General features: G+C 41.1%; 1 protein-coding gene and 1 non-coding gene across 5 annotated transcripts; one reads left to right on the top strand and one right to left on the bottom strand.

Annotated features, from left to right (window-relative positions):
• The first annotated feature begins 42,988 nt into the window (after positions 1-42,988).
• Trnaa-cgc (transfer RNA alanine (anticodon CGC)) lies at positions 42,989-43,061 on the top strand. Its single transcript has one exon. It is a non-coding gene; the product is annotated as a tRNA-Ala (tRNA).
• A 5,886-nt stretch (positions 43,062-48,947) lies between these two features.
• Positions 48,948-168,341, bottom strand: LOC126278135 (host cell factor 1-like). Of its 4 annotated transcripts, none has more exons than XM_049978025.1 (7): positions 168,080-168,341; positions 154,140-154,273; positions 98,573-99,078; positions 98,194-98,466; positions 97,922-98,083; positions 73,027-73,231; positions 48,948-49,421 (listed from the first exon to the last, which is right to left on the bottom strand). In XM_049978025.1, the coding sequence occupies exons 2-7, from the start codon at positions 154,270-154,272 to the stop codon at positions 49,330-49,332; spliced, it is 1,371 nt and encodes a 456-aa protein (XP_049833982.1). In that variant the 5' UTR covers position 154,273; positions 168,080-168,341; the 3' UTR covers positions 48,948-49,329. The 4 variants fall into 4 exon arrangements, with proteins under 4 accessions (XP_049833982.1, XP_049833980.1, XP_049833981.1 ...); XM_049978023.1 differs by having other exon boundaries at positions 98,570-99,078; positions 168,080-168,317; XM_049978024.1 differs by having other exon boundaries at positions 98,194-98,463; positions 98,570-99,078; positions 168,080-168,305.
• Positions 168,342-288,358: the final 120,017 nt, after the last annotated feature.

The raw sequence follows: 288,358 nt of genomic DNA, 5'->3' as shown, positions 1-288,358 counted from the left end.
ATTGGTGCAGCCAAATGCAAAATACCTCAAGGGGTCACGAAACATTACATCCCTTGCTGGGGTAGCACAAAAGAAAACATGTTTGCAGAATACCAACAGACTGAGAACCCTGATACTGCTAAAAGACTAGAAGAACAGCTAAACAAAGCAAGAAAGTGGAAATGGATGGACTTGACTACCAGTTTGAATTTCACTCATTCAAATATAAAGGCATGGATATTATTAAGGAAACTTGGCACTGCAATCAATGTTTGCAATCAGTAACTGAAGATAATGCCATCAGAACTAGCATCACACATCAAATCAAGAGCTGAGAAGGTCCCTGTAGACTCAAACACCAAAGACAAGATAAATGGTGAACTGAATGGTGTCAATAGCTACCTTTGTAATAACACCATCTTTTCAGAGCCCTTTAATGAAAGGGATGTAAACGAGGCTACCAAAACACTGAAAATGAGGAAAGCAGCAGGACTGGATGGCATATTCCCTGAATTTATAAAACATATTGCGGAACATGGAACAACTTGGCTGAACAGGTTCAACAACAATACACTCAAGACTGAGAAAGCACCTCAACAGTACTGCTAGCAATCCTCGAGTTAAGAGAGACAGTTGATTTCCCCCCAAGTTACCACCCAATTGCACTGCTCAGTGTGTGGAACAACTCATCCTTAACAGAATCCAAGGAGTAACTCCAACATATCAGGCTGGGCTCAAAAGCCAGCACAGTTGCTGTGAACAGGTTCTGGCCTTGACATTCTACATTAAGGCTGGATGCCTGAAGAAACTAAAGACATCGGTGGCTTTCATTGATCTGTCAGCAGTGTAAGAAACTGTGTGGCTAGATTGACTACTGCTGAAGCTAAAAAAGGATGTCCTAAATAAGAAAATGATGACACTTGTGGGAAATATGTTAACCAACTGTTTTTTCAAGGTTAGCATTGAATAAAAATGGGCTAAGTCATTTACCACAAAAGATGAGCTTCCGCAAGGATCCATCCTAGCATCCTTGCTCTTCACCCTGCATAACAGTGACATGCCAAACACTATGAGCAAAACGTTTTGCTACATAATGACCTTGGCATAGCCACACAAAATGGCACACACGAGGAAGGAGTGTCAACAAATTTAGAAAATCTCACCAAATATTATGAAGCAGGGAGACTCTTACCAAGTGCAGCCAAGACAGAAGTCTTGTGCATTCCAAACAACAGAATCACAAGGCAAGAGCTCAATGTGAATTTCTGTCAGCAGAGGATTAGATGCAATTTCCAATATGAATACCTTGGTGTCACACTCGATCAATCATTAACATATAAAAAAATCAAGACCTTCCAATTCATAGAGTCTTAAATGACGCTCCTCCAGACTGCTTGATATCATGCACTCCATTGTGGCATACTAGAGAAAATAACAAGAAGTTTGACCTTAAAGAAGAGGGATGCAGGAGATGGAATGCTGCAACAATTAAACATCAAGGTATTTAAGATCCATCTGCCAGTCTATCAGGATTTGATCTGAAGAGAAGTGAGTGGACACGACTGAATAGGTTAAGGACTGGTCATGCCAGGTGCAATGTTCTGATGCACAAGTGGAGACTCTGGGATTCTCCAGCCTGTGCCTGTGGGGCCCAAGAGCAAATCATACAGCATATTGTCTGAGAAAGTACCCAGGAACATTCAGTGATTTTATTAATGTTGCTCCATTTGATATCAACTGGTTTCTTTCAACAGATGTTGAACTGTGACTAAATGTATCTGTTTTATTTAATAGTCTTAATTTTATAGTTCTCCTTTGAGCATTATTGAATTATTAACTTCAAGAATTTGAATGTATTAGCTTTGTGCCTAAATCCTTAAATGTTTAATTGTAAACTGTATGTATTTCTCAATACCTGCTGTTATCATCATATGATAAATAAGTAAGTAAAAATAAATAAACAGTTGCCTTAAGGCTCTGTTGCTACTGAAGACTACACTTGGTCCATTATTATTTACTGATGGTGACCTTACATATAACTTTACTAGAGACTTCATGTTGTATATTTTGCTCTGAACACATTTAATACACAGGAAGTTTTTGATACACTTGTGTCAACATTCTAACCTCAGTGAAAGTAGGAAAGCTTTTTCATTTTGCTGTGTTTAGTAATGGCTAAATGCAAGAATGAATGTGTAACACACTGCCGGGAAGATTAAAAACTAACTTCTTGCCAAAACCCAAACAAAAATTCCCCAACAGAATGTAAACGCTACATTGTTTATGAACAGCTTTTATGCCATCATGAATTTCCTTATTCTAGTTAAATCTCAAAAGAGGCAATTTGTTGTAACTCTTCAGGCTTTCCCGGCGAGATCTAGACATGTGGAATAATCAGGTTTACTGCCAGATGCTTGTGTCGCTCTGGCACAATATTTCAGCCACATAACTCATTGCCTTCTTCAGGTGCTACCTGAGACTGCTGTATTGGAGGATCTTGTCCAGTATTTATGCCTAGAGGGAGCTGGGCACACTGTTTGCCATCTACGCCTGCCTGGCGCTGCTTGTAAGGTGTTGTCTGTTCCCCGGTGCTCCCTCGGACATCCGTGTCCGACTTGGTCACCATCTGTGGCAGTTCTATGAGGCCCGTCTTGTGTCGGGCGTTCTGTTCGCAGTCTGCGACCACCTGGTGCTGCACCTGAGGTTTTGGCCCTTCCCTGGTGCTCCGACAGATGTCCGCGCCTGGCTCGTCCACCACCTGCAGTTGTGGCTGCTGTCACAGGCCTGTCCCGCGTTGGGAGTTGCATTCGCGGTACGCACCCACCTGACACTGCTCCTGCGGGGTCACAAATTCTTGAGGAATTTCTTGGTCGCATTCGTTGGGCCCTGATAAGTTCCAGAGCCAGACTCCACGCCAAGCTGAGCTGGTAACCACTGTCTCGATTTATTAGGTTGTCTGTGACCTTGATCTCAATGACCTCCTTTATAACACTGTCCCAAAATCTTGGCATCTGTGTCACAATTTCGGTGTTGTTGTAGTCCATTGAGTGACCGAGCTCCAGACAGTGCTCCATGGCAGATTTGGTTGCCTGTCTGAGTCTGGTGTGCCTCTGGTGTTCTTTGCACCTGACATCCACCGTCCTGGTTGTCTGGACAATGTATGACTTTCCACACTATCATGGGATGTTATAGATGCCTGGTTTACGTAGCTCCAGGTCGTCCTTCACACTCCCTAGCATTATCCTAATTTTGGAGGGTGCACAGAAGATATTCTTTACATCATATTTTGAAAGAATTTGATGATCTTTGCAGAAATAGGTCCAACACATGGCAGGTATGCCACCTTCTTCGCCTCCTCTGGACGAGGCAGGCGCGGACGTCCGTCGGAGCACCAGGGAAGTGCCGACACCTCAGGAGCGGCGCCAAGCGGGCACAGAACGCGAACGGAACGCCAATCATGGGTCTGGCCTCAGACAGCTGCCACAACCACAAATGGTGGACAAGCTGGACGCGGACACCCATGGGAGCACCAGGGAAGAGCCAGAACCTCAGGAGCAGCATCAGGCAGTCGCAGACCGTGAATGGAAAACCCGACACAGGATGGGCCTCAGAGAGCTACCACAGATGGTGACCAAGTCGGGCGCAGACATCCAAGGGAGCACCGGGGAACAGACAGCAGCTTACAAGCAGCGCCAGGCAGGCGCAAACAGCAAAAAGAGTGCCCAGCTCCCTCTGAGCATAAATACTGGACAAGGTCCTCCAATACAGCAGTCTCAGGCACCTGAAGAAGGCAACGAGTTACATGGCTGAAATATTGTGCCAGAGCGACACAAACACCCGGCAGTAGACCCGATTATTCCACATGTCAGGCAATTTGTTGTTGACTAGAATACCCTTTTACTTATAACAGGACATTAACAAACATATAAAAAGAATGTACTGTAGATACCTTAATCAAATTCAATACAGTTACTGCTCAATATGTGTGCTCTACACCTACATCTATACTCTGCAAAGCAATGTGAAGTGTGTGGCAGGGGCTACATACTATCATACCATTTATTAAGGTTTCTTCCCATTCCATTCATGTATTGAGTGAGGGAGGAATAATTGTTTAAATTCCTGTGTGCATACTGTAATTAATCTAATCTTGTCTTCATGGCCTCTATGTGAATGATAAATAGGGGATTGTAGAATATAATGTTAGTTCTTGAAACTTTGTATGTAGGCTATCTTATGACAGTTTATGTCTATCATCAAGAATCTAATAGTTCAGTTTCTTCAGCATTTCTGTGACACTCTCTTGCAGCTCAAATAAACCTCTGACCATTCATCCTTTGTTTCTCTGTGTATGTCCAATATATCCTGTTAGTACCATTTGGTACAGGTCCCACACAGTTGAGCAATATTATAGAGTTGCTTGTACATGTGATTTGTAGGCAAACTCCTTTGTAGATTAATTGAATTTACCTACTATTCTACCAATAAACTGAAGTCTACCACCTGCTTTATTCACGACTGAGCCTAGGGGATCATTTCATTTCATATCCTTACAAAGTGTTAATATCCAGGTATTTGCATGGTATGCTCAGTTCCAGTTGCGACTCACTGATGTTAAAGACATGAGATACCACATTTTTCTTTTCTTTTTCATTATGTGAAGTGCCCAATTTTACATTTTTGAATTAAAAGCCAATCTTCACACCACTATGAAATCTTATCGAGATCTAACTGAATATTTATGCAATAATACCAGAGAAGCAAAGTTTTCTACTCACCATATAGTGGAGATGCTGAGTTGCGATAGGCACAACAAAAAAAATTCACACAATGGATTTTCCATTGTTTGAATATTTATGCAGCTTCTTTCAGACAGTACTTTCGCAAACGAATGAGTACAGAGTCAGTCATCACCCAATTCATTGAAAATATTGTAAAGGGGCTAGATAGCAACAACAGTAAAGAAGGAATAAACCTGGACTTATCAAAGGCATTTGATACTGTCCAACATGATGTTCTGCTACCCAAATTAGAATATGTCGGTATACGAGGAGTGGCAAAAAAGTGGTTTCAGTCATATCTCCATAATACGAAACAGGTAGTCAAAATTGGAACAACAAATAGTAAAAACCAAAGTATTGTTTACAGATCGGATATTAAGACTGTGCCAATTGGGGTACTGCAGGGGAGTGTTCTACGACCTCTCCTATTTCTTCTTTACATAAATGATATCAAGATTCCTGTAAATGGTATTCACAGAACCGTGTTTGCAGATGACACAAACATTGTAGTAACTGACATAAACTGGTATTGCCAACATCTGCTACCAAAGTTTTAGAATATTTGCAAAATTGCTTTGAAATGAACAAATTAACCATAAACATCTCAAAAACTAATTATATCCATTACAGACAAACAATGTCACACTCTGATCTGGATCTCAGAGTACAAAATTAAGAAATTGTGAGGGTTGGTACCACAAAATTCTTAGGTGTACATACAGATGAAAATGTAGACTGGAAATCCCACATCCTGTATCTCCCTCATAAGTTAAGCTCTGCTTGCTTTGCATTGTGTGTCATTAGCTTTGTATATAGTAGGGAATGTAGCAGAATGTTTACTGTGCTTATATACATTCTGCTATTACCTATGGCCTCACCTTCTGGGGTCATAGTAAGAAAAATCTCAAAACCATCTTCACTCTACAAAAATGAGCTGTTAGAATAATTACCAGCAGTTCAAGGGTAACTCCTTCAAAGCAATTATTTCAACAGATAAATATTCTACCCCTACCGTGCCTCTATATACAAAAAAGTGTAATTAATGTAAAAAGAAATATTGACAATTTCCACTCCAACTCAGATCTACATACGTACAACACAAGAAAGTGCAATGACATTCATATTAAAAGAGTTAACAAGGCTTTGGCGCAGAAACAAACATACAAGGAAGTAGATTGTATAACAAACTACCGGTAAAGATAAAAGAAATAAAAAAATGTCTTCATTTAAAGAAGCAGTATTCAAATTTGTAATGACCGACTGCTATTATAGTGTAAATGAATACCTGGAATAGCTTTATACAAAACAATTAGATTTAGGTACTCTGTGCCAATAGTAATTTTTATCTTACTGTTGCTATGATCTAAATAAATAATATGTACAAAAGTATTAGCATTATTATGTGTTATATCTAAATATCAACTGTGTATTCCATGTAAAAAGTCTTTCTCATACATTAATGTAATTAATCAAAGTTGTACATGCTATTTCAATGCGGTCTGATGTTGTGTGGTATACTATGCACATTTGTATTGTGTAGAGTATTGTTCGCAATATCCATGCAATGTACAATGTCTCTGGATGAATAAACTACTACTACTACTACTACTACTACTACTACTACTACTAAAGATAACTGCATTATCTAAAAAAAGTCTGAGGTTGCTATTAATGTTGTCTGCAAGGTCATTAATATACAACATGAATAGTAAGGGTCCCAACACACTCCCCCTGGGACACACCTGAATTTACTCTACATCTTACTCCAACTTTCCATCGAAGACCTCATGCTATGTTCTTTGTACAAAAAATCCTCCATCCAGTCACAAATTTCACTTGATTTCTCATATGATCACACTTTTGATAATAAATGTAGATGTGGTACTGAGTCAACTGCTTTTCAAAAATCAAGCAATACTGCGTCTACCTGATTGCCTTGAACAGAAGCTTTCAGTAGGTCATGTGAGAAAAGTGTGAGTTGGGTTTCACATGATCAGTGTTTTTTGAATTCATGCTGGAAGGCATGGAAGAGACCATTCTGTTTGAGATACCTGATTATGTCTGATCTCAGAATATGTTCTAAGGTTCTACAATAGCTCAATATCAAGGATACTGGATGGTCGTTTTGTGAACATTTTCTACTACACTTCCTGTACATGGGTGTGATCTATGACTTCTTCCAACTACCAGGCTTAGTTTTTTGTTCAGGGGATCTATGATACATTATAGTCAGAGGAGGGGCTAATCAGCTACAAATCCAGTATTGAATCTGATAGGGATTCCAGTGGGCCCTGGAGCTTTGTCCAATTTTAATGATTTCATTGTCCAATTTTAATGATTTCAGCTCTTTCTTAACACCACTGACACCAATACTTATTTCACGCACCTTTTCAGAGGTATGCAATTAAATTGGGGCAATTCTACTGGGTTTCCCTTTGTAAAGGAACATTTGAAAATGAAATTAAGCATTTTAGCTTTTGCTTTGCTACCCTCAGTTTCAGTTCATGTCTCATTCGCCAGTAATTGGAAATTAACTTTGGTGCCACTAACAGCCTTTACATATAATCCGACATTCTTTGGGCTTTGTGGAAGATTGTTTGACAGTATTCTGCTACATTTGTCACTGAAAGCTCCATGTACTGTTCTCTTGAAAGCCAAATTCATCTATCTTTCTATCTATAGTCCTATGCTTTGTTGTATACCTACTATGCAGTAGCCTCTGTTTCTTTCCAATGACTGTATACCATGGAGGGTCCCTCCTATTACAAATTGTTCTAATGGGTACATATCTATCCAGTGCTATCCAGTGCATGGTCAACTATTCTTTTAAAGTACTTGCATGTCTGGATGAACTGACATTCTTGATGATAGACAGCCATCTGATATTACTTCGAAATAAATTCACTGAATGTGAATAACATAGCTTCAGCTCTGTTAGATGTAGATGTACTACCTATTGTAGACATATGAAAATTTGTGGTGGACCGGGACTTGAACCTGGATTTTCTGCCTTTTGCGAGTGGTTGCTATAATTATTCAGCTATCCGTGAATGTCTCGTGAACCAACTAAAGGTCCAGACTATGTATTGGGACTTAGACAGTGTGGCGTGTCAGAACTTGGGTGGGTCTAGGAGGCATGCATGGATAGTCTAACAGTTAACGTAACTGCTTGCCAAAAGCAGGAAATCTGGGTTCAAGTCCTGGTCTGGTACAAATTTTCATATGTCATCAGTAGGTAGTACACCTATACCTAACACAGCTGAAGTAAAGTTATTTGGATTCAGTCAATTTATTTTGAAGTATTCTTTTAAATTAGAAACATAGTTCCTCTCCATGATCCTGTCCTGTGCTGAAAATTTCAGTTTCCTCATGGAGATATGACACCACTGCTTTTTTATCTACTTTACTGAACATTTAAATCTTTCCACTTGGTTTAGTTGTCCTTTGTACTTAGGTAACCATTGTTAGCACAACTGTGTCAAGATTACTGATACCAGTTTGGATGTGGACATCTTCAAAGAGGTCATGTCCAATCATTTCCATTAGGTCCAATATATTTTCATCATGAGTGGAGTTCCAAAATATCTGTCTTAGGTAGTTTCCAGAGATGGCATTTAGTAATGTTTCACAGGATGTCTTGTCATGCTCACCACTAATGGTTGACTGATGTAAGATTACCATCTCCACTGATAACTGCAGTATGACTGGGGAACTTATGTATAAGCGAACTGAGCTTTTGCCAAAAGTATTTGGGTATGTCAAAGATGAGTCTGGTGGATGATAGAAGGTTCAATTACCATTTTATGCCCACCCCAGATAGTGAGCCTTGCCCATTCAATGTTACAACCAGCTTCAATTTCTGTCTTGGTGGATTTGAGTTTCTTGTCTACTGTGACAAATACACCACCTCCATATCCAATTAACCCATCCTTTTGTTATATACTTAAATTTTCCTCGAAAATCTAACTGCTATCAATCTCAGATTTCAACCAGCTTTGTGTACCTAGTGTTATGTGAGCTTAACTGATTTTCAGGAGTGCTTCACACTCTGACATTTTGTTGCTAAATCTTCAGCAATTAACTACTAGATTTTTATTACTCTCACCTTTGGGAGACATCCTTTTGCATTTTACACTTACACTTCTAGGTTTCCTTATCATTATCAGTACTGGATTGAGAGTTGCCTAATCTAAAAAACCCTTGTGAGCACCCCACACACAGTTACATACCTGGGTAGCAGCCTCTGATGTGTAGTGTACACCTGACTCATTTAGAGGTCATACAGTTCTTAACACTATGGCTCAAGTCCAGGAAGTCGCAGCCTAGCTTGTCACACGACCTTCGGAGAATCTGGTTCGGTCCTACCATTTGAATCTGAACTAGGAGAACACGATCAGTTCTGGGGACAATGCTGCAAAGTGTGAGCTTTGTAGAACCTCTGTGTGCCTGACTGGTCTTCTCAACCTCTAGCTTGTCACACAACCTTCGGAGAATCTGGTTTGGTCCTTCCATTTGAATCTGAACTAGGAGAACACGATCAGTTCTGGGGACAATGCTGCAAAGTGTGAGCTTTGTAGAACCTCTGTGTGCCTGACTGGTCTTCTCAACCTTCTCTACCAGTCACTGGAATGATCCAAGTATTGCCTCAGAGCCCAGATGACAGACTTCAATTGTTCTTATGTTTGTTGTCCCCTATTCCTTCAATGTCTGCTGGAATAGGCTCTTCAACATGTTGAATGAGCCCCCCAGGCATACACAATGTGTCTGATGTTCTTTCCTGCCCCTTGCTGCCACTTGCACCATTACTTAATGTACATTTGAACTGCCATTGATTAATAGACCTCTACCATTATGAATATGCCTCCTCATGACACATGGCAAATTTATTTTCCCAGAAAAGGTAAAGTGAGTCTCACTGGCTCAGTTTCAGTTTCGGTGAAAGACAGTATCTCGAACTTTCTGGTTAGCGGAACTGGTGTAACACCCCGAGTCATCCCTGGTCGTTTTCCACCCCGTATAGGATGCCTAGATCTACCATTGACACACCGCTTGCAGTCAAGTGAAAATGAAAATGAAATGAGCTTATGACATTGCTGGCCGAGATGTCCCATTATGGTTCGGCCGCAAAGTACAAGTCTTATTTCAGTCGGTGCCATATTGGGCGACTTGCGGCTGATGATGAGGATGAAATGATGATGAGGGCAACACAACACCCAGTCTACGAGCAAAGAAAATCTCCAACCTGGCAATCAAGTGGATGAATAATGAAAGATACCATACTTCCTGCAAAGGAGACATGATCCAGAGGATGGATAGTACTTGAGGTACATTTGCTATTGCTACCATAGGTACATGACTCACAGGAGTTCTTTCAACAAGCCGATGCCCATCAGTTGCCATTTGTTTGATAGTAACCAGGGTGATTTCCAGGTGCTTGTGAACAATAACAAACTCATCCTGTGTTTGAGAACAGAATTCATTGTGGGACTGCATTGTGACTAGTGCAGTGCATTACAGAGAGTGAACGAATAATTTTAAACTAAGCCTGCTGATTATCTTTTAGTCTGTTGAGCTAAGAAATTACTAATTCTCTTTAAGATTGGAAGCAAATACACTACACAAAATGAGATATCTCTTGAGGCAACAGAAAAACCTGTGGTAAAAATTACTAGTTTCCTAAAACTTTTTGTAGCCAACTTGAAAATACAGTTTATTTATGATACATGTAGATAATATATACTCCCTTTGAAGGGAAAACTAGATGTAACACAATGTGCTGGTTACAATATCTACTAAAATCACTAAATCACAAATACGAATTTACTATGAATAGGTTATGCAAAGAACAATGGTAACATCCGTAAATTCTCAAAAATGTATGTTTATTTGCATTGATATACACTGAAATTTGGGGTGATCTATTCTTTGGCAATAACTGTGAATAGCAAATGCCTATTTGCTGTGAAATAAATTATCCACAACAATTTTCAAAAATATTGTGTTGTAAGTGTCTGAAAATTATCAAAAATAACCTATTTTTCATGTAATTGTTCAGTGACACTCGAGAAAGATTGTTGCACATAAGATCTGCCAGTTACGCAAGACATTGTTTTTTCTAAGTTCCCAAACATGCTTCAGCACCTCTGTGCCAAAGTCAGTGGGTTTCTGCTTTATTTAATCTTTACATTCAGTTTGTATGGTTTAGCAGGGCCATTTGCATATTATTTTGTACTAGTAGCTTGTCATGTTTTTGTGTGGCAAGCCCTTTTCTCTCAGCATCTTGACGAGGTGTTGCAAAGCACATGTAGATATAACACATATTTTCATAAATTTGATAGTAAAAAGCACTTTACACTTCACCAAAACACAATGGCCGTGGAGTGAGCTGAGATAGCCTAATGGTAATGTGACCACTTTTGATAAGTGAGAAATTGGGGTGTTACAGAGTGTAAGGATCATGGTGTGTTTCAGTGAAGTGTAAAGTGCTTTTTACGACTACATTTCTGAAAATATGTATTATATTTACATGTGCTTCACGACACCTCATCAGGATGTTGAGAAAAAAAGGGCTTGCCACACAAAAACATGACAACCTACCAGTATGAAATAATACGCAAATGGCCCTGCAAAACCATGCAAACCAAATGTAAAGATTAATTAAGGTAGAAACCCACTGATGATGGCACAGAGGTGCTGAAACATGCCTGAGAACCTCGGAAAAAAAAAGAGGTGTTTTGCATAACTGGCCAACCTTACATCCAACAATTTTAACTGCAAACACCAAAGTTACAAGAGCTGCAAATCTAAATATCTAAATGACGATAAAAGTGAAGATTTTCAATGCATATATGTCTAGCAATTTTAAAAATATTTAAAAGATCACAAATAAATTTATGCCTGCAATTGACAATTACAGTACAATATAAATTAAATACAGGGTGTCCATAAAGTCCCTTTACAACCTCAAAATTTTATTACAATGGCAGTTGTTGAAATATTTTAGCAACATTTCTTTTATTGCAATCAGTGTTTATAAAAGTTTTTCTGACAGTGTTTAATAGGCCTCTATATGGGCGCCAATAGACCTCTATAAGGTTGCCTGTAGTTGTATGAAGCACATCAAGATGGTACTCGATTTCTTGCCATGTTTGCTGTAGCATAGTGTCATCAATGGTGGCAATGGCATTACGAATTCTTTGCTTCAAGTCAGCAATGTCCCGTATCTGTGTTTGATACAAGATATCTTTGACAAACCCCCATAAAAAAAGTCCAAGGGAGTGATATCTGGCGAATGTGGTGGCCAAGGAATTGGCCCCATCCCTTCCAATCCATCTGCCTGGAAATGTTTCATTGAGGAACTGACAAATATGCAGTCCCCAATGTGGTGGTGCACCATCTTGCTGGAAAATGATAGTTGGTTGTAAGTCCATTAATTGTGGTGCTACATATTCAGTCAGAAGTTCGAGGTAAACATCTGTAGTAATCGTTGACTTGTTGAACAAAAATGGACCAATTATTTGGTTGCACATGATTCCACACCACACATTCATTTTTGGACTATTCCAGTGAAGCTCCCTAATCACATGGGGGTGTTCAGATCCCCAGATTCTCGCATTATGTCTGTTTAATGTCCCAGAAACATGAAAAGTTGCCTCGTCACTGAAACAAACTCACTTGAGGAATGCTTCATCCTCCAAAAGGCATTCCAGCATGTTGAGTGCAAACTCTGTCCATTTTGGCTTGTCATTTGGCTCATGTGCCTGTAACAGTTGCACTTTGTAAGTGTAAAGGCATAATTTCTTGCGGAAGACCTTATGCACAGTTGAATGTGGTAACTGCAGCTGTCCGACAGCAGTGCAGATGGACTTCGTAGGTGAATGAGTGAAGACATTTAAAATGCGATCGATGTTTTCCTCGGATGTTCTTGCTCCACCCACTCCTCCCTTTATCCAACACTGTCCCTGTCTCCATAAATTTTTTGTGCCATGCACAGATTGAAAGGTGCAATGGTGGATCTCTTCCATACTTTGTTCTGAAGTTTTGTTGAGCCTGAACATCTGATTTTGTCTCAATAAACCAGAACACACATTGTGCCCTCTCTTGAGGAGTTGCCACTTTATAGAGGTTTAGTTTCTTCCATCAACAGAGCATCTGAAACACAAAATTTTAGTACATATAAAAACTTTACTAAACAGTGACTACAATAAAAGAAATTTTGTTAAAATATTTCAACAACTGCAGTTGTAATAAAATTTTGAAGTTGTAAAGGGACTTTATGGGTACACTGTATATTAGCAGATGTGAATATAGGCAACCATCAGCTGTATAATGAAATAAAGATAATGAAAATTTGTGCCAGACCGGGACTTGAACCCTGATTTCCCACTTATCACACGTGGTTGCATTACCATTAAGCTATCTGAACCCACTCCATGGCCACACTCAAACTTACGTATATCATCAAGCAGGTGTCTACGAACTGCAATCACACATTCTTTATGTATGTTCCCATTCAGGGGAGACATTTTAATTGAAAATTGCTTGCCCAATGTCAGCAAACAAAAACAATGTTGCAGTGCTTGTGTTGTATGCATGCCCCAAGGAGCATTGCATTGTAATTCTGAACAACACAGGCACTGCAATATCATATAACAGTACAGGTTTATTGTGGCATTCGAAAATGTACAAGATTTCACAATATATCACAATACAAATGATTACTGATACAATCAATGAAAGATTATGCAGAAACAATGTGAACAGTAAACTATGCAATTCTAGAGTTTCAAATGGGCACATGAAGGTGGCACACAGTCTAACAAAAATGAAAATTCCAAAATCAGCTTTTACATATAAATAAACATACAAATTGCAAATATTTTTTACTTAAGTGATCATGGCAACTTAATGACGGGTGTGCCCAAGATGAACTGTGCTGCATCAGCTAGTCTCAGTCAAAATCGCTCCTGGCATTCACTCCTTCTGTCATCCCTTCAACTAGTTTTCAATAACAGCTTGTTTCATAACACATGGTTAACCATTCAATCTCTTTGATTAATTATGTTCCTTATCAGCATTTTTCTCTTGCTGACACATCTTCACTCCCTATTCCATCGATCCGTCTGATCTTCAACCGTCTCCAGTAAGACCATCCCTTCACTAACAGCAATACTGTAGCATGGAAATTTTACTTACCAATCCAATTGAGAGGTTACTGAAGCAGAATAAAACCTGATAATTTATTTCATTATTGTTTACAGCTTGTTACTATTTTCAAGTGCTTATGAAGTATTTTATACCTAGTAACAGTTAAATTGGAACGGCATATTGTGCGTCATAGTACCATTTGTGAGTGTTGTCTGGTGAAAATTTTGTCTTTCTGTAAAAGAATAAAAACAGTTAATAATGACCCATACATTGTGCTTGCGAATCTTTAAAAAAGATTTTGGCTGAAGCTCCCAAGACAAAAGTCAAGAGGCAAAGCATTAATTTTCACTAAGTTTATGGGCTCAGAATTACTCTGTATACGTCTGCCTGCTTAGCTGAGTGGTAATGTGTTTGCTTACCGTGCAGCAGGCCTAGATTTGATTCGCAGCTAGGATGGAGGTTTTTTTCCGCCCATCGACTGGGTGTTGTGATGTCCTCATCATCATTTCATCATCACCGACATGCAAGTTGCCCAATGTGGCATCACCTGAAATAAGACTCACAACCCAGCAGCAAAACTCCCCCTGATAGGTCATTTCATTTCATTTTTACTCTATGTATAACACTGGTTTCCAGAAATACTTTCTGTTGTCAATGTTTCTTTTGGTTATGAGCTTGGCGGGGGTATGAATCACCAACTGGAAACAACTTGAAGACAATTTTTCTTAGTAACTTGTTTTTTTTTCAGTTTAACCTTTCTTTTCTAATTGGTAACTAATGTACAAATAAATAAAATATTGCAAAATGGCAGTGTTTATTCTTTTTACATCTATTCAAAAATCTGAAGTAATGATACATTGTTTCTAACATGATCCAGCAGAATCTGATGTTGCTTAGTACATGAACTCCAGGCATTGAACTAAAATATATATGAAATTGTGATCGTTCCTGTAACTACTAGAAAAATAAGAGAGGAAAATACTGGGCACTGAAAGAGGTAGTGAGAAATGGGTGCCATGATCTAGGGAAAAACTATAATGGAACATGGTAGCAATCAGGAGAAATCAGACTGAAAGGGATAAACTTTGCAGGACACATGATTAGGATGAATATAGATGGAATGATAGTAAGTGTATGGGATGCAACAGGTAGGACAAGAGGAAAGACAGGGACATGGTGGGTTGTTGCACCCAGGAAAAATTGGTTGGCATTGAGGATCATAGGGGAAGGAAGGAAAAGGGCAGAAGCAGGTACACAATGGCCGAAGAAGAAGAAGAAGAAAGAGGAGGAGGTTACTTCTTAGGATAAAAAAGAAAATGGAAAGTTTAGGGTTTAATGTACCATCAATACACGGTCATTAAAGTGGGTGGATTGGAGGAAGAAAAATCAGCTCTGACCTTCTGAATGGAACTGTCGCAGAATTTGGATTAACAGATTTAGTGGTATTGTGGAAAACATGGTCAGACGGGGATAAAATTGTCATTTACCAGAAGACAAGACAGAACATTACCACTGGGTCATCTCAGTCAGATCACTTCTTTGAGTTGTATTCTGGGATCAAACTAATTCTTAATATGATATGTGCGCCAAGAATGCTGCTAAGAGCATGCTTCTTAGGCCTCTGCTCCTAAGCTTTTAACATATTCCCTTCCTGTCTAACACTAGCATCTGTTTGCAGCTTCCTTGACAGGGTTTCACACTGTACTAGCTTCTTTGTGGGACTCTTTTCTTTCCCCATGGGCAGCCACTACAATGACATTGAGTGCTTGTATACCACCCTTCTAAAACAAAAAATGGGTACATAAATAGCAATTTAAAGTCAAGTAGCAAGAGGTGGGAGAGGGGGAGAAAACCTGTGTGGCTATGTTACCAACATGACAGCCATTTTGGAAGTCACCATCTTGAATATAAATTGCGCTTTTCAAATGGAAAGGTGGTCACCTGACATAGGCAGAGAATTACATGAGAAAGACTATGGTATCATTCATTTGAGGATACCTTTATTTATTATCGAGTTATGTACATTTTATACAACACAAACATACGCTGACAATAGCACATAAAGTCTGCAGCATGTGCTCAACATGTTATCCAGCACATTCTAAAATTATTACAATCCACTCCACCCATTCCTCATGGGCTTTAACTAACACATCTTCTAAAACGCAATGTGAGCACAATCATAAACAAATGTTTTCAAACGTCCCCACAAATAAGAACGTGATGGCCTTAAATCCGTGGAATGTGGCGACCTATCCACCAGACCTCTGTGACCTATACATCTATGGGGAGACTGGATTTCCAGGTATGCCCAAACAGCTAGCCTGTAATGTGATGAGGCACCAGTGTGCTGAAAGAAAAGTTGGAAATTTCCAGACTTTGGGCAGCATCCCATTTTCTCTGACTAATTCAAATAATCAACTGGTTTTTGGTGTAACATGAATGAAGACATGTTAAACTTTTTAAGTGTCAATGTCGTTCAATGGATTCATCCAGTAAGTTTAGTATTCTATTTATATACCTATTAATTTATATAAAAATTAGCTTCAGGTGTATGGTAAAACAGAATGTCATAGGGGAAACAACAGTTTTCATGGAGCCTGTGTATTATCCATTCTCCAAACTGACCCAACAATGTGGATCATTCTTCCTGAGATGACATTGTAACATTCACATTTTGTAAGGGCGCCATTTATATGCAGTTAAAATTTCATTATTGATGCATTGCTGAACTCAGTTCCCTGGAGATGTGACAAGTAATACATCTAGACTCTTAATGGATGATACCACAATTGCAGTTGATGTTGGTTTGTCTCTATCTCTTTTCGATTGTCCAGCTATTGCTTTGTCTGCGATGAAATTAGTTTATTAGAATTTTGCAAGAAGGTCCACCGCTGCATGTGGGTAATGGATGGTTTGTCTGGGAGGTATTGGTTAAAATCCTCTGCAATAACATGGATGCTTTCCTGCCTGATATCAAGATGATCTCAATGCATTCACCTTGTGTTAATGCCATCAACTTTCACAGCATCTGTAAGGAAGAAACATCTGAAAATGAATGAAGCTATGTTCAAATGAAAGGAACCATTGGCTTTCTCACTTAATTTTCTAATTGTCTGATGTGTCGCATAACTCCCTTTTCACTTTAAAATTATGAGCTGCACATGAGATGGCAGGTTCCAAAATGGTCGCCATCTTGGTAACATATTCACAGGTTTTCCTTTTACTCTCACTGAATACAACTTGACTTTATATTTCAGTTTATCCATCTGTTTTGTTTTGGAAGGACCTCCCTGTATTGTTTATACATACACTCCTGGAAATGGAAAAAAGAACACATTGACACCGGTGTGTCAGACCCACCATACTTGCTCCGGACACTGCGAGAGGGCTGTACAAGCAATGATCACACGCACGGCACAGCGGACACACCAGGAACCGCGGTGTTGGCCGTCGAATGGTGCTAGCTGCGCAGCATTTATGCACCGCCGCCGTCAGTGTCAGCCAGTTTGCCGTGGCATACGGAGCTCCATCACAGTCTTTAACACTGGTAGCATGCCGCGACAGCGTGGACGTGAACCGTATGTGCAGCTGACGGACTTTGAGCGAGGGCGTATAGTGGGCATGCGGGAGGCCGGGTGGACGTACCGCCGAATTGCTCAACACGTGGGGCGTGAGGTCTCCACAGTACATCGATGTTGTCGCCAGTGGTCGGCGGAAGGTGCACGTGCCCGTCGACCTGTGACCGGACCGCAGCGACGCACGGATGCACGCCAAGACCGTAGGATCCTACGCAGTGCCGTAGGGGACCGCACCGCCACTTCCCAGCAAATTAGGGACACTGTTGCTCCTGGGGTATCGGCGAGGACCATTCGCAACTGTCTCCATGAAGCTGGGCTACGGTCCCGCACACCATTAGGCCGTCTTCCGCTCACGCCCCAACATCGTGCAGCCCGCCTCCAGTGGTGTCGCGACAGGCGTGAATGGAGGGACGAATGGAGACGTGTTGTCTTCAGCGATGAGAATCGCTTCTGTCTTGGTGCCAATGATGGTCGTATGCGTGTTTGGCGCCGTGCAGGTGAGCGCCACAATCAGGACTGCATACGACCGAGGCACACAGGGCCAACACCCGGCATCATGGTGTGGGGAGTGATCTCCTACACTGGCCGTACACCTCTGGTGATCGTCGAGGGGACACTGAATAGTGCACGGTACATCCACACCGTCATCGAACCCATCGTTCTACCATTCCTAGACCGACAAGGGAACTTGCTGTTCCAACAGGACAATGCACGTCCGCATGTATCCCGTGCCACCCAACGTGCTCTAGAAGGTGTAAGTCAACTACCCTGGCCAGCAAGATCTCCGGATCTGTCCCCCATTGAGCATGTTTGGGACTGGATGAAGCGTCGTCTCACGCGGTCTGCACGTCCAGCATGAACGCTGGTCCAACTGAGGCGCCAGGTGGAAACGGCATGGCAAGCCGTTCCACAGGACTACATCCAGCATCTCTACGATCGTCTCCATGGGAGAATAGAAGCCTGCATTGCTGCGAAAGGTGGATATACACTGTACTAGTCCCGACATTGTACATGCTCTGTTGCCTGTGTCTATGTGCCTGTGGTTCTGTCAGTGTGATCATGTGATGTATCTGACCCCAGGAATGTGTCAATAAAGTTTCCCCTTCCTGGGACAATGAATTCACGGTGTTCTTATTTCAATTTCCAGGAGTGTAGTAAATAAACTTTTGTTATTTCTTACCCTTCCTAGTGGTGCAATTTCATTATCACCAGTATAATTGCAGATGAATAATGTTGTACATTAAAGAATACAAATAAAGATAAACAAGCACAAATGAAATATTTGAAGTCAAGTAAGAAAACATCTAAGTGCATGTTGTGCAATTGTTTTGCAGACTAATGCCCAGTAAAATTTATACTGTACGCTAGACTCTCGCTAATCTGGCCATTCCTGACAGACATGGGTGCCGGATTATCGGAAGTGCCAGATTATTGAGTGTCTGAAATTTATTTTATTTGTTTATTTTGTTTTTTATTTATTTTGAAAACATATGGGATATAGTGTACTGTACTTTATTAAACCAAAGGACACAATTTTAAAACATAGAGAATATACTTCATTAAATCCAAAAATACATTAATGTTCAAAGAAAACTTAGTCATTGAGTGTATACTGTACATAATTATACAGTTGTATCACTCACTATGAAACATGTCCCTAATTTTTAACTGTAGTAACAATGATAAGCGATGGTGGCATGCTTTATTATGCAACTGCTTTACAAGCATTACATTGGTATTCTATGTATCTGGTTGTTGCATAATGTACTCCAGGAAGACCTCGGCATCTTCAGCACCAGCAGTATGAGAAATCTTCATGCTCTCTCCTCCTGTGGCCTCTCCTTCAGGTCACTTTCAACAGTACTTTCTTGCACACATTTGATTATTTCTTCATCTGTTAAAGTTTGGCCAGTATCAGAGTTTTCCTAGTTCAGCCACTTAGCAACATCTTCATCATCAATTTCTTCTCCTCCTTGAAGGTTGTGGATCATTTCAGTGTACAAAGTAATTGATAATTCTGAATTGACTGGATCATCACTGTCACTCACTACTGGATCCAACTTGGTATGAATGGATGGCCACAATTTTCTCCAGCTCTTCATTATGGTAGTGCTCTCCACTTTATCCCATGCTACGGCTGCTTGGAAAACAACATCATGTATGTTAATTGCTTTCCATGCGTTCAGCTTAGTCTTGATAGAGTCGTTTCCACTTTCGTTCAGCAATGGGATGAGAAGTATGTTGATAACGACATTTAATTTATTTCAAAATTCTCTGGTCCATAGGTTGATTTAGGGCTGTCAAAATGGGTGGGAGAAAAGAGTGCTTGTATACTACTGGACTTTAGAGAAACATCTGAAGGATGACTGGGAGCATTGTCAATTATAAGGATAGCTTTCAGTGGAAGCTTTTTCTTTTTTAGCTCTTTTCTCACTGCTGGTACAAACATTACATGGAACCACTGAGAGAATATTTGTCTGTCCACCCATGATTTCTTCCAAGTGCAATACTGTACTGGTACAGTACAGTCAGTGTGTTGAAAACAACATGGATGTTGGAATTTTCCAGTCACCATAAGCAGTATTTTATGACTCCCATTTGCATTACAACATGCCATTATTGTTACAAAATGTTTCTGTTGCTTGTAACCATGAGCTTCCTTCTCGTTCTTGGCAGCTAATGTTTTTGAAGAATGCATCTTGTAAAAGAGTCCTGTTTCATCAGCATTACACAAGGCATCAGCAGTTAAAACTTCTTCCTCTTTTATCTTCTGTATTTTGCTTACAAACTCATCAGCATCCTTATTGTTAGCTGAGCGACTTTCCCCAGTGACTGTCAGCTGACAAATGCCATGTCATTATTTCCAGTTTGATAGTCAACTTTCGCTCACTGAAAACAAGTTACTACTGCCAAGTTGTTTGAAAAATGCAGCTGCTTTTTCCTTTGCAATCGGGCCACTGGCTGGAATTCCTTTACTGCATTGTTGTATGAACCACCTATAAACAGTCAAATCCAGTTCATCATTCTCATTCTTATGCATAACCTTCCGTTTCCCCAACTCACTATCAACCTGTGTTGAGTACTATCGAATAACATCTTCTTTCTTTTTGATGTCATATATAGTTGCTCGTACAACCATGAACTCAGCAGCAATGGCTTTCTGCAAAGAACCTCGATTTAATCTATCTAAAATTTCGAGTTTCTTGAGGTCTAGCATAACATGTTTCCTTTTAGAAGACATGATTCCAAACTGTGAAGAAAGCTACAATTTCAAATACAGTATCTAAGCATTGTTTAATTAAGCATTGTTGTGCATGATTATACATTGTGCATGTTTTTGGATGTGTGGCAGATTATTGAGAGGCCAGACTACTGAGGGCTGGATTAGTGAGAGTCTAGTGTATTTTGCATTTGAAAGGTGGAAATATTCACAGCAAATTTTGAATGTCTGCAGGCTCCATTTGCAAGGCTATAAATGCACAAACAATTCCATCCCACAGAACTCTCATAAAAAAGATAAGGAAGATCAATTACTTAAAACGAAAGTAAGTAACAAGTAGCAGTCTTGTAAGACCTTCCACATTTCCAACAACCTCCACTTACAGATTACATCAGTACTTTTCGAGATCATACAAAACTTTCTACCATTAATTAAATCTCTTGCCAATAGCTGGGGGAGCAGGATGTCTTTCTCGATATGACCTAATTGACAAAACAATTGAACAGCAGTAGCCCCACACATACAATAGGTGCTCCTTACAGGATCAGTTGATAAACATATACTCTAATGTCAAACAGGTGATTAATACAGAGAGACATTGTCAGGTTCTCCTGTAAGTGCAGAATTTGGGCCAGATTACAACAGGAGTAAATGAAATCCTTTGCATAGAGAAAGAAATAATTTCATATATGGGGTTCCCAGTTATTCTTCTCAAACCATATAGTGACAAATTTGGTTGTGATGAAATGAACTACTATGAAGTGAGTGAGAGGTACTGGTGAAAGTAAAGCTGTGAGAGTGGTTTGTGAGTTGTGCCAGTATAGCTCAGTCATTTTGAGCAATTGCCTACAAAAGGTGAAGGTACTCAGTTCAAGTAGCAGTCTGACACACATTTTAAATCAGCCAGGGAGCTTCAATTATTATTATTATTATTATTATTATTATTGGTATAGTCATTGTGTGACATACATTAACTTATGCTTCATATTTGATCTTCTTAAACTGGTTTTTAAGTATCTTTCATTTATAAACTCTATGGGCTTTAATCAAGAATGCACAAAATGATACTTCAGTGCTTTGGAGACAACAGTAATTTTTTAGTTATTGCAAAGGGATAACACTGCATTAAACTTTATAATTCAGGTATCTTATGAGAAGATAATGGAAACAAAGATGCTGAAAGTGGTTGCCAGGCATTTTATTGTGATTTAAGTTGTTACAGGAGAAGGAAGTCTATAGCTTCAAAGAAAAATGCTAATAAAGTGTTGTGATTGTATGGACAAGTGTGCACTGGATATAAAAGTGAAAGTGGCTACAACATTCATAATGCTCCAAGAGAGCAAAAATCAACTACACAGTCTTCCAAGAAAGTGAAGCACCTGGAAGTCATGGTCAGGTGTAAATGTACCTTCATACACATACACACCATGGGCGCGGGTAAGCAAAATATTAGAGCTGCAAAGCACCAAATGTTGAGTGCTCACTTTGAAGGAGATGGAGGTGCAACATACACTTGTGCTCTTGTAGGACAGTGCTATCAGCATCTGACAGTTTGAAAGGGGTCTCATTGTGGTCTCCATTTGACTGGCTGGCCAAATTGTGCCGTATCCAAATTTGTGAGTCATTTGGATGTAACAGTGGCCTGACACTGGACTGCATGGGAATGTGGGGACAGGGATATTCCTTATCAAGGATCCAGTCAAGCACAACAAGGCAGGAATGCTGTATTGTGCACCAACTACATTGTATTCCCTTCACATCTGCACCTGCTATCTGAAAACAAACAATGGACTTCCTGCAACATTCTGTGCCATCCAGCACCATTGGTCAGAAACTAGCAGCAGCTGGATTACGGAATTATCATCCCGTATGCAGGCTGCCGTTAACACTACAACACAAATGGCTACATTTGAAGTGGTGTCATGACCAGGAAACACAGACTGTTGATGAAAGGTGTTGCTTACTGCTCAACAACAAATCGCTGTTCTGCATTGACCTGGATGATGGTCCTCAGCAAGTATGGCAGGAACACACAGTATCTTTCTTGCCTTGTGGTGTGGGAGCCATTGGATATGAGTTCAGGTCACATCTAGTAGTGACTGAGGGAACTCTGAAGGCACAACAGTATGTCATGGCTTCTCGGATCCTCCTGTGTTACCTCTCATGCACAGTATGGCGGTGCCATTTTGCAACACCCAATGCTCGTCTACACACAGCAGGTGTCTCTGTGAACTGTCTGCTTAATGTTAAGATACTCTTGTGGCCAGCAAGATCCCCAAATCTGTTTCAGATATACCACGTGTGGGATCAGCTAAGACTTCAAGTGTGTTTAGTGCCAATATACAGGATATCAATGACCAGTTACAGCAGTTTTGAATCAGCTTGCCTCAGGCTACAACATCATCAGCAAACAGTTCAAGTGCTGCTCACCCTGCCTGTAAGATGATGTATGTGTTTAGAGAATAAGAGTGGTCCTGTTACACTTCCCTGGGTCACTGCTGATGACACTCTTTTATCTGATGAACACTTATCATTGAGAAAAACATACAGGGTCCAATTACTTAAAAAGTCTACAGTGGGTCTAAAGCTGTCTGGTAATATAGGAATCTGCCTGTTCCCCTCCATCTATGGTTCGAAGCGTATTTCATGAGAAAAGGGCAAGCTGAGTTCTCCATGAGCAATGCTTTCTAAATCAGTGCTGATATGAGGACAGAAGGTTTTATACCATCTGGACCTGGTGGCTTATTTGTTTTCGGCCCTTTTAGTTGCTTCTCTACACCACTAATGCCTATTTCTGTTTCCTCCATTTGGGAGTCTGTGCGGCAGTCAAATGATGATGTGTTTGAATGATTCTCCTGCATGAATGACTTCATAAATATGAAATTTAAAACTTCTTATTTCCTCTTCCTGCTTTCTATTGCCACGCCAGACTGATCGACAAGTGACTCGATAGAAATCTTTGACTAGCTTAGAGATTTTATGTATGATCAGAATTTTCTTGGGTTCTCAGCAAGACCTTTTGCTAAGGTACAACAGTGGAAGCTATTGTATGCTTCACATATTGATCTTCTTATGGATGCATGAATATCTAATAACTTTTGTCTGTTGACATTTTCACATTCTTTATTGAACTGAGAAAGCAACAATCTCCATTTCCCAAGTATTTTCCAAATCTGATTATTAAATGACAGAGGATCCTTTCCATATTTAGCCCACTTACTTGGCATGTATGTCTCCAGAGTGAGACTTACAATCAGTTTAAACTTTTCCCATAATTCCTCTGTATCAGTCATATAGGAGCTAACTGATGTCCTTTCATTGTCTAAGTGGGATGCCAACAACTGCTTATCTGCTTTTTCCAGCATAAATACACAAGCTCGGATTAGATAAGGAAATTGGCTGTGCCCTTTCAAAGGAATCATCCTGATATTTGCCTGGAACAATCTGGGAAATCACGGAAAACCTAAATCGGGATGGCCAGATGCAGATTTGAACCATCATTCGCCTGAATGCAACTCATGTGTGCTAATCACTGCACCACCCCTTTTGGTGTGGGAATTTAGAGACATTATGGAACATATTAGGAAAATGTTATTGGAGTAGGTGCACAATTACCTGAAAAGATTCCACATTTAACATTTAACAATGCCACTATAGCTGCAGTACATCAGGAGTTTGTTTTTATGAAACAGATCTGATGATGGTCATTAAAGACCGATACCGGTAATCAGTTAACAAAAAATTTGTGACAATAGATGTAAATTAAAAGAAACTTATTACCTGAAAAGATGTAGCCCATCTCTGACAAGAGAAAGTGTAACAGAAAATTAAATCTGTTCCCACTTAAAGGCAGAGCCAGAACAATTAGTCCAGAAAGCAGATGTTGTTTCAGCAGTCCTCATAAAGAAGGAATGGTCTAAATAGGATTGGTTCTGAGAAATATTAAAACCAAAAACAAAAATTGAACATCTGGTTTGAGAGATATATGTACAAGCCAAAGATATTTACCTCTGATGGCAAGAACAAGACAGTGACACTGAGTCCACCACTTAGGAGGCATTCGCATCTCAGATGAAGGAAACGGAAAAACAGATGAGGTATTACCAAAACAAATTTTTGAAAGGAGAACTGATTGCAGTGTGGAAGTCAAAGAGAACTCTAGCATCAATGATATTCATTGTTAGATTTATAGGTAGCTAGTTAAAGATGTGAACAAAATCAACATGTAATGTGAAGCATGGATAAAAAGTCAATATGAAGAAACTTCTGCCACTGTGAAACTCGCAAAAGATTTAGACACTGGGCAATCAGAGGTCAATGACATTAAGAAAAGGGTGCAACAGGTAGGTAAAACTTGAAGTTGGTGTTGAAAACCTGTAACTTCAAATTCACTGAGATACAAACATAGCCCCCCCCTCCCCTGAACCATGGACCTTGCCGTTGGTGGGGAGGCTTGTGTGCTTCAGTGATACAGATAGCCGTACTGTAGGTGCAACCACAACTGAGGGGTATCTGTTGAGCCGCCAGACAAACATGTGGTTCCTAAAGAGGGGCAGCAGCCTTTTCAGTAGTTGCAAGGGCAACAGTCTGGATGATTGACTGAGCTGGCCTTGTAACAATAACCAAAATTTGCTGGTACTTTGAACGGCTGAAACCAAGGGGAAACTACAACCGTAATTTTTCCCGAGGGCATGCAGCTTCACTGTATGAAATGATGATGGCGTCCTCTTGGGTAAAATATTCTGGAGGTAAAATAGTTTCCCATTCGGATCTCCGGGCGGGGACTACTCAAGAGGATGTCGTTATCAGGAGAAAGAAAACTGGCATTCTACGGATCAGAGCGTGGAATGTCAGATCTCTTAAACGGGTAGGTAGGTTAGAAAATTTAAAAAGGGAAATGGATAGGTTAAAGTTAGATATAGTGGGAATTAGTGAAGTTCGCTGGCAGGAGGAACAAGACTTCTGGTCAGGTGACTACAGGGTTATAAACACAAAATCAAATAGGGGTAATGCAGGAGTAGGTTTAATAATGAATAGGAAAATAGGAATGTGGGTAAGCTACTACAAACAGCATAGTGAACGCATTATTGTGGCCAAGATAGATAAGCCCACACCTACTACAGTAGTACAAGTTTATATGCCAACTAGCTCTGCAGATGACGAAGAAATTGAAGAAATGTATGATGAAATAAAAGATATTATTCAGATAGTGAAGGGTGATGAAAATTTAATAGTCATGGGTGATTGGAATTCGGTAGCAGGAAAAGGGAGAGAAGGAAACGTAGTAGGTGAATATGGATTGGGGCTAAGAAATGAAAGAGGAAGCCGCCTGGTAGAATTTTGCACAGAGCACAACTTAATGATAGCTAACACTTGGTTCAAGAATTATAAAAGAAGGTTGTATACATGGAAGAAGCCTGGAGATACTGGTACGTTTCAGATAGATTATATAATGGTAAGACAGAGATTTAGGAACCAGGTTTTACATTGTAAAACATTTGCAGGTGCAGATGTGGACTCTGACCACAATCTATTGGTTATGACCTGTAGATTAAAACTGAAGAAACTGCAAAAAGGTGGGAATTTAAGGAGGTGGGACCTGGATAAACTGATTAAACCAGAGGTTGTACAGAGTTTCAGGGAGAGCATAAGGGAACAATTGACAGGAATTGCGGAAAGAAATACAATAGAAGAAGAATGGGTAGCTTTGAGGGATGAAGTAGTTAAGGCAGCAGAGGATCAAGTAGGTAAAAAGATGAGGGCTAGTAGAAATCCTGGGGTAGTATAAGAAATATTGAATTTAATTGAAGAAAGGATAAAATATAAAAATGCAGTAAAACAAGCAGGCAAACAGGAATACAAACGTATCCAAAATGAGATCGACAGAAAGTGCAAAATGGCTAAGCAGGGATGGCTAGAGGACAAATGTAAGGCTGTAGAGGCTTATCTCACCAGGGCTAAGATAGATACTACCTACAGGAAAGTTAAGAGACCTTTGGAGAAAAGAGAACCAGTTGCATGAATATCAAGAATTCAGATGGAAACCCAGTTCTAAGCAAAGAAGGGAAAGCAGAAACGTGGAAAGAGTATATAGAGGGTCTATACAAGGGCGATGCACTTGAGGACAATATTATGGAATTGGAAGAGGATGTAGATGAAGATGAAATGGGAGATACGATACTGCGTGAAGAATTTGACAGAGCACTGAAAGACCTGAGTCGAAACAAGGCCCCCGGAGTATACAACATTCCATTGGAACTACTGACGGCCTTGGGAGAGCCAGTCCTGACAAAACTGTACCATCTGGTGAGCAAGATGTACGAAACAGGCGAAATACCCTCAGACTGAAAGAAGAATATAATAATTCCAATCCCAAAGAAAGCAGGTGTTGACATATGTGAAAATTACTGAACTATCAGTTTAGTAAGTCACAGCTGCAAAGTACTAACGTGAATTCTTTACACACAAATGGAAAAACTGGTAGAAGCAGACCTCGGGGAAGATCAATTTGGATTCCTTAGAAATGTTGGAACACGCGAGGCAACACTGACCCTACGACATATAGCTAGATTAAGGAACGGCAAACCTACGTTTCTAGCATTTGTAGACTTAGAGAAAGCTTTTGACAATGTTGACTGGAATACTCTCTTTCAAATTCTGAAGGTGGCGGGGTAAAATACAGGGAGCGAAAGGCTATTTACTACTTGTACAGATCCAGATGGCAGTTATAAGAGTCGACGGACATGAAAGGGAAGCAGTGGTTGGGAAGGGAGTGAGACAGAGTTGTAGTCTCTCCCCGATTTTATTCAATTTGTATATTGAGCAAGCAGTGAAGGAAACAAAAGAAAAATTTGGAGTAGGTATTAAAATCCACGGAGAAGAAATAAAAACCTTTAGGTTCGCCAATGACATTGTAATTCTGTGAGAGAAAGCAAAGGACTTGGAAGAACAGCTGAATCTAATGGCCAGTGTCTTGAAAGGAGGATATAAGATGAACATCAACAAAAGCAAAACGAGGATAATGGAATGTAGTCAAATTAAGTCAGGTGATGCTGAGGGAATTAGATTAGGAAATGAGAAGCTTAAAGTAGTAAAGGAGTTTTGCTATTTGGGAAGCAAAATAACTGATGTTGGTCAAAGTAGAGAGGATATAAAATGTAGACTGGCAATGGCAAGGAAAGCGTTTCTGAAGAAGAGAAATTTGTTAACATCGAGTATAGATTTAAGTGTCAGGAAGTCATTTCTGAAAGTATTTGTATGGAGTGTATCCATGTATGGAAGTGAAACATGGACGATAAATAGTTTGTATAAGAACAGAATAGAAGCTTTCGAAATGTGGTGCTACAGAAGAATGCTGAAGATTAGATGGGTAGATCACATAACTAATGAGGAGGTATTGAATAGAATTGGGGAGAAGAGAAGTTTGTGGCACAACTAAACCAGAAGAAGGGATCGGTTGGTAGGACATGTTCTGAGGCATCAAGGGATCACCAATTTAGCATTGGAGGGCAGCGTGGAGGGTAAAAATCGTAGAGAGAGACCAAGAGATGAATACACTAAGCAGATTCAGAAGGATGTAGGTTGCAGTAGGTACTGGGAGATGAAGAAGCTTGCACAGGATAGAGTAGCATGGAGAGACGCATCAAACCAGTCTCAGGACTGAAGACCACAACAACAAACATAGCAACAACTGATATCAAATTTCAACAAGGACCTGTCTTTGTAGGGGAGGACACTGTGCAGAGGCAGTGGCATATTAGTATCTTCATATCAGGATGGAAGAATGTACAACAGGTAATGTTTGTAAAGTCACTTAGGCATCTTTCCTGACAGCAGGAATGATGATCATGATCTCTGCTTTGTAGTTAGACATATGCAGGGCGATTTGGCCCTTTGCCTTTAAGAAAGTCAACAATGCTATGCTTACTCTGATCAAGCACTTCTGGTGAAGCATTGGTTCAAGGGATTCAAATGTGAATGTGCAATGAAGTTCCGGAGAACTTAACAGGAGCAGCTCTGACATTCTTTGCAGTTATTTCAAAAATAATTTTGACAAAACCAAATAGTGGGATAGAGATACCTGAGACAAACAACTTCAAATATTTTAATAAAAAAAAAAATTGCGGTTGACATTAGGAAGAAGTAGTCTACCATTAGCTACTCTCAGAAGGAGCAACATCTAGCCAAGCAAGAAGACCACTGGGCTGCTTGTAATCAAAATGTTTAATCTGAGAGAGCACTGTTGAACAGAGTACTGAACAAATTTGAATTCAAGAGAAGAAGGGAAAAACAGTTTTGGCATTTGGAAAATGAGTAAGAGTGACCAGAGAGGATGCAAAATCTGAAGATACAACTGATCTGATACCATTATGGGAAATTGATGAAAAGAAATCTGAATGAAGAACACAAGCCAACCATAATGGACACAGTTGCATATCTAAGTGTCATTTTGCCAGTGTTATTTGCAAAATCAGCAGAGTATCTGACAGTAGTGACTATCCATGTGGCGTGAAAATAATGGGTTGGTGTATAAGCTGTAGCACTTTTTCATAACTTAAAGAAGCATAACACGTAACAGAAACTTTAGTGATCAATAATATATTCTCTTCCATTATTTACAACTGTCTGTCAATGCTAAGGTAACTTTTCAATTCCGTGACTGTAAAAATAATGGGGGTCTGAGGCAAAGAACGCATCGGGCCATGTTTGGAGCACATTTTCATCTGGAAAGTAAGTTTCTAAAAGGCTGTTTGATAGCACAAAAGGTGAGAAACTGAGGGCGCGAGATCAGGTGAATAAAGTGGGTGTGCAATGACTTCCCAATTCAACTCCTCTTAGAGTTTTCTGTCCGTCTACCAGAATCTGTAGTGGCAGCACTTCATGCAGTCTTCCTAGTTATTGTTCTTGAATTGTATCTGCAAACTCATGCAGTCTTCCTAGCTATTGTTCTTGAATTGTATCTGCAAACCATCTCAGTTGTTGACAATAAATGTCAGTAGCGATGGCTACACCCTGGGGAAGCAATCTGTAGTACACCCTACCATCTCTGTTCTATGAAATACATAACATTATCTTTTGCGGGTGTGCACAGGTCTGTGTATGGGGAGTTGCTGCTTTGTTCAAGCTCAACCATTCCTTTCTTTTCCTTACATTAACATGACGACATAATATTTCTCATCGCCAGTGACAGTACAGGAAAGCAATGGTTGGTGTCATTCATGAGCTAGATGATGATGGGCAAGCAGAGATACATATGTGGCCACCTATTGATTTTTATGATTTTGGCTTAGTGCATATGGGAGCCATACACCCAATTTTTGAACCGTTACATGCAAATGTCACATGATGATGGAACGATCACAGTACATCATATTTGTTAGTCTTGAGTATGCTGATGTGGATCATTGCAGATTAATGGATTTAAAGATATTTGTCAAACTCTGAAGGTCTACTTTAACATGGGGAGTCATTAATCTCAAAATGATCCTCCTTAAATGAGAATACAATTTTATTGGTGTGCTCTGTCCAATGGCATTATCACCATACCTGGTGCAAATGTTTCTGGCTGCCTCTGCTGCTGTTATTTATCTACTGAACGCAAAGAGAAGAATGTGTCAGAAATGCCCTAATTCCTTCACTTGGCATGCCATTTTTTAGTGTCCACAGCTCCACTCACCAACTCCAATTTAAAAAATGTAAGCTCAAATGGCAACAGGTAAGTACAAATAAAAAATGATGATAGGTAAGCAAATCCATATCAACTGGTATGCCAACTTTCAAAACAAAAATGCTGTGAACTTATGCACCAACATATAGATTGTGGCGTGATGGCCTGCTTGAGGGCACCACCCTACTATTTTTCAGAACCACCATGAACTTACTGGAGATTGCTGTGCCAAAATTGGTAAACCATCACCAATCAATAATCTGTTAAAAATGCCCAAGGAGCTGGCATTGCTTGGTATGGTGATGGTCACATTATGTATTTACATGAAGAATAGTTTAGTGTTGCAAGTTCACTGCAGTAAAATTTACTCTCACAGTCCAAATAGGCACTTGGTCCCTTATCTCTTTGGTTCATATTATTAAAGTTAGGCTACGTTAGGAATATATTGTTTGTTTTGAAAGGTAGTATACCTTTCCTTAGGCAGCTGATTAGTGTCACCAAATCATGTCCTAACATGTACTTAATTTCAGATAGCTGTGCTACTGTTCTCTATTAATGTCGTATTGAACTGTTCCATGCACATACCTATTGCTGTGATCAAAATTAAGTAATTACATTCACGGACGCCATTGTTGTTGTTGTTGTTGTTGTTGTCTTCAGTCCTGAGACTGGTTTGATGCAGCTCTCCATGCTACTCTATCCTGTGCAAGCAACTTCATCTTCCAGTACCTACTGCAACCTACATCCTTCTGAACCTGCTTAGTGTATTCATCTCTTGGTCTCCCTCTACGATTTTTACCCTCCACGCTGCCCTCAAATGCTAAATTTGTGATCCGTTGATGCCTCAAAACATGTCCTACCAACCGATCCCTTCTTCTAGTCAAGTTGGGCCACAAACTTATCTTCTCCCCAATCCTATTCAATACCTCCTCATTAGTTACGGGATCTACCCATCTAATCTCAGCATTCTTCTGTAGCACCACATTTTGAAAGCTTCTATTATCTTCTTGTCCAAACTAGTTATCGTCCATGTTTCACTTCCATACATGGCTACACTCCAAACAAATACTTTCAGAAATGACTTCCTGATACATAAATCTATATTCGATGTTAACAAATTTCTCTTCTTCAGAAACGCTTTCCTTGCCATTGCCAGTCTAAAATTTTATATCCTCTCTATTTCGACCATCATCAGTTATTTTACTTCCTAAATAGCAAAACTCCTTTACTACTTTAAGTGTCTCATTTCCTAATCTAATTCCCTCAGCATCACCCAAATTAATTTGACTACATTCCATTATCCTCGTTTTGCTTTTGTTGATGTTCATCTTATATCCTCTTTTCAAGACACTGTCCATTCCGTTCAACTGCTCTTCCAAGTCCTTTGCGTCTCTGACAGAATTACAATGTCATCGGCAAACCTCAAAGTTTTTACTTCTTCTCCATGAATTTTAATACCTACTCCAAATTTTTCTTTTGTTGCTTTACTGCTTGCTCAATATACAGATTGAATAACATCGGGGAGAGGCTACAACCCTGCCTCACTCCTTTCCCAACCACTGCTTCCCTTTCATGTCTCTCGACTCTTATAACTGCCATCTGGTTTCTGTACAAGTAGTAAATAGCCTTTCGCTCCCTGTATTTTACCCCTGCCACCTTCAGAATTTGAAAGAGAGTATTCCAGTCAACATTGTCAAAAGCTTTCTCTAAGTCTACAAATGCTAGAAACATAGATTTGCCTTTTCTTAATCTTTCTTCTAAGATAAGTCGTAGGGTCAGTGTTGCCTCGCATGTTCCAACATTTCTAAGGAATCCAAATTGATCTTCCCCGAGGTCGGCTTCTACCAGTTTTTCCATTTGTGTGTAAAGAATTCACGTTAGTACTTTGCAACTGTGACTTACTAAACTGATAGTTCAGTAATTTTCACATATGTCAACACCTGCTTTCTTTGGGATTGGAATTATTATATTCTTCTTTCAGTCTGAGGGTATTTCACCTGTCTCATACATCTTGCTCACCAGATGGTAGAGTTTTGTCATGACTGGCTCTCCCAAGGCCGTCAGTAGTTCTAATGGAATGTTGTCTACTCCGGGGGCCTTGTTTCGACTCAGGTCTTTCGGTGCTCTGTCAAACTCTTCACGCAGTATCTTACCTCCCATTTCGTCTTCATCTACCTCCTCTTCCATTTCCATAATATTGTCCTCAAGCACATTGCCCTTGTATAAACCTTCTGTATACTCCTTCCACCTTTCTGCCTTTCCTTCTTTGCTTAGAACTGGGTTGCCATCTGAGCTCTTGATATTCATACATGTGGTTCTCTTCTCGCCACAGGTCTCTCTAATTTTCCTGTAGGCAGCATCTATCTTACTCCTAGTGAGATAAGCCTCTGCATCCTTACATTTGTCCTCTAGCCATCTCTGCTTAGCCATTTTGCACTTCCTGTCGATCTCATTTTTGAGATGTGTGTATTCCTTTTTGCCTGCTTCATTTACTGCATTTTTATATTTTCTCCTTTCATCAATTAAATTCAATATTTCTTCTGTTACCCAAGGATTTCTAGCAGCCCTCGTCTTTTTACCTACTTGATCCTCTGCTGCCTTAACTACTTCATCCCTCAAAGCTGCCCATTCTTATTCTATTGTATTTCTTTCTGCAATTCCTGTCAATTGTTCCCTTATGCTCTCCCTGAAACTCTGTACAACCTCTGGTTTAATCAGTTTATCCAGGTCCCACCTCCTTAAATTCCCACCTTTTTGCAGTTTCTTCAGTTTTAATCTACAGGTCATAACCAATAGATTGTGGTCAGAGTCCACATCTGCACCTGCAAATGTTTTACAATGTAAAACCTGGTTCCTAAATCTCTGTCTTACCGTTATATAATCTATCTGAAACGTACCAGTATCTCCAGGCTTCTTCCATGTATACAACCTTCTTTTATAATTCTTGAACCAAGTGTTAGCTATCATTAAGTTGTGCTCTGTGCAAAATTCTACCAGACGGCTTCCTCTTTCATTTCTTAGCCCCAATCCATAATCACCTACTATGTTTCCTTCTCTCCCTTTTCCTACTGACAAATTCTAGTCACCCATGACTATTAAATTTTTGTCTCCCTTCACTATCTGAATAATTTCTTTTATCTTATCATACATTTCATCAATTTCTTCATCATCTGCAGAGCTAGTTGGCATATAAACTTGTACTACTGTAGTAGGCATGGGCTTTGTGTCTGTCTTGGTCACAATAATGCGTTCACTATGCTGTTTGTAGTAGCTTACCCGCACTCCTATTTTCTTATTCATTATTAAACCTACTCCTGCATTACCCCTATTTGATTTTGTATTTATAACCCTGTATTCACCTGACCAGAAGTCTTGTTCCTCCTGCCACCGAACTTCACTAATTCCCACTATATCTAACTTTAACCTATCCATTTTCCTTTTTAAATTTTCTAACCTACCTGCCCGATTAAGTGATCTGACATTCCACGCTCCAATCTGTAGAATGCCAGTTTAAGGAATCCATAAGCAGAAGATATCTTTTGAAAGAATGCCACCCCATCCATAGTTTCTCTGGCATATCCCTTAGGCTAGTAAACAAATGAAGGGAGAGAATGAAACAAACCACACTTGAAGCAAATAATGACAAGAAAAAAATCAAAGTTAACAAATTCTACATCATAATGTTTTGATACACAATATACACAGTACACAGTGTACACGGCTCAGAATGCCACAGATTTGTATTTCATAGGATGACATGACTGCCTATGTATAATAAGATCTGTATGGTTGGCTTTCAGTAAATATCACAACAAATATTTCCATTTTTTATGGTTACAATCTACAATTTGTTAACATAATGCATAAGGTAACAGGAGATTTCAAAAGCATTGGAAGTAGAAATTTTTAAGACGCATATAAAATAAAAAGGCACAGTTCATGTTGAATAATCAATTACAATTAAAGCACTATAGTGTTCTGGCTAATTTTGATTGCTTGTATGATAAAGCATTAGAAAAAAGTATTATTTTGGCTTGTAATGTGAGTGACCCAGCACTCCTAGTCATGAATATCTGACGTCACACTGTCCACAAGACAGACTCCATTCCACCAGCATGTTAGTCCAACATATTCACTTACATGGGCTGCTCCTACTCTTCCCAACACTGGGTTACCCTGCCATCACACCAGTAACAAAGTGCCACATTGTATCATTCCGCACAGTAAATTGCAATGTGCTCCAACTAATCATGTTAGCAGTGACCATTTTTATTGACAATCTGGCTTTTTAAAAAATTTCAATCATACTCTCATTATAATTTTTTTTTCCTTCTTTCAACTGCAGTCAAATTTTAAAGCAAGGGTGTATGACTACATGATCCACCCACCAGCAATTTTTAGAAAATTACTGGATCATGTCTTTGTCACCCTTCATTTGTCAACGTAATAGGAATGATGGGTACACCTATGACAGTTTAACTCTGTGACTCTGATATCTACAAAGTTGGGATGCTATATATTATTCTTTATCATGTAGCAATATTATGAAGAGGAAAGTTGCTACTCACCATATAGCAGAGATGCCGAGTTGCAGATAGGCACAACTGAAAAACTCTCATAAATAAAGCTTAGATGCAAGATCTGCCCCATACATCCTCTCACCGCCACCTACTCCTGTCCAGTCACAAACATCAAATATCCCATCAAAGGCAGGGCAACAAACTAAGTTGCAACCACTGTGCTGTATTCTATGTGGGCATGACAACTACCAAGCTGTCTGTCTGCATGAATGGCCATCGGAAAACTGTGGTCAAGAAACAAGTGGGCCACCTTATTGCGCACACTGCCAAACACGACATCCTTCATTTCAATGACTGCTTCATAGCCTGTGCCATATGGATACTTCCCACCAACACCAGCTTTCCTTAATTGCACAGGTGGGAATTTTCCTGCAATACAGCCTATGTTCCCATAACCCTCCTGGCCTCAACCTTCGTTAATCATTGTTCTCACTCATCTACCCCTCCCCTGTACCCATTCCAGCATTACACAGCCTTCATTCCAACATTGCGCATCTATTTTTGACTAAGGCCTTAGTGACCGAAAGCTTTATTTGTGTAGTCATATATAAAACGCAGTTGTCAGTGGAATTCTTTTTAACCTCACATGTTGCAACAGCTGCAGAGGCCCAGAATATAAAATACCTTGCAACTTCATGGCCAGCGAAATACATACTACGTACAAATTTGTACTACAATGCTTACCAAACATATGAAGTGAAAAATCTCTTTAATTGTGGTGTTTATATGTAGTGTTAAAACATAAGAGAAATTCCATAAGTCGTGGCAACTATGGTACATCCTGCAGTAATGCAGCAATATGGGAATTCCACAATGTGCACTGACCTGGTAAGGCACTTTTTATCTTAATGCTGAGATAAGACAGGGTTCCAGCACAGGAAGTCACAACAAAGGCTGAAATGAAGTATATACACTGGAACTCCGCATAAATTTATTGTGTACAAGTACAAATGCGGGGAAAAATTGAAATCAATTACTGTCCTTCAAAATAGTTCTCCAGTGAATCCACACAGTGTTGCCAATGACGGGGAAGGCACTGAATGCCACTGGCATTACCTCATGTGCCACCTGTCACTAAAATGTTGTCAGGATGTACACCCTGTTTGCAAGGCACCACTCACACAATGGTTTCTTAATTTGCGGTATGATATTGAAGTTGCTTGGCTTAATGTCTGTTGCGTAGGGGGCTTGGGCGGAGGATTTCCCACCGTGACCACTGCACATAATTCTTGATGACATCTACAGTGTGGGTGTAACATTATCATGGAATATGTTTGCATAACCAGCAGTTCCAGACGTTTTCCCCAAAGTTTACATCATAGATGATAGACAAGAAAGTTGTGGTAGTATTGGGTACTGAGACTGTGATCACCCCTACCAGTGTCACTCTTGAATGCGACTGTCATATGCCAGAATGTGACCTTCCTTGCTGATGGATTGTGTCACACCTTGTCTTGTCATCATGAACCTGGATAACACAATTCTGCTGACAGGATCTTCAATTCTAATTCACACGCTGAGGTCTGGGTTTCAGCAATTACAATAATGTGACTGAGCACGCCATTCCCTCACTGCTTAAATCATTTCAGGTTGATATAGCTGGTCTCGTGATACATCAAATTCTGCCCCTCTATTAACTGATGGGGTATCCATTTTGAAAACTTCTTCTGCACCTTCAAGTCTTGCCATAAAATGAGGAACACTGTTGCCCTCAGCATCCTGTCTGTCATTAATTCCTGCACACTCCTGTCAGTCCTCTGGTGAACACTTTTCAATAACAACCTCGGACTGGTCAACACAGGAGACATGGGCTGCCCACTTCATGGAAAGTTTGTTGTTGCTGTGCGTCCATGTCAGAAGGCCTCCACCCAACATGCAACTGTTCTGACAGACAATGCCATCACCGACAGCTCTTCATAGTTATGCATGAAACTGAGTAGCATTTCTGTCAGTGAGAAAGATGATTTTCATGTATGCTTGCTGTTCTCCTCTGACAATATCCATCTAGTAGCATGGCCAAGCTCACAATGAATGTTGGTCGATTTCAATACAGTTTCCAGTGGGCTCATGAATGTATTTATTTGTGTTTACGGTGATGCCACATGTTTGAACAACATACCATATTTGCCATGATTTATTGAATGAACCTCAGTAACTGATAATGTTCTCATTCACAGATCGCTGGTAAGCACTGGTCAATTTTCACTGACACAGATGCAGCTAAGAAAGTAACAGATAAGTCATTTTCTAGTGACTTTAATAAGTGAATGAGCTGCAATAAGAATAATTCCATTAAGTTTCACCTGTCCCCCCCACAAGCCCAATTCACTGTCCATAACCAGGGAGATGTATTCATCAGTTTCCATGCCAATAAATCAGCACCATTTGATGGTGTACGGTAACATCTTGCTTATGCTACCCCAAAATGCAACATCCACACACTGTTGCATAAATCCCATAGTGAAGAATAGCATTCAGGATGTGGAATGAGTGACATCTACATCCATAATCTGCAAACCACAGTGAATTGCACTGCTGAGGGTACTTCCCATTATACAATAGGTAAGTTTCTTCTTGTTCCATTTGTATATAAAGCACAGAAAGAAAGACTGCTTAAATATCTCTGTGCTTACAGTAATTAGTCTAATCTTGTGCTCACAGTCCCTGTGGGAGCAATGTGTAGTAGATGGTAGTATGTTCCCAAATTCCCCACTTAGTACTGGTTCCTGAACCTTTGTAAGTAGATGTTCACCAGGTAGCTGATGTCTGTCTTCAAGTTCCAGACAGTTCAGGTATTTCAGCATTTCCATGACACTCTCCCTTGTGCAAACAAACCTATGACTAATCATGCTGCACTTCTTTGTATAATTAAATATCCCCAATTAGACCATTTTTCGTTTCCCAAATACTTGAGCCATATTCTATCGTGAGTCACTTTAGTGTTTTGTAAGCAGCCTCCTTTGTGGGCTGACTGAATCCTAAAAAGTGATTGAAGCAGTTACCTGCTTTACTTACAACTAAGGCTATGTAATCATTTCATTTTGTAGCCACACAAATTGTTACACCCAAGTATTTCGATGAGCTGACTCTTTGATACTGCAGTCATAAAAAACTATGCTCTTGCATTTCCTGAACAGCATGATTTTACATTCCTGAACATTAAAAATGTGTTATCAATCTATGACTCATTTTTAAATCTTATCAAGATTTCTCTGGAATATTTGTCCACCATTTTTTCATACAGTGCTTCATATTCGGTAACTGCTTCATGTGCAAAAAAGTCTGAGACTGTTGTTAATATTGTCTGTCAGACCATTAACATGCAACATGGGGATACGGACCAACAAACTTCCATGGGACACGCTTAAAGGTACTTCTACAAGTGTCAGTGACTTCCAAGACAAGATAACTTCTGTATCCTACCCACCACCAAATCCTCAATCCAGTCACAAATTTTGTTATACAGACTGTATGTTGTGATATTGTGCATGTTTTCAAACAGTGAGTGCCGTGAAAAATGTGTTTTGTGTTTTAATATCAGTTGTAATCTACATTCATGATTTATTATACAATTTTGGCATTCGTATATTTTTGAGATTTTTGGAAGTTATCTGTTGTACATACTGTATTTAACAGAATATAGGATGACCCTGAAAATAAGATGACCCTCTTTTTTTTTTAAGAGGTACCTTGAGAAAAAAGTATCTTATAATATACATTAGCAAATCAAATTTACAAAACTTTTATTGATGTATTGAGTCTACATTTTGATAATACACGGAGAAATACAATAAACGAAAGAAAATTGTTTACATTAATTTTTATTTTCACTGCCTTCTTTGTTGATTTAGGCTGTCGCCTGTGGTATCACTATTTTTAATCATCATCGTAAACTCCTAACATGACAGCTGTGAAACGTGATTTCTGTTGTTACAAATATTAGGCAGTTTCTTCCGAATTACATTACGATTTCTGAGGATGTGGTTATGGTAGGACTCGAGAATGCTGCTATTTTTATCTGAACACACAGCGGATTTCGCTTCCATACTGATGTAAGAATTTTACAGTGTATCTTACTTAGAAACACATTGTCTGCCCCGCCGCCATCTCATTGGCTGTGTACTGTGTAGAACCACCAGCTGACACACCCCATCCGTTCCCGTTATGCTTCTTGATAAGCGGCGGCAACATTGCTGCACGAAACACACGACGTTGCAAGTACGCATCTGGCCCCCATGTAGTAGCATCTCCTGCAGAAATGTTTGTTATTGTTGAATATTTGTCCAATTTTAGAGTGCAAATAGATTCAGAAAAACTGCAGTTTAAACGTGGTAGATGTTCATAAAAAGCTTAAGGACAACTGCCTGCTGAAAACTCCCATCCCCACTTTCATCATAGTTCTCAGCTAAGCTGCACTACTGTCCCCCCCCCCCCCCCCCCCCACCCCCCCAAGTTTCAGTAGTGCTCTGCTTGAGCAACAATGACACATGGAGGACGGCAATATCTTTTATGGCGCAGGTCATACGTAATAGCAGCAACTAATAATTAAATAAAAGATCGTAATCACTAACCAGTCCGATTCCCGAACTTTCGCTCATCCCGCAATCTCTTGCCGTCTGTTCGTACTCCACAACGGAGGGCTTTTCCGCTAATTTCTTCTCGCAACAACAATTACAGTTAGTTTAATATGGCTTATTTCGTTTGTCGGACATTTAATTCTTTATTAATTTTCCTTCTCATTTCATCTAAATGTCATTAGCTTGTTCTATGCCTGTTTAAAAGCTGGTAATGGCTTTCTCCGGTGGTATTTTAATACCTGTACAGCGACCAAGTTTCTCATTTGTAACCCACTTCGCAAATTATTAGTTTCCCATAATCAAATAAGATACTGATTTGGGTTTGGAGTCAACTAATTGTTTCTGAAGGAGAAGATTTTCGCCTTTGAATATTAACTTTAATTAAAAAGCTGCATAAATGTTATGTATACTATATACATATATGATGACAACTTTCACCGTAAATCTGTTGAAAAACAACAAAAGTTTGTAAGCTGATAGAATTTAATGTTATTTCGTCCTGTGTTTCACCAAATTGTGAATTTTTAAGCAACACACTAGATTGTTTGTAGTCACCAGTCCATAGAGTCTCGCGTATCTCTTGCACTTGCACCGCGAATCAAATGTCACGTGACTGTTCAAGCAAGGTCGATACTATATCGAGCGCATCAGCAAATCACGGAATCCTGAGCGTGTACGAACACAGGTATGGTGTGATATGTGCTACTATTATAGGGTCGTTAAAAATAAATTTGTATGCAATATCAATTTCCAAAGCTTCATCTGTTAATGAAGGATGACCCCATTATTCTTCTACCATAGCGAGTAGAAGAAACTACTACTACTCGCTATGCATCTACTAAACAACGTAAAAACGCTGACCTCAGCAGAACTGATCTTGGCCCCCTGCTTTTGTGTCGAATGGAAGGCTTATGTGAGAAGACTTGAGTCATAGGATTGAAAACTGTAGAGTCACTCTAAATGGTTCAGATGTGCTGTACATACCAGAAGCTGCAACCCAAGTAAATGACTATGTATGCATGCACACAAGTTTTTTTGTAGATTAAGTTACTCTCCATTCATTTAAGATAACAAAAGCTGCATTACGCACTGGAAGGGTTAGTGCAAGATCCAAAGAAATGTCCCCTACTGAAGCACTCACAATAAAATAGCAGAGTTGGAAGCGTTTCTAAAAAGCAGTGGAGCTCATGAAATACTACAGAGAAAGGTGTTTAGGCCTGAAATAGATAGCAGTGAGATTTTTTGGAAAAATTTAGTGAGGCCTATACAGTGTGCATATAAATGTCTGGCAATAGCAATTAGCTTCATACAGCTTCTTGCAGCAGGTGGATACTCTAAGCTAGCTGAGCTAGTAATGGCTACGGCCGAGAGATGACAGTATCATGCAAGCATTGAAACCAAAAGCAGTTGAATCAATGTACTTTTCAAAACAGTTGTAATCCAATAGTAATAATATGTTTTTTATTTATTGTTGCTGATTTTTTAAATTATTAGTGTGAATGCAAAATAAAATTATAAATGATTATTTTTATGTCTATTAACCGAGTAAATGGTAGTGTGAGAATAATATATAAACAGTGAGTGAGAGTCATATGCTTAGTGGAAATTTGTAAAATATAATTTGTCAGTTTATGGTACTGGGGAAACTATTGAGGGAACAAGAAACACACTCAGATAATTTAGTTAAGTAAAGGGAGTCTCTTGCTATTTTACAATTTTCTAAATTTGTTCATTTAAGAAACTGCCGTGAAAAAAAATATTATGTTGTGATTTGTTCATAGTAAAAGACACTGGAGGTTTTATGCTGCCAGCTTACTGGCTAGAAAATATCTCAGACAATCAGAAGAGAGAAGAGTCATGCGTATTTTTGGGCTAGACAATTGCTTTGTGGAGGTTAGATTTCATCCAGGGTTCAGCTATCATCACTGTTGGATGTGTTTAAATAAGAACTGAAAAGATGATGTTATTTTGAAGAATTATGGACTAAAATCGATTGTGAAGTTCCATAAGTCTTAATGAGTGAAGAACGTAGTTGAATGTGTGAATCCTGAATTTTCTGTGTGGACTGTGACCTATTGAATAAATAAAATCTGCCTGGCTTGTTACACAAGTTGTTACCAAGAATTAATCATTCAAAGTGACTGATTTGCTTAAATTAAAGTGAGCATTCGAAAACACACAACATCTGCTTGTAACTTTCCCAGTAACAGATGAAGGTGAATACCATAAGCTGACTATTAAGAGTGTCTGTGATAACTTCTGAATGTCAGAATTGTAACTTCAAACTAGTACAGACTTGGTGGTGCAATTGCAACAAAGAAGTGACAGTATATCATACAGTTCATTTGAAGACTTTCTCTCATTTAACAGTAGCTAGCTAAAACCTGAAAATAGAAAACATTTTTTGCACCCTGTAGATACAGTTAGTTTGATTAGCTCTACTACAGCATATCCAGTTGAGAAATATTATCTGTTTTTAACAGAACAGCCATGAGTGCTGCACAAGAAGTGACGATAACCGAAAAGTGAGTGGACCCATTTTCTGTAGGTAGAAATTCATGCCGCCGCAAGAATGTATCAAAAGGACAAGAAAATGGAAGTACTGTATTTGTCGTAGTAGATAAACTCAAATCCAACAAAATAGAAATTTAAGCTGTATACGAGGTTGTTTGGGCAAGACTAAGTATCAAGACTGAACATAAACTTGTAACTGAATCTTTCTATTGAATTGACCACAAGATATACGGAAAGATTTATAGAAAACCTAAGTTTGCTAGTACGAATAATCCTCCATCATTCTGTCATCATTGGACGAGATGTTAATTATCCATCAATCAATTGGGAAAATCACAGTTTTATAAGTAGAGGAAGCGACACAACATCCTGAGAAAGACTGTTGAGGACTCACTAGAACAGTTATACTGGAAGCCCATTAATGATGGAAATGTACGGATCCAAAAGCAACAAATAGACTTGGCCTATTTGAGGATGACCTTGTGACAGTTGCAGCAACAATGATTACTAAAGTACAAAGGGCAACAAAAACAGGTAGAAAGATTTATATGTACAGCAAACTAGATAAAGAAGTAATAGTGCCGTATGCCATTGATGGACTTCAAATTAACTCTTGACAAGAGCACACAGAAGAACTCTGGCTCAAGTTTAAAATAATAGTCTATCATGTACAATATTTGTGACTGAATTGGAGATTTGTTGGATGGAAAGACATCAACTTCAGATGTGTACCACAGAAGTGGTGCTCTGCAACATTTAAGTACTTGTTAAGTGAGATCTTGCTGTACACCATGAACTGCATGTAGAAGTGTGACCGTTTAGTGCTTGACAGCTATACCACTTCAAACTAAAATGGATATCCGACCCCAATGGAAAGACAAATGGAAGACATCATCTGTTAACGAAGGAAAATATTACAGCCGGGTACAACCCCACAAACCGAGCGAGGTGGTGCAGTGGTTAGCACACTGGACTCGCATTCGGGAGGACGATGGTTCAATCCCGTCTCCGGCCATCCTGATCTAGGTTTTCCGTGATTTCCCTAAATCGCTTCAGGCAAATGCTGGGATGGTTGCTTGGAAAGGGCACGGCCGATTTCCTTCCCCATCTTTCCCTCACCCGAGCTTGCGCTCCGTCTCTAATGACCTCGTTGTCGATGGGACGTTAAACACTAATCTCCTCCTCCTCCAACCCACATACCCAGCTTTCTGTGATTTCACAACTTGAATGTACAGCACAGAGCTATCTCTGTACTCACGAGGATGAAATTTAATCACGGCAGCTTTCCTACACATTTATTTTGTCTACAACTAAGAAATTCTGACGCCTGTGACTAACATCTCAGATGTGGGTGATGTTAATCATTTAATCTTCACCTGCTGGAAATATGATCAACAGAGAGAATAATTCCACTCTGATTTTAACAGTCTTGGGGTTCCATTCCCTGAAAGTATTATTGATCTTTTAATAAGGAATGATGGAGCAGTACTTTGATGTCTTCTGTCAAATATTTTACTGAGAAATTCTGAAATCTGACCACAGAACCTTAGCCTAGACACTTTTGAAAAAAGCACTTCAGAGTTTAGAAACTACGCCTTTGTTTCGACAACAGTGCAGAAATAATGTGTACATGTATTAATGAATTATGTTCATGTCTAACAAGGAGAGGTCCTCAGTGGTGGGATAGACATTTTGAAACCATCTATACTACGTAGGTTAAAACCCTAGCTATCACAGGTTGCGTACACAGACAAAAAAATTATAAATATGTATAAAAAAATTCTTGGATTTTTCAGTTACAAATACACTTTTCCTTGAGTGAAAATACAATTTTTCCCAGATGAAAGTAATTTTTTTTTTTTCCATGTTAAACTGACAATAAATTTTCCCTCGGAACTGTAAAAATTCTCAATCCTTTGAATGATGAAGGTTTTATACAAGGGCAATGCTTTGGAAAGATCTTTGATGCAAAACACAAATTCCACCAATTATAGCATGGTAGCTTCTGAAGTACTGAAATTGAGATTATGGTGCACTTTTGTCAGCCAATGATAGCACATGTTACCTGATCTCAAAAGCCAATACCAAAATCACTGTTAAGTAGTGCGAACACACAAATACAAAGTGTTAATGGTTTAAATTAGTATACATACAGTATAACCAAAAACAGCTAGGCTTTTGTGTATAATATTGGTTGTCAAAAGTTTTTTGCTCTTTTTTTCAATGGTGTAGTTAGGAAGGAACCTTGGAGCAGCAGCTTAAATTGCAGCAGCTGAATATTTCTGACAAGCATGATTATAAACTCCACTGCTGTGCACCGAACATTTCGTGGGTTATCTGGCTGAAAACATGTTCCATTGAGCACTTTGACTTTTCCATTGTAAAGCCAATTATGTGTGAACTGCTCACTTTGCCCTTTTTTAAGACTAATTATACTTTTTGCCAACGTTATTGCATAATTTGTACTCTATGAAATACCTACAATAAATAAGAAAAACTAACCCTGAAGCTTGATCTTTTTTAATGTTTGTTACCTCTTTAAGATAAATCAAACACAAATGAACCAGTAACATTTTAAGTAATGACGTAAATGGCTGGCCCCAAGGGTTAACTTTTGAATGAGAGCAACGCTTCACGATTTAAGAAATTATCGCACATTCTTCCACATAAGGTAATTCATCTTGTGCGGAAGAAATTTACTTTGAAAATAATGCTTCTCAAACCATCATTCACAATAATTTCCCACAGCTTGTTAGAAATGTAAACAATCGTGACGTCATGTTCATCAAAACAAGCCCCACGAGAAAGACAAAGTGAAAGCAATTATTGTTACGAAGTTTGGCAGACGCTTGGGAATGCACAGCATTTTGTTGTGAATAGCACATTTTCTTTGCATTTTACTTTGGTATTATTCTCTCATTTATGTTTTGTTGCTGCAGTATTATTCTGCAGTAGTGGGCTAAAGTGAAATTCTCTGTTAGAATATCAATTATTACCAGTCAAAATTACAAAAATTTAACTGAAAACTAAATTACAGAAAAATTCCCAGAATTCTAAACAGTTCCCAAACTTTCCCCCGACTTCTCCCAGTTGTCCCAAGACTCAACCACCCTGCAGCCATTCACCTTGGTGGGCTGCCATTTGCAAGTAAGTGTATGTGCAGGGAGCGGGGAGGAAGGGAATTTTGTGCGACACTCAAAGTGGTAGCGTGGCATAATGAATAGGCTAAGACTGTTTGCATCCAGAAGGTCGTGGGTTCAAAACTCATCACATCTTTTGAATTTTGTTTATTTTAAAATCCTCATTGAAATGACTGAATATTATTTTTAATACATTAATTGGTTTAAATGCAATTTTAAATTTCTATTCCTTTGTCACATCATTTTAATTATCATATCAACTACTTTGTATGCTCCAATTTTCCTTCCTCCATTCTTTTCTTGCTTGAAATCTTTGTTCATGTGATTTAATTAATTTTGTGTGTTAATTTTGATTTAATTCCTTTCGTTTTATCATCGCATTTTTTTGGCCATGTTGTTGCATTCATTATTTCTAGTCCCCATTTTGTTAGAATCTCATTTTACTCATAACATCATCACTCATTTTACACTTCATTTGTGTTATTTTGTCCCTAATGCAATTAGGAATTTATGCTACGTTTTAAATGGTCGTATGACAACTAACATCCAAAACAATGCACATGTTGCAACGAAAAATACATTTTTGACACCACTCAATATAAATATGAGGGTCATTCAGAATGTAAAAAATGTTTTTTTTTTTTTTTTTTTTTTTTTAACAGAAATTTTTATTTGATATAATTAAACAAAACTGTATTTTACATAGAATTTGATACCCGAGCTACCCTTCTTCGTGGTCACTGCCTTCTGCATACTCAGTTGCTGTCAAGCTGTTGAACCAGTGATTAACGTCTTCTCAAAGTTCATCATCACTTCAATAGCACTGGTCACTCAAAAAATCTTTCAGTTTGGAACATAAGTGATAATTACACAATGTAAATCAGACTTTATGGTGGATGTTGGAACATTCCCCACTGAAACCAGTGAAGTGAGCTCTATGTCACTCCTGCAGCTGTGCATTATTGTGAGGGATGATTACTTCACTGGTTAGCTTTCTGCACTGCTTGTTTTAAGTGGTGTTGCGAAGTCGTTTAAGCATCTGACAGTAGGCTGCCGTAATCCACTAACTGTGAATCTTCTTGGGTTTTTGTTTCAATTTGCTAATAAGTCTATCAGTCATCAGCTCTGCACTGCTTGTTTTAAGTGGTGTAGCGAAGTCATTGAAGCATCTGACAGTAGGCTGCTGTAATCCTCTAACTTTGAATCTTCTTGGATTTTTGTTTCAATTTGCTAATAAGTCTATCAGTCATCACTGAGTACCGGCCCCTGCAATCTTTGTCATGGATGTTCTTCCATCCGCCATTCAACATGATACCCAACTTTCAAACTGATGAAAGAAGCATCAGATTAGGATAACCCTCAGTTGTCTATTTCTAAATTTCGGTGTGTTGGACTTTTTGTGCATTTAAAAAGTGGATAACACTGTGTACCTCACACTTGGTGGAATCATCAACTGAGTTACACATGTTAAAGCTGCACAGTTACACAGTAATAAATCATATTGGGCCATAATTGCCACCAAACTGAAGTGGATGAGTACCAAGTTTCAGCAGTCAGTCGGCAGTGGTGGTGGTGGTGGTGGTGGTGGTGGTGGTGGTGGTGGTGGTGGTGCGAAGACGGGTCACGTGCCAAAACAGAATGTTCTTTACTTTCGGAATGACCCACATAGATTATTTTGTCTTTTGTTTTTTAACCAATGGATCAGCATTACAAATACTTGAATATTATAACACACAAAAATAATTAATCTCACAGTCACAAAAATTCTGAGTGAAAAAAGGATGTTATAAAGAAAAAATGAGAACAAATGAAAAAGTTGATATGATAACTAAATTGACATGACAAAGAAATACAAATTAAAAATTACAATTAAAGAAATTAATCAAATAAAAATGATGATCAAAGTCATTATGGTAAAGATTTAAAAATAAGTAATGTCATGAACCTGATGAGATTCAAACCCACAATTTTTCATATGTGTAATCCTTACCGCATTACACAATACAACCAGTCTACTCAATACTACATTTTTAACACTACTGAGTACAACACAAAATTCCAAATTTTTTTGTCAGTTACTTGCATAGCGAGGACCCACCAGAACGAATGGCCGCGAGGTGATAGTTTCAAACAGTCGACCCTGACGCTCTTGAAGTGTGTTGGGACCCCTGCTCTTCACACTGTATATTAAAGGCCTTGAAGACACTATTAATAGTAAACTCAATATTTTCAATGATTACGCGGTTGTCTGTAATATGACAAAATTGTATACTTAACTAAATTAAAAAACTTAGTACCTTATGACTACTACATAATTGAGTCAAAATTAAAATTGGTCAGCTCAAACACATGCCGGGCTGTAATAATTTGTACATATATGAAATGGAACAGTCACACTGGTTCAGTTGTTGATAAGGTAGGCAGCAGACTTCGATTCATTGGTAGAATTCTAAGAAAATGTACTCAGTCTACAAAGGAGATTGCTTAAAAAACACTCAAGCTATAATACTGCTCAAATTTGTGGGACTTGTACAAAATAGGACTAATAAGCAACATTAAACATGTATAAAGAATGGCAGAAGGAATGGTCACAGGTTTGTTTGTGTTTGCTTGATGCATGTGGGAGCATCACAGGGATGCTAAGAAAACTTTCGCACACACATGAAGATAAACACACTCTATCCTGGAAATATCAGCTTACAAATTTTCATGAACCAGTGATGAAACTAGGAGTCTACTACAATTCTTCATGTATCACTGCCATAAAGTTCGTAAATACACAATAAGATTAATTACATTGTGCTCAGAGAAGTTTAAGCAATCATGCTTCCTGAAGTGGATAAGGGAATGGATTTGGAAGAAGTCCTAATAACTGGTACAATGAAAAGTGCTCTTCGCCATGCCATAAACAGTGGGTTGCAGAATATGCATGTATATGTCGGCAGACCAATGTTTTGGAATCCATTTTGGCCTATACTGATGATTGATGATATTATTCTGTGTGAGATATCTTATACTGTTTGAGCACAGAGTATGTTCCAAAGGCCTCAGTAAATGGTCAAACAATATGTCAAATTAATTGGCAGGTTGTGGCTTTATTAGATGTGTTCGTCAAAAAGAGGCTGTTTAAATTTAAAACTCCATTCCTGTTTATTAGGTTTTCTGCTATCTATTTTTTTTTGACAGACTCCTTAACTGGGCTACATCAGAAAATTGGCATTTGCACCACAATATTGGTCTCATTGTATTTCATTTTAAGATTAATTTTTGGGGAAATGCACACCAACAGCTGATTTGCTTGGGTGTTTTAGTTGAGTGTGCTTCCTTGCATCTCTCTTGAACTGTGTAACTGACGGATTTTACACATGAACAGAAAATTATTTTGGTTATGTGAAAGGTCTTTTGATACAATACTGCTATAGTCTTTGTACAACTTCCAATCTCTTGAGAGATTGAGAGAGAGAGAGAGAGAGAGAGAGAGAGAGAGAGAGAGAGAGAGAGACGGGGGGTGGGGGGGGGGGGGGTGTCCATTGTTCCTCGTTCTACAAACTCAGATGATATTTTTATCCAACACTTATGACAAAGCATTTATGTAACTTTAGAGGGTACATTTACAGTTACCTATATACTATTACAGTTAAAACCTTTCTAATGCAAACTTTATAGATAAGCATAGTTTACACTCCTGAGTACAGATATTCTGATAAGTTATTGCAGGAAGGGCAAATAAGGGACCCATTTCACAAAAACCAATTAATATGTCTGTGCTTATATATCCGGGTTTATATTATAAGGATGACATTACAGGTTAAACCAACATTTAAGACAATACAAGAGTCTTCCTCATTTATTTTTTTTAAAAAAAGTTCATTGTTGATTCACAGTCATGTCACATCTAATATCCAATGTATTAAACTGAACTACTGTCTTAAATGACATAAAACAGCAGTAGTTTACAGTTCATGTCACTTTTATGTACACACACACATAAAACAGCATTTTGAAACAGATCTCTTCATGTCCACAGGGGATACCTTCACAAATCCTGATTAAGGACAGCAATATATTGTCTTTGAATAATGAAGCACATACTCCTCTTCCAAGCATTTAGATTAAAACAGTATTTGTTTTTCTGATCCTCTTTTACGACATTTCATCCCTTGTTCTTTTCAGTCCAACATGTGATCTCGTTTGTCCCCTCTTCATGGCTCCAACTTTCATTTGTGCTGCAGCATCTGTAACAACAATATGCAATACAGTGATACAACTCACATATTTAAAATGTCCAACACAAGTACAAATGACTAAACATTTGTCATAAACAGATACAGTCAAAACTGCCTGCTACTATGTTATAGGAAACTGGAGAGAAATGCCTTTCCAACACCCCCCCCCCCCTCCCCCCCCCCCACACACACACACACAAAATAAGAAGCCACAATATCCAAAATTACTTTTTAATTCCACAAAAATGTAATATTTTAAGACGTGACATTTCCTTCCATGTAGACATGTACCTATTTCTCTTCATTTTTAAGTACTTAATATGCACATATTACATATTATGTTTCCTGTTATGTAACTTTTCATTTATTGTATTTTTCATTTCTGTTTTTACTGTGTAATTAGCAAATATGGCGCTTCCTTCCATGTATACATTTTTCACACTTATACTTATTTTAGCCCCCTGAAAAACATATAAACAAAGTTTTCTACACTCCTGGAAATTGAAATAAGAACACCGTGAATTCATTGTCCCAGGAAGGGGAAACTTTATTGACACATTCCTGGGGTCAGATACATCACATGATCACACTGACAGAACCACAGGCACAAAGACACAGGCAACAGAGCATGTACAATGTCGGCACTAGTACAGTGTATATCCACCTTTCGCAGCAATGCAGGCTGCTATTCTCCTATGGAGACGATCGTAGAGATGCTGGATGTAGTCCTGTGGAACGGCTTGCCATGGCATTTCCACCTGGCGCCTCAGTTGGACCAGCGTTCGTGCTGGACATGCAGACCGCGTGAGACGACGCTTCATCCAGTCCCAAACATGCTCAATGGGGGACTGATTCGGAGATCTTGCTGGCCAGGGTAGTTGACTTACACCTTCTAGAGCACGTTGGGTGGCACGGGATACATGCGGACGTGCATTGTCCTGTTGGAACAGCAAGTTCCCTTGCCGGTCTAGGAATGGTAGAACTATGGGTTCGATGACGGTTTGGATGTACCGTACACTATTCAGTGTCCCCTCGACGATCACCAGAGGTGTACGGCCAGTGTAGCAGATCGCTCCCCACACCATGATGCCGGGTGTTGGCCCTGTGTGCCTCGGTTGTATGCAGTCCTGATTTTGGCGCTTACCTGCACGGCGCCAAACACGCATACGACCATCATTGGCACCAAGGCAGAAGCAACTCTCATTGCTGAAGACGACACGTCTCCATCCGTCCCTCCATTCACGCCTGTCGCGACACTACTGGAGGCGGGCTGCACGATGATGGGGCCATGGGTACCAGGATGGCCCCCTCGTATGCCAACCTATTTATGGGTCGCTTAGAGGAAGCCTTCTTGGTTACCCAAGCTTGCCAACCCAAAGTTTGGTACAGATTTATTGATGACATCTTCATGATCTGGACTCACAGTGAAGAACAACTCCAGAATTTCCTCTCCAACCTCAACTCCTTTGGTTCCATCAGATTCACCTGGTCCTACTCCAAATCCCATGCCACTTTCCTAGATGTTGACCTCCATCTGTCCAATGGCCAGCTGCACACATCCGTCCACATCAAACCCACCAACAAGCAACAGTACCTCCATTATGACAGCTGCCACCCATTCCATATCAAACGGTCCCTTCCCTACAGCCTAGGCCTTCGTGGCAAACGAATCTGCTCGTCCTGAATCCCTCGACCATTACACCAACAACCTGAAAACAGCTTTCGCATCCCACAACTACCCTCCCAACCTGGTACAGAAGCAGATAACCAGAGCCACTTCCTCATCCCCTCAAACCCAGAACCTCTCACAGAAGAACCCCAAAAGTGCCCCACTTGTAACAGAATACTTCCCGGGACTGGATCAGACCTTGAATGTGGCTCTCCAGCAGGGATACGACTTCCTAAAATCCTGCCCCGAAATGAGATCCATCCTTCATGAAATCCTCCCCACTCCACCAAGAGTGTCTTTCCGCCGTCCACCTAACCTTCGTAACCTCTTGGTTCATCCCTATGAAATCCCCAAACCACCTCCCCTACCCTCTGGCTCCTACCCTTGCAACCGCCCCCGGTGTAAAACCTGTCCTATGCACCCTCCCACCACCACCTACTCCAGTCCTGTAACCCGGAAGGTGTACACGATCAAAGGGAGAGCCACATGTGAAAGCACCCACGTGATTTACCAACTGACCTGCCTGCACTGTGATGCTTTCTATGTGGGAATGACCAGCAACAAACTGTCCATTCGCATGAATGGACACAGGCAGACAGTGTTTGTTGGTAATGAGGATCACCCTGTGGCTAAACATGCCTTGATGCACGGCCAGCACATCTTGGCACAGTGTTACACCGTCCGAGTTATCTGGATACTTCCCACCAACACCAACCTATCCGAACTCCGGAGATGGGAACTCGCCCTTCAGTATATCCTCTCTTCTCGATATCCGCCAGGCCTCAACCTCCGCTAATTTCAAGTTGCCGCCACTCATACCTCACCTGTCTTTCAACAACTTCTTTGCCTCTGTACTTCCGCATCGACTGACATCTCTGCCCTTACTCTTTGCCTTTAAATATGTCTGCTTGTGTCTGTGTATGTGCGGATGGATATGTGTGTGTGTGTGTGCGAGTGTACACCTGTCCTTTTTTTCCCCTAAGGGAAGTCTTTCCGCTCCCGGGATTGGAATGACTCCTTACCCTCTCCCTTAAAACCCACATCCTTTCATTTTTCCCTCTCCTTCCTTCCTTCCTGACGAAGCAACTGCCAGTTGCGAAAGCTCGTAATTCTGTGTGTGTGTTTGTGTGTTTTGTTCATGTGCCTGTCTGCCGGCGCTTTCCCGCTTGGTAAGTCTTGGAACACTCCCTTCGAAAAACTGACCAACTTTAAAGAAGCAAGAATATAATTAGATTAGATTAGTTTTTCGTTCCATAGATCCGTGTTGAGGAGATCCTCGTGGATGTGGAACATGTCACCATTTTTTTAAATTTTATTTTGTAGTGCCACAACATAGAATTTTCAGACAAGAGTCTGCACCATACCAGCATCTGTCAACACATACAGTCTTCCACAGGGTTCTAAATCATCATTTTATCCCCTGTACATTGCTATTGTTGAGACATTTATGAGTGTACTATACAGTCCCATATTACCTGTTAACAAATGCTTTGCGACATCAGAGTAGTGCACCATTTGAATACAATTAAGGCATATCAGTAAAAGCCAAGTCACAACTATAAAAAGCAGTAAACAGTAGACATAACTGGTATTTGTGACGGAAACTGTGGGATTTTAAGGTAAGCATGACATATGAGACAGATGACACCTGGTAAGTGAACTTTAACAGAGGGAAGTGTCCTCATGAACCATGGACCTTGCCGTTGGTGGGGAGGCTTGCATCAATGCACATGGCCGTACAGTAGGTGCAACCACAACGGAGGGGTATCTGTTGGGTGGCCAGACAAACATGTGTTTACTGAGGATGGGCAGCAACCTTTTCAGTAGTGCAGGGGCAACAGTCTGGATGATTAACTGACCTGACCTTTTAACATCAACCAGAACAGCACTGCTGTGCTGGTACTACAAACAGCTGAAAGCAAGGGGAAACTACAGTTGTAATTTCTCCTGAGAGCATGTAGCTTTACTGTATGGTTAAATGATGATGGTGTCCTCATGGGTAAAATATTCTGCAGGTAAAGTAATCTCCCCACTCGGATCTCCAGTTGGGAACTACTCAGGAGGATGTTGTTATTAGGAAAAACAAAACTGGCATTCTACGGCTCGGAGCGTGGAATGTCAGATCCCTTTTCTGAGCAGGTAGGTTAGAAAATTTAAAAAGAGAAATGGATAGTTTAAAGTCAGATATGGTGGGAATTAGTGAAGTTCGGTAGGAGGAGGAACAGGTCTTCTGGTCAGGTGAATACAGGCAGGGTTATAAATACAAAATCAAATAGGGGTAATGCAGTAGTAGGTTTAATAATGAATAAAAAAATAGGAATGCAGATAAGCTAATACAAACAGCATAGTTAGCACATTATTGCACCCAAGATATAAATGAAGCCCACACCTACCACAGTAATATAAGTTTTATACCAATTAGCTCTGCAGATGATGAAGAGATTGAAGAAATGTATGATGAGGTAAAACAAATTATTCAGATAGTTAAGTGAGATGAAAATTTAATAGTAATGGGGGACTGGAATTCGATAGTAGGAAAAGGAAGAGAAGGAAAAGTAGTAGGTGAATGAGGACTGGGGGCAAGGAATAAAAGAGGAAGTCGCCTGTAGGATTTTACACAGAGCATAACTTAATCATCACTAACACTTTATTTAAGAATCAAGAAAAAATTTTGTATACGTGGAAGAGAGCTGGAGGCACCAGAAGGTTTCAGACTGATGATGTGATGACGAGGCAGAGATTTAGGAACCAGGTTTTAAATTTAAGATGTTTCCAGGGGTGCATGTAGACTTGGGCCATAATTTATTGGTTATGAACTATAGATTAAAAGGTGGGAATTTAAGGAGATGGGGCCTGAATAAACTGAAAGAACTAGAGGTTTTTGAGTGTTTAAGAAGGACCATTAGGAAACAGTTGACAAGAACAGGGAAAACAAATAAAGTAGAAGAAGAATGGATAGCTTTGAGAAATGAAATAGTGAAGGCAGCAGAGGCTGAATTAGATAAAAACACCAGAGCTAGTAGAAATAAATGGGAAACACAAGAGATATTGAATTCAACTAATGAAAGGATGTAAGGATGTAGAAGCAGATATCACTCGGGATAAGATAGATGCCGCCTACAGAAAAATTAGGGATACCTTTGTAGAAAAGAGAACCACCTGTACAGATATCAAGAGCTGAGATGGAAAACCAGTCCTTTACAAAGAAGGGAAAGCCGAAAGGAGTATACAGAGAGTCTATACAAGGGCGATGTACTTGAGGCAAATATTATGGAAATAGAAGACAACATACATAAAGAAGAGAAGGGAGATGTTATACTGCGTAAAGAATTTGACAGAGTACTGAGAGATCTAGATAATATTCCGTTAGAGTTACTGACAGCCTTGGGAGAGCTAGCCTTGACCAAACTCTTCCATCTGGCAGTAAAGATGCACGAGACATACGAAGTACCCTTTGACTTCAAGAAGAATATCATAATTCCAATTCCAAAGAAAGCACTAGCTGACAGATATGAAAATTACCAAACTATCAGCTTAATAAATCATGGTTGCAAAATACAAATGTGGATTCTTTGCAGACAAATGGAAAAACTTGTAGAAGCCGACCTCAGGAAAAGACAGTTTGGATTCTGAAGAAACGTAGGAACACGCAAGGCAATACTGACCCTACAACTTATCTTAGAAGAAAGATTAAGGAAATGCAAACCTACGTTTCTAGCATTTGTAGATTTAGAGAAAGCTTTTGACAATGTTGACTGGAATACTCTCTCTCAAATTCTGAAGGGTGGAAGGGGTAAAATACAATGAGCAAAAGGCTATTTACAATTTGTACAGAAACCCAAAGGCAGAGTTGACAGGCACAAAAGGGAAGCAATGGTTGAGAGGGGAGTGAGACAGGGTTGTAGCCTATCCCTAATGTTATTCAATCTGTACACTGAATAAGGCATAAAAATAAATATATAAATTGGAGTAGGAATTAAAATTCAGGGAGAAGAAATAAAAACCTTGAGGTTCGCCGATGACTTTGTAATTCTGTCAGAGACAGCGAAGGACTTGGAAGAACAGTTGTACAGAATGGACAGTGCCTTGAAAGGAGGATATAAGATGAACATCAACACAAACAAAATGAGAATAATGGAATTTAGTCGAATTTAAGTAGGTGATGCTGAGGGAACTAGATTAGGAAACGAGAAACTTAAAGTAGTAGATGAGTTTTGCTATTTGGACAACAAAATAACTGATGATGGTTGAAGTAGAGAGGATATAAAATGTAGGCTGGTGGTGGCAAGACAAGCATTTCTGAAGAACAGAAATTTGTTAACATCAAGTATCGATTTAAGTATCAGGAAGTGTTTTCTGAAAGTATTTATATGATTGTAGCTATGTATGGATGTGAAATGTGGACGATAAACATTTTAGACAAGAAGGGAATAGAAGCTTTTGAAATGTGGTGCTACAGAAGAATGCTGAAGATTAGATGGGTAGATCACATAACTAATTAGGTGATGCTGAGCAGCACTGGGGAGAAGAGGAATTTGTGGCCCAACTTGACTAGAAGAAGGGATCGGTTGGTAGGGCATGTTCTGAGGCATCACAGGATCATCAATTTAGTATTGGAGGAAAGCATGGAGGGTAAAAATTGTAAAGGGTGACCAAGAGCTAAATACACTAAGCAGATTCAAAAGATGTAAGCTGCAGTAGTTACTCGGAGATGAAGAGGCTTATACAGGTTACAGTAGCATGGAGAGCTGCATCAAACCAGTCTCTGGACTGAGGAGCACCACCACCACCACCACCACCACCACCACCACCAAGAACAGAAACGTAAAAAGAAACAGGTAGCCTGAAACTGAAATATAACGTAGTAGTGATTTGTGTGTGTGTGTGTGTGTGTGTGTGTGTGTGTGTGTGTGGGCGCGCGCGCGTGTAAAATAAGAGGGGGAAAGAAAAGAAAAGATAACAAGTCTCTAGGTTTTCAAGCCAGTAGTCCAGTCCTTGAGAGTAACAGATATTACAAGCAGAACTGGTAGTGCAGGGAGAGAGGAAGTTATTCAGAATCACTTGCCCCACAAGCTACGTATCATTTATGAGTCTTTTCTCTTCCTCCTTGCCTGTTTAACCAGCACTAGGAGTGTACATAAAGTTTTGAAAGTGATGTTACATGTTATCCTTTTTTTTAATGCTAATGTAATGATTTAGGATGGTTTCTGGAACAAGCTGGAGACAAGAAGTAAAATCAAGAAAATTCCTACAATGTTGTTTATAAAATTCAACTTAGATTGCATGACATACACTGCATATGGACACACACAATGTGGATCTTTGATACTGTGTGACAATCAAGCACCAAACATTGAGGTCACCTTCTGAGTAGATGAGAGTTTGAATATGCTGCCAGTATTTCCTTATTTCCTTCCTTTTTCACCAAAGAAAATCCTACATATTTATCACGTTTTCCCAATGAGATTGATTAATGATGTACTTCCGGGTTTTCCAATTTGTTGTCGTCTTTTATGCACAATTTTTCAACAACTTACCCCAGTCTTCTTCAGATGCTATGAATTGTGCTGTTATGTGTACTCTTTGCCTTGACTCCACCCAGAGTGTGAACTATTGCTGGTCCAACATTGCAATTATTTATATTTATAGTTGACTGTGAGTTTGTTTTCTGACACCCACTAAGACCTTTGAAGCTCTTTTCCTTTTCAGAGCCCGTACTGATATTCCATGAAATGTACATTCTCTCAGCATTCCCTAGCTCTGGTGGATGTGATGGCCATCAAGACTGTAATAAATTTTAGAGTCAATACACTAAACTTGTTTAGATTTAAACTTCCAAACATGTGTGCTAGGTTTTCTGCCATCTTTTTACTGACAGACTCTTAAATTATGTTGTCCCAGAAACTTGTGTTTGCACCACAAAATTGGTCTCGCTATATTTCATTTCATGATTAATTTTGAGGGCTGTTTGGCAACAGCTGATTTGCTTGGTTGTTTTAGTCGGGTGTGTTGCTGGTGTTCCTTGCATCTCTCCTCAACTATTCTAAAAGTCTGCTCCACTGATGAAATGCCACATTTGCATAAAATACGGTACAGAGCTAGATTTTAGAAACCTAAACTCCTTAACATTACACTGAAGATTTTTTAAAAATCTTTGTTCACGGAAGTGAAATACATTGGAGGTCATGTTTCTGGATGTTGGCCCAGCATAAGGTAGGTAAGTGATTCCTAGCTTCTCTTTCCCTGTCTCAGTCTCCACCAAAACTTATTTTTTACGTTTTGACTGCAACACCAACTCAATTTGATGATCTGACAAGGGAAACTCCCCATTGCACTGCCTTCGGATTTAGTTGTAAAATGTCCTAGCAGTGGATAGCTCGGCATGACAACTGGAAGAAGGTGTACTGAAATGTGAAAAAAGAAGCAAATTATAAACAATGGACCGTAGAAGCTTGAGATGAGCAACACTGCAAGAATAACGGTGTTGTGGTTGTGTGGTCACGGTGCTGGACTACAAAGTGGGAGATCCATGTCCAGATCTTCCTCTTGCCAACCCCCACCCCCTTTTATTTATTTATTTTTCAGAAATTCATGAACTGTCTGTCTGGGCATTAACGTGTCCACTACATGTAAGTCATGTGATAAGAAGCACCATAGCAAGTACATGTGTTGAATGTTGAGTGCAGGATATATGCTGCATAACCTCTCACAGAAATGAAGACAACAAATAAACGGTGTGAGTCATGTTACAACAAAGGAATTCTCGAGTCAAAACTTCCAAATGGAACACAAAGGTCATAACGTGGTACTTGTGTGGAACAAATAGAAGGTATGTACATCTGGAGGTTCTGTTCTTACACCTTGATGTGGGGAGTTTCCCTTGTGAGTACCTCCATAGGGTCATTCCATGTCAGTTCAACCGGGGCTCCAGCTCATAGTCTCAGATTTGACTGAAATTCAGTACACTAATTCTACCACGTGTGGAACACTCGCGTACAAAGTATTAGTTTACCCTGTCAATTAGTCCCAGGATTATGATTTGTGAGAGAAGGTGGCATGACCCAGGAATTGCAACCCACATCTGGCAATCTATCTTCAGCCCTAACTTCAGATCTTAATAACTTTGGAACTATTCCACACAGTCCAGTGAAATTTTTACAACTCAGTAACATCTATTTACATAACACACTCCTTGAATCAAAACACCAACAACATATTTCGGAGGGAAAATAAAAAAATTCCAAAATGTGATTAAAAAATGTAATAAGTTAAAAGGTACATATTAGAGGTGCCCTCTATGCCAAATATAATTCACTCAAAGAGGGTATGAATTCTTTTGTGGTAAGCTTAATGTGGCCCAAACACACACAGAACTCATCATGCCCATATCAGTCACAAAAACTGAGTTACATGCACACAAAAACAAAAATTTGAAAAATTACCTGAAAAATATGGATTTTTCAAGTGTGGTAGCACAAAAGGGACAAGTGGTATCCAAGCCAAATTTCACACACTGCATAAGTAGACCATAATGATATAAATCTCAAAATTTCAGCATGTTATTGCAAGACATTTGTCTACAATGGAAGTTGACAGATGTATTTGGTGATGTGGCCATTGTTCCATAACACATTTTTGTAAAAACATATCATAAACTGTTCTGCCTCTTCTTATCCTCCCCCCACAACCATTTAATCACTAAGCAACAACATATAGATAGATTAACACAACCTATCATTAATGTTTACTTCACCTTAATTGCTAAAAACCAGTCGATTGTGCTTCAAACAGATGTTCTCCCATACTTTAGCTACTGTACTCTGTACATTGAGTGGAATATTGTACAGTCTTCCTGACACTGTAGTAGGAACAGGAACTGTCATAAGAATACGTTCAAAAGAAATCCAACACCTATCTGCCAAACGTGACCAATGAAATGATCTTGCTCGACCTGCTGGCGCCATGAAGCTCACAAATACAACACCTTTTGCTTCAGAGCACTCTGCAACACATCCTAAGTACAATTTGACATCATAAACAGCAACAACATAGCAACCTGGTTGTATGTTGCTGCTTTTGCTTCTGAATACTGCGTCAGACACATGTTGTGCATGAACCTATAGTTATAACAAGACAGTCTGCTCATCTGCACATTGTCAGAATTCGTTGGAGAGAAATGATGATGGTTCCTTGTGCCTGCAACAGTATTAACGTGTTCTAGTCTGCTTTTTAGAAACTCTTTGACTGATTTCACCTCATCTTTCGAAACATAGAATGATTGTATGCCAGAGATATTTTTCTGTTCCCAGGCAAATAATTGAAGAGGTGTTAGAATGTGACCTTCTGTAGGGTGCTGCAGACTAGCTCGTGATGTCATGGACTTAATGGTAGCACCAATACCACCATATATTTTTACCATGACTTGCGAAAAAATTGCTATTCTGCGTGAATCTGGAAATCATGGTAATGCATGCATAAATTTATGAGATTTTTGCAGTTTTTGTACTGACTAGCTCCCCATCACTTAAGTATTTCGCAAAATGTATGTGAGGCAGCTTGTTTTTCACATATGCCATGACAGTGCGAAAGTAGGCATGAACTGCAATGGCATCAATGGCATCATGAATTAAATAGTCACTAAAAACACACAGGTTCATGACAAAAACATCGCCTGATTCACCTCTATAGTAAATCGCAAATCGCTGGAGAGTTGCTTGACTGTTGTCCCAATGATATCCTTGGATGGCATCTTGAACTATAAATGCATAATTTTCAGAAAAGTCTAGTATTACTATAATTTCATCTTGTTTCAAATTATCCTTACAAAGCTGGAGATAACTTGATTGTGCTGTTGCTGTGAAGCTGTGTGTGATCAGTTTGTCCGTTTTTTGACAACACATTTCAACAAAATCTTCCACTGTACTTTGCTTTGTTGCTTTGTTTTAAGACTTGTGCAATCCATGTGTGTCCATTATTTATAAGAAACAAGTTCATCGTCATCCATAAGGAGTTCACCATACAGTTTAAATAATTAATGGAAAATCTCATATGAAGATGTGAAACAAATACTAACAAAGAGATAGAGGGGCTGGCCAGTACTTAACCTCAGCTCAGTACAGCCAATAGATACACAAAAAACAACCGAAAATTTACATTCCTAGCTTTCAGAATAAATGTTCCTTCATCCAAATACTAACAAAGAGATAGAGGGGCTGGCCAGTACTTACCTCAGCTCAGTACAGCCGATAGAAACACAAAAAACAACCGAAAATTTACGTTCCTAACTTTCGGAAGAAATGTTCCTTCCTCCCTGATGAAGGCAGATTTATTCCGAAAGCTAGGAATGTAAATTTTCGGTTGTTTTTTTGTGTATCTACCGGCTGTACTGAGCTGAGGTTAAGTACTGGCCAGCCCCTCTATCTCTTTGTTAGTACCTGTTTCACCATACAGTTTGTTATTCCTGTGTTCTGCAAGATTTGCCTTACCAGGACACTTTTCACACCTGTGTATCATGCACTGGTAGGAACTGATGTCACACACTAGCTGCTTCATTGCATCTTTGTAATCCAGACCAGAATCCTTTATAGCAGCAAACATCAGTTTAGCACATACACAAACATTGTGTGTGCCCCTTGCACTTACAGGCACACTCCATTTTGGACGAAGATTGAAAAAAGAAGATAAACCTACTTTGGTACTGGGATACTTTTCCTTGAATTCTACATATAGTTCTGATATGTTGTATAGCAAGTCTTATTTGCATCTGTACACGAACATTTCCCATTTTCACCGTTACACAGTCTCTTTTTCCAGGCATTATTCGGCTGTAGTCATTATTTTCATAAAACTCCAGCACTAGCACATTTATTTCTGAAATCAATTGCTTATTCCTGTGCCTGCTGAAGTTGTGAAAGCACTCCTTGGGTTTCTTTTATTTTCCTAGCTAGCTTTACCATATATGTAGAAACGCTGAATTCCTTTGCAGTGTAGTCAATAGACCAGCTGGAACGTGCAAGGGTAAGAATAGCTACTTTTTTCTGGTGTGTAGATATGGCACATTTTTCTTTCAAATCATGCACACAATTTCATCAAAATCAGAGCATTTTTGGCATGATTTCTGTTCCTTTGGAGCAGATAGTTCTTCCTCTCCTAGTGTTAGTGTTTCAGCTATTTTGTGTTTTAATTCCATTTGAGCTTCTTGTAGTTTTCTTCTACCATAGATGGGCCTGTCTCTTTTCCCAACTTTGTGTGTCTTCATGGGAGACAAACCAAGAGCAGTCACTGATGTATTTAATTGCTCATCTGCTGTGGTTGTAGGTGGCTGATACTCTTTGTCCCTGTAATGTAAATTGTCAGAATATTCTTCATTTTTTTAGCAGTGTAACACACCTGGAACATAACTTTTGTCCTGGTTTCATGTTAAGTCCCATGCACTGATTCACTTTCAATACTGATTTTATATCAATTTCTCTGAGGCTGTCTTCTTATGAATCCGAAATGGATCTAAACAACTTCTTTGTAGGAAAGAATACTTATCCAGAAACACTTTCATATGATGATAACAAACACTAAAGTTTCCTGGAACTGTACTTCTTGTGCCCACATGATGTATCCTGGATCTCCATAGCAACAAATCTTTGTCAGATTCATCCAGATCATACAGTACAAGGCGAAAGCCACATTTTGTTCCACATGTTGTTTTATGACACCCAGATAATTGTGCTCTACCAATACTGCAACTTGTTTGTACAAAAGCACCACTAGTACAATCTTCTGCCTCCAAACTGACTTTCCACAACAGCACTGACCAGTCTGAACAAGAATCTTAAAAACACGAGTAACCTGTAATTGTTGCTTGTTTCCTTTGTTGTTCCTGCCTAACAATGACTCATTCTGTCCCTGAAAACTACCATTGTTTAACTTTCTGTTGCCAAATGGTTCCCAACAATTGCTGCAGCTTTATCTGAAACAAGCTGTCTGCATCATGACTATTACTTGCTAAATTGCATTAAAAGAAACATAACTGAATACATCTCTGTCACCTTGCAATAACAAGTTGAAATTTTGCCATATATTATATTATGGTCTACTTATGCAGTGTTTGAAATTTGGCTTGGATATCACTTGTCCCTTTTGTGCTACCTCACTTGGAAAATCCATGTATTTCAGGTAATTTTTCAAATTTCTGTATTTTTATGTGCATGTAACTCTGTTGGTGTGACTGATATGGACAAGATGAGTTCTGTGTGTTTTTAGGTCACATTAAGCTTATCACAAAAATTTATACCCTTTTTGAGTGAATTATATTTGGCATAGAGGGCAGCTACAATATGTTCCTTTTAACATATTATATTTTTTTAAATCACATTTTGAAATTTTTTATTTTCCCTCAGAAGTATGTTGTTGGTGTTTTGATTCATAGAGTGTGCTCTCTAAGTGGATGTTACTGGGTTGTAAAAATTTCACTGGACTGTGCGGAATAGTTCCAAAGTTATTAAGACCTGAAGTTAGGTCTGAAGATACATTGCCAGATGCGGCTTGCAATTTCCAGGTCACGCCACCTTCTTTCACAAGCCACAATTCTAGAACTAATTGGCAGGGGAACTTTTTTGTACATGAGTGTTCCACACTTGGTAGTATTGGTGTGCTAAATTTCAGCCAAATCTGAGACTATCAGCTGGAACATTTTCTCAAATTGGTTGAATTGGCATGGAATGACCCCATAACACTATTTGTAGGTATCTTAATTCTTCGGCGAGTACTTCTTTTCTGGAAGTGTTTAAGCTCTATGGAGCAGAGTCTTTAACAACGAATTTCTTTCTGTCAGATGGTGATAGCTTGAAACATGGAGAGAGAGGTCAGTGATGGCTTGACAATGGGTAGTCCACTAGATGGAGTAATTTGAAGCAGGCACTAATTCCCATGAAGTGCTTCGGGCAACACATGGAACATTGAAATTCTTTTCATCATAATATAAAATTCACAATGGAACTTGAAAAGAAGGGCAACTAACCTTTCATCAAGGGTTAGTTTAGAGTAAGACTGGTTAGATTTCTTCATCAGAGTGTATATAGAAAATGCATGTGCAATGATTCTCTCTCTCTCTCTCTCTCTCTCTCTCTCTCTCTCTCTCTCTCTCTCTCTTTCCCCACACCCACACCTTGAGCCATCACTATCCAATCACAAAGAAATATGGTGTGTTCTGGTCCAGAAAGCTCGAACACTTTCTGACAGACAGAGCCACACAGACGAGTTGTATCTACAAATAGTTTTCCAAAGGGGTTGCGCTCAACATCAGGAATGCATGAGAAAGAGGTCTTAAAGTTACAAATGATCTGCTGGTCCACATGGTGGAGGTCTGGCTCAATATCCAGAATGATTGGTAGACTCCTACAGAAAATTGGTATCCAGTGTATTTTGCTCCCAGGAACGAAGATAAAATCTTCTTTGTAATATTAAATATAATCTAGGCCAGCAAAAGCAGGGTGAGCATCGCATTCCATGCGGATGTGGGAAGTCTTATGTGAGGCTGATTATTGGAACAGTCAACGAGTGATGGAAGGAACATCAGCACCATACTTGATCAAAACAACCAAGCAAATAAGCTGTCATCAAGCACGGCCTCAAATATAATGATGAAAGAAATATCATGAGACAGTTTCCTGCATCAAAAACCAAATATCCAGGACTGTGTAATTACAATTCTATCAACAAAAAGATGGCAGGAAACCTAATACACTGATGGGGGTTTAGATTTAAACAAGACTTGGGCTGTGGCACTCATTCTGTTAAGATCTCAATGGTTGTCACATCCACCAGAGGTGGGAAATACTGAAAGAATGTGTGTTTCATAGAAAATCAGTGCAGGCTCTGGAAAACAAAGAGCATTGAAAGAGCATAGTGAGTGTCAGGAGTTGGATTCACACTCAGCTATAAATAGCAGTGTGAGACCAACAATAGTTAGTAGACTGGTTAGAGACCAGGCAGCATGTACACACAACAGAAAAATAACTCAGCTACACATCTGGAAGTAAACCATTAAAATTCTTCAGATCTATATTTTTTTGTTACTACAAATATGTTGTAACTTGGGTACTTTCCATTGTGGTAAATTGTATTTCTATCTTGTATAAGAAGACCAGACTGATTTTATAACTGCCTCGTGTCAGGGAAAATGAGAAATGTATATACTATTAATATAAGTGTGGTGTACGGAATGAGATGTTTAGGACAGGATGTGACAGGCCTAAGATATAATGAATATGAGGCCACCTATTTGACAGCACCTGTGAAGAAATTGTGTACCAGTAACTCATCAGGAAAAGAAATTAAGACACAACAAAAGCACAAAGTTACCAGTTTCATGTGATGGTACATGGCTTATAAGTGAACATTAGTCATTACATGGGGTACGAACTGTAACAGAAAGTAAATCTGGAATAGTTGTGGATACCAAATAGCTCACTTCTTACTACAAAGGTTGTTAAATAGGGAAAGAGGAAAAATACGATGGCTTATGCAGAATGGATGGAAAGTCATGAACCAAATGGTTCGATAAACCACAGGGATACCAGCAGGTGCCGTGGAAGTAGACAGAATGAAGAAAACTATTCTATGATCAGAAATCAGACATGGTGCACAATAAATTACATTAGTGGTGGTGATACCAAATCCTTCAAGGCTGTTTCAGAATTAAAGCCTCATGACCTAAAAACCTATCACTAAACTGTAATGTGTTGGTCATGTCCAAAACAAAATGGGTGCGCAATTAAGAAAAATGAATTGAAAATACAAGGATAAAAAGTTTTCTGATGGAAAACCTCTCTGTGGTAATATGAGATTGACAGATGCTGCCATAAATACAATAATCTCATATTAAGGACGTCCTAAATTCTGATTCGGCCCAAGCAAAATGAGACAAGATGTCCTTATCAATGTGCAGTGTCTGAAAGGACTGTTAATAGCTATATGTTGTTGTTGTTGTTGTGGTCTTCAGTCCTAAGACTGGTCTGATGCAGCTCCCCATGCTACCATATCCTGTGCACGCTTCTTCATCTCCCAGTAACTATTGCAGCCTACATCCTTCTGAATCTGCTTAGTGTATTCATCTCTTGGTCTCCTTCTACGATTTTTACCCTGCAGCACTAAATTTGTGATCCCTTGATGCCTCAAAACATGTCCCACCAACCAATCCCTTCTTCTAGTCAAGTTGGGCCACAAACTCCTCTTCTCCCCAATTCTATTCAATACCTCCTCATTAGTTACGTGATATACCCATCTAATGTTCAGCATTCTTCTGTAGCACCACATTTCAAAAGCTTTTATTCTCTTCTTGTCTAAACTATTTATCGTTCATGTTTCACTTCCATACACGCCATACAAATACTTTCAGAAACGACTTCCTCACATTTAAATCTATACTCGATGTTAATAAATTTCTCTTCTTCAGAAACCCTTTCCTTGCCATTGCCAGTCTACATTTTATATCCTCTCTACTTCGACCATCATCAGTTATTTTGCTCCCCAAATAGCAAAACTCCTTTACTACTTTAAGCATCTCATTTCCTAATCTAATTCCCTCAGCATCACCCTATTTAATTCTACTACATTCCATTATCCTTGTTTTGCTTTTGTTGATGTTCATCTTTTACCCTTCTTTCAAGACACTGTCCATTCCGTTCAACTGCTCTTCCAAGTCCTTTGCTGTCTCTGACAGAATTACAATGTCATCGGCGAACCTCAAAGTTTTTATTTTTTCTCCGTGGATTTTAATACCTACTCCAAATTTTTCTTTTGTTTCCTTCACTGCTTGCTCAATATACAAATTTAATAACATCGGGGAGAGACTACAACTCTGTCTCACTCCCTTCCCAACCACTGCTTGCCTTTCATGCCCCTCGACTCTTATAACTGCCATCTGGTTTCTGCACAAATTGTAAATAGCCTTTCGCTCTCTGTATTTTACCCCTGCCACCTTCAGAATTTGAAAGAGAGTATTCCAATCAACATTGTCAAAATCTTTCTCTAAGTCTACAAATGCTAGAAACGTAGGTTTGCCTTTCCTTAATCTTTCTTCAAGATAAGTCGTGGGATCAGTATTGCCTCACGTGTTCAACATTTCTACGGAATCCAAACTGATCTTCCCCGAGGTCGGTTTCTACCAGTTTTTCCATTTGTCTGTAAAGAATTCGCGTTAGTATTTTGCAGCTGTGACTTATTAAACTGAAAGTTCGGTAATTTTCACATCTGTCAACACCTGCATTCTTTGGGATTGGAATTACTATATTCTTCTTGAAGTCTGAGGGTATTTCGCCTGTCTCATACATCTTGCTCACCAGATGGTAGATTTTTGTCAGAACTGGCTTTCCCAAGGCTGTCAGTAGTTCTAATGGAATGTTGTCAACTCCCGGGGCCTTGTTCCGACTTCGGTCTTTCAGTGCTCTGTCAAATTCTTCACACAGTATCATATCTCCCATTTCATCTTCATCTACATCCTCTTCCATTCCCATAATATTGTCCTCAAGTACATCGCCCCTGTATAGACCCTGTATATACTCCTACCTTTCTGCTCTCCCTTCTTTGCTTAGAACTGGGTTTCCATCTGAGTTCTTGATATTCATGCAAGTGGTTCTCTTTTCTCCAAAGGTCTCTCTAACTTTCCTGTAGGCAGTATCTATCTTACCCCTCGTGAGATAAGCCTCTACATCCTTAAATTTGTCGTCTAGCCATCCCTGCTTAGCCATTTTGCACTTCCTGTCGATCTCATTTTTGAGACGTGTATTCCAAATTTGCCTGCTTCATTTACTGCATTTTTACATTTTCTCCTTTCATCAATTAAATTCAGTATCTCTTCTGTTACCCTAGGATTTCTACTAGACCTTGTCTTTTTACCTACTTAATCCTCTGCTGCCTTCACTATTTCATCCCTCAAAGCTTCCCATTCTTCTTGTACTGTATTTCTTTCCCCCATTCCTGTCAATTGTTTCCTTATGCTCTGCCTGAAACTCTCTACAACCTCTGGTTCTTTCAGTTTATCCAGGTCCCATCTCCTTAAATTCCCATCTTTTTGCAGTTTCTTCAGTTTTAATCTACAGTTCATAACCAACAGAAATTGGTCAGACTCCACATCTGCCCCTGGAAATGTCTTACAATTTAAAATCTGGTTCCTAACCCTCTGTCTTACCATTATATAATCTATCTGATACCTTCTAGTATCTCCAGGATTCTTCTATGTATACATCCTTCTTTCATGATTCTTGAACCAAGTGTTAGCTATGATTAAGTTGTGCTCTGTGCAAAATTCTACCAGGCGGCTTCCTCTTTCATTTCTTAGCCCTAATCCATGTCTCCTACTATGTTTCCTTCTCTTCCTACTGTTGAATTCCAGTCACCCATGACTATTAAATTTTCGTCTCCCTTCACTACCTGAATAATTTCTTTTATCTCATCATACATTTCATCAATTTCTTCATCATCTGCAGAGCTAGTTGGCATATAAACTTGTAGTACTGTAGCTAAAGGCACAAAAATACTTTACCACCTGCAGTGATGGAACCTATCAAGCCTGTATTTAAAAATGTAGGTTCCACAGAGCTCTTAAATATGTGTGTTGGAGCCAATACACAAAATGATAATGGGTCACTGAACAGCAAAATTTAGAAAGCTTTTCCCAAAAGTGGATTTTGTGGGAAAATTATTATTAAAATTGCAACTAATGATGCATTAATTACACTTAATGAAGGCATGAAAGGTAGACAGAAGTAATTACACAATTAGGAATTAAGCCTCGAAAGTTTTATAGACTTATGTTGGACCAAGTGGATAGAGTGTGAATAAAATCAACAGAGAATAGAAAACTAGAAACAACACAAGAGGCATAAAAAAGGATTAAGATCAGATTAGAGAAGACAGGCAACTAGTCATCATCAGAAGGGAAAACTTACTTTGCTTGTAGCTTTTGATTTGCATTAAAACAACAACAAAAGTACAAAAATGAATTAGCAATGTATTTTGCTCATTTCTTGCACTTCATATCTTCTTGATCTGTCTCTCTCTTAACACAAAAAACTGGTTCTGAATGTGTTTGATGTATATAACTATATAATATCAACATAATCAAGCAACATCAGGTTCTTCTATTGGATAGGTTCTCAGTTAAAAACATACTACTATGCTAAAAAAATTAAAAAAACTAAATTCATAATTTAAAACATAATTAAAAAGTAATATGTATTTTGGTATGCACCGAAAAGAATTCAGTTTTGCAAATATTTATTTGCCAATAAAGTAAATTAAACACATTTAACTCCCGATATGATGCATATGCTATAGTACTACTGCTGAACAGCCATCATTTCGAAATAATTTAAAAGGGGGTAACAATAGTTTCTTTATGGTCGATTGTATTTGTATCTTGTACATGAATACCAATTGTCTGAGAGGGTCAACTTTCATTCTTCCAATTTTACTATGTCACTAGAAAAAATGGTGAATTTTGTCAAATTTTTGCTGCTTTAAGCTGTATCTGCCACCTTCCGAGAGGAAATTTAAATGTAAGCTTGGAAGTCAACATACTGAAAAGAATGTATGATAAACACACTGGAAAGAAATCTACCAATTCACAATGGAATAAACCAATAAACAACTATTTATTTGTTTTAATTGGGTAGATAAAAAATCTACTCACCAAGCAACAGCAGGAGAACACACACATATAGGGTACACTGAAACCTCACTTAGTGCGCATAATTAGTTCCAGATTCTTACTCGTAATGCAAAACACCCTTTAAGTGAAACAATTTATCCCATATAAATTAATGTAAAAAACAATAATGCATCCATGCAGAAAAAGTACTGACAGTTTTATCTTATTCATGCCATTTATTCACAGAAAATTATACATATAGTATTATGTACTTTATTATTCATGATACATAACTAATTCTTTTTACTAGGAAGCAACCTAGTCATTTGTTACTGCTGATGCTTCAACACTTCGGAAAATGTGCCACAGCATTACTGTCAAATAAATTTGTAGCATGCCTGGCCACTGCTTTAACTGGGTAATGATTTTCAATGTACGATGCAACGGATTCCCACGCTTTCACCATTTCTCTTATTGTGCCAGGAGATTGCAGCTTTACTGTAACGGCCTCCTCCTCTTCCTCCTGTGAAGAACCTCTCTCTACAACTTCATAAGCTCTTTGGTGGTCACTTCTTGGCTGTGATCTTCCCACAAGCTCATTCATATCATTGTTATCCACTTCTAGCCCCATGCTCTTTGCCAAAGACACAATCCTATTGACTACCGCCTCCACAGGTACTGACTTGAATGCCTCAGAGTCACATTCGACAACACACTTCGGCCAAAGCTTCTTCCAAGCAGAAGTGAGAGTTCTCTTGGTAACCCCTTCCCAAGTCTTTTTGATCATCTTCATGCATGCAACTATGTTGTAGTGACATTTCCAAAACTCTCCGAGATTGAGATTGTTAGCTTCAGTCAATTCAAAGCAATGCTCGAAGTGTGCTTTAATGTAGAGCTTCTTAAAGTTACAAATAATCTGCTGGTCCACAGGGTGGAGGTAACAGAGTGGTGTTGGGAGGCAGAATTTGGATGTTGATGAATTGAAATTCTTCAAGAAAGTGATTTGGTAGGCCTGGAGAATGGACAGGAGCATTGTCTGTAACACGCAAAATATGAATTGGCATATTCATCTCAAGCAAATATTTTTTCAATGAATGACCGAACACTTCACTGATCCAATCACAAAAAAGATCACGTATCACTCAAGCCTTGTTGTTGGACCTCCAAATCACATTTAACCTGCTCTTCTGAACTTTATACTTCTTGAAGGCTCATGGAGTTCCTGAACGATAAACAAGCAGCATTTAATTTTCAAACCGCTGCTTGCATTGGCACATAATAGCAGTGTTAGACGGTCTTTCATTGGCTTGTGACCAGGGAACACGTCTGCTCCTCTGCTGTTATAAAGGAACGCTTTGGCATCTTTTTCCAGAACAGACCTATCTCATCACCATTAATAGTGAAAATAGATTATATAGACCAATTATATGTGCATGCTAAATTAGCAATGCTCCACTTTCACATTTTTCAATGATTTCATGTTTCATTTCTAAGGTCATTTTCTTTCTCTTGAGATAGTCTTCTCGCGGCTTTATCTTTAAAGACATTGCTATAAAGGTTATTAAAATGTGAACAAAAAAAAAAAAGTGTGAACACAAGTTTAGAAAAGTGTGTGACCACAAGCTGCACTAAGAGGGAGGGTATCAAAGAGAGTGCTACCCCCAGAATGCAGCACATATGAAAGACATTGTTCATATGCCAGTGCTGACAATGAAAGGCGCTCATATTGTTGAATGTTTCATCCGCTACATGCAAACAGCTGGTGACAATATACTAAACCATTGTCACTCGTTACGCGAAAGATCACACATTAAGTTAGTCTCTTTTTTATACAATTTGTTTTGCTTGTTATACAAACTGCGCATTATTGAGAGGTGCTCGTTAAGCGAGGTTCTACTTTCAATACATATGAATGCTTTTGGAGCCAGTGGTTGCTTCTGGCAGAAGGGTTGAAGGTGAAGGAAGAGGGGTATAGGAAAAGGATTGGTAAGGTTTAGGAAAAGGGGTAGAGCTTGGAAGTCACCCCGAACCCCACGTTAGAGGAAACTTAATGGACGGGATGAGAAGGAAAGAGTCTTATGGAATTGCTACAGTACTACTGTTGAACAGTGGTGATTTTGAAAAAAACTAAAAAGGAATAATAGTTTCTTTGTAGTAGATTGTACTGTTATCTTTCCCTCTCACCCTGTTCCCTGACTTGGGTTCTGTGTGACTTTTCGAATTCTACCCCTTTTCTTAAACATCACCAATCCTTTTCCTTCACCATTTTCCTTCCCCTTCAACCAGAAAGAGCAGCCACTGGCTCTGAAAGCTTGCATACAAAATACCTTTTATACATGTGTTATTTTGCCATCATTTGGTGAATAGATTTTCTATCTATCGAACTACATTATATTTTTTATATTTATTTGTTTTGATAGACAAATATAGCCTTCTATGTTCTTAATGGCTACTTCAGCTGACCCCTTCCAGCACTGTCCGGGATAACATTACACCGGCCATTTAACCTACATAACGTATTTTTCAGGCCTCTATGACACCCTGAAACATGATTCACCTTCATAGTTTTCCCCTGTGCAGGTGGTATTACCTTAAAACATGCACACCCTCAGTACCACGCATTTCGATTACACCAATGGTCAAGTGTCAAACAGTGGTAGTGATTTCCGAGCTCGCACATAATCTGCTAATTTTACCTACAACTTGTCATAATATATCCTGATGTGATCACCAATAAAGTAATGCAGAATAGCTTCCCACTCCATATTTTGTTGCTGAATATTGGTACAATTCGGGACTTGATACACCATTCAGAACATTTAGATACAATAATGCAACACATAACTTAAAATTGTTGTGATGGGAGTTTACTGTCTAGCAAATACTCTGTTTCTTCAGTCACCTCGATTTTAACACCTTAGAGACCTCCCCATACTGGGCCTACGAAACCGACCATTGATGCCATTATTTAAATCATTACTGGCACAGATATAATTGATGTAGCTTTGAGAGTATTACATAAGAAAAAGAATCAGAGATTTATTTTCCATACTTATTGTAGTTCCACAATGGATTAAAAATTTAAAATAATGATGACAGGAAGTATAATGATCCTCCTAAGTAAAAAGTGTTAGGTGAGTTACTGAGCTCATTCCACAAACTTGATGTATTTGTAGCAGGTAACAGCAAACTGTAAAATATAACGAGTACATGCACGAAATGCGATAATATTGGCTCAACCATTAGTGTCAGCAGCTGCTATATTCACTAATGCTTCTTTCAAAATAATTCAACAAACTACCAAAAGAATGCAGCTCCACTTACAGGAAATGTAGCGAGACATCTGTAAACTGTTCTCATATGAAATGTGTCCAGTTTTAGAGTGACAGGTGGCTCACGCAACAAGAAAATCAAGGACTGATGTATACTCAGATGTGGCCTTTTTAAAACATAGTTCTAGATTGAGCTATGTTTGGGCTTGATCTCCAAAGTGTTAATTACACTTGTTTATTTTACTCCTTGTCTTTCAAGCTGTTTTGTACAGGATTCCAGGCATCTAAATTTCTTATTGTTATCTTTTTCTTTTACAATTTATCTTGAATCTTGAATGTTGTATCAGCAATGATATCAATACAACAAATCATACAGTTGAGACTGTGATAACTAGTAAAGAGGCATACAAATAATGTATTTATGACTAGCTCAGATTATAAAATTCGTAGATCCAATACAGCAACACTACGAGCACAAGTTACATACAGCACCAATTTACTATGTGTTTTTGTAATGCTCAAGGTATCTTTAAAAGGATAAACAATGATCTTTCTTGGAGCTATTGTCTTCAGTATCACATTTGTTCATATTATTTGCCATTTTTTTCTCAACTCCTCTCCCCATCCCCATCATTCAACTTTTGTTTCCACCTAAATTTTGGGAGTCCACTTTCTAGTTCTTGTGCTGAACCTACTGTTTCTCTGAAGTTTATTGCTGTTTCTCTCTGACATCTTCTGTTGCAGTCCTTTGCTCCTATATTTAAGAAACTGGAAACTTAACACAAGATGTCTGGCTTTATGCTGTATGTACTTGTCAGCTATGCTCCAATAGCAGCTGTTCAATCTATTTATAATTACATGAAATGTTCTGTTATGCTGTACTTCGAATTTACATTTATGGTTTAAATTTAATGCACCTGACATGTTAATGAGCCGTTTCACAGTCCATAAATAACTCCTAAAAGGTGATGTTGCTTAAAGAGAAGATAAATATAGCTTACACTGCTGAACTTTTATGTCATAACTTACCTTGTAACCACCTAACTTGTGTTGCTGGTCCATACCCTTTGTCATTCCTTGCTGCAATGCGGAATATGATGGCAGGTTTTGTTGTAGTATCTATATGTGCTGCGGCAAGTGACGCATTGCCCACTGTACACTGATTTGTTGCACCACAGTATACACGAACAAATGCTAACTGGCTTGGTTGCCCTGGCTGTACTTTTGGATCAGACTGTGAAACAGAGAGGGTTTATCATTTTGTATACAAATAATAATAACACATTCAACATTTAAAACTAACTTATTATGTAAATAATTCATTCTCTCTCTCTCTCTCTCTCTCTCTCTCACACACACACACACACACACACACACACACACACACACACACACACACAAAGTATTCTTCTTTCGCATATAGTAACATGTTGGCTAAGTGGCCGAATGTACCCCTTAGAGGCTCCTAGTCAACAATGTCATCCAACTAAATTCTACTTTTTATGGTTCTGTACATCAATCAGCAAAAATAAAATCCTTATAGGATCGCTTTATTGTTGTCTGTCTGTCCATCTGACTGTTCAAAACCCTTTTCTTCAGGAGTGGGTAGCTTTATCAAATTGAAATGTGTGTCACATATTAAGGTCTACGGTCCACTGGAAATGCAAAAAAGGGAAGCATCAATGTCAATGTCAACAAAAGATACGGCTATCACATATTTTGAAACTCACAAACTCATTCATTAAAACCCAAAGAATACTTGCCGTTACCTAGAATCGTGAAATGAAGCAAGGTTTCACACTACAACGAAAGAAAAAAAAAGTGCAAAAATTATTAATTTGTAGTTACATCACAGGAAAAAAATTTATCTGCCGTCTGTTAAGATTTCTTTTTCTCAGGAACAGGTAGACATTAAGTTGAAATTTACGTCACACACCAAGGTCTATGGTCCCTTGGCAGCACAATAAGTGTTAGCTACTAAGTCAAAGCAATCAAAAGATATGGCCATTTATTTCATATATTTTGATACTTACAGACTCACTCATTTGCACCTACAGGGTACTTGCCCTTGATGTAGAATGATGAAATCTGGCAAGAAGGAAGTTTTCGCAGTACAAGTAAAGGAAAATATTAGAAAATTGTTCATTTCTTCCGTTATTTGTTATTCGTCTTCATACTTGAAATAAAAACACCCTCAACAGTCTTGGAATCTGTGGACCCCATATCTTGCCAATATCAATGTCGATAACAGGTAAAAATTGTCAAGATCCTCAATTTCCGAAATGGATGAACTGTCTATGTACATGATTAAGTTCGTATAGAACCCTCAAAGTGCAAGTTCTAATCGCACATGAGCAATTTTTGAAATTATTAATATACATAAAACTTGAGATGCATTACTGAAGCAATTTTCAGGATTCTGACACTTTTCTTGCCAGGATGAGTCATGAAAGATATAGTGCTCCTTTTATTTTCTGAAGAGTTGAAGGTAGTGAAACCAGGATACGGCAAAGGATAGTATAGAGAGGGCAACATAATTATGTCTTACATTTATATTATGCCTTCCTTTGAACAATGCGTGGTTCTTTAGTAGATACAGGGGCGAAGAACAGATGCCATTCATGAACAGAGAATTCAGATATTAATTTATTCACACATATACAAAAGACTTATGAACCTGTCACTCTTCAATGGTCAAATCAACACAGAAAAAGACCATTTTCTATTTCTCCATCTCCGATTTTCTGGAAATCTGGCAAAGGCATGCTGTTGGTATAGACTTAGAAAAACATGAAATTTTACTGAGCTGTGTCAACTTGTCTCATAATTATAGAGGTGCAAAGTTAACATAAACAGGCACAAAAACAGGAAATGGTACTTTTTAGAATTGCTGTAGAAGCCAACTGCAACAGACCTGGGATGAATAGGTATCATTTTTCAAACCCTTCCCTATCATATATAATCATATATAGGTTAATATAAGAAAATTCTTTCCTATACAAAATTTAAAGTTTTAGTTAATTTTTTCTTTTCAGAAATACACATTTTACAATTTCCAAATTTATTCCATGAGTACCTAGTATTGTTGTAAATCATAGATCAAAATATAAATTTGGGGTGAAATTTAGAAAGAAACTTCCACACGGGAAAAATATATTAAAAACAAAGATTCCAAGAAACAGCTTTCGCATCCCGCAACTACCCTCTCGACCTGGTACAGAAGCAGATAACCAGAGCCACTTCCTCATCTCCTCAAACCCAGAACCTCTCACAGAAGAACCCCAAAAAAGTGCCCCACTTGTGACAGAATACTTCCCGGGACTGGATCAGACCTTGAATGTGGCTCTCCAGCAGGGATACGACTTCCTAAAATCCTGCCCCGAAATGAGATCCATCCTTCTTGAAATCCTCCCCACTCCACCAAGAGTGTCTTTCCGCCGTCCACCTAACCTTCGTAACCTCTTGGTTCATCCCTATGAAATCCCCAAACCACCTTCCCTACCCTCTGGCTCCTACCCTTGCAACCGCCCCCGGTGTAAAACCTGTCCTATTCACCCTCCCACCACCACCTACTCCATTCCTGTAACCCGGAAGGTGTACACGATCAAAGGGAGAGCCACGTGTGAAAGCACCCACGTGATTTACCAACTGACCTGCCTGCACTGTGACGCTTTCTATGTGGGAATGACCAGCAACAAACTGTCCATTCGCATGAATGGACACAGGCAGACAGTGTTTGTTGGTAATGAGGATCACCCTGTGGCTAAACATGCCTTGGTGCACAGCCAGCACATCTTGGCACAGTGTTACACCATCCGAGTTATCTGGATACTTCCCACCAACACCAACCTATCCGAACTCCGGAGATGGGATCTCGCCCTTCAGTATATCCTCTCTTCTCGATATCCGCCAGGCCTCAACCTCCGCTAATTTCAAGTTGCCGCCGCTCATACCTCACCTGTCTTTCAACAACTTCTTTGCCTCTGTACTTCCGCCTCGACTGACATCTCTGCCCTTACTCTTTGCCTTTAAATATGTCTGCTTGTGTGTGTGTGTGTGTGTGTGTGTGTGTGTGTGTGTGTGTGTGTGTGTGTGTGTGTGTGGGCGCGCGCGCGAGTGTACACCTGTCCTTTTTTTCCCCCTAAGGGAAGTCTTCCCACTCCAGGGATTGGAATGACTCCTTACCCTCTCCCTTAAAACCCACATCCTTTCGTCTTTCCCTCTCCTTCCTGAAGAAGCAACCATCGGTTGCAAAAGCTAGTAATTCTGTGTGTGTGTGTGTGTGAGTGTGTGTGTGTGTGTGTGTGTGTGTGTGTGTGTTTGTTTTGTTCATTGTGCCTGTCTGCCGGCGCTTTCCCGCTTGGTAAGTCTTGGAATCTTTGTTTTATATATATAAACAGGGAAAGAAAGAAACAATACTGAAGCTCTTTTTTTCAATAATTCAAATGCATACTCATGTTAATTATTACAACATTACTAATATGGACATTTTCATGAAACAAAACATGAACACTGTTGTGATAAAGATTACATGAATAGTCCACAGTAAAACTAACTATTAACTAACAGGATCTGTTTAACATTTTAAGTTAGAAAATGCTTCGTTTGGTACACATCACTTTCAAGTATAAGTTCTTCCAGTAGGAGTCACAGGATTTACTGTCACCAGAACATCAGCATTTCTTGGATATAAGGAGGATGTAGATGGCCCAGCTGGATGAAGAAAAATTATTTTTACTTTGTCAGGTTCTTAATTTTTCTGCAAGAAGTACTTGAGGCACTAGTTTTCTTGAGAGACAACAGCATTATAGCCTGATGTGTCTGCTAATTTTAGTTTTTTGGGCGAGATTCTGACACTTCCTTTTAACAAACTTCTGAATTCTAAGAAAAGTTTTTCACCAATATTTTTGATCTAGTTTTCAGAATGAATGCATGGTACTGATGCTTTCCTTTGATAGCCAATGCTTGTTCAAAGCAATTTTACATGAAACATTCTGATTCAATATAGTCTTCTTAAGTTACATATGCTAAATTTACATTGATAATGTTTTCTACTGTCTATTGAAAAAGTTGTAGTGGGTTTCGTAATTGGTATTCATAGGGTCTTTGCAAACTGGAATGAGGTGCCAGTCTCTCTGCAGATCGTCCAACACAGTCACAAGCCCCTTTGCAATGTGCTGTGACAAAAATGTGCCACTGTGCTTACACTTTAAAACCTTCCGCTTGGAAACTGAGGCTTGAGAAGCTCTCTTTGTTTTTGTATTGGGCAGAACACTCATCTGAAAAATATAACAACTTTTTTGGAAAGTGTTGATCTTTGATTGTCAGAAAAGTTATGTTCTTTTTTCTCTTTTAAGTATATACAGCAACTGTGGTGTGCTCTAGTGAATCAGAAACAATGTCATGAGTAAGATGTTCAACTTTGTTTTCCTCTTTGAAATATAGAACAAAGAGCCAGATATTAACCCATTGCTTTGTCCATTGGTAACTCTTGAGCTTTAACTTGTAGAACTGTGTGGTAATTTTCAGGAAAATCACACATGACAAAAAATTCAGATTCTTTCAGATTTTCTTTTGTGCTGTTAAGAAAATATTCCTGCTGCCTGAGAATGAGGTAATGCTGAGATAAAGAGGACAACTTGCTGCAGAATAAATCAAACTCTTCTTTTCTCCAAAATATCTAAGACTACAACCCACTGGTGAAATTTTACTTTTTTAGTTCAGTTTTCAGCAACGGAGTCTTCCAAAATTTTACACATCTCATTCCCACCTGGACAGTAAGCACATTTCCCCATCTTATAATCAACAAACAATGTGTTGCAAAGCACTTCTGTGAGGCACTGCTTGTAATTTTGAATTTTACCTCTTGTCACAGTTTTCAATTTAGTATTTACTATCATTAGTTTCATTTTTTGGTGGTCTGTGCACACACAAATAGTGTCTGTGCCACTTTGACTAGCTAACATACTATGTTTAGGTCTCAATTTAGCAAATTTAGAGAAACTTATATTTATGCTGTCAAACTTCTTTTTAAAATTTTTGCGTGCTTCTTTAAGGTTATACAATATGACGTTTTTCGAAAACATATACTCTACTTCCGTCTGATTCATTAACTGTCACAAAGCCTTTAATACCTGGCACTGCCCTGCTAATTACATCCTTCATAAAATCAATGTGCAATTCCCACTGTGTCTATTGGCAAGCATTTCCCTGGGTTGTAAATATGAACCTTCTGAAAAGCTTTTTTCTGTTGAATTCTTTTTGACTGACTGGGCATTTGTACTCATGCATTACCATTCTAATGTTCCAATTATCTGGTAAACATTTTAGAAGCATTAGCCTTTTTGAACAACTTGTACAACTGGAAAACTTATTTTGCAGATTTTTTAAAACTTTACATTTCTCAATATCACTTTTGCTTCTGATGACAAACTTTCAGCACAAGCAGAAAAAAATAGTTTATGTTTCACAGTTGCGGAAATTTTTCTTGCTTTCGATCTCCATTACTTCTCGTATTTCATTTTTCTCTTTGCAATGGGAGACTCACCTAACTGTTCAAGAGATATATTAAGTGACTGATTAACCTCTGAAGTAGTTATAAATTCTGTATCAATGTACAATAATACTTTTGGGTGAAAATGATCATGTTCAACATTTTTAGCACTTAGAAATTACGCATTTTTAACGTAGTAATTTCCTTCCTACATTTATCACAAACTTTTGAACCACTGACTATTTACAGATACAATTCAGGCATGCCATTTGTGATAACTTTATGCCTCTGTAATTCAGAAAAGAGTTGACATAGCTCAGTAAAGTTTCATACTTTTCTACATCTATACCAACAACACACACGTGCCAAATTTCAAGAAAATCTGAGATGGTTTAGACCTTGTGCTGATTTGACACTGATAACCTCAATACAAAGTCTGTTCAGAAGATGTTGAGCCCTGGCCACTATGAAAGTCTGTAAAGGTTATTCAACTGGCAAACAAAAATGGGGTCAGTGTATGAATATTTGAAAAAAGTGGCTGTAGGAAACATTGTGGCGTAGCTGGCGATACATGCATTTGAAAGTGCAGCCGACTGGATAGTGGCCGAAACTGCAATTTACCAACTGAGATAACCAAGCAACATATCACATCACTTTCATTGCTTGTAGTGACAGTGCAATAAAGTTACTCTGTAATCTACTTGTGAAAACAATACTGATTATTTTTGTGCGACCATATAAAGAACATTGCAAGTATGTATGATTATGATCTCCTCCCAAACCCCTGGATCGATTTCAACCAAAATTTGCACACAAAAAGTGAACTTTACAAAATCAGCACTGTGGTTTCTCCTAGCTCCAATAGGAGTGGAGATAGAGGCGAAACCATGTTTTTTCAGCCCGCCAACCAACCAGGCTGCCTGCACGAGAGGCAGGTTGTGTGGGGAGTAGAATCAGAAAGCCCTGTTCGGGGAAAAAGGTTCTCCGAGCCCCCACTGTTCATGCTGCCCTGCACGACAGATGTGTTGCGGCAGTAGCCTGTGTTTGCTTCATTCACCTGTTCCGCAGGGGCTATACATGTAGATGGTAACGGCTGGATGCAAATTGATATGGAGATGGATAGAGAAGGGGAGGCACAGAGACAGGGATCCACTGGGATGGACAAAGGGAGGTGGGCGTAAGACACTGACAGAGAGAAGTGGCACACGAAGGGCACAGAGAGGGAGAGAAGGAGATGGAGAGGGAAGAGGAGGAGGAGGAGGAGGAGGAGAAGGGGCAGAGCGGGGGAAGAGGAGGTGGATGGGGAGAAGAAGGTTTAGGGAAACAGATAATGAAGGGGATGCATGGGGGAGATGAATAGGGTGATATGGGGAGGAAAGAAAGGGGGGAGGAGGAAGAGAAGATGGACAGAGAGAGAGGAAGCATGAGAGGGACAGCGAAAAGGGAAGCTAGGAGGGGACGAGTAGACAGCTTAGAGAAGTTGATGGGCAAAGTGGGGGGGGGGGGGGGGGGTGTAAGAGAGATGGAGTGAGAGGAGGGGAAGGGGGGATGGGCAGAGAGAAGTAGTTTATCTGGTAGCAAAACTGAAGTAGATAGTTCCTGTGAGTTAGTATGGATACAGCTCATGTTTGGCAACCAGAATAAAATAATAATTGGGATCCTTTTACTGATCTTCCAACTCTGATTCTACAATTGCTGAAAGGTTCAAAGAAAACTTGAGTCTAATTTCAAACATGTACTCAACTCATACAATTATAGTTGGTGGTGACTTCAATTTACCATTGATAAATTGGTGAAAATGTCTGTTTAAATTCAGAGGTACACATACGTAAAGCATGCTAGTGGCAAGACAAAAACACTGCCTTTTCTGTGTGACAGCAATTGAAATATTATCGACGATAGTGCTGCTAAAGCAGAGTTACTAAACACAGCCTTTAAAAATCCCATCACCAAAGAGGACGAAGTAAATATTCCAGAATTCAAATAAAAAGCAGCTGCCAATAACTTGAAGTAGTGAGCCTCGGAGACGTGAAGCAACTTGAATTACTTAATAAAAGCAAGGCTTCTGGTCCAGACTGTATACCTATTATGTTCCTTTCAGAGTATGCTGATGCAATAGCTCTCTACTTCAGAATTGTACACAACCACTCACTCGATGAAAGATCCGTACCCATTAAGACTGGAAAGTTGTCTAAGTCATACTAATATTTAAAAAAACCAATAGAAGTAATCCACTGAATTACAGGCCCGTATCATTAACGTCAGTATGCAGCAGGATTTTGAAAGATGTATTGTGTTTGAACATTACGAATTAGCTCGAAGGGAATGGTCTATTGACACACAGTCAGCATGTTTTTGCGAAACACAATTAGCTCTTTACTCATATGAAGTGTTGAGAGCCATTGCCAAGGGATTTCAATGTGATTCTGTATTTTTAGATTATCAGAAGGCTTTTGACACTGTACCACACAAGAGGCTTGTAGTAAAATTGTGTGTTTATGGAATATCGTGATGGAGAGTCATCTAGTAAACCAAGTGATTTCTGGTGTTCTCCGGGGTATTGTTATAGGCCATCTGCTGTTCCTTATCTATACATAAACAGTTTATAAGACAATCTGAGAGAATGTCTTAGGTTTTTTGCAGATGATGCTGTCATTTATCGCCTGTAAAGTCATTAGAATATCACAACAAACTGCAAAACGATTTAGACAAGACATCTGTATGATGCAAAAGATTGGCAATTGACCCTAAATAATGGAAAGTGTGAGGTTATCTACATGACTGCTAAAAGGAATCTGTTAAACTTCAATTATATGACAAATCAATCAAATCTACAGGCCATTAATTCAACTAAATACCTTGGAATTACAATTATGAATAACTTAAACTGGAAAGAAAACACCGAAAATGATGTTGGGAAGGCGAACCACAGATTGTGTTTTATTGGCAGAACACTTAGAAGATGCAACATATCTACTGAAGAGACTGCCTACACTATGCCTTTCTGTCTTCTTTTGGAGTACAGCTGCGTGGCATGGGATCCTTACCAGATACGGTTAACAGCATACATTGAGAAAGTTCAAATAGCAGCAACACATTTTGTATTTTCGAGAAATAGGGGAGATAGTGTCGTGGACACGATGCAGGATTTGGGGTGGACATAATTAAAACAAAGGTGTTTCTCACTGCACCAGAATTTTCTCACAAAATTTCAATCACCAAGTTACCTTCCATTTGGAATGTGGAATGCACTCAATGAATATGACAAGCCTTTCAAAACAATTGAGCACAGCAATCAGTCATCCTCTCCTTTCAAGCTTTCTTAAAGCAAATCAAGGTTTCGGCAAGTGCCTAACCATTATCAAAGCACTACCTCATAGTTTTAATACATGTCCTAGTAAGTCAGTGCCCTGTTGTTTGGCGTTCTGTCACAGTTCATTCAAGACTAAGACTAAGACTGAGTAGTATTGAATGAACTGTGACAGATGACCGAACAAAAGGGGACTGATGAACTAGGACATGTGTTAAAACTATGAGGTAGTGCTTTGATAACAGCCAGGCACCAGCCGAAATATAGGTCTGCTTTATGAAAGCCCGAAAGGAAAGGACAACTGATTGTTGGATTTCATCATTTTGAAATATTTTACTGATGCCAACCTACAATGGGAGAAATGATCATCATAATAAAACAAGGGAAATCAGAGCTCACATGGAAAGATACTGGTGTTCGTTTTTCCATGCACTGTTCGAGAGGGGAATAATAGAGAATTATTGTGAGGGTGGTTCAATGAAACCTCTGCCAGGTACATAAGTTTGAATTGCACAATATACACATAGATGTAGATGTGGTAAATTCACACCACACCACGAATTTCTCAACATGCAGTAGTGTTTCAACAACAGTTCTAGGATTTGGGTATCCGAAATTCTGCTGCTGTGGCTGTGAAATGGGTTTCATTGGTCCACAACACGTTAGGCAACCAACTGTCACCTTCTTTCATTTTCTGAAGTGCTCACACTGCAGATGCTCTCTTGTCAGAAAATGAGTGGCTAATGGTTCATGATGACACTGGATTTTGTATGGATAGCAATAACTGATATGCCTTCATGGTAATCAAACAGTAGTGTGTGGAATCCCAGTGCAATGTGAGACTTCACGAGTCCTGGTTGGTCGGTTCGTTTGTTTAAATGAGGGGGAGGAAGGGACCAAACTGTGAGGTCTTCGGTCCCTTGTTCATGGTAAAATAATTACACAATGGAAAGAAGAAAAGAAAGGAAACATACAGCACAACAGAAACAGAAATAAGCATAGAGAGAAGCAAGAAACAGGTAGAAGGGGTAAAAACAAGAGAGCAGATGACCATGGCTGACCGACCACAAGAATAAAAAGGAAAAGCCAGCCACTCTGTGACACATTAAAACATCCACCCTAAAAGCATTAGAGTGGACAAGACAAAGGGACAAAGGACATGTGATAAAATTTATATAGAATGATAAAACCCACTGTCGTGCATAAAATGTAAAACTAAATTAGCCGATGAGGCATTGTCAGCTAAAATTAATGGCAACGAGTCCAGTAACTGAAGAGTCCATCGCAGGGCAGCCAAAGGACAGCTCACCAATATATGGGCCACTGTCAGCCGAGTGCTGCACCGACACTGAGGTGGGTCATCACGGCGCAGGAGGTAGCCACGTGTCACCCAAATGTGGCCAATGCGGAGCTGGCAGAGAACCATAGAGTCCCTGCAAGAGGCCCGCATGGAGGATTGCCACACATTCGTAGTCTCCTTAATGGCACGCAGATTGTTGTGCGTGCTGAGGTTATGCCATTTCATCTCCCAAAGCTGCAAAAACCTTGTGGTGTAGCACTGAATGCAGGTCAGTTGCAGAGAAGACGATCTCCATAAGCGGTTTCCATGTAACCTGTTTTGCCAACCTGTCGGCAGGTTTGTTGCTTGGGATTCCGGCGCGGCCTGGGGTCCAGACAAACACCACTGAACGACCGGACCATTCCAAAGCAATAGGTGGACTTCTGGATGGTTGCTACAAAAGGATGACGAGGGTAGCACTGGTTGAGAGTTTGTAGGCTGCTCAAGGAGTCAGTGCACAGAAGAAACGCCTCCCCAGGACATGAACGGATGTGCTCAAGAGCACGAGTTATTGCCACCAGGTTGGCAGTGAAAACACTGCAGCCATTGGGCAAGGAATGCTGTTCAATATGTCCTCCATGGACATACATGAAGCCATCATGAGCATCAGCCATCGAGCCGTCGGTTTAAACCATTTTATGGCCTCGGTACTTGTCAAGAATCGAGAGGAGGTGGCAGTGGAGAGCCGTGGGGTTAACTGAGTCCTTACAGCCATGTGAAAGGTCCAGGCGAAGCTGCGACTTAGGTGTACACCATGGAGATGTACGTGAATGGACCTCAAGTATAGGTAGTAAAGGCAAGGACTCCAGTTCAGAAAGAAGGGATTGGACATGAACTGAAATTGGAAGACCTGGCTGCCGATGTGGGAGATGAACCGACGTGGATGGGAAAAAGAGATGGTGATTCGGATGCACAGAAGAACTACGAATGTGTGCTACGCAACTGGCCAGCAGTTGTGCACACCTAACCTGCAATAGAGGCACTCCGGATTGCACAAGAACGCTGGTCACCGGACTCATCCTAAAAGCTCCTGTCACTAGGCGAACGCCACAGTGGTCCACTGGGTCGAGTAAATACAATGCTGAGGGCACCGCCAAACCATAAATCAGACTCGCATAGTCAAGGTGGGATTGACCAAGGGCTCTGTAGAGCTGCACCAGCATAGAGCGATCTGGTTGGTGTTGCTCAGAGGGTATTGAGGTGCTGCCAACTCTTCCACTTAAGCTGACGTAGGTGAGGAAGCCAAGTCAACTGGACATCGAAAACCAGTCTTAAGAATCGATATGTCTCCACTACAGCGAGTGGATCGTCATTAAGGTGAAGTTCTGGATGAACGGTACGACGCCGACAGAATTGCATAACACGTGAATTTGGGGCCGAAAACAGGAAACTGTGGGCTAGAGCCCACGACTACGCCTTGTGGATGGCTCCCTGTAGGCACCGCTCAGCAACACAAGTACTGGTGGAGCAGTATGAAAGGCAGAAGTTGTCTGCATACAGAGAAGGTGAAACGGACAGCCCTACAGCTGCTGCTAGAGCATTAATGGCCACTAAAATGAGAGAGAGACATAATCAGTGCCCTGCGGGACCGCATTCTCTTGGATATTGGGGGGGGGGGGGGGGGGGGGAACTATGGGAGGCACCAACTTGGACATGGAAAGTACGAAGCGACAGAAAAATTATGGATAAAAATTGGGAGTGAGCCACGGAGATCCCACTCGTATAATGTGGCAAGGATATGATGTGGCCAGGTCGTGTCGTACACTTTTCGTAAAAAAAAAAAAAAAGGGCGGCAACCAGTTGTTGGCGTCTGGAAAAGGCTGGCTCTAGGGACACAAGATTATCAGTGGTAGAGTGACCCTGGCAGAAGCCGCCCTGACATGGAGCCAGTAGGCCTGGGATCCCCAAACTATTTTGGGCAAGTGACCCCTTTTCCAAAATGAACTGTTACCTCAGTAAAGTTGACTTCATTTTCTCATCAAAATTTAACAAAATAAAAAGGCATACAATTCAGTAAATATCAAGTTTAATTTATAATGATTATTACAAATTAAGTACATAAAGAATCTTAAGTAGGTAGGAAATTATATTTAAAAAAGTATTAATTCGCAAAGAGAAAATAAAACATTCAGTGTGATGGATGAACCTGGTGACTAACACAAATTAAACAATACAGTACCTACCTATCTTGAAAGTTTTAAATAAGAACTTGTGTTAATTTAATAGGGGTCGATTTTTAGACCTCGTCGACCCCCAAAAACAGTATTCGTTTATGTCGACCCCTAGGAAACCGATATCGACCCCAAGGGGTTGGTATCTACCACTTTGGGAATCCCTGCAGTAGGCCATGTGACTCCAGGACCCGACCCAACAGCCGACACACCATACGTTCCAGCAGCTTACAAAGAATGTTGATGAGGCTGATGGGCCGATAGCTATCCACATCAAGTGGGTTTTCACCGGGTTTGAGCACTGGAATGATGGTGCTCTCCTGCCATTGTGGTGGGAAGACGCCATCGCACCAGATCTGGTTGAAGATGACAAGGAGATGTCGCTTGTAGTCAAATGTGAGATGTTTAATCATCTGACTGTGGATCCGATCTGGTCCAGAGGTGTGTCGGGGCAGTGTGCAAGGGCACTGAGAGGCTCCCACTCTGTAAATGGGACATTATAGGATTCACTATGGTGTGTAGTAAATGAAAGGACTTTCCCTTCCAGCTGCCGTTTGAGAGTACGAAAGGCTGGGGGGTAAATCCGAGGCTTGAGCATATTGCTCAGCAACATGCTTGGCAATCACGTTTGCATCGGTAGGTAGCACGCCATTTACGTTAACACTGTGAACGCCTGTTGGGGTCTGGTACCCAAAAACACATTTGATTTTTGCCCAGACTTGGGAAGGTGACGTATGGCACCCAATGGCTGAGACATATCTCTACCAACACCACTCCTTCCATCATTTGATAAATTGGCCAACCTGAGCACGGAGCCGTTTAAAGGTTATGAGGTACTCCAGCGAAGGGTGCCGCTTATGCCACTAAAGAGCTTGGCGACGCTTCTTAATTGCTTCAGCGACTTCCGGTGACCAGCAAGGGACTGTCGTCCGCCGGGGGCACCCTAAAGAATGAGGAATCGTGCTTTCTGCCACAGAAATGATTGTTGTAGTCACCTTCTCAACCATCACATCGATATTCCTGTAGGGGTGAGATTCAATGGTGACAGCAGAGGTGAAAATTTCCCAGCCCACCTTGTTTAAAGCCCACCTGGGCAGGCGTCCGTGGGCCTGACACTGGGGCAGTGACAGGAAGATGTGGAACTGGTCACTGCAACACAGGTCGTCACGTGCTCTCCAGTGGATAGATGGGAGAAGTCCTGGGCTGCAAATTGATAAATCAATGGCCGATTAACTACCATGAGCCACACTTAAATGTGTGGCGGCCCCAGTGTTTAAGAGGCAGAGGTTGAACTGAGACAGTAAAGTTTTGACATCTCTGCCTAAGCCAGTAAGCACAGTGCCTCCCCACAAAAGGGTTATGGGCGTTAAAATCTCCCAGAAGTAAAAAAGGTTTAGGGAATTGATCAAGCAGTGCAGTTAATACTGCTGTGTACGGACGGAGGAGGAGCTGCCCACTCTTCACGAACAGCTGAGCGTGTTGATGGCCGCGGTCAGCCGTCTTCAGGTTGCTGCCTCGGAGTGTAGCGGCAGTGGGTAGTCTAGTGCGTCGCAAGGTACACCCCAGGTGTTACATGCTTCACCCACTGTCCCTGCTGTCAAGATATCTTCACGGGTACCAAGCGCGGTTGGGCCACCCTCTCCCCAAGGGGGGTGGCATGTTCAGTGGCAGACAAGGCGGAGGGTAAATGTGGAGGCTGTCTGTGTGGCATCGCTCGCTCTGCCTGTGGGTGGACATATGGCTGGTCCTTCAGCAAGGCCCGAGCAGGCACACGGGGGGGAGGGGTTTATTAGTTATTGGGAGCTTCAACGTTAGGCGGGTGATGGAGCCCCGCGGAAAGGTCGGGGAAGAATGCCAGTGTTCACTCTGTCTGCTTGCCGAGAGGTCTCATCCTAGATATGGAGGAGGCCCTACCGGCAGCAATAGAGAGCACTGGGTGCACCCGACTGCAAATTGTTGCTCATGTCGGCACCAATGACTCCTGCCATCTGGGTTCAGAGGTCATCCTCAGTGCGTACAGGCGGCTGGCAGAATTGGTGAAGGCGGAAATCCTCGCTCGCGGGGTGGAATCAGAGCTAACTATTTGTAGTATTGTTCCCAGAACCGATCGCGGTCCTCTGGTTTGGAGCCGAGTGGAAGGCTCAAAACCAGAGGCTCAGACGATTCTGTGGAGATCTGGGGTGCAAATTTCTCAACCTCCGCTATTGGGTGGAGAAATGTAGGGTCCCCTGAATAGGTCAGGCGTGCACTACATGCCGGAAGTGGCTACAAGGGTAGTGGAATATGTGTGGAGTGCACATGGGGGTTTTTTAGGTTAGAGAATTCTCTCCCTAGGACCGACAGGACCCTTCCTGAGACTCGGCAAAGTAGAAGTAGGCAAAATGCAACAGGGAATAAAAATATTAATGTGCTAATAGTAAACTGCAGGAGCATCTATAGAAAGGTCCCAGAACTGCTCTCATTAATAACCAGTCACAACGCCCATATAGTACTAGGGACAAAAAGTTGGCTGAAACCAGACGTAAACAGTAATGAAATCCTGAACTCAGATTGGAATGTATACTGCAGAGACAGGTTGGACAGTGAAAGGGTAGGCATGTTTATAGTGATAAGAAGTGCATTAGTATCGAAGGAAATTGACGGAGATCCGAAATGTGAAACGATTTGGGTGAAAGTCACGGTTAAAGCAGGCTCAGACATGGAAATTGGATGCCTCTATAGGGATAGAGAAACAATTAAAATCGCTCAAAATAGGAAAGGCCGCTGGACCTGATGGGATACCAGTTCGATTTTACACAGAGTACGCGAAGGACCTTGCCCCCCTTCTTGCAGCGGTGTACCGTATGTCTCTAGAAGAGCGTAGCGTTCCAAAGGATTGGAAAAGGGCACAGGTCATCCCCGTTTTCAAGAAGGGACATCGAACAGATGTGCAGAACTATAGACCTATATCTCTAACATCGATCAGTTGTAGAATTTTGGAACATGTATTATGTTCGAGTATAATGACTTTTCTGGAGACTAGAAATCTACTCTGTAGGAATCAGCATGGGTTTCGAAAAAGACGGTCGTGTGAAACCCAGCTCGCGCTATTCGACCACGAGACTCAGAGGGCCATAGACATGGGTTCACAGGTAGATGCCGTGTTTCTTGACTTCCGCAAGGTGTTCGATACAGTTCCCCACAGTCGTTTAATGAACAAAGTAAGAGCATACGGACTATCAGACCAATTGTGTGATTGGATTGAGGAGTTCCTAGATAACAGAACGCAGCATGTCATTCTCAATGGAGAGAAGTCTTCCGAAGTAAGAGTGATTTCAGGTGTGCCGCAGGGGAGTGTCATAGGACCGTTGCTATTCACAATATACATAAATGACCTGGTGGATGACATCGGAAGTTCACTGAGGCTTTTTGCAGATGATGCTGTGGTGTATCGAGAGGTTGTAACAATGGAAAATTGTACTAAAATGCAGGAGGATCTGCAGCGAATTGATGTATGGTGCAGGGAATGGCAATTGAATCTCAGTGTAAACAAGTGTAATGTGCTGCGGATACATAGAAGATAGATCCCTTATCATTTAGCTACAAAATAGCAGGTCAGCAACTGGAAGCAGTTAATTCCATAAATTATCTGGGAGTACGCATTAGGAGTGATTTAAAATGGAATGATCATATAAAGTTGATTGTCGGTAAAGCAGATGCCAGACTGAGATACATTGGAAGAATCCTAAGGAAATGCAATCAGAAAACAAAGGAAGTAGGTTACAGTACGCTTGTTCGCCCACTGCTTGAATACTGCTCAGCAGTGTGGGATCCACACCAGATAGGGTTGAGAGAAGAGAGAGAGAAGATCCAACAGAGAGCAGCACGCCTGGTCACAGGATCATTTAGTAATCGCGAAAGTGTTACGGAGATGATAGATAAACTCCAGTGGAAGACTCTGCAGGAGAGTATGGATGTAGATGTTAATACATTCAGGGATACTACACCATCTAGAGGAAGATACACACTGCAGACGGGTTATTTTCTGTGTTGTCCTTATTCTGACAGCCACAGCTTCAAGAGGAGTTTCAAGGGGCACAGGTACACTAAAGACTGAGTTTAGAACATAAACACAAACTCGAACTGACACTCAATTACAGTCGCTACAGTTCCTGTAGTATCCCTTATAGCTGCGAAGGGCAGGGGTCCACACTGCTGGGAACCAGGTTTCCTGGAGGGCAATGCAGGAAGAAGGTGTAGAGATTAACAGTTGCTGTAGCTCAGCCAGGCAGTGGAAAAAACCGCCTCAATTACACTGGAGGATGTCGTCATCACGACACTGGGAAGGCACGGAACATTCAATGAGGCAGTTTACACCTCAGGACCACCTGCTGTCACCTACTTTTTGCCTGAGCGGTTTATATCCATTTTGTCTGAGGGTCTGGCGAGATCTAGGTCCTCAGCGGACCTAGAATCTCCACCTCATCCACAGATGCAGAGCTTGGTGGCAGCGGTGGTGTCGGTGTCACTGCAATTCCCTTGGTCTTGGGGACCTTCTTTTTGGATTTATCTTACTGTTCCTTGGGTTTCCCTGGCTGGTAGGACTTCACTGATTCAGTCTCCGGGACTGAGAATGAGTGTGAAGCCCTGTGATCAGCTGCTTTTGGGCTGTTCAGCCACTGGCAAGTCTCATCATTTCCACTAGCAGAAACCTGGGAAGGGAGTGACCCAAGGGACCCTTTCCTAGTGAGAGCAGTCGAAGGAGTTGTATGCTTCTCTAGCTTAGAATTGGGGACAGACGTCCCCGATGGTTGGTGGGGTGTTGCTCCTGAAGTAGGTGGTGCAGGAGCAATAGGGAGGGAAGTGTCCCCGACCATCAAGGGCGTAGGTGTTGTCTTCTGGCTCTAAGAGGTGACTGGAGTTGGCAGAGCTGATGGGGCTAGAACTTGTAGCGGCGGAGTAAGATGATGTCATGCGTACAGAATGTAGCCTAGGCGTTCAAATTTCCTCTTAGCGTCAGTCGATACAGGGTCTTGTACTCCAGATTTTCCTTTCTTTCTGGATAATCCTGCAGTCTGGCGAGCAGGGCAAATGGTGCTCTCCACAGTTGACACAGATGGGAAGCGGGGCACATGGAGTATTGGGATGTGATGGGCATCCACAATCTCGACGTTTGATGCTGGAAGCACAGTGGGAAGACATATGACCGAACTTCCGACATTTGAAGCACTGCGCTGGGGGAGGGTCATAGGATTTTACATAACAGTGGTAGACCATCGCCTTGACCTTCTCGGATAATGTATCAACCGCAAAGGCCAAGATGAAAGCACTGGTGGCAACCTGATTATACAGACAGTATCACTGCAAGTAGAAAAACAATGATAGGAGTTTACATTAACAGTGCTTGCTAACGTTTTACATGTCTAAATCAATGACCCCTCAATTCACTTCTGAGTACACAAAGCACAATGTAATTTAAGGAAGTCATTCTAGCCTCTACTGAAAGTGGCATTTGCTGCAAAAGGGACTTTTGCCTATTTTGTTGAAATTCTTATTGTTCATTAGCGAATGAAATGTGTACAGCACGAATGCAGCAGTGATTTGGGTTCACGTATCACACAGAATGATATATGATACTCTAAAATAAAACATTTTCAAGAATATGTTTAGACTACATTGTAAGTGTAATTGACTTTGTGAGATTAAAGTGATGTAACGGCGTTATACCAACCCAGCTTTCCAATGTACTGATACATTCTACATATTATCAATCAGTGTATGTTGCATACTGCCCTGTTATTAACACTCTCATTTAATGGCCAAAACATGTTTATATACACTATGACAAATTTACTTTTAGAACTTCATCCTGTTATTTGCCTTAGTTATAATTACTACATATTTGCTAATATTTCAGGTGAATCCTTTAACTGTTCTTCTTGTCACCCAGTCACTGAGATAGATCTGAATATGAACCATTATACTGCTGCCATCATCATTGTCAGAGTTCAATCTGCTTAAGCTGATTGCAATTTTATCTGCATTGTCTCTCCCATCAATCACCTACCCCCCCCCCCCCCCCCCATCTCCCCACACATACACACACAAAACATAATGTGTGTCAGAGCACATTTCTTAAATTTTCTATGCAGGCCATCATCTGTAACATTATTTATTTCTAGTTTCTGCGCCACTTACTTACTTATTTTATGTTTAGTCTAACATAATACAATGTGTTTCGAACATGTTCTGTTCATCTTCAGGCATTTATACATACATACGTAAGAGAAATGTCACTTAAAAATACACAGTCTCAAACTAGATTAATCTAGAACTCTTTGTCCATTGTTTGTTACTGTAGCTACTGAAGCTGGTGTAGCATTTGGGGGGGTGGAGGGGGAAGATTTCTAGCAGGTCCTGCCCAAGGGGGCAGTGTATGGCTAGAAATCACCCCCCCCCCCCCCCCAAATGTCACACCAGCTTCAGCAGCTACAGTAACAAATAATGGCAAAGAGTGTTAGATTAATCTAGTTTAAGACTAATTATTTTTAAGTAACATTCCTCTTATGTATGTACACTACTGGCCATTAAAATTGATACACCACGAAGATGATGTGCTACAGGCGCGAAATTTAACAGACAGGAAGAAGATTCTGTGATATGGAAACGATTAGCTTTTAAGAGCATTCACACAAGGTTGGCGCTGGTGGCGACACCTACAGTGTGCTGACATGAGGACAGTTTCCAACCGATTTCTCATACACAAACAGCAGCTGAATGGCGTTGCCTGGTGAAACGTTGATGTGATGCCTCGCGTAAGGAAGAGAAATGCGTACCATCACATTTCCAACTTTGATAAAGGTCGGATTGAAGCCTATCGCAAGTGCGGTTTATCGTATCATGATATTGCTGCTTGCTTTGGTCGAGATCCAATGACTGTTAGCAGAATATGGAATCGGTGGGTTCAGGAGGGTAATATGGAATGCCGTGCTGGATCCCAACAGCCTCATATCACAAGCAGTCGAGATGACAGGCATATTATCCGCATGGCTGTAACGGATCGTGCAGCCACATCTCGATCCCTGAGTCAACAGATGGGGACATTTGCAAGACAACAACCCTAAGCACGAACAGTTCGACGTTTGCAGCAGCATGGACTATCAGCTCGGAGACTATGGTTGCGGTTATCCTTGATGCTGCATTACAGACAGGAGCGCAAATAGCAAAACGTCATTTTTTCGGATGAATACAGGTTCTGTTTACAGCATCATGATGGTTGCATCCATGTTTGGCAACATCGTGGTGAACGCACATTGGAAGGATGTATTCACCATCGCCATACTGGCATATCACCAGGCATGATGGTATGGGGTGCCATTGGTTACGCGTCTCTGTCACCTCTTGTTCGCATTAACAGCACTTTAAACAGTGGACGTTACATGTCAGATGTGTTATGACCCGTGGGTCTACCCTTCATTCGATCCCTGCGAAACCCTACATTTCAGCAGGATAATGCACGACCGCATGTTGCAGGTCCTGTACGGGCCTTTCTGGATACAGAAAATGTTCGACTGCTGCCCTGGCCAGCACATTCTCTAGCTCTCTCACCAACTGCAAATGTCTGGTCAATGGTGGCTGAGCAACTGGCTCGTCACATTATGCCAGTCACTACTCTTGATGAACTGTGGTACTGTGTTGAAGCTGCAGCTGTACCTGGTTGGTTGGTTGGTTTTTGGGGAAGGAGACCAGACAGCGAGGTCATCGGTCTCATTGGATTAGGGAAGGATGGGGAAGGAAGTTGGCCGTGCCCTTTCAGAGGAACCATCCTGGCATTTGCCTAGAGTGATTTAGAAAAAGCACGGAAAACCTAAATCAGGATGGCCAGACGCGGGATTGAACCGTCGTCCTTCCGAATGCGAGTCCAGTGGCAGCTGTACCTGTACACGCCATCCAAGCTCTGTTTGACTCAATGCCCAGGCGTATCAAGGCCGTTATTATGGCCAGAGTGGTTGTTCTGGGTACTGATTTCTCCTCAGGATCTATGCACCCAAATTGCATGAAAATGTGATCACATGTCAGTTCTAGTATAATACATTTGTCCAATGAATACCCGTTTATCATCTGCATTTCTTCTTGGTGTAGCAATTTTAATGGCCAGTAGTGTATGTATAAACGCCTAAAGATTAGTAGAACATGTTCGAAATGCGTTGTATTATGTTAGACTGAAGATAAAATAAGTAAGTGAGTGGTAGCAGAAACTAGAAATAAATAATTATCCCACACATGCAGTGTTCACAAACATAGCCATTATGGCTGAAAATAAATGTGTAACAATCATTTCACACAAACATGGAGATACAGTGACCCCCTGTGAACCCATGACCTTTCGTCAATGCATAACGATGTGGTACTCCTTTTCAGTCTCTTTGAAGGTCAAACTTCATATTTTTGGTGTATAATACATTATTTTCAAATCAGTGAACCATATTCTTCTTATGAATAATGTGCAGATGTTGCATTTTCCTGAGAGCTAAGCTGAGAGGGACGATCTATAATTATAACTTTATTGTTTGACAGAGTGAAGAGCAACTTTTTTCTATGCTGACATCTTGAAATTGTTAGCAGTCATTAGCACGTCATCTGTACTGTTTTTTTCTGGTTCTAAAAAAATCAGTACAATTTGATTGACCAATCCACTCTTGGAACCTGTGCGGAGAAGCTTAGCTCAATTTTGTAAAGTATTATCTATTGTGACAACACTAATTTTACCACTCACCAAAGTCACATTAAAGCACACAGAGTAGTATACTATGCACCACTACCAGTCATTCCCTTTAGTGTCCCAGACACAAATGGAGTGAAGAAAAATGATTGCCTGTATGCCTCCGTATGGAAGAAGAGGCGAGAGGAAGGAAGTAATAATTCCAGAGTTAAAAATGTGTGTATTTTTATGTGTATCTAATGTAGTACTAAATATTTCACCTCCAGACGCAAGTCCTTACCAGCAATGATGCCTCACTGGTTTTAGTACTCTTGAGGGACTTTTCCTTTGATACAATCATCCTTAACTGACTTAGTCAACAGTTCCTTACCCAGTGTGGGATGCACGGTAAGTTAAAAACTTTGACAACAATTTCTAAGTTATGTATGCTCATCAATTTTGTAAACAGGGTGTAATGATTGCTTGTTTGCTCCATCAAGAATAAAAAGTCTTGTTCTTGATAGATTCACTGGTTTTAGAAAACATCTTGGCTATAATGATGTAGTTCTCTCTAAACCATACATCTTGGATGACGCTGTTCATTAGGTCAGGCATATTTGTACCCAATATTTTTAAAATACTTCTGCTGCAAACAGATTGTTGAACTAGTTGAACTGGCCACACAATGGGTCACACTCTTTTGAGGTCAGTGTGGTCCAACTTCATTGTGCACACTCGAATGTGTCATGTTCTGCCTTGGGCAGGACATGGAACACGCTATGTACATCATATGGCACGTTGGTTTCTTCACTGTCTCTGCATCCCAAGGCAGCTATCTGGAACCGTGACCAAATGCATCTATAGCTATTCAAGGACAAAGGTGAACTGATCCTGAATTTGCACATGCGTAACATACTCCCTGAACACTCTACTACTAAAATACTGAATACAAATATGAATGGAGCCCTACTTTCCTTGTGGCAACAATTACAAATAACAAAACAAGCAAGTCAGCATAGGGTACAAATGCAAGGGAAAAGGATGGGCAGAGGGTGTGTGTGTGTGTGGGGGGGGGGGGGGGGATATGTGGAATGTAATTACCTTTGATAACATAAAGTCAAATCAGGGATTGCATCAGTTAGCAGACTATCAATGAAACATATTAGTTGAATCTTCTGCATCTGATATATAATTACTGTACAACTATTATTGTGAAGCTAGCTAGCTATGCTGTGATAAGCAATTTAAAAAAAAAAAGTTTTATTCAATATGGCACTGCTATTTACTCAGAATTCAAATACAGTGAAACCCCTATTTTATGGTTTTGCGTGATCCAGACATAAAAAACGCAAAATGGAGGATAGTGCAGAATTGAGGAAAATGTTAACCCCCCACTCCCCTAAATGAGCAAAAACACATGTAATTGGCATATATGATTAAAAATCACTATCCTCTCCAATACTTTGTATAAACTCTGTCTAAGTGATGGAAATCAAATGTACAATACAATGCTTATACAATAATTTGTGGCAATAAATTTCATCAGTTCTTAAACAGCAAGTAAGAACTCGTCAAAAAAATTGGATTTGGTACCTGGACACAAGGTAATCTAGACATTTTCTGACATGTTATGACTACAAATTGTGTGTTCAAAACATGCATTTTTGAGAGATCATCCTTTATGTTCAGTAAGGAAAAAGCAAAAATTGATGAGCATGTTGAATTAAACCAAAAATATCGCAACAGCTAAGTGCTTAACCCATAAGCATAAATGCAGACATCTGCTTAATGACATACTTTGTCACCATTGCTGTTACTGTTTAATGCTTTCTTATGAGCTTTCATACAATCACCACTGTTAAAGTGTTATTTTAGGCTTGACGACAGAAACAGACATGAAAAAATGAGTTTACTTCCCCAAATGACATTACAAGCTTATTTGAAGTTGGCTCAGTGAATTTCCATACACTGTGTAAAAACTACTTCTGAAAGGAAGCTCAGGTGCTACCGTTTCGCTTCAGACCCTCTATCACTGTTGTCAATCTTTATTATTCACAGTGTGTGATGCAAAGTATATACATGTAATAATGAAAACAATAAATTTTTGACACAATAGTTTAATTGGAATAGATACAAAAATCTACTCACTAAGGGGCGGCAGAGCACACACAAGCTTTCGGAGCCAGTGGCTCCTTCTTCAGGCAGAAGGGTTGAAGGAGAAGGAAGAGGACTGAATGAAAAGGACTCGAGAGGTCTGGGAAAAGGGGTGGATTTTGTGAAAGTCGCCCAAAACTGAGGGTCAGGAAAAACTTACCACATGGGATGAGAAGGAAATTCTGATTGTTGGGAAATGCATTGGGCAAGATTTGAAAACTTGAGAGCTTAAAGGGTAATATGCAGGCAGAGATTACTGCTTAAACACCATGCATGAGTTAACAAAAGTGAAAAGCGGAGTGCATTGTATGTAACACAGGTTGGGGGGGGGGGGGGGGGGGGGTGGCAGTAAAAAATGGACGGGTCCGACAATGAAAGACGTAGAAAACTAAAACGGAGTGAAGCAAAGAGTAGTTACTGTGAAGAAATGCTGAGACGGAAGAAATTAACATAAATTAAGGCCAGGTGGGTGGCGAGAAATAATGCTAGTTTCCACCTGTGGAGTTCTGAGGAACTGATGTCTGGGGGAAGATTCCCGATGGTGCGTGAGGTGAAACAAGCACCAAGATCACAACTGTCATGTTGTAGAGCATCCTCTGCAACAGGATACTGCACGATGCCAGTATACACACTCTGCCTATGCCCATTCATCTTAATTGATAATTTGGTGGTACTTATGTCGATGTAGAAGGCCAAACAGTGTTTATCTACATGTACATGCTTGAGTAGAGTATGTAGTTGTTGCAAATGTATCATGTGAGATTTGAACACAAAACTCTTTAAAATGTGCTGCCACAAAACCCAGGTTCTATTTCCGCGTGACATCTCTGTCATAGCACATCATCTTCACGAAAAGTATATTTTCAGCACTTCACAATACACTTTCACCCCTACCTACACTCCAGTCACAGAAGGGCCCCTACCCTCTCCACACATCCAGTAGGTGAGCTCATTTTATGTATGTTAATGTCGTGTGCCCTGGCTATTGGGTGACGTAATAAATCGCCTGCCAATAATAATTAAATAGCTGGAAATGGGTAGTGTTTCATTGATTATGACTGAGTATATTCTTCGAGACTTAAGTGTTTGAATTTAAAAGGTTGATCATTGATACTGTTTCTGAATACAGTATATTGGAAATACATGCAAAAACATGAGACTGAGTTGTAAGTGGCACAAGCATAGGTGGTAACAGGGCCCCTTTGTCACATATTGGCTCGATCCAGAACACTTCGTGTAGATTGTCTCGTTTTTCCATTACCACTACAACCTAGCAGTAGTTGTATCATAATTGCACGATGAAGCAAAATGTTGCAAGTTGTGCTGGCAACACTGATCGTGGATTACATCAGCATTTCCTCTCTCACATCTCTCCTCTCCATAAGGCCTATTCCCTTAATTCCACCACCACCACCTATGGAGAGAAACATCTGCCTTTTGAGCCACTTATAACTTGCTCAGTCTCATCAAATGTAAATGGGAAGGAAATGGGACTAAGCCAAGTGACACATTGAGTAAGAACTTAGAAATGAGGTAAGCCTTACTAGGAAGAAATGTAAAATTGGGAAATTTTTAGCGTTGACCTTATAGGTTTTCTAACAGGGGCTACAAATTTATGGTGTGGAGTTGCAAAATTTATAAAATTGGAGAATGTAAAATCAAAGTTTCACTGTATATTGTTTTCTTGCCAATTTTGTCATCATCCATACTGGCTTTATCTGAAATGTGAAAAGATTGACAAAACAATACCATCGCACAATACACTAAACAAACTAACCTGTGTACTGCGAACAGCAAGATAAACAGCATACTCGAGAATGGGACCACAGGTACGAGGAGGCGGTTCCCATGACAAATGGGCACCTTCTAAAGACTTGGAGATTTTTATTGCTGATGGCGCACCCGGGTAACCAGGCAAGCAAGTCTTGAAAGCAGAGACCTTTGAAAGACATGATATGCATTATTCTGGGTGATAATTTGCCTGTGTGATCTGCAATGTTTCATACAACAACTATTTATTTAAGTTTCTCTAAGTAGATTGTTTACTACCTCACTCCAGGGTCCCTGGCCGCGAGAATTAATAGCTGCAATCCGAAATTTGTATGCAGTTCCTGGCTCTAGTTTCATCTCTGTGTGTTTGGAGAAATCTGGTTCCAAACCACGCAAAAATTCTGTCACTGGCCTGTCATCTTCATAGCCTTCTGGAGGAATGAAAAATTTGCTAACAGTGAAGTTTGTACCTCGTATAATACCAACATCATACCATTCAGAGCTTTCTTTCTTCTTATTTGCTGTTGAGTTTTCTGTTTCATCTCTCTGCTTCTGAAACAAAATAAAAGATAAGAACATAACAAAGCAAATGATCAAATTAAAGTATTTGTTGTAAATCAATACAGTTAATGCAACTGCCGAAGAGCAAACTAACCACAGCAGGAGTATCAGTTGGTGCCTGGTTACAGCCAAGAGCAGCACTTGCAAGGGTTGACAAAGCATCTGCCCCACCTGGATCCTCATGCTTCGGTTCCACAGCAGTGGCTGCCAAATGTGCAGTGAGATCTGAGACAGCACTTGCTTGCTGTTGTGGTTGCTCCAAATGTTCCTCTTTCTGTTCGTCCTCATCTTCCTTTTTTATAGTTGGTTCTAGCATTGGGACATCCTTTACAGGGGATGATTTTTGTACCATTTCTGTGATAGTAGTAACAGAAGTAGCACCATTACCAGATGATGGTACAGCTTCAGAAACATCAGTCATTTCTGCATCAGTTTCTACTGCCTCTGGAGCTTTTAGTTCTTCACTTTTTTCATCACTTGCACTGCCTAACTTGTCATGGACTGGAATCGACATGTCCGAGTCTTGCTCCGACATTTTCTCTGAAGCTTCTGGTAAAGTATTCCCATCAGCTATACTATTATTACTGATGCTGCAGTTGTCACCTGCCCAAGAAAGAGAAAATGAAAAATGACACAAAATTTTTTTGTATAACCTTATGAAGTTCTCATAAATCTCTGAATGAGTAAGAACAGGATACACAATTTTCAGTAAATTTTGTTAAGAAATCTGCACAATGTATCTGTTGAGGCACTGGAAAATTCTACAGAGAATATACTTGAGATAAGGACACCTATATCCCAAGCATGAAGACTAGATGGGTAGACTGAGTAACTAATGAAGAAATACTGGGCCAGATTGGGGAGGGGGAGGTGAGGGGGGCACAATGTTACTAAAAGAACAGATTGGTTGACAAGACACACTGTGATGCATCAATACATAATCAATTTAGTAATGGCGTGAAGAGTTTGTTTTGTGTGTGTGTGTGTGTGTGTGTGTGTGTGTGTGTGTGGAGGGAGGGGGAGGAGGGAGGGGGAGGAGGGAGGGAGGGGAATGGGAATTACAGAGGGAAACCAATGTTTAAATTCAGTAAGCAGTTTCAAATGGAAGTAAGTTACAGTATAACATGGTAGACTAGCGTGTTGAGCTGCTTCAAACAGCCTTTGGACTGACGACCACCACAACAAAATCCTGGGGCAGCAGCCTTTACAATAGTTATAGTGACAATAGTGTGGAGGCAGGACTGATATCACATTGAAACATTAGCCAACATGTCCTTACAATGCTGGTTTGTAGATGGCTGGAAGTAAAGGGGAACTATAGACATCATATTTCCAGATGACATACAACTCTACTGTATCGTTGGTTATCTATGTATACATCCACAGCTACATAAACTCTATGCAAGCCACTATACCGAGGGTATTTTGTACCATTGCTTGTCACTTCAGTTCCTTTTCCACTCTCAAACACAGAAAGGAAAAAACGACTGACTGGATGTTTCAGTACGAGCCCTGATTTCTTGTATCTTGCCTTTGTAGTCCTAACACAACACGTATGCTGGTGGCAGTAAGACTGCTCTGCAGGATGTCGCAAATGGTGGTTCTCTAAACTCTCTCAACAGTGTGTAGCAAAAAGAATGTCTTCTTTCCCCCCCAGTATTCTCATTTCTGTAATACTCGCGTGTTGGTACAGACAGATAGTTACAAATCTAGCTGCTCGTCTTTTAACTGCTTCAAAGTCTTCTGTTAATATTACTTGGTGGGGATCCCAAACACTCGAGCAGTATTCAAGAATGGGTTGCATAAGTGTTCTGTATGCCATTTCCTTTATATACGATCTACACTTTCCTATGAATGATGATGATGACGTGTTTATGGGACACTCAACAGCGTGGTCATCAGCACCCGTAAAAAGTCCCAGTTTTTACGCAGGCCAATTTAGCCACTTTCACGAATGATGATGATGATGAGAAATTATAAGGACAACACAAACACCCAGCCTCCAGGCAGAGAAAATCCCCAACCTGGACGGGAATGAACCCTGGACCTCATGGTCCAGATCCTACAAACGATCTTAGGTGTTTGTTCCATTTCAAGTTGCTTTCCAACATTATGCCTTGACATTACTGCGTCAAGTAGGACACTACTAATACTGTAGTCAAGCATTATTGTATTGTTTTCCTTATTCATCTGCATTAATTAAATTTTTTGACACTGTCGGTAACTGCCATTCGTTATATCAAATAAAATTTTTGTCTAGATCATCCTGTATCCTTCCTCAGTCACTTAAATACAACACTGATCCATACACTACAGCTTCAACAGCAAACAGTTACAGTTTGCTGCTCACCCTATGTGTCAGATCATTTATGTTTACAGTGAACAAGAGCAGTCCTGCCACATTTCCCTGGGGCATTCCTGACAATACATTCGTGCCATCCACGAAAACGTACCAGTTTCTTTTAGGCCTACTTAAGAAGTCTCTGAGCTACCCATATCTCTGCGAACATAGTCTACATGCTTGGCTCCTTGTTAACAGTCTGAGTGTGGCAATGTGTGAGACACTTTATAGAAATTTAGAAATATGGAATCTGTCTGCTGCCCTTCATCCATGGTTTGCAGGATAATTTGGAAGAATAGAGCAAGTAGAGTTTTGCTTGGGTGATTTGAACTTAGATAAGCTTTTCTCTCTCAAGGAAATTTGTTACATTTTAAAGCAGAATACGCTACAGAATTCTACAACAAATCGATATTAAGGAATTGGTTTGTAATTTTGTGGCGCATTCCTTTATCCTTCTTATATATAGAAACTGTGTGCAATTTTTTCTAATCACTTGGGACTTTTTGCTACACTAGAGATTCACAATAAACACAAGCTAAGTATGAAGAAAATGCCTGAAATGGATTCTGTGTGGATTAGGAGAGGTTTTTTGTTTTCTATTCTTTGAGCTACTTTTTTATGCAAGGGATGCCTATACCCATGTACTCCATATGGGAGTCTATGCAATGGCAGGCTTGTATGATCCTCCTGCATGAATGGTTTCTTAAAAGTGAAATTTAAAACTTCAGCTTACAACTGCTTGTTAGCTCTTTCCAACATAAAAGCTCTTTTAAACTTCCTGATGGATTAATTAACTTTAGTAACCATTAAGGCTTGATACTGTGACCAGTAATCCCTCTCTTTATAATGACACTGTTGGACTTGTTTGAAACTAGGAAGCCTAAGATATTTCCATTTTGTGACAGTTGTTGCACTAAATGCTCAAGGCTGTTTTCGGAGAAAGTATTCAGCATTACTTTCCGAGACTGACTGTACCAACTGCAATGAATTCATAGATGTCCTAGTCAATACTCAGTAGGGGTACTTCCCCACTACTGAGTGTAGACTTTCTTTAAATGACTCTACAACAGTTATAGTGAAATCAGGCGACAGTTGAGAATAATCTATGATTACTTTGAGTTTGCCTCAGCCAGTTACTCATGTCCAGGTAGCTTCCCACTCAGACTCATTTTCGGCACTGACAGATAATTATTTTTGTCGACTGCAGTAAACACTGCATCCAGCTCTCAGTTTCGAGTATAAGCACAAGCGCTTACCTGGATGGCAGTAACTTCAGGGACTTTGCTATGAATGCTTCAGATAATTACTGTTAAAATTTTGACATTTGAAATGCCCCTTCTTTGTACATATCAGGTTTCACTTTATGTGTCTGTATTGACTGGAGGGTGGTTATCAGAGGTCCTCAAACTATCGCCTATCTCAGGATTTTGATGATCCAACGCACCAGTTGGTCAGAATTTGGCACAATCTCTTTCAGGAGGACAACCAACTTTTTTTTTTACTAACTCTTCTAGGAACATTTGCTGTCAGAATTTTAACAGTAAACCACACTGTTATGCAGAACACCTCTCTGGCAACATCTGCTACTAAAGTACGCTGATAATCTTTGTGATGCTTTCATGGTTACTAAATGAACCTGTAAAAAACACACTGCTCTTCTTTGGATCTTCTATATTTCCTCTGTAAGTCCTACCTGGTACAGATTCCATGCTGACGAGCAGTACTTAAGTATTGGTCAAATGAGAGTTTGTGAGGTACTTTATTTGCTGATGGACTATATTTCCTGCGGATTCTTCCAATGAATCTGTCTGGCATCTGTCTTCCTCACAATTAATTTTATGTGATCATTCCTCTTAAGCTTACTCTGTGTGCATACCCCTAGACATATTATGGATGTAACTACTTCCAGTGATGGTTCCGCAGTCTATTTATTTGCAGTATGTTATATTTGTTTATGTCGATGGTCAATTGCAACATTCTACAGCCAGCAGGCAGACGAAGGAAGGGTTTTGTAGCTATAGAGGGATCAAATGTTACAGTCTGGGTGACGAGTCCTTAGTACTGACAGTTCAGTAGCATCATTCCGTTGCCTAGTGACCACAGGTAGCCAGTCAATGACGGACAGCATTCAAGCAGGTAGCAGGAGCCATGTTGCTGCTCTACAAACATGATGCACCGATGTCAGAAATGTATCAGTGAGTGTGTCTCATGCAAACAATGTTGTCATTTTGTTGTTTACGTTAACAGTTCGGCTCATAGTTCATATCTGTTGTTTTTAGTGTTATTTGCCTGTTTCCTTTTAAACAATATCCAGTGCAACAAGTTGTGCTGGCCCAGCATCTGAAGCGAAACTAAGGAGAAAAAGTGTGCCACAAGCCAGGCCTTGAAACTCACGTGTCTGCTGGTGAAGCTACTTTAAAAAAGAAGAGCAGGAAGCAAGCTCTTATTTTGTTTTGCTCAGGTTTGTAAGAGGACTGCAGCAGCATTGAAAATAAGTAAGAACACTGTTGTAACAGTAGAAAAAGAACAATTCAGTATAGATTGTGGTAAGGGTGGCGCAACAAGGCTACACACACACACACACAAAAGAAAGAAGCACCTGAGAAAGAAGCAAGTGACAAAGTTTCGAGAAAGACTTTATTCGTAGTCATATAGGTGTACAGCTATTATAAGAGAGGGGAACATCCCACTCTAGCTAAGTTACTCATGTCACTTCAGAAAGATGATCTTTTAAAAGGAAGCAAATTTTCATTACATTCAATGCTAAAAGACATAGGTTTCAGGGCTTCAGCTACTCAGTGTTTAACAGATGCAGAGTGTTGGTGGAAAGGACAGATGGAGGTGCAGACTTCTGCGCAAGGTCATGGGTGTGAGATGTGAAAATATAGTGTGGATAGCTGAAACGGATCGGAGCGTGGAATGTCAGATCCCTTAATCGGGCAGGTAGGTTAGAAAATTTAAAAAGGGAAATGGATAGGTTAAAGTTAGATATAGTGGGAATTAGTGAAGTTCGGTGGCACGAGGAACAAGACTTCTGGTCAGGTGACTACAGGGTTATAAACACAAAATCAAATAGGGGTAATGCAGGAGTAGGTTTAATAATGAATAGGAAAATAGGAATGCGGGTAAGCTACTACAAACAGCATAGTGAACGCATTATTGTGGCCAAGATAGATACGAAGCCCACACCTACCACAATGGTACAAGTTTATATGCCAACTAGCTCTGCAGATGATGAAGAAATTGATGAAATGTGTTATGAGATAAAAGAAATTATTCAGGTAGTGAAGGGAGATGAAAATTTAATAGTCATGGGTGACTGGAATTCGTCAGTAGGAAAAGGGAGAGAAGGAAACATAGTTGGTGTTTATGGCTTGGGGCTAAGAAATGAAAGAGGAAGCCGTCTGGTAGAATTTTGCACAGAGCACAACTTAATCATAGCTAGCACTTGGTTCAAGAATCATAAAAGAAGGTTGTATACATGGAAGAACCCTGGAGATACTAAAAGGTATCAGATAGATTATATAATGGTAAGACAGAGATTTAGGAACCAGGTTTTAAGTTGTAAGACATTTCCAGGGGCAGATGTGGACTCTGACCACAATCTATTGGTTATGACCTGTAGATTAAAACTGAAGAAACTGCAAAAATGTGGGAAATTAAGGAGATGGGACCTGGATAAACTGAAAGAACCAGAGGTTGTACAGAGTTTCAGGGAGAGCGTAAGGGAACAAATGGCAGGAATGGGGGAAAGAAATACAGTAGAAGAAGAATGGGTAGCTCTAAGGGATGTAGTAGTGAAGGCAGCAGAGGATAAAGTAGGTAAAAAGACGAGGGCTGCTAGAAATCCTTGGGTAACAGAAGAAATATTGAATTTAATGGATGAAAGGAGAAAATATAAAAATGCAGTAAATGAAGCAGGCAAAAAGGAATACAAACGTCTCAAAAATGAGATCGACAGGAAGTGCAAAATGGCTAAACAGGGATGGCTAGAGGACAAATGTAAGGATGTAGAAGCTTATCTCACTAGGGGTAAGATAGATACTGCCTACAGGAAAATTAAAGAGACCTTTGGAGAGAAGAGAACCACTTGTATGAATATCAAGAGGTCAGATGGCAGCCCAGTTCTAAGTAAAGAAGGGAAGGCAGAAAGGTGGAAGGAGTATATAGAAGGTTTATACAAGGGCGATGTACTTGAGGACAATATTATGGAAATGGAAGAGGATGTAGATGAAGACGAAATGGGAGATATGATACTGCGTGAAGAGTTTGACAGAGCACTGAAAGACCTGAGTCGAAACAAGGCCCCCGGAGTAGACAACATTCCATTAGAACTACTGACCGTCTTGGGACAACCAGTCCTGACAAAACTCTACCAGCTGGTGAGCAAGATGTATGAGACAGGTGAAATGCCCTCAGACTTCAAGAAGAATATAATAATTCCAATCCCAAAGAAAGCAGGTGCTGACAGATGTGAAAATTACCGAACTATCAGTTTAATAAGCCACGGCTGCAAAATACTAACGCGAATTCTTCACAGACGTATGGAAAAACTGGTAGATGCAGACCTCGGGGAGGATCAGTTTGGATTCCGCCGAAATGTTGGAACACGTGAGGCAATACTGACCTTACGACTTATCTTAGAAGAAAGATTAAGAAAAGGCAAACCTACGTTTCTAGCATTTGTAGACTTAGAGAAAGCTTTTGACAATGTTGACTGGAATACTCTTTTTCAAATTCTGAAGGTGGCAGGGGTAAAATACCGGGAGCGAAAGGCTATTTACAATTTGTACAGAAACCAGATGGCAGTCATAAGAGTCGAGGGGCATGAAAGGGAAGCAGTGGTTGGGAAAGGAGTGAGACAGGGTTGTAGCCTCTCCCCGATGTTATATAATCTGTATATTGAGCAAGCAGTAAAGGAAACAAAAGAATAATTTGGAGTAGGTATTAAAATTCATGGAGACGAAGTAAAAACCTTGAGGTTCGCCGATGACATTGTAATTCTGTCAGAGACGGCAAAGGACTTGGAAGAACAGTTGAACGGAATGGACAGTGTCTTGAAAGGAGGATATAAGATGAACATTAACAAAAGCAAAACGAGGATAATGGAATGTAGTCAAATTAAATCGGGTGATGCTGAGGGAATTAGATTAGGAAATGAGACACTTAAAGTAGTAAAGGAGTTTTGCTATTTAGGAAGTAAAATAACTGATGATGGTCGAAGTAGAGAGGATATAAAATGTAGACTGGCAATGGCAAGGAAAGCGTTTCTGAAGAAGAGAAATTTGTTAACATCGAATATAGATTTATGTATCAGGAAGTCATTTCTGAAAGTATTTGTTTGGAGTGTAGCCATGTATGGAAGTGAAACATGGACGATAACTAGTTTGGACAAGAAGAGAATAGAAGCTTTTGAAATGTGGTGCTACAGAAGAATACTGAAGATAAGGTGGATAGAGCACGTAACTAATGAGGAGGTATTGAATAGGATTGGGGAGAAGAGAAGTCTGTGGCACAACTTGACTAGAAGAAGGGATCGGTTGGTAGGACATGTTTTGAGGCATCAAAGGATCACAAATTTAGCATTGGAGGGCAGCGTGGAGGGTAAAAATCGTAGAGGGAGACCGAGAGATGAGTACACTAAGCAGATTCAGAAGGATGTAAGTTGCAGTAGGTACTGGGAGATGAAGCAGCTTGCACAGGATAGAGTAGCATGGAGAGCTGCATCAAACCAGTCTCAGGACTGAAGACAACAACAACAACAACAACAACAACAACAGCTGAAACTTGTGTTAATGCCAGCCATTCATTACATACAGGCTGGAATGATGGAATGCCTGAGGGAATGATGGCAGTGTCTTTTGGAAAATTAGGGCGAATTACTGTATCATGTGCAGGTACATCAGACGTTTTTGTGACATACTGCTTGTTACTGTTTTATCTGGCAAGGGGGGGGGGGGGGTGATTACCACTAAGAGATGATGAACAGTGTGGTTTTTCAAAAGTGGTTTGAGACATTGCTTATGATAAATCTGACTAGTCCATCAGTCATTGTCATGGGCAATGCCCTTTATCATTCCATTGTTCATTATAGGACACCAACTTTGGCAGTGAAGAAAAAAGATATTATTCGGTAGCTGAAACGACAAAATGTTAATTTCAGAGAGGATTAGAAGAAGGCAGAATTACTTGAAACTGACAGAAAAGAAACCAGGAATTACTTGCAATTGGGTCAGAAAAGAAATCACAATTTCCAACATGTGTAATTGATGCGAGTGCTAAAAGTCACAGGCATGAAACTGTTTGCCTTCTTCCATACCATTGTCACTTCAGTGCCATTGAATGGGTATGGGCAGAGGTAAAAAATTATGTTCCTGCAAACAATAAAAAATTCACAATCTATGATGTTGACAATCTTCTTGTAGCAGCTGCCAATCAACTGACGGGCAAGACATGGACAAAAATTGTGAACAAGTACTGCAAGTGAATCAGAGAAGCAGCCAAAAATGAATACATTGTGGAAGAATCCATATAAAATTTAATTATGGGCAGTGCTGAAGTAGACTGTTTTAAATCAGATTCTGACAGTAATGACAGTGGTGTTTTCCCATTAGAATAACTACAACACACTCAAGAAAGTAAGAAGGGAGCATGCCCTCGATCTGTATCATATTGTGAGTACCATCTTCAGATTATAACTATTAATATACTCATAAATTATTTCTGGAGCTGTGTTATGTTGCGGGAAATTGTAGGAATCCTCTGGATAATTCAGGGCTGCATTACACAAAAAATCGGATATTTGGATAGCAGAATACATGTGAAATGTACCTTCTTTCTTTTTTAAAAGAAAAAAGGAGGTTGGAAGTACGCTGATAATCTTTGTGATGCTTTCATGGTTAATAAATGAACCTGTAAAAAACACACTGCTCTTCTTTGGAACTTCTCTATTTCCTCTGTAAGTCCTATCTGGTACAGATTCCATGCTGTCGAGCAGTACTTAAGTATTGGTCAAATGAGTGTTTGTGAGGTACTTTATTTGCTGATGGAGCCAAAGAAGAGCAGTGTGTTTTTTACAGGTTCATTTAGTAACCATGAAAGCATCACAAAGATTATCAGCGTACTTTAGTAGCAGATGTTGCCAGAGACGTGTTCTGCATAACAGTGTGGTTTACTGTTAAAATTCTGACAGCAAATGTTCCTAGAAGAGTTAGTAAAAAAAAAAAAGTTGGTTGTCGTCCTGAGAGAGATTGTGCCAAATTCTGACCAACTGGTGTGTTAGCTCATCAAAATCCTGAGACAGTTGGAGGACCATACCCCTAATGCTCCAAACATTCTCAATTAGGGAGAGATCCAGAGAAACTGCTAGACAAGGTAGGGTTTGGCAAACACCAAGACTAGCAGTAGAAACTCTTGCTGTGTGTGGGAGAGCTTTATCTTGCTGGAAAGTAAGCCCAAGATGGCTTGCCATGAATGGCAACCAAATGGGGCATAGAATGTTACTGACGTTCTGCTGTGCTGTAGGGGTGTTGCAGATGACAACCAAAGGGGACATGCTATGAAAACAAATGACACCCAAAGTATATCACTCCTGGTTGTCAGGCTGTATAGTGGACAACAGTCAAGTTGGTATCCCACGGCTGTCAGGGTCATCTCCATTCTTTGTTGACTGTTCAAACTCAGTTTGAAGTGTGACTCAACACTGAAGGCAATTCTATTCCAGCTGATGAGATTCTAGACCAAAGACATGTCTGGAGATGACATGGACATTGGGGGGGGGGGGGATACCAACCTGACTGTAGCCCACCATACAGCCTAACAACAAGGAGTGATGATCTGTGGTGCCATTTCTTTTCACAGCAAAACCCCTTCGGTCATCATCCGCAGCTCCATTAAAGTAGAACAGCGATATGTTGACAATATTCTATGCTCTGTTTCGTTGCCATTCACAGCAAGCTAAACTGGGCTTACATTTCAGAAAGATAATGCCCACCCATACAAGACAAGAGTTTGTAATGCTTGTGTTTGTGATTCCCAAAGCCTTCCTTGGCCAGCACAGTTGTTGGATCACTCCCCGGCAGAGAATGTCAGGAGCATTACGGACAGGGCCCTCCAACCAGCTAAGGATTTTGACGATCTAATGCACCAGACATAACTTGGCACGATATCTCTCTGCAAATCATTCAACAACTATCAATCAATGCCAAGCCAAATGACTGCTTGCATAAGGGCCCTAGGAGGAATAACACTTTATTGACTTGCTCAATTTGTGAAGCTCTCTCTCTTGAACAACTCATCCAATTTTTCTGAAATTGTAATCATTTGTTTGTTTGTACATGTACATCACATCTGCCAATTTCTGTCCCATTAGGATAATTCCTTCGGTGTGAATATTGATTTTATTGTCTTAAGAGTTTAGATTGCTTCTTCCTAGTATATCTCACAAAAAGACCATGAAGATATAATAAGGGAGATTTGAGCCCGGGTGAAGGTTTACTGGCAATTGTTCTTCCTGTGAACTATTTGCAAATGGAACAGGAGGGCAGGGAAATTACAGGCTACACAAGTACCCTCCACCAAGCACCTCAATGTGGCTTTTGGCATATAGATGTAGATGCTCAGGCCCTGCCAAAGAACCTATCCACTTGCAGGATAAAATGGCGAGGTCAGATGGCCAGCCCCATCTGTTACCCTCCATGTCAATGGGTAACAATGGATTACAACCTGCCACTCAGTGCTCACAGGTGAAACAAGTTTCACCCGAGGCTCTGCATGCAATGCCCCACTTTCTGCACTGCCCCTACACTCCAAGGCTGCAGCCTTCAGATCGCTGGCTGTATCCGTAAGTATTAACCAACAGCACGTGCTCTTCCTATTCAGCCCAGTACTAAAACTCGAAAGAAAACAACACATAAAAATGAGCATCTACATCTACTTCCACATGATTACTTTGCAAGTCACAATTAGGTACCTTGTTCATCAAACTACCTTTAAGCTGCTTCTCTACCGTTCCACTGTTGAACAGACTGTAGGAAAACCAACCGCTTTAATTTTTCTGTGTGAGCTCTGATTTTTCCATTTTTATTATGATCATCATTTCTTCCTATGTAGGTTGGCACCAACAAATTATTTTCACAGTCTGAGGAGAAAGTTGGAGATTGAAATTTCATGAGAAGTTCCTGCTGCAGTCAAAAATACCTTTGTTTTAATGACTGCAACCCCAATTCGTATATCATATGCGATAATATAGAATGGGTTGCCATTCTTTGAACTTTTCCAAAGTCCTCCAGCAGTCCTATCTGATGTAGATCCCACACTGCATAGCGATACTCCAGAAGGGGGCAGGCAAGCATAGTGTAAGTCGTCTCTTTGGTAGACCTGTTACATTTTCGGTGTGTTCTGCCAATAAATCACAGACTTTGAATTTAAACCACATCTCGTCTACACTTATATAGTCACACTGGAAGGAGTGGAGACTATCTTTTTAGGAAGGTACCAAGAGAATTTTTATCTGCTTTTTTAAATAAATGTATTTTGGGTTTATTTTTGGTGGGTTTGGATGTTACGGTATTCAGTCTAGCTACAAAAACCTTGAGGTCACTAATCCCTGTATATGCCATTATGTTCCTTATTTGGTCAGGATTATTTGTTGCTAAGAGGTCAAGTATGTTTTCCCAACCATTTTCACTTCAAGTGGGCTTCTGAAAGGAACCTGCAACCTACACAATCATAAAACAAGCTGAGCCTCTGATTCAGACCCTTCACTCAGCTCTGTACCAAAGGACCACAGTCAGTTCTGCAGACGATGCTACAAATGGCGAGTTCTCCCATCATCTTGCTAGCAAAACTGGCAGTCTTTACTAATTCAGCTAGCGGCCCAAAGCCAGAGAGAATCTCTTCCAATCCAAAGTGACACACATCACCAGTACCAACATGGGACACCACCTGCTGCTGGCAGCACACTGTGCTCTTCATGGCACCTGGAAGCACCTGTTGCACATCTGGAGTGACACTTCTCAGTATGCACTTCCCCTCCTTCTGAGCCATATCTCTAAGGGGCCCCATGATGTGCCTAATGCTGAAGCTCTGAACTACCAGTAACCCCACACTCTGAATTACCCAGATCTTGCAGACCAGAAGATTGCTGTAGGACAGGGCAAGTGGCATGATCTGGCTTAGGACTTCGTCAGCTGCAGATACCGCCTGAAACCTGCTCGTCAGATGAACTGGTAAGGCCTTGCTTTCAGCCCCTTGGAAAATCTTTCACTGCCAGTCACACCTTGAAACAATCTCCCACTCAACCACAGGTAAGGGATCAACATCAATGTGGGCAGTACCCAGGGCAGCCACAGTAGTGGACCAATCGAAGGACATGTGGGTCATTGCTGGATGTCCCTTGGATTGCCCCCATCCAGCCTCCACAGTGATGCCCATTGGCAATAGCCTCAAGCCAGTGCTGCCTCTAGCTGTGAGCGAAGGGTCTCATCTGAACACAGCAATCAGAGTTCTTATCCATACTAAAGACAGACAGATAAATACACAGATATGCACGAAATACAGGAATTGAAGCAAAAGAACACTGATGAAATGAAAAGTAAGTTGCTTTTGATGAGTAGCTGTGTCAACTCACAATATTCTGATGTGCTGCTGCTAGGGCAGTTGTCACCCTTGTCTCTTAGATATGAACCTGAATTGCCACACTACTTAAGATTACAAGTGCAACCTATCCAAAAACACTGAAGCTGTCAATGACATTAGTTCATTGCACATTGGTAGACACAGAAACGACTATTGTATCATCCTGAGTAAAATATTCTGAAGGTAAAATAGGTACTGGCAAGCCAGTACTATGAAATGAAGGGAAGTCTGAAAGGTGTAAAAAAGATATATTAAGGAAAGAAACTTGAAACAACAGCAATACTGATCCGGTGACTTATTTCAGGAGATTAGTTGAAGAAAAGCACAATCATATTGACAGAATTTGTAGATTTAGAAAACACTTTTGACAATATTGATTGAAATAAACTTTGAAATTCTGAAGTTAATGCTGTTAAAACATGGCAAAGGCTATCTCTTGCTTTTCGCTGCTGCAATCACAGTCCTGTTCTGCAGCTTCGTAAGATGTGCTGTGACCTCTCAGTTGGTCATCTTCATGTTGACCCTTTCAAAATTTTACCTTCTTCTGGTGCCAGTACCAGCACAGCAGTTTGTTGGAAGTCGGTGGGCCAACCAAATGCGCTGCTTGCACACTTGATTGCTCTAAACTGTGGTGTTGTGCCGTCTACTGCCTGTCAGTGGATGGCTTACCTGCTTGCATAACTACCCGCATGGCAGCAGTGGTCTGCTGCATCATGTAGTCCATCATGCCCATCATTTGACAGAACATAAGTGTTAACGCTACAACCAGGTTGCCGATTTCACCTCCTCTTGTGCCATCAGGATAATGAGTGAGTGGCGCTGACGTGTTGTGGCCAATAGTTTCGGCATTGCCGCCATAACTGTCTTTTGCTGCTTCAGCATCATGCCTGGTCCTCTTCTGCTGTGCACTTCCAGTTTGTGTAGAGGATGCCCCTCTGCAAACGCATGATGCGCTTTCTGGTGCATGTGCGCCATCCTCTGTTGTATGGAGGCCACTTCTGTGACAGTGGCGAGCTGCTGCGGCACATCAGCGCCAGCATCGTCTTGTGCCCTGCTCATGCCGAGAGGCACTGATGGTGTGCATCCTCCCAATGCTGTTGTCTTGATACTGGCTCGGGTGCGGACGGGGAAAAACGGGGGGGAGGGGGGGGGGGAGGGAGCATGCTGGTATTGCCCTTTGTGTCATTGTGTCACCCTGTATGGCATGCCACAATGGTGAGCCATCATGGCTTTGACATATTTGCAGCCACAGTAGTTCGCTGCGTGTGACCTACCACTATTTGCACGTGTCAGTGCGCCTTCTATTTCTAGTGTGCACTGCTTGCTGGGATGTTTGCAGCACACTTCATGCAGATGTCAGGCAACAAGCACTGGTCTGCCACATGCTCAGTGCCATGACATCTGTAGCACTACAGCGCCCCTTGCCGTGACTTCAGGTCCTCAAACTGTGGTGCCTGTCTTCATTAATAATGTGAGGCCACACAGACCCCAATTAATGGAATTGTTTGTGGGCACAGCTAGCAGAAGTGGCCCATCTTCACCAGTGTTTGGGGACTTCACTGTGTCACTGTGCGAATCCCAACCCTGAGTTGTTCTAGCTCCTTCTGTAGGCGATCTGTCTTCGTGGTCCATGGGAAGCCACAGGAATAGAGCCTTGAACACCTTGTCAGAAACTGTAGTGTATGTGTAGAAAGGAAGCTCATTGTCTGATGTCCCTCTAGATACACTGCAGTAGTCCTCGCAGTCATACAGGTTAAAGTGCACGAGGTACTTTCCTGCAGAATTTGCAGTGAACTCTTGCTTTGTCCACTGTAATATCTGTTGCAGGAACTGAATATTTGCCCTTCACTTCTTGGGGCAGCCCTCCATCTCTGGGGCTTGTGTGGCTACAAGAGTAGACCAGCCTCGCTCGTCAATGGTAATCCTTTGTTTCCGCCACTTGTCGGTATGAGGGCTGCTTGTTGCTTCTTCCGTTCACCCTCATCAGGTGCCACAATTTCTTCGCACTTCATTACGATGCTCTTTGTCAAGCCAAAACTTGATTAGCTGCCGCTCTCTTTGCTGCTATGGGGACTACTGACCTTGTAGCAGGGCTACATGGTCTTGCCATTGTGGCACTCCCTCTCCCACACCGCTCCTGTAGTACGCCGTTTGTTTCTTTCCTTCCTCTGCTGAGTATCTTTTAACTCTGTCAAGACTGCATCCAGGGACACACTTGTCACATGAAGTTTTGTCCAGATGAGTACAGTAGGTTCACAGCAACAGTGTCAAGTTTACCATTTTTTAATCACTTTAAGGGGAGGTGCATCGTGAATATGCTGCACAAGGCCCTAGCCAGCATAAAGAAACATTACCAGAAGGTCTTTGTTGCCTGATGATGTTGTGCTGTGCAAAGAACTGGATTTGCAGGCAGCAAAATCTTGACAGCTCCATCATAACACACCTGCTCATTCTGGACATAGGATTCCGATTCTCCTTGCCAAACACAATATTTCTGTGGTGGGTCAGGTTTCTTACTCCTTGTGTGTCTTTTGGGTATTTCCCAAGCTGAAAATGCCCCACAAAAGGATGGTGCTCTTCAGTTCATGTTACATTAGTTCACTCACCACCAAGTATGTCAGTCCCTGCTGCCTCTTGTTGTACATGTAGCTTCTGGGTTATGATGGTAGTGGTTTAAGACAGCTCAGCGGCCTGGTTATCAGTAGCCTTGCTGAATACTGAAGTATGTATTTAATGAGGCAAATAAAGAAATATTTCCTTACAAAAAATTCACATATGTTGCACTGTGGAAGTATATTACTACTTTTTTGAAAATATGTAAAAATGTCAAAGTTCAGGAGGCTGTAAATGCCCACTCCCTCCAGACAAGACTTGTACTGTGGAGAGTGCTAACAGCCCATAGGCCCCAAAAATTTTAATAATGCACAACTCAAAACAGTCTCAGTTCAAAATTATAATGTACAAGTGATTCTAAAATGCATAAAAGGTTACTTTTCATGTAATTAAAATTATGTTTTAAAATAATAAGTAGGTATTTTAAAACAAAAATTAAAAAGCTCTCCCTCTATCTCTCTCTCTCTCTCTCTCTCTCTCTCTCTCTCTCTCTCTCTCTCTCTCTCTGTGTGTGTGTGTGTGTGTGTGTGTGTGTGTGTGTGTGAGAGAGAGAGAGAGAGAGAGAGAGAGAGAGAGAGAGAGAGAGAGAGAGAGAGAGAGAGAGAGAGAGTGGAGGGGGGGTGGGGGGTGCAAATGGTCAAAGCATCTGATGTTCTCATTTCAGCATACGAACAACATCCATTTAAAATATGAACAGTTATAACAATGGCGTGTCACAGTCTGTAGGCTCATCATGATAAGTTGAAGGGCAGTTGACATAACTGAGTGCCGAGGGACTTCACATGACGTCAGTGAATTCTCATCTCAATCATCCCACGCATCAGCAGTCTTGTTATGATGAATTAGTGTGTACCATGGTACCCAACAGAATGACATCTTCACCATGATTTTGTACAGACAACACTGTACTTTGAAGGTTCTGGACAAGATTTTCTGCTGGGAGCATTCTCTGATGCTCTATAGGGCATTCTTGGACTCTGAGCAGATGAAGGAGGTCTTTGTATCAGTAAGTCTCAACTGCTAAAAAGCCATCAAGACTCCATACAATTCAGCACTGCACATGCCAAGAGTTTAGTGGCCACTTGTCATATTATCTGCTAGGATTCGTTTTGTGATTAATAGTTTATATTTATGGAGTTTTTGATATTTTGCCAGCATAAGTGTCTTGCGCTCAAAGATTCACCCTCCACTGCTGGTTAGTGAAGTGCTGCTGCTTTGCTCTCTGCTACAAGAACTTTTATCTGGATCCCTAATGGTTTTGCAGCTTGTGGCTAGTATAAGAATAATTACTCTGCATAAGGGTGAGCTATGACGACAAAAACAGGAGACACTTGACAGACTTAGCTTTAAAGGTAGGTTGTGTGTGATCAACAGGTGCCATCAGATAGTAAGACAGTAAGTTTGGCATGGAGGCAAGGGATGGCATACTTGTTTCCCGGTCTGGTGCCTGCTTAGTTTACTGTGTTCAACATCTTTCAAGTGTGAAGTTTTAGCTGAACTGTAACTGATACACTCATAGTCTAGATGAAAAGGTACCAACATCTTTCCCAGTTGCACCTGGTAATGGCTCAAAAGACAAAATCTAAGTAGTGCAAATAATAAAATGTGTACAGTCAAATGTCAGCAGTGTGACCATTTATAACTTTAATAAGATTCTGGCTCTCAAAAAAGGAAACCTCAACACTTTAAAATGTCTAAAAGTTTCAAGTGATGCTACTTCAAAGTTATACAATGTGCTGTTGATCAAATATGACACCGTGAATCTACATGACTGATTAAAATGGAGAATGGTGTCATTAAAATGCAGTTTTGGTTCATTAAAACTGCAACTTATATGACTAAAATAAACATACACCGTTTTTCTCCGTTGAAACTTTAATAGCTATCTTTTGTGTTGAAAACCCTCTCTGGCTAGTAACCAGTAATTGATAAGCTGTGCCCATGCGACAATAGGAATAGCAGTAAATCACAAAATTGTCAACAAACAAATAAGTCTTCACTATTATATTTATAAGAATGCCAAAGAGGGTGTTACTTCCTTTTCATATTTTACTGAGCCTCATCAGCAGATAAAGCAATTTCAGTTCACACAGGGCAGGTTCTGTTTTTCTTGGTAGTTAGAACTATAGTCCAACTGCGCCCTACCTGCATTTTCTTTCTGACTTAGGAATGTGGTATCTGTTGCTATGAGATGTTAGGTTACAGAAGTTATTAGTCACTAATCATGCTATGTCCCCTGGATTACATGTTGATCTGCTTGCAACAAAGACTCCCCGTATCTATTTTCATACTTTTGTGGATGGCGTATAATGAGTAATGGAATTCAGCTCCACTTTCCATGGTATTTCTCTGTTCATTTCTATTGCTCACGCTTTTGCCCTTGTGACCAAAATTGCTACTTGGTTTTCTACTGATGGTCTCATCCAGAACCTTCGCAGTGCTGCACGCTCTTGGTGTATGCGTCAGTGGCATGGTCAATGATACCCAGTCCTAGAAACTATCTTTGTGTTCCCATCAAGCTGACTGACAATGCAGCACCTGGTTCACTATGAGCACCCATTTAAGCAAATGTTTTACAGGGTCTTTTTATCAGGAAAGTATAACCAGATATGGAAGTGATCACTTGATTGTACATTGGTGTCCACTACCCACTCTGCAACATCTGAGAATGCAGGCAAACAGAAAGAAAAGTCACTAGGCAAGAACTATCCTGTGGCTGAAGTAATCATGTAAGTTGGCCTCTGTTCAGATGACAGATGTCTTCTTGTACAAAGAGTCTTTTGAGAATTTTACTCTGATCAGGTGCTGCCTGAACCCAAAGCACGTAGCGTGCATTAAAATCTCCACCAAGTGGGAATGCCTAGGGAATCGCTTAATTAGGTCTACAATAGCCTCTTTATCAATTGGGTTATGAGGTAGGCATTATGTTGTGCATTTGGTAATTTTCAACACACAGATGACAACACCCACTGATAGTTACAGTGAATGGGACAGGTAACATCTGGTACATTTCCTAATGAGTAATGCCATTCCACCCTTAGCCCAGCCACCATTCAAATAATATTTCCTATGGAGAGACTAGCACAGGGCGTTAGCAGCCTTAAGGTGAGTGTTGAGACACAGGCACAGTGGCTTTTCTGTGCTAGTAGTCAGAGCTCATACACACGAATTCTGTATCTGCTTCCCTCACGTAGTAACCTTTGAATAGTGAGGGCTTGTTTTTCTATTTTCTCTCTGTTGTTGTGATGTGCAGCAGATAATAGGGGGAAAAGTCACCACGCTATTTGGTTCCTCCACACATACATGGATGTCCATAACATTATCTTCACCATCAGTAAATGATAGCACTTGGCAATCCAATGATTTTAAACAGATTTTGTTGGGGTTTAGTTGACTTTTAGCTGAACTTTTCTCTTTACTTGGAGGCAGATAGTGGTGGTTATATGGGGAAGGATACTTACTTCTTAGTTTCTTGTGACTGAATGTTTTTGTTTGGAAGGCCTGTTGGCTTCACAGTACTGAGAGTTCAGAGGGAATTTTACCTTTGCAGATACAGCTGGGAGTTAATATTTTTGTGCCTGTCTGAAGCTTGAGTTTGGACTGTGGTGTCACTCTTGATAAAAAGTCTTTGAAGAACTGTTGCAACAGATATACTGAACACTGGAGGTTGTGTTGCCCTGAAGGCTTTATAACTTCTTCATAACGCATTCTCCTTATCACATTCAGTTCCTGAAAGTTCCTCCACTCATGAAGACAAGAAGAAGATATTAGTTTGGTGAAAAAACCTATACAACAGACCATATATCCTGCCTCCACGATGAGAAATCACCAGGTAGAATTTCTGGCTAAAGTTTACACAGGACTGTTCACAGGCTGTGCTTGTGTCATTCAGATCAGACTCCGCACAAGTCGTAGCTGCTCGCATGTCATCTTCGTGATACTTATGCGAAATGTACACTGGCAGCAGTGGAATCAATCTGCTGTTGGCCTCAAATGCTGGTTCTCTAAATTTCCACAACAGTGCCTCACGGAAAGAGTCTTCTTCCCTCCAGGTATTCCCATGTGTGTTCAAAAAGCATCACCATAATACTTGTGTGCTGTCTGATCCTACAGGCAACAAATCTAGCAGCACGCCTTTACTGTATATTCCTTTAATCCGATCCAGTGGGGATCCCAAATATTCAAGCAGTACTCAAGAATGGGTCACAATGGTGTTCTGTACACTGGCTCCTTTATAGTGCATACATCATGTGCAATTTGCTTACGGGGCAAACAAATGTGACTTCCTTTTCCATGATCTAGCTCAAGAGCCACAGAAATTCTCAAGCTAGTTCACTCAAATGTATGTGCACTTAAGCAAATTAGGTCAATTGGAGGAACCACTTATATCCCTACTTTTACTGATGCTCTCAGCTGATTATAGACTTTAAAAACCTAGTTGAAAAGCAAACTGGAAAACTGAGCTGCACTCTACATACAGACAATGTCACAGAAAATGTGAATGACAATTCCCCCCCACCCCAGGCAAGAAGGGATCTGACATCAGACTACAATATAACGTACGCCAGAACGAAACAGAATCGCAACTGTACAATATTAGAAAAAGTGACAAAAAAGAAACAAATTTGTCAAATAAATTCTGAGCATTAATAGCCTTCGCTGTAGTCTACTTAATTAAGGTATCTCCAGCTAAGGCACTAAAAAACAAGGCTCCAGAAGAAGCTCGGAAAACAAGCAACCGGATCTTTGATATTCAAAACATTTGGAAGCAAGGAATATGTTCTCATTCCGAGAAACAACTGACAAAAATGGAGCCAAAAAAGTATTGCATACGTCTTGGTAGGATACTGTGAAGATTCACAATTATACAGGCTCTTTGAACCTAACTGCCAGAAAATCACAAAAATGAGGGCTATTACTTTTGACAAAGGTATTTCTAAACAGTATAAAAGAGAACCCAAGTCACAGGCACAAAGTAAATTCTCCATCTCACTGACAGAAAAGAAGCAAAATAGAACAACACTGACTGAACTAAAAGAAACTGAACCCAAATCTGAGACTATCACTTTAAGTAGTAGTTTGATGAACACTACCTGCAATGAGAAATCATGTACAGATAATTCAATTACTGATAACAGCAATAGCAACAACTTGAATCAATACAAAAGTCATCACGAATTCCAAAGCCAAAGACGCTGCATGAAGGCAATACAAGAAGAATTACAATCTCACAAAGAGAACCACACATGGGAGTTGTACAGTAATCAAGACCACAACACAATGTGAATCCCACGATACCAGCAGGTATTGATCTCTTCATTAACAAAAGAAAACTCAAATAAAAACTAAATCAAATACAATTAATTATTTTTAGTTTAAATATTTACATTTCATGTCTTTGCAACAATGTTGGAGTTTTCAACATAAAATTTTGTACATTCAATTCTATTTCATTTCGCTACATGTGTACCATTTATTGCCTCTGACAGACGTGTAAACTCTTAGCTTTCTTTGGTATCTTTGCATTTCTTCACTGTGTACAGACTTGGCAGAAAGTTATGGTGAATGGTGGTTAAGTTACTCTGTGGGGCTGCAGGAAGAAGTAGTGTTGGAGTTATTAGTTCAAATTGTGTCATAATATGTGAACAGTTTCAGAGTACAAACTGTTAAAAGTTCAGATGCTCTATTTCATTTTGTAATTTGATATTTACCAGATATTCACAATCCTTACACCAGTTAATTTTCTACATCCCAGCGCAGACTGTGAACATTATCATACCTCCAAAGAAGATGATGAAGTCAACATCTAGACAATTAGATAAGTGAAAATTCATATCTTAGTATGTGGATACGCCCTTTGATGTGTCTCAGTTCAGAATATGATAAACACCCAGTTCGAGGATAAGCCATTGAATATGCAGAACTGAAGATGTATATTACAGATTCTGCTATTTCACCTTCAGAGGAAACCCAAGAAATGTGAAATAGGTGTTTAAAACATATTTGAAAGGCCAAACTGAAAACTGTAAAGCATGACAAGTATTAAAAAGGCTGTGTTCAGAAGCAAGGACTAAGTTCTAATGGAATATATGCACCAGTTATAAGACATGCCTGATTAAGATATTTATTTGCTTTGTCTGCTAAACACAATCTTGACAATGATGAGTAGATACTACAATGGCTTTCTTACAAGGTGACTTATTTGATGAGATTTGTGTGACAGTCGCAAAAGCAGATTCAGTTACAAAGAAACTGAAAGATACTGGTATTGAAAGACTAAAACAAGGAGTATATGAAATGAAGCCAGGTGGCTGCTACTGAACTTGAAATTAGATAGTACACTGTTGAAACAAAATTTCTTAAGGTCAACAGCTGGCCATTGTGTCTATTGCATAAATCAAGTTTCAGAAATATTAATAGTCACTACTTCTGTGGATGACACACTAATTTTCAGTACAAATACATGAGACAAAGAGGTTTTCACAAACACACTAACTGTTTAGTGTCTGAATTACTAGGAACCACAAGAAGGTTATTAGTGGATATACCAAATACACTACATGGAGCAAATTCTTCACAGGTTCAGTATAAAAGAGTGTAACCTGATATCAATGCCACTGGATAATAATTAAGTGCTCACTCATGAAACAAATCCAAAAATACAACAAGAACAAGAAGCTACGGAAAATACACCTCATCTGAAGCTCAATTAGGAACAGGACCAGACCAAACTTATTCAATATGAACTGTCAGTTGTTTTTGTAATAAAATGGGCATACCACATGGGCAAACACTAAAAAAGCTCTTTGGATATCAAAAAGGTACCAAGGATATGATTTTTTTTTCATTTCTAACGTAGAGGACTGCCACATAAGAAGTGAATATGATGCAGACTAAGCCGCAGATTTTGAAGACAGGAAGTCAATAACTGGATATCTGTTTACATTTTAAGGAGCACTGATATCCCAGCACAGTAAGAAACAGCTGAAAATAGCTTTATCCACTACTGAGGCAGAATATATGGGCTTCATTGCATCAGCGTGTCGAGAGATTCTACAGCATCAAAGGTTAAGACAATATCTCCAAAAGCAGGAGCCCACCAAACTACTACAAGACAGCAAAACAGCAATTGAGTTGTCTAACACTAGTGGCTACGAGTCAAACCAAACCCAGACACAAGACATCACTTTATAAGAGAAAAAAATAGAGTTAGCCCGAGTCACTGTGGAGCACATACCTTCAGACCAAATACTGGCAAACAAGGTGACAAAATCTCTGACAAAACCTCAACATCATCTGCTGCTGCAAGATTTTTTATTGAAAATGTAGTTTTGTATTTGTTAGGCTGGCAGAACTCTAGTTGATGTGTGAGAATTTAGGATCTATGCCTCCCTTCTTAAATAACCATATTTGTTGCTATGGGTAACTACAGATGCTTCACATTTTTATTCTATGAAACTGTATTGTAAAAAAGATCATCTAAATGATTTTGTGTTGTTACTGTGTGTATAATAAATCTCATCATTTCAATTATCCACCAACAAGTTACTCTACTAACAGTTCTAGGATCTACACCTTACTTGTCAAATACTGTAATTTTTTGTGAAATATATGGGTAATAATGGACATTGTGACTTTATCCAAGTAATGTTTAGCAAGACTTCATGTTACAGTTTCCTTTTACCATGTTAAAGTGTATAATAAAATGTGTCTGTTCCAAGGTATCACCTATAAATTTCTCTGCTAACAGAGACAGTGTGCAAAGATAGCAGAGTTCTGATTCTGCACAAGATCTTGAAAGTCATACTGTCTAGAAAGAATAATAATCTAAATGGGTCAACTTCACTGACTGGTTGACCACTTTGGGTATGGAAATTTGGCTTTAATCAGAGCTTCATGTCAGAAACTGTATGCATTATTTTGTTGCAGTTAAGCGTTAATCTGCTCTGAAAGCAACATTCTGTAGTTACTGATTAACCTATTAGCTAATTATTTATATCACATTCCACATCTTTTACGATAACAATTGTATTATCTGCAAAATCTGCTTGCCATGTTTAGTGGCAGATCACCTATATAAAGGGTGTCCCAGAAGAGATGGTCAATATTCATGGATGTGATAGACACGATCATTTGAACCAAAAAACTTCAAATGGACATATGCCCTAGTCCAAATGTTTTCAAAGACAGAACACATCTGATGCACATTGTTGTTTATTTTCTGTATTATTCAATACACTGTCAGGTTTACATATGTACAACAGTTAGTTAACATTATAACATGTATTTTACACAGTCTTAATTGAAAATGTGTATTTTTTAATACATTCACTGTGGTGTACACAAGATATCACAAAAGAAGAGTTTGCGGCAGGTACCAGAAGTACCATGGACACCTGTCTGGAGCAGGAATATTGCTGCATACAAATCAATCATGCAGCCCACAACAATCATACCCGCTGGAGTGGAAGCGCTACCAGGAAGAGAGATGCACACTTAGATAACTGCATCGCCAGCTGCAAGTTGTAAGTCAGTCCGAGTCTTGCTAAGGAGTTCCTGCAGAAGGTTCGTCACGTCTTCAAGTTGTCAAGTGAGATGGAAACAGTGGCTAATAGGTAGACAGTTATTAGTCTTCAGTAGAAACAGTGCTGTTAATAGAATTTGCATGTATGGACATCGACCACCTGCCTAGAAATTTAATTGAGCACTGTTAGTTTGGAACTGTTCTTCAAATAGTACATGAAGAGAGAGAATTCGTGTTCTTCCAACTTTAGGTCAGACAACATAATGTAGTTTATGTTCATGGAACTGTTGACACTGCACAACAGACACGCTAAACCCGCATTCTACATCTGCTGTAGCCAGTGGTACCAAAGTTGAATAATATGTTTTACCATATGCTTTCTGTGTTACTTTCTTTGGGTATGTGCTGCCTTATAATCCATGCATCCGCCATACCAGGACAGCTTTGTTACTCTTTTTCAGTGACAGCGAGATACAATAAATGTTTGAATATCCATCAAGCAGCTTCACTGCATTTGTATTCATAGAAGAACATGTAGTGTTGCCTGTCTGCATGCTTCTATATGTTCCTCAATGAGGGCAGCAGCATTTATGATGCAAACAAGCTGTTTATCTTACTTATTCATCTTTTGTTTGTACACTTCAGGCTCCATCCAACCCCATAAACAGAAATATAATGCCGTTAGTTGGCCAATCCCATTATTCACTCTTCTAAAATGAATGAGGCCCATCAGCGTATTACAGATCACGGCACACCAAACACTGATCCAAAAATAAACTTGGAAATTTGTTTCCACTGTAGCGTGTGGATTTTCTTGCGACCATTGACAATTATGTCATGTTGTTGATTCAATTCCATGTAAGCCCCAGTCAGATTCAAACCTATCTCTTTTGTTGACTCTGGAGGATAACCTTCGCCTTCAAATTTTCTGTATGTCAAGTGAAAGTGTTGACATTTTTTCTAACCCTCCAGTGTTTCAATTTATGCTGAAGTATTGCATGGCCCACACAATGAAATACTTTTGTTAAATCTCAGAAAATACCTACTGTTCTAAACCTATTGTTTAGCTCTGACAGTGTTTCACACCCAAAAGAATAAATTGTATTTATTATGGATACTCCTTTCCTGAAGCCAAACCTGTGAACCAGACAGCAAAAATGTTTGAAAGTACTGGTAGCAAAGAAATTGGTCAGCAACTAACTACATTATTCCTTTTGCCATTTTTATAAAATGATTTCACTAACAAATAGATCAATCTGTCAACTGACCACACCTTAAAGACAAATTGCACTGTTGATTGAGAAGATAATTTATATTTGGTACACCGATCTTTAAAATCCTATTTGGAATTTCATCATACCCATTGTTGTTGTTGTTGTCTTCAGTCCTGGGACTGGTTTGATGCAGCTCTCCATGCTACTCTATCCTGTGCAAGCTGCTTCATCTCCCAGTACCTACTGCAACCCTGCAACCTACATCCTTTTCAATCTGCTTAGTGTACTCATCTCTCGGTCTCCCTCTACGATTTTTACCCTCCACGCTGCCCTCCAACGCTAAATTTGTGATCCCTTGATGCCTCAAAACATGTCCTACCAACCGATCCCTTCTTCTAGTCAAGTTGTGCCACAAACTTCTCTTCTCCCCAATCCTATTCAATACCTCCTCATTAGTTACGTGATCTATCCACCTTATCTTCAGTATTCTTCTGTAGCACCACATTTCGAAAGCTTCTATTCTCTTCTTGTCCAAACTAGTTATCGTCCATGTTTCACTTCCATACATGGCTACACTCCAAACAAATACTTTCAGAAACGACTTCCTGATACATAAATCTATATTCGATGTTAACAAATTTCTCTTCTTCAGAAACGCTTTCCTTGCCATTCCCAGTCTACATTTTATATCCTCTCTGCTTCGACCGTCATCAGTTATTTTACTTCCTAAATAGCAAAACTCCTTTACTACTTTAAGTGTCTCATTTCCTAATCTAATTCCCTCAGCATCACCCGATTTAATTTGACTACATTCCATTATCCTCGTTTTGCTTTTGTTGATGTTCATCTTATATCCTCCTTTCAAGACACTGTCCATTCCGTTCAACTGCTCTTCCAAGTCCTTTGCTGTCTCTGACAGAATTACAATGTCATCGGCGAACCTCAAAGTTTTTACTTCGTCTCCATGAATTTTAATACTTACTCCAAATTTTTCTTTTGTTTCCTTTACTGCTTGCTCAATATACAGATTGAATAACATTGGGGAGAGGCTACAACCCTGTCTCACTCCTTTCCCAACCACTGCTTCCCTTTCATGCCCCTCGACTTTTATGACTGCCATCTGGTTTCTGTACAAATTGTAAATAGCCTTTCGCTCCCTGTATTTTACCCCTGCCACCTTTAGAATTTGAAAAAGAGTATTCCAGTCAACTTTGTCAACAGCTTTCTCTAAGTCTACAAATGCTAGAAACGTAGGTTTGCCTTTTCTTAATATTTCTTCTAAGATAAGTCGTAAGGTCAGTATTGCCTCACGTGTTCCAACATTTCGACGGAATCCAAACTGATCCTCCCCGAGGTCCGCATCTACCAGTTTTTCCATTCGTCTGTAAAGAATTCGCGTTAGTATTTTGCAGCTGTGACTTATTAAACTGATAGTTCGGTAATTTTCACATCTGTCAGCACCTGCTTTCTTTGGGATTGGAATTATTATATTCTTCTTTCAGTCTTAGGGTATTTCACCTGTCTCATACATCTTGCTCACCAGATGGTAGAGTTTTGTCATGACTGGCTCTCCCAAGGCCGTCAGTAGTTCTAATGGAATGTTGTCTACTCCGGGGGCCTTGTTTCAACTCAGGTCTTTCAGTGCTCTGTCAAACTCTTCACGCAGTATCGTATCTCCCATTTCGTCTTCATCTACATCCTCTTCCATTTCCATAATATTGTCCTCAAGTACATCACCCTTGTATAAACCTTCTATATACTCCTTCCACCTTTCTGCCTTCCCTTCTTTGCTTAGAACTGGGCTGCCATCTGACCTCTTGATATTCATACAAGTGGTTCTCTTATCTCCAAAGGTCTCTTTAATTTTCCTGTAGGCAGTATCTATCTTACCCCTAGTGAGATAAGCTTCTACATCCTTACATTTGTCCTCTAGCCATCCCTGTTTAGCCATTTTGCACTTCCTGTCGATCTCATTTTTGAGACGTCTGTATTCCTTTTTGCCTGCTTCATTTACTGCATTTTTATATTTTCTCCTTTCATCAATTAAATTCAATATTTCTTCTGTTACCCAAGGATTTCTAGCAGCCCTCGTCTTTTTACCTACTTTATCCTCTGCTGCCTTCACTACTTCATCCCTCAGAGCTACCCATTCTTCTTCTACTGTATTTCTTTCCCCTATTCCTGTCAATTGTCCCCTTATGCTCTCCCTGAAACTCTGTACAACCTCTGGTTCTTTCAGTTTATCCAGGTCCCATCTCCTTAATTTCCCACATTTTTGCAGTTTCTTCAGTTTTAATCTACAGGTCATAACCAATAGATTGTGGTCCGAGTCCACATCTGCCCCTGGAAATGTCTTACAACTTAAAACCTGGTTCCTAAATCTCTGTCTTACCATTATATAATCTATTTGATACCTTTTAGTATCTCCAGGGTTCTTCCACGTATACAACCTTCTTTCATGATTCTGAAACCAAGTGTTAGCTATGATTAAGTTGTGCTCTGTGCAAAATTCTACTAGGCGGCTTCCTCTTTCATTTCTTAGCCCCAATCCATATTCACCTACTATGTTTCCTTCTCTCCCTTTTCCTACACTCGAATTCCAGTCACCCATTACTATTAAATTTTCGTCTCCCTTCACTATCTGAACAATTTCTTTTATTTCATCGTACTTTTCTTCAATTTCTTCATCATCTGCAGAGCTAGTTGGCATATAAACTTGTACTACTGTAGTAGGTGTGGGCTTCGTATCTATCTTGGCCATAACAATGCGTTCACTATGCTGTTTGTAGTAGTTTACCCGCATTCCTATTTTCCTATTCATTATTAAACCTACTCCTGCATTACCCCTATTTGATTTTGTGTTTATAACCCTGTAGTCACCTGACCAGAAGTCTTGTTCCTCCTGCCACCAAACTTCACTAATTCCCACTATATCTAACTTTAACCTATCCATTTCCCTTTTTAAATTTTCTAACCTACCTGCCCGATTAAGGGATCTGACATTCCACGCTCCGATCCGTAGAACGCCAGTTTTCTTTCTCCTGATAACGACATCCTCCTGAGTAGTCCCCGCCCGGAGATCCGAATGGGGGGACTATTTTACCTCCGGAATATTTTACCCAAGAGGATGCCATCATCATTTAATCATACAGTAAAGCTGCATGTCCTCGGGAAAAATTACGGCTGTAGTTTCCCCTTGCTTTCAGCCGTTCGCAGTACCAGCACAGCAAGGCCGTTTTGGTTAATGTTGCAAGGCCAGATCAGTCAATCATACAGACTGTTGCCCCTGCAACTACTGAAAAGGCTGCTGCCCCTCTTCAGGAACCACACGTTTGTCTGGCCTCTCAACAGATACCCCTCCGTCGTGGTTGCACCTACGGTACGGCCATCTGTATCGCTGAGGCACGCAAGCCTCCCCACCAACGGCAAGGTCCATGGTTCATGGGTGTCTTTATTCTTCAATAATGCACTAACTGATTGAATTTTATCTCTGTTTTTCGTGTAGCTGCATGTGAAACAACTGTCTCACAATACCAACTTTTGAGTTCTGGATATTTACCTCCATCTGAGGGGTTTCACATCATTTTGAACAGGAATGGGTATTTGAATTTTTAAGAAACAAGTGAAAGTGGCATTCAAAACGAAAGGCAATTTCAGGTATATTCAAAATACAACAAAATTTATCATCAAAAATACAATTAACGAGACTGTAGGGTTTCTATTAGGCATTTGTCAATTTTTTTTCTTCCCACAACAAGAAGAAAATATTTTCCAAAATTGGTAATACAGACAGTTGCATCTAGCCGTACCACAGGTACAACCAAACCAGAAGATTGTCTGTGGAGACGCCAGGCTAACCGGTGGTCCCTGAAGAGGGGCAGAAGCATTTTCACTAGTTGCAGGGGCAACAATCTGGATGATTGACTGATCTGGCCATGTAACATTAGCCAACATGACCTTGCTGTGCTGGTACTGCGAACAGTTGGAAGCAAGAGGAAACTACAGCCATAATTTTCCTGAGCACCTGCACCCCTACTGTATGATTAGTTTGTAAACTGTCATGGGCAGCTGGTTCTAAAACTCACACATAATGGAAATATTTTAGACCTTATAGCAACGAACAGTCCTGACCTTATAGACAGCGTCAGTATAGACAGTGTCAGTATAGACAGAGGGACTAGTCATTGTGATACTATAGCAGTGATGATTACTAAAGATATTAAATATTTCAAGAAGGCTATGAGAGTATTTACGTTGTAAAGAGCAGATAAGCATTTTTTAGCATCCTGATGTAGCACTGAATAGGTATCACTTAGTTCCAATATGATGTGATTGTAAATTGCACTCTGGAGCTGAGTGCACTAGTAAGTGGCTTATAGGTGGAAAAGACCCAGCACTGAGTAATAACAAAAGTCATAAAATTCTGAAGAGGAAGAGATACATGAACTATTGATATAAAAAAGATGAAAATGTAGACAGGGAAATGTTTGAAGAAATTCGCGTGTCTACAAAAATTTTTGTACACAAAGCACTCAACAACTTCCACCATCACTTAATGAAAGATCTTGCCAAGAAGCTGAGAAAGTTCTGTTCATATGCGAAATCGTTAAGTAGGTCGAAGGTTGGCATCCAATCGCCCATTGATCTGTCTGGTGTGGCAGTAGACAGCAAAAAAAAGGTAAAGGCTTAAATTTCTGCATCAAACAAATTATTCATGCAGGAGGCTGGTATAGACATACTGCCATTTGTTGCATAGACTCCTGTTTGGTGGAGATATTCATCTATGGCATTGGCCCCTTGCTAGGCTTACATTCATCACAAATGTTTCAACCAGCACAAAGTCCAAGCAACTGGAAAAAAGCACATCACTCCTGTACATCAGATGGATAAAAGAACAGACCCACAAAATTACAGACCAATATCCTTAATATTGCCTTGCTGCAGGATTCTTGAACATATTCAAAGTTCGAACATAATAAATTTCCCCGAGACAGGAAACTTGAGCAAAAATTGACTTGCCCTTTTCTCACAAAATATCCTGCAAACCACGTACAAAGGCCAACAGGCACATTCCATAGTCCAAGATTTCTGGGAAGCGTTGGACTCAGGGTCTCACTGCAGACAGCCAACAAAGGTCCTAGCACATGCAATAGGTTCCCAGGTATGTCGATGACTCGAAGACATCTTAAGTAATAGAATCCATTATGTTGCCCTCAACGACAAGTGTTCACCAGAGACAAAGATATGACATCGTCAGGAATGCACCAGGAAAGTCTGATAGCATTAATAGGTGACCAGCTCTATGCTGATAACGCTTGTAGTTTATGGGAAAGTACGGTCATTGGGTGACAGTAGGAGGGCAGAGGATGAAGGCAGAAATTCCATTTGGCGTGATGAATATCAGCTCGCTCTAAATGTAGAAATTAGGTTAATGCACACGAGTCGAAAACACAAACCTGTAATCATCAAATACAGTGTTCTGTTGACACAGTCACAACAATTAAATATCTATCATAAAATTGCCAAGCAATACGAAATAGAGCAAGCTCTTAACGATGGACTTTGGGAGAATTATAGAAAAGTGTAACTCATCTTTAAAGTAGACTGTGTACAGAACACTAGTTCAGTCCATTCTCAGAGTACTTCGAGTGTTGTTGCATGAAGACTAAATAAATAATGTGTTTGTTCATTATGTTAATACAAATAACTTATACATACCCTGTAAATTGGCTTGTTCCACATCATTTCGATAAAAGAAGTGATTAAATGACCTATCGGACATGCAATTACCAAAGCAACTAATTACAGAAAGCCATCACAATTCAGAGGTGTGCTGCTAAACTTGTTGCCAGTAGGTTTGATCAACATGCAAGTGTTACAAAGATGCTTTGTGAACTCAAATGGTAATCCTGGAGAGAATATCTTTCTTCTTCCTTTTTCTCAAGGAAAATGAATTAATTTAGAAAACTGGCATTTGTAGCAGGCTGCAGAATGATTCTACTGCCACCAATGTATATTTCACATGATGATCGTGGAGATGCGTTAAGAGACATTAAGGTTTGTACAGAGGCATACAGACACTTGGTTTCCCTCTGTCCATTTGCGTGGGGGAGGAGGGGGTGGGGGGGGGGCGGAGGAAATGGCTAGCACTGGTGTAAAGTACTGTCAGGAATGCACCATATGGTGACTTGCAGAGTAGTTATGTACATTTAGTTGCAGATGTAATGATGATGGCATTTTGGTAAAAATAGCATCCAATTTAGATCTTTTGGTGTGAACTACTCAGGAGGATCCTGTCAGCAGGAAAAACAAGACTGACATTCTAAGAGCTGGAACGTGGATTATCAGATTCCTAAATCTAGTAGGTGAAGTATAGTCTGTGGTACACAGTCCGTGACTGAGCTAATGGCCTGACTGTGTGTCCAGTACATCTTTCTTCGCACTAGGAGGGTGGTTTGTTTGTTTTGTTTTAGGGCACAAAAACAACTGGGGTTATACGTGGCCAAGTCGAAACTGTACAACACAAAGAAAGAGAGGAGTTAAAAAATAACTACACGTCCATGCCAATCAACGTAAGAGAAGACAGGTAAAAATAGGGACATGGAGAAAACGCTATAAAATCCACCATAGGGAATTGGAGGTCCAGAACTAAAAATTAAATGGCCTTCGCAGTGTTGTTATGACAGATAAAAAGTAAAATGTGGTCAACAGTCCACATGTCGTTTGCTAAAATGGCTGCTAACTCACACGGCAAACCCAAGTGGGCATGTAATTGATTGGGAGAAGCTTAATAATAGTGCTGATTCCCATGAAGGGAGGACCAATGGTGATGCCAAAGTGACACCACCTCCTGACAGAAGACAACACAGAGATCACTGGAGGGAATATAGGAAGTGGTGGGCTGATGTAAGAGGACTGCAGTCTTGGCAGCAGCCTAATTTCGTGGCAGACTGACATGACCAGGAACCCACATAAACATCACAGTAGCTCCATCAACAGTGAGCAAGCAACAGTTTTCCTGGACCCGTTACTCTAAGTGATGGGCGGTGTACAGCACACAGACTCTGAAGGACACAGAGAGAGTCTCGGCAGAGGACACAATTGAAAAGCATGTGTCGCCGGTTGTACTCTGTGGCCTGATACAGGGCGAAGTGCTCAGCTGTAAATACTGAGCAGTGTGCTGGAAGCCGATACTGAAAAACGTTAGCGCCAATGACGAAGGCAGGCACACCCAACACAACAATCAGTCCGAGAGCTATCAGTGTACACAAAGGCATTATCGCAAAGTTCCATGCGAACGTTGTGAAACTGAAGGTGATAGAGGGAGATAGAGGGAAGCTGGAGTAGTGTCCTTAGGAAGCAAATGAAGGCCAAGGTGAACATGGGTCACTGCATGAAGCCAAGGTGGTGAAGGGTTCACACCCACCGGGAAAGTTGCAGGTGGTGTGAAGTTAAGCCGCCGGAGCAAGTGCCAAAAGTGGACGCCAGGAGGTAACAGAGAAGAGGAACGCACCCCCTACTGGTGATAAAGAAGTCATGGAAGAATGGAGGCATAGAATGGGTGGCCACGATTGGCAGACAAACGAGAAAACTGCATATACAGAAGAGACCAAGTGTCACTGGAAGGTTTCAGATTGATGGTACAGTGGTAAGAAAGAGGTTTCAAAACCAGATTTTAAACTGTAAGACATTTCCATGAGCAGATGTGCACTCTGACCAAAATTTATTGGTCATAAACTTTAGACTAAAATTGAAGACATTACAAAAAGGCTAGAAACTAAAGAGATAAATTGAAGGAACTAGAGATTGTTGGGAGTTTCAGAAGAATCATTAGGTAACATTCGACTAAAACTGGTGAAAGGGATCAATAGACGACAAATGGGTAGTTACAAGAGATGAAATAGAGAGGGCAGCAGACAATCACACAAGTAGAACAGCAAGGACTAGTATGAATCCCTGAGTAAATCAAGAGAAATTGAATTTAATTGACAAAAGGAGACAATAAAAAATGTAGCAAATGAAGCAAGTAAAACACAATAAAGATCTCTAAAAAGAATTAAACTGACAAAGTGCAAAATGGCTAAGGAAGCATGCATATCTATGGGAAAGGTAGGTGCTGTCTATACAAAAATTAGAGATCATTGCAGGAAAGAGAAGTAACTGTGTGAATATAAAGGGCTCAGAAGACAAGCCAGTACTAAGCACAGAAGGGCAATCTGAAAGGTGGAAGGAATATATAGAGGATCTGTAAATGCAATGCAAATTTGAGATCAGCATTATAGAAAGAGAATAGGCAGTAGGTGAAGAAGAGATGGGAGGCATGATACTGTGAAAAAAGGTTTGACAGAGCACTGAGAGATGTTAAGTGGTGGCATGGTGTAGCCAACATGCCTTCAGAATTATTGAGCTCCTCGGGATAGCCAGCCATTACAAAACTGTTCCATTTGATGTGCAAGATACATGCGACAGGTAAAATATCCTACGATTTCAGGAAGAATGTATTAATTCCAATTCCAAAGAAGACAGATGCCAACAAGTGTGAATACTACTGAGCCATCAGTTTAACAAATCATAATTGCAAAATATTGACATGAATTATATGTGGAATAGTGGAAGGACTAGTACAAAATGACCTTGGGGAAGATCAGTTTAGGTTTCGGAGCAATGTAGAAACATGAAAAGGTAATACTGACCTTATGACTTATCTTAGGTATTTATAGCATTTGTAGAAGAGAGAGAAATCTTTCCACAATATGGAATGGACTACATTCTATGAGATTTTGAAGTTAACAGGGATAAAATATGGGGAACAAAAGATTATTTACAATTTGTGCAGAAAACAAGTTGTAGTTATGAGAGTCAAAGGACATGAAAGGTAGGCCATGGATGAGAAGGGTGTGAGACAGAGTTGTGGCTAATACCCAATGTTATTCAATCTGTACATTTAGTAAGAAGTGAAGCAATCCAGGAGAAATTTGGAAAAGAAATTGCAGCTCGGGGAGAAGAAACAAAACTTCTGAGGTTTTGTGATGACATTGTCATTCTGACAGAGAAGCAAAGGACTTGCAAGGGCAGTTGTCTGGAATGGATAGTATCTTAGAAAGAGGTAATTAGATAAATTTCAATAAAAGTAAAAGAAGGGTAATGTAATGTTGTCATATCTGATTACAAAATAAGACACTGAAAGTAGCAGATGAGTTTTGCTATTCGGGCATCAAATTAACTGATGATGGCTGACTGAAGTAGGGAAGATGTAAAGTGCGCAGTGATAATAGCAAGACATGTATTTCATAAATAAAACTAAAAATATAATAAAATAAAAGAAGTTCTTGTTAACATCTACATGTATATTAACTGAAGATCCCTGCCACAATCCTTTCTATATTTTCAAGTAATTTCAGGGACTGCTGTAGGCATTTGATTCAGTAGTTACTAACAGGTGAACTGATTTACAAGTAAGGTCTGTGTATACAATTCATAAATATTTCATGCTAATCAGCTAAACCATGATGAATTAATGCCCTCCCACCATAGTGAAAATATGCTACTGACATTAGCGATGAATGGCATAATTCTTGGAATTGCGGTAGCTGGTGTTGCTTGGAGCTGCTGTTGGGCAGGTAGCAATGCTATGTGGCAAAGAATGCTTTGTACAGACATTGCATCGTGAAGGATCGTGTTGCATGATGATGAAAGTTTCATACAAATTTTGTGGGGCAGAAGGTGCTTCCTATTGATGTGTCAGTGATTTCTTCGTGCTAGTGCTGTGTGATGGAGGGTGCTTCACACCAATATTCTTATGTGCTAGATGGCAGTTTGTACCAGTGTTGAGTGGCAGAGGGTGCTCTGTACCAGTGTTGTAGGGTAGATTGCGCAACATACAAATTTTGTAAGGCAGAGGATGTTGCATACCGATGTCGTGTGGCAAAGATTGCTTCGCACCAATGTTATGTGGCAGAGGTATTTCATACTGAATGTCATGGAACAGGGGATGCTTTGTTCAGATACTGAGTGGCAGATGGTACACCTTACCGATATTGCATGGTAGAGGTGCTTTGTACGCCAGCTGCATGGTAGAGGGTGGTTAAAACCAAAGCTTTGTGACAGAGTGCTTTCAACCAAAGTTGTGTGGCTGAGGATGCTTCACGAGGATATTACTTGGGAATTGTGACAAAAGGTCATACAGAAAATTTAGCTTGCCCCGGACTGGTGCGGGAGTAGAGTGGCCAGCAACTGGCCAGAGCTAAAGTCAATAGTTTAATCATAGCTCAACATAAGTGTCCACAAAGAAAATTACTGCTACACTTGACAAGTTGTCTGGTCCTAGATACTAGGTGCTACCATGCAAAGCCACGGCAGGTCACTAGTCTAATGTAAATTGAAGTGTTAGGAAGTCTTTTACGAAAGCACTTGTCTGGAATACAAACTTGAACAGAAACGAGATGTGGACAATAGGTAATTCAGGCAAGAAGGTAACAGAAGCTGCTGAATTATGGTGGTGTAAAAGAATGTTGAAGATTAAATGGGTAGACTGAATAATAAATTAGGAGGAACTGAACTGGAGGGGGAAAAAACAAATTATGGCACAATTGACTAAATGAAAGGACTGCTTGATAGAACACATCCCGATGCATCAAGAAATTGTCAATTTGGTAATGGAAGGGAGTGTGAGGGATAAAAATTTTAGACGGAGACTAAGATATGAATACTATGAACAGGATCAAATGGGTGTAGATTGCAGCAGTTCTGCAGAGATGAAGCGGCTCGCACAAGACTGACTAGCACTGAAAAGTTGTATTAAACCAGCCTCTGGACTGAAAACAATAATAACAACAGAACATTCATTCGGCTGATACTTGAGAACTGTTCATTAGTCTGAGTTACTTACCAGATTGGATTAATAAAAGAGCTAAACCAGATGCAACAACAAAGAGTGGCATGTTTCCTCTCAGCATTATTTACTACTAAGTGCAAGAGCTATGGAGATGTGTGTGTACAGCTCCCCCTTCCCCCACACACACTGAAGAAAGTGGCAGTTGCAACAAGAGAGGTATTGTGCTGCACGGAAAGGTTTCTTGTTGAAACTGCATGAATGTACGTCCCACGAGGAGTTGCTCAACATATTACTTCCTCTCATTTACAAATCATGAAATGACTATGATGAGAAACAGAGAAATTAGAGCTTTTGTGGAGGCTTACAGACAATTGTTCTTCCAAACAATAGTCTGGAATTAATGTAACAGAGATGAGGGGGGATGATAGTGGTACGAGTACAAGAAGTATCCTCCAGTACACACTGTAAGGTGGCTTGTGGAGTACTGATGTAGATCCCTTTGGTTTCATCATCTTGATAAGCTGACCTTTTTGCCATGGTAACATCACACTAGCGATTCAAATGGAAAGGAGTGGGGTTAACATGATTACAAAATACAATACTACCCTGCATGATCATCTCCCCCAGTTGGAGGATCTTCCAGTGCGCCAATTTCTGTGTGCTGCCTATTAACACAATGAAACAGTGGTGTGGCTCAATTTACCTGTCATGCCCTCTGTTTACACATGTGTGGGCACTATTTACCCTGCCACTTTGATTAATATATAGCAACACTTCTCAGTGTCCATACACTACCTTCATTAATTTCATATAAATATGTAGTTTTATACACAAAAAATAATGCTAAGAACTACTTTTAAACCCAAATATTCCACAGAACGGAATGGAGTGTGTGTACCTTGCAAAGCTTACAATTTTTATATTCTTCATTCAAGTTACAGCCCCTGTCACATCCAAGACATTTTGTCTCACTATTTCTCTGCCTAATAATGCAAATATGTTTGTAGCATAGTGCATTAGAGTTCATTCTTCAACGCAAAATCAAATCTAGGACATTTTCAATTTCAGTGTAAATACGAAGAAAAGATTAAAATTAGGGTAAACTCACACATCTCAACATTTCAGAGCAATACTATCATAAATAGCAATTCTTAAACTTTATAGTATGACAAAGTAAGTTACAGTATTTCCCAGAAAGCAACCTGTAAATGTACACCAGCAAATACTGCTTAGAATGTCGCTGTTTCATTGCTATTACATACTTTACAGCAAAAAAATTTCCAGAAGTTATTTTAGAGATGGGATTGTTGTTAAAGGTACTGATGTCTGACATAATATCACTTACGGTCCGGTCATATTTCACTGAGATCATACTAGTGCAGCAAGTAGCCATGAATGTGAATACCTTTATTTCATAAATTCTGTCGACAGTAATAATGCTTTTATAACATTTCCTATTTCCAAAGCTTTCTAGAACATGAATACAGTAACATGCAAGCACAACATAACAACAAAATATAGTTCTCAGGAGAAAATAAAGACGGTATGTTAAAACTAATACTGAAATTAAAATAGTTTTAACCTTTCATTCTTCTTCTTAAATATTAGTAACTATTCGGCAAATCAGAGTGTGACAGAATTCATGGTATACTGTTGGAATAATGTTCTTGTGGCAGAGGAGCTTCAAATCAGAAAACTTTTCTTCTGAAACTGACAGTGATGATGAATATGCATGTGGCAAGTCTCCTACAGCGTGCTGGACATTAGGCTTGTGACCTCGAAACTTGTGCATTAAAGCAATTACACAGTTTTCTCAGTCATATTCATATTTAAATTATATCATCCATCATTCTTCCTTTCTCTCTGATGTCGGACCATCTTATCCTTTCTCTATTTTCAGCTTTAGTCCTGTTTTGGGCCATAAATGATGCTTCTTTGAAATGAAAAAAATCCTTTGACATCTTATGTACATCATACCTCTTTCATTTTCCTTGGCTGTCGCAACTAAAGTGTACCACAGCTGTGGTTCAAAAATATTATTTGCCCTCTTGATAACACTGTGCATGCTGTCTCCTTTGTCCTTGGTGTGCTTTTCAAGAAGGGCTCCCTCTACTTCCAATTCACTTGTGCCACATAAAACACATTCCCTTTCATATTCCCATATTGCAGATAGTTTTACCATAGGTACTCAGCTTTCTTTTGTAACAGTGCAAGGATACCACAAAGAACAGAAACACAGAAATGTTCTGTCAGTTTGTACCTCCAATTTGTCAACATCTTTTCCTGCGTGAGCCATGTATTTGTTTTTCAGATGTCTGTATTTTTTTCTCCAAAGACGACTTATTTTACAGTTCAGTATTCTTGTAGGCCTCACACTCATCACATGTATACTTTATAGGTTCGAAAAACCCAAGATTGTATTCTTCCTTAATAATCTTTTCATACACCCCTCCTCTTGGCACTTCTGAATATACATTCCATACATTTTTCAAACACTGAGGATGCTGTCTAGGTACAGCTATCAACTATCATTTCTAATGTAGTGTGATTCTACTTTATCAAATTACTCTGCATGATTTCTTATATGTTTCACAATGTCATCAGATGCTCTTTGATGATTATTGTGCTTGGCACATTTGCACTCACTCACTACACCTTCTGGAGTAGTTTTCCCCAAAACTATTTTTACTTACCAATTGGTATCCCAGATTATCCCAGATATAAGCAAAAACTTAAGTTTTGCATACCTTTACTACTTGGCTTCCAAGAATAAATGTACATAGTGATGTGCAAGAATGCCTGGACGTAATACTATCTTCCAATCTGCTATAAATTCCTATCCTTTATCAGTTTGACCAGATAATCACATTTCCTATCAGTACTTTCCAAACCATAATATGTCTTAAACAATTTCTTTCTTTTAATGATACTTCATCTTTACACTTGCACCTTGCAGTTATTACACAACGTGAACCGATCTGCTTTTCTTGCACTTATTTTCTGCTTGAATTAATGTAAGCTTTTCCTTTCTAATAAGTTTCTTTTCCATTTCCATACTTCACATTTGCATTTGGGAGTTATTCCTGTAAATAAAAGTTACCACTTCATCATATCTATTTAACAAATTTACAAGGTTGGTTTGAATGTAGCAGGTTTATTCTACTCCTATATTATTAGTTGCCTTTGGTTCTATTTGCAGTTGTTTTGGCTGTTTCATCAAGATTACCTGTTAACTGCCCATGAATACCATTGTCTATCACATCTGAATTCCTAGTTTGAGGTCCTACACTTTTTGGCAAGCATGTGGAATTCCTACAATAATAGCAACAATTTCTCATGGCACAGCAACTGTGTTGTTTTACACAGTAAAAAAAAAACATACTACAAGTATATTTCCAATGCTGCTGAATGTATTAGAGTACTTCACACACAACTTGCTGATTCAAATAACACTTTTTCCTGCACATTACAATGACAAACGAGTGAAGAGATACTAACGTAACCATGTTGTGATATACAAATTTGTTTTTTTCTGTTCAGTGAAACAAAATTACAAAAGCAGTTACAACTTGCTAAAAATATGAGTGCAAAAGGACAATAACAGCAGTTGTGATGGTACTACATTGTCAACATACAGTCTGTAGTTATGATATTTGATCATCATCTTAGTATGACAGATCAGTAAACGGACACCCATGATTTTATTTCATAGACAAAACAATAGCTTCAACAACACAGTGGCAGGTGTAACTTCATTTTCTTCCAAAATGTAGTTATGACAGCACTGCTCTGAACCATCAACATGTAATGTGATAAACTCATTTTCAATGAACAAGAGTATCATACTTCTTGCTTTATGAGCAAATAATTCAAGTACCTAATGAAGTCCACAGTTTTTGAGGCCAGAAATGAAAGTATAAACCTCAATACCAAAAGTTCGAAATTCTTTATATAATATTCAGATGTGTTACATAAGCAACTTAAGCAGTTATGGTGACAATACACAGAATTAAAGTGGTTCCTATTGTTCATTTCAGTGGTAGACTTCTTCTAAACACAAAGATTGAAAGATTCTTGAACTTCTTGATGGATTAAAACCACAAGCCAGACTGAGACTAGACCACAGAAAAAAAGAAAACTCTCCCTCATCATGCAGTATCACCCAATAGTGGACCTCAACTTAATCACATTCTCTGGCAGGGTTTTGACTATGTCTCGATGTGCCCTGAGATGCGGAATATCCTATCCACTTTTCTTCCCACTCCTCCCACAGTGGTATTCTACTGCCCACAGGAAGTACACAATATTCTTGTCCAAGCCAGTACCTTGCATTATGGCTCATATCCCTGCAACATGATCTAGATGTAAGACCTGTCCAATCAAAGGCAGGACTACCTGTGGTAGCAGTATTGGGATTTACAAACTAAGCTGCAACCACTGTGCTGCTTTCTACATGGGCATGACAACCAACAAGCTGTTTGTTCGTATGAATGGCCACTGACAAACTGTGGTCAAGAAACAGGTGGACTACTCAGTCGCTGAACATGCTTAACTTCGATGACTGCTCCACAGACTGCCCTATACGGATGCTTCCAACCAACAACAACTTTTCTGAATTTCACAAGTGGGAACTCTCCCTGCAATATATCCTATGTTCCTGTTACTCCCCTGGCCACAAACTTGGCTAAACCCTGTCCTTCACCCACCTATCCCCTTCCCTGCTCCCACTCGAGCACTACACAGCCTTCAAGTCCACCAACGTAATCTCCCCTCCTTGCACCCCCAATTTCCCGACTGCATCTAGCAGCCCTACCCCATCCACATTGCATCTCTGTAGGCTCCCACAACTAGCTCTACATTTTCACCCAACCTACCCTGCTAACCCCCACCCCAGCCTCTGCTTCATCCCCACCACCCACAGATAGCTTCTTGCTTCTTCCATACGATGCACTTGCTATTCGCAGTCAGGCCTCAGATGCCAGAGACCGTGCCTATGTGCGTTTGTCATGCTGGTGTGAGTGTGTGTGTGTGTGTGTGTGTGTGTGTGTGTGTGTTTTTCCTAATTTAGAAGAAGACCTTCTGGCCAAAAGCTTCAATGTACAGCAGTTTTTTGTTGTGCCTATCTGCAGCTCCATATCTCCTTATATCCTTTTAATAACATTGTTATTATTCCATCCTGAATTTTTCATTGTTCATATGTTACAGAAAGTTTTCTGCATGCCTCTCTGTGTTAGTTCCACTGGTAAAAGAATACTGTGGAGAAATAGGCCACTAAAAATGTATGAGCTGTATCCAGACACTTTCACTCAGCAATAAAGTGTGTATTGTTGTGAGATATCCAGAATGAATTAAAAATGTACCTCAGGTGAAGTTTGCAAAGTTGGGGAGATGTACTGATAGAATTGATATTGTGAAAGCAGTTCACAAGTTTTAGATAGCTCAGTCAGTAAGACAGCCTGTGAAAGGCACAAGTCATGATTTGACTCCAGTCTGACTTACAGTTTTAATTTGGCACCATGTGTTTGACAACACTACACACATGGCTGCAAGGTGAAATATTCATTCAGAAAACTGCATATTTTACTGATACATTTAAGTAATTAAAATACTAAACACAATATGAAAATATCAACTACTTAAGAAGTTCAAGTAGAAGAGGAAATTGGGGAACAGGTATTAAAAAAACTCAAAACTCATCCTCTGGAAGGTGAAATAAGGAAAGCTCTGAAGGACTGGAGACTGTACAGGAATTAATAAGCATTCACTGATGGCCTTAAGATAAGGATAGGACAGGGGAGGGGGAAGGGGGACTATCTTAATAGGAAGTTGTGTGCTAAAATCTTTAATAGGAATAGTACCAGACAGGATGCTTTCCCCTTACAGTACACAGGCTGGCAGTGTCAGTTTCATACAACCACTAGGAGTAAATTTATAAGAAGCCACCAAAGAATGAGAAAAGATGCAATAAATTTTTGAGCACCAAATTTGAGACTGTTCAATTTTATTCATGGTTACGTCATATCCAGAGAGATTGGCTTAAATCATTTCTGGCACAGCTTGGATATTTCTTATAACTTTTTGAAACTGTAGGTTGAAGCTGCTGCATAACCTAGTTGCAGGCCTAGGCCAAGATGGTGGTGATTGTTCGGTCACACATAAAATAATGTGATGTAATGACAAGAAATAATTTTTTGGAGGGGAGAATGAGACGACAGACTGATCTTAGTGTAACCCAATGTCTAACATGGCTCCTGCCCCCTCCTCCCCCTTACTTTCTCACGACTGGTCCCCCTTTCAGCTCTGAAGAAGGAACATGTAGTTCCAAAAGATAAGAGTTCTCTAATCATATTAACAGTTTCTAACAGTATCATTAAGCATTACACCTTAAGGTAAGTACTGGTCTGTCTTTTTGTCTGTCTACATCAATTAACCTTCTTTATAACATTAATTTAACAGTCCAGCAACATATGAAAACTTTTCAATCTCGAAACTTCTTTCCTTTCTGCTCTCCCTCCCCCTTTTCTGATGTAATTGTACAGAGAATGTAATAACATGATATAATATTATACCATACACAGGTGTCTCATTTTATTCCTCTTCAAAGAAGGGCAGGGGGAGTCCCATGATCTGCCTGATTACTGAGTGAGCCTCCCCCCCTCCCCTCAAATCACCACCACCATTAGCCAGGAAAAAGCAACTTGTGATATTAAAATATAAGAGTGTTGTTATTCATTTTGTTGCTTGTACTGTGAGTTATTTCTCCTGAAGACAGCTACTGGCTGCTTATCTGTGAAAGAAAAACCTTCTTTTTCATTAAATGTATTGATCTTCTATAATTTTAGGGATCATGGTTTGAAATATAGAATTATTTTCAAACACGTCTCACACATGAAGCTAATTCTCCATAAATGGAAAATTAGACTAAAGGACCAAAAAAACACTGATCTATTTTGTCATTTCTAAAATTAAAATTTTTACCTTAGTTTTCTGGAGGTTCAGTAATTAACTTCATGCGAAAAGGCAATACACAGCAAACCAAAAGTACAAATCAAACAACTAAAAGAAAAGGTAATATGATTTTGATGGTATAACTTACTTCATCGATCTATTGTCAACAATAACTGAATTGTTTGTACTCTCGATTACAGAATTCAGGGCCTCTAAAAGGGAGAGGATCTGTGCAAGTAACACACGCAGGAAAAAAGGATTTCCAAGGTACTGTTAGAAACACAATCTTATGTGTTTTGTTTAGAGACAATAAAAGCAAAATCAAGTCTGAATGCCACACATAATGTTCAAAAGTATATCACACAGAGAAACAGAATGGAAATATTAAAATCAAACCAGAATCAGACAAGGTTTTAACCCTGTCCCATTATTTTGCTAAGAATCTGTGAGGTGGAAAATCCACTTTTATTGAGAAGAAAACACATTTTTAATGAGAATCCAATTTTCAAAGAAAATGTCTCATGCACACAGCACAAACAAAAGATAAATAGAGAAAATTAAATGGTATGCAACACGTATTGCCACTTAACTGCTCAGTAATGTAGACCTTCATTGTGACCAAGGTAACAATGGACTTACACAAAGACATTGTGATACACGGGGGAAAAAAAAAGAGGTTAAAAGAAATTAAAAATAAAAGGCTTCTTCTAGGTGTTCACTAAATATTTATTTGCTTCATAAATGAGGTATACCCATGCACAGGTTGTTGCCTTGAAAAATATGATTAATTTACAAAAAGGTAATTGAAATATACAATTTTAAGGTAGGAAACTGGAGGGTGGGGGAAGGGGGGGGGGGGGCAGAAGGCGGGAATATTTAAGCTACCAGTAATATCAAGATTAAGCGCCTACATCATGAATGTGTCATCATATTTATTCAATAGGGACCGAAACAAAAACCTGAATATATTATCTGCTTCTAGTATGGGCAATATTTTTGCTTGATTATCACACCACAGCTAAACAACATTGTTTGCAATGATCTTTGTTGACGGTGGGAATGGATATTCGAATGTGCGTAATACAAATGCTGCTGTATTTTTATCAAGTTACTTCAAAGAGTTAAATGTGATGCTCTATAACTCGGCAACCAGAACTATTCAACTGTACATTTTGTTTCAACATGTAAAAGTTGTTTTGTATTAATAATGCTCTCCCTTTATTAAAGATCCCCAAACTATGAACAACTATAAGCATTTACTATATTTTCTACTTCCAATAGCATAGTAACACTCTCATCAACCTAAAACTCAATTTCCCAGTGACAATGGGTTAGCAGGCATGGTAATACAACAGGTGGTATGTAACAGTCTTTCTCTGATCTAAGAATGTGCTTATCCACCTTACAAGTGTACATACAGGTTAAAAATAAATCTCAGATACAATTGTTTTAACACTTCAGGTGTTCTGCATAGTCTCTCCCACTTTAATACAACACACAAAACATTCACACAACCATGAGACACTCTCAGGAAAGTCCGTCTTGGGACCTTGTTCAACTCAGCATGTCACATTGGGTAGGAGGTCATCTGCATTGTCAAAGCATTGACCACACTTGCGAATTTCTGCACTTTGTCGTTTGTGGTAGGTTTGTATTGGAAACGCCAAGTCTTGTCAGCTTTGATGATTTCTTCCAGAACAGAATTGTATACATTTTGCTTCTCAATCAAGTCTCTGCAGGTGTCGACGTATCAATGTTTTCGTTCAGAGGTCAAGGTATGTAAGGACAGACTTTGTGCACACTTTTCACTTCTTCAAAACATTCTGGAGAATGTCTTGGGCAACTGATTACTTAACATTGCCTGCTCACAACTGCCTGGTCATGAGCAGAACTGTTTCACTGTGTTGATGGTTCAAGCTGCCATCCTAGTTACTGAGCAGACATCGGTTACACAGTAATAAAATAAGATCCAGAGTGATTTGGATGAAGGTGTTTTAGCTATATGCATGTACATTTTGCTATTATTTATTTTTATTTCTGATTTTGTATTAAGTATGAAAAATTTATATACACAGAAGTTTATCATCATCACCATCTACATCAAGGATTGGGCCTTTTGGTCTGTTTGTTGTCATTCAAAACTGTTCAAGCCATTTCTTCATTGGCCTTCCGAATTAATGCTTGCCTTTTGGTTTATATTGTTTTATGGCTTTATAGTAATTTTTGCATCTGGTATATGGTCCGTATGTTCTTTCCATCTTTAGTGATATTGTTTCATTATGTCAATTATGTTTTGCAGTTCAGCTTGTGTGTCTTCATTTCCCTTTTTACTTATATCGAGCCACATATCTAAGGAAATTCATTTCACAGGCTTTCATTCTCTTTTCATTTCTCTTCTGAGTGCTGTTTTCACATCCACAGAGCAGTGCTGGTGTAGCCATAGCCTTACAGAACTTTAGCAGACTGTCTTTGTGGATTTCCTTTCCCAGCGTTCTATGTAAAATTCCACAGAAATAATGAAATAGGTCTAATTTATTTTGTATTTAATTGTATTCCATGCATGTAATACTGTACCCTAAAAATTTAAATATATTAACTTGTTCTGTGATCTGCTTGTCAATTTCAATCTTAAATTGCATGGGTTGGCATCCTGTAAGATAATCTGTGAATATATAGCAAGGTTACTCATCCATAAATAAGGTAAATAGAATTGTAACAATAGGATAGGAAAAGCTGGAGTGAAGTCCCTCTGTGCTAATGAGCAAAAGTGTGTCAATGGAAAATGTGGAAGAAGCGTGGAGAGCACACTAACTCGGGACGAAGCTCAAGGCAGTGAGCATACATTGGTTTGTAACTGAAGTTAAAGTATGTACAACTTCATGGAAAATTGCCTTTGACAGTCATTGGCTCTGATAATAAAGAAGCTAAATGTTTAAACAGTATTCCATGGCAACTGTTAATTAGAAGAAAAACAGTATGAGAGCCTTGCAATTGCTGAGGCTGAAACTACACATCGTTCACCAACACCGACAGAGCGCTTCGCATCGACACTTTTATGCAATGTAGTTTTCTTTAAAACTTTAACTCATGCAGGCCAGTATATATTTGTTCTTTTATCAATATAATTCAATTTACATGTGCATACAGACTGTTACTTACCTAAGTCACACTATCTGTGAAAAATTTCTGGTTCAAGTCTTAAAATTTACCTTAGCCTCATAATTTTAAAGAAAAAACCTAATTATTTGCTTTACAAGGTCTATCGGAATTTTGTGTCATTTTGAAGAACTATTTCCAGGTTCAGTAACAACAATATTATGAAAATGACGTGTTGCTACTCACTATATAGTGAAGATGTTGAGTAGCTGACAGGCACAACAAAAACAATGAATTTATTTGGAGATGTTGAGTAGCTGACAGGCACAATAAAAACAATGAATTTATTTAAAGATTCAGTCTCATTAAAAAGGTTAAAAAATTTTGACTGTTGCATAACGTCATAACAGAAAAAGATTTTCATGAGAAATCAACCAGTAATCTACAAGTAAATTAATTCTGACAGTTTTGCTCAATGAACACTCAAGAGAAAGAACTACTCGCTTTGGTTTGTTTCAATGTTTGCAAAATGTAACAAGTGCATGTTCATTTATGTGTATTTGTGTTTAAGGGACATAAATATAAATGAAGTTAGGTTGCAGATTAGTTTCTTTGGCTACCTTTTTCAGAACCATACAGGATGTTTTGATAAGGGAAGGCAGAGATTTACTGATTACTTAGTGTCTCACTGTAAAGTACATAATCAATATTACACTTAAACATTGTTTCAGAAGCTTTCGCATGAAATAGTTAATGTAGAAAGTTAACTAATAATTGAAATTATGGGTTTGATTATTGTAAGTTTGTTACTCATTAAAAACTCTGAATGCGGTTGGAGACTGTACAACACGTTAATTACATTAATTCTGAGTCCATTTGCCTAAGTTAATAGCACCACACTCGTGGTCAAACTTTCAGTAAAATAACAATCACACAAGTTTTAAAATGTTGTGAAAAGGAGTGTTACAAGGGTAAGTATAAAAATCAGAAATAAAAGGACTATTGCAGCCTACTGTATTTTGAAGTGAGATAGGAATGACTAAAATCAATATTAGAAGCTAGGTAAGAAGAGGAAGATCAAGATTGCACTACATTGAATATGTAATAAGAGAAGCTCGATGTAACCATAGGAAGTAAGTCTGTGTGTGGGTTCGAGGGGGAGGGGGTTTACAAGAGATGACAATTGTCGGCAGCCAATAATTAATGAGGATGCCATGAAATATATGCAATGATAAAAGCTAGAGCATAACCCAAATACACACCAGCACCTAACATTTAACTATTAATTACTGTGACAATTAACACACTACTAACCAGTAACACAAGATTCTACAAACCATCATTGCACTTTTTCTGTGCTTTTTTGTTGGGTGCCAAAAGTATTTTACTACATTTTGGTGAACCAAATATTAGCCCACCAGAGATACCACTACCAACTTCTTTGTGTAGAAACCATTTAGCCCTTGATTACACATAACAATTATATGTCAGTTATCCCTTTTTGTCACTCTCACAGGAAAGCATAAAATACAGGTTCCATCTCCCTTTAAGGCAGCTGTGCACGAAAGACTAGCAACTTACCGCTTTCGCTCCGCAAAACTCATTCTGTGCCAAAAGGTTTGTTTTCTTTGCTTCCTGTAACACTCCCCTCGTAGACACAAAAAAAAGTGTTGCATGAGTGCAGTAATCACGCAGATTACATATAAGTTGTGTTGTTTATCTGTAAGAATTCCATCTTACCAACATAGAGCCACTCTGGGCACGTGTCAAAATGCTACGAGTTTTAAGAATTTTACATTCAACTTAGAACAACCATCTCTGCCACTGTCCTTTAATCTTTACATCATGGGACATTATTTAGGATTTGTTATCCCAAGCACACAGTTTGCCCTTCCCTTATTACTTACCACATCTGAATCAATCCTAGTGCCAATGCATTACTCAACAAAGCGAGCCACAGAACTGGTCACAGCAGGAATTTAATGTGACCGCGTGTCTAGGTACAGCTGCATTCCAGTTCTAATTCGTGTGCTTTATTACACTGCAGACTAATCAAATTGTGGAAAGTGCCTCTGTGGGCTTTCGGATTCTGTTGTACAAGGTTGAAGCTAGTGGAGCAATGTGTGACAACTAGAAGGGAGAAGGAAAAAAACAGTTGCAGGAATTAACTTTTTATTAGAAATAAGGGTTTCAGTGAAATAAAGCACTTTGATTTAACTATTGTCTTCTAAAATTTTATTGATTCTGACCTTTATAGTAGTAGTGAATGAAGCGGCACACGCACCGATACCTTAGAGCAGGTGCCAAATGATCATAACAATCTTTAGTGTTGCTGCAGCAGAAGTTTTTTGGGTAACAACCATATTTTTGGGTGTGAAATAGCCTGTGAAGGTTTAAAGTCACCTCTGTTGTAACCATTCACATATTTAGTAAAGTCAGACAATGGTTGTTATGCATGTATCATTGTGAATTCTCTTTGTGGCCAAAAGAGCACTTCTCAGGATAAATAAGGACCAGGATGACAAAATGGGAACAAGGAGACAAAGCTAAAGATTCTGGATTTTTGGATGGAAGTGACACCAGAGTGGGGGAAAATCTTACATACAGTACTAAAGACAAATAAAATAGATTAAAACAAAGTTGTAAAAACCATATCTGGAGTACAATTTTTCGGGTACTGTGTCAAGCTTAAAATCACTTTGGGCCTCCAAAGACACCAAGGCGGCAGTGTGTTCCATCCCTGGGTGTGTTGTTGCATTAATGAGTTTACGAACGAAGAACAAGAAGTAGAAGGAAGAACAAGGAAAAGGATGAACATAACAAAAAATCTTATGTCAATATTTCATTAGCTAGAACATCTTGTAGCCAAATGTTAGGAATTGGCAACAGACAAACAGGAAAGAATTTCTGAATCAGAACCAGGATTACAAAATCAATCCAAAAGAGTCACAGCTACGGAAAGGAAACCTGCGCAAGCACAGGTTTATGTCAGACAGAAAATGTGAAAGTAAAATGTGACATGAAGGCAGTGCATAGTGATGTTGCTAAAATCGAGAAGACTGTAGAAGAACATGTGATAAATGTGGTAAGCTCTATAACCAAATGGAAACAGTGAGGACTGAAAGCACCAAGGACAATAATAAGATCACAGGAATGCATCAAAAATGAATTACAAACAGAGTCACATAGCTTACACAATGGAATCACACTCATAGGGCATCACAGCTCTCTGGTAAGTGGCATCGGCAAATCTGTTTTGGAAGACTCGATCCACCCTGTCATATTTTTGACAAACTTCAAAGGAAACTGCCCTGCTGACTGGACAGTAGGTGAGAAGATCAGTTCCATATCAGAGAAGGTAATGTGAGATGCAGTCATTTGGTGCATGGGCTTACGAATGACAGCAGAAAGCTAATAAGATTTTTAGGTAGCATTCCTACAAGAATACTGGCCAGAAGAAAAACACATTCATATGTATCCCAAAATGCTAAAGAGACAAGGTAAATCAAACAATGGAAAATCCAGGATGGAATGTCACAATATTGGGAGGAAAGTTGCTACTCACCATATGGCGGAGTTGTTGAGTTGCAACAGGCAGAACACAATTATAGCTTTTGGCCATTAAGGCCTTTGACAACGATAGACACATACCCACGCGCACACGCACACACTCACGCACATAGGTCTGCAGTCTCAGGCAACTGAAACCACACTGCAAGCACCAGCACCAGTGCATGATAGGGGTGGCAACTGGGTGGGGGTAAGGAGGAGGCTAGGGCAGAGGGAGATCCCGTGGTGGGAGTGGCAGACAGTGAAGTGCTGCAGTTTAAATGGACAACAGGAAATAAGATGGGGAGGGGGGGAGGAAGTTGTAGAAAAGAGAGACATAAAAAGAAATTAAAAGACCTGGGTGTGGCAGTGAAATGACAGCTGTGTAGTGGTGGAATGGGCACAGGGAGGGTGCTGGATGTGTGAGGACAGTGACTAAGGAAGGTTGAGGCCAGGAGGGTTACGGGAATATAGAGTGTATTGCAGGGAAAGTTCCCATCTGCGCAATTCAGAAAAGTTGGTGTTGGTGGGAAGGATCCATATGGCATAGGCTGTGAAGCAGTCACTGAAATGAGGGATATCATATTTGGCAACTTGTTCAGCAGTAGGGTGGTCCACTTGTTTCTTGGCCACAGTTTATTCATGGCCATTCATGCGGACAGTCAGCTTGTTGGTTGTCATGCCTACATAGAAGCATAGTGGTTGCAGCTTAGCTTGTAAATCAAGTGACTGGTTTCACAGGTAGCCCTGCCTTTGATGGGATAGGTGATGTTAGTGACCGGACTGCAGTAGGTGGTGGTAGGAGGATGTATGGGACAGGTCTTGCATCTAGGTCTATTACAGGGGTATGAGCCATAAAGTAAGGGATTGGAAGCAGGGGTTGTGTAAGGATGAACAAGTGGGAAGGACAGTGGCATTCCGCCATCAACCAAACCTACACAATATACTCATCCATCCTTACACAACCCCTGCTTCCAATCCCTTCCACATGGCTCATACCCCAATAGGACCACCATCTACCCCAGTCTGGTCACTAACATCACCTATCCCATCAAAGGCAGGTCTTCTCCTGAAATACACACACACACACACACACACACACACACACACACACACACACAGCCAGAGACACTGGTCATATGTGTGTGAGCTGCAGTGAATATATGTGTGTGTGTGTGTGTGTGTGTGTGTGTGTGTGTTTCAGAACCAGGCCTTCCGACCAAAACTCACATGTTCAGTAGTATTTTTGTTGTGTCTGGTTGCAACACATCATCTCCATTATATGTTGAGTAGCAATCTAACCTCTTCACAAAACTGTCATTATTCCATCCTGCATTTTCCATAGAGAATACAGTCATACAAAATGTAAGGCAATGAAAGAAAAGCAAAGCAAGTACAAGACGGGGAAAGCAGGACAAAAAAAAGGATCCACAACCATTTCAGGAACACCAAATGTGTAAGAAAGAAGAAAAGGACAAACCACAAGCCTCGTGATACATCTGTGACAGCAAGAACACAGAGATGACTGAAAAAAACTTTACAGGTTTGAGTGAGTTTATTAAACTACAAAGTGAGATTGCAATGTTTTGGGGGTTAAGAATGGAGCAATGCTAGGAAAAGGAGTGTGCATGAGGAAATTAATGTGGCAGAAGAAAGGATAAACAGCCTGCGCAAGTGTGGAGCAGGACTGCCAGTTTTCTGACACAGTGACTGCACCGGTTCCAGACACTGTGCAGGCCACCACATCTGCTCACTTCCCACCCTCGTGGTGGAGCAGCACCACTATATGCAATTTGCGCACGTGCAGGAAGAAGCTGTTGACCTACACCCATGTATGGACCCTGTTCTGCTCACACTGAACCACCTGGCTATACTAGCCAACAAACACCAATCTCCAGTTGTAGCACGGGCACCTATGTGTAGCTGTTCTGCCCCACTGGGCAATAAGACATATCATCACACAAATACGGAAAGAGACTCTTTATGTGTGACAATGAGGTGTAAAGTTTTGTTGATTTTTAGCAGACCATTAGAAATAACAGGGTTGATACAGGATTTGTACAAATGAGAATATAACCAAACGAGAAAGATATGAAACTACAAAGGGAAGAGTATTTAGACAAAAGTTAATAATCAAATATATCTAAAAACAAAGATGATGTCACTTACCAAACAAAAGCGTTGGTATGTTGATAGACACACAAACAAACAAACAAACAAACACACACACACACACACACACACACACACACACACACACACACACACACAAAAATTCAAGCTTTCGCAACCCACGGTAGCTTCATCAGGAAAGAGGGAAGGAGAGGGAAAGACGAAAGGATGTGGGTTTTAAGGGAGAGGGTAAGGAGTCATTCCAATCCCGGGAGCGGAAAGATTTACCTTAGGGGGGAAAAGGAGAGGTATACACTTGCGCACACACACACATATCCATCCACACATATACCGACACAAGCTGACATATGTAAAGGCAAAGAGTTTGGGCAAAGATGTCAGTCGAGGCGGAAGTACAGAGGCAAATAAGTTGTTGAATGACAGGGCGAGGTATGAGCGGCGGCAACTAGAACTTAACGGAGGTTGAGGCCTGGTGGGTAACGGGAAGAGAGGATGTACTGAAGGGCAAGTTCCCATCTCCGGAGTTCTGATAGGTTGGTGCTGGTGGGAAGTATCCAGATAACCCGGACGGTGTAACACAGTGCCAAGATGTGCTGGCCATGCACCAAGGCATGTTTAGCCACAGGGTGATCCTCATTACTAACAAACACTGTCTGCCTGTGTCCATTCCTGCGAATGGACAGTTTGTTGCTGGTCGTTCCCACATAGAAAGCTTCACAGTGTAGGCAGCTCAGTTTGTAAATCACGTGGGTGCTTTCACACGTGGCTCTGCGTTTGATCGTGTACAGGACTGGAGTAGGTGGTGGTGGGAGGGTGCATGGGACAGGTTTTACACCACTTACTCCAGTCCTGTAACCCGGAAGGTGTACACAATAAAAGGCAGAGCCATGTGTGAAAGCACCCACGTGATTTACCAACTGAGCTGCCTACAGTGTGATGTGGGAATGACCAGCAACAAACTGTCCATTCGCATGAATGGACACAGGCAGACAGTGTTTGTTGGTAATGAGGATCACCCTGTGGCTAAACATGCCTTGGTGCACAGCCAGCACATCTTGGCACAGTGTTACACCGTCCGGGTTATCTGGATACTTCTCACCAACACCTACCTATCAGAACTCCGGAGATGGGAACTTGCCCTTCAGTACATCCTCTCTTCCCGTTACCCACCAGGCCCCAACCTCCGTTAATTTCTAGTTGTCGCCGCTCATACCTCACCTGTCATTCAACAACTTATTTGCCTTTGTACTTCCGCCTCGACCGACATCTCTGCCCAAACTCTTTGCCTTTACTTGTGTGTGTGTGTGTGTGTGTGTGTGTGTGTGTGTGTGTGTGTGTGTGTGTGTGTTGTGTTGTGTACGTCGCGCGCGAGCGAGAGTGTATACCTGTCCTTTTTTCCCCCTAAGTTAAGTCTTTCTGCTCCCGGGATTGGAATGACTCCTTACCCTCTCCCTTAAGACACACATCCTTTCGTCTTTCCCTCTCCTTCCCTATTTCCTGATGAAGCAACCGTGGGTTGCGAAATCTTGAATTTTCTGTGTGTGTTTGTGTTAGTTTGTGTGACTATCAACATACCAACGCTTTCGTTTGGTAAGTGACATCATCTTTGTTTTTAGATGTATTTTTCCCATGTAGAATGTTTCCCTCCATTATATTCATAAAGTTAATAATCATTTAGATTCAATAGTTTCCATTCCTGAATATATAACAGCCACGTACCTTCAGTACTGTGAGAAAGATATTCATACATTTTGTTTATCATCTTAATATTAACTACATTTCTTTACTTACTAATTAACCCTATTTTCACTAACTGTTACAATTTCTTGATGAAGAGACCTCAACTTTATTTTGTATTATGATGATATGTCTGGTGCACTTTGTGATTACTATTATGTTATCTGATAAATCTGAATATGATATTGTAATAGTGGCACTTAAGTGTGAATAAGTCATTAACTTTGTGTTGCACACTATCTTATGGGATTTTTATTTTCCTGATTTTTTCCTCCCTTTGCTTTCCAAGACTTTGGATAAATTTGGGAAAAGATGTAGTAGGGGAATACAAGGTAGCAGTACTAAGATAACCATGTCCTTGAAGCTTTTAGGTTCTGTTGGGTGGAGCAATGTTTAATTGTTTGAATGGAGAAAAGTAGGCAGATTACTAAGTAAATGAGAAGGGGAGAAGCAGATGTGCTTATTAACATTAGTCATCAGTAATAACTGTTCCAGTGAAACGAAAAGTTTAGATTTAACTATCATCTTGCAAGCTTTTTGGTTGCAATCTTTAAATCAGTAACATTTTCTTGCTTCCCTTCACTGATACCTTATAGCAGGCACCATGAGTTGCTGTTAATATCATTAAATTTACTGATGGCGAGGAAGAAGAGGGAGTAACATTGGCGACATAAATTCAGACACAATATGCAGTGAAAATATTACAGTTCAGTAAGCTGATTCTGTGAGAACTATGGCATGAGGCTAAAGTGCACACAATAAATAGCTGATTAAGGGTATGAATTAACTCTGTTATTAGCCAAAAATATCTACGATATTGTGAATGTTACCAAGATAAACTATCTTTGCAAAACCTTCACAACTTTTGGCACACAGAATATTACCTTAAAGTTTGAAGAGACGCTATGAAACAAATTACTCTGGCCATGGGATTTGGTTTCTAAAAGGTGTCAGAAGAAATGAATCATCATATGGTATGGACTATCTAGTTTCAGAGAAAGGCACAAATTTTTATGGAAAGATGAAGCAACAGAATTAAGGAGGTGAAAGGTTCACTCAGAGAAACTAGGATTCATGCACTGTGAAAGATGAAGCTACAGTGATAGCGAGCAAGAAGCATTGCCAAATAAAATATGTATGTCAATGTTATTAAAGATTGTGCTATCCAAGGTGTTAGTGTACAGATGTGTAGTATCTGAGTGTGACCTACTTTTAAGGATCCTTAAGTGTACACTGTAACTACCTCTCTTCTGCTGGCTTCTGTAAACATGAAGGAGTTTCCACCTTAATCAAATCTTCGGTTTACTTTGCCGGGCAATACAACCTAGACCTTTCAATTCCAAACACATCCATGAACCTTGTATTTATTCAGTGCACACTACTTCCTCCACTATGGACTGGCTATCAACCCTTCAACAACTGTCATAAACAATGTGTTTCCATTTGGCTGGTAAGTGTGAAAAATATGCACCTGAACTGACACAGATAATGAATTAGACAAGACGAATGGAATAGCTGACATTAAGCTAAATGAATGGTAACCAGATAAAATGAATAAAGTGAAAATTAATTAGGATACAAAAAACAGGTGTTAGTTATAGCATAAAAACAACAAACATAACAGATCTAAAATTGCAAAAATAAGTTAGGAGTATTTGTCTTACACTACAGTTGTTTAAAGATTCAGGAACTGTCTTCTATTTTTTCTATTTTTGCTTTACAGAATTGCACAACTTAGTTTAACCAATGGGTTTTTAACTGGGGAGAGTATTACAGTAGGATATGGATTTTTCAAAAGTTACTGGCACATTTCTGCATTTATTGTATACGGAGTTCTGTATACATCTATCACGTACAAAAAAGTATTGTGGGAGAAGAAGGTAATCTTTTTTATCCACCACACATCATATGACTTAATCAAGAAATTGACAAGTCTTGTGTCTTTTCTTGTGTCAGTTTGCGCTGGTTTAGTATTAGTTGCCCAATACATTCCAATTCAGTATGTCTATGCAAAAATAAGAATAGCTTTATCATCACCTGCAGTATTCTCAGTTGTGATATTCATCACAGTATCTTTTACATCACTCTCGTCTCCCCTCTCTTCATGTGCATTAACTGCTCCATCACTGGTATCTCCAGCTGCAGATGTCTCTTTGACATCTACCTCCATCCTTCATTGTTACAGGAAACGAAAAACAGTCATTAAATATATTTTTCAAATATTTCTCATAAAACTATGAAGTGGGATTAATGTTGAATGGACGTATATCACTTGACCAAGGACACAAAACTATGAGAAAAGCTGTGTTAAATCAACAGTGCTCTTCATATCTTCCTTAATTCTTCTCTTACTGACTCGCTCACTCACAGTCTCTTTTTCAACAAGACAAAGACACACACAAACACACTCAAAAACAGAGGGGAAAAAAAATCAGCAAAACACAATTTTCTTAGCACGAAAAAATATTCTGTTTTTAGCACTATTTTACTAATATGTAGTTATCCTATAATGAAATTTCAAATACATTCAATTTTATATCTAGATCTAGAGTCTAACATGTACAAATCTTTGTAAAATGTAAGTAATTTAATGTACGTAGCGTGTGATACTTTATTCTAATACTATTCTTAATAGATTTTATTTCTTAAAATCCTATATTGAATTTTCACTGAAAAGTATCTGTATCTTTCTTAGGGATCATTTGATGTCAAGTATCTTATTACCTTACTGTCCATTCAAAATATGTATGCCGATATCTGTTTAGGTTATAGGTAATTTCACAAATTCTCAATAGTCAACATGCTGTACTTTGCCTTTAGGAGCTCCTCAAATCAAGGCTCTAAAAACAAGTGGTCTGTCTCATCCTGGGGTCCAAGTGATCTACCCTTCCTTCAAAACATTCTTTCACCATATTGCTCTTGCCTTGTCACGTAATGAATTAATAGTTCCAACAGATGGGATAGTGGCATGTTCTAAGTCTGCATATTGGCATTACTAAATGTTTTGCTTCCTGCAAGTAAGTTTCAGTAAGCAATTCTGTCAAAACCTTCAAAGTATACCAACGTTAGCAAGTTTTCTTTCTTTTATGTGTGCCTACCAATAACTCAATGCTTCTGCTTTTCTGTGAGCAGTCTCTGTATTTATAATTAGTTTAATATTTATAATGTTATAGTTTTCTCTAGTGACTTTAGAAGAAATGTTCATGAAAGGTTCTTAACTTTTTAAAATATGAATAAAATGCTAGTCAATGCTCAAAATGGGTTAAAAATGCTGTAAATCAAAATTATTTAAAATTTGGGCTGTTCCTACTCTTCAGGTCATTGATTTGAGAAACCATGAATTGCTGCTTAGCAAATTTACAAATGTTGTATCCATGATGTTCCCTACAACTATTTCACATCATATTTTTCTAGGATGTTGACAGGTGAAATGTCATAAAAATGATATTTTCAGGCCACAAGAAAGTTAGTAATAAATTACCTCAAGGCTCTCTGTTAGGCTCTCCATTAGCCTGAATTTTTATAAATGATTAACCAAACCACCTGCCTTAAGCAGAGTCAATGTTGTCCATAGATGATACTAGCATAATCTCAAATGTCCAGTACCACTATCCTGGCTTGACCCATGACATGTCCAATACCACTATCCTGCTTTGACCCACAATATAACTGTTGAGCTACGTCATGGTGGTGAGGTGTATTTTTAAATCTATTGTTTCTGTGGAGGGAGCACTGGGAGTACAGGGTGGCATACTTGTTCTATAGTGTTGTGTTGTTTATGTTTCTGATTTTTTTTCCCAGGACTTCTTAGTAATATTGAACTTCCTGAGTGCTTGCTGTGATGATAATGTTGGAAGAGCTTATGGCAGTTAATTAGTGAATATCTTGATATTTATAGTTATGGGCAATATACTGATATTTGCATTTGGAATCGTTAGTGCACTCTATTGTTCATGGTCAGAGCATTAGGTTTACTTTTTTTTAGTTCTGGATGTGACAGCAACATTCGCAAGTAGGTCTCTGCATGTCACAATGCGGAATGACATCCAGAGCAGGATTAAATTCCTACAATTATTTGGTTAATGTATATTAAAGTTGTTGCATCTACAACCAGCACATACGACATTGTTAGGGGTGCAACATATACCATTATATTGGGAGGGGTTCCTGGTTTGAGTAGTCTAGGCTTTCTGTTTGGGAGTTTGCGTTGATGAAATATCGTTTTTGTTATCATGAGATCAATAGATTTATGTGTTGGCTAACTTTGGTTGATAAGCATGTTTTTATTTTTGCTGTAGTATGTATGGTATATGAATGTGTGTGCCCTACATGACTATACCTCTTGGACGGTGCGGCAGTCAAACCCACATTTTTTTAAATGAGCGTAAAATAAATACGGATGCAGATATCACAAGTTTATTCATACACTCTTATTCTATGTTGAAAAGCATTTAAGAAACATCTACACATTTTTTTCATTGTTTGAAAATAACATCAGCAAGGTGGCGTCGTTCTCGATCATGGCATTCTCACAGGCGATTTACAAAGCGGTCCATCACATGATGGAGCATACCCTAAGGAATTCTCTCGATTTGCAGCCGAATTCTTGCTTTGAGATCACCAATGCTATGAGACCTTTCTTTGTACACTTTGCTCTTAAGGTAACCCCATAGGGTCATTCCATGGCAGTTCAAACAGGGGCTCCAGCTCAGTCTCCGATTTGACTGAAATTCAGTACACTAATTCTACCATGTGTGGAACACTCGTGTACAAAGCATTAATTTCACCTGTCAATTAGTTCCAGAATTATGACTTGTGAAAGAAGGTGGCGTGACCCAGAAATTGAACCCACATCTGGCAATCTATCCTCAGACCCAACTTCAGGTCTAAATAACTTCAGAACTATTCCACACAGTCCAGCAAAATTTTTACAACCCAGTAACATCCATTTAGAGAACACTCTCCATGAATCAAAACACCAACAACATATTTCTGAGGGAAAATAAAAAATTCCAAAATGTGATTAAAAAATTTAATACGTTAACAGGTACATATTGTAGGTGCCCTCTATGCAGAATATAATTCACTCAAAAATGGTATAAATTTATTTGTGGTAAGCTTAATTCCCCCCCTCCCCCCCCCCCCCCCCCCCCCCCCCCATGAACCATGGACCTTGCCATTGGTGGGGAGGCTTGCGTGCCTCAGCGATACAGATGGCCATACCGTAGGTGCAACCACAACGGAGGGGTATCTGTTGAGAGGCCAGATAAACGTGTGGTTCCTGAAGAGGGGCAGCAGCCTTTTCAGTAGTTGCAGGGGCAACAGTCTGGATGATTGACGGTTCTGGCCTTGTAACATTAACCAAAACGGCTTTGCTGTGCTGGTACTGCGAACAGCTGAAAGCAAGGGGAAACTACAGCCGTAATTTTTCCCGAGGACATGCAGCTTTACTGTATGATTAAATGATGATGGCGTCCTCTTGGGTAAAATATTCCGGAGGTAAAATAGTCCCCCATTTGGATCTCCGGGTGGGGACTACTCAAGAGGACGTCATTATCAGGAGAAATAAAGCTGGCGTTCTACGGATCGGAGCGTGGAATGTCAGATCCCTTAAACAGGCAGGTAGTTTAGAAAATTTAAAAAGGGAAATGGATAGGTTAAAGTTAGATATAGTGGGAATTAGTGAAGTTCGGTGGCAGGAGGAACGAGACTTTTGGTCAGATGAATACAGGGTTATAAATACAAAATCAAATAGGGGTAATGCAGGAGTAGGTTTAATAATGAATAAAACAATAAGAGTGCGTGTAAGCTACTACAAACAGCATAGTGAATGCATTATCGTAGCCAAGATAGACATAAAGCCCACACCTACTACAGTAGTACAAGTTTATATGCCAACTGGCTCTGCAGATTATAAAGAAATTGATGAAATGTATGATGAGATAAAACAAATTATTCAGGTAGTGAAGGGAGACGAAAATTTAATAGTCATGGGTGACTGGAATTTGTCAGTAGGAAAAGGGAGAGAAGGAAACATAGTAGGTGAATACGGATTGGGGGGGAAGAAATGAAAGAGGAAGCCATCTGGTAGAATTTTGCACAGAGCATAACTTAATCACAACTAATACTTGGTTCAAGAATCATAAAAGAAGGTTGTATACATGGAAGAATCCTGGAGATACTAAAAGGTATCAGATATATTATATAAAGGTAAGACAGAGATTTAGGAATAAGGTTTTAAATTTTAAGACATTTACAGGGGCAGATGTGGACTCCGACAACAATCTATTGGTTATGAACAGTAGATTAAAACTGAAGAAACTGCAAAAAGGTGCTAATTTAAGGAGATGGGACCTGGATAAACTGAAAGAACCAGAGGTTGTAGAGAGTTTCAGGGAGAGCATAAGGGAACAATTGACAGGAATGGAGGAAAGAAATACAGTAGAAGAAGAATGGGTAGCTCTGAGGGATGAAGTAGTGAAGGCAGCAGAAGATCAAGTAGGTAAAAAGACGAGGGCTAATAGAAATCCTTGGGTAACAGAAGAAATATTGAATTTAATTGATGAAAGGAGAAAATAAAAAATGCAGTAAATGAAGCAGGCAAAAAGGAATATAAATGTCTCAAAAATGAGATCGACAGGAAGTGCAAAATGGCTAAGCAGGGATGGCTAGAGGACAAATGTAAGGATGAAGAGGCTTATCTCACGAGGGGTAAGATAGATACTGCCTACAGTAAAATTAAAGAGACCTTTGGAGAAAAGATAGCCACTTGTATGAATATCAAGAGCTCAGATGGAATCCCAGTTCTAGGCAAAGAAGGGAAGGCGGAAAGGTGGAAGGAGTATATAGAGGGTTTATACAATGGCGATGTACTTGAGGACAATATTATGGAAATGGAAGAGGATGTAGATGAAGACGAAATGGGAGATAAGATACTGTGTGAAGAGTTTGACAGAGCACTGAAAGACCTGAGTGGAAACAATGCCCCGGGAGTAGACAACAAATCCTGACAAAACTCTACCATCTGGTGAGCAAGATGTATGAGACAGGCAAAATACCCTCAGACATCAAGAAGAATATAGTAATTCCAATCCCAAAGAAAGCAGGTGTTGACAGATGTGAAAATTACCGAACTATCAGTTTAATAAGTCACAGCTGCAAAATACTAACGCAAATTCTTTAAAGACGAATGGAAAAACTGGTAGAAGCTGACCTTGCGGAAGATCAGTTTGGATTCCGCAGAAATGTTGGAACACGTGAGGGAATACTAACCTTACGACTGATCTTAGAAGAAAGATTAAGAAAAGGCAAACCTACGTTTCTAGCATTTGTAGACCTGGAGAAAGCTTTTGATAATGTGGACTGGAATACTCTCTTTCAAATTCTGAAGGTGGCAGGGGTAAAATACAGGGAGCGAAAGGCTATTTACAATTTGTACAGAAACCAGATGGCAGTTATAAGAGTCGAGGGGCATGAAAGGGAAGCAGTGGTTGGGAAGGGGGTGAGACGGTTGTAGCCTCTCCCCGATGTTATTCAATCTGTATATTGAGCAAGCAGTAAAGGAAACAAAAGAAAAATTCAGAGTAGGTATTAAAATTCATGGAGAAGAAATAAGAACTTTGAGGTTCGCCGATGACATTGCAATTCGGCCAGAGACAGCAAAGGACTTGGAAGACCAGTTGAACGGAATGGACAGCGTCTTTAAAGGAGGATATAAGATGAACATCAACAAAAGCAAAACGAGGATAATGCAATGTAGTAACATTAAATAGGGTGATGCTGAGGGAATTAGATTAGGAAATGAGACACTTATAGTAGTAAAGGAGTTTTGCTATTTAGGGAGTAAAATAACTGATGATGGTCGAAGTACAGAGGATATAAAATGTAGACTGGCAATGGCAACGAAAGCGTTTCTGAAGAAGAGAAATTTGTTAACATCGAGCATAGATTTAAGTGTCAGGAAGTCGTTTCTGAAAGTGTTTGTATGGAGTGTAGCCATGTATGTAAGTGAAACAAGGATGATAAATATTTTGGACAAGAAGAGAATAGAAGCTTTCGAAATGTGGTGCTACAGAAGAATGCTGAAGATTAAATGAGTAGATCACATAACTAATGAGGAGGTATTGAATAGAATTGGGGAGAAGAGGAGTTTGTGGCACAACTTGACAAAAAGAAGGGACCGGTTGGTAGGACATGTTTTGAGGCATCAAGGGATCACAAATTTAGCATTGGAGGGCAGCATGGAGGGCAAAAATCGTAGAGGGAGACCTAGAGATGAATACACTAAGCAGATTCAGAAGGATGTAGGTTGCAGTTAAGTACTGGGAGATGAAGAAGCTTGCACAGGATAGAGTAGCATGGAGAGCTGCATCAAACCAGTCTCAGGACTGAAGACCACCACCACAACAACAACAACAACAAAGCTTAATGTGACGTAAACACATACAGAACTCATCATGCCCATATCAGTCAGAAAAACTGAGATACATGCACACGAAAACACAAAAATTTGAAAGATTAGACCTGAAAAACATGGATTTTTGAATTTTGGTAGCACAAAAGGGACAAGTGATATCTAAGCCCACACACTGCGTAAGTAGACCATAATGATATATATCTCAAAACTTGAGCATGTTATTGCAAGACATTTGTGTACAATGGAAGTTGACAGATGTAATTGGTGATGTGGCCATTGTGCCCCAACACAATTTTGAAAAAAAACATATCGTAAACTGTTCTGCCTCTTCTTATCCCCTCCCACAACTGTTGAATCACTAAGCAACAACATATATGAGGAGGAGATTAGTGTTTAACGTCCCGTCGACAACGAGGTTATTAGAGACTGATTGCGAGCTCGGGTGAGGGAAGGATGGGGAAGGAAATCGGCTGTGCCCTTTCACAGGAACCATCCTGACATTTGCCTGAAGCGATTTAGGGAAATCACGGAAAATCTAAATCAGGATGGCCGGAGACGGGATTGAACCGTCATCCTCCCGAATGTGTGTCCAGTGTGCTAACCACTGCGCCACCTCACTCGGTCAACAACATATAGACAGATTAACACAACCTATTATTAATTTTTACTGCACCTTAATTGCTAGAAACCAGTCAATTGTGCTTCGAACAGATATCTCCCAACTTCAGCTGCTATACTCTGTACACTGACTGGCAAATTGTACTACCTTCCTGACACTGTGGTAAGAACAGGAACTGTCATAAGAAAATGTTCAAAAGGAATCCAACACCTGTCTGCCAAACGTGGCCAGTGAAATGATCTTGCTCAACCTGCTGGCGCCAAGAAGTTCACAAATACATCACCTTCTGCTTCAGAGCACTCTGCAACACATCCTAAGTACCATTTGTCATCATAAACAGCAACAACATAGCAACCTGGTTGTATGTTGCTGCTTTTGCTTCTGAATCCTGAGTCAGATACATTGTGAAAACACATGTTGTGCATGAACCTATAGTTACAACCGGACAGTCTGGTCATCTGCACATTGTCAGAGTCAGCTGGAGAAAAGTGATGATGGCGCCTTGTGCCCGCAACAGTTTTAACGTGTTCTAGTCTGCTTCTTAGCAACTCTTTGACTGATTTCACCTCATCTTTCGAAACACAGAATGATTGTATGTCAGAGATATTTTTCTGTTCCCAGGTAAATAACTGAAGAGGTGTTAGAATGTTACTTTCTGTAGGATGCTGCAGACTAGCTCGTGATGCCATGCACTTAATGGTAGCACCAATACCATCACATACATTTTTATCATGACTTGCTGCGAAAAAATTCCATTCTGCTGAATCTGAAAACCATGGTAATGCAAGCATAAATTTATAAGATTTTTGCAGTTTTTGTACTGCCAAGTTGCCCCATCACTTAAGTATTTCGCAAAATGTATGTGAGGCAGCTTGTTTTTCACACATGCCATGACAGCATTAACCGCAATACCATCACAAATACAGTCACTGAAAACGCATCTCTACAATAAATCGCAAATGGCTGGAGAGTTGCTTGAACGTTTTCCCAATTATATCCTTCAATGGCATCTTTAACTATAAATGCATAAATTTTCAGAGAAGTCTAGTATTACTATAATTTCATCTTGTTTCAAATTATCCTTACAAAACTGGAGATAATCTGATTGTGCTGTTGCTGTGAAGCTGTGTGGGGTCAGTTTGTCCGTTTTTTCGACAACACATTTCAACAAAATCTTCCACTGCACTATGCTTTGTTTCAAGACTTGTGCAATCCATGTGTGTCCAATATTTATAAGAAACAAGTTAATCGTCACCCATAAGGAGTTAACCATTCAGTTTGTCATTCCTGTGTTCTGCAAGATTTGCCTTACCAGGACACTTTTCACACCTGTGTATCATGCACTGGTAGGAACTGATGTCACACACTAGCAGCTTCATTGCACCTTTGTAATCCAGACCAGAATCCTTTATAGCAGCAAACATCAGCTTAGCATTTTGATGGGTCTCACATACATTGAGTGTGCCCCTTGCACTTACAGGCACAACCCATTTTGGCCCTTAGATTGAAAAAAAAAAGATGATAAACCTACTTTGGTATTGGGATACTTTTCCTTGAATGCTACATATAGTTTTGATATGCTGCATAGTAACAGTCTTTTTTGCATCTGTACATGTACATTTCCAATTTCACTGTTACATTGTCTTTATTTCAGGCATTATTCGGCTGTAGTCATTGTTTTCATAAAATTCTGACACTAGCACCTTTATTTCTGAACTCAATTGCTTACCCTGAGCCTGCTGAAGTTGTGGAAGCACTCCTTGGGCCGCTTTTATTTTCCTAGCTTGCTTTACCATATATGTAGAAACATTGAATTCCAATACTGTGTAGTCAATGGACCAGCTGGAAGGTGCATGGGTAAGAATAGCCACTTTTTTCTGGTGTGTGGATATGGCACATTTTTCTTTCAAATCATGCACACTTTTGTCAAAATCAGAGCATTTCTGGCATGATTTCTGTTCCTTTGGAGCAGATAGTTCTTCCTCTCCTAGTGTTAGTGTTTCAGCTATTTTGTGTTTTAATTCCATTTGAGCTTCTTGTAGTTTTCTTCTACCATAGATGGGCCTGTCTCTTTTCCCAACTTTGTGTGTCTTCATGGGAGACAAACCAAGAGCAGTCACTGATGTATTTAATTGCTCATCTGCTGTGGTTGTAGGTGGCTGATACTCTTTGTCCCTGTAATGTAAATTGTCAGAATATTCTTCACTTTTTAGCAGTATAACACACCTGGAACATAACTTTTGTCCTGGTTTCATGTTATGTCCCATGCACTGATTCACTTTCAATACTGATTTTATATCAATTTCTCTGAGGCTACACTTCACTGTCTTCTTATGAATCCAAAATGGATCAAAACAACTTCTTTGTAGGAAAGAATACTTATCCAGAAACACTTTCATATGATGATAACAAACACTAAAGTTTCCTGGAACTGTACTTCTTGTGTCCACATGATGTATCCTGGATCTCCATAGCAACACATCTTGGTTTGATTCATCCAGATCATACAGTACAAAGCAAAAGCCACATTTTGTTCCATATGTTGTTTTATGACATTCAGGTGCTTGTGCTCTACCAATACTGCAACTTGCTTGAACAAAAGCACCACTAGTACACTCTTCTGCCTCCATACTGACTTTCCACAACAGTACTGACCAGTCTGAACCGGAATCTTAAAAACATGAGTAACCTGTAATTGTTGCTTGTTTCCTATGTTGTTTCTGCCTAACAATGACTCATTCTGTCCCTGAAAACTACCATTGTTTAACTTTCTGTTGCCGAATGGTTCCCAACAATTGCTGCAGCTTTATCTGAAACAAGCTGTCTGCATAATCACTATTACTTGCTAAATCGTGTTAAAAGAAACGTAACCAAATACATCTCTATCGCCTTGCAATAACAAGTTGAAATTTTGCCAAATATTATATTATGGTCTACCTATGCAGTGTTTGAAATATGGCTTGGATATCACTTGTCCCTTTTGTGCTACCACACTCAGAATATCCATGTATTTCAGGTAATTTTTCAATTTTTTGTATTTTTGTGTGCATGTAACTCTGTTGGCGTGACTGATATGGAGAAGATGAGTTCTGTGTGTGTTTAGGTCACATTAAGTTAACCACAAGAAAATTTATGACCTTTTTGTGTGAATTACATTTTGCATAGAGGGCACCTACAATATGTACCTTTTAACATATTACATTTTTTTTAATCACATTTTGGAATTTTTTATTTTCCCTCAGAAATATATCATTGGTGTTCTCTAAGTGGATGTTACTGGGTTCTAAAAATTTCACTGGACTGTGCGGAATAGTTCCAAAGTTATTAAGACATGAAGTTGGGTCTGAAGGTAGATTGTCAGATGCGGGTTGCAATTTCTGGGTCACGTCACCTTCTTTCACAAGCCATAATTCCCGAACTAACTGGCAGGGGAACTTAGAATTTTGTACACGAGTATTCCACTCTTGGTAGCATTGGTGTGCTAAAATTTCAGCCAAATCGGAGACTATCAGAATATCACCAGGTTAGCAAAAACTTCATTAAGAACATTAATGGTCACATGGGCTATGTTCCATCTTGTTGAAATAATGTTTCATTATTCACTGCAGTGATGAAGATGAGGTATGAAGAATGTCCTTAACATTGTTGAATAGCACTCAGCATTCACAGTAACAAGATTACCCTCTTTCGTTCTCAAAAAAATAAGGGCCTATTATTCCTGATGAGAACATCGCACACCAAACTGTTACCCTAGTCGAGCGCAGGGGTTTTCAATGGAGTTGGTGAGGGTTCTGATCAATCCAATATCTAAAGTTCTGTTTGTTCACATATTCATCGGGGTGAAAATGTGCCTCGTCACTGATCCAGAGGTTCGGAACAAGCTTCTTGTGGGGTTTCTTTCCACAGGAATTCTTGCATGTTCCACATTCTTGAGAGTAGGCACTGTCTTCACTCTGCCACCTCCTTTCCTTTTTGTTTCACCGACGTTTTCAAAGGTTTTGACCCAAGTTTTTATTGAGTTAACCGAAGGCAACAGCCTATTACAATTAATTTGAAAATGTGATCAGAAACGACACTGAGTGGCTACATAGCTACCAATTTGGTAGAAAACTCACTGAAAATGACCATTGTTGCTTAGTCCACTGCTACGTGGCTACTGAAATGCTTGGTATTGGGGAATGCAGTGGTGACCTCGGTTACTCACCCCCACTACTCCCAACGCTTCCGTGCACTAATAATAATAAATGCAGGTTTCACTGCTGTACCCTGTACACAGAACTAGATATGATGTAATTTTCAATTGTATTGCTAGTTGTTGGTAACTACGTAGACTGTCAGCGGCAGGAATCACGGAGTTTGTGTCATCTGCATTGGTGAGGCCACATTTTCGATAACAGTTATATAAGCAAGTTTGTGGCAACATGGATAGTGTCGGTCAATGACATTGCTACCATGTTTCATTAGTTTCTGCTACGTGGCCATATGGTTTTTATTTATGTGTATTGGTCTTTCAACTTTCAGCTATATAGTTTAACTCAACTTGTTGATACTCCATGTCATTAGTTTTTGTGATTTTTTGCTAGATGTGTATAGCGATTTCTTTTAAAATTTCTTTACCAGTATTGGTCTTTCAAGTTGAACTATACGGTTAATCTTGGGTTCATGATACCATGATTTGTTAGTTTTCACGACTTTTTCTTCCTAGGTGGGCTCATTTTATGTTATCAGTACTGCACTTTGTCACTTTTCATTAGGTGTGTATTTCAATTTTTTATTGGTACTGGTCATTCAAGGTGAGCCATATAATCCCATTTAGGTTGTTGATACTCTTGTTAGTTTTCGCCATTTTTCACTATTTCTTGTTTCTGTTGCCGCATATTGTATAGATCAATTTTAATATGATTTTGTGGTTTTTATATTAGATATTAGTTTCCCCCACTCAAAGTCTCAATTTTCCCACAATTGTCCATAAGTTTTGATGTTTATTATTAAGAGTTTGCACAACTCTATATTTTGCGATTATATGCGTTATGAAATAGATTACAATTAAGTTATTGGTTGCTATTTTCCAATCGTGTGAGTGTGTGTCTTTTGAGGTGTCATATGACGTCATAGCTCAAAGCTGACAGGTGGTATTGTATGCCATGTTCCATCCCTTGTGTTTTTATTAAAGGACATGATAAAGCTGATTTATTGCAGATCTGTAACAAAACAAGCAGAAATATGATTTAGAGACAAATGCAGGATGACAAATGAGAGGAAGGATCAACTGTGTGGGTTAGCTGTAGAGGCATAAGAACATAAGCCCAAAGCAGTATTATCTTTGAAATATGGGGCTATACCAATGAACAATCTCCTTATATAGTTTCGAGTTTACTTAGATGAATATTGTTTTTTTTTTTTTTTTTTTTTTTTTTTTTTTTTTTTTTTTTTTTTTTTGGGGGGGGGGGGGGAGAGAGAGAGAAAGAAAAGCAGTAAGGACAATGAAACTGCTTACCACCATCCCCCCAATTCTGAGACAGGGAGGTGCAATCAATTCGGTATCAGTCTGGAGATAACTGGGACACGTAACAGTTGTTTATTCATAGCAAGTGTACTATCATGATATCTTACGCTTTTTTAGTATTCAAAGAGAAATTAATATGAATTATCACTTCTCTCCCCCACATCTTATACTGGGTATACTCCATCATACAGCTCCACAGCAAAATTTTTAATGCCTTGACTTCATGGGCTCCTGAAGGCGAAGTAATATATTCTGAGCGACACGAGTTGTGGCAGTACCTACAAAATGTACAGACTGCTAAACACCACAAATGTGAATATAATCTGACATGGAAGGGTTAGGATGTTTTCTAACTTTGACAAATCGAAGCAGCACGACCCTTACACAGTTCAGTGTACCTAACACAACATATCAAATTCTCAAACATGAGTCTCCTGAGAAAATTGGGATGAGTGCTCGCAAAAATAATGAACTGTACGCCTACGTTTTTTTTACAAACCAGGAATTGTGTTACACTCACTATGACATGGCTAAGCATACAACTGAAAAACTAGTCCCAATCAGTGTGTTCAACTGACATGATCTTACTACTGAGGAAGAAAGACAGGATCAATGTCCTATCAACGATAGGCCTACAGTTACTAGAGATGGACAGTAAGTTATGACTACCTAAGAGTGAGAAAGAATTCGGTCGTACCCCTTTTCAAACTAACTTATTTCTAATAACAGTACAGTGCGATAACATCTGTGCCACTTTGCTCAGCCGTTTTACTAACATCACAATAAAAACGTTTCAACCAGAAATCAACAGAAAATTATTTTTCATTAGCCTGCGTACGTTATCTATTTCACCTTTGAATAACTAAATCGATTATCGCCAGAGGCAAATACAACCTTTAATTTCGACAAAAATGCACGAATTCCTGATGAGTACAAATCTGTAACATTAATCTGACGAATACAACCTCATAATATTCTTTCCATTATGCCCACACACAAATAACGTTTCGGCATTAAGTTATCTCAGGCAGCTGCAATAATGGATACTACAGCAGATACTTTTTACATTGAGTTATAAATGTAGGTCTCCGCCTGGATTGCTAAGATTAGAACAAATACTTCATGATACATTTTTTTCGCAGCCAGATGAAGATCATGCCAGTAATTTGAATGTCTACTGCTACAGCACATATATAAACGTTACGCGACACTTATCAGTTGCTGTTCATAATAACTTGCGTAATGGTAAAAACAAACAAACAACCAAAGGTATACTTCATTATGTTTATGACAATTTAATATTGCGGTTGCCACTAATAAACACAAAGATGTATTTATTACACGAAGGTCCTATTTAACTCAAACACAAACACACTTCAACAAAATGTTTACACTGACGAACGCGCAAATGTACTTAAAAGATATACTACACATACCTAGGTTTGGTGATGCTCGTTAGTTTGCAGAAAATACTCTTTCTACAGTAACTACATCCAAAGATCTTTTAAATGTTGTGAAACGGTATCAACAACTTGCCCACTTTCGCGCGAACTTCTCTACGTACACAAATTCCAATATGAACACAGTTCAATAAACAATATTTGTGAACTGTTGTCACAGAAACTCGCGCATTCCGCCATCATACGACGCCGAGGTAAGATATTTCACTCATCTAATCTTCCAAAATATCGATACGATATCCTGATCGACTTTTGCTTAAATATTATCCTTGATTTCATCATTTCCATAGACTTAATAAAAATATCACCGAGCAGAAGACCAGCATTTCATTGCGATAACTTTTTTTTTGCTGCACAATGTAGTACAACAGCATCCTTTCACGTCATATTTCACAGTTGTTCTCGTAATACTGTTAAGTAAAGGCCACCAATTTAGTTGGTATTGAGACCCGCTCCTTGAATAAAGGTCGATTCACTCTGGCATTCACGTCACGTCAAAACATTCAACAATGCATATTCAATGACGACATTCGTACAGGGCGTCTCGTCACGGTAAAGTTTCCCGGGAAGAGAGTATTGAGGGTATCTGCTAACATTGAAACTTAACTTATATTATACTCATAGAATAGAATAGTGGATTTGTGTCGTTTTGTGTTCGTATCAAATTGCAAATGTTCTATGATGACTTGGATATTTGTTCATTGATTGGTCTTCCACAAACAAGGTCAGATACTTGGAAGTGAAAACTTATTTAGGTTTTACAATAACAGAACTGATACCTATGTTGTACATTAATAACATAAGCTGGTGACGCAATTTTCACAAAACAATATATTAAGCGAAAAAGTCAGCTCTAGTGAAGGAGAAATATTTTAAATCAGGAAAAATAAACATGATGGTAAAGGTAAACAAGCTCTATTTGTTCCTTTATTAATAGATTCTGATGTGTTTTTATTTATATGTTTTCGCTGGCAAATAAATGTCGATGTTTTGAAATGTTGTTTCACTTCCCAGCACTTTACCACAGAAAACTAATCAAGAACACATGTTATGAAGTTTGCTTTGATCATTCATAAACTCTATAATTGTTGATTTCTCAGTTCTGATACAACATGTTAAATTTCAGGTTGTGAACTGTATTATTTAATAAATTGAATGACATTTAAATATTTCTGTTGTACCAGCTACAGACTGGTTTATGCTTATTGCCGCAACAAAAGTGTTATCTTGTCAAGCGCTAACGAGCAGACTTTTAATAGACCAATGTTTTTAAATGTAGAAAACTTGTACTATTCCTAAATAATCAAGCAGGTCATGGGCCCAGATGTGTTACTGTGTAATTTAAAGTGAATTGAAGAAACACAAGTTGTAAGTTTTGTACACAAATGAAGTGAAATTTTTGAAATTAGCATATTACGACATTAATTTGTCGGAGTAACTTTTGGAGTCTGCTTGTGAATTTCAACTATGGATATGACAAGAGTGATAAACATTGGTTGGAATGGCAATCAAACTGGAATGCATGGAAATACAAACCAAATGCCTGTCTACATTGTGTTCCTGAAGTGCTTGACATTACTGAAGGTAGGTTAGTTAAACCTGTACACTCTGCAGAAGATTCTCCTGTTCAGGAAATAGACATATGTAAGAATGCATTAAATAATTATCTTAAGGCTGACAACAATGCTTTAATTGTATTGACTACGAATATAACAGAGAAAACATTGCAGAAAAACATGTGTCTCAATACATCTGGAGGAGTGGAGACTGATCTGTATAAAGTATTTGAGAGTGTTTCTGAAGATAAAGTTTATGAGCTTTTAATATGATTTTTTGGAATTGTGAAACACTCCAATGATGATATAGCAACTCATATATCAAAACTGAAAAATGTGTGGGATGACTTGAAACAAGAAATGGCCAAAGATGTAGAAAATAATCCAGAATTGCCCAATTTACTTTTATTTTGTAAAATTTTAGGTATGCTTTCAGATGGGTATTTCTCATTCAAATCAAGCTGAACGATTATATCAAAAAATGATGGGACTGTTAACAGCCTGACAACTTGACTTTGTCCATACAAGAAAGCTTTCTTGAGTACAGGGGGAGATTCTAAATCTCAAGACACTTGTAAGTGACTCATTGAAACAAGTCTCTAAACAACCACAGTTAAAAAAGAAAATTGTTTGCCATTATTGTAAGATGCCAAACAACATGATCAAAAAATGCCAAAAGTAGATTACAGATGTTCAGTGACAAAAGTATCAGAAAAGTGATGTGTCAGAAGTTGCTGAAACTCCAGATATGAACATGGTTCTCTTTGCTGAGACATTTACCATTATGTCATCTGAGAGTGATACTGGTAGCTGTCTGTAGCTAATGGTACAAAAAGTCATATCACCAATATTGACAACTTTTTCAGGACATTTGAACCATTTTCTACAGTATATACCGTTATATACATTAACATCAGCTGCTGGCAGGGGCACCATAGAAATGGAGCAGTAGTGAATGGAAAGTGGCACAAAATCACTTTCAGTAATGTATGATATGTACCAAAAATTAAAAAGAATCTGTTGTCTATCTTAGTGGCACAAGAAAAAAATCGGAAAAGTACATTTTTATCCACAACAGAAAGACGTTATTTTAAAATTGATTACATTACAAAAATAGTTGGCAATCAGTATCATTATGAAGGACTATTGAAATTAATGATTAGAAGCATTACACCTCCTATTCTTGCTTAAGTATATGAAATTGGTAGAGAAAACTTACTACTAATTGGTGCATGAAAGATTTGGATACCACATTAAGTGATATGTCGAGATGTTACTCTCCAAGATCTTGAACATAAATGTGGGATTGTGCTCTGAGCTCTGCGAAGGCTGTATTTATGGTAAAGCACATCACCTTCCATTTGAGTGTGGAAGGGAGTTTCTAAACTGTGAGGGCTGATTCATATGGATTTCTGTGGTGGTTTTCAAAAATCCAAGTCTCAGTATAATATTTTGTTGTATTCAAAGATGTTTACAGCAAATTTCTAGCCATTTACTTTGTCAAGGAAAAATCTAAAGTTGCTAATAACCTAAGGAAATTTATAACCAAAGCAAAGACTGCTGGAAATACAAGTAAAAACCTCTTAATTGACAATGGAGGAGAGTTCAACAATAAACAGACAATGGAGATTCAACAGATGGAAGGCATATTCCAACATTTCACTATGGCATACTCTCCACAGCAAAGTGGATGCAGTGAAAGAGAAAATCATACTCTTTATGAAACAGTCAGGGTTATGATGCATGCTCACAGAAACATTCCTCAGTCGTTTTGGGTTGAAATAATAAATTCTGTAACAGACATTCTGAATTGAATGGACCTTCCAGTACTGTAGGGGAATATCCATACAAAATATGATATCAATAGAAGCTTGCCATGAAGCATCTATATATTAGAGGGCCTAAATGTTATGTTCACATTCCAAAACAATTAATAGTGATAATGGATAGAAAAGTGGTAAAAGGGATTATGATGGGCTGTGAGCATGATGATGTTTATTGGAACTAGTGTGAAGAAAGTTATCAGCTAACAATATCATGGGATGTTATCTATGAAGAGAGAATTGTGCAAAAGGAAAGTTCATTAATTCCTGTGGATTTTGATCTCCTTCTTAGGAAATATCAAGAGTCGTCAGACGAATTAGAGAGCAAAGTGGAATTTAGTTTACCAACAGAAAATGTGTTCCATAGCTGTGATGATGAACTAAATGAAACTGAGGAGAAATTAGAACAATCTGATGAATAAAGGGTTGGGACACAACTGAGAGATCGCCAAAAAAATTCAAGTCTACATAATGCAGCTGATGATCTTTTGCGAGCCAGAATCTTGTTGTGACGCCATGAATATGAGCCAATGAGATGAGTGGGAAGCAGCAATGGATCAAGAAATGGTGGCACACCAAGAAAATGAAACTTTGGACAATTTAACTCCTGAAAAAAGGGCAAATCCGTGTATGTGGATCTACAAATTGAAGAAGAATGCTGAATATCAGTTAACAGATTCAAAGCAAGCTTGGTTATCGAAGGATTTTCTTAAAAGAAAGGATTCGGTTATGAACCAACTTTCAGCCCTGTGGCGAAGATGTTGACTACTCGAACATTACTCTTGTTGCAGTGAAGGAAAAGATGAACATTGCACAAATAGATGTGACTACTGCTTTGCTTTAAAGTGACCTGAAGGAAACGATATTTATGACACAGCCTGAAGGTTATAATGATGGCTCTATAAAAGTATGCTGACTAATGAAAAGCTCACATGGCCTGAAACCAGCACCATATTGCTCAAATAGAAGTTCACTAATTTCATCATGGGATTAGGATTTAAGAGAAGCAAAGTTGATTCATTGATTGAATGTATGGTTTAATTACACCAGCTGACTAGGGAAAGCCACTGATCTACAAGCTGTCAGCTAAACCTGATAGTGCTGGGCATCGAAATGAATCCTCCAGGTGTATAGATACACAACGAAACTCCCAACAAGCTACGACAAAAGCTAAAAAGCAATGATAATAAACACTAGCGCGACCTCTGTAAGCGTCGGAAAAGATGTATTTTGCTACTCCGGAAGGCAAATGACAAATGATAAAAACTTCGTTAATTTTTTTTGTCAATTATTACATAGTCTCTGTCTTTAGTTCCTGTGGGGAGAAGACATATTCTTGTGAGAAGTGTGTAGTAGACATTGTGTTACCTGAATAACGATTTTTATGAAAGTATGAAGTGTGAGAGTTCCTTTTAGTGCAAAACCACGAAAGTTTTCTTTTCTTCCGTGCACTGTGCGAATGTCATGTCACTGTAACTGCCTGCATCTGAAGAGGAAGTCTGATAAAAATTAGTATTGTATTCATGGTCAAAAATGAGAAGAAGTTATGGTGGAAGAAGAAGCATATAACCAAATTCTGTAAAGCTCAGTGGTGTAAAGCAAGCGAAATCGATCTAAGTTCACACCACCACTGACTTAAAATTTACAAGATCGGTAAATTAAAAGTGAAAGACAATTCATTCACTTCAAAATTCATAAAAATCAAACATGACCATAATCTAATTAATTCGATTAATAATAATTTTTAATATATATTTGCATACAAGGCGAGGCTACCCAGCGGCTGCCACCGTCAGACACTGTAGACAGAGAGTTCAACTTGGGGAGCCTGGGAGGCCAGAACATTTCTGCCAGCTACCAAAGGCCACAAACAGCAGATGCCCACCACTGGATTGTGACGCTGCAGAGTGACACATTCCTGGGTCAGCAAGGGCGCTGTCTTCGCTAGCTTCTGTTGAGCTGTTGCATCATTCCACTGTTCAGTGTATGTCACTCGTTGTGCACTAAACAGCCATATCTGAATCCAAGCCATTGACATCGAAACACTATACAGGTGGCTTCGAGTAGAAAAGAATGTACCTGCTGAGTACGGACTTTTGACTTTGCACTCACCACACTACAGGAGAACCCACCGCCCAGCTTCCTGAACACACAACTTTGCAGACAGATGTAACTTTGCTGCAAGATTACGAATAAATCTTCAGTCTAGTCACAAAATTTCTTTCTTTTGCCTTATAATCGTAATTTTGGTTATAATTGTTGGTGTTGTAACAAGTCATATGCTCCTGGAACTCAATAAATAGTACATTCGAGGGAGTACCTTGATCTATGACTTTCTGAAAGTCATTTGAGAAAAGTGCATATTGAGGATAACCCAATCTTTTTTTTTTCTTTCTTTGAAATCCACGATGATTGGCATGGAGATATTATATTTGAGCTTAGAACATGCTATAAAATTGTACAGAAAATGGTATGAAGACAAATGTATCAAAATTTAAGAATAACTAAGATAATTGTGTACTGCATGAATATTATGTTGGCTACAGTAATTTCTGCAATTGACTGTTTTTCACAAAATTTTATACAATTTTATAAAATTGTAAAATTCAAAATAAGAATAACAATGTTACTTCCAAAACATTACATGTGCACCTTACCAAAAGAGTTTGTCCTTAGTGAAATTACAGTCATGTTCTGTATCTAGCTGAAAATGTGAAAATGAAGAGGTCAATGTGAAGCACAATGGAGATAAGAAAAAATATTTTGCAAAACATACTTTAGAGGAGTTACAGGATAAGGTAACGATTAATAACATACAGCATTGTTGGAAACATGTAATTTCATAACTTCCAAAACATAAATAAAGCTTTGAAAAATAAACAAAAACAGAAAATATCTCAAATAACAACAAAACCATTAATGAGCGAGGGACTTACGTCTGTCAGCTATGTAACCTTGGCAATAGTAGGCAGTACTCTCTATAAGGAGTTGACATAACTGCATTGACAATAAATCTCAGTCCTATCAGATGAGCAGATGTCTCAAAAAGCCTTTGGTGGTGACTGATGGACTGCATTACGTCTCTCCAGAGTATCCCTGGTATTCTTTACAACATTCAGGATTTAGCATAACATGACATTTCGTTAATAAATACCATGGGACACTCTTAGGCTCTTCGAACAATGGAAGATAGTCACTTGAATATGGAGAAAAAAAACTAATATTTTAAGTTACTTGAGCTAGGTCAGAGCAAAACACTGACACCGGGTTTCTGTTTATGCAAAGCCCAGAATATATGCAGGAGCTGCACCTCATATGGGCATGAGTGGTGAATGAACATTGTCAATTACTGTGGTGGACTTGTTATTCAGCACAGCCACTGATGAAAAGTGTTATGAAAGCCCACTAAGGACTAATTAAAGACAAGATTATTTTGTTCAGCCACATCCTTGGAATATGTCCCCATAGTTTATTGTTCAATTTATTTTCTCCTATGAACAACTGTTGTAGTTTGTATATAGTTCATTAATTAACATGTTGTATATTTTAGCTTAGTTAAATAATCTTACATCAAATTTAAATTTGAAATAAACTCCCTTGTTTTATTCCTAAATCAAAGATTAACTTCTTCATATCTGGAAATGAAGATAATCTGTAGATGCACTAGTTTGAAATTTTTGATCCAACAAAATTTCACTGCACCACAAACTTATAGCTGTATTGGATGATGGAATGACAACTGAAAACCAGTTTGTGAAATAAATAATATAGAATATTACACCAGTATTGCATGTGTTTTCATTCTAAATGTATAAAATATTCTACCATTAGTTGATGGAATGGTTAATCAAAGCAATAACCAAGGAGCTTGTATTCGCAGTGAATGTCATGTAAAAAGTAATGTATTTGATTTACTCTACTGTAAGCGGACCGGAGAGAATGAGGAGCCTAGTACTCAATGTAAAGTACATTTTATTATTGTTTAATTTGACAATATATTGTTGAAATGATGAAACTCTGGTTATGAATTTTTTAAGTTGTTTGAGGAGAGAAATGAGCTCCTTTTCTAGCCAATTCACGAAATCTTTGAAGAAGAGGATCCAAGCATAGTGAAGAAGATTATTAGCTGGGAATAAACTGTAGTACAGATCTGGAAGATAAATTTATAGGCCACCATAGTATCCATGAGATATTAGCAAACAAGTCGAGTCCAAAAAAGTTGTGTGCTACTCTAGGAGGACGTATGTAACTGGTAGGTTCGACATCTCCCTATGAGCACTAGGCACACGACAAGGAGACCTCGCAGGACACTCCAAATTGTAGATATACATATCTATGAAAAATTCGTCCACCAGAACAGCTCAATGGAAAGAGGCATCATAGTACATTAAGAGGAATCTTGGCTCTACTGGTCGTTTGCGGCTATAAGTACAGTAGGGCTTACTTAATTTCTGTGCCTCTGGGCAACACCTGCAATCACATGAATTCTAGCCTTTTCTGATTCCTCCTGACAATCTTTCCTTTTGCATGCCATTCACAGATGGGATAGAATGGAGCAATTGTCATACACAGTACAGTGTCCTGCAGAGTAAATATAAGTTCATTTCTCCGGGCACTGTTTAAGATGCGAAGCCCTCCATTGTCATGGTTCCTTTTGTGAGCCCCATATTGGCCGCCAATTATGAAGTGTGCCTCATTTCCTAACAACCGTCCTTAATTATTGATGGGAGCCAGATTGTTGAAGGTAAACCAACAACAATCGGATTTATGGAGTTAAGACTGAGTTCGGGTAAAGTAGGTAGGGCTGTCAACAACATTGGCAGTACCTATTCTGTCCCTTTAATAGATGTCATATTTCATATGTTCTGTTAATTGTATCCTCAAAATGCATTACACACTGTCTCTGTTATTCCTTAACCACTATCCACCAATGACACTAATTTATTTGGCATCGACCAGTCGACAGGCGGAACAGTAGTGCAGCCTATATTATCACATACTACACATACCAATCAATGTGCTCTCCTAATGCTTCCACACTGTACAATTTAATCATGTGGTAGATGCAACCATCTAAAGTTGAACGTTTGAGTTACATTGCATCCGACTCTGATGTTGACCAACATCAACTCCATTTGGTACATAACGCGAATGATTCTACCGTTTTGATTCTGAATTTTTCTTCTTACATCTTCGAAAATTTTCGTGGGTGATTGAGTTCTACTGCACAGTGGTGTCTTTTTTATTAATACTGCGATTTTCTCTGCGTTTTGGTTTATTAACTGTAAGTAAGATGAGTACTTAATGTATGAATACTTTAATTTGATTTTCTTTTATTTCATAACTATTCTGTGCTTTTGCAATTGCTTGTGCATGAAGGACTGAATGGAGGCAGACAGACAGTGGGAGCCTGACATCCCAAACGTGTAGCCGTGGATAACCCACCTGAACATCCTGTATATTTACCTATGAACAAAATATGAGCCCAGAGCAAAAACTGGCAACTGGCGCATATTTGAGAGAAATGTGAAGTTCATGTCATAATACATAATGTCGTGGTATCCTTTCACAAATGCGTTAGTGAATCATACCTAGTATTGGTACACGCTGTGCGGGTCTATATAGTGAAGCAGGGGATACAACTCGTCAGCTTTGATCAATGGCGTTAGAATTGACCAGAGAGCATTTATTGCACAGATGAAAGAGCTGACAAGACAGTTCAGAAACAAAGGAATACGAGATACGAAAAATATAGTGACATATATCAAGGCAAGTAGTATTTTCACCTTAAGGATATCGTGTGTTTGCATGGTATTTTTTCTGTGGAAAATGAAGGGGAAAAATTTATCGAAATATTGGTAGCATAGAATACCTCACGTCACATATAGATGTGTTGTATCTCGAACCTCTTTCGAACTGTATTGGTTAGCTGCAGTGCGGGATACAAGTTTAGCGTATGTTGATTTCTTCATTTTCGTTAGCATTAAAATCCTGTTGTTCAGTTGAACTATATAGGTCAACTGAAGCATGGGATACAAATTTTACATATTTTGTTTCTTTCACCTCCGCTACCACTAATGGTCTGTTCTTATGTCGATAGTAGTACCACTGAATGCAGAAGGACCTACATACATAATATTTGTATCCCATACTTCCGTTGACATATATATATATATATACAGCTAACGAAAACGTAAAAATGGACGTATGTTACATTTGCAACCTGTACATCAGTTGAACTACGCGAAGAGGCAATAAGACGAAACATATACAATTTGTATCCCGTACTTCATTATGGGTCATATTTTTTTTCGCCTTCAATGCTAATAGTATCGACTGAAAATTATAGTTTTGATCACAGCAGTGCCAATAGTATCCCATTCTTTAGTTGAGCTATATAGTTATACATAAAATTTGTATCCCGCTCTCCAGTTGACATATATAGGTAAATCTCATCAATGTTAAATATGTCGTTCTTTTCGAATAGGTAGTGTCAGTGTAAAGGTCAACTGAAGGACGGGATACAAATTTTAGTTGTGTCAGGCGTTTCGCCTTTAATATTGCTAGTACAGATTCGAAAAAATTGTACTGATACCAGTGCTGGTTAACGAAAGAAGAACGACAGCTGTGAAATTTCTTCTACGTGCTGGAGTACACGAAAACATACGTAATGGTGTAATACAACAATGAAATACGTCAAAATAGTCAAATGAAGTAAAAGAAAAAATGGAAAACTGAACTTACCACACGGGAACTTCTTAAAAGAACCGTAGCTCGCCTAGGAAGACATCAACAAAAATCACATACCGACATACACAACAAACAAAACATTACGAAAACACACAGACACAGACACGCACAGACACACAAATTCAGCCCCCACCACCCACCACCCGTCCTTATGTGAAATTAGATAACATACTTCGGACGGAACATTTGCCCAACCCGTTTAACAAAACATTTAAATGGGCAATATGGTTCACATGGTTCAAATGGCTCTGAGCACTATGGGACTTAACTTCTGATGTCATCAGTCCCCTAGAACTTAGAACTACGCTAAACCTAACTAACCTAAGGACATCACACACATCCATGCCTGAGACAGGATTCGAACCAGCGACTGTAGCGGTCGCCCGGTTCCAGACTGTAGCGCCTAGAACCGCTCGGCCACAACGGGTGGCGGGCAATATGTTTGGGAAATACTACACCTGCATGAATATTCGTCTATGTGATGGCGTTTCCCCTTCCCTACAACAGATTTCACAGCTGACCAATAACCCTCTATGCTATTTGTGCAAACCCCTGTGGATAATGATCTGAACTCAATATTGTGATTAACTACCAGATGCTGAGAACCCCTTCCCCCTAAATCCCTATATGAAGAAAACCCATCTGAAATGACAATGGTACAATGGAACCCTCTGCAATGTGATCTTCAGTTAAGACGACCAAAACTTCCTTCCTTCGATTGGGTACTACTTTAAACACTACATCGTCACACCCTTGACCTGAAACTACCCCCCCCCCCCCCCCAACTCATAATCCCACCAAAGGTTCCCCCCTGTTGTACTTCCTTTTACCAAAATGCGACTCGTCAGTTTCAACCCCCCCCCCCCCCCCCCCCCAATTTCATGTATTCTCCACCAACTTCTCTACAAAAAGAGTACTCACACAACATTCATGGATACACTTTGCCATACGGGATATCTCAAACACCAGCAGTACGTGATTTTCATAATGTCTCTCAAGGTGAGCTTAGATTTTCTCGAACCACGTCCCTCGTCTAATGGACCGACACAACCGATCTTTGCTGCAGCGCCATACGAATAAGTCGTGAGTACGGCGACGAGATACACTTGCGAGGCGCGTATGTTCACCGCAGTCACGACATCGAACATACGCAGCAACGAGACCACACATTTGTAAAAAACAAATCGTAGCCAGCATGTCTACGCTCATAGCCTCTCTCAAATCATCCAAGTTCATCGGAACAGATAAATACATACCTACAAACGAAAATGAGATACTAAAAATTGTCGTAAAATAAGAAACTAGTAGACCAGTATCACTAAGAATGTAATTAAATACCGAATTAATTGCAAACAATCATTTATTTCAATAAATGCACATGAAGAAAATTTTGAGCAATATGTAACGATTTTTTTAAAAATCACATACAATTATTTTCATGTACAATGATAGCGCTTACCCAGCACAGAACTGTTTTATTATCAATGGCTGAAAATGAAGATATTATCTATGAGTAATGTATGACGTCATTGGTCAAAGCTGACAGGTTGCATCCCTTGCTTCACTAGCCCCACAGCAGGCTGTCGTTCGACTATTAGAAGCTGCGTGTATTTGATACGTTGGAACCAGATCACACAAAAGCAAAAGTGGTCGCAGTTACAGTAGACGACAAAAAATACAACAGCCTGTTCAGTCTATTCGAGCTTGCAGTTCGGTACCACATAACATGGAAGCAACGAAAGCATCACAGTTATGTCATAGCTATGCACAACCTACTTACATGCATGAAAGGTAAAAAATGTAAACAACATAATCAACGAATAACAAATCCAAAACACATATACACAAAACACAGCGCCTCTGGTGTCTGGCGCGAAATGTTTGACAGCGCTGTGTTTGTAAACAAGTGCACATGGCACACGTGACACAACATTAGGTAACTGCGTGATGTAGTCAGACCGAGGGTCAATCGTGCCACATAAGAATTTGGGATTAACAACGTGTGGAGATATGAAATGAAACCAATACCCTGCTGGAACAAGTTTAGAGATTTCCAGTTCACTCAAGATTTATTGTTGCAACAGTGCATGTGGTGTACCTGAAATGATTACATATACAGATCAATAGTACAATCGGTTCTGAGGTACCAGGTATCGAGACATGATGAAACACACATTTTAATGCGTGTTGTAGTCTCACAATGGCAATGCAGGCGCCATTCTGGTATGCAATCGTTTATACAGATGGTGGCTACTACCCTGAGATACGTTATTCCACGCATTGTCGACCTGTAAGAGTTGTTAACTGACGAGTCGCGCGAGCCAACGTCCCATCATATCCCACATGTGCTACATTGGAGGCAAGCCTGGAGATCGCGCTGATCAGAGAAGCTGCTGCACGTCCTACAGAGCACGTTGAGTTCCACGGACGAGCGTTATCCTCTTGGAACAAAACACTAACTTCATGTTTCAAAAACGGCAAAAGAACGAATCTAACAACATACTACACCTACCAAGCGCTGGTTAGCGTCCCCTTCAGAAACACTGATGGTGAACAAGAGCTGTGTCTTATCGTACCCCAGACCATAAGGCCTGGAGTGGGGCCAGAGTGCTCTATGAGAGAGAGAGAGAGAGAGAGAGAGAGAGAGAGAGAGAGAGAGAGAGAGCATTTACCAGGCCTGTGTCGTACCCACATACCACTCACTTGCGTGCAGGCTGAATCTGCTTTCTTCGCTGAAGACCACGACGCACTATTCCGTCTTCCAAGTGATCCTCTGCTCGTCGATACTGTGGTGTGTGTGGTAGACGGGTTAGAGATGTGCATGTCTATTCAAAATGGTTCAAATGACTCTGAGCACTATGGGACTTAACTTATGAGGTCATCAGTTCCCTAGAACTTAGAACTACTTAAACCTAACTAACCTAAGGACATCACACACATCCATGACCGAGGCAGGATTCGAGCCTGCGACCGTAGCGTCGCGCGGTTCCAGACTGTAGCGTCTAGAACCGCTCGGCCACCCCGGCCGGCTGCATGTCTGTAGTCCCATTGTTAATATCCGGTTCCCACATCTACGCTCATACCCCTGTTATCTGAGCTGTGGCGCTACCACTACTGCCCTTACAATACGACGATCCTGGAGGCAGTCTGTGCTGCGTGGGCGTCCAGAACCTTGTCTGCGGGTGTGACAATGTTCACGTGCCCACTCATACCAGCATCATTACACAACTGACGCATCACGACCAGCTTGTGTGTCAATTGTCTGAAGAGCCACTCGGAAGGCTACAATTTGGCCCCTTTCAAACTCTCTCAGTTGGCTGTTGGAAGCACGTGTGCTACTCTGTGGCATGGTAGCCTGCTCGTTTCACACTTTTGCACCACACAGAGCCTTCTGACTCTGGCAGCTATGCCACTACGCTATCTGTTGGCGGACGACGTTGAAACCATTATCAGTACATCTTCTATCACCCAGGTGGCAAGTGCCATCATCAGATCAAAATCGACGTCGTCTTTCAAGATCTACTATTTTTTTTCCAGCAGTGTATATAGCCTCAGATGTGGGCAAAGAATAATGGAAGGCTACAATTCATTGGTAGAGGATACTGGCGAGCTTCAGTTTGTCTTCCAAATAGATTGCTTACTAAACAAGTGAATGACCCATATGTAAATACTCTTCAAGTATGTAGGAGCCATTTCAGGGCGGACTAACAGAGGACATCTAGTTCGTAAGAAGGACGGTACGCCTAGTCACAAGTTTGTTTGACTGTCGCGAGAATATAACAGAAATGTTGAAGAATGTTAATTGATAGCTATTAAAAGAATAGTGCCGTACATCCTACGAGAATCTGTTTATAAAAATTCAAGAACCGTTGTTCAGGGTATAACTACGAATATTCTCCAGGGGCATACACTATGTGATCAAAAGTATCCTGACACCTGGCTGAAAATGTCTTACAAGTTCGTGGCAGCCTCCATCGGTAATGCTGGAATTCAACATGGTGTTGGCTCACCCTTAGCCTTGATGACAGCTTCCACTCTCGCAGGCATACGTACAATCATGTGGTGGAAGATTTATTTGGGAATGGAAGCCTATTCTTCACGGAGTGCTGCACTGAGGAGAGGTATCGATGTCAGTCGGTGAGGCCGGAAAGAAGTAAGCGTTCCAAAACATCCCAAAGGTGTTCTATAGAATTTAGGTGAGGACTCGGTGCAGGCTAGTCCATTACAGGGATGTCACTGTCGTGTAACCACTCCGCCACAGACCGTGAATTATGAACAGGTGTTTGATCGTGTTGAAAGATGCAATCGCCATCCCCGAATTGCTCTTCAACAGTGGAAAGCAAGAAGGTGCTTAAAACAGCAACGTAGGCCTGTGCTCTGATAATGCCACGTAGATCAACTAGGAGTGCAATCCCATTCCATGAAAAACACGACCACACCATAATACCACCCCCTCCTGTTGGCATTACAATCGCTGGCAGATGACGTTCACGGGGCATTCGTCATACCCACACCCTGCCATCGGATCGGCACATTGTGTACCGTGATTCGTCATTCCACACAACGTATTTCCATTGTTCAATCGTCCAATGTTTACGCTCCTTACATCAAGCGAGGCGTCTTTTGGCATTTACTGGCGTGATGTGTGGCTTATGAGTAGCCACTCGGGAATGAAATCCAAGTTTTCTCACCTCCCTCCTAACTGTCATGGTATTTGCAGTGGATCCTGATGCAGTTTGGAATGCCTGTGTGATGGTCTCGATAGATGTCTGCCTATTACACATTACAACCCTCTTCAACTGTCGGTGGTCTCTGTCAGTCAACAGACGAGGTCGGCCTGTACGCTTTTGTGCTATACGTGTCCCTTCACGTTTCCACTTTATTATCACATCGGAAACAGTGGACCTAGGGATGTTTAGAAGTGTGGGAATCTCGCGTACACAAGTGACACCCAATCACCTGACTACGTTAGAAACTCGTGAGTTCCGCAGGGCGTCCCATTCTGCTCTCTCACGATGTCTAATGACAGCTGAGGTCCCTGATATGGATTACCTGGCAGTAGGTGGCAGCACAATGCACCTAATATGAAAAACGTATGTTTTTGGGGGTGTCCGGTACTTTTGGTCACATAGTGCATGTTGTTGTTATTGTTGCTGTTATTGTATCTGTTATTGTTATTGTGATTTTCAGTCTTGTAACTGGCTTGATGCAGCACTCCACTCTATTCTATCCTGTGTATGCTTATTCATCCCTGCATAACAACTGCAGCTTATATCCATCTGAACTTGCTCACTACACTCAACCTTTCAACCTTGGTCTTCCTCTATAATTTTGACTCCACCCCCTCCCTACCCCACCTCCTCCACTTCTTTGCATTCCCAAAGTAACAGTACCTTGATGCCTCAGGAAGTGTCATGTCAACCCGTATCTTCTTTTGTCAAGGTGAGAAACAAATTCCTTTCTTCCTCATTTCGTTTTAGTACCTCTTCATTAGGTATCTCATCTAACCATTCAATCTTCATCATTTTTTGTAACACCACAGTTCAAACTCTTCTATTTTATTCTTGTCTGAACTGCTTATCATCCACGTTTCACTTCAGTGGAAGGCAACACTCTCCATGCACTGCGCAACAGAATTAAAGGGTCACTTTTCTGAAAATCCAATTATTGCCTCCCATTGCGACGAATGAGTTTGAATTTTGATTCAAAGGTCCTCCCAACGTTCCTCTGTAATGATGCAAAATCTCGTAGTCCTGCAACGTCACCCTCGGGCTCGGCGACACTTCAAACACACGCGAAAAAAAGATCACAACTCGGAAGTTCATGTGAGCTGTACGGTGGGTTAGTGGGAGCACATTAGCACCAAATTTCACGACAATTCTGCCCAACGTCACCGTGGACTGTCCCTCTTACACACGTTTCAGCCATTCTTCTGACCGCTCTACGATGGAGTTCAGAACCTCGACGTCCAGCGTTGGTTAGCTGGTGCCAATGTGACACCGTAACCCACGTAACAGCCCACATAACTTCTGAGTTCTGGCCTTTTTTTCGCGCCTGTCGACATTTTGCTATTTGATCGCCGTCGAGCCCGAGGGTGCCAGGTTTTTGCTCCGTTACAGGGGAAGATTGTAAGTATCTTCGAGTCGAATAACAAGCTTCTACGTCTCAATGGGAGACAGTTATGGGTTTCGAAAAACTGATCCTTTAACTTCGTTGCACAGTATGTACACCCTCCAAAAAAATTCCTAGCGGCTAACATTCGATGTTAACAATTTTCTTCATTTGAGAAGCACTTTTTCTTCTATTGCCTGTCTGTGTTTTCTATCTCAGCTTCCGATAATTATTTTATCTTGCTGTCCAAATAGTAAATCACTATTTTAGATATCTCATTTACTAATATAATTATATCGGCATCAGCCTACCTCGCAGGGGGCCCAGGTTCGATTCCCGGCAGGGAAGTGGGTGTTGTGTGTTATTCATCATCATTTTCATCATTGACTCGCATGTCGCCGATGTGGCGTCATCTAAAAAGGACTTCCAATACGGCGGCCGAACTACCCCAAATGGGGCCTCCCGGCCAACAATGCCATACGATCATTTCATTTCATTATATCGGCATCATTTGATTTAATTCGATTACATTCCATACCATACGTATCCGTCCCACAGGGTTCATGAAGACGAGCGTATGCAAGTAATACACTCCTGGAAATTGAAATAAGAACACCGTGAATTCATTGTCCCAGGAAGGGGAAACTTTATTGACACATTCCTGGGGTCAGATACATCACATGATCACACTGACAGAACCACAGGCACATAGACACAGGCAACAGAGCACGCACAATGTCGGCACTAGTACAGTGTATATCCACCTTTCACAGCAATGCAGGCTGCTATTCTCCCACGGAGACGATCGTAGAGATGCTGGATGTAGTCCTGTGGAACGGCTTGCCATGCCATTTCCACCTGGCGCCTCAGTTGGACCAGCGTTCGTGCTGGACGTGCAGACCGCGTGAGACGACGCTTCATCCAGTCCCAAACATGCTCAATGGGGGACAGATCCGGAGATGTTGCTGGTCAGGGTAGTTGACTTACACCTTCTAGAGCACGTTGGGTGGCACGGGATACATGCGGACGTGCATTGTCCTGTTGGAACAGCAAGTTCCCTTGCCGGTCTAGGAATGGTAGAACGATGGGTTCGATGACGGTTTGGATGTACCGTGCACTATTCAGTGTCCCCTCGACGATCACCAGAGGTGTACGGCCAGTGTAGGAGATCGCTCCCCACACCATGATGCCGGGTGTTGGCCCCGTGTGCCTCGGTCGTATGCAGTCCTGATTGTGGCGCTCACCTGCACGGCGCCAAACACGCATACGACCATCATTGGCACCAAGGCAGAAGCGACTCTCATCGCTGAAGACGACACGTCTCCATTCGTCCCTCCATTCACGCCAGTCGTGACACCACTGGAGGCGGGCTGCACGATGTTGGGGCGTGAGCGGAAGACGGCCTAACGGTGTGCGGGACCGTAGCCCAGCTTCATGGAGACGGTTGCGAATGGTCCTCACCGATACCCCAGGAGCAACAGTGTCCCTAATTTGCTGGGAAGTGGCGGTGCGGTCCCCTACGGCACTGCGTAGGATCCTACGGTCTTGGCGTGCATCCGTACATCGCTGCGGTCCGGTCCCAGGTCGACGGGCACGTGCACCTTCCGCCGACCACTGGCGACAACATCGATGTACTGTGGAGACCTCACGCCCCACGTGTTGAGCAATTCGGCGGTACGTCCACCCGGCCTCCCGCATGCCCACTATACGCCCTCGCTCAAAGTCCGTCAACTGCACATACGGTTCACGCCCACGCTGTTGTGGCATGCTACCAGCTTTAAAGACTGCGATGGAGCTCCGTATGCCACGGCAAACTGGCTGACACTGACGGCGGCGGTGCACAAATGCTGCGCAGCTAGCGCCATTCGACGGCCAACACCGCGGTTCCTGGTGTGTCCGCTGTGCCGTGCGTGTGATCATTGCTTGTACAGCCCTCTCACAGTGTCCGGAGCAAGTATGGTGGGTCTGACACACCGGTGTCAATGTGTTCTTTTTTCCATTTCCAGGAGTGTAGTTCGTAGAGGAGCATAGAAGCAGTCATTCTTACCATTCGCTATATGGGAATGGAACGGGAAGAAACCGTAAATGTTGTACGATAAAAAGTACCGTCTGCCACGCACTTAAAATTAGTTCATAGATATTAAGCTTACGCCTAGAACAGATAAAATATATGGTGTTACAAAAAGGTACGGCCAAACTTTCAGGAAACATTCCTACATTCCTCACACACAAATAAAGAAAGGATGTTATGTGGACATGTGTCCGGAAACGCTTAATTTCCATGTTAGAGCACATTTTAGTTTCGTCAGTATGTACTGTACTTCCTCGATTCACCGCCAGTTGGCCCAACTGAAGGAAGGTAATGTTGACTTAGGGGCTTGCGTTGACATGAGACTCATTGCTCTACAGTAGTAGCATCAAGCACATCAGTACGTAGCATCAACAGGTTAGTGTTAATCACGAACGTGGTTTTGCAATCAGTCCAATGTTTACAAATGCGGAGTTGGCAGGTCCCCATTTGATGTACGGATTAGCAGGAGGCAATATCCGTGGCGCGGTACGTTTGTATCGAGACAGATTTCCAGAACGAAGGTTTCCCGACAGGAAGACGTTCGAAGTAATTGATCGCCGTCTTAGGGAGCACGGAACATTCCAGCCTATGACTCGCGGCTGGGGAAGACCTAGAACGACGAGGACACCTGCATAGGACGAGGCAATTCTTCGTGCAGTTGACGATAACCCTGTCAGCGTCAGAGAAGTTGCCGCTGTACGAGGTAACGTTGACAACGTCACTGTATGAAGAGTGCTACGGGAGAACCAGTTGTTTCCGTACCATGTACAGCGTGTGCAGGCACTATCAGCAACTAATTGGCCTCCACAGGTACACTTCTGATAATGGTTCATCCAACAATGTGTCAATCCTCATTTCAGTGCAAATGTTCTCTTTACAGATGAGGCTTCATTCCAACTTGATCAAATTGTAAAATTTCACAATCAACATGTGTGGGCTGACGAGAATCCGCACGCAATTGCGCAATCACGTCATCAACACAGATTTTCTGTGAACTTTTGGGTAGCCATTGTTGGTGATGTCTTGATGGGGCTCCTTGTTCTTCCACCTACGCTCAATGGAGCACGTTATCATGATTTCATACGGGATGCTCTACCTGTGCTGCTAGAAAATGTGCCTTTACAAGTACGACACAACATGTAGTTCATGCACGATGGGGCTCCTGCACATTTCAGTCGAAGTGTTCGAACGCTTGTCAACAACAGGTTCGGTGACCGATGGATTGTTAGAGGCTGACCAATTCCATGGCCTCCACGCTCTCCTGACCTCGACCCTCTTGACTTTCATTTATGGGAGCATTTGAAAGCTCTTGTCTACGCAACCCCGGTACCAAATGTAGAGTCTCTTTCTGCTCGTATTGTGGACGGCTGTGATCCAATTCTCCAGGGCTGCATCAGCGCATCAGGGATTCCATGCGACGGACGGTGGATGCATGTATCCTCGCTGACGGACATTTTGAACATTTCCTGTACTAAAGTTACAGCTGGTACGTTCTGTTGTTGTGTGTCTCCATTCCATGATTAATGTGATTTGAAGAGAAGTAATAAAATGAGCTCTAACATGGAAAGTAAGCGTTTCTGGACACATGTCCAAATAACATATTTTTTTTCTTTGTGTGTGAGGAATGTTTCCTGAAAATTTGGCTGTACCTTTTTGTAACATCCTATATATACACTCCTGGAAATGGAAAAAAGAACACATTGACACCGGTGTGTCAGACCCACCATACTTGCTCCGGACACTGCGAGAGGTCTGTACAAGCAATGATCACACGCACGGCACAGCGGACACACCAGGAACCGCGGTGTTGGCCGTCGAATGGCGCTAGTTGGGCAGCATTTGTGCACCGCCGCCGTCAGTGTCAGCCAGTTTGCCGTGGCATACGGAGCTCCATCGCAGTCTTTAACACTGGTAGCATGCCGCGACAGTGTGGACGTGAACCGTATGTGCAGTTGACGGACTTTGAGCGAGGGCGTATAGTGGGCATGCGGGAGGCCGGGTGGACGTACCGCCGAATTGCTCAACACGTGGGGCGTGAGGTCTCCACAGTACATCGATGTTGTCGCCAGTGGTCGGCGGAAGGTGCACGTGCCCGTCGACCTGGGACCGGACCGCAGCGATGCACGGATGCACGCCAAGACTGTAGGATCCTACGCAGTGCCGTAGGGGACCGCACCGCCACTTCCCAGCAAATTAGGGACACTGTTGCTCCTGGGGTATCGGCGAGGACCATTCGCAACCGTCTCCACGAACCTCGGCTACGGTCCCGCACACCGTTAGGCCGTCTTCCGCTCACGCCCCAACATCGTGCAGCCCGCCTCCAGTGGTGTCGCGACAGGCGTGAATGGAGGGACGAATGGAGACGTGTCGTCTTCAGCGATGAGAGTCGCTTCTGCCTTGGTGCCAATGATGGTCGTATGCGTGTTTGGCGCCGTGCAGGTGAGCGCCACAATCAGGACTGCATACGACCGAGGCACACGGGGCCAACACCCGGCATCATGGTGTGGGGAGCGATCTCCTACACTGGCCGTACACCTCTGGTGATCGTCGAGGGGACACTGAATAGTGCACGGTACATCCAAACCGTCATCGAACCCATCGTTCTACCATTCCTAGACCGGCAAGGGAACTTGCTGTTCCAACAGGACAATGCACGTCCGCATGTATCCCGTGCCACCCAACGTGCTCTAGAAGGTGTAAGTCAACTACTCTGGCCAGCAAGATCTCCGGATCTGTACCCCATTGAGCATGTTTGGGACTGGATGAAGCGTCGTCTCACGCGGTCTGCACGTCCAGCACGAACGCTGGTCCTACTGAGGCGCCAGGTGGAAATGGCATGGCAAGCCGTTCCACAGCACTACATTCAGCATCTCTACGATCGTCTCCATGGGAGAATAGCAGCCTGCATTGCTGCGAAAGGTGGATATACACTGTACTAGTGCCGACATTGTGCATGCTCTGTTGTCTGTGTCTATGTGCCTGTGGTTCTGTCAGTGTGATCATGTGATGTATCTGACCCCAGGAATGTGTCAATAAAGTTTCCCCTTCCTGGGACAATGAATTCACGGTGTTCTTATTTCAATTTCCAGGACTGTATATACGGGGTGAGTCACCTAACATTACCGCTGGATATATTTCGTAAACCACATCAAATACTGACGAATCGATTCCACAGAGTGAACGTGAGGAGAGGGGCTAGCGTAATTGGTTAATACAAACCATAAAAAATGCACCGAAGTATGTTTTTTTAACACAAACCTACGTTTTTTTAAAAATGGAACCCCGTTAGTTTTGTTAGCACATCTGAACATATAAAGAAATACGTAATCAGTACCGTTTGTTGCATTGTAAAATGTTAATTACATCCGGAGATATTGTAACCTAAGGTTGACGCTTGAGTACCACTCCTCCGCTGTTCGATCGTGTGTATCGAAGAGCACCGAATTACGTAGGGATCCAAAGGGAACGGAAGAGACTGGAACAGCACATTACGTCCACATGCTAACACCATGTTATTGGTATTTTTCACTGACGCACATGTACATTACCATGAGGGGTGAAGTACACGTACACACGTTTTCAATTACGGAGTGGAATAGAGTGTGTCCCGACATGTCAGGTCAATAGATGTTCAATGTGGTCGCCATCATTTGCTGCACAGAATTGCAATCTCTGGCGTAATGAATGTCGTACACGCCGCAATACATCTGGTGTAATGTCGCCGTAGGCTACAACAATACGTTGTTTCATATCCTCTGGGGTTGTAGGCACATCACGGTACACATTCTCCTTTAACTTACCCCACAGAAAGAAATCCAGAGGTGTAAGATCAGGAGATCGGGCTGACCAATTTATGCGTCCTCCACGTCCTATGAAACGCCCGTCGAACATCCTGTCAAGGCTCAGCCTAGTGCTAACTGCGGAATGTGCAGGTGCACCATCATGCTGATACCACATACGTCGACACGATTACAGTGGGACATTTTCGAGCAACGTTGGCAGATCATTCTGTAGAAAAGCGATGTATGTTGCAGCTGTTTGGGCCCCAGCAATGAAGTGAGGACCAATGAGGTGGTCGCCAATGATTCCGCACCATACATTTACAGTCCACGGTCGCTGTCGCTCTACCTGTCTGAGCCAGCGAGGATTGTCCATGGACCAGTAATGTTCCGTAGATTCACTGCCCCGTGGTTTGTGAAACCCGCTCCATCGGTAAACAGGTAGAACTGCAACGCATTCTCTGTTAATGCCCATTGACAGAATTGCACTCGATGATTAAAGTCATTACCATGTAATTGCTGATGTAGCGACACATGAAACGGGTGAAAGCGGTGACGATGCAGTATGCGCATGACACTACTTTGACTCAGTCCACCGGCTCTCGCAATGTCCCGTGTACTCATGTGTGGGTTTATGAAGGGCCGGCCTTAGCCATCCAGGTGCCCCGGGCTAGTCGTCCAGTTGGCGCGCTTTATTGTATAAATAGCGAAGCTGTCAGTGCTTTGCAACACGGTATTTGACTGTTTTCTAGAAATCGTCTTAAGTGGTTAATGGCGTCATCTTATGATCATAGCATGTTTTTTTCCATCGTAAATTTGAGTATTGTATTTTTTTAAATGGAAATGAAATCCAAATAATCTGAAAGCCTGCTAAGATGCTCCATGTGAGTCTTGTGTAGCCTGTGACGTCAGTCCAGCATGCTGCTGTCGCTGCCGTAACAGTCAGTATAGCAGTGATATATTGTTTGGGCATTCACGTTTTGGGAAATTGTCTAAAAATATTGCTTAGTACTGCACTGTACATCTACAAAAACTCCAGAAAATTGTTTTTGCGTGTTCCAAACAAAGAAAAAATGCGTAAAATGTGGTTGAAACAGGCTCGTATATCCCAAATATTTCTTTTATTTTCTGAAGCAACCTTGTACTAGAGCGAACAAAACAAAACAAAAATTATTCAAATTGGTCAAGCCATTTCTTTGTTTTGGTGAGACTAACACACAACAATGGATGTTTATATATAGGAGGTAATATGTACAACGAGAAAACACTAATTTTGAATTGGGTACCATATTTTTATTGAATTTAATATAACTGTAAGCCATAAACCTATATTTTCTGTCAGTCATCTGAACACAAAACATATTACGCCTAATGAAAAACAATTATAAACAACTAAAATTTTACTTTTCTCGCTTTTCTGTCGGCAAAGTCTCTGATCAGATTAGCAAAGTCCAGGTTTTCTGCAACTTCATTTTCAATGGACAGTGAGGCCAAACTAGTTAGTCTTGTTTGAGACAAGTACGTTTTTATCAACTTCAGTTTGGAAAAACTGCGTTCACCGCTTGCGACAGTCATTGGTATTGTTAGCAAAATACGTAACGTTATCCAGATGTTGGGATATAACTCTTGAAGATTATGCTTTTTTATGAAGTTTAAGGCTTCAATAGGCGTTGCCTGGCTGTCTTTGAGATAGTGTTGCAGGCCTAAAATTTCGTCGCACAGCAAATTTCCATCAATATCTGACTTCATGTTGACAGTTAACTTTTCTTGTAATTTAGAACAGTATTAGTTCTTCTTTATTTTGATTTTTTTAAATGTCAAACAAGAAACTCCACGTCGCAGAAAATTCTTGCATCTGTTCAAATCTTTCTTTCATGGATATGTGCACGGTGTCCAGCAGTGCATTGAAAAACTCTACTTTAAACTTCTTTTTTGGGTCAGTTATTTGATCATCAACAGCCTCTTCACCCGGCCTGGGTTTAATACGTCTTAATCGCATTTGTGGTTTAAATAATGGCTGCGTATCAAGATCCGAAGCCAGTTCAGTTGCTGTTACAATAGCTTGTTCGAAACCTGTTTGTCTATATGTTTCCAAATAAGAGCAACATTTGTCAAGGATTCCCATAAACTCGACAAAGTTGATTGTGGGTGACTGACTTGCTTTACTCACAACGTTAATTTGAAACAGAATATCATACCATGTCACGAGAGAACGCTTCGTGTGACACCGCAGCATCGCTTTGTTCAGTAGCATCGGCCAAGGAAACCAAAGCGTCATGCATTTCGCATAACTGATAACGAACCGCTTTGACGCTATCAATCGAGCTTCCCAGCGTGTGTCACTTACATTTTTCAGGGTGTATATCTTCAAATGGTCGGTCAAAATTTTCCATCTATTTACCGATCCAGCAAATAGATTAAACATTTTTTGTAACATTCCAAACAGTGTCACGGATTTTACTGATGATTTTGCCGCATCACACAATACCAAATTATAACTATGGCATCCACATGGCATATAAAAAGCTAGTGGATTTAACTTCTTAATTCTGTTCTGGACGCCTTTATTTTTCCCCTTCATGTTGGCGCCCTTATCGTAGCCCTGTCCTCTGCAGTCATTAATGTTAAGATCAAGATCACTCAATGTTTTTAACATGTTTTCTGTGAGACCTTCACCGGTTGTGTCATGTATTTGCAGAAATGAGATGAAATGTTCTTTTACACTTACGCCATCCTCTGTTATGTCGGCGCATCTTAAAGTTATCGAAAGTTGTTCTGTGTGGCTTATATCTGGAGTACAGTCAGCTATGATTGCATAATACTTTGAACCCTTTATGCGGAATACAATTGTAGACATAACGTGTGATGCCATGAGTTCTATTAATTCATTTTGTATATTTTTGCCGCAATAATGGTCAGCTAAATCACCATTCAATGCCAGTCTGACGTGCTCTTCCATGATTGGATCAAACTTTGCCAATAACTGTACAAGACCTAAGAATTTTCCATTATTTGGGGTAAATAATTTATCTGATAACCCTCTGAATGCCATATTATTTTCAGCCAAATACAAAGTAATGTGCATCAATCTTTGAAGCACATTTCTCCATCGTAAACTTTCTTTAGAAATTAGCTTTTGTTCTTACTTGTCAATAGTTAATCCAGCTTTAAACCTGATTTCAGCTTCTGTCCATTGAGTAAATGCTTTTTTGTGGTTAGGACTATTTTCATGCAGTTTCAGAGCTTCACTTAAATGTTTCCAATTTCTGAAACCCACAGTGGTAGTCAAATTAGTAGTTGACTTTAAATCAAACAGTCGACAACAAAAGCAAAAGACACTGTCGTTTGATACAGAATAAACTAGCCACTGTCGTCTGATAGTTTCTTCGTTTGTTTTCTTGTGTAATGAGCTGAAGAGAAATGACGCCCATTTTCATCTTTTTGGAAAGTTATTTAGACATACTTGTGAGGGTCCACATATTATAATGCGATCTACATCTCTAGCATTAAGTACTTTTGGCCACGTACCTACTTCAGAAACATTGTATTCTTTTATTGCAAAGAACGTTGATACTTTCATCGACCACAGATGTCATGTGTTGATTTTGACTTGGAGAAATATCAGAGGATTCATGCAAAGATGTACTGCGCTGGTCAATTTGATAACCTTCAATAGGTGAGTGTATATTTTTTGTGTATAATTGTTCACAGTCTGAAGAAATATTTGCTGATACATGGACTTTTGATTCAATATCTGAAGTATTTGCCTTAGAATTTCCTTTAAGGTACTTATAAATATTCGTGTGCTTTTTAGTTTCTTCAAGAACTTTTTCTTTTTCAGCTTTTCTTTTCCGATTTTCTGAACCAGAAAGCTTTTTTTTAATCATTTCCTTCTCTTCTGGCATGATTTTATAATTTGACAAATTATTGCTTGGACACTGCTCTATTTCGCGACCACAATATTCGATCTATAACAAATAAAGAAATTCACCTATCAGTAGACGTAACTAGAAAAAAACCTGAACTAAAAGATAAAAATGTTTTTCTCACTTACCAGAAAATTAAAATGTTGACACAGTCACGACACTCGTTTCACTCACAATTATTCAGCCACGAAAAAATGACCACTGCCTCCGACTCTTACTGACAATTACTGACATGCGGGGGCAAATCGTAGCGCTGCCAACATATGCAGTCTAACAAACATTGTGTGGCGCTGTATTATTTCAGTACGTTAGGGGAGAATTCACTATGAATGCAGTGCACGCATTGCATGATCTATTAATTAATGTACATGAGTCATTAAGTCACAAATATTCGATATAAATACATTCGTATTAATTAAATCATAATGTAATGTATATTTCACAGTCTGTATTTTCTTTTATTTGGAGCGACCGGTAGTTTCTGTTGTGAACGAGAGATGGTGCGGCTGCATGGGCTCTTCCTTGTTGTAGTTCTTGAAACAAATAAGAGAGGCGCTTTGGTAGAGCCCGTGCTAGCCCGCGTCAAACATGGATGGTTGCAGACAATACGAAGTTTGCATTCAGCATGATTTCTCTTCTGCTACCCCGAATTCATCGCGCATTCGTGAGATTAGCGACGTATGTTGAATGAGACTGAATAATATTTTAGTTTCGCGAAATGGGTGATTGTAAACTGTAATTTTTTTTTTACATGCGTTTAGTACGTGGCGCCCCTTGGGCCCCGGTGCCCTGGGCGACCGCCCGGGTCACCCCACCCTAAAGCCGGCGCTGGGTTTATGGCAACAGCAGCTAACACACCAACTGCACCCGCTTCTCCTGTGATGGGCCTGTTACGGACCCGTTTGCGTGCTACGACCATACCTGTTACATACAGGGTACGTTCCGAAAGTAATGCAATTGAATTTCCCGCGCCGCTCCTAGTAGTCGGAGTGGGAGCGGGCCACATGGAGTAGGTGGGGGGAGTGGTCCATAAGGAGTTTGTTCCTCAAGGACAGACAGTTAACGCTGCCTACTACGTGGATGTGCTGGAAAGACTCCGCAAAAGGGTCGTCAGGACGAGAAAGGACATCTCCGCTACCTGGCAACTCCATCACGACAACGCGCCTTGCCACAACGCGCTACGAGTCCGCGAGTTCCTGGCCAAACACCAGGTGCCAACGCTGCCCCCCCCCCCCCCCCCCTATAGTCCTGACCTCGCCCCAGCTGACTTCTTTTTGTTTCCTAGGATTAAGTCAGCCCTGAAAGGAACCCGTTTTTCGTCCATAGACGAGATCCAATCCGCCGTGACGAAGACCTTGCGAGAGGTCCCAGAAGACGCCTTCCAGGGCGCGTACCGGTCATGACAGAGTCGCTGGAAAAAATGTGTAGAGGCCCAAGGACAGTACTTTGAAGAATTTTAAGTGTTTGTGCAAATCTGTTCAATAAATTACTTTAAAAAAATTGCATTACTTTCGGAACGCACCCTGTACAGTTGGCGGTAGATGTTTTGCAATGTGCGGCACGTTGGATGCTCTCTGTCTGGGTACCGTTCTGCATACACCCTGCAGGCTTCCCAGCTGCATTTCGTCGACACACGCCATAGATGAGTATCATCTTCGCCTTTTCAGAGTTCGAGTAGACCATGGTCACAGTTCCTACAACACTACACTATCACAGACGTCTGGTAACACGGTGTACTCCAGTTGGTCTGCGTGCGGAGACGAATGCAAAATAACACTAGCAGCAAGCGCTACATGCGGACACTGCGACAGCTAGACCAAACCACAACAGTGCACTACAGCCACACTCGTAAACACGGTCGTCAACGTAATCATGTCCCTGAGGATGCTGCTCGCCGACCGTGGCCCGTGTTTGTTACAACACGCAACTGAACGTCGGAGGTTCCAAGCGTCAACGTTAGGTTACAATATCTCCGGATGTAATTAACATTTTACAATGCAACAAACGGTACTGATTACGTATTTGTTTATATGTTCAGATGTGCTAATAAAACTAACGTGGTTCCATTTAAAAAAACGTAGGTTTGTGTTAAAAAACATACTTCCGTGCATTTTTGTATGGTTTGTATTAAACAATTACACTAGCCCCTCTCCTCACGTTCACTCTGTGGAATCGATTCGTCAGTATTTGATATGGTTTACGAAATATATCCAGCGGTAACGTTAGGTGACTCACCTTGCATATAATATGTATAAGGCAATGCACTTAGTAACTCACTGACTCATTATCGTCCATCCCAAACCACTAAGGACAGACGCCTGAAATTCGGAGAACGTATTTATCTTATATTTTAAGCGTCGTTTAAGAGGGGAATTTTTTTTTAAAATTCCTCCTCGAAGGGGATGAAATCAGTGATGAAAGCTTTTTGGAAAGTATGCCACTATTAAGGTTTCTGGTGTTTGGTTTCTCGAGGAGAAATAAAGAAATACGTGTTTCAGCATTTTTGGAAAGTTGATCCCTATGTGGGTGAAACAGTGGGAGAAATTTTTTGAAATAAATCACTATTAAAGAACAACTAAAGTATTTTTAAAGCTACAGCTATGAGGATTGGTTATTTGACTTCTTAGTTCTAAAAAGAGTACTCGCTTCAGAGTTTTTGGAAATTCATCCCCTAAGGGAGAGAAATTGGGAATGAAATTTTTTATGAAAATAATTTATGAAAATATTTCATTTGAATCTGGCTTCTCAGTTGACTGTTTTTGGAAATTCACTCCCTGTGGGCGTAAAATAGGGATGAAGGTTGTTATGGAAATATTTCACCATGCAAGCATTTTTGAAGCTAAAGCTATCAAAATTTATACAGGTTGGTCGGAAGGTCCCGTTACAAACTTCTAGCACATTTAGAGGATAGTGAGTACATAACATTTTGAATAGGAACCGATGTCCGGAATCGTATCGTTTCCGTTCTAGGGCAGTTTCAATGCAGATGATTATCTCATCCAGACCCACGTGAGGAATGTACTTAGGCGTGATCCAGTACAATTATTGCAATGCATTTGAAAAGAGTACTGACTCTTTCCGTTATTACTTACGCATTTTCATTACAACGTACACCTTATGGTTTACATTAGTCAACAACAAGATCTCAGCACCTACGGCACCAGCCGCAATTTACCGATGCATTACAACAGAGACTCGATGTGGCGACCACCAACGTTGTTACACACATTGTACCTTCGAAGCATGTTCTGGTACACTCTCTCCTTTCCACATGGTGTCTTTTCAATGTCTTGTGCAGCGGCCAGAACTCGTGCCAGCAGATCCTCCTCTGTCTCTACAGCTGTCTCGTAAATTAGGCCCTTCACACGACCCCAGCGATCGTGCGGCCACGAGGTTGGACCACCACGGCCTTTCATCATACCGTCTGTTGAGATGTCTCTGGACAGCCAGTGAAAAGTGAGGTGGTGCTCCATCATGATGAAACGACATTTCCTGACATACATTCAATGGCACAGCTTCCAAGAACGGGTCCATTACATGTCGTAGGAAGACTAAGTTTGCGGGGCCCATGAGCTTGCATGGAAGGAGGTATGGTTCAATCAAATGACGGTCCAGAATGCCTGTCCACACTTTAATTCCAAAGCTGTCTTGAAATCGCTGAACATGGGTGGCATGAGGATTTTAGTCCGCCCAGACATGCCTATTTCGAGCATTCAGAACACAATCGCTTGTGAACCTACATTTATCTGTGAAGAGAACTCGATGTGGAAACAGGAGCGCATCGATGCAACAGTGCAGGAACCATTTGCAGAAGGCGACGCGTTGTGGATAGTCTGCTGGACCCATAGTGTGTACCCTTTGTAAGTGGTACGGATGTAATTGTTGCTCATGCAGGACGTCCAAGACGGTAGTGTGACTAACAGCTATTGCAAGCACAATTGTTCGTGAACTCGTTGACAGGCTATCTTCAATACGACGCAGTGCACGTTCTTCAAATTCGGGAGTGCGGCGTCGCCGTGGAGCACCACAGTCCTGCCTCCTCACGGTGAAGGTACCCGTTTCTCGTAGCCGTTGTGTAACTTGGGCAAACAGTTTGTGCGATGGAGTGTGACAGCGTGGAAAACGTTCGTGATACAGCCGACTAGCAGCTCTTCCGCTACCTCCAGCTTCGCCATAAACAAGGAGCATGTCTGAGTATTCCACAAACGTGTACTGCACCATGTTTCCTCTATCGGTGATGCACAGGTATTTACTCTGTCCCACAGCAAAGCGGACAATAAGTGACATCTGGAGATCACATGACATAGTACACGTCGCCGTGTCTACCTTTTTGAATACCAGGACAGGGAGCTCATGTCCTAAGCAGACGTTGACGAGGTACACATCTAAATTGAAACTGTCGCAGAACGGAAACGATACGATTCCAGACATGGGTTTCTATTCAAAATGTTCTGTACTCACTACCCTCTACGAGTCCTAGACATTTGTAACTGGAATTTTAGCCCACCCTGTATTTGGCTTCTCTGTCAAAAATAAAAAAATACGCATTTCACTGTTTTTGGAAATTTAATTGCCAAAAAAGGGAAACTCCCCATCGCAGCTCCCTCAGATTCAGTGGTAAGATGGCCCATTGGATAGCCTGTCACAAACTGAATATAGATCAAGCATGGAAACAGAAAGAATGTGTACCGAACTGTAAGAAGACAAGCAAAATAGATACAGTGAACGGTCCAAGGTGAAGATGTGCAAGATGGAGCGACCCTAAATGACTGTGGCGTCGTGATAATGTTGTCAAGGTATTGGACTGCGTAGATGGAGAATCGGGTTCAAATCTACTTCAAGCCCCACTTTTTTCTCTTTTTCCACAAAATTATGAACTGTCCGGCAGGTCGCAGATCTATCTACTTGCTACATTTAAATTTGTGTCTATGTCGTGATGTGACGTCCGTTCGCAACAGCGACGTGTAACGATGAGCTCTCCAGACGTACGTATCTCGTATTTGCTCTCCACAAGTACCACATGTTATGGCTCTTGCGTTCCGTTTTGGATGTTTTGATTCTTGATTGCCTTCGTTGTAACATAGCTCACACCTGTTTATTTGTTGTTTTCATTTCTGTAAGAGGTATATGAGGTATCTCGCCTGATCTCAGTGTTCATCACATTTGCTTGCGACGGTAATATACTCTTACCACATGACCCGTATTCTATAACCAGCATACAGTATGACAACTGTCAAGATTACAGGAGGAGAAAAGACACGTTAATAACCGTACGGACAATTCATAAAATTGTGAGAAAACAGCGGTGCGAAGGGGATTTGAACACGGACCTCTCGCTTTGGAGTCCAGCACAGTGACCACACAACCATGACGCGTTGCTTTTTGTGCGTCGCTACACGTTGCACAGCTTCAGCTTTGACCATTCACTGTTTCTATTTTGCCTCTTTTTTTCACATGTCAGTACACCTTCTTGTTTTCATGCTTGATCTGTGTTCGGTTTTTGACGGCGCATCCACTGGGCCATTTTGCCACTAAATCTGAGAAGGGTGCGACGGGGAGCTTGCCTTGTAAGGTGTTGAAATAGGAAGTGAAATGTTTTATGAAAAAAACTTTATTGTGAAAGCCTTTTTAAAGTTACCTCTTTGAAAACTGATGTTTGGCTTCTCGGTTGGAAATGAAAAAATACATGTTTGAAATTCAAACGCTAAGAGGGTGAAACAAGGCCAGATGATTCACTAACTCAGCATCGCCCATCCCAAAACCACTCAGGATAGAAGCTTGAAATTTGGAGGGGATGTGGACCTTATATTGTAGATATTATAGGAATTCTTCGAAATTCCACTCGTAAGGGGGTGAAGTAGATGACGAAACTCTTTTTGAAAGTATGTCGCTATTAATGTAGTTTTGAAGCTAGAACTATGAAAATTGCTATCTTATTTCTCAGTCAGAAACAAAAACACTTGTTTTGGCATGTTTGGGAATTCAACAACTAAAGGGGTGGTGAAAGCTTTTTTGGAAATAAATCATTATTAGGAAAATATAAAAGTTTTTTTAAAGTTACATCAATGGTAACTTGCATTTTACTTCTCGTTAAAAATAAAAAAGTGTGTGTTTCAGTATTTCTGAAAATTCAATCCCCTAAGGAAGTGAAATAGGGTATGGAAATGTTTATGAAATTATTTTAATACGAAAGTACTTTAAAAGTTGAATCAATGCAAAATGTATTTGGGATCTCTTTTAGAAATTTTATTCTTAAAGTTCAACCCCTGATGTGGTGAAAATCGAATGAAAAACTTCAAAAAATATTTCATTATACACTCCTGGAAATGGAAAAAAGAACACATTGACACCGGTGTGTCAGACCCACCATACTTGCTCCGGACACTGCGAGAGGGCTGTACAAGCAATGATCACACGCACGGCACAGCGAACACACCAGGGAACGCGGTGTTGGCCGTCGAATGGCGCTAGCTGTGCAGCATTTGTGCACCGCCGCCGTCAGTGTCAGCCAGTTTGCCGTGGCATACGGAGCTATATCGCAGTCTTTAACACTTGTAGCATGCCGCAACAGCGTGGACGTGAACCGTATGTGCAGTTGACGGACTTTGAGCGAGGGCGTATAGTGGGCATGCGGGAGGCCGGGTGGACGTACCGCCGAATTCCTCAACACGTGGGGCGTGAGGTCTCCACAGTACATCGATGTTGTCGCCAGTGGTCGGCGGAAGGTGCACGTGCCCGTCGACCTGGGACCGGACCGCAGCGATGTACGGATGCACGCCAAGACCGTAGGATCCTACGCAGTGCCGTAGGGGACCGCACCGCCACTTCCCAGCAAATTAGGGACACTGTTGCTCCTGGGGTATCGGCGAGGACCATTCGCAACTGTCTCCATGAAGCTGGGCTACGGTCCCGCACACCGTTAGGCCGTCTTCCGCTCACGCCCCAACATCGTGCAGCCCGCCTCCAGTGCTGTCGCGACAGGCGTGAATGGAGGGACAAATGGAGACGTGTCGTCTTCAGCGATGAGAGTCGCTTCTGCCTTGGTGCCAATGATGGTCGTATGCGTGTTTGGCGTCGTGCAGGTGAGCGCCACAATCAGGACTGCATACGACCGAGGCACACAGGGCCAACACCCGGCATCATGGTGTGGGAAGCGATCTCCTACACTGGCCGTACACCTCTGGTGATAGTCGAGGGGACAATGAATAGTGCAAGGTACATCCAAACCGTCATCGAACCCATCGTTCTACCATTCCTAGACCGGCAAGGGAACTTGCTGTTCCAACAGGACAATGCACGTCCGCATGTATCCCGTGCCACCCAACGTGCTCTAGAAGGTGTAAGTCAACTACCCTGGCCAGCAAGATCTCCGGATCTGTCCCCCAGTGAGCATGTTTGGGACTGGATGAAGCGTCGTCTCACGCGGTCTGCACGTCCAGCACGAACGCTGGTCCAACTGAGGCGCCAGGTGGAAATGGCATGGCAAGCCGTTCCACAGGACTACATCCAGCATCTCTACGATCGTCTCCATGGGAGAATAGCAGCCTGCATTGCTGCGAAAGGTGAATATACACTGTACTAGTGCCGACATTGTGCATGCTCTGTTGTCTGTGTCTATGTGCCTGTGGTTCTGTCAGTGTGATCATGTGATGTATCTGACCCCAGGAATGTGTCAATAAAGTTTCGCCTTCCTGGGACAATGAATTCACGGTGTTCTTATTTCAATTTCCAGGAGTGTATTTAAAAAATCCTTTAAAACTAAGTCTATAAAAATTGCTGTTTAATTTCTCGGTTAGATGTAAAGAAATACGTGTTAAGGGATGAAAGTTTCTATGGGAATATCAACACAAGAACACAAAAGGCATGATTAACCAAAACCTTGGATTCCAGCCACGAGAATCACTTTCTGGTCAGATACACATTCGGAAAAGACCGTGCTTCAATGGCCTTAATTAGTGTGAAAAGTTGAGATGTTGCAATTTGTGAACAACATAAAGATTCGATTGCAGAAAAGCAAAAAAACAAATACAAAAAAAAAATCTGTGCAGACTAGACAGTCTACGTAAGTGAAGCAGCAGGTGTTATGCTAGTCTTTATATATAGATTCCACCTCTAAGGGGATGAAATAGAGAATGATTCTTAAAATGTGTCGCTATTAAAGTAGTTCTGAAACTAGAACTACGAAAACTGGTGTTTGGTTTCTTGGCCAGAAATGAAGAAATTCGTGTTTCAGCCTTTTCGGAAATCAAATCCCTATGTCAGTTAAAAAGTGGGTGGCTTTTGTTTTGTTTGAAAATGACACATTATTAAAGAACTACTAAAGAATTTTTAAAGTTTTATCTATGAATACTGGTATTGGTTATAAAAAAAGAAGAATTTCAGTGTTTTTGAAAATTCATGCTCCAATCAGGTGAAATAAAGGATGAAAGCGAAACGTCCCCTTAAAAAAATTATACATGACTGTGCTTAAACTGACACACAATATTTTTAGCGCAACGCAATCTGACTTTCAAAAATCCCTACAAAAGAATGGCCCTGACTAACATTTACCTATACCTTTCACAAATCACTTACCTCACAAAAATCTTCGTTACTCGAACTACTGCAATACAGCGAGCGCCACTACTGCCAGCTAAATAAAAGATTCAAACTACTGAAGGCACTAACTACTGATAGGCATAGTTAGCAAATGAAAGATTTTGATAGAGAACAAACAATGTATTTACCTCAATAGTGTTCAAAAGTCATAATGTATATAGCCGTTCATGACATCCAGTCTTACAAATTTCAAAACTCCGCCATCTCTCTCCCCACATCCACCACTGCTGGCGGCTCACCTCCAACTGCACAATGCTACGAGCTGTTAACATCCAGCTGCCTAACACTACAATGGCGAGTATTACAACAATGCCAACCAGCCACTGACTGTACACAGCACAGCCAGTGATTTTCATACAGAGCGCTACATGGCGTTACCAATATAAAAAAACCTAAACAGCCTATTTACATAGCCCCCATGCTCCCCACAAAAAGTTTTACAAATTGTTTTGGGGCAGTGGCCAATACAGATTTGAAAAAAAATTCATAATTACAATAACAAAGAAATGAAATGCAAGCACTTACAGAGACAATGTTGGTCAAAAGCTAAAATTTTCTCACGGTCCATAAAGACAGTCCTGATCGTTCATCGCAGTAAAATTGCAGTGTTTTTCTCAAAGTCTGAGCAGTAAAAGAGAATGCACACGGAAGTAGTGGATTTCCATGCAGTCGTAAAGAAGTAGTGTGTCCTTCCAATGGAAAGACAGTGCTGACTCTTGACATGCACACAAGTAATGGGCCACAACAGAGAAAACCCACAGCAGAGTCAGTCGAAGTTTTGAAGAATATTGGTAGGTAGGTCATCACAGAGCAGACCCACTGTAGTCCTGGTAGAGATTATGATATTGGTGGGCCACCAGAGGTGCAGACCCACTGCAGTCCTTGTAGAAATAATGGTATTGATGGGCCATCAAAGATTCAGACCCACTGTAGTCCATGTAGAGATGGCCAGCAGCCATCTGTTGCCACTGTGCAGGTGCACAACCACCATCGAAGAGACTTGAGAAAATATAGCAAGTCTATACACCACCACTTGTGTACTCACAAAACTTTTTGGAATATCCTTAGAACCAGCAATGCTGTTATCCAGTCCCTTTCTGAATTATTAACACACATGCAAACACTATCAGACCCTACTTCTCACATATTGTCCATATACTATGACCAACAGAAATATGTGCAGTGAAATGTAACTTACAAGTAACTTAATTTGATGAACTGGTGTCAATTACAAGTTTATAACATCAGAATACAATAACAAAGGTACAAAATACATCATTAAAAACATAATACTGATAACATTTGTAGTAATACTGGCTTTACAAAAGAATCGAACTAACATATATATCAGTGTTACAGGAATTATGACATAAGTAAATACCTAAAAGATCGGAATAACTTTCGAAACATCAACTTCACATATGAGAATTAAAATAAAACAGAATAAATAATGTCTAAGCATCTTTACAAGGTAAATAACATATTATCAGAAAAAATTCTACAACATAAATCTTATTAGCTAAACACATGAAGACAGGAAAAACACAAATTCACATAGTGTAATAACACAAAAATACAGGACAGGGTTTGTTTTCAGTGTAACATTTGGTACTGCAGTGCAACCCAGAACTTCATTCCATAGATCTTTCATCTTATTTCAACATTTCTTTCCACCAAAAAAAAAAATGCTATCCAAGCATGCTTTCTGTATTTGTATGTTCATATATTTCTTACCTCATTATTTATTTTCCAGTATCTTACCTCATCATTTATTTCCAAGAAAATCCTACCTATACCTGCTTTCTGTACTTTTTCCGTATAACTTCTCAGTGCATTTCTTCCAATTCATCGCAACTCATTCTCTTATATAGTTTACCCCCTCTTAAGCTAACTTAAATCTACTGAGCTCAGATGCTAAACTAAGTGACGAGGCAATGCAGCAGCACAAAACAAGTAATACAAACAGCAATGAAAAAAATGGAAATTGTCAAAGCAAGCAGCAGCAAATGCAATAACTTATATCTAAACATGACAAAGCTCAAGCAGAAAAAATATTACAGCAAAAATGGCCATGTTTAATACCTATGTCACATCTTAACACTAGGGTGATGCATCACCTTGACTTACTCTAGCAGATAAGTTACCAAACTATTAAAAAATTATTTTTGCAGTTCCTATGAAGGGAAAAGTCTATTTGTGCTCTCTTTTCTATGAAAGTACATCATAAAATTATTCTTTACTGGGTCTGTAGACAAAAAATAGTGATATTAGTACATCTACTAAATTTTATAATAACCAATGCTGCAGTGCAGCTAGAAACTAGATATTAAACGAAATGAGCAAATATATATAGCCTATATACAGCAGGGCATGAAACATCATTCACTAGGCAAATGGCGTCTCCAAAGGCAAAAGAATCTCTCAACTAGAAAGACAATAGATGTAAAATGATTCTCATCATTTCATTAATCATTTCAGTAAATATCATAAATTAAGAGCTCAACAGAGTAATCATATGTTTTCAAGTTCAAGCATGTCGTATTTGCGAATCTTTCAGCAAAGGAATGTCAATAGCGAGGATAATGGTCTCTTTTTTTTTCTCCACTAATGCTTTTTTCCAGGCGACTGTCGCACAGCTGGGTGCCCACGTCGCATTATGTGAAGGTGGTCACTTAACTTTCTTACCGAAATATTTACAACACCAGTTTGCACTACAGTGACAGTCTCATATAAAAATTTCACAGGTCGAGAATTTGCGTTTCAAATCTATAGAAACAATATCCTGTAAACATAACAGTGTCCAAAAAATTTTCGCCAGCATAGTGATACATTCATGCATATACACACATTTCATAACTCTTAAAGTACGATTCTCGGTTTCCAACATCCTTTTTCACTAATCAGAGTCCCTAACCACTACTCATTATTCCTTACCTTATTATACATACACATATTCGTCGACACTTCTTCAGTATTTCATCACAAGAAATACGTAGCATAATCAAATTTCACATATACGGTAGCATCATCTTATTGATCATAAACATACCGCAACAGCATAATACACATCGTCGTCGTAATAATATGATAACATCTCAGTCAATTCCCAAAATCGTTGTAGCTTCCTCCAATAATTTCAAAACCTAAAAAAAAGTCTCTGCTCATGACAAAAGTGTCATCTACCTCAAACGTACTTTCAAAATCATGATCCCATACCAAATACATCATTCAAAGGTCTCATAGTATCACAATGGTTCCAAAAAATATGAAGGGTTCACACAGTACAGACAAAAAACTATTTCATAAGTGTGAAGTTATTCAGCTGTGTAATTGCGTAAACATCTGTCACTGACGTAGTAAAAAAAAATGTTTGTCTCTCTCAGTTAAATGATCAGATAGCTGTGTAATTTATGTGTTAGAGAAACATGGTACCGATGTGTAAAGTTGTATAAGCAAATACCATATTAGCTATGGCTCCTTGTGTTTGCCAGACACATGGTACGCAAAGTAAGCGTGTACCCCCCTGAGGATTAATGTAATTATACCCTCAGGTGTTACAGATTACAGCAATGGAATGAAATGTATAACAGAAAACCTTTGTATCATTGTACATCAAATATCTTTAAAAATAAATGTTTTAAGTACCAAATTAATCACTCAAAGACGTGTACTGTATCGCTAAACTGATCGTCTTGTTGTAAGATAATCTCTGTGGAAGTGTCGTAGTTATCGTCCTCCGAAAGCTAAGTTCTGCAGAAGTCAATGTACTTACCTCATCATAAACAAAAGTGAAATGTGATTCTTGAGTTTCTCCCGGCGTATTTGATAATCAAAATATCCACGGGTGTACTGCCGGTCTACAGTGTCCAACGGGCACAATATTTCGGCGATCAAACATGTCGCCTTCATCAGGTGAACTGACGGACTGAGCATCATTGTAGCTATACCACAAAAGTTACTACTAAAACATGTTTTACTTTCCAGAATTATTCAGAAATACTGTGCAGATATAAAACAGAAACACCGCAAAAGCAACATTTTAAATTGTTACTCATTAGTAGCGTCGTGATAAAATCGTGTAGCTGTCACATAAACTAACAACTGTGTCATCTGGTATCTCACAGAAAGCACTTTAAATCCAGAATGTATTTTTAAGTAAACCAAAATCTTGCATTAAAATCTCATTAGCAGTACTGATAAATGTTCTAAGTATGTGAGCCTTATAGTCGTTACGTAATCGTGCAACTAACAAGCAAGAATGTACACACACAATAACACTGTGTCGTCTGTTCACAATAACAATGCATTCGTAATTTCTGTTTAAATAAGGTCTCTTGGTTCTTGACTGGACATTTAACTTCAAACACTGTTGCATGTTAACAGATTCTAAGTCTGACAAAGCATACTAGTAATGTAATGTGAAAAGTTATATGGCAAAGACAAAGTTAAAAAGCAGATTATCTTTCAATAAACGGTTTTACATGTCAAATGTGGTGTAAACCTTTACTCCTCCTAGTATGCAGAGTTTCAGTTTCAACGCAATTATCATGTGGTATACGTCGGTAAGGAATACTGGAATTTTTCTCAAGGTTAACTTATGTTATTTTTCTGAAGCCCAGCTGGCGCACGTGGCTGCCTGCGGAGCGAGTCATTGTCTGCTATCTCTTTGTTGGCGTGCGTCGTTATTGGAATTAGAAGACCCAACTTCTACAAATTCACCTTGTCGAGAGTGCCCTGATCTGTTTGAATGTCGCCAGTTCTGATGCAATTCAGGTCTGTCGTTACGATTATATCCTCTGTCGTCATGTCGGTAATCTCTGTAATTAATTTCTTGTCGGTCACGTAGTGGAGAACTTCTCCCTGAGTCGTAACTGCACGGAGGACCGTTGTGTCTGAAGTTACTCTGTCTACTTTGATAATAATTGTTTTGGTTCCCATATTGTCTGTTTCTATGGTTGTGTCTGTAACATTCATTACTACAGAAATGCGATCTTCCTCTGTAACTATTATTACTCTGCCAACGGGTGTCATACGGGTGGTGTCTGTTTTGGTCACGATTTACGTTGTAAGAATAGCCTTGTCGTGTATCATTTCTGTCATCGCGGAACTGTGACAGATGTGACCTGTAATTGTTGTGTTTCTGTTTTCGCGTTCCGCGATTCTCGGGGTCAGTTTCCAATTCTTGTAACAGTCCCTGAAAAGCTTCAATGTCGTCTTTGCAACGTCCTGCCAAAATAATATGTCGTAAATGTTCAGGCAATTTGATTAAGCAAATGCGGATGAGTTCTGAGGGCCTGTATGGGTTTGACAGGTACTGATTCTTGTGCAACATGTCTTCAAAATATTTCACAAGACTGGAAAATTCAGATTGTTCGAAATGTTTCATCATTATGATGCTATGTTTTACTCGGGCTTGTGTAGCTTGAGACCAATATGCTGAGAGGAAGGCATGATAAAATTCTCCTTCAATGTGACAATCGTGAATGGCCGATTGCATTCTTACAGCTGGTTCATTCTCTAAATAGCCACAAATAAATTCTAATCTGTGCTCTAATGACCAGTTGGGAGGAAAACAATGAGAGAATTGATGAAGCCATGCTTGTGGATGAATGTCGTTGCCGGAATTCTTAAATGTTTTGAATTTACGTGTAGTAATGAACAGTTTACAGTCAAAATCATCATGTCGGCAAGTCGCAATTCGGTCATTGTTACTTCGCTTCGGAGGTTCCATCTCAAAATTCGGTGTACCTTGCCAATTTCTTTCATAATTTCCGAAGTGCCTCGTGTTATTATTTTGTGGCTGTTCCGTATTTCTATGTCCCTCTTCCTGTATTGGAGCGGGAGTGTCCTCTGAAGTATGTAATTCTTGTATTACTTGTGCCAACTGATCTTGTACTTCCCAGATTTCTCTTTTGTACTGTGTATTGATGTGATTTTGATTTTGTTTGGATTTTCTAATTTGTTCATACTCTTCTGTGTCAGTGAAGGCTATGGGTTTTGTGTCATTCAGATCATCAACTACCTTTGTAGATAAGTTAGTGAACTGATCCGAAAGTTCGGCTACTTTCTCTGATAGTGAACACATTTCCTCAGTGTGTTTTTCTGAACCAAGTTTTAGAGTGTCCATTTGTGTTGAAATCGAATCTACCGTGTCCTTTAAGTTTTCCTGAGTTTTTGCAAGTTGCGTAACTGAATCGGTAGATGCAAGTGAGTCAATTTTAGCCTGCAAGGTGTCGTGATTTTCATGAACAATAGTTTGCAGTTCTTTTATGGCTGCTTCATGATTCTGTAATGCATTTTCATGATGCGAAAAAATAGGTTGGAAATGCTGACAAATTTGTGTTTTTACGTCATTACAGACTTTTTGACATTTCGATTCGATTTTAAGTAACTCAGCAGTTAAACCTTCACGTGTTTGTTCAAGTGTGGTATCTAACTTTCGAAGATTTTGTTCCATTGTGTTTAACTGTTGAAAATTTTGTTCCATTGTGTCTAACTGTTGCTGTGTTTGTCTCTGATTTTGTTTCATTTGTTGCATTAATTGTAGTAATTACGTATTGGTGTCTGGAACCTGTTCCTCTATGCTTTTCAGCAGTGAATTTGCACCGGAAACATTCACATTTTCACAAGCGGAAAATGTGTCTTGACTCATTTGAGAAAACGGTGAGAACCCAAAACCTGAGTCTACTGTATTTGCAATATTGTGTTCTGTCATTCCAGATTCCTGAGGCGAGCTGTTGCCAACCGATCGATCGATAATACTTCCCTGTTCACTACCTGTTTCACTGTATACACCATTATTTGCCACCAGCTCCATTTCCCTATACACAATGACCAAATTACTAGTTTGAACATCAGTTAATTCATTACACAGTGGCGCTAACACACTGCTTTCGTCTTCACTATCATTTCTCTGTTTACTTTGGAGCCTAGTAATACGTTTTTCACACGCCATTATTGTCATAATATTTCACACGATAACACAGGAAAGCACAATTTGAAGAGCAAAAATAAGAGAACACATTAACATAGCGCTGAAAATAATATCTAGTTAATTGCAAGCGCAGCTGCGAAATACTTGGTGAAAATCTACATGCATACCACAACTGTTTTACGGTACAACAATGAAAGACCGTAACTACAAAGGAGATTCTATCTACAATTACGCGCTAGCAATAAACAAAATCTACACTAATTACACAAACTACAAGAAAAAAACAGAAGATTCTAGTGAGGTATCCTCAGCTAAGGGTCGACATATGAAACGTCCCCTTAGAAAAGAATGGCCCTGACTAACATTAACCTATACCTTTCAAAAATCACTTACCTCACAAAAATCTTCGTTACTCGAACTACTGCAATACAGCGAGCGCCATTACTGCCAGCTAAATAAAAGATTCAAACTACTGAAGGCACTAACTACTGATAGGCATAGTGAGCAAATGAAAGATTTTGATAGAGAACAAACAAAGTATTTACCTCAATAGTGTTCAAAAGTCATAGTGTATATAGCCGTTCATGACATCCAGTCTTACTAATTTCAAAACTCCGCCATCTCTCTCCCCACATCCATCACTGCTGGCGGCTCACCTCCAACTGCGCAACGCTATGCGCTGTTTACATCCAGCTGCCCAACACTAAAATGGCGAGTATTACAACAATGCCAATCAGCCACTGGCTGCACACAGCACAGCCAGTGATTTTCATACAGAGCGCTACATGGCGTCACCAATATAAAAAACCTAAATAGCCTACTTACAAAAGTTTTATGAAAATATTTCATTATGAAAACATTTTTAAAGCTAAATGTATGGAAATATGTATTTGGCTTGTCAGACAGAAATAAAGAAAAAGATGTGTTTCAATGTTCTTAGAATTTCAACCACTACTGGGTGAAAAAAGAGATGGGGATTTCTTACGGAAATCTTTCATTACGAAATCATTTTTGAAGCTAAAGCTATTAACATTTGTATTTGGCTCCTCGGTTAGAAATTAATGTTTTTGGAAATGAAGCCCTTAAGGAGTTGTAATAGGGGATGAAAATTTTTATGAAAATATTTAATTACATTAAAACATAGGGGGGGTTGATATTATACTGTAGGCATCATCTAAGAAATTTTTCGAGATTCAATCCCTAAGGTTTTCTTTGAAATACTTCGCTATTAAGCCAATTTTAAAGATAGAACTATGAAAATGGGTATTTCACAAATAAAAAACTCGTGTTTCAACATTTTTGGAAATCCAACCCGTAGGAGGTGTAATAGTGTGAGAATTTTTTTGTTTTACACTGAATCATTATTAAAGAACCATTGAAGCCTTTTTAATGCTACTTATATGAAAACTGGTATTTGACTTTTCAGTTGGAAAAAATTATACATCTTTAGGTGTTTTTGGAAATTAAACCACTAAGTGGGTGTCTAACATTCATGGTGGTGTCTGTTTGTTCTATATCGTGTCTCCCTACCACTTTCTACATCTACATCCACATCCATACTCCGCAAGCCACCTGACGGTGTGTGGCGGAGGGTACCCTGAGTACCTCTATCGGTTCTCCCTTCTATTCCAGTCTCGTATTGTACGTGGAAAGAAGGATTGTCGGTATGCTTCTGTGTGGGCTCTAATCTCTCTGATTTTATCCTCATGGTCTCTTCGCGAGATATACGTAGGAGGGAGCAATATACTGCTTGACTCTTCGGTGAAGGTATGTTCTCGAAACTTTAACAAAAGCCCGTACCGAGCTACTGAGCGTCTCTCCTGCAGAGTCTTCCACTGGAGTTTATCTATCATCTCCGTAACGCTTTCGCAATTACTAAATGATCCTGTAACGAAGCGCGCTGCTCTCCGTTGGATCTTCTCTATCTCTTCTATCAACCCTACCTGGTGCGGATCCCACACTGCTGAGCAGTATTCAAGCGTTGGGCGAACAAGCGTACTGTAACCTACTTCCTTTGTTGTCGGATTGCATTTCCTTAAGATTCTTCCAATGAATCTCAGTCTGGCATCTGCTTTACCGACGATCAACTTTATATGATCATTCCATTTTAAATCACTCCTAATGAGTACTCCCAGATAATTTATGGAATTAACTACTTCCAGTTGCTGACCTGCTATTTTGTAGCTAAATGATAAGGGACCTATCTTTCTATGTATTCGCATCACATTACACTTGTCTACATTGAGATTCAATTGCCATTCTGTGCACCATGCGTCAATTCGCTGCAGATCCTCCTGCATTTCAGTACAATTTTCCATTGTTGCAACCTCTCGATACACCACAGCATCATCTGCAAAAAGCCTCAGTGAACTTCCGATGTCATCCACCAGGTCATTTATGTATATTGTGAATAGCAACGGTCCTATGACACTCCCCTGCGGCACACCTGAAATCACTCTTACTTCGGAAGACTTCTCTCCATTGAGAATGACATGCTGTGTTCTGTTATCTAGGAACTCCTCAATCCAATCACACAATTGATCTGATAGTCCGTTCTTACTTTGTTCATTAAACGACTGTGGGGAACTGTGTCAAACGCCTTGCGGAAGTCAAGAAACACGGCATCTACCTGTGAACCCGTGTCTAAGGCCCTCTGAGTCTCGTGGACGAATAGCGAGAGCTGGGTTTCACACGACCGTCTTTTTCGAAACCCATGCTGATTCCTACAGAGTAGATTTCTAGTCTCCAGAAAAGACATTATACTCGAACATAATACGTGTTCCAAAATTCTACAACTGATCGACGTTAGAGATATAGGTCTATAGTTCTGCACATCTGTTTGACGTCCCTTCTTGAAAACGGGGATGACCTGTGCCCTTTTCCAATCCTTTCACGCAACGATGCGGGTAAGGAGACGCCAGACCACACATGACATGTAGAATTCAGAAGAGGTCAGTGTGACTAGCGACGATATAACCAAATACTTAATGATTTCACTGTCAGCGCCACTGAACTCCCTGTAAAATAATCTTAATACTAACTAAATTTAGTGGAAGGGGTTCAAGACTTTCCTATTTTTAATTAGCTGGTAAAATAACGTCGAAGAAGCAGTTAAGTTTACCATTGGAAATTTTATTCTACTCACAAAACATTGTTTATAAATTGCACTATTGATAAAAGGAAATGTTCTATGGTAAAAAGTATGGTAAAAAGCAACTGCGTTCAACAAAAATGTGAACGAATATTCCCTGAATGGATTTCCAAGTTCTACAATGGATCGAAGGATGACCTATGCCATATCACATCTATAATCTAGGTTTAAATTAAGTTTCACAAAAGAGAAAACTATCAAAATGATCTACAGTGACCCTCAATTACCTTTAATAACTTATCTAACTTGTCGTAAATTACAGTGGCTGATGTGGCTTCTCAATAACTATATAACAGAAAAACCATCACGTTACAGACTTTTACTGCAAGAGGCAAATGTGAACACCCCGAGCTTTAATTTACGATCGACACCAGTATTACGCAAAAAGGGGCTGTAACAGATGAGACTTCTGCAGTTCTGAGTGAAGCCTTATGCGCTCAGAAATGCGGCATCGCGTTCGTTCATTACCTTGTCGGTGTTTAGGCAGCGTCAGGGTGGCGGCGCGCAGCACAGCTCCGCTAACCTCGCCGTCTCTGATGTAACTCAATTCTCCTAACTTCTCCTTACTTCTTCTTATAAAAAAAACTATCTGGCTATGTTTTCAGGTGACCAATCAGGGTTTCAATGTTAACCTAAGGCTCCGCCTACAAAAGTTTTGTCTATCCAATGAGAAACGTTATATTTCTCGCGGTGGGGCAATGTTTTTAAAGTTTGCAACGTAACAGAGACGCGAAAAAGTTCCACGCTAAAACTTGCAGCTGGTGTGGTCCTTTTAGCGTTATCGTAAGATCTATACTGTTCTTCTGGAGGGCTCTATCTTTTAACATGGGCTGGGGGGCGTTCCTAACGTAACAGAGACGCGAAATAGTCTCACGCTAAGACTTGTGGGTGGTGTGGCCCTTTTTGTGTTATCGTAAGATCTATACTGTTTTTCTGGAGGGCTCTAGCTTTTATCATGGGCTGGGGGGTAGTCCTTGATGTAACAGAGATGCGAAAAAGTCTCACGCTAAAACTTGCGGGTGGTGTGGTCTTAGCGGTTAGCTGGCGACGTGGGTGTCCATCCATCCCTTATCGTAGGGCCTTCCAGCTTAACACGGTTCTGCTCTTGGCTTCTGTTCTCGTTTCTCCCCTCGGAACTTTGTCTGTCTCACGGTGGAAAGATATGACATGCATTTAGGCATTCTTGTGTTAGTCTGTGGTATTCCATTTGCTCACTCGTTACTCGTATTTCTTTGGTTAATTTAATGTCACGATTTATTCGGAGCTGTGTGACATACTACTGGATTTGCTTATCATGTCAGGGTTTTCATGGAAGGTGTTGGATTTGCCTGACACCTTACATATCACTACCCTTCGAACTTAATTTTTGCACTGAATTTAGGCAATGATTGAATCGTGTCTAAGTCAGTCAAAAATTTTCTAATTTGTCTAAATTTTGTTGCATACTGTTCAGCCTCGTTATTCTGTCCTATGCTAGTTTGTATTACTAATTTATATTTTTATATTCTTCCACATTACAATTAAAAATTACAAGAGAAGAATATTTTTATGCTATTATTAATTTTTAGTTATTTTCTTTCTTTATTTTAGTGTGAAGTTTGTTTTTTAAGAAGTTTGTTTTCGAAAGTGAGTAGTCTTTCACATCGATTTTCTTAGAAGTATTGTTTTTATAAATGTAGTAATTAAGTATCTATTCCTAATACATTTTCTAAATATCATGTACAAGTAAAATGTTTTTGTATCTAGACGCTCATTTTAAGATTGTTACACTAACAAATAAGAATTATTTCCAAGAATTGCTTTGACAAAAAAATACACATTCACAAGTACTGAGATATTAGCCTAACAAATGGTACCAATGTTAAAAAAGGGAAAACATCCAACAAGATAATTTTTTATTCTTTCTTTTTATAAGGAGAGAATAAGTAAAATATAGTTATTCTTTTATTTTTATGAGGAGAAAATAAGTTGTATATAGTTTTAGCGTTTATTATGCCTTACTTTGTGTTTTTTATATACTGTCAATTTCAGAACTAATGACTTACTTTTATCAATAGTCTATTTTTACTTAAGTCCATAGTCAATGACTGTTATTGTGTAGTTTATTAGCTGTCTGGTGTGCTTAACTTATTTAGTTTTTCACATGCTTCTTTTGCACAATTCCTACATCACATAATTTGATTTCACACATTCACACAATCTTATGAATGTTTAAGCATGAGGTTGAAGAATGTTTTTGCACGAAGGTGATGGACTTGAGCAAGATGGATGTCGGCAAGTATTTGATGTACAGCTTCGTTCGTCGTTCCTTGTTGGCTTTGCAAGTGTGTGTTGCTGTTGTGGAGGTCCGATAATGGAATGGAGCTGTGAGTGCAGAATCTCGTGGTTTACTGGCTTTGTATGCGTGAAAGTCATCGTTATGTGTCGCTGAAAGCGGTCGTTTTTCGTTGTAATACTTCGCAGACGACTAGTTTACAATAGGATAGGGATTTTGGAAGGTATGTCGGCTATTCTTCACCCATCTTCTTTCTTGGTCTCAATCTTGCAAATCTTCAACTTCTGTTCTTCCTGCTTTTTCTCTGCTTGTCACTTGCTTCTTGGTTCTTCTCTGGGGAGGATATGGAAATATTTATTGATAACTAGTCGCTTTGAAGTTCTCCTCCTAGTAACCGTTGGATAAATTGTTTGGCCATGTCATTTTTACTTTGTGGAAGTTTTCCTTCACTTTCGTGCATCAGCGTACTGTTTAATAGCAGTAGTGTGACTTTTACACAAATTTTTTGCCAGTGGTGGCTTGCCCAAGCAGTCTTCTCGTCGGGCCGTTTTTTTGCTTGCTCTGTTCATTCGGGGCGATTGGTGTCCCATCGCGTCTCTGCAGGGCTCCGGCACCCTGTGGTTCCACTTGGCAGATATACAGCAGCCAATTTCAGCTACAAGGGCCTTCTGTTGGTCTCGCTGTCCTTTCCCTTCTCTCGACTCTTCTGTCTTGCTAATTATGTCCTTTTCTTTCTTGATACTTCTTGTGTTGCAACTTGTGGGTCGTTGCATCTCTTCCTTGCTGGAGTTTTTACAATGGTTCTTACAAAAAGTTTTACTTATAATCATCTAACATATGTCTAGTACCTACATTGTTTTGCGCCTTTTTAAAAAGCTTTACAAATTCCGGTGCCCTTTCCATGTTACAATTCTAAGATATTTGGAGTCTTAACGTCTACTCAAGAATCCTCAAATTCTTTTTTTATTTTTATGTAGTGTCATGGTGTATAGCATTTTAGTATTTCATGCTGTTAGACTATCTACGTTTTATTCCTTCACCTTAATCTATGGTACTATTTCTGTTTTTATTGAAACTACTTTCTCTTTCCCACCTTCCTCTCTCTTCATTCTTCTTTCTCCTGACGATCTTATCTGCAACATAATCTTGAAATATTGTGCTGATTATTTACCAGTAATAAAATTAATCTTCAAACTTGTACTGAAAGTGTTTAATACTGCCAGCCTTAGGTAAAAATACCTCTGCTTTATCTCGTAAAATACCCTCCAATTCTCTTTCACTGTTTTCCAAAATACCTTTAACTTCTTGCAATTTTTCGTCGATTTCTTTATGGACTTCTAACATGAGTTGAGGCGATTCCTTCTTTTGTGAGTACCATTCTAATTCTTAATCCTCTTTATCTCGCATCATTCTTAACTGTTTGTTTATAACTGGTATTTCTTCTAATTTTAGCTTTTGCTCAAAGAGAAGTGTGACATTCCCGAATATTACGCTACCTTTCCCTATATCTATTATCACTCGCCTCTCATTTAAATAATCTGCACCTATAATGAAATCTACAGTTAGTTTAGGTATAATCACGAAGTTGGCTTCTATCTTTTGATCTTGGCATGAAAGAGTTAACCTTGTTTCTCTTGTAACTTCCACAGCATTGTTTCTAATAGGACCTCTTACTTTAATCTTAGGTGTTTTCAGAACTGGCAATTCCTCATTGGCATTACACTGCATGAATAAATTTTCTGAAATCACAGTCAGTTCACTTCCGCTGTCAATTACAATATTGACTGGAATATGATTTACCATGTCCTTCACAATTGGTTGAATTTGAAAGGGTTGGTTCTGTTCTTCTTCTTCTTGCATCAACGAATCCTCCACTGAATCATACATGAGTGTTTCTAGGAATTTCCCTTGTGAATTCGAACTTTCTGTAGGATAAGCTTCGACTGCTACTTCTCTCTCTTTTATTTCCTCTTCTCTATTTCTTCCTTCATTTACACTTTCTTCAACATCCTCTACTTTTTCCTCATCCTCGTTTATCTTCTCCTTCCGCGTCGCTACTTCCACATCATCGTATTGAAATGCACTAATTATAGCTTCATAACTTCCTTCATTATATACGATGGGTTGTGTGCCCACTTGTAACTTATTTTCAACTTCTGTCGACTGCGCATTATCCTCATTGAATTCGCTTTCCCTGGTTTCCATCTCAAATAGCTCTGCAATACTCATTACTTAATCCTTTCCTCCTACATTCTTTGTGCATGCCTCTGGTAATTCTCCGAAATTAATTTCGTCCCAACACAATATTGTTATTTTCCTGTCTTCGTTTTCATCTGGTCCCTGAGGATTTGTTTCTTCCTTCTTCTCTTCTCTTCTCGTGATAAGATTTTTACTTCTCTGTTCAAGGTGCTGCAATTGTCCTGGGTCGGTGCGTCATTCTCTTTGGCATGGGCACTTAGCTATCACTTCGAACGTTTATCGGGGTTTGATGGTCTTACCTCCACCTCTTCTATCTGTATTCGCTTTTCTTGCTGATAATTTGTCAGTCTATTGGTTCTCCAGTACCTGTTCCAGTTGTCGTAATTCCCTCTGTAATAGTTGTTGCCGTTCCTGCGTGAATTACAGTTATTGCCATATTCTTTTCTAAATCCATAAACGGTTCTTTGTTGAAATCTATTGTCGTTTCTTGGTGCGAAGTTATCACGTGGTTCGTAATTATTGTTTCTTCGTACTGTGTCTTGTGGATTCCACTGCTTTTTGCTTTCGTTTTCATGTGCGCTTCGTCTTTTTCTTGCATCATCTTCCGAAAATATGATCTCTAGTTCCCTTAGAATACCTTTAAATGCTTCGACATCATTGCCTCCGCGACCTACTAATGGCTGCTGGTATTTCAATGGTAGCTTCATCGCGCATAATTTAATCAACTTTGCGTCACTGTATGGTACATCTAAGCATTGACTTTTCTTTGCCATTAATTCGAAAAATTTCATGGGAGTCCTCTCTCCTGAATTTTCAAAATATGGGTTCTGTAATAATTCGTATATCACTCTGTTCTGTGCTTCGCTGGACCAATATCGTGAGAGAAACTTCTTTCTGAAATCTTCGTACGATCGGTATGTCGCTGCAACATTCTGCGTGGTTTCTGCGACTGTTCCTGACATGTGTGCACATATAAAGTCTAATTTGTGTGCTAGCGTCCAGTGGTCTGGTAATCCTACTATGAATTGATCAATAAAAGTTCGTGGATGTAATGAGTTTCCTTCTCGAAAATGTTGAAATTTTCTGACTGCGAGAGCCCTCCAGAAAAACAGTATAGATCTTACGATAACGCTAAAAGGACCACACCCGCTGCAAGTTTTAGCATGAGACTTTTTCGCGTCTCTGTTACGTTGCAAACTTTAAAAACATTACCCCACCACGAAAAGTATAACGTTTATCATTTGATAGACAGAATTTCTGTAGGCGGAGCTTAAGGTTAACATTGAGACCCTGATTGGTCAGATGAAAACACAGCCAGATAGCTTTTTTTTAAACCAACTTCGGTAAATAGTAGTAAGGAGAAGTTAGGAGAATTGAGTTACTTCAGAGATGGCGAGGTGAGCGGAGCTGTGCTGCGCGCCGCCCCCTGATGAACACCAACAAGATAATGAACGCACGCGATGCCGCATAACAGCGCATAAAGCTTCACTCAGAACTGCAAGAAGTCTCATCTGTTACACCCCCTTTTTGCGTAATACTAGTGTCGATCGTCAATTGAAGCTCATGGTGTTCACATTTGCCACTTGAAGTAAAAATCTGAAACCCGATGATTTTTCTTTTATATAGTTATTGAGAAGCCACATCAGCCACTGTAATTTACGACAAGTTAGATAAGTAATTAAAGATAATTGATTGTCACTGTAGACCATTTTGATAGTTTTCTCTTTTGTGAAACTTAATTTAAACCTACATTATAGATGTGATATGGCATAGGTCATCCTTCGATCCATTGTAGAACTTGGAAACCCACTCAGGGCATATTCGTTCACATTTTTGTTGAACGCAGTTGGTTTTTACCATCCTGTATTGAAACATTTCCTTTTATCAATAGTGCAATTTATAAACAATGTTTTGTGAGTAGAATAAAATTTCCAATGATAAACTTAACTGCTTTTTCGACGTTATTTTACCAGCTAATTAAAAATAGGAAAGTCTTGAACCCCTTCCACTAAATTTAGTTAGTATTAAGATTCTTTTACAGGGAGTGCAGTGGAGCTGACGCTGAAATAACTAAGTATTTAGTTATATCGTCCCTAGTCTCAGTGAACTCTTCTGAATTCTACATGTCATGTGTGGTCTGGCGTCTCCTTACCAGCAACAAGTACCAGGTTCAAACTCGTCAATTCCTTAAAAAAACACTCTCAGAGCGTCGTTGCCCGAAAGTGGTAGGGAGACACGATGTAGAACAAACAGACACCACCATGAACGTTAGAGTACTGTCCACTATTCTCTGTCCATTTTCATGCTGGGTCTCTACCTCAATTCGGTCAAGGTCTCGATATGCCATTGCTAATCTTTCCGAATCCTTTTTTTTTTGTTTCAAAAGCAATTCATGCGCTCTACTTCGAGTGAACATGCGCTCATACGATCTCACGTGTTCAACCCACAAGTTGCAATGCGAGAAGCATCAAGAAAGAAAAGGACTTAATTAGCGAGACACGATTCCTACAAGGTAGAAGCCAGATCAACAGAAGGCTCTTGTATAGAAAGTGGGAAATAAATTTGCTCCCTAGGTGGAACCCTGCTGGGATGGAACACGGAGCCACACAGTGACAGAGCCCTGCGGAGACGCGACGGGATGCCGAACGTCAGTAGGTACTGGTGCCCCGACAGACAAGCAGACACCTGACTGTCGCCGCTCGTAAACCCCGGGGCGCCCCCAACTCAGAGGAGCCAGTACTGCCAGTACTGCCTGGTACTCACAGCCTTAGTTCTGCCAGTAAGCCTGCGAGTAGCGGGCGTGAGTCGTGCTTCGGTAGCTCAGATGGTAGAGCACTTGCCCGCAAAAGGCAAAGGTCCCGAGTTAAAGTCTCGGTCGGGCACACAGTTTTAATCTGCCAGGAAGTTTCATATGAGCGCACACTCCCATGCAGAGTGAAAATCTCATTCTGGAAACATCCCCCAGGTTGTGGCTAAGCCATGTCTCCGCAATATCCTTTCTTTCAGGAGCGCTAGTTCTGCAAGGTTTGCAGGAGAGCTTCTGGAAAGTTTGGAAGGTAGGAGACGAGGTACTGGCAGAAGTAAGGCTGTGAGTACCGGGCGTGAGTCGTGATTCGGTAGCTCAGATGGTAGAGCACTTGCCCGCGAAAGGCAAAGGTCCCGAGTTCGAGTCTCGGTCGGGCACACGGTTTTGATCTGCCAGGAAGGTTCAAATCAGCGCACACTCCACTGCAGAGTGAAAATCTCATTCTTTAAAAACATTGTCCCACCATGAAAAGTATCACGTTTGTCATTGGATAGACAGAATTTTTGTAGGCGGAGCTTAAGGTTAACATTGAGACCCTGATTGGTCAGATGAAAACACAGCCAGATAGTTTTTTTTTAAACCAACTTCGGTAAATTGTAGTATGGAGATGTTAGGAGAATTGAGTTACTTCGGAGACGGCAAGGTGAGTGGAGCTGTGGTTCGCGCCGCCCCCTGACGAACACCAACAAGGTAATGAACGCACGCGATGCCGCATAACAGCGCATAAAGCTTCACTCAGAACTGCAGAAGTCTCATCTGTTACACCCCCTTTTTGCGTAATACTAGTGTCGATCGTCAATTGAAGCTCATGGTGTTCACATTTGCCACTTGAAGTAAAAATCTGAAACCCGATGATTTTTCTGTTATATAGTTATTGAGAAGCCACATCAGCCACTGTAATTTATGACAAGTTAGATAAGTAATTAAAGATAATTGATTGTCACTGTAGACCATTTTGATAGTTTTCTCTTTTGTGAAACTTAATTTAAACCTAGATTATAAATGTGATATGGTATACGTCATCCTTCGATCCATTGCAGAACTTGAAAACCCACTCAGGGAATATTCTTTCACATTTTTGTTGAAAGTAGTTGGTTTTTACCACCCTGTATTGAAACATTTCCTTTTGTCAATAGTGCAATTTATAAACAATGTTTTGTGAGTAGATTAAATTTCCAATGATAAACTTAACTGCTTTTTCGACGTTATTTTACCAGCTAATTAAAAATAGGAAAGCCTTGAACCCCTTCCACTAAATTTAGTTAGTATTAAGATTCTTTTACAGGGAGTGCAGTGGAGCTGACGCTGAAATAACTAAGTATTTAGTTATATCGTCCCTAGTCTCAGTGAACTCTTCTGAATTCTACATGTCATGTGTGGTCTGGCGTCTCCTTACCAGCAACAAGTACCAGGTTCAAACTCGTCAATTCCTTAAAAAACACGCTCAGAGCGTCGTTGCCCGAAAGTGGTAGGGAGACACGATGTAGAACAAACAGACACCACCATGAACGTTAGAGTATTGTCCACTATTCTCTGTCCATTTTCATGCTGGGTCTCTATCTCAATTCGGTCAAGGTCTCGATATGCCATTGCTAATCTTTCCGAATCCTTTTTTTGTTTCAAAAGCAATTCATGCGCCCTACTTCGAGTGAACATGCGCTCATACGATCTCACGCGTTTCATAAAATTCTTTTTCACACGACTTGTCAAACCATTCACTTACTTGTTGGGTCAGAACCAACTTGTCAACGATGTATCCGCCACCTGCATGCTTGCATTGGAGAGAAAACTTAATTCTAAGAATATTAAAATTCATAACTTTATTATGCTATTGTTTCTGCTAGACTTCTTACTTTTTCTTGAATACTTTTACTATCTATCGCTGCAGCTACTGTTTTCGACTATGTATAACTTTAAGAAAAAATGTGAACGAATATTCCCTGAATGGGCTTCCAAGTTCTACAATGGATCGAAGCATGACCTATGCCATATCTCATCTATAATCTAGGTTTAAATTAAGTTTCACAAAAGAGAAAACTATGAAAATGGACTACGGTGACCCTCAATTATCTTTAATTACTTATCTAACTTGTCGTAAATTACAGTGCCTGATGTGGCTTCTCAATAACTATATAAAAGAAAATCATCGCGTTTCAGATTTTTACGTCAAGTGGCAAATGTGAACACCATGAGCTTTAATTGACGATCGACACTAGTATTACGCAAAAAGGGGGTGTAACAAATGAGACATCTGCAGTTCTGAGTGTAGCCTTATGCGCTCAAAAATGCGACATCGCGTGCATTCATTACCTTGTCCGTTTTTAGGCAGCTTCAGGGCGGCGTCGGGCAGCACAGCTCCGCTCAACTCGCCATCTCGGAAGCAACTCTTCTTCTAACTTCTCCTTACTACCATTTACCGGAGTTGGTTGTTTTCATCTGATCAATCAGGATCTCAATCTTAACCTTAAGCTCCGCCTACAAAAATTCTGCCTATCCAATGACAAACGTTATACTTTTCGCGGTGGGGCAATGTTTTTAAAGTTTGTAACGTAACAGAGACGCGAAAAAGTTCCACGCTAAAACTTGCAGCTGGTGTTGTCCTTTTAGCGTTATCGTAAGATCTATACTGTTCTTCTGGAGGGCTCTATCTTTTAATATGGGCTGGCGGGTGGTCCTACTGTAACAGAGACGCGAAAAAGTTTCACACTAAAACTTGCGGGTGGTAGTGGCCCTTTTTGTGTTATCGTAAGATCTATACTGTTTTTCTGGAGGGCTGTAGCTTTTATCACGGGCTGAGGGGGGGTGGTCCTTGACGTAACAGAGACGCGAAAAAGTCTCACGCTAAAACGTGCGGGTGGTGTGGTCTTAGCGGTAGGCTGGCGACGTGGGTGTGCAGTCCGTCCCTTATCGTAGGGCCTTCTAGCTTAACACAGTTCTACTCTCGGCTTCTGTTCTCGTTTCTCCCCTCGGAACTGCGTCTGTCTCACATGTGGGAAGGTATGACATGCATTTAGGCATTCTTGTGTTAGTCTGTGGTATTCCATTTGCTCACTCGTTACTCGTATTACTTTAGTTAATTTAATGTCACGATTTATTCGGAGCTATGTTACATACTACTGGATTTGCTTATCATATCAGGGTTTTCATGGAAGGTGTTGGATATGCCTGACACCTTACAGGTGAAACACGGGATGAAAAGTTTTATGAAAATATTTCATAATGTAAGGAGAATGCTTACTCTTCAGAAGTACGTTCGGAAAATACCATGCTTCAGTGACTTTAACTAGCGTGAAAAGTTTAGGTGGTGTTGCAATTTTTGAAGTAAATCAAAGAAAGCGATTTATCAGTTACCACTACAAATCAGCTTCGTCAGAACAGCATAGAAAAAGAAACGGTTCTTTAATACATTACTTTTTACTAGGCCAAATATATATTTATAAAACTATTTTTGTTTCAATTGCCTGTACAAAACTAATCATTAATGACGACAAAATAGATACAGCATTTAAGAGAGATGCTATGAACAGGAATATTCGTTTGAGATGAGATAGTTCACTACCGGCAGAAAGACTGGCACTAATAATTATAGTACCACTTATCCGATTTGTCTCTTTCTTTTTTCGATTCTTTACTTTTTTCGATTCTTTACTTTTTCCGATTCTTTATACGGAATTAAATTCAACCAGTTGGAACACTTTACTCATGCAAGACTGTCATACATGTAAAGGGTCACTAAGTCTTTTATAGTGTGTAGATTTACACATGAATAATGGGCGTAACAGCATACAAATACGATTAAAGAAAAAAGCAAAATAATTATGTGCAGACAATACAGTCTACGCGAGCGAAACAGCGACCGCTAAGCTAGCTTTCTATAATCTTCCTTCAAATTAAAAACCACACAGTCTCTTAAGCTATGAGAACGAGCTGCTGGACAAACCTCTGCACCTATGTTTGTTTAACATGCTGAAGATGAATGGTCATTGACTCAAAATTGCTCGCAGGTTTTATAGAACAAAAGAGAACGAATGCAATCAGATTTGGTTGTGGTTATTATCCGAATGGAATAACTTTCGTACCATGTGTGACTGTCAAGTAACATAGCTCAACTTATGTAGTACATAGAACTGCTGTAGTATGGTAACTTATCTGCACTTCATATATGCAATGGCTTATCTCGAACGCACAGCAGCTTGTTACCTTGCAGTGTTAATCACTTAAATATGTTACCTAGACGAATATATTCCTGAAATTCCATTACTGTGCATTAATTACTTTTTGATCTTGCGCCTTTTTTAGTCAGTGTACTTTAATTGTTCGTGTATTCTAATACCTTGAGCTGAAAATGAGGACCATCCCAGAATTTTCCTAGACGACCGTGAAAAACCTTTTCAAAACAACACTCTGGGTGGGTGGTGTATCAGACTCACGGTAGTCAATCTGCCGGGCTGTATCGAGCTAGGCCCATCTCACTACCCTGTCTTGCAAATCAGTGCGCTGTGCGTTAAACTACACGGAGAGGTCAGATGAAACCCTTGCCGTAGATTTTAAAAGTTTTTCATCAATCTAAATACAAAGTATTTCGCAGTGTTCCATAGTGGTTACATATGAAGTAAATTACAGTTCTCTTGTTCGACCAACACTTGAATATTACTAGTCATTCTGGGATCCGTAACAGATAGGGTTTATAGACAAAATAGAGAAGATTCAAAGAAGAGCACCGCGGTTTCTTACAGCTTCATTTAGTAAACACGAAAGTATCACCGTGATGGTCAATCAACTGCTGGAAAAGAGACGTTCTGTTTCACATTATTGTCTACTATTACAATGCTGAGATCATCCTTTCCCAGAAGAGTTCCAAATATTTTGCTTCGTTCTACGTACATCTCGTTAAAAGACTATAAGGTGAAATTAGAAAGAGTCCAGACCACACGGAAGCTTACCGGCCATTCGGTACTGAAAAGAGGGAAATGACAGAGGTACACGAACTTTGCGTACCTGGAATGCTGTCTGTGAATGACAGTGTAACAGATGGAATTAAGAGACTGACGTGCACATTTGGAGTCAGGTTGTGTACGATAACCACAAGACTTCTCCTGCTGGCACACAAAATCGCACCCAAGACCGTAACTCCAAGTATAGGTCCAAGTGTGTCTAGCAAGCAGACAGGTTCCAGAATGAGATTTTCGCTCTGCAGCGGAGTGTGCGCTGATACGAAACTTCCTGGCAGATAAAACTGTGTGCCGGACCAAGACTCGAACTCAGGACCTTTGCTTTCGCGCGCAAGTGCTTTACCAACTGAGCTACCCAAGCACGACTCGCGCTCCGTCCTCACAGCTTTTACTTCTGCCAGTACCTGCGAGTCTCAGTCCGGCACACAGTTTTAATCTGGCAGGAAGTTTCATATCAGCGCACACTCCGCTGCAGAGTGAAAACTCTCATTCTGGAAACATCGCCCAGGCTGTGGCTAAGTCATGTCTCCGCAAAATCCTTTCTTTCAGGAGTGCTAGTTCTGCAAGGTTCGCAAGAGAGCTTATGTTAAGTTTGGAAGGTAGGAGACGAGATACTGGCAGAAGTAAATCTGTGAGGACGGGGCGTGAGTCGTGCTTGGGTAGCTCAGTTGGTAGAGCACTTGGCCGCGAAAGGGAACGTTCCCGAGTTCGAGTCTCGGTCCGGCACACAGTTTTAATCCGCCAGGAAGTTTCAAGCAGACACGTTGGCTACAGGCTCTCAACTGGCCTCCTCCTAACCAACTCACGGCCATCACTGGCACCGAGGAAGAATCACGGAACACAACAGACCTCCACCATGCACCCCAGTGAGCTCTCGCCTGATATCGCTGAAGTCGCAATGGCGGTGGTTTGGGTCAGTGGCCGGCCGCTGTGGCTGAGCGGTTCTAGGCGCTTCAGTCCGGAACCGCGCTGCTGCCGCAGTCGCAGGTTCGAACCCTGCCTCGGGCATGGATGTGTGTGATGTCCTTAGGTTAGTTAGATTTAAGTAGTTCTAAGATTAGAGGACTCTGCCACGCATTGTAATGTGACTTGCTGAGATAGATGTAGATTTAGTCGAATTTGCACTCTTGAACTTCACAAATAAATAATTTTAAAAGTTTGAATGTATTATGTTGGTTCAAAATGGTTCAAATGGTTCTGAGCTCTATGGAACTTAACATCCGTGGTCATCAGTCCCCTAGAACTTAGAACTACTTAAACCTAACTAACCTAGGGACATCACACACATCCATTCCCGAGGCAGGATTCGTACCTGCGACCGCAGCGGTCACTCGGTTCCAGACTGAAGTGCCTAGAACCGCACGGCCATACCGGCCGGCTATTATGTTGGTTCACAACTTCGTAGTGTTTTTGTTTTGCTTGTTGGCATTCCACTTGCTATGGATTTATTTATCGATCGTCATTTTTTATTTGTAGTTCACTGTGCTGAGTTTACATATTGTATTTTGTGATTGTGGACGCTAGAAAATGGGGTGCCAAGTGGAGAGATCCGAACATTTCCGACATATCCTTCTGTTTGAGTTCAATAGAAGGGTGACAACAGAGGAGGCAACCGGAAATATTTGCGCCATTCCACCATTGGGGGACATTTCATGCAGTGCTGAAATGGGGTGTATGGGTGCCGCATCCTCTAAGCCGAAATCAGAAAAATCAACGAGTGGCAGTGTGTGCATCCCTGCTTGCTCGTCATCAAATGGATCGGGAACAACACCGACCACTCCTGTCGTGCATCGTTACTGGTGACGACACGTTGTGTCTTTATGCCAACATAAGGAAAAGAAAGGAATCACTGAGCCCAAACAAAGCAGACTGAAAAAAAAAAAAAAAAACACGCGTCATACAGGAGTTGGGTTGAGAAGTCATTTCGAACCCACCTTATCACCTGACCTTGTGTCCTCAGATTTCTACCTTTTTCGTTCTCTAACAGTTTTCAAAGAACTTCCTTTTCGGATGAAAAAACGCTCGACGAGTTCTTCGCCTCAAAACCGCGTGATTTCTACAGTCGTGGAATCGAAAAGTTACCTCAGCATTGGCAAACTGTTGTAATTAGTGAATGAGAATGTACACTCCTGGAAATGGAAAAAAGAACACATTGACACCGGTGTGTCAGACCCACCATACTTGCTCCGGACACTGCGAGAGGGCTGTACAAGCAATGATCACACGCACGGCACAGCAGACACACCAGGAACCGCGGTGTTGGCCGTCGAATGGCGCTAGTTGGGCAGCATTTGTGCACCGCCGCCGTCAGTGTCAGCCAGTTTGCCGTGGCATAAGGAGCTCCATCACAGTCTTTAACACTGGTAGCATGCCGCGACAGCGTGGACGTGAACCGTATGTGCAGTTGACGGACTTTGAGCGAGGGCGTATAGTGGGCATGCGGGAGGCCGGGTGGACGTACCGCCGAATTGCTCAACACGTGGGGCGTGAGGTATCCACAGTACATCGATGTTGTCGCCAGTGGTCGGCGGAAGGTGCACGTGCCCGTCGACCTGGGACCGGACCGCAGCGATGCACGGATGCACGCCAAGACCGTAGGATCCTACGCAGTGCCGTAGGGGACCGCACCGCCACTTCCCAGCAAATTAGGGACACTGTTGCTCCTGGGGTATCGGCAAGGACCATTCGCAACCGTCTCCATGAAGCTGGGCTACGGTCCCGCACACCGTTACGCCGTCTTCCGCTCACGCCCCAACATCGTGCAGCCCGCCTCCAGTGGTGTCGCGACAGGCGTGAATGGAGGGACGAATGGAGACGTGTCGTCTTCAGCGATGAGAGTCGCTTCTGCCTTGGTGCCAATGATGGTCGTATGCGTGTTTGGCGCCGTGCAGGTGAGCGCCACAATCAGGACTGCATACGACCGAGGCACACAGGGCCAACACCCAGCATCATGGTGTGGGGAGCGATCTCCTACACTGACCGTACACCTCTGGTGATCGTCGAGGGGACACTGAATAGTGCACGGTACATCCAAACCGTCATCGAACCCATCGTTCTACCATTCCTAGAAGGACAAGGGAACTTGCTGTTCCAACAGGACAATGCACGTCCGCATGTATCCCGTGCCACTCAACGTGCTCTAGAAGGTGTAAGTCAACTACCCTGGCCAGCAAGATCTCCGGATCTGTCCCCCATTGAGCATGTTTGGGACTGGATGAAGCGTCGTCTCACGCGGTCTGCACGTCCAGCACGAACGCTGGTCCAACTGAGGCGCCAGGTGGAAATGGCATGGCAAGCCGTTCCACAGCACTACATTCAGCATCTCTACGATCGTCTCCATGGGAGAATAGCAGCCTGCATTGCTGCGAAAGGTGGATATACACTGTACTAGTGCCGACATTGTGCATGCTCTGTTGCCTGTGTCTATCTGCCTGTGGTTCTGTCAGTGTGATCATGTGATGTATCTGACCCCAGGAATGTGTCAATAAAGTTTCCCCTTCCTGGGACAATGAATTCACGGTGTTCTTATTTCAATTTCCAGGAGTGTATTATTGATGACTAAAGTCTCTGTTATGTGTATGTGCCGAGTTTATTAAATTTATGGAGGTATGCCACTAATTTATGCACCAACCCAATATATTGAAAAGGTTGCGGGCGTTAATGCTCGTTACGAAGGCCGCGTTGTCGTCTGCACAAGTGCGAAATGCGTACTATCTGCGACTGGCGCGTTGCCAGTGAAAGGAATGTCGAGGATCCGCCATAGCACCGGTGTTGTAGTGCGCTGAGACACAAGATCGAACACCCGTGTGGAGCGTTCTTTTTTGGGGTAAAACTGGAGAAGATGAACGTGTTACACAGGTACCAGCTGGTCAAACAGTTTGAAGAAGAGGGCCGTCATTCCACACATTCTCAAACGCACAGGAGACGTTCGGTAAGACGGCACCGAATAATTCTAGCCGTTCAGCTGCATCCTAATCCTTTCCCAGAAGCAGCAGAAATTTGCTGCTCGTGGCTTGTCCGACGAACTGTTCGTCGGGAATTATGTGTTACTTGTACGAGCCGCTGTTGATTCTGCGAGTATATCTTCTCAAGCTGTTTTGAGATGTCCCACAATAGGCTGATTGGTCAATAAATCTTTGTCCGTTGTGATGCCCATTTATCAACCACTTAGTAATTTAAGAAACATACGCACTTTTCAGAATAATTCTACTTATACAAAGTGGAAATAACTGTATTCTGCAGTGTTATGTAGAGCAACGTTATAAGAGGAGCAGGTGCTCAAGCGCTGCTGTATATGAAGGAGTTGACAATATTAAGTGTTAAAGCATATAGGTCACAGAATGTTTTGGTTGGTCCTGTAGGGTTTTTTGTAGGTGGAGTTGTGAATTTTACTTTTACGAAGAATGACGCTGCTTCACATGGCTGCAGTTGGATAGTGTTGGCTGGTGTTCGTTGCGGTTCTATTGAAAGCATCGGTGGTCTGGAGAAATTTAATGCAAGTGATGTCATTACTTACGGTTTTCAGATTAGTGAGGTGTATAACAGGGATATCGGTAAATCTTATTTTAGTTCTAGTATCTCCTTTGCTCTTAGGAGTCTAAGAGTAAATACACATGTTTCAGTGTACACAGTTATTCACAACAATGACACGTTAATTCTATTCCATCCCTTTCTGTTTGTCTTTACGATTACCATTGCGATTATTGCCTTTTTTCTGACGAATGTGTCTGTTTTAAATGAAATAATAACGATTCAAAAGATTCTTTCAAACTTCTTTACGCCACTTTCCGTCCTTCACTACTCCGAAACATTAGACTTAGCCGGCCTCCGTGGCCGAGCAGTTCCAGGCGCTTCAGTCCGGAACATCGCTGCTGCTACGGCCACGGGCTCGAATCCCAACTCAGGCATGGATGTGTATGATGTCCTTAGGTTAGTTAGGTTTAATTAGTTCTAAGTTTAGGGAACTGATGACCTCAGATGTTAAGTCCCAAACTGCTCAGAGCCATTTGAAACATTAAACTTAAATGTGACTACTGTAATTGTACTAGTGGAAGGTAGTGTCATTTTGCATAACGGCATTAACTTATTTTCATTCTGAACAGCCATTATTCTATCTACCGTTTACGGAATCTGTGCATAGTTTATTTGCTTTCGAAGTGCGATACTTTATTTGATTACGCGTGCAGATATTTCTGCAGTAGATACATATTTGAAATTCGGCCACACACGTCGAAGCTGCTCAGTAACTTTGCCTTGCGCAGAAATCATTGAGTTTTTCTTAACAAAGAAAATAATTTGATCCAGATATGAGTAAAAGAGAAAATTATACATGCAGTCTTTGCTAATAATTCAATGCTAAACTCAGAGATATTAGTCAACTTACAAAAACATTTCCTTCGATTGCGACGAATTTATAACTGATCCTCTTTAAATATTGCTGCAATCTGTAAAAGAAAGATTTCATGATCTCCTTGTTTTGAGATAAACTCAAATAAAAATGGAGGACAATTGCGCAGCGACAGATCTGATTTGGAATGGCCGCTTTCTCCGTTTGTTTTCACGCTTTCGTTATCTACGGACATGAGGAGAGCGACCATTTGACACCCGACCGAGTCAGTATGAATTTGACCCACCACAAACCTGCCAATACCTGTCCGTTGTAGTTCGGCTGGTAAATAATGGCTGTAAGCAAAGCTGTTTGAGCTATCTTTCATTTCACTCACCGGCAACACCAGCTACTGTTTGTAGGTCAGTTTTAGACTTCTTGCTACATAAAAAGTTTTTGGCTTCCAAGGACATGTCTGGTCTCCTGGTTTCTAGGGGAAACGGGAGGAGGAAAGCAGCTGGGGCTCATGACCTTCATACTTGCAGGCACTCAGCCGTAACGACCCTCCCTCCCTCAGGTTCCCCTTCCTGCACCCCTTTCGCATGCCCCGATTGGCAAGCCACCAAAATGCAGCGCCGAGTGAGCACAAATCAAACAGGAAACGAAACAGAAAGAAAATGTTCACATACACTGAGGTGACCAGTGTCACGCGAGTCGGACCTCCTATTGACGGCGTGGTGCAGCATCTCGACGTGACATGGACTCAACAAGTCGTTGGAAGTCCTCTGTAGAAATATTGAGCCACGCTGCCCCTGCAGCTGTCCTCAATTACCAAATTGTTATCAGTGCATGATTTTCTGCACGAACTGACCTCTCGATTATGTCTCATGAATGTTCGATGGGATTCAGGTCCGGCAATCTGGGTGGTCAAATCATTCCCTCGAACTGAACGGAATGTTCTTCAAACCAATCGCGAATATCAGCTTGCACAGTACCTTGTTGGCAACTTGGATCTATGGCTTTGTGCAGTCTGCGCCTCAATCGAACCTATCATCTGCTCTTACCAAGTGGCATCATCCCTTGGTTTTCCAGTCATCTAGGGTCCAGCCGATACCGTCAGGAGCCTAGGAGAAGCGCTGCAGCCGATGTGCTGTTAGCAGAGGTACTCGCATCGGTCGTCTGCCGCCATAGCCCATTAACACGAAATCTCGTAGAGCTGTCCTAACGGGTACGTTCGTCGCATGATACGCATTGATTTCTGCGGTTATTTCACGCTGCGTTGCTTGTCTGTTAGCACTGACAAGTCCACCCGAACGCCACTGCTCTCGTTCGTTAAGTGGAGGCCGTCGGCTACCGCGTTGTCCGTGGTGAGGGGTAATGCCTGATATCTGGTGTTCTCGTTACACTCTTGAGACTGTGCGTATCGGAATACTGAATCCCCAAACGATTTCCGCAAAGGAGTGTCCCATGCATTTGGCTCCAACTACCATTCTGCGTTCAAATTCTGTTAATTCCAGTCGTCCGGCCGTAATCGCGTCGGAAACCTTTTCACGTGAATTACCTGAGTACAAATGACAGCTCTGCTAATGCATTGCCATTTTATACATTGTGTATGCGATACTACCGCCATCTGTAGTCGATATGCGCATATCGCTACCTCATGACTTTTCTCAACTCGCTGTAAATAATTGATTCTCTCCTGACGTGGTATCAGAGCTGTTTATATACGCTCGCAAGCTAGCCAAAATCTGTTTGTGTTTCCGAAGCGGCGATTCGGAAAACTGCAACTAAAAGGCCGCCACTTACAAACAGATTCAATCACACTTTCTCTCTTTCACCATTCTAAAAGTAACTGTTCACTCCCACATGTTGATAAAAATTTCATCACCATTCCTTTGACAAAATTCCATTATTTCGCAAACATACACTTATATTGCGATTCGCAGAACTCAACAGTTTTTCAGGACTCTTCAACATACCAAAGCACTGTAAATGGATCTACTCAATCCTACATCACTATCTTGCTAGTGCTAGCTTTTTGCAGCACTAAGGTGTTGCTGACATATTCTACTTTTACGTCAGTTTTTTTAACATTTCCTCGAGTTGTTTTTTGCTACATTTGTCCAAGTCAGAAGAGTTAAAAACCAAACAACACAATGAATCCGGCTTACCTAATACTTAAACAGCTGACGTTTCTGACTTGCTTTCTCATAGATTCAATTGACTTTATGGCGTCTCTAAAGAAGCCAGGAAATGGAAACAAAATCAGGATGTTCGATCAACTGAGAATCGCCAGACGCATACTATACATCGGGGAGTAACGGCAGAGAAAACAGTAATAATATCGGTAAGTGGTTAACGAATTTTGTAGTATTGTGTTGTGTCAACCTAACGTAGCGTGTAAGCTACATCGGCATCGAACAGACTTTGAACATCATCTCATTTCGTTGTGGTCGTCGTTAGGTATTATTGGTTAGTTTATGCATGTTTTCTGATTCGTACGAAAGATAACTACTGTAGCCAAAAGGATGAAAAAGTAATAATTCTACGAGGCCGAGTCTGTTAGGGATCAGAAAATACATGTAAATAACACGATACATTAGGATCCACAGAATCTTAAAATCAGTGCGAAAACTGGTGAAGTGCACGTGACTTGTGACTAAAACCAGTTTCTCCAGATGTATTTCCTAATTATGTCACCAGCAGACCTAAACGAAAATGAATGAATTAGGTATAAAATAAAATATAGTGGTGTGCAAAACTTAAAGACGAAAGAACTTTCGTATGACGTATCCCTGCCGTGTAACATAGCACGAAGAAACTTGGAGCATAAATAGACAGAACTGCTATAGTATAGCAAAGAAGGCAACTGAAAGAATTACACAATGAACAGAACGGAGATGATACTTTTATTCGAAGATAATAATTACATTGATATCACAGCGATTTATGCTGGCCCCCTGGACATTAGGAAAGGGTGAATATAGTTCCTAATAGGTTGTGTGATCACTTCAGATGGCATGCATGCTCTGCAACGTGCTCCCATGCTGGCCAGAAGCCCGGTAAGGAGTTCTTGAGTTACGGCGTTCTTTTTCTCTCTCCCCACCCCACCACTCCGAGAGGTTAACAACTGCTGGATGGTTGTTGATGCAATACATTCCGCATGTGCTTGATGGGATTCAAGTCGGGGAGATTGGGAGATTCAAGAGCTCCACCTACGCTGTACTATGTGGTCCCACATTGTCTTTCACAAAAATGAAGTGAGGGCCGATTGCTTCCGCAAAAAGATAAATACGACTATGTGACTGTCACAGTAACGTTGACTGGTGCGTGTGTCTGCACCACCCAAATGATCATGTTCGACAATGTTCCTGAGTGCATTACGTGTTTCCACGACTCGTCATAAGAGGGTACGTCCAACATTGCCGAACGTGTTCAGTTTGGAGGTCCAGGTGCTGCGGAGGGGGAGGCTTATTTTTGCATGGGTGTACTGACCTTCAAATTTTTAAGCACGATACACCAATCGATCACGTTATAGTAAGACTGTACTTATTTCGCTATGCGTGTGTTCAGGGATACATTACGTCATGACTTCATTTTTATGGAAGACAAGGCGCGACCACACTGAATAGCACAGGTGGGGGAGCTCATGAAACGAGATGATATTTGGCAAATGGACTGGCTTGCTTGTTCCTCCGACTTAAATCCTGTTGAGCACGCATTGGATGCATTGGGAAGACGTAATGCAACATGTCCTCACGCACCAGCAACCATCCACAGTATTTAATGACGTTGGTGGAGGAACAGAATGCACACCCTATTAGGAACCATGTCCCGCCGTTTGTAATGTCCACGGGACTACCGTCCATCGCGGTGATAGCAGTCTAATTATTTCTTCTAATAAAAGTGTCATTCCTGTTCGTCTCATTGCGTATTTCTTTCAGTTGTGTTCTGCACTATACCGTGTATTTCCTTCTATTTACGATAAAGGTTTAATCGAGTTATATTACTTCGTAGGGAAACATCACCTGAAAGCTGCTTTCGTCCTTGTGTTTTTTGCACGCCTGTGTGTACTGCTATATTATAGTTGCAGGGTACAAGGGAATAAAGCAACATAATGGTAGTACTAACGAAGCAGAACGATCGAAATGCGGATATACTAGCAAATGTGCGTTTCGGATGACCTGGATCTCTGCAGCGAGAAACGTTGGAGAACAGAAGTGTCACGTCAATTTCTGAAAAAAACACAAGCAGTTGGGATCATAGTCCAGGACAACTAAAACCTACGTATAGGCCTTTTCAGATTACTTGGCTCTGAGTACTAGGGGACTTCACTTCTGCGGTCATCAGTCCCCTAGAACTTAGAACTACTTAAACCTAACTAACCTAAGGACATCACAAACATCCATGCCCGAGGCAGGATTCGAACCTACAACCGTAGTGGTCGCGCGGCTCCAGACTGTAGTGCCTAGAACCGCTCGGTCACTCCGGCCGGCTATCCAGATTAGTCTCCGATTCCTGAGTCGTAGATCATGTACACACGTACGAAAGTGGGATCTTCCTGAGGGGTGGGATTTAGAAAGAACGTAATGCGCCTTGACACACGGCGATAGAAGTGTCAACAAGCGAGAGTACTACCAATGCATAAGTACTTAATTAGATCGTCCCTCTGTGAAATACGAGGATCGTTCACCAAGTAAGGCCCCACATTCTTTCTTAAAAAGCCGTTAAAATACATACACATACGTCCTTGTTGGTGCTTCACATCTGATGTTTTTTCTGTGCGCCGGTGAAGTTCCGAACCATTCTGACAGATGGCAGAGTCGTAGTACAACGTCAAAATGGTGTCTACAAACGGCTCACGTTACAAGCAGCGTGCTGTTATTGAATTATTGTGTGCACAAAAAGAAATGGTGGTGAACATCCATAAACGTCTCTGTGGAGAGAATGACGTTGCTGCTGTTGATAGGAGTGCATTTGAGCCTCAGGAAATGCAGAAACAGAGCTCCATGTTCAGCCACTATCGGGACGTCCTTTCACCGCCACTGCTCCAGACATTCTGGATCGTGCTGGTGCCATTATTCCTACCAACCGGCGCATCACAACTCGTCAATTGGCTCCCCAATTGTCGGTCAGCAGTAGAAGTGCGTCTGCAATGATCGAGAGTCTAGGATATTTAAAGAGGTGCTCACGATTGGTTCCACCAGTGCTCACAGCAGACCACAAGATTCAAAGAAAGGCCATTTCATTTGAATTGTTGGAGCGTTTTGAGACCGACGAAGAGGTCTTCTCTCACGGATCGTTATGGGGGACGAAAGCTGGGTGCACCACTTTGCGCCGGAAACAAAAAGGCAGGCCATTGTAACCTCCCCCCAGTTTCACACCGAACTATATTATTCGCATACGCTGTAGGTGAAGTTATATTTTAATTATTTTAGCATAATATATATCTTTCCTCCTTGTCATGAGACTTATTGTTGTCCACTTCCGTTATTGTGAAAACTACTAAATGATAAAATCTCCTTTCTTAAATGCTGGAATTTATTAATTAAATCACCCAATTTATAAACATTTATGAACATCAAACACTGTGTGCCATTCTGCCACTCATCTCCGGCCTTGCAACCAAGCAACCTCCCTCTCTAGCATCTCACCCCCTACTTCCACCCACGGACTCCAACACTCGATTACTACTTACCCACTCGCACATTGTTGACTGCACTGCAGTCTTTGCCTAAACCATGTATGGTCTCTGCATAGTGCATAATCGATACTACGTAAGGGTACTGTACCCTTACACCATGGAGTGGCATCATACTCATTCACCACAAAAGAAAAAATTCAAGACAACCCCCTGTGCCCGAAAAGTGATGGTGACAGACTTCTAGGATTGTGATGGCGTCATTGTCGTGTAAGTGATGGCAAGAGGGTCAACTATCAATTCAGAGGCATACGTAAAGACTATGAATAAACTCATGAACCGTTTCCGATGTGTTCGATAGGACACGAATCCAGCAGAACTCTTGTTCCAACACGACAATGCACGCTCACACACAAGTCTGAGAATCCGGGAACACGTCGCCAAATTGGGTTGGACATCATTGCCTCAACCACCCAACAGTCCAGATCTGGCCCCCTCGGACTTCCATCTCTTTGTGCCTCTTAAAGATTTTCTACGGGGAACACACTTTGAAGATGACGAGAGTGTCATTCACGCTGTGGAAACATGGCTATACCTACAGGAGAAGAGCTTTTACCAGCAGGAAATACATGCTCTTCCACAACGTTGGCGTATGGCCATAGAACGTCATGGAGACAACGTAGAAAAATAGCACATGGACAAGATATGTTGATTTATATTATCACCAAATTCTGACTCTTGACAATAAAATGTTCTGAGAAAAAAAAATGTGGGGCATTGCTTATTGAACGACCCTCATAGCTGAACAGCATTAAAGAAGTTCCCATTACTTTTTTCTTAGATAAGAGCTAAGTCCGACATATCCCAATTCTTATATTCAATAAAAATGTAACTTTTAGAATTGTTTCTTTAAACTGAACTAATTGGATGCAATGAATAACTCGCAGAGATTACCAACGCGTGATATTCTTGCAATAAGGGGGTTTCATCACGTGCTCAGTGCAGGTCTATATTCTTTGGACTGAAGTATTCGGATGCAATGGATGGCTCGCGGGGGTTACCAAAGCGTGATATTCTTGCAATAGAAGGATTTCATCACGTGCTTAGTGCAGAGCTATATCGATAGAAAAACTTTTAAATTAACTGTATTAAAGGACCCGCATCGCTTGCTGCTAACAAAATGATCGTTTTTGCTGATATGACTTGCAATAACGACTGTGCGAAACGTCGCTAAAGATACGACTTGCAATAACGACTGCGCGAAACGTCGCTATCTCGTTCGGAATACTACGGAAGACACGCGCTCGAGCACCATGGAGACTTATTGAGCCCTCACTTGTGACGGGTATCAGACAGTCAAAAGTGTTGTCGATCAAGAGGGGGTGCGCGAACGGGACAGTAGCTGAGGCTCCTTAGGACCCTTATACGCGGGAGGCCGTGCAGCTGGATGCACTGAGCCGCACTTACCAACACCGACTCAAAGGATGGCCTCGGCGCTTGTTGGTGACGTCACGTGAGCTAGGCACGGCGAACGTCAGGTCTGTTGCAGGCATTAACGCCCGGGCGTGCTTATCACTATAAATCTCTTATTTTTGGACAAAATGTTTGGTATTGTTTTGGATTCTGAAGTGTTATTTACATGAAAGATTTTCTTGCTATCGTAAAGCTACAAATGAAGATCATAGTTCTGTATTACTGAATCCTGTCGAAACAAACGTAGATCAATGTGAGAAGATGCTTTGCCCCATTGCAAGTTTCGGAAATTTTACATTCAAGTAACTATATTTACTTGATCCATTTTGCTATCAAAACTTACCCCAACCCCCTTACAATTAACTCGTTTCTTTTTTTTATTTATTTATTTTCGTTTGACATCGTTACTGGAAATGTGAACTAATTTGTAAATGTCCAACTGTTGCCAGTCATTTAGATTACAGTCGTTTTCAACGAAAGGAATTCTAAACAGGAAACAAAATAGCTTCATACATCGAAAATACTGTCGAGCTTAAACTTTTTTTAATCATACACATTAGAAAAGATAAATATTCCCCTCTTGCAACTGAAAGAAGAAACTTTATAGGATAAAAAAATTTATTTGATAAAATAAGTATCTCTCTTTTGCCTCTTCTTCTGTCCCTCACCCCCTCCCCCAATGTGTACAATCGCAAGATATTTCATTAACATTCAGTGTTCCTTATCCCATAGCCAACCAAGATACCTAAAGAAGAGCACCAATAACTTCACAGTTTCTTGTAAAACCAACCCAGTACAAACGAAACTTCCTCAGATTTACAAATAAGGTAAAGAAGCACGAATTCTGTTGCTGCCTGGACCATGAAGTTGTTTTTGTATGTCAATCCTTAAAACAGGTGGAAATTTAAGTTCAGGAGTACACTATTTGTCAAGAAGTGTAATGAATTGCACAATTAATTGATTGCAGAAATCTCTCAGAACAATGTGTGTTGGTCAACTACCGCCAATAGTTTCACATTTTCTTGTGTCAGAGAGGGAGACACCACCATTATGAGTATGCCTGTAACAGACCTGGCGTGCGCCGTGCCTAGCTGACGTGGCGTCACGATCAAGTGCCGAGGCCTTCCCTTGAGTCGGTGTTGCACGTACCCGCCGCCGGTTGGCGCACAGAGCCGAAGTCCCGTTCACCACAGCCTGTCTTCGGCTCTCAGAGCGGAACTCTCTCCCACTGCAGCTGTCACGTCGTACATAAAAAAGAACTGCTGCCTGCTGGCGTGTTGTTTCTAGAACAAGTCAGTAACAAGGGAGGAAGTAGTTGCTGCTGCTGCTGTTATAAAGAAATGCAAATTACAGAAAAGAAAGCATTAATGCCACCCAATAAATAGTTATCGATTAAGCTTAAGAGTTTTTCATTGCCCTCAAGGGACGTTTCGAGAAGATCTTGAAACATTTTTCGATTTTTATCGTATGTCATTAGCTTAATTTGATGAACTGTGTACAGTACTGAAACCATTCCTTCGGTTGTTGGACACCAATATGAGGAAGCTTATAACAGTGGAAGAGAGGGTGACTGTATCTGTCAGGTGGGTGCAAAACAAGTCTTTTTTGTAAAAACATGAAACATTATATTAAAATTTTAACAATTTATTTGTCATGGATATCAATCAACATAATAGAATGTAATATCATGGAAGTTTTTCAGAACTGTACGCCAAATGAAGTATTGGATGTATACTATGTGATCTAAAGTTTCCGGACACCTGGCTGAAAATGACTTACAAGTTCGTGGCGCCCTCCATCGTAATGCTCGAATTCAATATGGTGTTGGCTCACCCTTAGCTTTCTACTCTCGCAGGCATACGTTCAATCAGGTGCTGGAATGTTTATTGGGGAATGGCAGCCCATTCTTCACGGAGTGTTGTACTGAGGAGAGGTATCGATGTCGGTCGGTGAGGCCTGGCACGAAATAGGAGTTCCAGTACGTCCAAAGGGTGTTCTATAGGATTCAGGTCAGGACTGTGCAGGCCAGTCCATTACAGGGATTTTATTGCCGTGTAACCACTTCGCCACAGGCTGTGCATTATGAACAGGTGATCGTGTTGAAAGATACATTCGCCATCCCCGAATTGCCCCTCAACAGTCGAAGCAAGAAGGTGTTTAAAACATCAACGTAGGCCTGTGCTGTGATAGTGCCACGCGGAACAACAAGTGGTGCAAGCCCCTCCATGAAAAACACGACCACAACATAACACCACCTCCTCCAAATTTTACTGTTGGCACTACACACGCTGGCAGATGATGTTCACCGGCCATTCGCCATACCCACACCCTGCCATCGGATCGCCACAGTGTGTACCGTGATTCGTCACTCCACACAACGTATTTCCATTGTTCAATCGTCCAATGTTTACGCTCCTTACAGCGAGGCGTCGTTTGGAATATACCGGCGTGATGTGTGGCTTATGAGCAGCTGCTCACCTATGAAATCCAAGTTTTCTCACCTCCCGCCTAACTGTCATAGTACTTGCAGTGGATCCTGATGCAGTTTGGAATTTCTGTGTGATGGTCTGGACAGATGTCTGACTATTACACATTTAGATCCTCTTCAACTGTTGGCGGTCTCTGTCAATCAGCAGACGAGCCCAGCCTGTACGCTTTTGTGCTGTAAGTGCCCCTTCACGTTTCCACTTCACTATCACATCGGAAACAATGGACCTAAGGATGTTTTGAAGTGTGAAAATCTCGCGTATAATGATACAAGTGACACCTAATCACCTGACCACGTTCGAAGTCCGTGAGTTCCCCGGAGCTCCCCATTCTGCTCTCTCACGAAGCATCTAATATGAAAAACTTATGATGATTTGGGGGTGTCAGGATACTTTTGATCACATAGTGTATTAACGAAGTGAGAAGTTTTGTCAAAGGCTCAGAATTAACGAATTATCAGATTTGTTTTCGATTTATGGAGTGGGCTGAGAGGAATATTTGTGTAAGTGCCATTTACCATGCCTGAGGATGGATTGGGGGGAGTCGAGTGACTTGTTTCAAAGGCATTTGAGGAAAACTGCTAGCATGCACAAAAAGCAACTGGGGGAACAGCACATTGTTGTGCCATGTGTGCTGCTAAGTTTGCTTAACCTGGATGATGCATACTCGTACAGATATGTAGCCTATATTTAGAAATCATTTGCATTATTTCACATTTTGCCTGAAGTCTGACGTGTTCTGGAATAGCTGCCAAGTTTTCTTTACCAAAGATAATAAAAAAAGTTTTTCTCATCAGACGATGTGGTCGTGTTTTCTTCTCTTCTTTCAGTACTTAATTAATAATGGAATTCGAGACATCACGTACTGTAAATATAAAAGGTTGCAAAAATTTGATTTCCATATGGTCCTCTTGTTGGACCCTTTTCAATTGCAGCACTTCATTCTTGGTGTTCAATACTTACTGGTTATTCTGATTTCTTGTAAGTATTTTGTCCATATGGTAGCTGTATGGCATATTATAATCAATGAGGGGCTTTACATGGACATCACGTATCTGAAGGAACTTATGCGCGTGGGTGCGTGCAAGTGTTGGTGAAGCGCAACGTGCCATTCTCGGAATGAATTGGTCCACTTCTCTCTTCTCCGTTGGCCGATGAATGATATTTGTGAGTTAAGGCAGTTAGTAAGCAGAAAGCAGAAAGCACCGCACTACCGGGTGCTGTCTCACGGTCCGTGTAGATCGGAGTGGTATCGATCCCGTGCTGTAGGCGAGGCGACTCACGAACGGTCGCTTCTACCCGCTGTGTGGAGCTGTCTGCTCTGTGGTGCTGTGGGTGAAGGACACGGAGAAAATGTGACCTGTGACATCGAAGAAATACTCACCAGAGAGTTAATAGCGTCGAAATACATACTTGAATAAATTACTCTCTCGTAATGTTTTACGCAGTTTGTCTTTGATTTTGGACTTTGCTTTGCAGTTCTTCTTGTTTTTTAAGCGATCCGCTCTCCTTCACTAATACTAGCTCGAAATTCGTCGTTTCTAATTGTGTCAACTTCTTCACATAAGTTAGAGAATGTTCTGGAAAGAATTATGTATGTAACAGCATTAAAAAAGAAAGCAATTTGAATGCGTTCAATTATACAGAATGAGATAATACACGAGCAGCATATATTTGGTTTTAATTTCATTTTGTGTTGAATAACAGGCGATCAAAATGACAGGAGATCAGAATAAATATATTTAGTTTTTTCAGTTGCTCCAGAACCACTCTTTACATCTCGAGATCTTTTAATGTCCCTCACGTATGATAACCTCGGATTCTTCCACTTCTTTTGTATATTATTCCCTAAACATATGGTATTTATCATCGGTATATTTAAGTAAAACTGTTCTTCTTACAGGTACTTTGTGTCTGGTGAATTCATTACTGATTTGCATTACATTTTTCGAATTGAAATTTCAATCTTGTCTGGAATAATACAGGATGTATGCAAGAAGATATGTGATCACATGACACAAATAACTATGCCAATGCCGAACGAGGAAATGTGGGAAGCAGTATCTGACGGATTTTTCAAAGTAACAGATTTCCCGAACTGCGATGGCGCAATAGACGGAAAGTATGTGAGGATTATTCACCCACAAGACAGTCGTTCAATGTTTTATAATTACAAATACTATTTTTGAATCGTACTTCTAGCTGTTTGCGATCATAACTATTGTTTCTCTGCTGTTGAGATTGGAGGGTACTTTTAGTTCTGACTCTTCTCTCTTCATGAACTCGACTTTCGGAAACAAATTTATAAGTAAAACATTTGATTTACCTAGCCCACGTCCATTGCCAGGGACCACAAAGCCAGATACGCCGTTTGTGTTTGTTCCAGATAAAACATTCGTATTGTCCATGAATGTTATGCGTCCTTCTGTTGGAAGAAGTCTGTCATTGTAAAACAGAGTCTTTAACTACGTCTATATAGAGCAAGACGTCTTATTGAATGTACATTTGGAATATTGTCGAATAAGTGGAGAATTTTTCACCTACCATTGAATGTCTCCCTCGAGTTTGCAGAAAACACTATAAAGTGTTGCGCTGTGCTTCACAATTTTGTCCCCACCAGAGATGGAATAAAATTTGAAGATAGTTTGCAGTGTGATGGCTTTAAAGATACAGAATGTGGGTCACTTACAAACTGTAGATCGATTACAGTGAAAAGTATTAGCAATAATTGTGCGGACTATTTCGTCGCAGAGAATGCGAATGGTAGTATTCGCCAATATAACCGTTATGTAAAAGCTGAGAAAGATAATTGTGATGTGTTGTCACTTAGCACAAAACGAACTGCAATACTATGTATCAGTTTCGTATGTTTGCACAGAAAATACCTAATTACAGATTAATAAAATATGTGCACTTACTTACCTATGATTTTTTTCTCCTGTGGCGGCAAGGTGTCAAAAATCCTTGTCATTCACTCTACAGATCTCATTTCAAGCTTCGGCCTTTCTTACTTTGTTCGGATAATCACGTGTGGAACAGTCCCACAGCACAGACCTACGTTGCACTTTCTCAATGAAACTCTCTGCATCGAACACACACTCTGTTTACTCCATCGTTCAAGACACGCAGATCTTAGCTAGTCATGTACACTGGTCAGTGGACAGAAACAATAGAGCCGCTGAGTCAGCAATGTGTACCAAAGCTCCGCGCGGACGGCGACGAGCGGCAGCTTACTGTATCCCGTGTGAAACCTCCTTACAAGCGAATTGCAGGCGATTCACTTGACAAGTTACACTGCGTCTCAGTGAGCCGAAGTCGAAGCTCTGAGTCTGTCGTGTGAAAGGACGCATAACTTCCAATGTAACGCGAGTAGCTTCATATCTCTGTAGCTGGATGCACGGACTCCCTTGTGAAACGGGCCCCGTGCATAAGGTTTTAGTTGCCAGCTCCGTCGTTTCCGTAGTGTAGCGGTTACCATGTCTGCTTCATGCGCAGAAGGTCCCCGAATCGATCGGCGGCGCGAACGCTATTCTCCTGCCCGTGTTGGATCCTACTCCAGTGAACCACCTCATGTGCATATACCTTCGTTGTGGAACTACCGCATTTATTTGATTTTTTAAACTGAAATGACAACCTATGAAGCGGAGTTTCCGTGGTGTAGCGGTTATAGCGACTGCCTGTCAGCCCGAAGACTCCTCGTTCGATTCCGGGCGGAAACACTTTTTCACCACGCTAAACACGACGTACTGACATCCCATTGCTACGATTTGTATCCGAAACATTCGAAATTATCTTCTTACGTCCCACCAGAGTGTGAATTTCTCACATGGAATATGAAATTAGCAAAAGTCCTGAAAAGTTCTTGACCGATTTACTTCAAATTCTTACTCAGTACTCTAAGAAACGTTCGGATGGACACTGGCTACATTATATATATATATATATATATATATATATATATATATATATATATATATATATATATATATATATATCGGAGATTAAAACTGTGCGAAATACTGTCACTGAAGCTTCAGAGATATAGCAGCTGTGGAGTTCTCTCTCATACGGCATATGCCAATGATCCCAAGCGATTTACCCACTCATTTTAAGTGACCTCAATTCCCAGTCAAGGTTTTGTTTGCAATAACAATAAACAAGGCTCAAGGTCAGAGAAATCGGGGAAGAGAAGATGAACAGAGGGGGGGGGGGGGGGAGGGGAGGGGAGAAGGATATTATGACCAATATCCAATTCCGTTACATATTTAGCAATTGCGAAACATTGCCGCTTTCACTAGTATTAAATAATAGAACTAATATCTTGCAGTAAGCGTAAGTAACAACAAAACTTCTGATTTTGAGAAGCTTGATGACGTTCTTTACTCTGTAAGTGTATCTGATAGAAACATTAAGTTTACTAAATTAGTGTAATATTGCATTTTCCTATCTGATCAGTTAACACAAGTTTTGTTCTCTACTTTCAAAAAGCAACTATTAAAAATAAATATTACAAATGTATTTTTTAATGATATCGTTATGTTCTGCAGAAATACAGCTTGTTTTCTCGTAACTCTTTTAACTATATTGTTTGTTTTACGTTGATAAGTAATTTCTTACAGTGTCTTTGAAAACCTACGTAATAGGGAAGAGATCAGAATGTAAAACTGCTATCGTATGCCTGCCGATACTTCATGAACTACAAGCAGAACTGCGGTTATAATATGCTGAACACCAATTCTCGCTTTTTTGCGTATCACAAAACTTTAAAAATGCAGATTTAAGAAAGTAACAGTCATAATTTCAAAGTCTGAACGATATATCTTATCAAATTCTGTTATAGGTTATGTAATATATGCATAGTATGCTTTTCTGCGGTAGTACGTCTCACGTTGCAGATGGCATTGTGCAACCTTGGTCATAAGCGAGTCTTACTGGTTTCGCCGCCTTTTGCAAGGATAACGCGGCAACCTCAGCAGCGTTCTTCTTACAAAGTCGACTAGTCAGGTTTTCTATTATGGAAATTCCTTTACATTGCGTGCCGGAATGTGCAGGCCAGTAGGGTATTGTCGCCTACGGAATGAATTACGGTTCAATATCTGCACCTTGAGACCTTATGAAGTAACTTGCCATAACAAATTGATTCTGGAAAACAATCATGCCAACCCAACTTTGCAGGAAGTGGTTACAAGAACTTGTTGCGACGTGCATTTTTCTAGTGTCGCTTAACTGTCCATATATTCTCGCAGATTGCTACACTAGACATCTTAAATGATAAGTTTCGCAACTGATCGCTGTTGTCTTCCTACTAACCTTGCCTTCTTAGTTTCGATATGCCGCTTCTAGCGTCGTGATCTTCATAAAATTCAGTTTGTCGCTACAATTTCCCTTATCGCCTGCCCTCTTCTCCTACTCCTTTTCTCCGTCAACTGAGATTACTTCGGCTACAGATGATCGATATGTGGTATTTACTCACATAAGTTCCAAAATTGAAATTGTTCAACAAAATTACCTCTCATACTTTTCTGTGGTGTCATGTTTTTCGATTTATCTTTGAGAAAGCGAGTTTTGATTCGGTTATAAACGATAAAGGTGGTTTGATGGAATTTTCTACTAGTCTCACTTACCAGATATCCTCTTCAACATAATTTCAAAATTCTTCACCATCAACTAACAACTAGAACTTTTCTCCATCAGCCCACTTGATAGCTTATTGTCGAAACATCTTCAGATTTGATACGTGACATTATGCAGAAAATTTACAATCTAATGTTTGTTCTATAGTGGACGATGTAGTCCGGGTTATTTTCTATTTACAACAGAATTTTTGGGGTTTAGAACGTTTTATGTGTTTGTTTTATTCAACAAACGTTTTTTGCAAATTGCTTTTGTGGAGGTGAAATGGCGTGACTATCGATGCAGCGTAATTCACTATTTGCTTTGGTTACCCAGTGCCACTGCATTTTATTATATTTTAGCATCCGTTGCCAAATTATCATTGATGCTTGTTGATATTCTCTATCAAATAATCCATTCATTGAGTTGTACTATAAAGACGTACTAATCTGATATGAAGAGGCTGGCATGAGACAGGGACTCGGCTCGATTCAGTACCTCTTCATTGCTTATTCAATCTTCCCTACTAATCTTCAGCATTCGTTTGTAATTTCGCGTCTTGGAAACTTCCACTCTCTTCTTGTCTGTCGTATCATCATCCACGTTTCACTTCCTTACAAAGCTATACTCCAGGCCAATACTATCAGAAAAGACTTTCAAACCTTTCAGTTTTTATTCATTGTTAATAAACTTCTCTTCTTCAGAAACGTTTTCTTTGTTGCTATTGACAATCTGTTTTATAACGCCTTTACTTCTGACATCGTCAATTATTTTGTACACTAATAGCAAAAATCATCTACTGCCTTTAGTGTCTCGTTTCCTAAACTTAATTCCCTCAGCATCACCTGATTTAATTCGACTTTTTAGCGCTTTTAAGTGAGGTCGCTAAGCAATATTGTTTCATTTTCTGCCACTATTTGGTCATTATTTTGTTCAGAATACTGGATATGTGAACCTCAGATCCTGTTCTCGGCAGAGGGCAGTCAGTGAATATCATTAGGAAAGGAAAGCCTTCCCAGAGAGATAAGCATTTTTGTCTTTTGTGCATGGGCATCGAAGATCAAGATGCCACGCCACCGCCTTGCCCTTGTGAGGAAGACAATTGCTTTCGATCCAAAATTTTGGTCATCGAACTGAGTCGTACCACCGTCACGTGTGACACGAAGAGGCGACCAGTCGAGGAGACACTGCCCTAGCCCAGTACGAATGTTGTTGTTTATTAATGTACGTTCTGTATGCCAAGAGTGCGTAGTTTCTGCTGTGCTCCCCAATTTTTTCATGAAATAAGCGTTATTCTCGACCACCACAGTGGCAGTTGCACTGAGTCGTCCCCTCCATGTAGAGTTTTTTGAAAGCAGAAAGCTGAAGAGGGAGAAGTAAATCGAATGGCATTCGTGTTCTGTCTTCCAAGTGATTGGCCTCTCAGCTGCCGAATAGTGCTGGCGGGTGCCCACTTTACTAATTTTTCGGGAATGTCAAGTTTTGCAACCTGTGGTAGTTCGATCCATTCTTTGAGCAGCTCCCTACTTACTTGTTCCGACATGCAACTTGAGATGTCCATTTGATTATAACACGTGATTTTGTATCATTAACTTTGAATTCACGAGCTTCCCAAGTAAAGACAACTTGTTGCGCTTTCTCCGGGGAATTTTCCACACAATTTTATGGCTTGCCTTAGTGTTATGGTCGTTTTGTGTGAATTACATGCAGATTTTTAGAAAAATATGCTCTCTGTTAACTGCTTGTGTATTGTATCCAGTAATAAGAGCAAATAAAAATGTTATACTCTGATTTGAGTTAAATTACAAGATCCTTTATATGGTCCAATACCTTTTCCACGGTTAGGCGACCCACTAACAATAAATATAACTTTTTGCACGTTTAAGCTTGGTGTTCTCACTGTGATGGCAACATCACTGTGGACAGTGACCAAGCTCAATGATCATTTTCTTATTTTTCAGTGAAGGTAACGAATATTTCATTCGCACGTCTTGTTTAATTATAAGTCTGTTTATTGACTAAGGGGAGCTGTGTCGATTTCTTCTAGGTAGTAAGTTTTCTTTGTGTTATTTCATGACTATTTGGCTACCGACTGCGCAGTATTCAGATGAAATAAGCAACAACTTTTCATAGGATGTCGTAATAGAACGTAGATCCAGGTTCCCAGCACATGCAAACAGCGTGAACTTGAAAGATTATGAGGATTAATTACGTAAATTAATTGTCCAGTATATTCTGCCCCTTGACCGTGGAGGTGTCGGAATTCAAAAGTACTACAGGAGTCTCTGTTACCAGAATAAATTATTTAATAAGTGACTAAAGGTAGGCTACAAACAAGTAACAGACAAACTGCAAATTAATGAAATAAAAATCTACTGACAATTAAGAAACAAGATTAAATGTGAGGTAGCCTTGTCATAGTATGGAATGACATCAATCTTCAATTATGGATTACTCATAAGCAAGGCGGTCTTCCGTAGGAAATACAAATAACACAAGAAAAACATTTAAACAAGAAATAATAGATCCTGCAGTCCCTGTAGAGACTTATCTAGTGAAAGTGATGAACTAATACAAGAAACCGACAGGAGACGTCGTTGTAAGCCATGAGGAATTCAAGATGCGAACACAAAGAGCAGCAAGCGCGACAGTTCTTACTTGATCAGCTTCTGTGAATGTATTGTGCAGGCAGCTGACACTGTAAGCTGCGTGCTCGCTTAATTAAGGTGAATGCCTTAGACGATTGCATACTTTCAAGGCACGACTGAAATTCTGTTTATGTCACTTTGCACAAGACTGTTTCCAAAGTAACATAAGCTGGTTTAAGTTAAATACGCTCCTGGAAATTGAAATAAGAACACCGTGAATTCATTGTCCCAGGAAAGGGAAACTTTATTGACACATTCCTGGGGTCAGATACATCACATGATCACACTGACAGAACCACAGGCACATAGGCACAGGCAACAGAGCATGCACAAAGTCGGCACTAGTACAGTGTATATCCACCCTTCGCAGCAATGGAGGCTGCTATTCTCCCATGGAGACGATCGTAGAGATGCTGGATGTAGTCCTGTGGAACCGCTTGCCATGCAATTTCCACCTGGCGCCTCAGTTGGACCAGCGTTCGTGCTGGACGTGCAGACCGCGTGAGACGACGCTTCATCCAGTCCCAAACATGCTCAATGGGGGACAGATCCGGAGATCTTGCTGGCCAGGATAGTTGACTTACACCTTCTAGAGCACGTTGGGTGGCATGGGATACATGCGGACGTGCATTGTCCTGTTGGAACAGCAAGTTCCCTTGCCGGTCTAGGAATGGTAGAACGATGGGTTCGATGACGGTTTGGATGTACCGTACACTATTCAGTGTCCCCTCGACGATCACCAGAGGTGTACAGCCAGTGTAGGAGATCGCTCCCCACACCATGATGCTGGGTGTTGGCCCTGTGTGCCTCGGTCGTATGCAGTCCTGATTGTGGCGCTCACCTGCACGGCGCCAAACACGCATACGACCATCATTGGCACCAAGGCAGAAGCGACTCTCATCGCTGAAGACGACACGTCTCCATTCGTCCCTCCATTCACGCCTGTCGCGACACCACTGGAGACGGGGTGCACGATGTTGGGGCTAGAGCGGAATACGGCCTAACGGTGTGCGGGACCGTAGCCCAGCTTCATGGAGACGGTTGCGAATGGTCCTCGCCGATACCCCAGGAGCAACAGTGTCCCTAATTTGCTGGGAAGTGGCGGTGCGGTCCCCTACGGCACTGCGTAGGATCCTACGGTCTTGGCGTGTATCCGTGCGTCGCTGCGGTCCGGTCCCAGGTCGACGGGCACGTGCACCTTCCGCCGACCACTGGCGACAACATCGATGTACTGTGGAGACCTCACGCCCCACGTGTTGAGCAATTCGGCGGTACGTCCACCCGCATGCCCACTATACGCCCTCGCTCAAAGTCCGTCAACTGCACATACGGTTCACGTCCACGCTGTCGCGGCATGCTACCAGTGTTAAAGACTGCGATGGAGCTCCGTATGCCACGGCAAACTGGCTGACAATGACGGCGGCGGTGCACAAATGCTGCGCAGCTAGCGCCATTCGACGGCCAACACCGCGGTTCCTGGTGTGTTCGCTGTGGCGTGCGTGTGATAATTGCTTGTACGGCCCTCTCGCAGTGTCCGGAGCAAGTATGGTGGGTCTGACACACCGGCGTCAATGTGTTCTTTTTTCCATTTCCAGGAGTGTAATACGGAAACTTCCAAACCAGGCTATTCAGCGACACCGTCCTAAACCTGTATACGAGTGAGCACCATTTGAAATCTGTAACCGAATGGGGGTCCGAGAGCGTCTCTCGGCGGTGGTCTGCGAGAAAGGGCAGCGCTGAAGTTTCCTGTGGCTTCGTGGTTGGAGGGATGGGAGACATCGTGGGGCTTAGGCTGTGAAACCCGTTATGGCGCCAAGAGAGTGACTCTCATGTCTTTCTCCGCATTGGTGTGTCTAAGGCCAAGGTTTGAACGCACTGGTCCCATCATTCAGCGGTTTAACAGTGTTGTGCCTTTCTTAAATTAATTGATCAGCTGAGATTAAAATTAATCCACTCCACTGTTCCATGGTCTTGCATCCAACCATCCTTTCGGCGAGTAAAGAAGGCCGAGAGAAACTGACAATGTGATATAAATTTGCCTATTGTGTTTTCTACCTTGTTAATTAATTACACAATCGATCTGTGATTTTTTAAAAATTTATTGGCTTCCGGTATGTGACCATAGGACCATCTCAACACGGGAAATTTTATACGACAGGTTGTTTGAAAGTTCACAGTACATTGGTTTCAGTCGTACACTGGTAGGAAGTTAAATAGCGTCCGCCTCGGTAACTACACCGTCAACACGACCGAGCGCCAAGCTGACGGGCCCGGCATCGACTCCCCGCCGGGTCAGAGATTTTCTCCGCTCGGAGACTGCGTGTGGTGTTGACCTTATGTTTCTATCGTCATAACTGCTGAATGGGCAAGTCTCGAAAGACCATAAAATGAAGAAAAAATGTACACAGTCTTAATAAAAAACATATTCCGACATGAACCAGACTTTACATCCGCAGTATACTGAAACGAGCAAACAAGACGAACATGTAACACGGGATGTACAGTGCTTGCACGCTGTGAAAACCGTATTGGTAACACAATAAGAAATGATAAATTGGGGTATTCTCAATTTAGTCCATAACGACTATACAGAGTTAGCAAAACTGTACGGCGCAAATTTCAGGACACATTCCTTGCACATAGACGAAGAAATTATGTTACATGAATATTGGTCTGGAAATGCTTTGTTTTCATGTTACAACTCATTTTCTCTAACTCATTAATCATGGGAAACATACACGAACAGAACGCACCAGCATACCACATGCAATTCATTCTCACAACAGATGTTCAATATCCCCTCCACGGTCATTGACACATGCACTAACCCGCCGTTGTAGTGAATCTCGGATGCTCTGATGTATCCCTGGAGGATTGCGTATGGCTTCGCAGCCTTCCATAATACGAGCACGGACAAAAAAAAAAAAGGTTCTGAGCACTATGGGACTTAACATCTGTGGTCATCAGTCCCCTAGAACTACTTAAACCTAACTAACCTAACGACATCACACAACACCCAGACATCACGAGGCAGAGAAAATCCCTGACCCCGCCGGGAGTAGAACCCGGGAACCCGGGTGTGGGAAGCGAGAACGCTACCGCACGACCACGAGCTGCGGACGAGCATCGACACTGTGAACATCTTCCATACACAAGAGCTTTCAAATGTCCCCACAAATAAGAGTCCAGCGTGCTTAGGTCCGGATATCGTGGAGGCCATGAAAGTGGCCGGCCTCTGTACATATCCATTTGTCACCGACACTGTTATTTAGAAGCCGACGGACATTAACACTAAACTGAGGAGGTGCTCCATCGTGCATGAAGTACATGTTTTGTCGAACAGTAAGGGCACATCTGCCAACAGGTCAGCTAGAACATTTATGAAATTATGATTACTTTGAGATTTCCAGAAGGCTTTTGATACCGTTCCTCACAAGCGACTATTAATCAAATTGCGTTATATGGAGTATCGTCTGAGTTGTGTGACTGGATTCATGATTTCCTCTCAGAGAGGTCACAGTTCGTAGTGATAGACGGAGGGTTTCGCAAGGTAGTGTCATAGGTCCTCTACTGTTCCTGATTTACATAAATGATCTAGGCGATAATCTGAGTAACACCTTTAGATTGTTTGCAGATGACGCTGTAATATATCGTCTAGTAAAATCATCAGACGATGAGTTCCAATAACAACAAGATCTAGAGAGAGTTTCTGTATGGTGCAAAAAGTGGCAATTGGCACTAAACAAAGAAAAGTGCGAGGTCATCCACATGGGTAATAAATGAAATCCGATCAATTATGATTATGCGATAAATCACACAAATCTAACGGCTGTCAATTCGACTAAATACCTAGGAATTACAATTACGAGCAACTTAAATTGGAAAGACCACATAGATAATATTGTGGGGAAGGCGAAACAATGACTGAGCTTTGTTGGCAGAACACCTAGAAGATGCGACAAACGCACTTAAGAGACTGCCTACATTACACTTGTCCGTCCTCTACTGAAATATTGCTGCGCGGTGTGGGATCTTTACCGGGTAGGATTGATGGAGGACACGGAAAAAGTGTAAAGAAGGGCAGCTCGTTTCGTGTTATCGCTCAATAGGGGTGAGAGTGTCACTGATATGATACGCGAGTTGGGGTATCAGTCTCTGAAACAAAGGCGGTTTTTTTTTTGCGGCGAGATCTATTTACGAAATATCAATTACTAACTTTCTCTTCCGAATATGAAATATTTTGTTGACACCACCTGCGTAGGGAGAAAGGACCATTTTAATAAAATAAGAGAAACCAGAGCTCTAAAGGAAATATTTAGGTGTTCCTTTTTCCCACCGCCATTCAGGAGTGGAAAGGTAGAGAAATAGTGTGAAAATGCTTCGATGAACCCTCTGCCAGGCACTTAAATGTGAATTGCAGAGTAACCATGTATATGTACATGTTGGCCGTTGAGCCTGGATGCAAGAAAGTGAGGCCCTACGAAAGTCACCAACAATGCCGGTCCGAACATTGACAGAAAATCTTTGTTGATGCCTTGCTTCAACAGATGCATGAGGATTGATGTTTTCCCACACAGGTCGATTGTGAAAATTTGTAATCTAATCTCGTTCAAATGACGACTATGAACAGCACCGTTGCACTAATATTAATGTTGACACTCTGTTGAATAAACCATACGCAGAAGATTACCAGTGCAGGAAAATCAGCTGCTGTTAGTGCCTGTACACACTATAAACGTATGGGTACAGCTAGTCCTCGTGTAACACTGTCATACGGTCAACAATCAGTATTCTAGCTTCATGTCATGTACTGACACTAGGGCTGTTGTTGACTAACTGATGAATTGTCGCCTCCTCAGGTCGCGAGTATCAGGCTTTAATGCCCCATCTTCCCTAAGTCGACGATCAGTGACTCCAACATTTTCCTGTCGGGTCACCTTCGTCCTGGAAATCTCTCCCGGTACAAACGTGGAGCGGGAGCGCCACTGCCTTCAGCTAATCCATACATTAAATGGGAATCTGCCATCTCTGAATTTGTGTACATTGCCATTGCACGATCCAAGTCTGTGATTAATTATACGTAGTAACCCGTGTTCTTGCAACGGTGGAACAGCTGATGTTACCTGCAAACAAGCAATGGCGTATGTCGCATGGCAACAGGGACATGCGAAAGAAGACACTGCCGATGCACAACGTAGCAAATATCACCAAGATCGCATGTTCCCTTGATTCTAACATTCTGTTCTTGTACGTTTCCCATGATTAACGGGTTGGAGAAATTGATTTGTGATATGGAAACAAAGCTTTTCCAGTCCCATGTTTATATAATACAGTTCCTTTACCTAGGTTTTTTCTAGGGGTTTGGAACAAATACTGTATTCGAACATTATGGAGTACTTCGAAGAAGAGGATTTATTGACACATGGTCAGCACAGATTCAGAAAATATCGATCTTGCGAAACAAAACTAACTCTTTATACTCATGAAGAAAAGAGTGCTATCGACAGGGTGTGTGAAATTGATCCCATATTTTTAGATTTCGAGAAGGCTTTCGACACTATTCCTCACAAGCGTCTTCTATCCAAAATGCGTGCCTATGGAATATTGCCTCAGTTGTGAAAACTGGATTCGTGATTTCCTCTTAGGAAGGTCACAGTTCGTAGTAACAGACGGAAAGTCATCGAGTAAAACAGAAATAATATCCGGCGTTCCCTAAGGAAGCGTTATACGCCCTCTATTGTTCCTGATCTATATTAACGACATAGGAGATAATCTGTGTAGCCGTCTTAGATTGTTTGCAGATGATGCTGTCATTTACCGTCTTACAAAGTCATCAGATGACCAAAACGAATTACAAAATGATTTAGATGAGATACCTGTATGGTGCGAAAAGTGGCAATTGACCCTGAATAAAGAAAAGTGTGAAGTTATTCAAATGAGTAATAAAAGAAATTAGCTACGTTTCGATTACGCGATAAGTCACACAAATCTGAAGGCTGTAAATTCAACTACTTAGGGATTACAATTACAAATTCCCTAAATTGGAACGATCACATAGATAATGTTGTGTGTAGAGCCAACCAAAGACGGCGATTCATTGCCAGAACACTTAGAAGGTGCAACAGCTATACTAAAGAGAATGGTTACACCACGCTTGTCTGCCCTATTCTGGAGCATTGCTGTGCGTTGTGGGATCCGCATCAGGTGGGACTGGCGGATGACATCGGAAAAGAACAAAGAAGTGCAGCTCGTATTGTATTATCGTGAAATCGGGGACATAGTGCCACAGACGTGATACGTGAATTGGAATGGCAATTATTAAAATAAAGGTGTTTTTCATTGCGACGGGTTCTTCTGATAAAATTTCAATCATCAGTTTTCTCCTCCTATTGCGAAAACATTCTGTTGGCACCCACCTACAAAGGCAGAAATGATCATCACGATAAAAAAAGAGAAATCAGGGATCACACAGAAAAATTACAGTGCTCGTTTCTCCCGCGCCCCATTCGAGAGTGGAACGGTACAGAGACAGCTTGAAGGTGGTTCATTGAACCCTTTCCCAGGCACATTATTGTGAATAGCAGAGTAATCACGTAGATGTAGATGCACATATGAGGAATGTGTCGTGCAATTTCTGTCGTTCATTTTTGTTAGACCCTGTATATCTAAATTAACAATAAAATGTTCTTTTATTTGTCCTGTCCGCCTGCTTCGTTGCGTGGCAACCTGCTCACCTCCCACGCAAGTGGGTGTGGGTTCGATTCCCGGTCTGGTAGGAGATTTTCTCCGCTCGTGGACTGGGTATTGTTCTCATCATCATTTCATTCTCGCCACCGGTACGGAAGTCGCCCAATGCGGCGTCGACTGATATAAGACTTGCACTTGGCGGCCGAACTTCGCCGGATGAGACCTCCTGGCCAACAATGCCATACGCTCATTTCATTTCCATTTGTCCTGCAAGAACTGTTTAAAAAGCTGCAGACAGAGTATTGGAATATTTCTACAGGTGAATAATTACTACCTAGACAAAAGATGAGAACGGTATACAATAATCATATTCGGATATTGCAGCCATACCAGAGTCATACGTATAGGAGGTTCTCAGTAACATACATTCGTAGGCTGAGCGTTCCATATCTTGCTGAATAGCACTTGCGAATAAAGTCAGATGACTGTGCTTTGGTCCTTTCCTGGTTTTCTAATTACCAAGGGCAGTAGGCTAACAGCGCAGGTAGCTGTATCTGGATCTTGGCACTGTCAACGAGCTCGTACCGTATTTCATCCGCTACTGTGTCGTTGGATACTAACAACGTTTGGAGGCTGCTTGTGAACTGATGACTAAGGGCTTGATTACTTGTAAGGAAGTTGATATGATATTTCTTCCGAGGACATTGTGGGAATATGTGATTCGGCTTTTCTTACTTTCGGCAAACACATAGAGACGACTGAAATGTTTGTTGAACTTCCAGTGATCTGTTACGAAGCTCTACTATATTTGCGTACTATTATACAATGGTATTCTTGGAATACTAGGATGAATTATTGTGTAGTGACTGCCTTTGATTTTAAATGTTTTCGGCCATTCCTCTAGCCAATCTGACCACAACCGCTTTCAGAGCGTGGGTTTCACATCTCCATGTACAGATATTTGCTCTGCTAGGACACCTGTTGTTTTGTTTCCAGGTATCCCAGAGTGGCCTTTCATCCACACCATCACGATGTTGTGACAGTTACTCTGCATTCGGAACACAACATCGATAATGGCTGCAACTGCGAGGTTGGTACAACTATTATGGTGGTATCTAATCAGTTGTAGGGCCGACATACTGTAAGACTGTTGTGGTCGTCTGTGCAAATATCAGGGCTTCTAATGTGACAATCAGCGCGGCTGTCATAGTGGTGAATTGTGGCTCCAGCTTGTATAGGTCTTGCTGTTTACTTCGAGATACCCTATAAAGGCAACCAGTACCGTCACTAGAATTGGACCCACTCATTATGATAATGAGACAGGAATTCCATTGCCATTACTTTATTTGGATCCTGGCTTTCAAACTGCAAATTGATCCGCATCAATCTGCAGATTCGACGCTTCGTATGACCTGTGGTAATGAGGGATAGCAGGCCTTTCCCATTCCTTGTTCCTTAATGCCTGCGTATCCATATTTTCAGTCGCAAGCTGCTTATTTATCCTCATCTTCCGCACACAGAGTAGGATGTTATTTTCCAAATATTTTTACCAAGGGCGCCATATTCGTTGAAATTGAACCGCGTGAGGTGTTTCTTGTAAAGGAATATTCATCACAGCTTTAACGGTGATTCAGTCGTCTCAACCAGTAAAGCGTCGGTTGGGGTCGATATGAACGGCCCAACAAGCCTTTTACTGTATAGCGTCGAGACTTCGGATAGTGCTGTCTGTGGCTGATTCGTAGCGCATTGTCCATAGTCAAATTGTGTCCTTAGTAGGAACTGGTATAAAGTCCGCCGATCAGAGCCCCATCATACTCCAGTCGTAGCTGTGATGAGATTGTTTGCTTTTACACATCTAGTAATGATATGTCGCATATGATGATCCCAAATCTTACTCCAACTGCATTGTTTCGGTAAGTGATTTCTTGTGATCATTAGTGCAGACTTTCTATCAGAGATTTCAGAGGTGTGCATTTTCAGTCGACGGGACTGAAGAGTGCTGTCTTCGGAATATATTAATAAGCCGTCTGTGTATTGTAATATTTGGATGTACCTAGCAAAGAGGTCATGAAGATTAGCAGTATAGATATTGAATAGTAAGAGAACCAAGACTGACTCCTGCGGGAGTCCTCTGCTAGTTTCTCTGGGTCCCAGTGTAGTGCCGTGTTGCAAAATGATTGTCTTCCTATTGCTCAGGAACCTTACAATGTTACGGACGAATGGTGTTTGACTCTGAAGTTTCTCCAGCTTTTTAAATAAGATTTACAAGATGACGTTGTCGAATGCTTTATCGAGTCTATGAACGCAGCTATCATATAGAAAGAGATTTTGGTGTATGTCAGTAACTAACCGTAGAAGGCCTACAGTTATCTCTTTTCGTCTGCGAATGTGAGCTGTTTTTCCGGTAATATTTTATTGTTTTCACACCACCATTCTAAGCGTCGCTTAATAACTCTTTCCATTACCTTCGCCGAACACGGTAGTAAGGTGATAGGCCGATACGGCTCGCGTTTATCACATCTTTTTCCCCATTTGTGAATGGAGGCGACTGATACGTTTTCAGTATCATTTTTCATGTTCCTTTTACATTCCAAAATCTGGTCAATTGTGTTTATTTGCTGACCGCAGTGTAGAAATTTTGACACGATTTTCTGTTTTTAATGTTGAAAACTTTCTTTACTGTAGCTTGTGCTATCTTAAGAGCAATAAAATTTGTATCAGTAGTGGGAATTTTGATTTTGTAAATGCTTGCTTTCGTTCCTTGAAGGCTGCGTCACATTCGGAATCCCAGCAACTGGTTGATGGCCTGTGAACAGTCCGCCTATATTCTTTTTGAGCTATTGGTACTGATAAGGGGTACGAAGGCCCCACAGTCTCTTTCGGGATCCTCAGCTCCGAGCTCCGATAATCTATTCCAGTCTATCTTCCAGTAGTGCTTAGAATAGGTTCCAATGAGCTTCATATGTGTTCCATTTCCGGCTGACTGCCTGTTTGACAGTCTCCCTTGGTAGTGGGCTTATTATTATTTGAATTGGCAAGTGATCCAAACCTAAAATATCCTGTACCATTTCCATTGTTCTTCTAGTAGACAGAGGAGCGGGGTGCAATGTTCGTCCACTGCCGTCGGCGCTTCATTTGGTCGGACTACGCGAGTGGGTAATCCATCATTTAGATGTATAACGTTTTCCGAATCTAGTACACCCACCAGTATTTTTCTCATTGCGTTGGCATTACTGCAACTCCACAGTGTATGGTATGGAAATGAGCGTTTGGCGTTATTGGCCGGGAGGCACCTTACGGGGCAGATCCGGCCGCCTTGGTGCAGGTCTTATTACATTCGACGCCACATTGGGCGACCTGCGCGCCGGATGGGGATGAAATGATAATGAAGACAACACAACACCCAGTCCCTGAGCGGAGAAAATCCCCGACCCAGCCGGGAATCAAACCCGGACCCGTAGGATGGCAATCCGTCACGCTGACCACACAGCTATCGGGGCGGAAACAGTGTATGGTGACCTATAAAGTCACACAGCGGCAGAAAGAGTTTTCCGATGAAGTCAATTACTAAGTTTCCTTTAATTTACGTCTATGGTCACAGTCTTTTCTGTTTAACAGATTACCGGTTTCGGTCTCTAATGACCATCATCAGATCTGTCTCATAAAAGCACTATGGCTGCAGTGCCTTAGAACTTTTCTTTTATGAGACAGATCTGATGATGGTCATTAAAGACCGAAACCGGTAATCTGTTAAACAGAAAAGATTGTGACCATAGACGTAAATTAAAGGAAACTTATTACATATACGGGTCACTGTGTTTTTTCGCGACGATGTCGCAGCTTGTGAAAGTCAATTACAGATGTTAACCATGGTCTGGAGGTTTGTCGGTAGATGCTTTGTATGCTGAGACCAAATTCAGGCGCCGGCCGTTGTGGCCAGGCGGTTCTAGGCGCTTCAGTCTGGAACCACGCGGCTGCTACGGTCGCAGGTTTGAATCCTGCCTCGGTCATGGATGTATGTGATGCCCTTATGTTAGTTAGGTTTAAGTAGTTCTATGTCTAGGGGACTGATGACCTCAGATGTTAAGTCCCATAGTGCTTAGAGCCATTTGAGCCAAATTCAGATGGAGATCCTGCTCTGTCGCACGCCACTGAGAACGAGATAGGTCGTGAAGTTCGACCGCTTCTCCTCCACGTGGCTAAGCACCCTTCCTTATGAGCGTAGGACAACAGTCACCAAGTCAGAAGGAACCACAAAGGGAAGTCCGAAGATTAGTATGATTCGCAATTTCATTCATGCATGATCAACGGTTACCTATCCAACATGTCCGTCGGAGTGACAAAATTTGAGATCATGCTTAGTGTCTCGAATGATTTGGTCATACACTGCGGCGTTAATCAGGTTGATGTAGCGACACCGCTTAATATGGAGAGGTGTTTTCCAATACGTTCGTTGTAATCAAGTTTAACTTCGTCTAGCAGAAACCTTTCAGTTTCATAGACTTTCGGTTTCGCATATTCATTCGAAAAGTAAATCTTGAGAGTTGACTTTCGCTATGCATGTTTCATTCGATGTCGGTGTCGCCAAGACCTACTAGTACGCCGGAAAGGTAAACCACCGCGCATGCGAAGTTCCGCAGCAGGGACGTAAACAGACGTCCGAGCCGAAGCAGACTGCATTGAGCTACCCAAGCACGACTCACCACCCCTCCTCACAGCTTCACTTCCGCCAGTACCTCGTCTCCTACCTTCCAAACCTTACAAAAGTTCTCTTGCGAAACTTGCATTATCAGTACTCCTGGAAGAAAGGATATTGTGGAGACATGGTAGTAGACGTTGTACTGGCGGAACTGTGAGGAGGGGTCTTAATTCGTGCTTGGGTAGCTCAATCGGTAGAGCACTTGCCCACGAAAGGCAAAAGTAACGAGTTCGAGTCTCAGCCCGGCACACAGTTTTAATCTATGGTTCAAGTGATTCTGAGCACTATGGGACTTAACATCTGAGGTCATCAGTCCCCTAGAACTTAGAACTACTTAAACCTAACTAACATAAGGGCATCACATACATCCATGACCGAGGCAGGATTCAAACCTGCGTCGCGGTCGCGCGGTTCCAGACTGAAACGCCTAGAACCGCTCGGCCACCCCGGCCTGCGGTTTTAATCTGAGAGGAGTTTCATATCAGCGCACACTCCGCTCAGCAGGAATATTTCATTCTGGAATTACAGAACCATCTACTGGGAATTCACCCTTCTGCTCATCTCTACACATATTCTATATCGGTGGATGAAAGGCAGCATGCAAAGCAAAGAGAAGGTTTTGTATCTATGGAGGAAAAATTGTTATATATACGAAATCGTAAGGGAAAGTAAATTTATCTACGAGTAAATAGCTCTTATGAAGTGTTTCGTACAATTAAAACCGCTCACAGTACTCGTACCAATTTAAACAACTGATGGTAAATTTCAGTATTATCCATATAAATGTTATAATTATCATTCTAGTATTAGAGAGTTAACAGGAGCGGAGGCATACTTCATGTTTTATTCTCATTGTCTTTTACAAATCCATAGTCGTGAGAAAAAAGTCTGGGTTGCGAACATATCCAGTTATCTGAATAAACAACCCATGTCAGGAAAGAAGACTAAATCAAGAGATTCTCAAAAGTGCTTTAGGTTCAGCAACAACTATGTAGTCAGCCAGGTGGATAGCTGGTGGAAGAACGTGTAACCTCTGTAACAGCCAATAAACTTGGTCTTGGGGGCTGACATTGACCTCCTGTGCAGAGAGCCTCGTTTACTGTCAGCCTTTCGACTATAAAACAGGAAGGCAGCGTTACCGCAATAGCGACCTCGAGAAATGTTCAAACCATTGGCACGTGTGCAGATGTGCATACTATGTTGATTCAGTGTTACAGCCGTGTTCATAACTGTGTAGTTTTATGTGACCTAGAGAATTGCTCAAACCATTGCCACGTGTGTGCATGTCGACAGTATGTTAATTCATTGTTACAGCCATACTCATTACTGTCTATTTCATGTAGCGCTCCAAGAACAGCAGCAAGTACTATCATTTCACAGATGTTGTTACTTAGTTTCTTCTGTCCCCGACTGCTACGAATACAAGTACCAGTCTTTCCTTATGCTACCAAAGAATTTAATGTCTCATTATTTGTACGAGTGCTACACGCACCGTAGACGAAGGGTCGTTACGTAAGTTTCCTCACGTCCAGTGATCTATGATAATGACGGAGAGGTGAACGAAAGAGATCCGGCTTGGACTGAAATCCAAGTATATACACTCCTGGAAATGGAAAAAAGAACACATTGACACCGGCGTGTCAGACCAACCATACTTGTTCCGGACACTGCGAGAGGGCTGTACAAGCAATGATCACACACACGGCACAGCAGACACACCAGGAACCGCGGTGTTGGCCGTCGAATGGCGCTAGCTGCGCAGCATTTGTGCACCGCCGCCGTCATTGTCAGCCAGTTTGCCGTGGCATACGGAGCTCCATCGCAGTCTTTAACACTGGTAGCATGCCGCGACAGCGTGGACGTGAACCGTATGTGCAGTTGACGGACTTTGAGCGAGGGCGTATAGTGGGCATGCGGGAGGCCGGGTGGACGTACCGCCGAATTGCTCAACACGTGGGGCGTGAGGTCTCCACAGTACATCGATGTTGTCGCCAGTGGTCGGCGGAAGGTGCACGTGCCCGTCGACCTGGGACCGGACCGCAGCGACGCACGGATACACGCCAAGACCGTAGGATCCTACGCAGTGAGTAGGGGACCGCACCGCCACTTCCCAGCAAATTAGGGACACTGTTGCTCCTGGGGTATCGGCGAGGACCATTCGCAACCGTCTCCATGAAGCTGTCCTACGGTCCAGCACACCGTTACGCCGTCTTCCGCTCACGCCCCAACATCGTGCAGCCCGCCTCCAGTGGTGTCGCGACAGGCGTGAATGGAGGGACGAATGGAGACGTGTCGTCTTCAGCGATGAGAGTCGCTTCTGCCTTGGTGCCAATGATGGTCGTATGCGTGTTTGGCGCCGTGCAGGTGAGCGCCACAATCAGGACTGCATACGACCGAGGCACACAGGGCCAACACCCGGCATCATGGTGTGGGGAGCGATCTCCTACACTCGCCGTACACCTCTGGTGATCGTCGAGGGGACACTGAATAGTGCACGGTACATCCAAACCGTCATCGAACCCATCGTTCTACCATTCCTAGACCGGCAAGGGAACTTGCTGTTCCAACAGGACAATGCACGTCCGCATGTATCCCATGCCACCCAACGTGCTCTAGAAGGTGTAAGTCAACTATCCTGGCCAGCAAGATCTTCGGATCTGTCCCCCATTGAGCATGTTTGGGACTGGATGGAGAGTCGTCTCACGCGGTCTGCACGTCCAGCACGAACGCTGGTCCAACTGAGGCGCCAGGTGGAAATTGCATGGCAAGCCGTTCCACAGGACTACATCCAGCATCTCTACGATCGTCTCCATGGGAGAATAGCAGCCTGCATTGCTGCGAAAGGTGGATATACACTGTACTAGTGCCGACATTGTGCATGCTCTGTTGCCTGTGTCTATGTGCCTGTGGTTCTGTCAGTGTGATCATGTGATGTATCTGACCCCAGGAATGTGTCAATAAAGTTTCCCCTTCCTGGGACAATGAATTCACGGTGTTCTTATTTCAATTTCCAGGAGTGTATGTCCCAAATAACTGCCTGTAATAGCTGATAAACGAATATTTACAGCAGAAATCCGATGAAATTTTCATGAACTTCTGTCGATTTAAATACGAGTTCATTACGTTTCATTTATATTGGAGCTACCTGCTCTGAATAAGTTTCGTACTACTGTGCATATGTCATTAAACATAACACATCTCAGTTATCACGTCCACTGAAATTGTTTGTTGCGTCAGTTCGCAATTTTGCATGTCTCATTTTATAATTTCGTCTTTTGTGCATATTTAACTTCATTATCATTGTATCTGTATCGATTCATTTTTTTCGAGTCATCTGAGTGGATTGACGCTGCCCACCATGAATTCCTGTCCTCCGACAACCACCTCATCTCAGCGTAACACTTGTAGTTATTTGCTGGAGGTATTCCAATCTCTGTCTTCCACTACAGTTTTTGCCCTCTACAGCTCTCTCTAGTATGGTGGAGGTTATTCTCTGATGTCTGAACACACTCTTGTCATCCTGTCCCGTCTTCTTATCAGCGTTTTCCGCATGTACTTTAATCACCGATTCTGCAGAGAACCACCTCACGCCTTCTCTCATAAGTGCGACTAATTTTCAACATTCTCCTGTAGCACCACATCTCAAACGTTCCGATCCATAATTAAATTAGCCAACTGGTCATTTCTCATATAAGTGATCTCAAATCATATTGTTACAGGAGTCCTGTATACAGGGTGCTACGAAAAGGTACGGCCAAACTTTTAGGAAACATTCCTCACACACAAATAAAGAAAAGATGTTATGTGGACATGTTTCCGGAAACGCTTAATTTCCATGTTAGAGCTCATCTTAGTTTCCTCAGTATGTACTGTACTTCCTCGATTCACCACCAGTTGGCCCAATTGCAGGAAGGTAATGTTGACTTCGGTGCTTGTGTTGACATGCGACTCATTGCTCTACAGTACTAGCATCAAGCACATCAGTACGTGGCATCAACAGGTTAGTGTTCATCACGAACGTGGTTTTGCAGTCAGTGCAATGTTTACAAATGTGGAGTTGGCTGAAGCCCATTTGATGTGTGGATTAGCATGGGGCAATAGCCGTGGCGCGGTACGTTTGTATCGAGACAGATTTCCAGAACGAAGGTGTCCTGACAGGAAGACGTTCGAAGTAATTGATCGGCGTCTTAGGGAGCACGGAACATTCCAGCCTATGACTCGCGACTGGGGAAGACCTAGAACGACGAGGACACCTGCAATGGACGAGGCAATTCTTCGTGCTGTTGACGATAACCCTATTGTCAGTGTCAGAGAAGTTGCTGCTGTACATGGTAACGTTGACCACGTCACGGTATGGAGAGTGCTACGGGAGAACCAGTTATTTCCGTACCATGTACAGCATGTATAGGCACTATCAGCAGCTGTTCGGCCTCCATGGGTACACTTCTGCGAATGGTTCATCCAACAACGTGTCAATCCTCATTTCAGTGCAAATCTCTTTACGGATGAGGCTTCATTCCAAGGTGATCAAATTGTAAATTTTCAAAATCAACAGGTGTGAGCTGACGAGAATCCGCACGCAATTGTGCAATCACGTCATCAACACAGATTTTCTGTGAACGTTTGGGCAGGCAGTGTCCTACCTTTCCTCCACAGGCCATAGCGCAGGCTGTTCTCCTTCTCTGTGAATCACACCAGCTCTACCATTCCTTTCTCCTCACTCATGACAGGGACTCACTCTTCCACCACCGGCAATTACAAAGACATATTCAAAAACTTCTGACAGCAAAGAAACGCCAGGAATGGCGCCATACATGCACATGTCTCAACTCCTCCATGTACTGGTCCACATTCCAACACCTTACTGGTAGCCATCCTGCCCCACATTACCCACTCCCCCATGACAACTGCTTCTTCCCTGACAACCTCAGTAAAGCTAACCATTTTGCTTCCCACTTCTCTGAATTCTTCTCTATACCTGATGACCCTCATTTTGATTACTCCCTCCCCCTAGATGTCCTTGAATGTACTGATACCACTGTCTCACCACTTGCTTTTAGCTTCCAATACTTGGACCAGTTACCATCCTCAGATTTGAACCCTCCTATCACAGAACAAGATATTTAACTCACCCTCCACTCGAAACACAATATCACTTCTGATTACAATTGCATCACATACTGCAACCTCAAGGAATCTCCTCTATCATCACCTCCCTTGTCACCCTGTACAACACCATTCTTTCCACTTGCTTTTACTTCCAACTGTGGATGGCCTCCCACATCTGATTGTTCCTTAAACCCAACAAATCCCCTGCCAACAACTCCTCCTATCGCCTCATATGCCTCACCTTCATGTTCAGTAATGCCATTGCATCTGTTCTCTCCCCATCACCACCTAACTCAACACCACTTCCTTCCTCTTAATCGATGTAGTTTCTGGCTCTCCTTCTCCACTGATGACCAGCTCCTTAAAGTTGCACATCTTCTCTCCCTCCAACTTAACTCCTGTCACTCTACTATTTTTGTTTCCCTTGACCTACAGAATACCTATAACCATGTATGGCATTCTGGGCTCCTTTTCCAGTTCAAGACCTGTGCCCTTCCTATCAACTTCATCTGTCTCATTGCCTTCTTCCTCTTCCACCGTCCTTCCTGTCTCCATTCATAATACCAATTCCTGTACCTTCCACCCTACTGCAGGTGTGCCTCAGCGCTCTGTCCTTTCTCCTCTTCTATAACTCCTGTAGACTGCTGATATGCCCAAACCACCCTTAACCGTCCATCTCCTTCAATCCGCTGATGACACTACCTTCCTTGCCATCTTCCCTACCTTTTGGCACTCCCTCAAACCCACCTAAACGTGTTTACCACATTGTGCAACCAGTGGGTGCTTCAAATCAATCCACCCAAATCCCAGGCAATCATTACTATACTCTCCTGGCTCATTGATTTCTACCTCTCCATCTATGACAGTCCTATCAAACTTACTTTCACCTTGAAACACCTTAGTCTCTCCCTTGACCATCACCACACCTGCGCTCCCCACCTCCTTACCATCAAATGCAAACCCCACAATAGACCCTGCCTCCTGAATCTTCTGCCTGGCCTTACATGGGGATTGCATCTTCCACCATCCTTCAGACCTACAAATCCTTAATCTGTCCCATCCTTTATTATACACTCCTGGAAATGGAAAAAAGAACACATTGACACCGGTGTGTCAGACCCACAATACTTGTTCCGGACACTGCGAGAGGGCTGTACAAGCAATGATCACACGCACGGCACAGCGGACACACCAGGAACCGCGGTGTTGGCCGTCGAATGGCGCTAGCTGCACAGCATTTGTGCACCGCCGCCGTCAGTGTCAGCCAGTTTGCCGTGGCATACGGAGCTCCATCGCAGTCTTTAACACTAGTAGCATGCCGCGACAGCGTGGACGTGAACCGTATGTGCAGTTGACGGACTTTGAGCGAGGGCGTATAGTGGGCATGCGGGAGGCTGGGTGGACGTACCGCCGAATTGCTCAACGCGTGGGGCGTGAGGTCTCCACAGTACATTGATGTTGTCGCCAGTGGTCGGCGGAAGGTGCACGTGCCCGTCGACTTGGGACCGGACCGCAGCAACACACGGATGCACGCCAAGACCGTAGGATCCTACGCAGTGCGGTAGCGGATCGCACCGCCACTTCCCAGCAAATTAGGGACACTGTTGCTCCTGGGGTATCGGCGAGGACCATTCGCAACCGTCTCCATGAAGCTGGGCTACGGTCCTGTACACCGTTAGGCCGTCTTCCGCTCACGTCCCAACATCGTGCAGCCCGCCTCCAGTGGTGTCGCGACAGGCGTGAATGGAGGGACGAATAGAGATGTGTCATCTTTAGCGATGAGAGTCGCTTCTGCCTTGGTGCCAATGATGGTCGTATGCATGTTTGGCGCCGTGCAGGTGAGTGCCACAATCAGGACTGCATACGACCGAGGCACAGAGGGCCAACACCCGGCATCATGGTGTGGGGAGCGATCTCCTACACTGGCCGTACACCTCTGGTGATCGTCGAGGGGACACTGAATAGTGTACGGTACATCCAAACCGTCATCAAACCCATCGTTCTAGCATTCCTAGACCGGCAAGGGAACTTGCTGTTCCAACAGGACAAGAAGGTGTAAGTCAACTACCCTGGCCAGCAAGATCTCCGGATCTGTCCCCCATTGAGCATGTTTGGGACTGGATGAAGCGTCGTCTCACGCGGTCTGCACGTCCAGCACGAACGCTGGTCCAACTGAGGCGCCAGGTGGAAATGGCATGGCAAGCCGTTCCACAGGACTACATCCAGCATCTCTACGATCGTCTCCATGGGAGAATAGCAGCCTGCATTGCTGCGAAAGGTGGATATACACTGTACTAGTGCCGACATTGTGCATGCTCTGTTGCCTGTGTCTATGTGCCTGTGGTTCTGTCAGTGTGATCATGTGATGTATCTGACCCCAGGAATGTGTCAATAAAGTTTCCCCTTCCTGGGACAATGAATTCACGGTGTTCTTATTTCAATTTCCAGGAGTGTATGTCCCAAATAACTGCCTGTAATAGCTGATAAACGAATATTTACAGCAGAAATCCGATGAAATTTTCATGAACTTCTGTCGATTTAAATACGAGTTCATTACGTTTCATTTATATTGGAGCTACCTGCTCTGAATAAGTTTCGTACTACTGTGCATATGTCATTAAACATAACACATCTCAGTTATCACGTCCACTGAAATTGTTTGTTGCGTCAGTTCGCAATTTTGCATGTCTCATTTTATAATTTCGTCTTTTGTGCATATTTAACTTCATTATCATTGTATCTGTATCGATTCATTTTTTTCGAGTCATCTGAGTGGATTGACGCTGCCCACCATGAATTCCTGTCCTCCGACAACCACCTCATCTCAGCGTAACACTTGTAGTTATTTGCTGGAGGTATTCCAATCTCTGTCTTCCACTACAGTTTTTGCCCTCTACAGCTCTCTCTAGTATGGTGGAGGTTATTCTCTGATGTCTGAACACACTCTTGTCATCCTGTCCCGTCTTCTTATCAGCGTTTTCCGCATGTACTTTAATCACCGATTCTGCAGAGAACCACCTCACGCCTTCTCTCATAAGTGCGACTAATTTTCAACATTCTCCTGTAGCACCACATCTCAAACGTTCCGATCCATAATTAAATTAGCCAACTGGTCATTTCTCATATAAGTGATCTCAAATCATATTGTTACAGGAGTCCTGTATACAGGGTGCTACGAAAAGGTACGGCCAAACTTTTAGGAAACATTCCTCACACACAAATAAAGAAAAGATGTTATGTGGACATGTTTCCGGAAACGCTTAATTTCCATGTTAGAGCTCATCTTAGTTTCCTCAGTATGTACTGTACTTCCTCGATTCACCACCAGTTGGCCCAATTGCAGGAAGGTAATGTTGACTTCGGTGCTTGTGTTGACATGCGACTCATTGCTCTACAGTACTAGCATCAAGCACATCAGTACGTGGCATCAACAGGTTAGTGTTCATCACGAACGTGGTTTTGCAGTCAGTGCAATGTTTACAAATGTGGAGTTGGCTGAAGCCCATTTGATGTGTGGATTAGCATGGGGCAATAGCCGTGGCGCGGTACGTTTGTATCGAGACAGATTTCCAGAACGAAGGTGTCCTGACAGGAAGACGTTCGAAGTAATTGATCGGCGTCTTAGGGAGCACGGAACATTCCAGCCTATGACTCGCGACTGGGGAAGACCTAGAACGACGAGGACACCTGCAATGGACGAGGCAATTCTTCGTGCTGTTGACGATAACCCTATTGTCAGTGTCAGAGAAGTTGCTACTGTACATGGTAACGTTGACCACGTCACTGTATGGAGAGTGCTACGGGAGAACCAGTTATTTCCGTACCATGTACAGCATGTATAGGCACTATCAGCAGCTGTTCGGCCTCCATGGGTACACTTCTGCGAATGGTTCATCCAACAACGTGTCAATCCTCATTTCAGTGCAAATCTCTTTACGGATGAGGCTTCATTCCAAGGTGATCAAATTGTAAATTTTCAAAATCAACAGGTGTGAGCTGACGAGAATCCGCACGCAATTGTGCAATCACGTCATCAACACAGATTTTCTGTGAACGTTTGGGCAGGCAGTGTTGGTGATGTCTTGATTGGGCCCCATGTTCTTCCACATACGCTCAATGGAGCACGTTATCATGATTTCATACGGGACACTCTACCTGTGCTGCTAGAACATGTGCCTTTACAAGTACGACACAACATGTGGTTCATGCACGGTGGAGCCCCTGCACATTTCAGTCGAAGTGTTCGTACGCTTGTCAACAACAGATTCGGTGACCGATGGATTGGTACAGGCGGACCAATTCCATGGCCTCAACGCTCTCCTGACCTCAACCCTCTTGACTTTCATTTATGGGGGCATTTGAAAGCTCTTGTCTATATAACCCCAGTACCAAATGTAGAGTCTCTTCGTGCTCGTATTGTGGACGGCTGTGATACACTATGCCATTCTCCAGGGCTGCATCAGCGCATCAGGGATTCTATGCGACGGAGGGTGGATGCATGTATACTCGCTAACGGAGGACGTTTTGAACATTTCCTGTAACAAAGTGTTTGAAGTCACGCTGGTACGTTCTGTTGCTGTGTGTTGCAGTACATGTTTAATGTGATTTGAAGAGAAGTAATAAAATGAGCTCTAACATGGAAAGAAAGCGTTTCCGGATACATATCCACATAACATATTTTCTTTCTTTGTGTGTGAGGAATGTTTCCTGAAAGTTTCGCCGTACCTTTTTGTGACACCCTGTATAGGCAGACTTTTACAGGGGCAGTGCTTTCAGAGGGTTGGAATTTGTCGACTGGGCTACTCTCAGTACCCATTCTCCGGTTTGAAGCTATCTGTGGCCCTACTCTGCGCCGACTCGCTGCCCGCCGCCGGCTGCCGCCTGCCGCCTGCTGTCTGTCGTCGCCTCCATCGCCGTTGCCATCGTCGTCGCCTGCAGCTTCGGGGTCTGCTACCCACCACTACCGCTGCCGTCGCCGCTGCCTGCCTTCACTGCCCGTCGTCGTCGCCATCGCTGTGCTGTCACCGAGCTGTTTTTTCGCCTTCGCCTGCTGCCTTCTCCCCAATTATCATTTTCGTTTCCTCCTTCAGCGACACCAATCGCCTTTAGTGCATCTCCATTTAAACATGGAAACACTAGCCACCACTGCCGTCTACATCTCCCTTTCCCTGCCACACCATCACTTCACAGATTGCCTCCTCTGGCCCCCTTCCTTATGTCCCGCCTCCCATTACTGATTATCCCCCCCCCCCCATCTCCTCTGCCATATTGTATCCTCACATTTGTCAGTTCACTCCTGATCCCACTCCCATTCCCACTCTCCAACTGCCACCCATCCTCAAGAGTTTCCCCTGTCCCCAGTTGCCATACAACCCCTGCACCTCATTCAACACCTGGGTCACAGCCCACTGGGCCACAGTACCCACACAAGATGATTCACTGACCCCATCTCATTTTGGCACCTCTGCACCCGAAGCACAACCTGCCTTCTTGTCACCTCTCTCTCCAATCTGTTCCTCACCCTCCTTCCCAGGTCATCCTCACCAAAAACTCCCTAAATGGCCTAGTGTCGACCCCTCCACTCCTGCCCCCTCCACCAAAAATCCCCCACCCGCCCTCACCCCTCCTGACCTCCCCTGTATACCAACACTATTCTTGTATCCCAACTCACTGCCATGCATACCTTCATCCAACACCAACCCCAAGTTCCTTCACACCCACGCCCTCACCTTAGAAATCCGTAAATACTTCCCCAATGCATCCATTTCCCAACTCATTCTCCACAAGGACTCCTTCCAAATCAAATGCCCCAACCGCTCTTTCCACAGTGTCCTCCTCAAAAAGATCTCTTGTATCATCTTTGGCCTCCATGCCACCCTTACACCCTTCCTTACCCCCTCCTCTCCCCACCAGCTCCAACATCCTCGCCATCTTCCAATCCTCACTGTCATGATCACAAACTGCTGCCCTGTGGTCACAGAGGTGGAGGTGTTGGCAGAACTGAATGCCAACCCTGCCCTTGAAATCTGTTCCACCCACTACATCTGCAATGACTCCAGACCCACCTTCCTTATCGGTGTCTTCAAAGAATCCCCCTCCTTCAATGACCACCTACTCACCCAGGGAACTCTTATTTATAACTGTTGCCACCCTGTTCACCCTTCCAGCCAAAAGTGCCTGGTCTAGAACGACCACCTTACGTACACCCTCACTGGAAAGCATCTCATTTCCTCAGACAGTGTCCCAACCTTGCCTCCCCTCCTTCCTGCAATATGTGAAATGAAGCCAATCCCTTCTATTCCTCTAAATGTAAGGCAAAACCTCCTAACACCAAACCAGAGCTCACTGTCCCCATTCATCCCACTGATCAACTTCTCCACCCCCCTCGTTCACCTTCCTCTCTCTCTGTCCTGATGTGACGACAATATCACCTTATTTCTTATTTATCAAAACATCCTCTCTTTTCCTGCCAACAAGCCTCTATTCATACTTACCCTTTCCCAGCATCAGCCTGACCCCTTCATCCTGAATGAAACCTTTCTCCAACCTCACCACATTGTCTACACCTCTCCCTATATTATTCATTCTTGCAATAATCCCTGCTCCTTAGCGCGAGGTGGGGCTGCTATTGGCCTGCTCATGCATATTCCCATCGGACCACAACCCCTGCTCAATGACTCTACTGAACAGTTTGTTCTCACTGTCTTTTTCCTCACACTCACTGTCATATTTCCCACCATATATGACCTGCTGTCCCATCCCCTATGACTCTCTCTCCTATACTGACCACACATTCTCCAACTACACGATTGCCACAGATCTTAACATCCGCCCTCTGACCGTGGGATTAGCTGCTTTCCACCCTTTGGTGTGACCTTTTCCCCTTTCCTCAGCAACCCTGTCATGAAAGTAACACCTCCTTGTGCATATCATCACAGAGGTCCTTGACCCCATTGGCAGTGACCACCTCCTAGTCCTTCACAACACGTCCTTTGATCCTTGTTTCAACCAGCTCCCCACCATCACCCCTCCCAAGGTCTTTTGCGACTATCGCTATGTCAACTGGAATGCCTGCTGGGAATCCATTAACACCCAGGTTGGAAGCCATCCCTCCCCTTCCACCATTCTGATGACAATGATCATGCTTTGTTGTTCCTCCATAAGACCATCTCTGACACTGTGGTGGCCCACATTCACAACAAACCTATCTACCTCACTGTCCTACCTTTCCTCCACAGGCCATAGCGCAGGCTGTTCTCCTTCTCTGTGAATCACACCAGCTCTACCATTCCTTTCTCCTCACTCATGACAGGGACTCACTCTTCCACCACCGGCAATTACAAAGACATATTCAAAAACTTCTGACAGCAAAGAAACGCGAGGAATGGCGCCATACATGCACATGTCTCAACTCCTCCATGTACTGGTCCACATTCCAACACCTTACTGGTAGCCATCCTGCCCCACATTACCCACTCCCCCATGACAACTGCTTCTTCCCTGACAACCTCAGTAAAGCTAACCATTTTGCTTCCCACTTCTCTGAATTCTTCTCTATACCTGATGACCCTCATTTTGATTACTCCCTCCCCCTAGATGTCCTTGAATGTACTGATACCACTGTCTCACCACTTGCTTTTAGCTTCCAATACTTGGACCAGTTACCATCCTCAGATTTGAACCCTCCTATCACAGAACAAGATATTTAACTCACCCTCCACTCGAAACACAATATCACTTCTGATTACAATTGCATCACATACTGCAACCTCAAGGAATCTCCTCTATCATCACCTCCCTTGTCACCCTGTACAACACCATTCTTTCCACTTGCTTTTACTTCCAACTGTGGATGGCCTCCCACATCTGATTGTTCCTTAAACCCAACAAATCCCCTGCCAACAACTCCTCCTATCGCCTCATATGCCTCACCTTCATGTTCAGTAATGCCATTGCATCTGTTCTCTCCCCATCACCACCTAACTCAACACCACTTCCTTCCTCTTAATCGATGTAGTTTCTGGCTCTCCTTCTCCACTGATGACCAGCTCCTTAAAGTTGCACATCTTCTCTCCCTCCAACTTAACTCCTGTCACTCTACTATTTTTGTTTCCCTTGACCTACAGAATACCTATAACCATGTATGGCATTCTGGGCTCCTTTTCCAGTTCAAGACCTGTGCCCTTCCTATCAACTTCATCTGTCTCATTGCCTTCTTCCTCTTCCACCGTCCTTCCTGTCTCCATTCATAATACCAATTCCTGTACCTTCCACCCTACTGCAGGTGTGCCTCAGCGCTCTGTCCTTTCTCCTCTTCTATAACTCCTGTAGACTGCTGATATGCCCAAACCACCCTTAACCGTCCATCTCCTTCAATCCGCTGATGACACTACCTTCCTTGCCATCTTCCCTACCTTTTGGCACTCCCTCAAACCCACCTAAACGTGTTTACCACATTGTGCAACCAGTGGGTGCTTCAAATCAATCCACCCAAATCCCAGGCAATCATTACTATACTCTCCTGGCTCATTGATTTCTACCTCTCCATCTATGACAGTCCTATCAAACTTACTTTCACCTTGAAACACCTTAGTCTCTCCCTTGACCATCACCACACCTGCGCTCCCCACCTCCTTACCATCAAATGCAAACCCCACAATAGACCCTGCCTCCTGAATCTTCTGCCTGGCCTTACATGGGGATTGCATCTTCCACCATCCTTCAGACCTACAAATCCTTAATCTGTCCCATCCTTTATTATACACTCCTGGAAATGGAAAAAAGAACACATTGACACCGGTGTGTCAGACCCACAATACTTGTTCCGGACACTGCGAGAGGGCTGTACAAGCAATGATCACACGCACGGCACAGCGGACACACCAGGAACCGCGGTGTTGGCCGTCGAATGGCGCTAGCTGCACAGCATTTGTGCACCGCCGCCGTCAGTGTCAGCCAGTTTGCCGTGGCATACGGAGCTCCATCGCAGTCTTTAACACTAGTAGCATGCCGCGACAGCGTGGACGTGAACCGTATGTGCAGTTGACGGACTTTGAGCGAGGGCGTATAGTGGGCATGCGGGAGGCTGGGTGGACGTACCGCCGAATTGCTCAACGCGTGGGGCGTGAGGTCTCCACAGTACATTGATGTTGTCGCCAGTGGTCGGCGGAAGGTGCACGTGCCCGTCGACTTGGGACCGGACCGCAGCAACACACGGATGCACGCCAAGACCGTAGGATCCTACGCAGTGCGGTAGCGGATCGCACCGCCACTTCCCAGCAAATTAGGGACACTGTTGCTCCTGGGGTATCGGCGAGGACCATTCGCAACCGTCTCCATGAAGCTGGGCTACGGTCCTGTACACCGTTAGGCCGTCTTCCGCTCACGTCCCAACATCGTGCAGCCCGCCTCCAGTGGTGTCGCGACAGGCGTGAATGGAGGGACGAATAGAGATGTGTCATCTTTAGCGATGAGAGTCGCTTCTGCCTTGGTGCCAATGATGGTCGTATGCATGTTTGGCGCCGTGCAGGTGAGTGCCACAATCAGGACTGCATACGACCGAGGCACAGAGGGCCAACACCCGGCATCATGGTGTGGGGAGCGATCTCCTACACTGGCCGTACACCTCTGGTGATCGTCGAGGGGACACTGAATAGTGTACGGTACATCCAAACCGTCATCAAACCCATCGTTCTAGCATTCCTAGACCGGCAAGGGAACTTGCTGTTCCAACAGGACAAGAAGGTGTAAGTCAACTACCCTGGCCAGCAAGATCTCCGGATCTGTCCCCCATTGAGCATGTTTGGGACTGGATGAAGCGTCGTCTCACGCGGTCTGCACGTCCAGCACGAACGCTGGTCCAACTGAGGCGCCAGGTGGAAATGGCATGGCAAGCCGTTCCACAGGACTACATCCAGCATCTCTACGATCATCTCCATGGGAGAATAGCAGCCTCCATTGCTGCGAAAGGTGGATATACACTGTACTAGTGCCGACATTGTGCATGCTCTGTTGCCTGTGTCTATGTGCCTGTGGTTCTGTCAGTGTGATCATGTGATGTATCTGACCCCAGGAATGTGTCAATAAAGTCTCCCCTTCCTGGGACAATGAATTCACGGTGTTCTTATTTCAATTACCAGGAGTGTATCATTGTCACCTGGATCTCTGCCACTCCTAAATTCTATAATGCCGTTCACAGCCTTGAATGCCATGCCCTTAACCTTCCCTTTCGTATCCATCTCCCATCCCCCACGAGGATACTCTATGACCTAATCTTTTTCCCACAACTCCTTTTCCTTGAACACATCCATATCCTCGACAACAACTTCTGCCGTGACTCCCCCTCACCCCCTGCTTCCTCATTTCCTCTCTACTCTCCACCTGCTGCTGCACCTCTGCTAATGTTTCCCACCCTATCTTCATCTCCACACCCTCCACCTCCTCTCCTATAAAAACTTCCAATGTCTCCCTGTCCTGGATGATGTGCTTTGCCTCAATATTTACCTTCCTTCCAATACTGACCCTCCTCTACCCCTCCCCTCCTCGCTAGCACTCCTTCCCCTTCCCCACTTCTGTTTTCTCCCTCCTACCCTTGTGTCCTTCTCACTTCTCCTTCTCCAGTCGTTGCACTCGTTCCTGGGCTGTTCCCTCCTGCCCCTTGGTATGCTACTGGCTCCCCTCTTCCAGCCCTTCCTGCTCCCCTTCCTCTGCTGACTTCCCTTCTGTCTTTTGTCTCTCCCTTCCTTCTGACCTTCCAATTTTAATTCAATTACCTTGTCATGTATGGTGCTCACTGTATATGTAACGTCAGTGCACTGTTGCACTGTGTCCTCAGTGTCCTTGTTCCATGTGGCTCTCATTACTGTGAATGCCATTTTTAATTGTGCTCTTTGTGCCACCAGTGTTTGTGTTACAGCTTTGCTGAGTATCATGTGGATTTTATATAGAAGTGTCTCTTGTAACTACCCCTTTCTTGTGTATTATTATTATTACCCTTCCTTCAATCCCCCCCCCCCCCCCCCCAGCAGGTATTCGGTTGTAGATTGACAGGAAGCTACTTCCCTGTACTTCAGTGACAGCTTGTTGTCTTATCATTATTTCCAATATAGGACAACTGGCAAGACTGGTTGGAGCAAATCTCTAGTGCTAGACTAATAACGAAAATATCCACTCCAAATACAGGAGTTAGTGATGAAACTGGATGGAGCTACTGCAAAGTGCTTGATCAATGGCAACTCAAATTGTTTTAACCAACAATATGCTGCACAGCATACAAAATACAGACTTATGTCAGCCCTATCCAGCAGCCCAGCACAGACTGAGTTCTTTGCGAACAAATTTCCAGAGAGGAGAGGGGTGAGTGGAGGGGTAGGGGGTGGTGGAGGTAGGGGAAGGGGGGAAAGGGGGTGGGGAGTGGAGAGGGCCAACAGTGCTATCTGTTTGTGGTGTTGTGAACTACATCAGTTGGTCTCCAAAGTTCAAGATTATTATACAAAATTTGATATTCTTGCCAATAGATTTGAATTTCCTGCCATTTTATTCCAGAGCTGCCATCTCGGGTTATGACATGGGAGGAGGTTTTGAGTTCCCTGAGGTAGATCCATGTGCCAGCTGGGGAAAACTCATGACATCATCAGGGAGTCGGGGTAATTGATTGATCAATTAATTATTTTGCATAATTAATGTTATATAGATTTGGTATCAAAATTGGGCCAGAATGCCCTTTACTCCACTATTCAGAGAGTTTGGAATATATCCTCCAAATGACTGAGTGAGTAGGGTGCAAAAGCTATGCTGAAATGAAGAGGTTGACACAGGAGAACAGTTTGTTCCAGATGACATCAAACCAGTTGGGAGGCTGATGATTTCAACGACTGGCATGTGAATATGGAATCAATGGGTTCAGAATGGAGAAAACACCACACAGCATCTTGGCAGCCATATGCGATTAGCGACTGATTGGACATACATACAGTTCGTGGCGCCATAGAGAATCGTACAGCACATCATGTACCTTGATGTAGGAAATGGTCTTGTTTGCAGTTTGCAAACGGAGAGTTTGACGACGTCTGTAGCGCTTCAGACTGTGAACATGACGGCCACTGGTGAGGCTTCCCTTGACGCAGATAGATAGTACAGAACAGACAGTATGCAGAAAATAAAGTAGAAGGTGGCTCCTTTGATTATCACGAAGCTCAGGAGTTGCACTTGACGTGATGCATAAACCGAATGAGCGAAAAACGATAGCTGCTTACTACCGCGGCTATAAATGGACATTCTTACGAAACGAAAGTAATAAAGCGACAAAAAGAAAACTTCTATGAAAGGAAACGCTAATGAAACAAGGTGTGATAATTCTTTAGTTGAAAACACATCTTTTATATTGTTTACTGTTCACTTGCGCAAGCTGTAAACTGCCTCTGCCTTTAGCTTCAGATGACAATTAAGCTACCTTGCTTTGTAAATATCTGGTTTTTTCTTGCAGGAATTTTATTTTACGTCTTAATTTTTCTTTTCTGGGACTGTAAGGTGATAAATCAACTTTGTTTCCAAGAGAAACAGCATTTAATTGAAACACTGCACGAGTCTGAGTTGGTATCAATGTTGGAATTTTCACTTTTGTTTTCAGTCTTATAGTAACACATTTACTTGCATATCTGGACGAACAGCCATTAATGACGATTAACACTCGTCCGAAATTAATTCGAAGTAAATTGGCGTGCACCGATACCCGTATTGGTTAAGGTTAACGCTCGCTATAAGCGGTTCAAATGGTTCAAAAGGCTCTAAGCACTATGGGACTTAACATCTGATGTCATCAGTCCCCCGGACTTGGAACTATTTAAACCTAAATAACCTAAGCACACACATCCATACCCGAGGCAGTATTCGAATCTGCGACTGTAGCAGCAGCACGGTTCCGTAATGAAGCGCCTACAACCGCTCGGCCACGGGTGCCGGCTCGACATAAGCGGGAATCTGGTTTTGATTCCCGGTCCGGCACAAATTTCCAAGTCGCTAACAGGTGTCATGTGAGTACCTAACTCAACAAATTACAAAATACTTACAATCAGAGGATTTATTTCGAATTAATATAGATATTACTTTAAATGAAGACAGCAGACTGGATTAAAATTTAATTGATGCAAATGTTTTAAATTAGACCCAGACCTGTAAGTTCTGTCTAATATATTATATGATGAGAATCACATTCATTAAATTAATGATGCTTGATAAATGTCTCAAAGAAACTTCTACAAAGCGTTGTACTAAATATGAGACATGTTTCAGGTTTTCCATTATGTAACTGTTGGTGTGGAATGTCTTCTTCATCATTTTCTTCCAGCAGTAAGTAAGTCCTAGTACAATCGCGACCAATAATTTGAGAAATGTGCATCTACGTGGACGAACTATCCATGGCTAAACTGCAGGTTCGTTGCAAATGGAGCTGTCAGGCAGCATCCTCAAATAAAATACCTTAACTTGTATTTTCTCCATACTGTAGTAAGATGTGGTTTTCATTTCAACTTTAGAAACAATAGCCAGTTACCTCATTTTTCACTGCAAAGATGCAAATTTTATGGTGCAGAGTACCAGGAAATCACAGTAACTGTGATCATTATTGGAAAAAATTGACACTTCATGATCGAGCTGTGATATAGAACTATAAGAGTCGAAAGAAATCATTTCTGTTCAGAATCGAATAAGAGGTGTTGTTATACAGTAGTGGAGAATGCAAATGCAAAACAGTTCATTTTCAATTGTTTAATTGGAAGGAGAACATCTACCGAAAAATAAACTCCAGAAGTTGATATAGCTTTGCTTCAATCACATACAGTATTTCTTACAGTTTAATGAGATTTCACTGTTTACAGCAAGAAAGTTGGAAAACTCTTTTTTTTCTCATGATCTGCTATCAGGCGCTTTGTAGAAACTGCCCTTTACTTTCCTGTGTGGTCTTTTCTGTTACTTCTGCTCATTATACAGGATTATTTTTTTCCAATCCTCTAGGGATTGATCGATGAGAAATCTAATGAACTTATGTCCGGAAATGTATGGTTTCCATGCTAGAGACCATTTATTAAACCATACATTGTTATTTTTTTCCAATCCTCTAGGGATTGATCGATGAGAAACCTAATGAACTTATGTCCGGAAATGTATGGTTTCCATGCTAGAGACCATTTATTAAACCATACATTGTTACAGAGACTGCTGTCTAATATGCGCTATATCATACAGCCACAGTTGCAGTATGTTTTGTAAATGGTTTCCATGAGCCTCAACGCATGCGTGTGTGCGCCATAGCATGTTCTGTCTCACATGTTCACATCGGCCAGGCTGCATCCGAACAGTGTCAAAGGCAGCGTGAATACGCTGCTCCAGTGTCTCCACATCCGGAATGGGCTCTGTTTACACAATACTTCTGAAATGATCATAGAATGAAGGCTTTCACGACCGGATGACATAGTTGCTGGTAAACGTGAGGTCGTAGTCCAAGAAACTTCTGTCTCTGACGTTTCGTCCGGGACTGTGCTAGACATCCTCAGAGGCGCTCCTCCGCTGAGTCTTACCGACTGACCGAGAGCGACATAAATATTGTAGGAAAGGGCGTGGTCAAAGGAACACTTGATGAGCAGAGATAATCCTTGTCAGAGATAAAACTTAACTATCGATTGTCGTCTTCTCAAAGGTAAAACTGTCTAGCGATTGTGCACAGCTACTGTCCATATGTCGCTAAGTTTCGTTGTCTCCTCTTTCCTATTAAAATTATCCTGATGCTTGTAAATTTCAGTAGCTTATCTACGTAGTCGTGGATAATAATTTAACATTGTAGATAGAATTTCTGTTTCAGAAAACTTCACTTCGTGGTTTCCTGATTAAAGAGCATGCTCAGCTACAGCTGATGTGTCTATTTTTCTAGTCGACAAAGACTTTAGTGATCTTTTAGCAGTGTATTTACGCTCCTCTTGGTAATTACAATATAAACTTTACCAAATGTACACGGAATTTTGTATACACCACACGTCGGCAGAGGAGGGGTTTATCCTTCACAGATCGGAGTACTTGACTTATTTTCTTTGTTGGTCTAAAGACCAGTCTGACGTCATGCTTCTGTAAAATCTTGCCGATATAAACCGTTACTTTTTTAGTGAAATGGAGAGAAACTGTATTGTTCCGTCGTTGTGGTTCATCCTTGTCCTTTGGTCTTCTGTTCCTTGGTCGCAAAATTCTCTTTACTTCTTTCTCTGAGTATCCATTATTCTATAAAGCCTGCTTCAGATGTTTAATTTAAGCGTCCAGGTGTTCTGATATGCATATCCGTTCGTCTCTATCGGCAAGACTTAATGACACTTCTCTTTTGTTGTAGATGGTGATTGGAGTTTTTATGCACATGTCTGTCCGTGTGTGTTACTTGCCGAACAACTTTATATTCCAAATTTCCATCAGACTGTCTCATAACTAAAACATCCAAGAAAGATATTCTATTATCATTTTCCATTTCCTTGGTGAACTGGATTTTTGTATTAATTTTATTTAGATGATCAAAGAATTCGTCCAAAGCCTTTCTGCAATGGGACCAAACCACAAATGTGTCATCTACAAACCGGTACCAGCGAGTTGGTTTCTTATTTGGTTTGTCAAGAGCCAACTTTTCGAATTTCTCCATATAGAAATTAGCGATCGCAGGGTAACCCATTACTACACCATCAAGTTACTCGTAACATTCATCGTTCAACTGGAACTGACTCAAAGTAAGGGAATGTCTAAAAAGAGCAGGCAAATCTCCCGGAAAAATATCCGTTATAAAAACCATAATTTCTTTAACTGGAATCATACTGAATAAGGACACTATGTCAAAACTTACAAGAATATCTTCAGGAGCCAGGATTAGCCCTTCAAGTTTCTCAATAAAATGACGCGAGTCTTTTATCTATGAGCCAGTTTTCCCAACATATGATTGTAAATGAGTTGCCAGATATCTTGCTATTTCATACGTGGGAGAATTGTGGCACTAAGTATGGGTTTCAAAGGAAAATCTGTTTTATGAGTTTTGGGTACACCATACAGTCTAGGACACATAGCTTCACTCTTCAACAAAACTCTTTTATCTTCTTTTTGAATAGACGTATATGACTTAATCAGATTATTTGTTTTCCTCAGTATGCTGGCTGTAGGGTCCTTCGTAAGCTTTTTGTATTGTCCTGCCGTTAAAAGGTTCAAAATTTTGTTTCGATAATCCTCTGTATTCGTAACTTTATCAGCAGGAAGAACCACTTTCTCTTCATCTGCATTTAAACCTCTGAGAGCCTTGCACTCGGCTTTCGTTAAATTACTTTCCGATTCGAATTGAATTTGCAGTTTCCTTGAGAAGACTTCGTATACCCTCTTCTGTATTCACGATAATATCCTCAACTCGTGGTCGTGCTTCCCGCGCCCGGGTTCCCGGGTTCGATTCCCGGCGGGGTCTGGGGTTTTCTCTGCCTCGTGATGACTGGGTGTTCTCAGATGTCGTTAGGTTTAAGTATTTCTAAGTTCTAGGGAACTGATGACCATCGATGTTAAGTCCCATAGTGCCAAGAGCCATTTTTGAGGCGTTATAGCGTAGTTTCCTCCTTTTGCAAGGACGGAAATCTCCTCTTGAGAATAAACGTCAGGAACAGAAGAGTTTCTTGGACCACCACCACCTCACATCCCGAAAGGTTTACCAGCAGCTACTTCTGAAATGGCCCCATAACCAGAATCGCAAGGCTTGAGATCCGGTGAACGAGCAAGCCATACAACTGGACCCCCTTGTCCGATCCATCGACCAGGGAAGACACGACTGAGATGCATCTGGACGTTAACGACGAAGTGGGCTGGAGAGCCATCATGACACGATTGAGACGCGTCCGGACGTTAACGGCGAAGTGGGCTGGAGAACCATCATGTAGAAGCCACATAGCCCTTTTAATCATCAATGACACTTCTTCCAGCAGGGGAGGCAACATCACCCGCCAGAAACGCCGACAGTTCTGACCATTTAGGCGACGTGGAAGGAAGACTAGTCCCAAAATACGGTCGCCATTTATCCAGCCCCACACATTCCGTCTGCGCCGATGCTAATGATTCACTATCACCATATCATGTCGGTTCTGCATTGTTATGAAAGTTCAGGAGATCACTCTGCGTGAAGGTGGCCTTATCTGTGAATAGGATGGATGGTATATCCCGGAATCGTGATTGCCTGGTGAAGAAATTAGTGACAAAACTGCTGCCGATGTGGAAAGTCTGTCGCTAGTAAGCCGTGCGCACGCTGTAAGTGGTAAGGATAGTAACAATTGTCATGGAGAATGTCCCACATGGTCTTCTGGCTTACACTGTACTGGAGGGCCAACTGCCTGGTACTGACGCGGAGGTCGCCTTCGACAGTGTTAATCACATTTTCCGCCAAGTCTTGTGTCCTAACATTTCCGGTACGTCCTTCATGAGTTCCTGCTTCCTGAAACGACACTGCCTCAGACAAATGACGAAACACTGTTGCAAACATTGAATGCTGTGGTTTTTGTCGGCGGGGGTTGGTCTCCTGATACAGTCTTGCTGCCCACTGTCGACTGTAAATTGCCTTCCTGCAAGTAAACACCATGTCGTGAAGCTCTCGATTCGAATACGGAACCATCGTGTACAACGCTGTATCAGATCCACGACAAGGTGAGTCAGCAAGAGAAGTGAATCGGACACAACATTACTAATTACTATGGCTGGAGAGGGTGCTAGGGCATGATGTATGAGGAACAGTAAGTACCACCCTCTAGGAGGAAACGATGCACACTTTAACTGTCGCTGCTTGGTACATCCCGTATTAGACCGCAGTCTCTGTGACATAATTGAATAAATTGTCTGTAGCACGGAAACCATGCATTTTCAGACATAAGTTCATTAGAACATAAGTTAATTAGACCTTTGTATCCTCTCATCGATCAAACACTGGAGTTTGTACAAGGTGGAAAAAAAATCACCCTGTGTACAGGTATTTATAAGTTAAACTGTACTGCAAACAACTGTTAACTTCTAGGTAAGCCCAGCAGCTAAAATGCACAATTAACAAAATAAAGAAAAACGAATCCGGTCTCCTTTGGCTTTCAACACAGCTGTTAACTCGGTTTCAGTTTGGCAGACTCCGCACATGTGCACTAAATTTTGGCGCATGGATTGCAGCCGAGTGTTTCGTTCCCTATCCACTCTATTCTGTGACCGTAGAGAGGCACGCCGACAGTGGTATTTCGAAAGACAACACTGGAGACATCAGTAGCACCGCGTCATCTTTGATGACGTGTCTCTGCGTACAACATCGCGATGGAGGTATAGGTGTGTGGTGGCTCTGAGGAGAGCGGTCGTTGCCTGTTTGCATTTGTCAACGCCATACTGACTCAGTGCCTGGCCTGGTAGTGTAATGTGCCATTTGCTAAGGAACATAGCCGGTACTTTGGACAGAACACACTACATTTCTGTCGCGAAAAGACGGGTCGTTGTGTCGTATTTTCTAATTTCAATAAGACAATATCAGACTTCATGTTTGCGGAGCTGTCGTGACCTGCTATGCGTAGAGACTTCACCAGGTCTCTCAGCCAACGAAAAGGTCTGGTCATGAGTTGACGGCAGGCTGGTGCGCTCTCGCCAGCCACTACGACGGACTGTGGCCTAGAGTGGAAACACCATGAAACGACTGAGTCATATCGCTGAACCAAGCTAATTTTGACAAGATGTCCGGTTACATTAGCACTATTGTTGCTGCCCGGAGTCTCGGCTTTGTGTACTAAATTTCGACAACTGTGTACCCCCACATCACCTACAAATTTAGTCACCCTAGTGTACTCTTTACGCAGAGAGAGTAATATGTCTCTATTTGTTATCCTGCTTGTTATCACAGATTTAATGATACGGAGTATACTACACTGGAGTTCAAAACTCAAGGGAGGAAGTAACTCTCGCTTGCTACGTAGCTGCCAAATAACGTAACAAGATGAAACTTGTACCATACATAGATATATGTGCTACTGTGTAGTGCAGAAGTTAACTGAAAGAAATACGCAATGAGACGAACAGAAACGACACTTTTATGCAAAGACAATAATTACATTGAAGTCATCGAGATTTATGATGTTCGCCTGGACATTAGAAGAGGCGGGGGGAGGTTCTTGATAAAGTGCTTGATCACTACAGATGGCAGTGTATGCTCTACAAAATGCTCCTACGTTGGTGACAAAGTTGTTGAGCAGTTCTTGTCGCAAGACCACCACTTCTGTTGACAATTGCTTTTAGTCGTTGGTTTGTGAGGACGTGCTATAATTGGATTTAAGTAGAGGGAACTGGGAGGTCAGTACATTCGCCTAATATTCTCCCGTTCCAAGAGCTCCTTCGTCTGGGCAATTCGCTCGTTGTCGTCTATAAATACCAAGTAAGGGGCGAATGCACTCCTGAAAAGACACACGTGGGCAAGTAGTTCAGTGGCAAAATAACGTTGACCAATGTGTGTGCCATTTTCAATGATTTCGAGGTCAATACTTGCAATAACACGCCTCCGCACGCTACGACCCATCTGAATCACCAAAACGATCATGTTCGACAATGTTCCTGGGCGCATTATGTGAGGGGAGGTATAATGTTGCATGGATCTACTGATCTACAAATCTTTGAACATGGTAGGCTCTCCAATCAACGATACTATGACACTGTTCTATCTTCCATCCCTCCCTCCCCCCACCCCCTCTTGTGTGCCTATTCGGGGTTGCATTCGTCTATGGCTTCATTTTTGTGAACGACAATTCGGGACAGCATCGTACAGCGCAGATGGAGGATCTCTTGGAAAGAGAGGATATTCAACCGACTTAAACCACATTGAGCACATGTGGGATGCGCTGGGGAGACTTATTGTAGAACGTCCAATGCACCAATCATCCAGCAGTCGTGAACGACGTTGGTGGAGGAATGGGACGCCCAACAACAAAAACTCTTTGCCAACCTTGTGGCCATCATGGAGGCACGTTCCAAAGTATGCTTTCCCGTCCTTAGTGATCTTATACTCTATTAAAGACCATGTCCCACCGCTTGTAATTTTCAGTGGACTGTCATAAATCGTGGTCACTTCAAAGTAATTATTGTGTTTGAATAAGTGTGACATTCCGGTTCATCTCATAGTGTATTTCTTTCAGTTACCTTCTGTACGACACTGCAACAGTTCTTTCTATATATGCATCTTTCTATGTATGCATCTTTCTGTATGTGCATCTTTCTAGATAAGCATCATCGAGCTATGTTATTTGCCACTGATATACTACTCGAAAGTTACTTTCGTCCTCAAGTTTTGCACAACAGTATAACCGAAAATATTTCTATTTCCGCCATCAGTTGGGGCACAGAGAAGGTAGCAGCAAGCTGCTGGGTTATAATTGGTTATCAGTGGAGTGTTGACATCCCGCAGTATGCTCACACTGAAGAAAACACTGACCTTGGCTCTCAAAAAGTTCTAAGGATGATCAGGTACGGGTGCAATGTCGAGCCAACGTCAGATTTTAAATTGTTAACCAGGTAATCCGCGGCACTTAGAGCAGTACAGCTTTTGGTATCTTCGTACCTGCGCGCACAAAAGGCATTTGCGTCAAGGAGCGCGGGGGGGGGGGGGGGGGGGGGGCGAGGCGAGGAATGCAGCTGACGTGGGGCTCCTTTTGGCCGCAGCAACTCATAAGAATGAGTAGGCGGCGATGGTTCGCTGTTCCAGCTGAAGGCTGTTGAATTTACAGCTGCCTTACGTAACGTTATATTTATTGTAAGTAATGGTGCTCCCCGTACGTAAAAAACGACAAGATTATGTGACGGAGACAGGGAGGAGCAAATTTTTAAAAATATCAATTTATATTGTAAGTTTATTTACGTAAGAAAGCGATATTATACAGAAGAAAATATCGATACTTCGAAGTATCAATCGACATTTTCAATATTTACAGATTTTTCCTAAAAAAAGCTGATGAGAGTCACAGAAATGATTAACAAACATTTAAAAATTAACAAATACTTTATAACATACACCATAAACCAATAAAAACACACAATGTACTATAAAATTACTTATTTACAAATTAATCATCACTAACAAACATTATTTGTTTAATACGTTCCCACGTCAGTTTCCTTATGTTATCTGGCACGACCAAGTTTACTACGGAAGTCACTCTTCGCACGAAACGGCAGTAACTCGACATATTAAGTATTTTTAAATAGTTTCTGACAGAACAGGTGTGAAACGACTACTAAATATTTCAGATAATAGAGTCCTTTTCCAATTGGGCTAAATACCAATGCAGTAATGTGTGTGATTTTTGTGGCGAGTGTTCGTCACTTTCCTAGTGCTTCTATCTTTTCTTGATCCAGGCAAACAAGGGATAAGAGAAGCGCACATCCTGCCTCGTCGTTGGGAACAAGGAGTGATAATCTCCACCACTCTCATACAAAATGGTTCAAATGGCTCTGAGCACTATGGGACTTGTGAGGTCATCAGTCCCCTAGAACTTAGAACTACATAACCTAACTAACCTAAGGACATCACGCACATCCATGCCCGAGGCATGACTCGAACCTGCGACCGTAGCGGTCGCGCGGTTACAGACTGTAGCGCCTAGAACCGCTTGGCCACCCCGGCCGGCATTCTCATACAGTGCTGTCCGCAAATGTGTATATTTTGCATCAGGTACCCGCGTTTGCTGTCGTAGAAACGACTGCGGAAGTAACATGCTTTCATGAGTATGAAGCATAGAAACATTCACGTTCAAACCTGGTGCTCGTTTGTAGTACTGAATATGAAATTACGTTTAGCCCAGTATAAGATATTTACTATCAGATTGTAAAGATTAGTCGTTGTTAGAATGGGCATGAAATCTGCTGATGACAACTGAAATGCCTATGAATTAAGAAAATACAGACAATAAAATATAGCTTTAGATATTCAGTATTTAATATCGATTAATCGATGTATTCGTTACACAAATGACGGCAGTATATATCGAACTTATTTTGTAGAAATACCGATATTTTGATAATGCGCCGGTACGGCTCGCTATTTAATTTTTTTTGCTTTTTGAAACCACCCGCCTTCTCAGTACTCGCCGGGATATCAGTATCGAGATCGGATTGGAGTCTCTGGTCGCCGCATATCTTTGGCGTGTTGGCTTCTCGCGTGCAGCGAGACGGACAGAACGGGGCTTGCTGGGAGTTAGCTCTGTACTGTGCGTCAGGAGCGACGTCGATGTCGGAGGGCAAGGTCGCTTGGTCGGTGGGTTCCGCAGAAGCAAATCGGTTGGGACGGAACGCCGTGGGCTCGAAGATCCTAGTGTGGAGGGTCGGTGTTGTCCCGATGGCGATCATCGTGTGGTCAAATGGTTCAAATGGCTCTGAGCACCATGGGACTTAACATCTGAGGTCATCAGCCCCCTAGAACTTAGAACTACTTAAACCTAACTAACCTAAGGACATCACACACATCCATGCCCAAGGCAGGATTCGAGCCTGCGACCGTACCAGTCCCGCGGTTCTGGGCTGAAGCGTCTAGAACCGCTCGGTCACCACGGTCGGCAATCTTGTAGTCATTCAAGGGCGGAAAAGTGATTTCTTAGTTCTGCCCTTGGGTTCCGACGAAAAGTACGGCACGTTTGGTGTATGAGGTGAACATAAGAATTCTAAAAGGGTGCACGTTGGTTGCTTGTGAGTGGTTGGTTGCTTGTGAGAGGGGTAGGCTTTCCATCGGTACTGTAAATGTTCAAATATGTGTGAAATATTATGGGACTTAACTGCTAAGGTCATCAGTCCCTAAGCTTACACACTACGTAACCTAAATTATCCTAAGGACAAAGACACACATCCATGGCCGAGGGACGACTCGAACCTCCGCCGGAATCAGCCCCACAGTCCATGACTGCAGCGCCTAAGACAGTGATCGCTCCAAGCCAGGAGGGTGAAAACGGTCCTCTCTCTCTCTCTCTCTTTTTTTTTTTTTTTGCAGAACTTGTTCGTCCAACCCTTCTCTTCATGTGAATGAGTGCTTTAACAGGTATCACAAAGTAGCAAAGTACCGAAAGGACTTGTAAAGTGTGGTTGCCTATCGAAAAATCGATATGCCAAAGTTGTAAAGTTTGTTTTAAGCCAATTTTATGAAATTTTGTAGTTTACTGACATAAATCAAAATTTTCATCCCACAAAATGGACTTTTTATTTTTTTCCCCACGGACTTCCCATAAGAGATAAAATTGTACTTTATATGTCGTTTTAAAGCTAAAACTTTACAGAATGAGGTACAACTAATTTTAATTTGTCTAATTCAATGCACCACCTCTCAACTAAAAAAAAGCTAAAAAGTCAAATTTTTCATTTTTTTCTATTTCAGCACTACCGTTAAGTCAAAAAGTGCGCGATATGGAATAATGAAAATAGTATGCCAGTAAAGAGCGTGTTTTAAGCTTCATTTTAAAAAAAATTGACCGATAAGTCAAAATCTGAGGATTTTATAAGCGACGAAAGAAACCTAAGAGATATGGAACCCGCCGAAGTGCTCCGCTATGGGGAAACGCACTCCGTCCCGAAAGGGTTAAAGTAAATGAGTGTTTTGGATCGAA

The sequence above is a fragment of the Schistocerca gregaria genome, chromosome 6, assembly GCF_023897955.1.
Source record: "Schistocerca gregaria isolate iqSchGreg1 chromosome 6, iqSchGreg1.2, whole genome shotgun sequence".
Classification (NCBI taxonomy): domain Eukaryota; kingdom Metazoa; phylum Arthropoda; class Insecta; order Orthoptera; family Acrididae; genus Schistocerca; species Schistocerca gregaria.
This window is presented reverse-complemented; position numbering and strand designations above follow the sequence as displayed.

Coding starts and splice junctions, on each gene's coding strand:
- LOC126278135 (XM_049978023.1), bottom strand. CDS start 154,272: ATGGAGGTAGATGTCAAAGAGACATCTGCAGCTGGAGATACCAGTGAT. Junction 99,079..154,139: donor CACAACTGAGAATACTGCAG/GTGATGATAAAG, acceptor TTTCTTGGGCAG/GTGACAACTGCAGCATCAGT. Junction 49,422..73,026: donor ACAAGTTAGGTGGTTACAAG/GTAAGTTATGAC, acceptor TTGTTGTTACAG/ATGCTGCAGCACAAATGAAA.